At 38.1% G+C, this 236,809-nt stretch overlaps 1 protein-coding gene across 6 annotated transcripts; it reads left to right on the top strand.

Moving 5' to 3' along the window:
• The first annotated feature begins 47,202 nt into the window (after positions 1-47,202).
• Positions 47,203-218,500, top strand: DMXL2 (Dmx like 2). Of its 6 annotated transcripts, XM_068965076.1 has the most exons (44): positions 47,203-47,289; positions 80,364-80,489; positions 82,929-83,000; positions 86,258-86,336; positions 87,158-87,293; positions 87,916-87,982; positions 135,755-135,933; positions 137,636-137,819; positions 140,296-140,470; positions 144,419-144,658; positions 145,828-146,099; positions 146,935-147,631; positions 147,965-148,086; positions 153,838-153,927; positions 156,746-156,863; positions 160,474-160,593; positions 162,794-163,021; positions 165,120-166,796; positions 169,772-169,882; positions 173,145-173,314; positions 175,938-176,035; positions 176,467-176,632; positions 179,711-179,975; positions 184,578-185,656; positions 186,059-186,250; positions 189,468-189,544; positions 191,050-191,177; positions 194,072-194,320; positions 198,040-198,218; positions 202,586-202,716; positions 203,187-203,272; positions 203,684-203,885; positions 204,902-205,019; positions 208,465-208,527; positions 209,320-209,406; positions 209,490-209,611; positions 210,775-210,913; positions 211,583-211,643; positions 211,778-211,905; positions 213,489-213,566; positions 214,878-214,969; positions 215,644-215,696; positions 217,115-217,332; positions 218,001-218,500. In XM_068965076.1, exons 1-44 carry the CDS (start codon positions 47,203-47,205, stop codon positions 218,208-218,210), a joined length of 9,171 nt encoding a protein of 3,056 aa, XP_068821177.1. In that variant the 3' UTR covers positions 218,211-218,500. The 6 variants fall into 6 exon arrangements, with proteins under 6 accessions (XP_068821177.1, XP_068821179.1, XP_068821180.1 ...); XM_068965078.1 differs by lacking the exon at positions 208,465-208,527; XM_068965079.1 differs by lacking the exons at positions 203,187-203,272; positions 203,684-203,885.
• The last annotated feature ends 18,309 nt before the right edge of the window (positions 218,501-236,809 follow it).

Here is a 236,809-nt window from a genome sequence, read left to right as displayed (position 1 = left end):
CACTCTTCATTTCTCAGCCCTTCTTGCAGTATCTGGAAATCTATTTGCTTAAGTAAATGAACAAAGTGATGGAGGCTTGTCTGTTTACCTTTGCTCTTCAAATGCTGAGACCATGATGGCTGTCCTACATTGGAGGATCATGACAGTGTTGCAGTTCCAGGAGCTGCCAGTTCCTTCAAGAGCTGTTAGCCACTCTGTCAGCATGATTATCCACTCAGCATTTTTTTAACCAAAGCGTAGTTTTGCAGAAGAGGTATTCACAAAAGGACTAAGAATAGAGAGAGCTGGCAAAAGCTTTTACAGCTACAGCTATAGGCTTGGATTCATTGCTGTTAAAAAGACTGACACAGGATGCCAACACTAGAGATGGCTGTTGGTAGGGCTCAGATGAGAAATGTGGAATCTGGAAGTTCACCAGGAGATGGAAGTTGAAGTAATCAAGGATGATGAAAATGAGCAAATAAGACGACTGAAACAAGTGAGGACTTCCCTGGTGGTCCAGGGGTTGTGAATCTACCTGTCAGCAGGGACATGGGTTCCAGCCCTGGTCTGGGAAGATCCCACTTGCTGCAGGGCAGATAACCCTGTTCGTCACGACTACTGAAGAGCCTGTGCACAAGAGAAGCCACTGCCAGGAGAAGCCTCCTACATTAGCTAAGGGCAGCCCTGCCTCTCTGCAATTAGAAAAGCCCGAGGGCAGCTATGAATACCCAGCACAGCCATAAATAAATAAAGCAAGGAAAGTGAAAGCGCAGAAATGAAAAAAGTATATGAATAAAGAAAATGGGCCCATATGACAAAACGTGATAGGTTACCTACAGAGAGCAAAGTGCCAGCACTGAATCTGAGAGTGGGAAGGAGGAGAAGGTGGCTGGATGGCAAAGTTTTCTGCTGTTTGCTTACCTTGTTTGTATGATGACTAAACCAGAAGAAGTGAGTCATACAAGGACTTTCTCTGGAAAAATAATGGTAGAGCAATTTCCCAGAAGGAATAGGGTGAGCGAGTAATGCAAACAAAACAACAGATGCTCATTACATCATAGAATGTAGTATTTAAGATAGACTAAACATTACTGAGTAAAAACATCAAGTTTCCTGATAGCAGTATGATTCCTATTATAAAAGTTTTGTGCATGTGTACATGTGTGTGTTCATAGTGACTTGAAAATTTTATTTCCCATTGTGTTTATCCCATATGTCATTCCCAAAGGAAATCAGTCCTGAATATTCACTAGAAGGACTAATGCTGTAGCTGAAACTCCAATACTTTGGCCACCTGATGCGCAGAACAAATTCATTGGAAAAGACCCTGATGTTGGGAAAGATTGAAGGCTGGAAGAGAAGGGGACAAAAGAGGATGAGATGGTTGGATGGTATCACTAACTCAGTGGACACGAGTTTGAGCAAGCTATGGGAGTTGGTGATGGACAGGGAAGCTTGGTGTGCTGCAGTTCATGGGGTTGCAAAGAGTCAGGCACAACTGAGCAACTGAACTGAACTAAACTGATTATGTTTAGAGTGGTTGCCAGGTTAGGACTTTTTCTTTGTTAATTAGGCAACTGTAAATTCCTTGAATTTTCAACATGTGTATGTACTGGTTTTACAATCAGAAAAAACTCAATAAAGCAATATAATCTGTATAAATAATTTTATATACTAAAAAATATTCTATTATGTTTCAGACAATTTAAACGAAATTATTTTCTGGGATGTGAAAATAGAATGTGATAAGGTCAGCAAGAGGGGAATGAAAATTCAGTGAGAGGGCTTTTTGTCTTTTATCCTGCTACTACTCAATGCCATTCTAGATGATTTTCACAGTGCATGGTCACTGTTCATATTTTCTTTTTATTGTGACCTCTTTGAGAGGAGGTGCTGATGAGGACTCACCTTTCTATCTTAGTGCCTAGGGTACTGTAAAGGAGTCAGTTAATGTCTGTTGAATAAATTTTATCACCTTATGAATCTATCCACAACAGTTTCTCTTACATGAGACTTGATACCTTTTCCTAAGCCATATGTGTACCTCAAGTAGCCAAACTTTGCCAGATATCATCCTTCTCCATCAGCCCTGCTAATCCCCTCCCTTCCCAGGGGCAAAACTGCTACCTGGTCAGCGTCATGTCTGAGGTGGGCTAAGGCTTCCCAAGGGCTCCTCAAGTTAGTGTCCATCCTACACCCTCGTAGGTCCTGCATCTCGCTTCTGTGCCACCAGGATTTAGGGATAGGGGGTTATCTGGGCTTGCTCCCTGTTCTGTAGTGCAGGTTTGGGGTTTGTGGGAAAGGAAGATAAAGGATACAAACCAAGATTCCTTTCTATATGGTCCATTCTAGGACTTGCTGAATTACTGAGAGCATGTGCTTCCTTGTGGCTCTTCACAAGGTACTAGCTGTAACACGTGTTCAGCTGGCATGAAGTCCAGGCCATTCTTGACTTCCTCAAACACAGCAGGCCTACTTCTGCTGCAGAGCCTTTGAACTTGTTTTCTCTTCTTGCAATGTTCTTCCTCCAAGTAGTCCCAGGGCTTAATCCCTTAACACAGATCATATCTTTGCTAGAAGTCATGGTCTTCTAGACACATGGGAAGGCCTAGTGTCTCAGGTTGAGTTCCCTGAGAAATAGACTCTGAAATGGAGATTAACATGCAGGATAGTCTCTTGAATCAACACCTATGGAAGGGAAAAATGAGAAGGATTTGCCAGTGGAAGAAATTGAGCCATGATACAATATCAATGGAGGTTTTAGATCTCCAACCCTGCAGGGGATCTAAAGATGAGATGATCCTTCAGAGCTGTCTAGAGTTGGGGCAAGAGATGTAGGCCTTTATACTCCTGAATAGATCAGTCACTGAGTACAGGCCTTACCAGAAAGCAGTCAGGACCCTGGACGAGGTGGTTCTTTTCAGCAGTTGCTGCTGCTGCTGCTAATTCGCTTCAGTCGTGTCCGACTCTGTGTAACCACATAGACGGCAGCCCCCCAGGCTCCCCTGTCCCTGGGATTCTCCAGGCAAGAACACTGAAGAGGGCTGCCATTTCCTTCTCCAATGCATGAAAGTGAAAAGTGAAAGTGAAGTCGCTCAGTTGTGTCTGACTCTTAGTGACCCCATGGACTGCAGCCTACCAGACTCCTCTGTCCATGGGATTTTCTAGGCAAGAATACTGGAGTGGGTTGCCATTGCCTTCTCCATTTCAGCTGTTGAGGGAATAAGATTTTCGGTTCTGAAGTGGCATCTGAGCAAGGCATCCCAACCTTCACCACACATACCCTGACCCCCTTGTTTAAAGCTGTAGCCACTGCCCCTGCATTCTCGCTGCCCTTCCTCTGCCTATATTTCTCCATTGCACTTACCACCTAACATACCATATAATGCACTTGTTGATTTTCTTTGTTATCTTTTTCTCCTAACTAGACTGTGAGATTTTTGTCAACAGGAATTTTATTTTATTATTATTTTTACTGCTGAATTCAAACACCTAGGATAGTGTCTGACATATAGCAAGTGTGAAACCCATATCCATCCCTGGAATATACTTTAAAACCTCAGGAACGAGAATTTCCTAGCTGTCCAGTGGTTACAACTCTGCACTTTCACTGCTGAGGGACCTGGGTTCAATCTCTGCTGGGAGAACTAAGATCCTGCAAGTCACTCAGTGAAGCCAAAAAAAAAAAAAAAAAGCAAAACCAAAAACAGGAAAAAATATATAGCTAGATTAAATAGAAAAAATAAGATTGGTCATTAATTGATCATTATTGAATCTGGGTAATGAGTACACATATACAGATTCAATATACTGATCTCTAATTTTGTATATGCTTGAAATTTTTCACAATAAAAAGCTTTAAAAGAAAAGGGTTATTTTAAATTTACTGCCCATCAGTAGAGACAGCAATAAGAGAGATTGTTCTTCTTTCTCCTAAAGGTGTATCTGAAAATACAATTAAACATCTTTCTTAGTGGAGCAGAAAATCAATAGCTTTGCTCTGGTGCTCTGAAGCCCATCCTCCAGCCATCCCTGTAGGCATGCTGATGTCATGGGGACCCCGGATGACTTGGCTGCCCATGCACCTGAAGGGTTAGTGGTACAATTTCAGGTTTCTTCTCCTCAGATATCAACATTTTACAGACATTGGAGAATGAGGCCAGTATTTCCTGCTTGTCAGACATTGCATAAACACAATTAGACAGGACTCATGCATTCTGGAAACTAAGAGTGATTACTGGATTTCCCCTCCCATAAATCATGGAAGAGTGGGCACTAGGAGGTTGTGTGAGAGTGCTGCTGCTGCTGCTAAGTCACTTCAGTCGTGTCCGACTCCATGCGACCCCATAGACGGCAGCCCACCAGGCTCCCCTGTCCCTGGGATTCTCCAGGCAAGAACACTGGAGTGGGTTGCCATTTCCTTCTCCAATGCATGAAAGTGAAAAGTGAAAGTGAAGTCGCTCAGTCGTGTCCGACTCTTCGCGACCCCATGGACTGCAGCCTACCAGGCTCCTCCGTCCATGGGATTTTCCAGGCAAGAGTACTGGAGTGGGGTGCCATACCTCTCTCTAAAGTAGAGGGTGGGTTGACCTACAGAGGAAAGCAGTTCTCTCTTCTCTGCCCCTTCTACTCCAAACAAACCTACAGGGAAGCCCTGCATCCTCTGACTCCTGTAGCCTCCCTGACCTCATTCCCTCGCATTCACCCCCCAAGCCCCTGAGCTCAGTCTACACTGGCCTCTGCTGTCACAGGCACAGTCAGACATGCCCTCACACTGCTGCCTTTAGAGTGCCTTCTACTCTGCCTGGAATATTCTCTGCATGGCTAATCTCTTCACCTCCTCCAGAGCTTGGGTCAAGTCTCACCTTCTCTGTGAGATTATTTAAAATTATACCTACGCCTGCCACCCCTGTATCCCTACCCTATTACCTTGCTCTACTTTTTCATTATTTCTTGCCACTTTTCTGTTTTGACATACTATTTAATTTTTGATCTATCTATCCTGAGTACCCATAATAGTGCCTGGAACATAAATAATTATCAAAAACTTTGAATGAATGGAGCTCGGAGTCATGTGTTTCTCAGCCAGTGACCATACATTAAAGATTTTCAAGGCAGTCCTGGTTTTAGCTCTCTTCCTGATAGGGTTTCTCTGCTTGTCTTCATCTTGCTCTATATCTACAAGTCTTCAATTCATATTTCAAAACTACCGGAGTGATTTTTTAAAAGTTTAAGTCAGGGCCTTCCCTGGAGGTCAGTGGGTGAACCCACCTTCCAGTGCAGGAGATGCAGGTTTGATTTCTGGTCAGGGAACTAAAATTCCACATGCCATGGGACTACTGATTCCATGCGCTCTGGAGTCTGTGGGCCACAACTAGAGAGAAGCCCTTGCATAGCAACTAAGACCTGACACAGCCCCCCAAAACTAAAACTTGAAGTCTGATCAAAGGTATGGGTGGCGCTTGGGCAGAGCAACCTGGAGAGGTGTAGCACAGGTGGGAGACATTACCACTAAGGCCTGAGCCTGGTGTGAGCTGACAGGACTGTGGCCTTTGGTCGAGGATGCAGCCGAGAGGAGGCAATCTATTAATGACAGGGAGGGAGCCAAGGAAATAAATCTCCTGGCACCACTTTCCTTCCTTCCAGTCATCTCCTCCAAGTGTCCCCAGTGGCTGAAATCAACCAGAGACCAGAGGGCAAGGGAGTCACCGAGACAGTCCTTGGAAGTCAACCTCCTTGGGTACAGAGTGGGGCGCACAGTGAATCCAGGGCAGGGGCGGGGGAAGAAAATTGAAAATGCCCGCCTTATGTCTTCTTTCTTGCTGCTCCACTGCTACGGCCCTTCACATCGTTCCCAGAACACGGCGAGACTTCCCTGGACACAGGACTTTTGCACTAGCTCCTGCCCAGAGTGCTCCTTCACAGACCCAGCTCCTTCTCATCCTGGCAAATGTCCCTGCCTTAGACAGGTCTTCTCTGATCAGTGTCCTCACTCAGCTGTCCCTGTTACACCATTCTGTTTCTTTCTTAGCATTTATTACAACCTTTAATAAGGTTGTCTCATTGTCCATCTCCTCCTCCAGGCTATGAAGCTCACTAAGGGTGGGGATTTTGTCTGTCTTCTATTCTGACACCTGAAACAGAGTCTGGCATCTAGTAGGTGCACAATAAATACATATTTTAATGAACAAATAGATAACCAAGAAAATTCTAAAATAAAATGAAGGGAAATGTCTTACAGATACTAAATTATAAAGCTACTGTAACAAGAACATTTTGACCCTGGCACGGGAATACAATACCATAGTCCAGAAATAGAACCACCACAATAGCTTCCTGACTGTTTCCCCTGCAATATGGTCATTCATTATATGATAAAAGTATCACTTAAAAATCAGTGGGGAAAAGATAATTCATTCATAAATGATGTTGGGATAATTCACTAGCAGTATTTAAAATGATAGATGTATTCCTTATACCTTCATTGAAGTAAGTTGCCTATAGATCAAAGATTAAAATATGAAAACATGAAAAATTGTGTGACTACTTTTATGATCTTGAGAAGAGAAATGCTATTGTAAATATTACAGACAAAACATAAAGGAAAAGAATGATACATTAACTACCTAATTTATTTTTTTATAAAGTATGTTATAACAAGTTTGAAAGCTATGGAAAATACTTGCAAAAATAAATTTACATAATATATAAAAGGTTCTTAATCGTCAATAATAGAATAAAAGTGGGCAAAGAACACAAACAGGAGCTGGCTTGAAGTAATCCCCAATTACAAACTCACAACAATTTTAGTATCAAAATAAAGACACAGGAAAACTAAAAGTAACCCGCATGACAGATAAGCCATGAGTCCAAAACAGATACTTAGAAAGGAAAAGGAGGAGTTGAAATCCTTCTTTACAGAAGAACACAAGCTAACAAATTAGAAAAGAATACTAGAACTAGAAAAATCATCACTCTGCAACCTCATATTGCAAGAATTATCAATGAATTCTAAAACAATTAGGTGAGAACATTTCCAAGTTTCTATAATATTATTGCACAGATTACTTAGTAATGCAAAGAATATGTTTACCTTTAAGATGGATTTATTTGGTAGTTACCACTTTAATTTGGCGATGAAACTTAGCATCACTCATTATGGGACTTGACATTATATGCCTCTTGAAGGGATCTAAAATCAAGTACACAAGCACCACTATGAAGTGTTCATACTATTTCCAAAGATCCTGGTTTATTTTGCCTGGAGTAGAATCTGAACATTGGCACTGTAAGTGTTTAAAAATTCACTGTAGTAGGCAATCAAGTTAGACAGCAAATCACTAAATATTTGAAAGGTAAATATTGATACCTCTATGAATTATTTTAGAATTACATATGAGAGTCCTAAGAAGAACATTATTGCAATGGAAAATCATCTTCCTGATTTTTGCAGTGTTTCTCAATCTATCTTTTCTAAAGATCATCTCTCTCCTCTTGTACTATTATAAGCTTTTAAATGAATATGAACCTTTAAATTATGTCATAAAAAGAAATTACAAGAAGTTCTATAGATCAAAGATAAATGTTACTAAGGATTTTTGACATAGTATTTTAATTTAAAAATGAGTGCATCTGTCCTCTCACTGTCTAATATGAATACTATTAGAAAAGGAGATTTCACTATTTAAGTAATATTTGATGTGACAGATTACTTGCTAGTTATGGGGAAAGGAAGGATGCATTGTACTGTGCAAGAATTGGGATGTCACCACATATTGTGTGATTCTATGTGAAATGCCTAGAATAGACAACTCGAGACAAAATAGACTAGTGTTTGCCTAGGGCTTGGGGCTGGTAGTGGCTGGGAATTGGGGAGTGACTACTAATAGGTATGGGTTATCTTTTGGGGATTATGAAAATTACCTGAAAGTCATTATGATAATAGTTATACAACTCTGTGAATATACTAAAACCCACCGAATTATGCACTTTAAGTAGACAAACTGTTTGGTATATGAATTATATATCAATAAAGCTGTGATATTAACAAAGAATCATGCTGTCATTATCCAAATCTAGGAATAAATCTTAGCATCCCAAACACGTGGAATAACCACGCATATGAGTACTCTGTAATGATACGTTTGGAAGTATCTCTCACATAGTCTTGGAAAAAATGTTTATTTGAATCTAGTCAAGCTTTTAGATCTACATTCTAGGGGATCTTTGATTCCAGGCATAAATTCTATATTTCCATGAAGAAGCAATGAGACACATCCAGATGGAGAAAAATTCTACCAGAAAACCCTTCTAGCCTCCTCAGCAAGTCATTGTTATGGAAGGGAAAGTGGATGGAAATAGTTTCGGATTTTACAAGACTTACAACATGTAACAAATGCAATGGATGCTATTTTGAGCAAACCAGCTAGGAAGGAGATTTTTGATACAATTGGAAAATTCAGGAATAGAATGGGTATTTTATCATATAAAAAGAATATTACTATTTCATTAGAAATTGTGGTTATATATACTTAATTTTTACAGATGTCTACTTTAGTATTTAAGGAGTGAAATGTCATAATGTCTGTAATTTTTTTTAATCAGAAAAAAACATTGATAAAACCAATATGGCAAAATGTTAACTACTGTGAAATCTAGGCATGTATGGAGACTTCCCTGGTGGTCCAGTTTTTAGAACTCCATGCTTCCACTGCGGGGAGCCTGACCCCTGGTCGGGGAAACTAAGATCCCACAAGCTATGCTGCACAGCTAAAAAAGAAAAAAAAGTTAAGTGTGTATATGGGGGTTCATTTTACTAGTTCCTCTGTCATTCATTTGAAAATTGTCATTAAAAAACTTTTAGAGCCAGGAAATTGTGAAATCTGTAATGATAATGCAAGAGAATTATCCAAAGATTTTTTTCCCAAGAGATTTTTGAATAAGAAGTATAAATAATTTTTAGCAATCCTGAATTCTGTGTTAAAGTACAGGTGGCTGGGACTTCCCTGGTGTTCTAGCGGTTAAGACTCTGCTTCGAACTTCCCTAGTGGCACAGTGGGTAAGAATTTGCCTGCCAACGCAGGGGACAAGAGTTCAATCCCAGATCTGGGAAGATTCCACATGCCCTGGAGCAACTAAGCCCATGTGCCATCTCTCTTGAAGCTGGTGCACCTAGAGGCTGTGCTCTGCAGCAAGGGAAGCCACCCACAAGAAGAAGCTAAGGCGCCGAAAGGAAGAGTAGCCCCCACTTCCCGCAACGCCCTTCTCGCTGCAACTAGAGAAAGCTCTCCTGGCAACAAAGACTCAGTGCAACCAAAAACAAATAAAAATTTTAAAAAGGACTGTGCTTCCACTGTGGAAGGCATGGGTTGTTTAATTCCTGGTTGGGGAACTAAGATCCCGCATGCTGTGCCTCTCAGCTAAATAAAGTATAGGCGTTATATCGACTTCAGTGGTAGACATGTGTGTGACAAAATAACAACCCAAATATTATTGAAATTTGCATTGCATTTCATAGAATACTGAATTTAAAATATATGTAACTATGTAAAACTTCCAAGCACATAAATTCACATACCAGGAAATGTCCTTTATCATATTATGATCCCTATATTGGGATCACAAAATATGGCAATGTTAACCACATGTTAAAAGTTAGAAGCACTGTATTCTTAAAATTTCAGTAGGAGTCAGCAGACAACAATAAGAGAAAAGAAACTTGTTAGTTTCTTCAGGTACTGATTTAGGGTTCCATAGTCCAATTGTTCCCCCTGTGCTGTCTACCGAAAGATTTGTGTCTCATTTCTGGTCTGTCTTTTATTTTTGGCCATGTCCTGTGGCTTGGGGAAACTTAGTTCCCTGATCAGGGATTGACCCCAGGCCCCGGCAGTGAAAGCACAGAGTCCTAACCACTGGACCACTAGGAAATTCCCCATTTCTGCTGTTTCTTGTCATTCGGGTGACCTGGGGAAAGAAGAGGCACATAGATTCTCTCAGTAGGGTCAATGGCAAATCATAAACAAATAGCTATTTTGTCTTACTTCCAGTCAAGCCATTGTTAGTTACACTTGAGGACAGACTAGGTGTGAAGCTAGTGAAGCATGCTTAAACTTGTACAAACTTCTTCTAAGGGGAACACCTTTTGTTCACATGCTGTGTTTAGTCTCAGTCGTGTCCAACTCTTTGCGACCCCACGGACTGTAGCCCACCAGGCTCCTCTGTCCATGGGGTTTCCCAGGCAAGAACACTGGAGTGGGTTGCCATTGCCTTCTGCAGGGGATCTTCCTGAGCCAGGGAACGAACTGGTGTCTCTAGTGTCTCTTGCACTGCAGGTGGATTCTTTACCTGTTGAGCCATCAGGGAAGCCTGTAGTCTTATACTTTTGTAAAAATTCGAATGAGTTTTAAAACACAATTGGTTGAGACCTTTGTCTTTTTCATCAAACTTCTCCTCATGCTGGATGTTGGGTCAGTGGCCATGGGCATTTCTGAAAGTCAGAGAAATAATTAGTAGTAATTCCTTAATATCATCCAATAAAGTCCTGCACAAAATGTGTGGGTCACTATGCTGGTCCATAAATTACTACCACCTGTCTGTGAAGAAATAAGTAAAGAAACTGAGAATAAGCATAACAACTTCATAAGATAATTTTGTGTCTATTGACTCTAATAATAAAAACTATAGACATTTGTTGTACATCTTTATTTCACTTCATTTTTCTAGTAATTAAATTTTGTTTTATTTTACAAATGTAATGGTCTGCAATTTGTTGGGCAAAAAAATTTAACTTGAAGAAACACTGATTAATACCCAGTCTATATTTAAATTTTCCCAGATGTTCCCAGTATGTCTTTTATGGCTGATTTACTCAAATCATTTGATTATTATGTCTTTTAAGTTTCTTTAATCTAGAGTATCCTCTTCTTTTTTCATATCATTAACAATTTCCTCACAAAATTATAATCCCCCTCCTTTCTGATTTGTCTGATTTCTTTCTCAACACTTCTGTTTTCCAATTAGTGACTTGCTTTTTCATTTTCTTAACAGTGTCTCTTGAGAGGCAAAAGATTTTAATTTTGATTAAGTTCAGTTATGGATTTTTTATTTTATAGTTTGTGATTTTGTAGTTGTAGTTAGATAGGTGTGGGTAAAAAAAAACAATGAAATAATAAGAACAACAACACAAAAAACTCAAAACATAAATCCTTGAACCTCACATAGTTTAAAAAATTAACTCAAAATGGATCACAGACCTAAATGTAAAAGCTATAACTATAAAAATTTCTTTTGTTAGCTCCTTTAAATCTTTTTTTAAATTTTGTATTGGGATATAGCAGATTAACAATGTTGTGATGGTTTCAGGCGGACAGTAAAGGGACTCAGCCATACATATTCATGTATCCATTCTCCTCCTGACTCCCCTTTCATCCAGGCTGCCAAATAACACTGAGCAGAGTTCCCTATACTATACAGTAGGTCCTTGTTGGTTATCCATTTTAAATATAGCAGTGTGTACCTGTCTATCCCAAAGTCCCTAACTATCCCTTCTTATCTTTTCCCCTGGCAAGGATCATTCCTGAGTCTGTGAGTCTCTATTTTATAAGTAAGCTCATTTGTATCTTTTTTTTTTTTTTTTTTAGATTCCACATAGAAGAGAGATCATGCAATATTTCTTTCTCTGTCTGACTTACTTTACTCAGTATGACAATCTCTAAGTCTATCCATGTTGTGGCAAATAGCATTATTTCATTCTTTCTAATGTCTGAATATTATTTGGCCATGATCATACACACATAATCATTTGGCCATTATCATATACACATAATTGTATATGTGTCCCACATCTTCTTTATCCATTCCTCTGTTGATGGACATGTGGGTTGCTTCCATATCTTGGCTATTGTAAATAGTGCTGCAGTGATCATGGAGGCATGTGTCCTTCTGGATCATATTTTTTTTTCCAGATATATGCACGGGAGTGGGATTGCAGGGTCATATGGTAGCTCTAATTTTAGTAAAACTATAAAATTTGAGAAGACAACATAGAGGAAAATCTTGGTGGCCTTGAAGTTGGCCAAGTTTTCCCAAGGTGATTCCAATGTCCGGGCAGGATTGAGAACCATCAGTAATTCCATTCCTGAAAACAACCCAGGTCAATGTGAGTTAAGGGGAATTATCTCAGGCTACAATGTTTCTCAGATTTTAATGGACATACAAATCACTTGCTGCTGCTGCTGCTGCTGCTAAGTCGCTGCAGTCGTGTCCGACTCTGTGCGACCCCATAGACCGCAGCCCACCAGGCTCCCCCGTCCCTGGGATTCTCCAGGCAAGAACACTGGAGTGGGTTGCCATTTCCTTCTCCAATGCATGGAAGTGAAAAGTGAAAGTGAAGTCGCTCAGTCGTGTCTGACTCTTAGCGACCCCATTGACTGCAGCCTACCAGGCTCCGGCATCCATGGGATTTTCCAGGCAAGAGTACTGGAGTGGGGTGCCATTGCCTTCTCCAACAAATCACCTAGTTACTTAAAAAAAAAAAAAAGACTTAGTAGATCTCAAATTGTCTTCCCTCTGGTCTTTTAGTTATGTCAAAAAATATGTTATTTAAAGTTTAAGCCACATTTAGCTAGGTATACTGATGCATTCCCTGGAGGGGAGCAATGGCAACCTACTCTAGTATTCTTGCCTGGAGAATACCATGGACAGAGAAGCCTGGCAGGCTACAGTCCACAGGGTCTCAAAGAGTCAGAGAGACGGAAGCAACTTAACACAGCATAGTACTGATGCATTCATCTGAAAGTATTTTAACAGCCCCACTTTTATAATCTCATTTTTAGAATTTAAAAGCAGACAGAGTCGTAAATGAACCACAAGTGTGATGGAGCTTCTGAAAATAAGGAAATGCTATTTTCAGTTCAGTTCAGTTGCTCAGTCGTGTCTGACTCTTTGCGACCCCATGAATTGCAGCACACCAAGCCTCCCTGTCCATCACCAACTCCTGGAGTTCACCCAAACTCATGTCCATCGAGTCACTGATGCCATCCAGCCATCTCATCCTCTGTCGTCCCCTTCTCCTCCTGCCCCCAATCCCTCCCAGCACCAGAGTCTTTTCCAACGAGTCAACTCTTCGCATGAGGTGGAGTTTCAGCTTCAGCATCAGTCCTTCCAATGAACACCCAGGACTGATCTCCTTTAGAATGGACTGGTTGGAGCTCTTTGCAGTCCAAGGGACTCTCAAGAGTCTTCTCCAACACCACAGTTCAAAAGCAGCAAGTCTTCAGTGCTCAGCTTTCTTCACAGTCCAACTCTCACATCCATACATGACCACTGGAAAAATCATAGCCTTGATTAGATGGACCTTTGTTGGCAAAGTAATGTCTCTGCTTTTGAATATGCTATCTAGGTTGGTCATAGCTTTCCTTCCAAGGAGTAAGTGTCTTTTAATTTTATGGCTGCAATCACCATCTGCAGTGATTTTGGAGCCCCCCCAAAAAATAAAGTCTGACACTATTTCCCCATCTATTTGCCATGAAGTGATGGGACCAGATGCCATGATCTTCATTTTCTGAATGTTGAGCTTTAAGCCAGCCTTTTCACTCTCCTCTTTCACTTTCATCAACAGGCTTTTTAGTTCCTCTTCACTTTCTGTCATAAGGGTGGTGTCATCTGCATATCTGAGGTCATTGATATTTCTCCTGGCAATCTTGATTCCAGCTTGTGCTTCCTCCAGCCCGGCATTTCTCATGATGTACGCTGCATAGAAGTTCAATAAGCAGGTTGACAACATACAGCCCTGACATACTCCTTTTTCTATTTGGAACCAGTCTGTTGTTCCATGTCCAGGTCTAACTGTTGCTTCCTGACCAGCATATAGGTTTCTCAAGAGGCAGGTCAGGTGGTCTGGTATTCCCATCTCTTTCAGAATTTTTCAAATTATTCCAGTTTTTGCCTTCCTAAAGCAGACATGAAAAAACAAGAAGTTATGTAGGGATAATGAACTTAAATGGAAAATTTAAAGATTGGAGAGACTTTTTTTTTTTAAATAAAGACTTACTCTTTAACAACTAAATTCAAATATTGGAAGGATTACCATATAGACTTACTTTGTACAAGTCTAAAAGACAAAATGACCCAAGTTACTCAGAGGTATAATTTGACACCATATAACTGTAGGCATTTTAATGATTAGAGCTGTTGAATGATAAGAGTTGCTCTTGTGAGAAAGAGAGAACTCCCTGTCCTTGGAGTGTTCAAACCGAGGTTGGTTGTCTTGCTATGAGGAATATTGTAATAAAATGGAAAATCACAGGAGATGACCACTAGTGTTGCTTCAACTTTGAGATGCTCAGCTTCAGGGTAATTTTGCAGCTCCATCTCCATGCTGTGAGAGGCTAGGGCTTGCTCAGGGCTTCCTCAGGCTTCACGCGGCTGCCTTATTCCAGGTGCAGAGGTGACTGGGCAGCAACATCTCTCAGCAGCTTTTAATCATCATGGTAATGAATCAGAGCAGGTGTCCTCCAAGGTTATTTTTAGCTGTAGCTTCCATGGTAACAGTAATAGTCACTGCTAAACATCTTAGCGTGAGATGAGATTACCAGTTTTTCAAAAGGATGAAACTCAGGAATAGCCAAATGGAAGAGATGTATAGGGCAAGGAACAGGGAAAGAGCGTGAAGCTTCCATGCTCTCTGAGCACACTACTGTCTCCAAATCTCCATGCATTCACCAAACCATAAGCTCTTATTATCTCATTTTTAATATCTACTAATTGAGTAGGCATAAATTGGGTGTATCATTTTAAAAAATATTAACACTGTGATTCCATAGCACTTTGTTTAATTATTTATGGCTGCCCTGGGTCTTGATTGCTGCTGGAGAACTCTCTCTAGCGGCACCAAGTGGGCGGCTGCTCTCCAGTTGCAGTGCCTCTCTAGTTGCTGCGGAATGCAGGCTTCAGTATTTGTGGCTCATGGGGCTCTAGAGCAAGAACTCGGTAGCTGTGGTGTGCAGGCTTAGTTGCTCTGAGGCATGTGGAACTCTTTCTTGACTAGGAATGGAACCCACATCTCCTGTATTGGCAGGCAGATTCTTCCCTGGACCACCAGGGAAGGTCCAGGTATATAATTTTTTTAAGGATTTATTTTCTTGGTAGATTTCTAGGAGGGAATTTGCTGAGTCAAAGAATATGAATATTTTATATTGCCAAATTTCTTTGCATCAGACAACCTGAAAACTACACTGTCTGGACATGAAATACAAATTAATTTAGGCTAAAATTTCTGATGTAAATGAAAAGCAGATAATGGCACATTTTTCATAAATGACACGATCGTGTATGTAGAGAAACCAATGGATTCTGCTTTTGAAAAACAGGATAAGCAATGTTAGAAAGGTGGTTTCAGAAGGCAAGGTCAATAGTTTAAATGCTATTGTATTTCTACATACTTGTAACAGTGAGATAATGATTTTTAGAGTGCCAAACTTTACATATTGTTTATTCAAGTCACTTAAGTCATCCAAATATTATTCCTAACTTTTGAGACAGTCTTTTAAACATTGAGACTTCTTTTACATCCGAAGATTATTTTAGAGAAAGAAAAGCCATCGTTCTTAAAGCAGGTGGAGTTGAACTCAGCTACACATAGACTTCTGTGATATAGAGGTGACCTTTCAAGTACCAAGTCTGGTGTCTTTAATCCTTTCTCTCAGTATGAAGTGATGGGGTACCTTTACCCAAGCCAGTACTGAATGTGTGTGTGTTCCTCGCCAGATGCTGGTGCAATTTTAGTTATAACAGTTCTGCAAAAGGCTTTCTTCAGTGTAACTAGAAATGAGCAATTAAAGATCTTTTCTGGTTGTTGTAAATGAATTAGACCATTCTAAATAGTAAGTTCCATATCCGGTTGTTGGCTCAAGATACAGCTCTATTCTATCAACAGGATTTGTTTGGTTTTATTTATTTATGGTATAAATAACTGACATAAAACATTATATTAGTTTCAGGTGTACACTACAATGATTCAATATTTGTATACATGGCAAAATGATTACCATGATAAGACTGGTTAGCACTCATCACCACACAAAATTACAGAATTTTTTTCTTGTAAAGAGGACTTTTAAGATTTACTATTTTATGCAAGCAATAAATGCTGGAGAGGGTGTGGAGAAAAGGGAACCCTCTTGCACTGTTGATGGGAATGCAAACTAGTATAGCCACTATGGAGAACAGTGTGGAGATTCCTTAAAAAATTGCAAACAGAACAGCCTTATGACCCAGCAATCCCACTGCTGGGCATACATACCAAGGAAACCAGAATAGAAAGAGACACATGTACCCCAATGTTCATCGCAGCACTGTTTATAATAGCCAGGACATGGAAACAACCTAGATGTCCATCAGCAGATGAATGGATAAGAAAGCTGTGGTACATATACACAATGGAGTATTACTCAGCCATTAAAAAGAATACATTTGAATCAGTTCTAATGAGATGGATGAAACTGGAGCCAATTATACAGAGTGAAGTAAGCCAGAAAGAAAAACACCAATACAGTATACTAACACATATATATGGAATTTAGAAAGATGGTAACGATAACCCTGTATGCAAGACAGCAAAGAGACACAGATGTATAGAATGGACTTTTGGACTCTGAGGGAGAGGGAGATGGTGGGATGATTTGGGAGAATGGTGTTGAAACATGTATACTGTCATGTAAGAAATGAATTGCCAGTCTATGTTTGATGCAGGATACAGGATGCTTGGGGCTGGTGCACAGGTATGATCCAGAGGGATGGTGGGAGGTGGGAGGCGGGTTCATGTTTGGGAACTCATGTACACCCGTGGTGGATTCGTGTAGATGTATGGCAAAACCAATACTATGTTATAAAGTAAAATAAAGTAAAAATTAAAAAAAAAGATTTATTATTTTAGCAACTTTCAAACTGGCAATACAGTGTTATTAATTATGGTCACCAAACTGTACATTAGATCCCTATTTGTTATTTATTTTACAACTGGAAATTTGTTCTTTTTGAATCCCTTTACCTGTTTTACCCACCCCACTCCCTGCCCCTGGTAATTACCAATCTGTTCTCTGTATCTATGAGCTTGGTTGAGGTTGTGGTTGTTTCAAGACTCCACATATGACTGAGATCATACCATATTTGTATTTTTCTGACTTATTTCCCTTAGCATAATGCCCTCAAGGTCCATCTATGTTATCACAAGTGACAAATTTAATTCTTTTTTATGGCTGAATAATATTGAATTTGTCTGTGTATATATATACATCTTCTTTATCCATTCATTTGTTGATAGACACTTAGGTTGTTTCCATATCTTAGCTATTGTAAATAATGCTGCAATGAATATGGGGATGCATATATCTCTCCAAGTTAGTGTCTCTGTTTTCTTCAGGTAAATACTTAGAAATGAAATGCTGGACCATATGACAGTTCTATTTTTAATTTTTAAAGGAACCTCCATACTGCTTTCCATAGTGGCTGTACCAATTTGCATTTCTACCAACAGCACACAAGGGTTTCTTTGACTCCACATCCTCTCCAACACTTGCTTTTTAATAATGGCCATTCTAACAGGTGTAAGATGATGTCTCATTTCAGTTTTGATTTAAATTTCCCTGATGACTGGTAATGCTGAGAATTTTTCATGTACCTGCTGGCCATTTGTTTGCCTTTGTTGGAAAAATGTCTATTCAGATCCTCTGCCCATTTTTCAATTAGATTATTGTTATTTTTTGTCATTGAGTTGTATGAGTTCTACATATATTTTGGATATTAACATCTTATCAGACATATGATTTACAAATATTTTCTTCTATTCAGTAGGTTGCCTTTTCATTTTATTGATGGTTCCTTTTGCTGTGCAGAAGCTTTCTAGTTTGATGTAGTCCCATTTATTCATTTTTGCTTTCGTTGTGTTTACTTTTTATGTCAAATTCCAAAGATCATCACCAAGACCACTCTTCTACTAGGAGTTTTATGGTTTCAGGTCTTACCATTCAGGTCTCTAATCCTTTTTGAGTTAATTTTTGTATTTGGCATAAGACTGTGGCTCAGTTTCATTCTTTTGCATGTTGCTGTCCAGTGTTCCCAACACCATTTATGAAACAGAGTACTCTTTCCCTCTGTATATTATTGGCTGAGGTGTCAAAATTAATTGACCAAATTTATGTCAGTTGTTTTTGTTGTTATTTCAGAAAGGAATATAATATGCTAACAGGTTATATTAATAAAAATATATGTGATTTTTCTCTATTAAAAATTTTTGCAATTTTTAAAGGAGAAAAATTAACATTACAAGCTTTTAAAGAGAAGCTATTTGTTAAAGCAATCTTCAAAATAAACTTCTAGAAATACCATACCACAGTACTGACCTAGTAAGTTTTTGCTGAAACAGTCCTACTTCTTTCCACTCATGTGACACTGGACACTTTATAGAATTAGGTTTACATGGAAAGTACTCCTGAAATAACAGAAGGTATTTATTTCATCCCAGATAATCTACCCAACATTTAGGAAATACTGCCACCCAGTGGACGGTAGGAATTTAGTTCCTGTTTCCAGCAATTTCGTTCCTGTTGCAGTCACTTCAGTCGTGTCCGACTCTCTGCGTCCCCATGGACCATGGCCCGCCGGGCTCCTCTGTCCATGGGATCCTCCAGGCAAGAATACTGGAGTGGGTTGCCATTTCCTTCTCCAGTGATAAAGTATGAAGTGAGTGAAGTGAAGTCGCTCAGTCGTGTCCAACTCTTTGCGACCCCATGGACTGTAGCCTACCATGCTCCTCCTTCCATAGGATTTTCCAGGCAAGAATACTGGAGTGTGTTGCCATTGCCTTCTCCGCCGGTTGCTTTAATTCTGTATAAAAATCAAAAGACCAAAGGCTGTGTGTGTATGTCTGTGGAAACTTCAGAGGCTTGGGGTGCGCCAGGAAGGTTAACTCAAATAGCTGCTCAGGTATTTGTGAGCCAAGGAGGAAAGATGAAATCCTAACTAGAAGGGAGGCTGAAGTGGGAACCTTCAGGGCTTCAAGGGACTGAATTGTACACTGAGTATACTGAGGAATGTGCATAGTACGCTGAATAATGCATCTTGGTTCCAATTTTAGAATCTATCCTAAGGAAATAATCATGGATGTGCAAAGATTTAATGTTGGGGTTTATAATTTTTTTATAACAAGAAAGATAATGCATAGTCCTATAATTGAGGATTAATTGAATAAACAACAATACACCTCTGTAATTAAAGTGACCATTAAGATAATATTAAAAATGTGCAGAGACAAGATATTGAAAATCTATTTTTTAGTGAAAAATGCAGATCACAAAGTAGCATACATCACACACAGGTAACAGACCACAAATACATCAACATTTTAACAATGACAATAATAATTAACATATATTCAGTGATCACTACGTGACAGGTAGATTAAAATAACTACTTTGGACCCACCTACTTTTTCCTACTCTTAACTTAATCCTTCTAATGCTTCTCTCTAATTCCATTCCTAGCCTTGCTGGGGCCCTCGAACTCTTTGGCAGCTTAATCAAGTGTATGGACTCCAGAATAATGTTTTTAAATACATAAAACACATTGTATTAAATAGGAAGCAAGTTACTTTGAAATACAATTATTAAAATATCTAAAAAATTATGATATAGTAACATGTATATATATACGTATAGTATATATTTTTTATTAAATAATATATCTGTTATATATGTTTCTTTATCAACATATTAAATAAGATGTAGTAGAAGGTATGGGCTTCCCTGGTGGCTCAGTGGTAAAGAATCTGCCTGCATGGCAGGAAGTGCAGGAGACGTGGTTGCATCCCTGGGTCGGGAAGATCCCCTGGAGGAGGGCATGGCAACCCATTCCAGTACTCTTGCCTGGAGAGTCCCATGGACTGAGGAGCCTGGTGGGCTATAGTCCATTCGGTCACAAAGAGTCGGACATGACTAAGTGATTGAGCACACACACACGTTACTAGAAGGTATAGTAATAATTTTCTAAATGGAAATATTAATGTGATATTTCAAGATAATTACAATGATGATTTGATATGAAAGTATTTGTGATTTCTGTTGGTGACAGTCATTGTGTTTTGTTGGCTGTTTTCATAACTGAAGGAAATGCTAAACTGCAGCTACAAACTAGCATTAATACCGTTGGGATGTACAGCAAGAACCTGGCCCTCTAGTCTATAATCTAGCCAGCTTCAGATCATGTCAGTCCACTTTCAAACCCCCAAGTGACTTCCTATCTCATTTAAAATATTTACCTCAAGAAAATCTGGCTTCATAGTTTCCTTTCTGATAGCATTTCCTACCAGGCCCCTTCTCCTTCCCTGACTTCCAGCCTTGTGTGCAATTCTTTTAAAAAATTCTTTATTGAATTGGTTGCAATATTGCTTCTGTTTTCTATGTGTTTTTTGGGGGGGGGGCCTGAGGCATGTGGGATTGTAGCTCCCCAACCAGGGATCCAATCTGAACCCCCTGCATTGGAAGGTAAAGTCTTAACTAACCACTGGATTGCCAGGGAAGTCCCCTGGGCAGTTCTTTGATTACAGTCAACCACAGTCCTCGCCTGGTTCCAAATAGGGAAAGGAGTACGTCAAGGCTGTATATTGTCACCCTGCTTACTTAACTTATATGCAGAGTACATCCTGAGAAATGCTGGGCTAGATGAAGCACAAAGATTGCTGGGAGAAATATTAATAACCTCAGATATGCAGATGACACCACCATTATGGCAGAAAGCAAAGAATTAAAGAGCCTCTTCATGAAAGTGAAAGAGGAGAGTGAAAAAGTTGGCTTAAAACTCAGCATTCAGAAACTAAGATCATGGCTTCTGGTCTCATCACTTCATGCCAAATAAATGGGGAAACAGTGACAGACTTTATTTTGGGGGACTCCAAAATCACTGTGGATGGTGACTGCAACCATGAAATTAAAAGACGCTTGCTCCTTGGAAGAAAAGCTATGACCAACCTAGATAGCATATTAAAAAGAAGAGACATTACTTTGCCAACAAAGGTCTGTTTAGTCAAAGCTATGGTTTTTCCAATAGTCATGTATGGATATAAGAGTTGGAGAATAAAGCTGAGCGCCGAAGAATTGATGCTTTTGAACTGTGGTGTTAGAGAAGACTCTTGAGAGTCCCTTGGACTGCAAGGAGATCGAACCAAGTTCATCTTAAAGGAAATCAGTCCTGAATATTCATTGGAAGGACTGATGTTGAAGCTGAAACTCCAATACTTTGGCCACCAGATGCAAAGAACTGACTCATTTGAAAAGACCCTGATGCTGGGAAAGATTGAAGGTGGGAGAAGAAGGGGACAACAGAGGGTGAGATGGTTGGATGGCATCACTGACCCAATGGACATGAGTTTGAGTAAACTCCGGGTGTTGGCGATGGACAGGGAGGCTGGTGTGTTGGAGTCATGGGGTCGCAAAGAGTCGGACATGGCTGAGTGACTGAATGGAACAGTCCTAGACTTTGCTTCTGCCATTCTCTCTGCCAAGCATTATTCTCATACATATTGGCAGTGCTTGCTCCCTTAGATCAAGGATTGACATTTTCCATAAAAGGTCAGAGAATCACTATTTTATACTTTGTGGTCCATATCATCTCTGTTACAACTACTCAACTCTGCTGTGATAGTGCAAAAGCAATCATAGATAATACATAAATGCGTGGGTCCAATATATCTTTGTTTTTGGACACAAATTCGAATTGCTTATGAATTTCAAATATGCAATATTTTTCCAAGAAATTTTAAACCATTTACAAATATAAAAACCAGGTGGTTCTTTACCACTAGCACCACCTGGGAAGCCCCTTAGCTCTTTGAGCTGTACAAAAACAGGCAGCTAGCTCATCAAATTTGACTCACAGATTGCTGACTGCTTCCTTACTTGTATCTACCAGATCTCTGTTCATATGTGCTTCTCTGGAGAGCTCTTCTCTGGCCACTTCATTCCACACAGCCTTCCCCTTCTCTATTCCTTTGCTTTGCTTTATTTTTATTGATTGAACTCCTCCAGACCCAATATATATTTTTATTTGCTTATTTCCTATCTTCCTTCTAGTATATAAGCACCGTAAGGCAGGACCTTGGTTGGTTCTTTTTTTCAGAACCCCTGTGAGTATGACGGAACCTGAAACAAATGCTCAATACTTCCTGAATGAATATTTTAGTGCTGGTTTGATATTGTGACTTAGGGCTTCACCAATGGCTCAAGCGGTAAAGAATTTGCCTGTGCGCAGGAGATGTAGGAGATAGGGGTTTGATACCTGGGTTTGGAAGATCCCCTGAAAAAGAAAATGGCAACCTACTGCAGTATTGTCTGAAAAATTCCAAGGACAGAGGAGCCACGACAGTCAGTCCATAGTTGCAAGAATCAGACACGACTGAGCGCGCACACACACACAACACACAGTAAGAAATGAATATTTGGTCTTCATTCCTGGTTTTTGGCACAGAGCTCCTGAAACTTGGAATTTCTGAAGTAATGAGAATAACAAAAGTGTCTTTTATTATGTTAATAAAGTGACTTTAGGACTTAGGGTGTTGGTAGCTAGGAGAACCATGTGATTTTAAGGTTGGAACTTTCAACTCCACTTCCCACCCTGACCTCTGGTTAGGAGGCAAAGGGGGTGGAAAGGGGCTGGAGTGTGAATAAATGTTCATGGCTAATGACTGACTCAATTGTGTTTATGTAATGAAGCCTCCTTAAACCCCCCAAAATAGACGGTGTTGAAAGCTTCTGGTTTGGCAAACAAATGGAGGTTGAGGAGCATGATGATTCTCTGTGTCCTTTCCCCATACCTGACTGTATATATCTTTTATCTGGCTATTCTTGAGTTTTATCGCTTATGGTAAACTGGTAATCTAGTAAGGAGACTGGTTTCCTAAATCCTGTGAGCCATTCTAGCAGATTAATAGAACCCAAGGAGGGGGTCATGAAACCCTCTGATTTCTAGCCATTTTCAAAGCACAGGTGACAAATTGGTCTTAAGACTGGTCTCTGAAGAAGGGAGGGAGTGCCCTCACGTAGAACTGAGCCCTTCACCTGTGGGGTGTGATGCTATCTCCAGGTGGATAGTATCAAAATTGAGTTGAATTAAAGGACTCTCACTGATGGAGAAGTGCTGGGTGATATGGGAGACCCCCCTACACACATAGACACACACACCAGAATTGGGGGCAGAACCCCTAGCTGGTCAAATCTCTATGAGATTACTCATTAGAATTAGAATTTCTTGTGGTGGTCAGAATTAGAAATTATTCTTAGATATAGTCTGAATCAATGCAGAGTAAAATAAAATGATGTTTCTATTAACACAGTGAATTTTTATTAAGCTGTATTCAAATAGAAATTATGGCAAAATCAGATTTCTCTAAAACTGTACTTGTGATTGATGTTTTTTGGACCTCTATTGAATTCTCTATACTTACATTGTTGGTTTGGTTTTTTACATTAGTCTGTTTAAATTATTTTTTACTTTGATAGCCCCTGTATCAGCTATCCTGGACAGCTACAAGTCTGACAATGTTTACTATGTTCCTCCAGACCTATCAGAGTAATGCAGAAGGGGACTGATTCTACATGACTCTTTCAGGTGGCTGGAGCGCCATTAACCCAACCTATGGATAATTCTTGTAAGCGGTCCTTTAGGTCAGGATTACAGGAAAGTCCTCCACACATGAATTAGGAGTGGAGGGAAGGGGGACTTCAGATAATTCAACCAAAAGTCAATAGCTGAGGTATTCAAAGCATAGGAAATGTTTGTTGCTGTTTTTGTTCAGTCACTAAGTCATGTCTAACTCTTTGTGACCCCATGGGCTGCAGCACACCAGGCTTTCTTGTCCTTCACTGTTTACTGGAGCTTGCTCAGACTCATGTCCATTAAGTTGGTGATGCCATCCATCCATCTCATCCTGTCACCCCCTTCTCCTCCTGCTTCCCGGGTGACCCAAGAATCCCTTGGGTAAAGAATCTGCCTTCACTGGAGGAGACCTGGCTTCAACTCCTGGATTGGGAAGATCCTCTGGAGAAGAGACTCGCTACCCACTCTAGTATTCTCGCTTGAAGAATTCCATGGACAGAGGAGCCTGGTGGGCTATATAGTTCATGGGGTTGCAAAGTGTCAGACACAACTGAGTGACTAACACTTTCAGTTTCAGGAAATGCTTAATATCAATATTAATATGTCTAAAGAGAGGATGTGTTATCATAAGGGTGTGGAATCAGCTATGGAGAAACAAAGGTGATCCTTGAACCAATATCAGCCTCACTTCTTTAGCCTTCTGTCAAGCCTCCTGATAGAATGTCTCTGTTCAAAGTTGAATAGTTGGATTACTTAACAAACTTTCTTTGTTATATCTGATTCCGCATTCATATAGACACATTTTGAAGATTCAGCTACTCATGTGATAAACGCACAGGGAGAGAATAGCCTGCTAAGATTGACCCTACACTATGGGCTTTTTTTCTGTGTGTAATTTCAATATAGCACTGTTAAAATGACAAAAAGCGTTTGGTTTTAATCAGTTTCTCAGGGATTTTGTAAGCAGGAAGTGATCGAGTTTCTGAGTGAGCCAGGCTGAAGGTCAGAATCTCAACAATGGTGAATACACCAAGGGACTTGCCAATTTGCAGAGGCCAGTTTGGGACATTGATCAGCATGTGTATTTTGGCATGATAATCCAGTGAGGGTTTTGTCAAATTTCCCTCTGAAACAAAATAAGTTATTTATGGCATTAGTTATACTATTGAAAAATGGACATTAAAAAAATTTGACATGATTTGTTCTTAGTAAGTGCCTGCTGGCTCTTGATAAATATATTCTTTTAAGTAATTGCCACAAGATGTTTCGATATCTATTAAAGACTTCTCCAGGTTTGCTAGTTTAAAGTTTTTGGTGTCTCTACTATCCTCTTTACTTTATTTATTTATTTGGCTGTGTCAGGTCTTGGTTGTGGCACTCAGGATCTTTAGTTGTGGTGAACTCTTAGGTGCATCATGTGGAATCTAGTCCCCTGGAGAGGGTCAAACCTGGGACCCCTGCATTGGGAGCATGGAGTCTTAACCACGAGACCAGTAAGGAAGTCCCTGAAGACTAGCCTTGAAACACCATGCTCTGCCCTTGGATAAGATGGTGGTGAGGAGTGAGAGGTGGAAGCAGAAGGATATAACTGCACTGTTTCTTTGTTTAAAATGTCTGTGTGTTTATATCATGAAAAAAAGACATCAAAAAGTTCTAACTAGTTTATAGTAGCGACTAACATGTTCTAGATCCTAAACACTTATATTATTATATTTCATCCTTAAATCATATTTTTAGAGGGTGGTTTTATTTTTATTATTCAGATGAAAACACTGAAGATCAGAGAAGTAACCTGCCTAAAGCTAGCAGAGGCACCAACTGAGCTCAAGTCCCTCTGATTGTAAAGCCTGTGTTTCTGATTGACTGATTAAAAATTTTTATTTATTTTTGGCTGTGCTGGGTCTTCGTTGCTGTAAGGTCTTCCCTCTAGTTGCAGTGAGTGGGGGCTACTCTTTGTTGCAGTGCAAGGGCTTCTCATTGCTGTGGCTTCTCTTATTGCAGAGCACAGGCTCAATAGCTGTGGTGCACAGCTTTCGTTGCTCCTAGTCATGTAGGATCTTCCCAGATCAAGGGTCGAACTCGTGTCTCCTGCATTGGCAGGCAGATTCTTTACCACTGAGCCACCAGTGAAACCCTTGATTGATTTTTAATTGATGTATAGTTGAGCTACAATAAAGCCTGTGTTCTTACCTCCACAATATATCAATCAAACAAGTCCTGGCCTATTCTTAAGATCATTTATTCCTCAGTGAGTACATCTTGAATCAGAGAAAAATAGAGCTGAGTGACATTTCCATTTCTGGTATTTATAACAAATCTGAAATGTGAAACAAAATTATATTCTGTTACTCATTTGTTTAATTTGGTAACTCATCCTTAAGTTCTCTAAACCCCATTCATTAGTATCTGGATGTTAGCCTGAGCCAGAGGAACCAGCAGAAAATTCTCCATTTACAAATCTGGAGAGCAAAAAAACCAGGGAGTTTCAGTGCTACAGTGAAAATGTTTATTAAGTATTTATTTTAGTATCAGGCATAGATATAATAGAAGGGTTCCCTGGTGGCTCAGTGGTAAAGAATCTGCTTGCAATGCAGAAGACACATGCAGAAGACATGAGTTCAATTCCTGGGTCAGGAAGACCCCTGAAGGAGGGCATGGAAAACCACTCTAGTATTCTTGTTTGAAAAATCCCATGGACTGAGGAGCCTGGCAAGCTACAGTCCACAGGGTCACAAAGAGTCAGACAGAACTGAAGTGACTGAGCATGCACACATGCATAGACATAATAATATAGTTTACAGTGTCCCTGCTGCTGCTGCTGCTAAGTCGCTTCAGTCGTGTCCAACTCTGTGCGACCCCATAGACCGCAGCCCACCAGGCTCCTCTGTCCATGGGATTCTAGGCCCTGACTAAACCCAGTGAGGGCAGAGACTGTGCATAATCCAGCTGCTTCACGGAGGTCCTGGGCCAAGCAAGGAGCTCAAATAAAGTCTGTGAAATGAATGAATGAACAAAAGGCACTTACAAATCACAACAGATAAATACAAATTGACAGGAGACTTCTTTACCCACCTGTAGCAAACTAGAATCAAGGGATATCTCTTAATGTTTACGAGGTTAATATAGGCAAAATAAAGGACACAACACTAGGTAAAATGAAAATAAAACAATATAGAATTAAAACAACAACAACACAGAATTAAGAACAAAACAACTCCAACCCCAAAGCCAAAAACAGTCCCCGGCCCTCCAGCAGCACTGAAGCTAGTAGGGGGTTCAGTTCAATTCAGTCGCTCAGATGTGTCCGACTCTTTGTGACCCCATGGACTGCTGCTCCTAGAGGGCAAGATTTAGCACTGTGTGACCTCAGTGTGCTTTGGTTTCCTCATCTATAAAAAGGGATTTGTTGGGGCCCGGGACAGGCTGCTCCAAAATACTCAATGGCCTATTGATTATTTTTGAACTAAAGTTAATTCAAAGTTTGGTCCTCCTTTCTGTCTCCTGAAAGTAGGAAATAAATCTCTCATATGAAAGGTGCACTCTACTTCTGGAGTGTTGACTGAAAAAAAAAAATGTATAGCCTGCAAGTTGGGAATTATATTTTTTTGGTCACCTTAGTGAGGACTGTAGCTGGGATGGCAGCCTTTCAGACAGCTCTGAGGAATTGTTCTAAAGAGGTAAGGAAGGAACCAGGCTATATAAGGGTTCTTGCTCAAAACAAAACATGCCATCAAACATCAAAAGATTACTGCTAACTACGAAAAACCAGCATCTCAAGTTAATGATTTTAGTGCTTCTCTATGTAGAGGAAGATCTAAGAGTCTGGACTTATTGAAATCAGTCCTTAATATGCATCTTAACTGTCTAGGGCCTGTATCCAGTTTTTCTCCATCCTGAATTCCCCTCAGGGCGCACCATCAGGGCCAACTCCAGTGGCTGATGGCTTTAGGACCCACAACATCTTTTGTTTACTGAAATGGCAGGCAAGCTTGACTATGAACAAACCTTCTTACTTCTTTTAATTTCCTACCCCATGCCCAAACTTTGTTTAGATGCTTCACTGATGAAGCATTCAAAGCCTGATTTGTTTATTCTGTTAATTCCTCACAAATGTATTGTTTCTTTGCCTACAGAATATAAAATCTGCCTGCTTTGAGCACTTCTTAGGTCCTAGTTCTGGTGCTAGTGGTAAAATAACACACCTGCCAATGAAGGATATGCAAGTGTTGTGGGTTCGATCCCTGGGTTGGGAAGATATCCTGGAGGAGATCATGGCAACCCACTGCAGTATTCTTGCCTGGAGAATCCCATGGACAGAGGAGCCTGGCGGGCTCCAGTCCATAGCGTCACAGAGTCGGACATGATCTAATTGACTTAGCACTTCTGTGCACATAAATTAAATTTCTTTTTCTCCTGTTAGTCTTTCTTGGGTCAATTTTATTATTAGTCTAGCCACAAGAACTCAAGAGGCAGGATGGAAAATTTCCTCTCATTCACAGATTCATAAAAGGATCTAGGTCATTAGGTGCTTGTAAGTGTTAAAGATAATGTGCTCAGTAAATATTACCTATCAATATTGTCTCCTCTTCTCTATAGCTTCTTCAGTTTCAGCATTTAGAAATGTGTGTGTGTGTGTGTTTGTGTGGTTGGTCTGAATTCTTCTTTGGGAAATCACGAGTGGATTTTGCCTTAGGAATGAGTGGGATCACTTTTTTCTTAAGAAGAATGCCAATTGTGCCTTTTCTTTCCCAGTTCTCTCACTGTTCCATTTTGTTGATATCGATGATCAATTTTCCTCAACGATATAGCTCTTTTTTTTGCCCTTTTTGACTGTGCCACACAGCATTAGTTCCCTGGCTAGGGATCAAAGCCACACCCCCAGCATTGGAAGCCTGGAGTCTTAACCACTGGACTTCGAGAGAAGTCCCAAACATACAGCTCTTATATATTTTACATAAATTATTTGCTTACATGTGTTTAACATATGCTAAATAGGTTGCTCTGGGAAGATACTTTTTTGCCTTTGTGTCACATTTGTATCTGTTAAAACCTTTGCTTGGAGCTTGGCACAAAGGAGCTCAGTAATGAACAAGTATCTGAAGATCTAGCTCTGAGCTCTTATTCTAGCAGGCCTGTAGACAGATATACAAGTGATAAAGTGTCAAGAAACATTCAAGACTTGGAGATGGTCAAAAGAAATGATTGGATGTCCTTTCAGTAGAGTGTTGGGCATTATCTGGGGGAACCTTGCTGCTGCTGCTGCTGCTAAGTCGCTTCAGTCGTGTCCGACTCTGTGCGACCCCATAGACGTCAGCCCACCAGGCTCCCCCGTCCCTTGGGGATTATCTTATTCTATTTTACTGATTTTTCTATTGACTAGGCTATTTTAAAACTGTGAGAGTAGAAGTTAAATTTTAGGAAGCTAATAGCAATACAAATAATTCACATTCTTAGCAATGCAAATGAATTTTACCAGGCAGAACATATAAATCTCTCAGTCAAAATGAACTTGCTTTAACATCTTAGTGGTTTTCTCATTAATGAGTGAGTTGAATAAAATCTTTGGCACAATTTCATTTTGTATTTACATGGGAATAGTGATTTTAAGTCTTTGAAAAAGTATACTTTAATAGAAATAATGTGATAAATCCTGTAAAGGAGGCACAAAGACCAAGGAACACAATGTGGGATCAATTTATTTGCCATCACTGGAGAGGGAAGATTTCACCTAGGAGGGGACTTTTAAGCTGGAGTTTGAAAGAAGAGTTGAATTGAGGTGAAATTGTAGTTAGGAGAGAAGATGGAGGGAAAGAAAAACTGCAATCAAAACAAACTAGCTGTGGGATCTGTTGAGGGATTCCCCTTGGCTCCCAATGCTTAAGAGGCATTAAAAAACCCCAACACTAGAGATATAAACCTTTATTTTACAACTTTGTCATAATTCACTTTTGAATGAGACATGTACTGAGGACAGTTTAAAATACCAGGAAAGAGAGATGCTGAATGTCTTCCAGCCAGCAGCAAAGATGTGGTCACCCTTGGGGCCTCAGGCAGCATGGATCGGATGCACCAGTGTTGTCCAACCCATTTTACTTAGAGCCACTCCTTTTTTGAGGGCCGTTAGTCCTCATTCCCTGCCAAATTTTCACAAGAGGCTTCCTGTTCTTCCAAATGAGCCTTAGAACTCTTACTGGCTCTTCAACCTCTTTTCAGATGTGGGGAGACCTTGGAGTTAGCCCTCCTGATACTGTGGTATCCCATGGAAGTCATCATCAGCTCCAGGATCAAAGGCCCAGTAGGGCTTTGACCCCTTTAGGTATCGCAACACATACTCTATGTAGATTTACTGGGGATTTAGAGCTTGTTGTTCAGTCGACAAGTCATGTACAACTCTGCAACCCCATGGACTGCAGCATGCCAGCTTTCTCTGATCTTCACTATCTCCTGGAGTTTGTTCAAATTCATGTCCATTGAGTCGGTGGTACTAACTAACCATGTAATGCTCTGCCACCCCCTTCTCCTTTTGCCTTCAATTTTTCCCAACATCAGGGTCTTTTCCATTGAGTTGGCTCTTCGCATCAGGTGGCCAAAGTATTAGAGCTTCAGCTTCAGCATCAGTCCTTCCAATTAATATCCTTTAGGATTGACTGGTTTGATCTCCTTGCAGTCCAGGGGACTCTCAAGAGTCTTTTTCAACACCACAATCAGGACTTATTCAGGATTTAGAACTGAAATGCTTGTCTTCTTAACAAATTTAGACATATTTTCATTCATATTTGAAATTTTGTGTGCATGTGTACAAATTATTTTAAAAATATAACCCCTTATTCTTATTGAAAATTTAATTCTGCAGTACGAAAACTGCCACAGATTAACTACATAATGTTAATCATGAGCATGGTTTGCTAATTAAATCTATTAATAGACTTAAAAGCCATCATTTATATTTTTTCTCAATATAAAAAGAAATGCATGTGTTCATTGTGGAAAAATTGGAAAAAATGGGCAAAAAGATTAAAATTAAACTTGTTTTTCATAATTCTACCAACTAGGCTGTTAACATATCTTCCAGGATTTTTTCTTTGTTCACACAGAGAGTTTGTTTTTTTAATGTACAAAAAAATGGCTACTTCTGTCCTTCAATTTTAAAAATCAACGTGAAATTCACACAACATAAAGTTAGCCATTTAAAAGTGAACAGGTCTGGGGATCTTGTTGCAAAACATTTTCGTTACCGCAAAAGGAGACCTGGTACCCATTAAACAGTTACTCCCCATTCCATCCACTCCCACCCCCTGGCTACTGCCAATCTGTTTTCTGCATCTCTGGATTTACCCATTCTGGCTACTTCATATAAGCAGAATCATACAATATGTGACCTTCTGAGTCTGTCTTCTTTCACTGAACATACGTTTTCTGAGGTTCAGCACATTACAGCGTGTATCAGTACTTCATTCCTCATTGGCTGAATAGCATTTGAGTGGATGCATATATCACAGTTGATCCATTCCTCTGTTGGTGGATGGCTATTTCTTTTTACAATCTGCTTGTTAAAGTACATAATAAAACTTTAATACATCCTGAACATTTGTCCTTGAACAGTTTTTACAGTCTTGCTCCACAGGAGGTCACAGGAACATGCCTATCCAACTGCAACATTTAGAAATAGATTAAAGGAAGAGTTAAGTTAGAACTTCAGGTTTTGGACTAATACCTCATGCATATCAGTACACCTCCACACTGGCAAACACATACTGTGATTACCATCACCACTGGAACCAGACCCTCCTGAGTTTCCTTTTTTGTTTATGCCTTCAGATATGAATTCTTTCTTGAAGGAGGGGATATTATGAGGAAGTGCTGACTCCCGTTCACTGTCACCTCTCTTGAGGGGTGTGGTGTTAAGAGGCCCAGTCTTTTAGTCATCTTGGCCCATCCCTAAGAGTGCTGTACTTGGTGGTCTCAATACCATAGTGCCTAGCTATTTGCATGATTGTATTCTTTTCCAGCAACCAGAAGAACATACTCAGTTCATTTCATTCTCTAACTCTAGGACCAGATTCAGTTCAATTCAGTTCAGTTCAGTTGCTCAGTCGTGTCCGACTCTTTGCGACCCCATGAATCACAGCACGTCAGGCCTCCCGTCCATCACCAACTCCCAGAGTTCACTCAAACTCACGTCCATCGAGTTGGTGATGCCATCCAGCCATCTCATCCTCCGTCGTCCCCTCCTCCTCCTGCCCCCAATCCCTCCCAGCATCAGAGTCTTTTCCAATGAGTCAACTCTTCGCATGAGGTGGCCAAAGTACTGGAGTTTCAGCTTTAGCATCATTCCTTCCAAAGAAATCCCAGGGCTGATCTCCTTCAGAATGGACTGGCTGGATCTCCTTGCAGTCCAAGGGACTCTCAAGAGTCTTCTCCAACACCACAGTTCAAAAGCAGCAAGTCCAGCGCTCAGCTTTCTTCACAGTCCAACTCTCACATCCATATATGACCACTGGAAAAATCATAGCCTTGACTAGACAGACCTTTGTTGGCAAAGTAATGTCTCTGCTTTTGAATATGCTGTCTAGGTTGGTCATAACTTTTCTTCCAAGGAGTAAGCGTCTTTTAATTTCATGGCTGCAGTCACCATCTGCAGTGATTTTGGAGCCCCCAAAAAGAAAGTCTGACACTGTTTCCACTGTTTCCCCATCTATTTCCCATGAAGTGATGGGACCGGATGCCATGATCTTCGTTTTCTGAATGTTGAGCTTTAAGCCAACTTTTTCACTCTCCACTTTCACTTTCATCAAGGCTTTTGAGTTCCTTTTTATTTTCTGCCATAAGGGTGGTGTCATCTGCATATCTGAGGATACTGATATTTCTCCCGGCAATCTTGATTCCAGCTTGTGCTTCTTCCAGCCCAGAGTTTCTCATGATGTACTCTGCATTTAAGTTCAATAAGCAGGGTGAGAGTATACAGCCTTGACATACTCCTTTTCCTATTTGGAACCAGTCTGTTGTTCCATGGCCAGTTCTAACTGTTGCTTCCTGCATATAGGTTTCTCAAGAGGCAGGTTAGGTGGTCTGGTATTCCCATCTCTTTCAGATTTTTCCACAGTTTATTGTAAATCACACAGTCAAAGGCTTTGGCATAGTCAATAAAGCAGAAATAGATGTTTTTCTGGAACTCTCTTGCTTTTTCCATGATCCAGAGGATGTTGGGAATTTGATCTCTGGTTCCTCTGCCTTTTCTAAAACCAGCTTGAACATCAGGAAGTTCATGGTTCACGTATTCCTGAAGCCTGGCTTAGAGAATTTTGAGCATTACTTTACTAGCATGTGAGATGAGTACAATTGTGTGGTAGTTTGAGGATTCTTTGGCATTGCCTTTCTTTGGGATTGGAATGAAAACTGACCTTTTCCAGTCCTGTGGCCACTGCTGAGTTTTCCAAATTTGCTGGCATATTGAGTGCAGCACTTTCACAGCATCATCTTTCAGTATTTGAAACAGCTCAACTGGAATTGCATCACTTCCACTAGCTTTGTTCGTAGTGATGCTTTCTAAGGCCCACTTGACTTCACATTCCAAGATATCTGGCTCTAGGTGAGTGATCATACCATCGTGATTATCTTGGTAATGATCTTTTTTGTACAGTTCTTCTGTGTATTCTTGCCACCTCTTCTTAATATCTTCTGCTTCTGTTAGGTCCATACCACTTTAAATACCTATTACTGCATATTTAAACATTTATTTTCTCAAGCCCCATGCCAGCAAACTCAATTCATTTCTCCAGAGGCATAGCATGGTCTATGTATTCCTCAGCAGGCCACACCTAAGTTTTACTAACTAATTTCAATGGTTGTTCCTCATCTCAAAGCTGCTGGCCATTAGCCCCACAACCACTATCTACCCCTCCCCATGAAGTGAGCTCGCTCAGTCGTGTCCAACTCTTTGCGACCCCATGGACTGTAGCCCACTAGGCTCCTCCATCCATGGGATTCTACAGGCAAGAACACTGGAGAGGGTTGCCATTTCCTTCTCCAGGAAAACTTCCCAACCCAGGGATCGAACCCGGAACTCCCACATTGCCGGCAGGCGCTTTACCTGCCTGAGCCACCGGGGAAGCTACTGGGGAAGGCACCGGGGAAGCCAGGAGGGTTATTTGTTTTCTGAGGTCTTGGAAAGTTATGTGAGCTCTAAAGTATTTGTCAAATTTTTACAAACTCAATTTACATAATGTACCCCCAATCCAGCTAATAACTACTTGGCTTAATAAACATTTCTTGAGTTCCTACTGTTTTCTAGGCACTGTGCCAGGCTTTAGGAACTAAAAAAAAAAGCTAAAAATATGAGTTAGGATTTGAAACAATTCTAACAGCATTCACAAAAAATAGTGGCTTAAACAAGACATATCTTTATTTCTCTCTCATGTAAAAATCCAGATATAGAAACCTGAGGCTGGAAAGATGGCTCCACAGTTGTCTGGGACTCAGAGGAAAGTGTCCAACTTTCTACTCTGCCATCCTTGGGGTTGAGTCTCACCCACATGTGCCAAGACAGAGCTCCAGCCATCACATCTATATCCTAGAGAAACAGGAGGGAGGGAGGAAGGAGAAGGCATAAAGGCTATGATGACTACCTTGTAAGGAAAATTTCCAGGAACTTCTAGACATCTCGTCTTCAGTTTGTTGTTCAATTGTTCAGTCGTCTCTGACTCTTTGCAACCCCATGGACTATAGCACACCAGGCTTCCCTGTCCTTCACCATTTCCTGGAGTTTGCTCAAACTCATGTTCATTGAGTCAGTGACACCATCCAACCATCTCATCCTCTCTTGTCACCTTCTCCTCTTGCCTTCAATCTTTCCCAGCATCAGGGTCTTTTTCAATGAATTGGCTCTTCACACCAGTTGGCCAAAGTATTAGAGCTTCAGCATCAGCATCAGTCCTTCCAATGAATATTCAGGGTTGATTTATTTTAGGATTGACTGGTTTGATCTCCTTGCTGTTGATGGGACTCTCAATTGTATTCTCCCACACTGCAGATCGAAAGCATCAATTCTTTGGTGCTCACTCAGCCTTTTTTATGGTCCAGCTCTCACATCCATACATGACTATTGGAAAACTATAGCTTTGACTATATGAAACTTTGTAGGCAAAGTGATGTCTTTGCCTTTTAATATGCTATCTAGGTTTGTCATAGTTTTTCTTTCAAGGACCAAGTGTCTTTTAATTTCATGGCTGCAGTCACAGCCCACAGTGATTTTGGAGCTCAAGAAATGAAGTCACTATTTCCCTGTTTTCCCATCTATTTGCCAGTGGAAACAGTGTCAGACTTTATTTTTTTGGGCTCCAAAATCACTGCAGATGGTGATTGCAGCCATGAAATTAAAAGACGCTTACTCCTTGGAAGAAAAGTTATGACCAACCTAGATAGCATATTCAAAAGCAGAGACATTACTTTGCCAACAAAGGTCCGTCTAGTCAAGGCTATGGTTTTTCCTGTGGTCATGTATGGATGTGAGAATTGGACTGTGAAGAAGGCTGAGTGCCGAAGAATTGATGCTTTTGAACTGTGGTGCTGGAGAAGACTCTTGAGAGTCCCTTGGACTGCAAGGAGATCCAACCAGTCCATTCTGAAGGAGATCAGCCCTGGGATTTCTTTGGAAGGAATGATGCTAAAGCTGAAACTCCAGTACTTTGGCCACCTGATGCGAAGAGTTGACTCATTGGAAAAGACTCTGATGCTGGGAGGGATTGGGGGCAGGAGGAGGAGGGGACAACCGAGGATGAGACGGCTGGATGGCATCACGGACTCGATGGATGTGAGTCTGAGTGAACTCTGGGAGATGGTGATGGACAGGGAGGCCTGGCGTGCTGCGATTCATGGGATCGCAAAGAGTCGGACACGACTGTGTGACTGAACTGAACTGAACTCAACTGAATGGGACCTGATGACATAATCTTCATTTTTTGAATGTTGAGTTTTAAGCCAGCTTTTTCACTCTCCTCTTTCAACTTCATCAAGATGCTCTTTAATTCTTCTTCACTTTCTGCCATGAGGGTTGTGTCATCTGCATATCTGAAGTTATTTATATTTCTCCCAGCAATCTTGATTCCAGCTTGTGCTTCATCCAGTCCAGCATTTTGGATGATGTATTCTGCATATAAGTTAAATAATCAGGATGACAATATACAGCCTTGATATACTCCTTTCCCAATTTAGAACCAGTCCATTATTCCATGTCTGGTTCTAACTGTTGCTTCTTGACCTGCATACAGGTTCTGCAGGAGGCAGGTAAGGTGGTCTGGTATTCCCATTTCTTTAAGAATTTTCCACAGCTTGTTGTGAAAGGCTTTCACTTAGTCAATGAAGCAGAAGTAGATGTTTTTCTGGAATTCCTTTGCTTTTTCTATGATCCAGCAGATGTTGGCAATTTGATCTCTAGCTCCTCTGCCTTTTCTAGATCCAGCTTGAACATCTGGAAGTTCTTGGTTCATGTACTGTTGAAGCCTAGCTGGAAGGATTTTGAGCATTACTTTGCTAGCCTGTGAAATGAGTGCAATTGTGAGATAGTTTGTGTCTTCAGTTAATATCCTATTTGTCTGAACTTTGCCACATGACCAAATAGCAAGGTAGCAGGCTGGGAGATGTGGGCATCTATTTTCCAGGTACAATGTGGGATTCTAGTGAGGAGAAAACGAATAGAGGTGAAGGCACTCAGCCATTTTGTCATCAAGACACAGGCCCTGCCCTCTGGACAGATAGGAGAAGGGTCGGAGTGCATGACAGACGGATCCTATTCACTCTGGGCACAGCTCTCCAGAGATGAACTAGAGCAAACTTCAGGAGATAGAGAAGGACAGGGAACCCTGGCATGCTGCAGTCCATGGGGTCACAGAGAGTCAGACACGACTGAGTGATGAAACAACAACTGAGAAGGGAGAACAGAAACTAGTCAGGCAAAGGGTGTGGTGGAGGCGATGGTGACTGTGGTGAGGGAGTTTCTAGATGGGGCAGGTAGCCAGTTTCTAGAGGTTAGAAAAACCAAGGGAATTACTAAACTGTCAGTGTGGTTGCAACATATACTTAGAGTATCAAGAAATGAAACTAGAAAGATAAGCAGGGGTCAGTTCATGTCATGTCTGGTGTACTTTACATAGCAATTATTTAAATGGCAAAAACTAAAACCAAAAATATTAGTTTCCCTGTAAGCTCTCACTTAAATGAGTTTATGAAATGTTGATATTTAAGGAAATAAGTTTTGTTTATAGAGCATTTTATTATTCACAGTAGAATCAAACAGTTTCTGCAAAGAAATGAACCATTTACTATAATTCCTCTAAGATGATGTGTCTTCTCAGATCCTAGCAACAAAAGAATCCAAGTATATCAAAACTTAGCTTCAGTTCAGTTCAGTTCAGTCGCTCAGTTGTGTCCGACTCTTTGCTACCCCATGAATTGCAGCACGCCAGGCCTCCCCGTCCATCACCATATCCTGGAGTTCACTCAGACTCACGTCCATCGAGTCCGTGATGCCATCCAGCCATCTCATCCTCGGTCGTCCCCTTCTCCTCCTGCCCCCAATCCCTCCCAGCATCAGAGTCTTTTCCAATGAGTCAATTCTTCGCATCAGGTGGCCAAAGTACTGGAGCTTCAGCTTTAGCATCATTCCTTCCAAAGAAATCCCAGGGCTGATCTCCTTCAGAATGGACTGGTTGGATCTCCTTGCAGTCCAAGGGACTCTCAAGAGTCTTCTCCAACACCACAGTTCAAAAACATCAATTCTTCGGCGCTCAGCTTTCTTCACAGTTCAACTCTCACATCCATACATGACCACTGGAAAAACCATAGCCTTGACTAGACGGACCTTTGTTGGCAAAGTAATGTCTCTGCTTTTGAATATGCTGTCTAGGTTGGTCATAACTTTTCTTCCAAGGAGTAAGCGTCTTTTAATTTCATGGCTGCAATCACCATCTGCAGTGATTTTGGAGCCCCCCAAAAGAAAGTCTGACACTGTTTTCACTGTTTCTCCATCTATTTGCCATGAAGTGATAGGACCGGATGCCATGATCTTCATTTTCTGAATGTTGAGCTTTAAGCCAACTTTTTTACTCTCCTCTTTCACTTTCATCAAGAGGCTTTTTAGCTCCTCTTCACTTTCTGCCATAAGGATGGTGTTATCTGCATATCTGAGGTTACTGATATTTCTCCCGGCAATCTTGATTCCAGCTTGTGTTTCTTCCAGTCCAGCGTTTCTCATGATGTACTCTGCATAGAAGTTCAATAAGCAGGGTGACAGTATACAGCCTTGATGTACTCCTTTTCCTATTTGGATCCAGTCTGTTGTTCCATGTCAAGTTCTAACTGTTGCTTCCTGACCTGCATACAGATTTCTCAAGAGGCAGGTTAGGTGGTCTGGTATTCCCATCTCTTTCAGATTTTTCCACAGTTTATTGTGATCCACACAGTCAAAGGCTTTGGCATAGTCAATAAAGCAGAAATAGATGTTTTTCTGGAACTCTCTTGCTTTTTCCACGATCCAGCAGATGTTGGCAATTTGATCTCTGGTTCCTCTGCCTTTTCTAAAACCAGCTTGAACATCAGGGAGTTCACGGTGCACGTATTGTTGAAGCCTAGCTTGGAGAATTTTGAGCACTACTTTACTAGCATGTGAGATGAGTACAATTGTGTGGTAGTTTGAGGATTCTTTGGCATTGCCTTTCTTTGGGATTGGAATGAAAACTGACCTTTTCCAGTCCTGTGGCCACTGCTGAGTTTTCCAAATTTGCTGGCATATTGAGTGCAGCACTTTCACAGCATCATCTTTCAGGATTTGAAACAGCTCAACTGGAATTGCATCACCTCCACTAGCTTTGTTCGTAGTGATGCTTTCTAAGGCCCACTTGACTTCACATTCCAAGATGTCTGGCTCTAGATTAGTGATCACATCATCATGATTATCTGAGTCGTGAAGATCTTTTTTGTACAGTTCTTCTGTGTATTCTTGCCACCTCTTCTTAACATCTTCTGCTTCTGTTAGGTCCATACCATTTCTGTCCTTTATCAAGCCCCTCTTTGCATGATATGTTCCCTTGGTATCTCTAATTTTCTTGACGAGATCTCTAGTCTTTCCCATTCTGTTGTTTTCCTCTATTTCTTTGCATTGATCACTGAAGAAGCCTTTCTTATCTCTTCTTGCTATTCTTTGGAACTCTGCATTCAGATGCTTATATCTTTCCTTTTTTCCTTGGCTTTTCACCTCTCTTCTTTTCACAGCTATTTGTAGGGCCTCCCCAGACAGCCATTTTGCTTTTTTGCATTTCTTTTCCATGGGGATGGTCTTGATCCCTGTCTCCTGTACAATGTCACGAACCTCATTCCATAGTTCATCAGGCAGTCTATCTATCAGATCTAGGCCCTTAAATCTATTTCTCACTTCCACTGTATAATCATAAGGGATTTGATTTAGGTCATACCTGAATGGTCTAGCGGTTTTCCCTACTTTCTTCAATTTAAGTCTGAATTTGGTAATAAGGAGTTCATGATCTGAGCCACAGTCAGCTCCTGGTCTTGTTTTTGTTGACTGTATAGAGTTTCTCCATCTTTTGCTGCAGAGAATATAATCAGTCTGATTTCGGTGTTGACCATCTGGTGATGTCCATGTGTAGAGTCTTCTCTTGTGTTGTTGGAAGAGGGTGTTTGCTATGACCAGTGCATTTTCTTGGAAAAACTCTTCAGCTGCTTATAAGATTCATCTCTACCCTTCAAAAAAGTGTTTAAAAATTGCCGTGTGTTTAATATGGGGCTAATGGTAAAGGACCCACCTGCCAGTGCAGGAGACGCAAGGAACTCGGGTGTGATCCCCAGGTCGGAAAATCCCCTGGATGGAGGGCATGGCAATCCACTCCAGTTCTTGCCTGGAGAGTCCCATGGAGTCCCATGGAGAGCCTGGCAAGCTATAGTTCATAGCGCTGCAAAGAGCTGGACATGACTGAAGTGACTTAGCACACATGCACTCTGTTCAATACACTCATATTACAGATAAAAAGCTGAAAGCATAAGGTATGAGAAAATAACTAATATTCTATGTAGGGAACAAGGTATAAGGAAGGTTGAGAAGTGCTTGCAAATGAGACTCTCGTTTGCAAGAATGTTCAGCCCTAGCTGAGAGTCTCGTTTGCAAGCACTTCTCCACCTTCCTTATACCTTGTTCCCTACAATTCTGAGATAGAGTCACCAAGAAGACAATAATGTGATGCTGCCTGGGCTTCCCAGGAGGCATTAGTGGTAAAGAACCTGGCTGCTAACACAGAAGACGTGAGTCGTGAGTTTGATCCCTGGGTTGGAAAGAGCACCTGGACAAGGGCTTGGCAACCCATATCAGTTTTCTTACTTGGAGAATCCCATGGACAGAGAAGCCTGGCAGGCTACAGTTCATAGTATCTGTAATGGGGAGTCAGGGCTTGCATTGCTATCCACCAAAGAAAATAGCATCTTAAAGTGTGAGACAGCTGTAAGGAAACTATAAGGTCTTCACAACTAGAGTAAACATTTAAAAATATGGGTATCAGACTCCTCAAACAAATGGACTCACTTGGCAAATTCAATATTTAAAACATATGGATAGTTCACCAATAAAGAACTGATAATAGGACTTCCCTGCTGGTTCAGTGGTTGAGAATCTGCCTGCCAATGCAGGGGGCATGGGTTCGATCCCAGGAAGATTCCACATGCCACTGAGCAACTAAGCATGTGCGCTCTGTGCTCTGCAACAAGAGAAGCCACTGCAATGAGAAGCCCTTGCATTGCAACTAGAGAACACCCCTTGTGCACCAATAAAGACCCAGTTCAGCAACAACAACAACAAAGAACTGATAACAGACATTAAAGATCAGCATATAACGCTCTAGGTTTACAAGTAGAAATTCCAATTACCTCTGTAGGTAAGGGGTCTTCCCTGGTGGCTCAGAGGTTAAAGCGTCTGCCTGCAAGGTGGGAGACCTGGGTTCAATCCCTGGGTCGGGAAGATCCCGTGGAGAAGGAAATGGCAACCCACTCCAGTATTCTTGCCTGGAGAATCCTGTGGAAGAATAAGAATGACAGAAATGATGCCCCCTAATGTTTGAAGAGAAAATCCTTGAGTTCCGTGGCATGGTAGTCAGCCCCCAAGGTGGTACCCAGTGATTCTCATTTCCTGGTATTCACTGTTTTGGAGAATATTCCCCCATACCACATCATGGCTCGCCTGTGTTTCTAATAAAATATGGTGGAAGTGATGGTGTGCGACTTCTGAGGCCAGATTGTAAAAGACATTGCAGTTTCCACCTTGGTCTCTCTCGGATCACTGGCTCTTGGGGAAGCCAGCTGCTATGGAGTGGACAATGCTATGGAGAGGACCGCATAGCTAGGAACTGAAGCTCCCCCGCCCCCCAACCACGGAGCCACCAGGATCAGATTGTCAGCCATCAGAGTGTGCTGTCTTGGAAAAGGGTCCTTCAGTTTCAGTCAAGGCTTCGGATGACTGTAGACCTGGCTGACACTTCTTTTTTAGGATAGCTTTATGAGCCTACAGTTTATTTATAATAAAATTTACTCATTTTAAGTGTACAATTCAATGATGTCTAGTAAATTTACAGAGTTGCGCAACCATGACCAGAGTCTATTTTTAGGATATTTTTGTCACACGCAAAGAAACCCCATGCCCATTAGCAGTTACTTCCCATTCCACCACCAGCTCCAGGCAACCACAAATCTTCTTTCTATGTCTATAGATTTGCCTTTACAGAAAATGTAATCAAAATGAATCATGCAATGTATGGCCTTTTGTGTCTAGCTTCTTTTATTATCTGGCTGACATTTGGAGACACTCCAAGAACTAGAACCTCCCAACTAAGCCACTAATGAATTATTGAGGCACAGAAACTGTGTGTTTACTGTTGATTTTAGCCACTAAGTTTTGCGGTAATTTGTTACACAGTAATGGGTAGCTAGTGCACAAGAGTATGTGATTACTGCTGGGAAACTAAGTACCTCAGCCAGCCAATGTTCCATTAAACCCTAAAGGTACAATATTATTAAAACTTATAGACTTATAGTTATGAAATAAATAATCATGGAAATACAATGTACAGCATATTGACTATAGTTAATAAGACTATATTGCATATTTGAAGTTGTTAAGGGAAGAGGTCTTAAAAGTTCTCATCAAAAGAAAAAGAATCTTTGTAACTACGTGAAGCCATGGATATTAGCTAGACTTATTGTGGTGATCATTTACAATATGTATAAGTATCAAATCCTTATGTTGTGTACCTGAAACTAATATGTCAATTATACTTTAATAAAAAATCAAAACTTGTGGACATGAGAAGCCATAACTTACAGTTGTATTGAAATATTTTGTTAATGTTACAGAACTGATACTTTTTCTAATTTTTTTTTTTAAAAAGTAATTACCAGATTAGAATAAGAATCCCCACTTAATTTTCAGGTCCATGCAAAAGGTTGATGAACTAGGAAGAAATAACTATAGACAGTTAAAATGTAGTAAAACTGTCCTAGTGGGTGGGCTACTAAGGAAACTTGCCATATTAGTCTGGAATGAGTTTTGATTGATCAGATTGGACAACAAAAGGCTTGGCTGTGATTCTAGGAGACTTAACTAACCAGTTCCAACTTTAAGATGTTGCTTTGCTATCATGAAGTCATTTAAAGGATTCGTGAAGGAAGAGTGGAATAGGTGGATGCAGGCTTCAGATTTTCAGCTGATACCAAAAGGAAGAAGGAAGAGGTCTCCAATCTCACAACTGTGTGACTGAGCCAAAACCTCATGGGATGTTGTAAAACGAGAGCCAATAGTGAAATGGTTTAAATACTGTGACATTAAAAATGCTCTTGACAATCCAAGTAAAAGTTTTTGTTTGATAATGGTTTTGACTCTTTTCTTGGGAGGCGGGGGGCATACTGCACAACTTGTGGGATCTTAGTTCTCTGACCAGGGATTGAACCTGGGCCTTGGCAGTGAAAGCCATGAGTCCTAACCACTGGACTGCCAGGGAACTCCTTGACTCAGTTTCTAATGCAGTGAAAGTTGACGAGTAAGAGATTCATCTAAAATCCAGTAGCAGCAATGTTTTCAGGCTTTGGAAATGTTTCTTTAAGTTTTGAGGGTGAAGATTAAAAATCTTTATGGCACTTAGAAATTGTTTATTTCTTAGTACATAGCTATAATTCACTAAAACACTAGCTTCTATAACACATATTCATTTTCCCTGTTATTCAACATGTATTACTGTTTAGTAAAATATTTGCCTTGTGTATGAACATAATGTTGGGATTTCTTCAAACCTATTAATCTGCTTATATTTTGTTCCAGTTTTTACAGAAATGTTTGTCTAGACATATTACACCTTCTTCTAAAGGAATTTATTTAAATTTACTGTATTTAACTGCTTGCCTTATACCAATTCTTACTGCTACATACTATATATATAGGAATTATCCCAAATGTATTTGATACTGTGGCATGCTTTTTAGTTGCTAGTACCAAGATGCAGCACCAGTGTTTACCTTTATAGTACATCATGCATAGTACGGGGCTTTATTTTTTGTGTGTACATTTTGTTGTCTGTGTTATTTTCCCTTTTTTTTAAAAAAAAAATATGGCTTATTTCATGGGCTTCCCTAGTGGCTTAGTGGTAAAGAACCTGCCTGCAATTCAGGAAATGCAGATGTGATCCCTGGGTCAGGAAGATCCCCTAGAGAAGGAAATGACAACCCACTCCAGTATTCTTGCCTGGGAAATCCCAAGGACAGAGGAGCCTGGTCGGCCACAGTCCATGGGGCTGCAATAGTTGGACATGATTTAGAGAATAAACAACAAAAACAACACTTATTCATGGTTAGTAATATATGGTTAAACATACAGAACCTGTGATTTCCTGGAACCCAACATACTGTACATGGTACACTTTATTAACATGAGTATGTTATACTTCCACAAAACCATTGAAAATAATTTAAACACTTTTACACTCACACAAATAAATACATGAATACTGAAGTGAAGTGAAAGTCGCTCAGTTGTGTCCCACTGTTTGTGACCTCATGAACTATACAGTCCATGGAATTCTCAAGGCCAGAATACTGGTGTGAGTAGCCTTTCCCTTTTCCAGGGGATCTTAACAACCTAGGGATAGAACCCAGGTCTCCCTAATTGCAGGCAGGTTCTTTACCATCTGAGCCACAAGGAAAGCCCAAGAATACTGGAGTGGGTAGCCTAGCTCTTCAACAGTGAAACTTCCTGACCCAGGAATTGAACTTGGGTCTCCTGCATTGCAGGTGGATACTTTACCAACTGAGCTATCAGGGAAATCCCATGTATACTGACAAATACTTTTTTTTTCAATCACTATTAATACTTTATCTAGAATTATAGTAGGCATGACTGATCTTTGTATTTAAGTATTTTATTATTTTCTTTTCACTTCAAAGATCGATTGATATATTGATTTTTGGCTGTGTTGGATCTTTGTTACTGTGCAGGGGCTTTCTCTAGTTGGAGAAAGCAGGGATTACTCTCTCATTGTGGTGCACGGGCTTCTCATTGCAGTGGCTTCTCTTGTTGTGGAGCACAGTCTCTAAAGCTCTGACTCAGTAGTTGTGGCACAAGGGTTTAGTGGCTCTGAGGCATGTGGGATCTTCCTGGAGCAGGGATTGGATCTGTGTCCCTTGCATTGGCAGGTGGATTCTCAATTACTGGGCCACCGGGAAAGCCCCTGACAGGTAATTTTTTACCTCATAAATTTTTCAGGAAAAATTGGGTTATCTTACTCACTTTAAAATCTTGTATTTCAGCACAAATAGAGTACTACGACTCAGGCATCAAGAACATAGAGAAAATAAGATACTGAACCTGACTTGAAGTATCTACAACTCTAGTAGAAGAAACAGACACAAACCAAGACTGAGATTGGTATGTGATATGTGTGTTTCAAGAGGAAGAAGCCTCAAGGTGTTTGGAAGTAGACAAGAAAGGTTTTGAGTAACCGACTTTTAAGTTCTGGTTTGTCAGATCAACAAGGGGAAGGAGAAAGTAAAGAGCATGAACCCAGAAGCTTAAGAGAACCCAGTAAGCCCCAGACCCAGCAAATAGCTCTGTGGGGCTGGAGCATAGTGGGTGTGAGGGAACAGCCTGAGATAAAATAGATTAGGCAGAAGTTGTAGAAAGTGAAGCTTTTAAGCAGAGGAATTTTTCCCTTAAAAAGGTTTCTCAGGCTACAGAGCTGTGGACGGATTGGAGAGCACGGAGATGAAAGGCTGTCAAACCAGTTAGGAGGCTTTTAGAGTAATTACTTGAGAAATGATGAGGTAAAGGGCAGCAGGGATGATGAAGGGCATGAATTAGGGACCTGGAAAAGTGATCCTTGGATATGGACAAGAGAGAGAATGGGAGTGAAATTTGCTTGCAGTTTCTAGTTTGGATGACTGGGGGAACAGTTATGCCATTAATTGAAAACGAAAATAAAAAGGCCTTAGGTCACTGGGAATTATCTTTTGACTCATTTCACTAAACAGATTACCAACTCTGGCCAGGTTTTTGCCTGCAGTCTTCCCCAAACTTCTAATTATGCTCACAGTGATAACAAAGTCACCTTCCTAAAGAAGCAGAGGTTTATACATTTCTGCATTTGAAGCATTTGATGGACACCCCCATCCCCACCCCACGAGATTCCCAGGTGGTTCTGTGGTAAACAATCCGCCTGCCAGTGTAAGAGACAAGGTTCATCTCTGGGTGGGGAAGATCCTCTGGAGGAGGAAATGGCAACCCACTCCAGTATTCTTGCCGAGAAAATCCCATGGACAGAGGGGTCTGGCGGGTTACAGTCCATGGTCGCAGAGTATGACATGATTCGATTGAGCACGCACACATTCCTCGCCCCAACCCCCCACCCCCAGCCACACACATTGCAGGCAGATTGAAATCTAAAAATCTAAGCTTTTTAGTGGAACATTCAGGACTCCACATGTTCAGGCTGGCCCCAAGCTAACTTCTTGGAGGTATCCATCTCATGTTTACTACCTTTCCTTTTTCCCACCCTATATATCTTCAGACTTAAACGTTAATCTAATCTTTGTTCCTCTAACCTGCCGGCTGCTAGGTCGCTTCAGTCGTGTCTGATTCTTTCCGACCCTATGGACTGGAGCCCACCGGCTCCTCTGTCCATGGGATTCTTCTGGCTAAAATACTGGAGAGGGTTGCCATTTCCTCCTCCAGGGGATGTTTCCCACCCAGGGATCGAAACTTCATCTGTCTTCTCACATTGGCACATCCTGTCACTTTACACTTCTAAGCCTTAGCTCAGGTTATTTTCTCTATTTGAAGGCAGCGTTTATGTCAGCCTCTTCCTAACACCCATCTTTTTCCTCTTCTGTGGTGCATAGGCTTTTGTGTCTCAATCCTAACACTTTTGGCGTTCTGCTTGGTTTTATAGTTGTATCTTGCTCCCTTCTACCTCCTTGCCTCAGTGACTTAAATCACACACACAGTATAGGCTGAAAACCTTGTGATGGACAGTCTAAAAAAATCAGGGAATCCATGCCATCACGCATGAAAAAAGAGTGTAGAGGAGTCACTCATTCCAGGGGGCTCCTTTCGATGGTCTAGAACTTGTGACGAAAAGGGGGAACAAAATAATTTGCTGTTAGACGGCTTCTCTACACAGTTGCAAGATATTTTTACTGTTTACATCAAATAAAATATCTAATGCACTGTACTTTTAAAAAGCACGAAGGGATTTAGATTTACAGAAGTGGAATTTCCCGGTAACGGGTGTCCTCCTGAGGTCAACTGCCCTGACCGTCATGCAGTGTGCTTGGTGTTGGATTAAAGACTCAGAGAACGAAACACAAACCAGCGGTGCGTCTGCTAGAGGGATTGGGCCTTGGCCAGGAGCGGCCTCCACCCCGCCCCGCGGCCACCCCGGCGACCGCCCCCGGCGGCCGCAACCCGGAGGCTCCAAGGGAACTCCCGCAAGTCTGCGCGCGCAATCCCGGGACAGGGGTCCGCGAGGCGCGCGCTATTGTCCTGGAAACCTCTGCGCGCGCACGCGCACAAGCGGGGCGTGAGGAGAAGGACCCTGCTGAGGGCTTGGCAGCGGGAGGAGGGGTTTACCCTTCCCCTCGTCCCGCGCTGCCCAGAGGGTGGACGCGCGCGCCGCCCACCTCCCTCGGGAGGAGCGTCTCTTCCAGCACGCGCCCGGCTCGCGTTCTTCCTCACCCCTTACCCCTCCCCCTCCCGCACACTTGCTCTCCTCCCGCATTTGTGCGCCGGTGCAGCCGGCGGTGGGAGCATCCGGGCATTTCCGTAGCCGAGCGGCGATCCGGGCGGCGGCGGCGGCGGCCGAGGAGCTCCTATGGCCGGGACGACGTCGGGGGGAGACGAAGGGGGGACGAGGCCTTAAGCCAGAGCCGCAGCGGGGTGGGTCCTGAGAGAGGCGGAGCGGGAAGCTTTCTCGCGCCCGGAGGAGGGCCGGGAGCAGGGCTCTTTGCGCTCCTCGCGCGTCCGCCTCACCAGCCGGGTCTCCGGAGATGCATCTGCATCAGGTCCTCACCGGAGCTGTCAACCCTGGAGACAACTGCTACTCCGTGGGCAGCGTCGAGGATGTCCCTTTCACGGTGAGCCTGAGGTCCGGGAGTCTGAGGTGAAGAGGCCGCGGGCTCGACGCGGGGGCCGAAAACACCTTGTCCCGAGCCCACGCCTCCTCGGTAGGCTGCGAAGTGTTGGGGGGCCCCGCCCGCGTCCTCTTTGCACCGCAGCTTAGGGGGGCGGGCCGTGGGACTGGGAGTCCTGCGACTGCTGAAGGAAATTACCCGTCTGGGGGAAGGTTTAGGAATCCACCGTACTGTCCGTCCTCAGCAAGCGGGCCCCTGGGGTGACTGGACTAGAAGGTTCCTCGCCTAGGATGGTCCCCGCGTCTGGGTGGAGGAAGATGAAACCACTGAAAGCCCAGAGCGTCCGTTTCGCACCTGCTCTTGGAGGCGCAGAGACTCGGTCTGTCTCGGCGCGTGGAGGCGATGCTCCACCTGGCTTCCCCTGCCCGCGGGGTTAGGGCAGCGAGGAGCCGCTGGAGCCGGTGGCTTTAAGCCCGACCCTCTGCCTCCTGATATGCAGAATCTTAATTCCCACACGAAAATGAAAAATTCATTCTCTGCCCCCGAGAAATTTAGAATGGAATAATTAGAGTGACAGAGGCCTGGGGAGCTGTTCTTTATCACGAGATCACGGTTTGGTAACCTCCCTAGATAATATTTTAATCCGTTTGCGAGGTTGGCTGGTTTGTTTATAAGATAAGGCAATGTGCAAATTTTGTGACAGTGTTTTTGTTTGTGAGGTTAAAGTGTATGTAAACAGTAATGTGTTAGATAGAACCTCTTAAAAATCTGGGTGAAACAGACATGTTTCTCAAGGAGCATGGCTAAATTAGTCCCTTTGAGAATGGGATGTTGTTAGTATAGCCAATTCAAACCAAGCCCTGGAGCTTCTTTTGCTCGTAGGGAGACTCCCATGGATTAATATGAGTTTTTTGTCCTCTTCAGAAAATTCGTCCTCTTCAGAACAAAATGTAGACGATGAGACCTCGACTAAATACACATTGTTATTAATAACCATTCTGCTTGGTAAAATTGGAAATAGTATAATGATGTGCTTTTAAGAAAAGGGAAACACTTTGTCTGCTTTCCAGAAGCATGTTTTTAAAGCTGCAGAAATAAGAAAAGCTCCCACAAAACTGCAGAATCATTATGTAGCACAGTGCATTCTGGAGCAGAAATTATCTATCATTGTGATGCATTAGAGATAACCCCATAATATTGCTTTTTGGGCACTCTAATTGTAAATGTAATCAACTTGGCTTTGTATCAGTTTAGAATGAACCATTAGAAAATATAATTTGCCTGACTGTATTGTTATACCTATCCTTGTCAATGTTGTCATCTGTGTTTTGTGTACTGGTAACCTAAAAGATCCATATGGTGTTGAACTTGGGCTTTAAGTGTGTAGACAGTTTGGGGGATGTAGAAGATATTTCCTTCTCCCCTAGTTTTGTAGCTGGAGGGGAAGTTCACCAGGGTTAGAAGAGGAGGCTTTCTCCATCAAGAAACCAATTTGGAATCTTGGTTTATGGGGTATCTCTATACTATTATGGTGGTGGTAGTTTTTAGTTTCTATCTAGAATAGAGCGGTGTCTTATTGTGAGGCTGGTATATAGGGCTAAACAGGTTCAGGTGCAGTCAGGAAAAGCCAGTTAATGCTGCGCAGGTGTGGTTATGCTATAGGCTGCCCATGACCAGGTCCTTGGAAATCATTTTCAAATCTTTTTACTCCTCCCTCATTAGTCTGTTACCAAGTCTAGCTGACTCTCTGCAGTGGCTAGCAGATTTACCCCCTTTCATGTCCTTAGCTTATTGTAGAACCTTATTTGTATTACTTAATATTAAGGATTTCAGAACTGGATTTCCTGACATCACTGATCACTTCAGTTCATCCTCCACACAACTGGTGTATAATAATCTTCAGATACCATTTTACCCTATTATTCTTGGCTCAATAATACTTAGTTGTTCCTGATAGCTGTATTGTGAAATTTAAACTTGTCAGGTATTCTTCTGCTGTCTTTGACTTTATATTTGAGTGTATACACTTTATCTTGGCCCCTCTGCTACAGACATACTAATCTTCTTACTCCAGCCTACATTTTTATGTTGCAACTAGAGAATCCTTTTTGTTTTCCCGAATAATGACTCACAGTTTACCTGGTTTAGGATGGCTGCCTGTGACACTGGTCGTTTGGAATTTATACTCTTGTTGTATACCATCTCAGTTTAATATCTTGGTTTTGAATGCACTGATCCAGCTATAATTTTGCCTTGAACTAGAAATGACCTTTTGGGCTCTGTGAAGAACAGAGTTGCTTGAAAAAAATGAGAACAAACTGTTTTCAAGTACTTAGGAATCAGCTACCAGTTATTTCAATGCCAGTGCTAGTACAGGGAAAAATGAAATTAAAAAAACCCCTCCTTTATGTTAGTATGCCATTTGACTTGTACAGGAATCAGATGAAACAGCTCCAGTTCTGAGTCAGGTGACTAAAAAGGGGACCAGCCAGGGCTGTAATGGAAGTCTTGTGACTTCTCATCTGGTGGGCTTTTTTTCTGTATATGCCTCTTTCCTGTCAGAGTGCTTGCTCTGAAGGGTGTGTTTGTGTGAAAGGCCTAGACGTGGCCAGTATAGAAGGAAAGACCGTCTTGGAGCTAGCCAGGAGTAATCTGAGGACCTTTGCAAACTTGGGCAGATCAATTATATCAGAGTCTACACACAAAGTTTTTGAAAAAGAGTTGTAAAAGAATTTTGATGTGTTCATGACATTGTAATTGAAAAGCAGCCATCTATACGAATTGCACTGTGTGTGGCTGTGTTGTCAGGGCATGGTCTCTGCTCTGCTGACATGTGGTGCAGTTGGTAGTGGACCGTCCCAGTGATGGGTGTACTTTTAGTGCTGGCATCTGGGCTGTGATGCTTTTCACTTGTGTTTTGACAGTTTTTTTTTAAAAACACTCCATTGTAATTTTATAAATACACTTACATGAATGCCGCCTTTAAATCGTTCTTTTCTCTTCAATATAAGTTCTGAGTTCTGGAAATATTGTTATCTTGCAATAAGTCAAGTCCCAGGTAGTTCAGGGTTGATCTTCTACCATGTATGAGCTTTGTTGTACTTTTATTATGCCATCAAGACATTTCCAACCACCTTCTTATAGTTAGGTAGGTAGGTGGATGTTTAAGGCTTAATGCAGCAGATAGTGTAAATTTCTCCTTATTTATGTTATTACTCTCTGAAAATAGTCTTTAGTTTTTTAATTGTACTTTTCTGTAAGTCTAATCAAGGCTATGGTTTTTCTAGTAGTCATGTATGGATGTGAGAGTTGGACTATAAAGAAAGCTGAGCACAGAAGAATTGATGCTTTTGAAGTGTGGTGTTAGAGAAGACTCTTGGACTGCACAGAGATCCAACCAGTCAATCTTAAAGGAAATCAGTCCTGAATATTCACTGGAAGGACTGATGTTGAAGCTGAAACTTCAAAACTTTGGCCACCTGATGTGAAGAGCTGACTCATTTGAAAAGACCCTGATGCTGGGAAAGGTTGAAGGCGGGAGGAGAAGGGGACGACATGGTTGGATGGCATTACCGACTCAATGGACATGAGTTTGAGTAAACTCTGGGAGTTGGTGATGGACAGAGAGGCCTGGTGTGCTGCAGTCCATGGGGTCGCAAAGAGTCGAACACAACTGAATGACTGAACTGAAGCATTAGAATATTAATTAAAACAATGATGGTGTATGATGATTAATATTAAAATATTTTTTCACTTAAGGAGTATAGTCTATATTTTCAGACATATAGACGGTGTTGATGTTATTTACTCCATTCTGATATGAATTCAACACACTGAAAAATATTAACAAAAATTAGCCATTTCTAGCCTCAGGGAACTTACACTGGCAGAGATTAAAATGATGTACATAATTACAATATAAGGCAGATGAAAGCGATCACATGTAGTTGGGAAGATAAAATATTTTCTGGAAGATTGATACTTAGAAAAACAGAGAGTGGTATTAGGTGTTTCTGGATGGCAAGAACAACAAATGCAGTGCACGGGACATGGGTTCAATCCCTGGCCCAGAAAGATCCCACATGCTGCGTGTAACTAAGTCCATGTGCCACAACTACTAAGCCCATGCACCTAGAACCCACGGGCCAAGCTGCTGAGTCCATGCTCACAACAGCTAGAGAAAGCATGTGGGCAGCAACAAAGACCCAGAGCAGCGAAGTCAAGGAGTGGCACAATATAAAGGATGTACTTGTTTAGTTGCTCAGTTGTGTCTGACTCTCTTGCAACACCATGGACTGTAGCCCGCCAGGCTCCTTTGCCCCTGGGATTTCCCAGGCAAGAATTCTGAAGTGGGTTGCCATTTCCTCAAGGAGATCTTTCCCAACCCAGGGATTGAACCCGTGTCTCCTGCTTTGGCAGGCGGATTCTTTACCACTGAACCACCTGGGAAGCCCAAAGGATGCATTGTTGGGTGACTATTCTTTCACAAAAGTGGTTAAAATACAAACACAGGACTTAAACAAAACAAGACTTCTTTATTAGATGGCGAATTCAGTTAGAATTTTGAGAAATAGGATTTGCAAACATTACCTGGGGCTTTTTAAATTTCTTTGCTGCTCTGGGTCTTTGTTGCTGCCTGCCTGCATTCTCTAGTTGTGGTGAGCATGGGCTTCTTTTCTAGAGTGTGAGGGCTTCAGTAGTTTAGGCTCATGGGTTCTAGGTGCATGAGCTCAGTAGATGTGGCACTTGGCTTAGTTGCCCCACAGCATGTGTGATCTTCCTGGGTCAGGGGTTGAACCCATGTCCTATGCATTGGCAGGCAGATTCTTAACCACTGGACCACCAGGGAAGTCCTTTACCTATAGCTTTTTAGGAAAATGTATTTTCTGACATTCTTGACTTTTATCATTGTTTTTTTTCTAGTCATGAATGAAAAAACCCTTTATTTAAAAGTTAGAAGATAATATTATATGATTTTTTTGACATTTAGATATATTTTAATTCTACTGTAGCATAATAGTATTCTAGTCCTAGAATTACAACACCACCAAACTTTGAAAATAATCAGCTTGTTTATACAGTTAACAGATATTTGTTGAGCACTTGGATGTGTGTGGCTCTGTGGAGATTTAAGAAAACAGAACAGAACATAGTCCTGATTTCAGGGAGTTTATTAAAAAGTGTAAGAACCTGGTAATCTACTAGGGGAATTAAGACATATACTTCACCACAGCAGACCAGCTGTGTGGTATTGTGAGGTATTTAAATTCTTGTGGGAATTCAGAGGAAAAAGAGATCACTTTTGGCAGGGGAAACTGGGGAGTTGGACAGAAAAACTTCTGCTATACTGACTGGTTATCAACAGGTATTAAGGACTTTGCCTATGCTGAGAATAAAGGGAAAGACAAGTCAAGAATTTAGAGTGGACTTGTTTTCCAAGAGAAATTGGCCCATTTATTCTGGGAGAGTAGCTTCTTGTGTGTTTAAATTGATACATTTTAGAGTTTGTAGCCTTTAGGTGAATAGGAGGTTCTGTAAATTTTTACTTATGTCCCTGTGTAGATTGTTAATTAGCCTGCATTGTAGAGAAGACTCTTGGCAGCTACCCTGAAACTCTGGTACAGCCCCAACTAGTGCCTCCCTAGAAATGGGAGGTCAGACTACTCAGGCCAACTAGTCATTGGACCCTTGGTTAAATCGCTGAAACTTTTTTAGGTTTATCATCTGTAGAATGAAGCTCTTAAATTAGGTTCACTTTAAGTATTCAGACCTTGGATGGCATTATATGGACCTCTCTAGAGTTTGCCAAGGGGCAAAGAGAAAATGGAACCAGAAACATAAAGTAACTGTGGTGAGGTTGTGGGTCTGGAGTCTGTGTACACTGCCCGTCCACTTGTATGTATATACGAGACTGTTGGTCACACTTCACAGTCAGGGAACCTGGACCTCCATTCTGGCTCAGAGATTAAGCCATACAGAGCCTTTGTGAGGTAGTGGGTCTTCTCTGGGCTCACAGTTGAGAAGGAGGCTCTTGTTTTTGATTGTATTCTCAGTATCTGGTCCTTGGTACTGTCAGAGTGCAGTATGGAGTGGGAGATGGGGCCAGGGTGATGGTGTTTAGGGTCTCTATCCTGCTAGATAGATTTACTCCTTTACTTTCTGTTCTTAGCTTTTTGGGTATTTAAAAGATGACTTTAGAAATTATCTTAAAAGATGATATAAATGAACTTATTTACAAAACAGGAATAGATTCATATAAAAAACAAACTTGGTTATCAAAGGGGATAGTAGAGGTGAGGGAGGAAAATGAGTTTTGGTTAACAAATGCACATTACTATATATAAAATAGCTGAACTACAAGGGCCTACTGTATAACACAGGGAACTATACTCAACATCTTAGAATAACCTACAAGGGAAAAGAATCTGAAAAGGAATGCATACATGTGTATACCTGCATCATGTTGCTGTACATTTGAAAGTAACATAGCATTGTAAATATGTAAATACTTCAATAAAAATTTTTTAATATCTTTTTGAACTTGGATCTTGAGACACTTAGAACAAATCAGTTTCAATATTTAATCATCAAAAAGAGTATAGCATGTTGGGTTACAACCTCAAAGGCGCAGTGGAAAAACAAGTCATGCCTGACCAATTTAATTTCCTTCTGTGATAGAATACAAAGCAGTGTTTAAAAGGGGATACTAATAGAGAATATCGGTAATTCAGATTCAGTAAGGGTCTTCTAACTTGTGGCTTATTTTTTAAACAAATTTGGAAACCAGATATTTTAATATTGTGAGAAGTTTCAGGGTTTTCAGTCTTTTTGAGTTTGTAGAATCCTTTTTCATTGCATTTTTGCTCTGTAATGCTAATTCATGATATATTAGGACCTGTTATTGAGGAAGCAGGTGCAGGCTACACAGGTGGTGTGGCTGTAGCTCACGAAACCCTGGCACTTGGTATATAACACAGGAAACCAATCGACTGTGCTTTTATTCTCAATCTTTCCCATGTTATGATTGCTGAGGGCTCCTTTAATGCTCCCCTTTCCCTCCATCCTAAACACAAAAAAGATATGGTTGGCTTACATCTTTTTGATGGAGAAGTCACTCAGTATAAAGGGGTCACTGGATAGAACAAGGCTCCTTTAAACATTGTACATGATATTTTGGTGTGGTGATTTGAAAAGCATAATGACATCCTCTTAGATTATCATGTTCCTTTAGGGATATTCCTTTTAAAATTGGACCCTTTCAGGAATAATAATTTAATTCATACTAAGTCGTTTTCTTTTGTGGTTTTAGAAGAAACCTAGGAAGCCAGAGACTATTTGGGCATTATGCAGTGGGGCATAGAGAGACTCCCCCTGCACCAAAAAATAAAAGTTTTGGCTCAGTCTGAATTCAGAGACACAGATAGCTTATATGGTAGCTACAGTTCAATTTAAGGCTGATATTTTTCCAGGAGTAATGACTTTGGTTTTGTGATAAGCCAGCAGCCTCCTCATGTTTTCCCTGGCCTTGACTATGTCTCTACTTCAGCGGATCTAATCAGAAGGAGATAATCAAATTATTATCATGTACTCTAACCATAGCATCTTTTATATGGATAAATTGTCAGTGTTTCCAGCAAAGGCCAGTTCCTCTATTGGTACCGATGATCTTAAATTGGAAGTGATTGTACCCCACGTAAGGCATTTGGCAGTATCTGGAGATGGGTTGTTGATAAGGTTGTGGGGGAAGAACTAGCATCTAGTGGGAAGATGCCAGAGATCCTGATCAGTATCCCATGATATCCATGACAGCCCCCCACCCATGAAGAATTAGCCTGAATTGTCAATGCTGCTGCCATTATGAGAAACCCTGGTTAATATCCTAGGTCCCATCTCCTCTTATCTACTCAAGGGTATTGCTTTAGCAGTTTTTCTTTTTGATGTCCTGTAAAATTGCTTTTTATTCTTCTTTGAAATAGTTTCTTCATTTTCCTCTCCTGGTTTTCTTTTACTTCCCTTAAGTACTTCTCAGCCTGATTCCAGATTGCTGTAACTAGCTGTTTCTTTGATATCTCCCTCTTGAGTGTAATAGCTATCTGATAATATTCTCCTCCTTCAGCCTTCTCTAAATCAGTAAATGACTACCTTATCTTTTTCCCTCCCCCAGTTCCCTTGGAATCTTTTCTTTCATTTCCACCCCAGACCTAATGTTGGCAATTTCTGTTGGCTATTCTTCAGAATGCATCCAGAATCTGCCCACTTATCACCTGTGCTGCTCCCACCCTGGTCCAGGACACCATCATCTTTTTCCACAATTAGGGCAATAGGTTCTTAATGGGTCTCCCTGCCTGGTCTGCCTTTAGTCTTATCCTTCTTCAGTTTATTTTCAGCATAATAGTTGGAATGATCCTGCTGCTGCTGCTGCTAAGTCGCTTAAGTCGTGTCTGACTCTATGCGATCCCATAGACCGCAGCCCACCAGGCTCCTCCGTCCCTGGGATTCTCCAGGCAAGAACACTGGAGTGGGTTGCCATTTCCTTCTCCAATGCATGAAAGTGAAAAGTGAAAGTCAAGTCGCTCAGTCGTATCCGACTGTTAGCGACCCCATGGACTGCAGCTTACCAGGCTCCTCCACCCATGGGATTTTCCAGGCAAGAGTACTGGAGTGGGGTGCCATTGCCTTCTCCTGTATAAATCAGATCTTGTTGGTTTCTTGTTCAAAATTTTCAAATGACTTTTTTTTTTTTTTTTCAGAGAAAAGACCCAAGTGCCTTCAATGCCCTTTATTACTATTTCTTTAAGCACCTAGAACAAAAACTTGTTGGGGTGTAAAAAAGTACCCAATGAATTAATAGATGAAAAAGGACACCTTAGTATAATATGAAACATTCCTAGGTAAACACCGCCACTTTTATAAGATTATTTTATAATACTTTTGATATAGGTCAATGGCAGTTAGGCTGTATTTGTATAAATGAGTTATAGGGTGGGCGCAGGGAACGCTCAGAGAATACAGTCCAGGTATAAAGCTTTATTGGTCTGGTTTAATCTGTTTGTGTGCTCAGTTGTGTCTGACTCTGTGACACTATGTACTGCAGCCTGCCATGGTCCTCTGTTTGTGGGATTTTCTAGGCAAGAATAGTGGAGTGGGTTGCCATTCCCTACTCTAGGGGATCTTCCCAACCCAGGGATCAAACACGCATCTCTTGTATCTCCTGCATTGGCAGGCAGATTTTTTACCCCTGAGCCACCTGGGAAGCTCTTGGTTTAACCTAAGGATGCATCTTAAAGTATTAAGAGGAATTGACAGATTTTGTGCCCGTTAAGCAGTTCTAAATTTTTCACAATTGTGTTTTTAAAAGACTTTAATACCTAAAAAATTAGAAATTAACCTAATACCTGGACTGTAGGGATTCTGTATTTTAAGTTACAGGTTTTTAAAAATAGCTGAGGTGGGGTGGGGCCTGAAATTGAAAATCGAGGAGTCCAACAAAGACTTGATTGAGGTAGTTGCCCCACGTGGTGGTAAACTGAACTCAGCTAAAGCAGTATTCCTGATTAGAAACAAGATTTTCTTTAAAAAGTAATTTTAAGAATGTTGGGAATTCCCTGGCGGTCCAGTGGTTAGAACTCCATACTTTCACCTGGTTGGGGAAAGCCTTGGGGCACTGCCAAAAAAAGAAAAAAGAATGTGCTAATAAATACATTCATGGAACATTTAAACATGGCTATCATTTTATGCTGAAAATATTTTATATAATCAAAAGCCCAGGTTGGCCATTAAAACCAAAAGCAAACAAAAATCATTAAGAACTCGATTTTTTATTTTAATATTATTAATATGGTATCTAGTGTTAAAAACTCAACAGTGCAAACAATGATGAAATATAGTAAGTGGAAAGGAGAGTTTCCTTTTCCCAGTAGAATTTTGTTTAGCCTAACTTCCTGGTTATCTTTGATTGAAAAAATATTTGAGTGCTTAAGCATTGTACATACCCTCTAAGGCAAACCAGCTATTAAAAATGCACTGTTGTATACTGTTGGTGTGTATTGTTATAAGCTGTAAACTAGTAAAATTGCTAAAGTAGTTGAATAGTACCTCTTCTTTCTGGCAATATTTAATAGTGCCCGTTGTATGTGGTTGACATAGAAACAATTCTTTTGAAATGAAAGGATTAATATTCATCTTGTATGTTAAAGTGGTATATGAAATGAAACGCTTTACAATTTAGATCTAGTATAGGAATTTTCAGTCTCAGAATTAAAGAATTTAGTCAAAGCCACACAGCAAAACCGGTGGTAGGATTAAGACTGGAACCAGTAAGCAGATGGGATCTAATTAAACTTAAAAGCTGTTGCATAGCAAAGGAAATCATTAACAAAGGGAAAAGACATCCTGTGTAATGGAAAATATTTTCAAATGATGTGACTGACAAAGGGTTAATGTCCAAAATATATAGGTTAAAGAAAATCAAAAACAACCCAATAAAAAAATGAGCAGAAGACCTGAGCAGACGTTTTTTGTTTTTCCCAAAGAAGACATACCTTCCAGAGAAGGCTAACAGGCACATAATAATCGATGCTGAACATTTTTTTTTTATCAGAGAACTGCAAATTAGAACAGCAGTGAAGTATCATCTCACACCTATCAGAATGGCTGTCATCAAAAAGTCTACAAATAATGAATGTTGGAGAGGATGTAGAAAAAAAGAAACCCTTGTACATTCTTGGTGGAAATGTAATGATGGTGTGGGTACTATGGAAAACAGTCTGGAAGTTCTTCAGAAAACTAAAAGTATCGTATCGTTCCATGCCTGAGTATATATCCAGAAAAAATGAAAATACTACATTGAAAAGACAGTTTCACCCTGATGTTTGTTTATATTATAGCTGGGATATGGAAGCAACCTAAATGTCTATCAATAGACAAATGGATAAAGAAGACGTGGTGTATGTGTGTTTGTATTTATATACACATGTATACATACACAATAAAATAGTATTCAGCCATAAAAAAGAATGAAATTCCACCATTTGCAGCAGTGTGGATGAACCTATGAATATTATGCTTAGGGTTGTTGATGTTTAGTTGCTAGTTGTGTTCCATTCTTTTGTGATGCCCTGGGCTATAGCCTGCCAGTCTCCTCTGTTTACAGGATTTCCCAGGCAAGAATACTGGAATGGGTTGCCATTTCCTTCTCCAGGGGATTTTTCCTGACCCAGAGATGGAACCTATGTCTCCTGCTTGGCAGGTGGATTCTTTACCACTGAGCCACCTGGGAAGCCCCATGTTTAGTGAAGTGAGTCAGGTAAAGACAAACACTTCATGATGTTACTTACCTGTGGAATCTAAAAAATAATATAAACAAATGATACTCAAAAATGAAAACAGAAGTGGACTCAGGTATAGAAAATTAACTAGTGGTTACCAAAGGGGAGAGGTAAGGGGGGAGGGGCAAATTAGGAAAAGGGGATTGGGCTACCCAAAAAGTTTCTTTGGGTTGTCCCATAACCCAAACGAACTTTTTGGGCAACCCAATAGAATAGGTAAGCCTCAGGGATATATTGTAAAGCACAGGGAATTATAGCTATCTATCTTATAATAATTTTTAATGTATAATCTACAATAATATTTTTGTATTTGCTGAAGAGACTCTTCTCCATTATGTATTCTTGCCTCCTTTGGTGATGATTAATTGATAGTAGGTGTGTCAGTTTATTTCTGGGCTCTCTATTTTGTTTCATTGATGTATATGGCTGTTTCTGTGCCAGTACCACAGTGTTTGATTACTGTAGCTTTATAAGTCTGGGAGGATTCAAATTATGTTTCTTCTTGATTCAGTTTTGGCAGGCTATATGTTTCTAGAAACTTGTCCATTTCTTCTTGGTTGTACATTTTTTTTTTGGCATTTAGCTGTTAATATTTTCTTATGATATTTTGTATTTCTGTGATTTTGGTTGGTGTTTCTCCTCTTTCATTTTTTATTTTGTTTATTTGGCTCCTCTCTCTTTTCTTCTTGGTAAGCCTGGCCAGAGGTCTATTTTTGTTTATCTTTTCAGAAAATCAGATCTTGGTATTATTGACTTTTTAAAAATCTCTTTTATTTATTTCCTCTCTGATTTTTATTATTTCCTCCCTTCTATTGGTGTTAGGTTTTGTGTTTCATTCTTGAAAGACATTTTTGCTAGGTTGAGGATGGCAATATTTTCTTTTAAGCATTTTGAAGATGTTACTCCTTTGTCTCCTGGCCTCCACTGTTTGTGTTGAGAAGTTAGCTGCCAGCTTGTTGCTCCTTTGGAAGTTGTATTTTTGCTTTTTTTCCCTCTAACTGCTTCTAAGATTTTTCTTGTCTTTCTGGAGTTTAACTGTGTTGAAAGTGTGACTTTTTTTTTCTTTCTTTTTTTAAAAATCTTCTTTGGGACTTTTGAGATTTTTGAACCTATGAGTTGATGTGTTTCATCAAATCTGGAAATTTTTCAGCTAATAGCTCATTGCATATTGTCTCTGCCCCATTGCCCTCATGAGACTAATATATTAAACATATATTAGACCTTTAGTTCTATGTCTAAAACTATCTCTACTGTATTTTGATTGTTTTCAGAAATCAGTTTTTTCTAAATCCATTTGCTAGTCCTATCTTAAGTAATATCTAATTTGCTCTATTGTACTTACTGCACTGGTTAGTCCTAGATTTTGTTTTCTGTATGTGCATTATAGGATTGAAAAAAATGTTCCTTTTTTGCTCAATGTTTTTATCATGAAGACATCTTGAATATCGTCAATTTTTTTTCATTGATATGGTCATGTGATGTTTTCTTTAAGCTGTCAGTGTGATAAGTTACATTGTGATATTTTGCAAATTGAATTAGCCTTGTATTGCTGATATAAATCCCACTTGGTTATGGTGTGTATTATCTTTTTTATATAGGACTGGATTTGATTTGCTAATATTCTGTTGAGTGTTTTTGTGTCTGTGTTCATTCTTGACCCATTGTCTTTTCCCCTCATATTGTTTTTGTTTAGTTTTGGTATCATTGTAATGCTGGTTATGTAAAATGAGTTTGTAAGTGTTTCTTCCTTTTCTATTTTCTACCAGGGATCAGGCAGAATTGATATCGTTCTGTAAGTACTTTAACAGGTAAAGAACTATTAAGGTAATTAATTCATCTTGGGTGTATTTTTGTAGTTTCTCATTTTGGAAGAATTAGTCTTTTTCTTCTATTTCACTGTTAGATTTATGTGTGTAGAGTTGTTTAGTAGTAGTGAAAGTCACTCAGTTGTGTCCGACTCTTGTGTCCCCATGGACTGCAGCCTGCAAGGTTCCTCTGTCCATGGGATTCTCCAGACAAGAATACTGGAGTGGGTTGCCATTTCCTTCTCCAGTAGGGTTGTTTACAGTATCTTATCTTTTTAATGTTTGCAATATTAGTACTGATATTCTTTCTTTTATTCTTGATATTTGTAACTTGTGTCTTCTCCTTTTCTGTGTATACTTCTAGAGGTTTATAAGTTTAATTGAACTTTTTCAAAGAACTGTATTTAAAAAAATAGTTTATTTTAAATTGAAGGATAATTGCTTTACAATATTGTGTTGATTTCTGTCATACATCAGCATGAATCACCATCAGTTCAGTTCAGTCGCTCAATCGTGTCCAACTCTTTGCGACCCCATGAATCGCAGCATGCCAGGGCTCCCTGTCCATCACCATCTCCCGGAGTTCACTCAGACTCATGTCTATCGAGTCAGTGATGCCATCCAGCCATCTCATGCTCTGTCATCCCCTTCTCCTGCCCCCAATCCCTCCCAGCATCAGAGTCTTTTCCAATGAGTCAACTCTTCGCATGAGGTGGCCAAAGTACTGGAGTTTCAGCTTCAGCATCATTCCTTCCAAAGAAATCCCAGGGCTCATCTCCTTCAGAATGGACTGGTTGGATCTCCTTGCAGTCCAAGGGACTCTCAAGAGTCTTCTCCAACCCCACAGTTCAAATGCATCAATTCTTCGGCGCTCAGCCTGAATCAACATAGGTATACATTTGTCCCCTCCTCCTCGAATCTCCCTCCCTCTTCCTACCCCATCCCCCTGGGTTGTCAGAGAGCCTCATCTGAGTTCCCTGAATCATACAGCGAGTTCCCGTTGACCATCTGTTTTCCATACGGTAGTGTATGTGTTTCCGTGCTGTCCTCGCCATTTGTCCCCCTGGCTCTGTGTCCACAAGTCTGTTCCCTATGTCTGCATCTCCATTGCTGCCCTGCAAATAAGTTCATCAGTACTGTCTTTCTAGATTACATAGACTCAAATGCATTCATTTTTATGGCTGAGTAATATTCCATTGTATGTATATACCAGAGCTTCTTTTTCCAGTCAGTCATCTGTTGATGGACATCTGGGTTGCTTCCATGTCCTGGCTATTGTATATAGTGCTGCAGTGAACATTGGGGAATGTGTGTCTTTTTCAGTTATGGTTTTCTTAGGGTATATGCCCGGTAGTGGGATTGTTGGGTCATATGGTAGTGTTACTCCTAGTTTTTTAAGACATCTACATAATGTTCTGTTCTCTATAACGTTTGTAGTGACTGTATCAATATACATTCCCACCAACAGTGTAAGAGGTTTCCCCTTTCTCCACACCCTCTCCAGCATTTATTGTTTGTAGCTTTTTTTTCTCTTTCTTTTTTTGATAATGGCCATTCTGACTGGGTGTGAGGTGATAGCTCATTGTAGTTTTGATTTGCAGTTCTCTAATAATGAGCGAGGTTGAGCATCTTTTCATGTGTTTATTAGCCATCTGTATGTCTTCTTTGGAGAAATGTCTGTTTAGGTCTTTTGCCTACTTTTGGATTTGATTGTTTTTCTGGTATTAAGTTGTAAGAGCTGCTTGTATATTTTGGCAATTAATCCTTTGTCAGTTGTTTCATTTGCTTTTATTTTCTGCTATTCTGAGGGTTCTCTGTTCACCTTGTTTATAATTTCCTTTGCTGTGCAAAAGCTTTTAAGTTTAATTAGGTTCCACTTGTTTATTTTTGATTTTATTTCATTACACTAGGAGGTGGGTCATAGAGGATCTTGCTGTGATTTATGTCATGGAGTGTTCTGCCTATATTTTCCTCTAAGACTTTTATGTAATTTTTGTCTTACATTTAGGTCTTTAATCCATTTTGACTTTATCTTTGTGTATTGTGTTAGGAAGTGTTTTAATTTCATTCTTTTACACATAGCTGTCCAGTTTTCCCAGCATTTCTTATTGAAGAGACTGTCTTCTTCCCATTGTATATCCTTGCCTCCTTTGTCAAACATAAGGTGCCCATAGGTGTGTGGGTTTCTTGCTTGGCTTTATATCTTGTATCATTGGTCTATATTTCTGTTTTCATACTAGTACCATACTGTCTTGATGACTGTAGCTTTGTAGTATAGTCTGAAGTCAGGAAGGTTGATTCCTCCAGCTCCATTCTTCTTTCTCAAGATTGCTTTGACTATATGGGGTCTTTTGTATTTTGTATTTCCATACAAGTTGTGAAATTTTTGCTTCTAGTTCTGTGAAAAGTGACACTGGTAATTTGATAGGGATTGCATTGAATCTGTAGATTGCATTTGGTAGTATAGCCATTATCACAATATTGATTCTTCCAACCCAGGAACATGGAATATCTCTCCATCTGTTTATGTTGTCTTTGATTTCTTTAATCCATGTCTTACAGTTTTCTGTATGCAGCTCTTTTGTCTCTTTACGTAGATTTATTCCTAGGCATTTTATTCTTTTTGTGCAGTAGTAAATGGGATTGAGTCTTTAATTCTCTTTCTGATTTTTTGTTGTTAATGTGTAGGATGCAAGTGATTTCTGTGTACTGATTTTGATTTCTGTGACTACTGTATTCACTGATTAGCTCTAGTAGTATCTTTAGGGTTTTCTATGTATGATATCAGGTCATCTGCAAACAGTGTGAGTTTTACTTCTTCTTTTCCATCTGAATTCCTTTTATTTCTTTTTCTTCTCTGATTGCCATAGCTAGAACCTCCAAAACTATTGAATAATAGTGGCAGGAATGGGTACCCTTGTCTTGTTCCTGATCTCAGAAGGAATGCTTTCAGTTTTTCACCATTGAGAATAATGTTTGCTGTGGATTTATCATATATGTCCTTTATTATGTTGAGGTAAATTCCTTCTCTGCCCATTTTGTCAAGAGTTTTTATCATAATGGATGCTGAATTTTGTCAAAAGCTTTTTCTGCATCTATTGATTATCATATGGTTTTTATCTTTCAGTTTGTTAATATGGTGTATCACATTGATTTGCTTATATTGAAGAATCCTTGCATTCCAGGGATAAACCAAACTTGATCATAGTATAGAAGAAAGTCACTCAGTTGTGTCCGACTCTGCAACCCCATGGACTATACAGTCCATGGAATTCTTCAGGCCAGAATACTGGAGTGGGTAGCCTTTCCCTTCTCCAGGGGATCTTCCCAACCCAGAGATTGAATCCAGGTCTCCCACACTGCAGGCAGATTCTTTACCAGCTGAGCCACAGGGGAAGCCCAAGGATACTGGAGTGGGTAGCCTATCCTTTCTCCAGCCAGTCTTCCCAACCCAGGAATTGAACTGGGGTTTCCTGCATCGCAGGTGGATTCTTCACAAACTGAGCGATGAGGGAAGCCTGATCATAGTGTGTGGTCTTTTTAATGACTTGCTGAATTTTGTATGTTAGAATTTTATTGAGGATTTTTACATGTATGTTCATCAGTGATATTGACTTGTAATTTTCTTTTTTGTGTGTGATATCTTTGTCTGATTTTGGTATCAGGTTGATGGTGGCCTTGTACAATGAGTTAAAAGTATTTCTTCTTCTACAAGTTTTTGAAAGAGTTTCAGAAAAATAGGCATTAGCTCTTAAAATGTTTGATAGAATTCACCTGTGAGGCCATCCGGCCATGAGCTTTTGATTTTTTGGAAGATTTTTGGTCACTGTTTTGATTTCAGTGCTTGTAATTGGCTTGTTTATAATTTCTATTTCTTCTTGGTTCAGTCTTGGAAGGTTGACCTCTTCTGAAAATCTGTCCATCTCTTCCAGGTTGTCCATTTTATTGGTGTATAGTTGTTTGTAATAGTCTCTCATGATCCTTTCAAAGAACTAGATTTTTATTTTGTTCATATTGTTTTCCTGTTGTCATAGGACAACAATTTCCTGTCCATTGATTTTTCCTTTTATCTTTATTATTTCCTGACTACTGCATGCCAGGAATTTGCATTTGTTTTGCTCTTCTTTTTCTAATTGATCTTGAGAGTCCCTTGGACTGCAAGGAGATCCAACCAGTCAATCCTAAAGGAGATCAGCCCTGGGTGTTCTTTGGAAGGAATGATGCTAAAGCTGAAACTCCGGTACTTTGGTCACCTCATGCGAAGAATTGACTCATTGGAAAAGACTCTGATGCTGGGAGGGATTGGGGGCAGGAGGAGAAGGGGACGGCTGAGGATGAGATGGCTGGGTGGCATCACTGACTCGATGGAGGTGAGTCTGAGTGAACTCCGGGAGATGGTGATGGACAGGGAGGCCTGGCGTGCTGCAGTCAGTCCATGGGGTCGCAAAGAGTCGGACACGACTGAGTGACTGAACTGATGAGCATTTTTATAGTAGCCACTTTAACATCTATGTGTGATAATTTCAAAGTCTGTGTCTGTTGATTGTCTTTTCCCATATGAGATTTTCACAGCTGTTTGTATGCTCAGTAATTTTGCATTGAACCTGGGCTGTTTAAAGTATTGTGTTATGAGACACAGTATTTAGGTTTTGTGTAAATTCTGTGGAGGATGTTAATTCAGCAGGCAGTCAGCTTATTTGGGTTCATGCCAAAAGGTCTGACTGGCCTCCTATAGGTTGTAGTTTCAGTGTGAGTTCCATTTTGCAGTGCTGTTTGGAGATAACCTGTGTATATGCAGCAAGTGGCCAGTATACAATAAGACCTGGGCAGTGGTCTTGCCCATAGTTCAGATCCCCAAGGTATTTATTTTGCTGTTTTAGGTATGATCTGTGCATGTGTTGCCCAAGGATGAGCTCAGAAATTTATAAAAATAAGCATTGGATTGTTCTTCCGAGCTCTTCCCTTTTTGTGATTTCTCTGATACTTTCTGGTTTGCTAGGGCTCCCCTTGGTGGTTCTCTGACTGGAAAGTTGAGAGTTCACTTACCCTGCTCTGTGCTTCCTGTGACTGTGTTTGTGTTCAGTGCCAAGTAGCAGTAGGGCAGAGAAAGGAAAGTACCAGGGGTTTCCCCGAGTCTTGTGGGATTATAGCTCCTCCTGTTGGAGCTCTGAGATTGCTTGGGGATGACATATGAGAAAATGGAGAAAAGAACAGAATAATTGGGGAATTTTCTCTCCCTCTTTTGGAAAATTGAGAGTCTCTTTTCCTACTTCTTGTGCCCAAAGTAAGTTGCTGCTCCTGGAGCTCTTTTTTTTGTGTGTTCTGGTTTCATCCTAACTTTATTTTTTATTTATTGTTTTTTAAAATATAAATTTATTTATTTTAATTGGAGGCTAATCACTTTACAATATTGTATTGGTTTTGCCATACATCAACATGAATCTGCCATGGGTGTACACGTGTTCCCCATCCTGAACCCCCCTCCCTCCTCCCTCCCTGTACCATCCCTCTGGGTCACCCCAGTGCACCAGCCCCGAGCATCCTGCATCGAACCTGGACTGACGATTCATTTCACATATGATATTATACATGTTTCAATGCCATTCTCCCAAATCATCCCACCCTCGCCCTCTCCCGCAGAGTCCAAAAGACTATTCTATACATCTCTGTCTCTTTTGCTGTCTCGCATACAGGGTTATCATTACCATCTTTCTACATTCCATATATATGCGTTAGTATACTGTATTGGTGTTTTTCTTTCTGGCTTACTTCACTCTGTATAATAGGCTCCAGTGTCATCATCCTAACTTTAAACTCTCTGCTAGTACAGTAAATTTCAAATTTTGTTCTTTGCTACTTCACCTGTTATCATTTACTTTTCAGTTTTAAAATATTTATTCCATGCATTTTATCCATGTTTTAATAGCTGCATTCAGTGGCAGAGACATACTGTCATCCTTACTTGGACCTGAAACTATGATACTATTTTTCATATCATCAGAAAATATCAAGGATCAGCAATAAATCTAATAATACATGTAGAAGACTTCTGTGGGCAGAATTTAATAAGACTTCATTGAGAAACCTAAACAACAGGACGTAGATACCATATGTATGGACTGGGAGAATCAGTACTGTAAAGGTATCAATTATTTCCAAGCTTATTTATAACATTGATGTATTCCCAGCCAAAAATTTAAGAGGATTTGTGAGATGTGATGGAATGATTCTAAATTTGATGAAAATAGATAGGGCCGAGAATAGGAAAGTCTTTCTTAAGATGAGAGGACTTCTGCCAGCCCAAGATTTATAAAGTTGTAGTCATTAAGGTAGTGTGGTGTTGGTGGCCTAAAAATATACCACAGTAACAAAACAGAGCGCCAGAAACAGACTCACACATTCCTTGATGCTTTTTTTTTTCTTTTGGACCATGCTGTGCGACATGTGGGATCTTAGTTCCCCTGTTGGGAATCAAACCTGTGGCCCCATGCATTGGAAGCTCAGTCTTAACCACTGGACCACCAGGGAATTCCCAATTGATGCTTGGTTTATGTCAAAGATGACATGGTACGATAGTATAGAATGATTGATTGTCTTAGTAATACGGGGACATTTTCTTATTTATATAGGAAAAAAAAGAGACTTGGCCTCTATCTCACCCCATACACCTCATCTGGTAGGTTACAGATCTAGTCTGAAAGACAGAACAATAAAGCTTTTAGAAGGCTTTATTTTCTATATTTATTCATGACCTTCAGGCTTCAAAGTATTTCTTAAACAAAACACCAAATATACCACAATTGTATATAAATAAATTTATTTTTTGATATGAACCAGATTTCTCATTATTGAAGAAGGGAGTTAAAAATATGTAATGTATGAAGGCTAGAATGAAACCTGTGGTGGATATAATCCGATTAGAGGTGTCAGTGGGACCTCATATATATATGTGTATATCCATATATGTATATGTTATGTGTTTATAATGTATAAATTTGTGTATATATTTATATATATTTAAAGAGCAAGAGAGGGAGAGAGCAATGATGTATAGGTATAGAGACATATAGATATGGTGGGAATGTGTGTATGTCCTGGATGTCATTGCTTCTAAACCTTTCAGTGGAGAGTTGAAGATGTATGTTGGTGTCCACATACATACACACATGTGTTTATGAATGTAAGCATGTGCACACACACACATATCTGTTTCCTAGTCTGCCAGCTGAGAGGGGCCTGGATGCAGTTGGTACTCCAGTAGCAGGAATGACTGGCATCAAGATCTTGGTTTCTAAATGCCATTTTCCACTAAAAGGAAACAGCATTGGAGAAACATCTGATTCTAGGTTGGATGATAAGCCTAGATGGAACCTGGAATCTCTTATGCCAGAAAGTAAGGAATTGTTCAAAGAATGGCGAGAATATGTCAAAAGAACGCAGGGCTAGCTTGAAGGATTCCTACTGGGCAAGTCTGGGACAACTGGAATATGAAAATAGGTGATGGTGGTAGATTATCACCCTTTGAATGAGGTAAGAATACATGATCTTTAATATAAAAAGGGCAAAAATCATGAAAACTCAAAGGGAAGGGATAAATGAGGAATTTGGAATTAACATATACACATTACTATATATGAAACAGGTAAATAGCAATTTCCTACTGTATAGCACAGGTAACTATATTCAGTATCTTGTAATAAGCTTTAGTGGGAAGGAATATGAAGAAGAATATATGTATGTATAACTGAATCACTTTGCTGTACACCAGAAACTAACATAGTGTTGTAAATCAGCTACACTTTAACTGTGCTTCAATTAAAAAAAAAAAAAAAAGAATTCCCTGGCAATTCAATAGTTAAGACTCCATGCTGTCACTGCCAAGTGCCTAGGTTCGATGCCTAGTCAGGGAACTAAAATCCAATAAGCTGTTAAGCCAAAAAAAGAAAACTCTTCGTTATAGAAGAAAGTCAACTAATAAACAATGCAATGATGGAATTAGAAAATTACCATTAGACAGCCATCATATTTAATAGTAATAACTGACTAGGTAAGAATCATCAAAGGGATGCTTGCAGGAATATCTTCCTGCAAGATACTTATTAATTACAAAGGAAAATTAATACTTTTATAGAGGAGAAACTTTGCAGATACCGCCTTTATCAACTGATCGAAGTTAACATCACCAGAGATGGGACAGATAGGTGAATGTGCTTCTTAGTAAAATGCTGTGAGAAAGTGGCCACATTTCTCTGCTGTTTCTGCCCAAAATGCATAACTGGAATCTAATTATGAGGATCTGAAAATGTAGCCCATGGATTTGGAAAAGATAATTGCATCACGTATATTTAACAAAGGTTTAGTATCCAGAATATAAGATACCTACAAATCAATAAGAAAAGAACCGAGAACTTTTTAGGAAGTAGATAAAAGTCTTGACCAGGTATTTCACAAAAAAGAGAAAATCTAGATGAATTACAAGCATATGAAAAGGGAATTTTCCTCCATAGTAATCAGAAATGGAAGTTGAAATCATGAAATACCATTGCATACCTACCACATTTGCAAAAGATTAATTTGACGTGTCTGGTGATGGCAAGAATATCCAGAAATGGAAATTCTTATACTTTGATAGTGAGAATATTATTTCATACAGCTACTTTGGAAAATGTTTTATCATTATATACCAAAATCTAAGATACATATACTCTATAATCTATCAGTCAGTTCCTCCTCTGTATATATATTCTAGAGAAAAACATTTGATATGCAGTATATTGCTACAAGAATGTTCAGAGCAGCATTCTGGTTTATTTGTTTTTTAGAGCAGCATGGTTTTTAATATGCAAGCTGTTCAGGGACTTAGAATGGATACATTGTGGTACATAAAAGGTAATATTAATAAGTAATGAAAGTGAATGAATCACAGCTACATGTATCATGAATTTACCTCTGACTAAATATTCCTGAAGAGAGCAAGATAAAAGAATATATGCATTATGCTTTCATACACACAAAGTTCCAAGAACTGGCAAAACTAAACCAAATTATTTAGACATGCATGCACAAGTAGAAAAACTACAGAGCAAAGCAAGGGGGTGGTTTCCCAAAAAAGTCAGGGTAATGCTACTCTGCTTGCAGGAGAGAAGTGTACTTTTGAGGGGACATGTGGTCTTTTGGACTGCTGGAAATACTGTCTTTTTTAAGTGATGGTTACACACATGTTCATTTTAAGTTTATTCTTTGTGATGTCTATTTGTTTTATGTAAACCTCTACGTTTAAAAAAAATTGGCTTAGTGGAGTTTTCTAAGTAAGTGAATACAGATGTATTTTGTTTTTTTTGTCCAAGATTTTTAATGAGAATCTGAAGCCTTCTTTGTAAATTAAGAAATATAAAAACAAAAACTTATCATCCTCCTCTCCCTTTCCCTGGCAAAATGTAAACTTCATATGATAGAGAGACCCTGCCTGTTTCCTATCACGTTATGCCCTGAGTGCCTGGTCCATACTAACTGCTCAGTAGACATTTGTTGACTTGAATCCCCAACAGTCATCTTGCTGTAAATACTTGTTCAGAGTTAAATGGAACAAGTCAAGATACAAATTACCTAGGTAATGGGGAATTGTAAGGATATGGAAGAGTAGAAGACTGACTGACTGAATGAAAACTGTTGCCTGCCATGTCAGTAAACAAAGGGTGTTGCAGCTTGGAACACAGGGCAGAGATGACTGGGCTGCCTGCAGCCAATCCTCAGCCACTGCAGCCACCCCTAGAGGTGAACCGCCAGGGGACTCAGGATGGGAAAGAGAGGGAGACTGGTCCTAGGTAGCTAAGGTGCATATCAAGCCATGCTTTCAGTGAGCCAACTCTTTCATTTTCCCGTACATGGAAAAGTGCTCAATTCATTAACTTGCGATGTCTGGTTTTCTTTAGTTAACAGTGATCTTTTAATGTTCTGACTACCTGGTCTTTGTTACAAAACTCCTATATATCCTAATTTCTCCCTTACTACTTCAGAGCAGTCCCTCAGAGCTATCTGAGAGGCTGCCTCCCAGCCTTGAGGTCCTCAGAAAGTCCATCAAATAAAATATAATTCTGAACTTTTAGGTTGTGTATTTTATTTTTTTTCAGTCAACAAGAAAACTCTTCCAAGAATCTTGTAACACAGGGTGTACATGGTACAGCTGGGCCTCGGAAATCAGGAAGCTGGTTCTCTCTGGAGCCTGGTTCCTTTGTCTCTGTGGGGCTCTGTGGCTCTCATAATATCTCAGTCTCTCTCTCTGTGGATTCCATTAAACCTGGCTTACATGAGGATCCCAGGGACTGCCCTGGTGTTTGTGTACAAAGTCCTGTTGGCTTTACTGCCTGCTACATTTCTTAGTATTTCCTTGAATATCTGGAAATTGGAATCTGACCCAGGTCACCTTTTTAAGCCAGGCCACATCATGGATTGCCTGCCAGAATATAATTTTTAGTATTAAATTCTTGGTCTTCAGAATCAGTGTCAAACCCTGGTTGGTCCAAGCAGCTGTATGCAGTGAGTGCTGTCACGGCTGCCCTCTCAGAAGGACTGTGGGTGGGGCAGTTTCGCTTTGAAAGGTCTGTGAGTATGGTAGACAATACACTTGACATGATAAAGCATAATTTTTCTGTTAAGGGATGTTTCAGTTCAGTTCAGTTCAGTCGCTCAGTCGTGTCCGACTCTTTGCGACCCCATGAATCGCAGCACGCCAGGCCTCCCTGTCCATCACCATCTCCTGGAGTTCACTCAGACTCACGTCCATCGAGTCAGTGATGCCATCCAGCCATCTCATCCTCAGTCATCCCCTTCTCCTCCTGCCCCCAATCCCTCCCAGCATCAGAGTCTTTTCCAATGAGTCAACTCTTTGCATGAGGTGGCCAAAGTACTGGAGCTTCAGCTTTAGCATCATTCCTTCCAAAGAAATCCCAGGGCTGATCTCCTTCAGAATGGACTGGTTGGATCTCCTTGCAGTCCAAGGGACTCTCAAGAGTCTTCTCCAACACCACAGCTCAAAAGCATCAATTCTTCGACGCTCAGCTTTCTTCACAGTCCAACTCTGACATCCATACATGACTACTGGAAAAACCATAGCCTTGACTAGATGGACCTTAGTTGGCAAAGTAATGTCTCTGCTTTTGAATATGCTATCTAGGTTGGTCATAACTTTTCTTCCAAGGAGTAAGCATCTTTTAATTTCATGGGATGTTTAGATTTCCATTAAAAATTTTTTTGTGTGTGAAATTCCTTATTGTAATATAATTGTTTTACAGTGTTGTTAGTTTCTGATGCACAGCAACGTGAATCAGCTATATGGATGCGTATGTCCCCTCCCTCCTGAGCCTCCTTCCCACCTCCCTGTTCCACCCGACTCCTGTAGGTCATCGCAGAGCCCATTTTTTTTTTTTTTTGACTTTAAATAATACTGCAGTAAACATCTTGGTACTAGTTGTAATGTTTGTTTGCATGTCTGAATGTCCTTCAGGATAGAGTCCTAGAAATAGAATCTAAGTACTTAAATCTCTTTAGAGTCTCTTAATTCATATTACCAAATTGTTTTCCAGAAAAGTCACATGTTTTTATACTGCAATGATGTATGAGAGTGAGAGGTGTACCATATTCTTGCTCATTGGTTTTTGCTGTTTATTCTTCAAAGGTGAAAAAAGTGTGCTTGGCTATTTAGTGCTCCAAAGCCTTTCTCCAGATACATATTCTGGGTTCCAAGGGATCACATTTTTTTTGCTAGCTTTCTATCCTAGCATATCCTCATTGCTACTGCTCCAATATCATGGACAATTCCACATTTTCCCTGAAGCCCTGCTCTGCACGTCCTGTCTTTGTACCAGTTGAGGTTCCACTCAGGGCAAGGGACAGAGGAACTGAAGTAAAAGCAAGGTTTATTTCTGTATACACATTGAATCATCAAGGAGGGCAGCTGAGCTTCAGAGTGATTTAAACTAAAAAACTGGTAAGATCAAACTGCCCCTTCTTAGAGAGTTTGGATGCATGTTTTCTTATAAGTTCTTTCTTATTTCTTGTTATCTTATCCATTTGCTTCTCAAACTGGTGTTTTCAATTTCAAAGTGCACATGGGTCTTAATGACTGCCTTATCCCTGAATATGTATGACTTTTCAGATCAATTCTTCTTGTTGATTCTGGTTTCTTTGGCTTAAATTTCTTAGACTAGACTTTGGCATAGCTCATCCTTTCCATCTGTTAGCCACTGGTCATTATTCTGGACCCATCCTTGTCTCCTGTCAGCTTTGAGTAGGGGAAAGAGTCATAAGGTATAAAACATTTAGCTAGGGTTCTGTGTATGATACTGTACACTGGATTACGTGATCTTTTTATCAAGATATTTGGAAGCACATTTATGTACACTTAACAGAACCACAGTTTAAAGGTGAAGGGAGTCTCAGAAGTGATCTAGTCACAGTCTTTCATTTGACTGACTGAAGAACCATGTACAGAGAGACTGTGATTTTTCCATTGTTATAGTCAGTGTTAGCACCCCTAGATTCTCAGGAATGTACTCTTCCCATCATATTGTAGGGTTGGAAGTTTAATTACAATTTAATAGTTTAATCATATTAGCTGGGAAATATTTTTATGAATACTGTCAGGACTGTCTCCCTCAGAATATCAACATTTAGGTTAAAAGATTTTCTGTAAATCCCCAGTAGTTACAAAATAATTGAAAGTTTTCATAAACATTACATATTAATATTGCTATATAATATACTTAACTTTAAAATTCTTTCACATGGAAAGCATATTAAGAACAAATTAAGAAGCAAAATATTGGATACTTTCTCTATTTCTAATAATTTAATGTCCAAAAAGTTCATTCTATTTCTTTAGATATAGAAGTTTTAAAAAGTAGTATTTTACTTCAGTATTCTCTATGAGGCAAATAGATGGAGAAACAGTGGAAACAGTGGCAGACTTTATTTTTTCGGACTCCAAAATCACTGCAGATGGTGATTGCAGCCATGAAATTAAAAGACGCTTACTCCTTGGAAGAGAAGTATGACCAACCTAGACAGCATGTTTGGAGAAGGAAATGGCAACCCACTCCAGTGTTCTTGCCTGGAGAATCCCTGGGACAGCAGAGCCTGGTGGGCTGCCGTCTGTGGGGTCGCAGAGGGTTGGACACGACTGACGTGGCTTAGCAGCAGTAGCAGACAGCATATTGAACAGCAGAGACGTTACTTTGCCAACAAAGGTCCATCTAGTCAAAGCTATGGTTTTTCCAGTAGTCAGTCACGTATGGATGTGAGAGTTGGACTACAAAGAAACCTGAGCGCCAAAGAATTGATGCCTTTGAACTGTGGTGTTGGAGAAGACTCTTGAGGGTCAATTGGACAGCAAGGAGATCCAACCAGTCCATCCTAAAGGAGATCAGTCCTGAATATTCATTGGAAGGACTGATGTTGAAGCTGAAACTCCAATATTCTGGCCACCTGATGTAAAGAACTGACTCATTGGAAAAGACCCTGATGCTGGGAAAGATTGAAAGCAGGAGGAGAAGGGGAGGACAGAGGATGAGATGGTTGCGTGGCATCACCAACTCAATGGACATGAGTTTGGGTAAACTTCAAGAGTTGATGATGAACAGGGAGACCTGGCATGCTGCAGTCCATGGGGTTGCAAAGAGTTGGACATGACTGAGCAACTGAACTGAACTGATGAGGCAAATTACTTTTAAGCTTTAGAGTACAGATTTGAGGTTGAAAGGTAATTCTCAGTTTTTATACGTGTTGGCCAGTCCATAAGGCTTATTGTTACCAGTGTATAAATGAAAATGCAAGAAGATCCAAATTTATATGCCAGTATGTGTGTCTTGTGACTTAAAATTTTGATTAAATTGTGTGAACTTCTGTTTCCTTATAGTAAAGTGGGATTAATAACTAACTTGTAGATTTACTGCAATCGTGAAAGAAAGACTAGGAATATGGAATGCCTAATATAGAACTTGTTACCCAGCAGGCTTTCAATAAATGGCAGTTTTTTCTTATATTTATTTTTCTAGCTTTTAATTATGGGTGCCCTATATTTATATGAATCAAAATCTCAGGGGGAGGTGGTAGTCTAACAGTAATACTCTGTGGAGTTTTCTTGTTAAATTAGACTATAACACTTTATTAGTGAAACCTTTCAACATGCTTAGTGCCTCTTGATTGATCAGTGCTATTCTTTTTAAAATATAGACCCATCTGTCACCAGTTGTCAGTGATCTTAAACTTTGCCCATTTAACTACTAGGATGTTAAAACATCCAACTGCTTCATAGAAAATGCCAGTTTAATGTACTTGTACTCTGTTTTCTTTTAGTAAAGGTCATGTTTGTGTAAGATTTTAAAGAAAATTGGGACTTCCCTGGTGGTCCAGTTGTTAGTACTCAGTGCTTTCACTCCTAAGGGCCTGGATTCATTCAACCCCTGGTCAGGCAGCTAAGATCCCATTTTTACAGTTTAATTTAGCTAAGACTGAAGGGAAATCTTAGAAATTAGAACTGTGTTTGTGTTATGAATATTAGTTATTTGCATTTAAAAAAATAATATAGTCACAATGATTAGTGTCTGTAACACTGAGGTTAGAGAAGACTCTGTTATCCCTATTCAGATATACTTAATCATTGTTGAGAAGGACACTGAACCCTCTCGAGGAAGCAGCAGTATATTATGATCATGATAGTGTGTTAATTCAGAGAACTTTATGGCATTAGAAAATGAGACTTACATCTTTTTCATGTGTAACATTTTAATAAAGTAGAAGAGAGTCAGTTTGTTTTTCAGCCTCAACTAATTGACAGGACTCCTAATGAAATTTTGGGCATCACAACTAAAAACATAGAATCTTGGTAATAACAAATACACAAGTTTTTAGCTTCCATGTAATAATTTTGTGGTAATATAACACTTTGTCTAAGGAAGAGATTCTTTAAGACAAAGGAGATTTATGGACCCCGGGAATATTCACTTGACTTTAAATATTATTTGCAGGATTTCAGAGACCTCTCCAGATCAACTATGACTGACTCACACACATTAGACTCAGGTTGAAAAGTTCAGCCAGGTTGGAAAGTTAGTTTCGGTGCTCAGAGAGGAGACTACTTTTCTCTTTCCTCATGGGATGGATTTGGTCTCCAAAAGTAAGGTTAAAAGAAGTGAGGGTTGATATTTTTAGAGCATGTCATTGCCGTAAGAACTGGTGCTACACAATTATCTCTTAGTTATAGTAGTTATTTTTATCATCATAAGGACAGTTTAGTCCTTCCATAAAAGAAACTCCCACATGAATAGAAGGAAAAGATGCTTTTTAAGACTCTTCCTCTTTTCTTGGACTTCATCCTTGTGTCTGGACAAATCATATCCTTGACTTAGGGATAAAATATTTTGTAGATCATACTGTTACACATACTGGTATATGGTGCTGTGGCATAGGGATGGTTCTCCCAGGAACCCAAGGGAAGATGAAGTTAGTTAAGGGATTCCATTTGTTCGAGAAAGGGCTTAGTGCCCATTTTCCTGCTTCCCTGTAATGATCCTGTGACCTCTCTACCACATGTGGAGTAGCTAGTTTATGTTTGGCCAAGTCAGAGAGATTTATTTACCTAGTACAAAGGAGTCCACATCCTGTACTCTCTGGAGTTGTGTTAGTATTTGCTTCTAGTCCCAGTGAGTACTTGCTTTTCCTCCTGCACTCTAAATTCTTCCTCTGGTAAAACTGAATTCTGATAAAGAAAAATGGAAAAAAATTGCATTTGATCTAAAATTGAAAGAGTGGAAATCTCTTGAATAATTATAGATTTTGTATAAACCTTCTTAGTTGCTGGTCTAAGATAGGTGCTGCGGGAAATTATACTTGGGATTGCAATCCCTTGTGGCTCAGCTGGTAAAGAATCTGCCTGCAATGCAGGAGACCTGGGTTCAATCCCTGGACTGGGAAGATCCCCTGGAGAAGGGAAAGGCTACTACTCTGGTATTCTGGACTGGAGAATTCTATACAGTCCATGGGCTTGCAAAGAGTCAGACATGACTGAGTAACTTTCACTTTTCACAAAGATGTACATAGGCCTTTAAGACATCTTAATGGCAGAGAGTTGGGGTGATGCACTGGAAAGAGAAGGAGCTTTATTATGACACAAATGAATCCTCACTGTGAACTTGGGAGAGTCACTTATCCTTTCGGGGCCTTGGTTTCTCCATCTTTGAAAGGGGGCCTGTGAAGATATAATGTTCATAAAGCCCCTAGCAGACTGCCAGATCATAGAGGGTATTCAATAGATGGTAAATAATTAAGGAAGGCTTTGATAGATTCCCTTCTGGTGGGTCTTCTAAATCCATGATGCTATTAGATTGGAAGATGAGCCAAGATCTCTTTCTTTGTATAGCTACCATCATAAACTTGGCCAAATTATTAGTTTATATTAACTGTCTGAACTCCATATTCTTTAACCAAGTTTCCAGGTACATAGACATCTGGACCCAGAAATTAGGATGATTTTGAATCATTTATTTGTTATACAGGTATCTGTATCTATTGAGGGCTGCTTATGTGCTCGGTGCTGGGACTACCGTGGTAAGCAAGAACCTGATCCTTGCTCTGATGGACCTTTCAGTATAGTAGCAACCAGATAAACACACATGTATATAAAATCTTGTGAGCCTTCATGTAATTAGAATGCATGTAACTCAGTAGTGACTGATGAGTCCTCTGTCCTTCCATACTTGGGGGCTATGTGCACTTTAGACTCTTTGGAGAAAGGTAAAGAATTATAATATTCAACTTCTTCTGTACTTTTCCACCTCTGTGTGTGCAGTAGTTCATGGGTTCCATTTTAGCCATGACCATGGATATTATATAAAATAGTAGGCGTTACCCAGGTGTGGTTCCACAGGAGCCTAGTGCCACACATTATTGTTCTGTTACGTTGGTTAATTACTAATTTGATAAAGGATTTGAGTCTGTTTTAGACCAGTGTTCCCTAAACTTTTAGTGATGGTGTAGTATTCTACTCTATGGATATTCATTAATTTATTTAACCAGTTCTCTACTGATGATGATGTTGTTCACTCGCCCAGTCATGTCCCTCTCTTTGCAACCCCATGGATTGCAGCACGCTAAGCTTCCCTGTCCTTCACCACCTCCCGGAGTTTGCTCAGATTCAACTCATGTCCATTGCTTCAATGATGTTGTCCAACCATCTCATCCTCTGATGCCCTCTTCTCCATCTGCCCTCAGTCTTTCCCAGAATTAGGGACTTTTCCAATGAGTCAGCTGTTCACATCAAATGACCAAAATACTGGTTCCTACTGATAGATGGTATTCTCAGTTTTTGCTGCTTTAAATAATGAAGCAGTGAATATCCTTCTCTATATATTTTGGCAAACTTTGTAAGTATGCTTATAGTAAAATAAGGACTTGTCTAATCAAAGAGTATGTTGTATTTAATTTTGATAGATATTGCCAAATTCTTTTACCCATGAAGATTCTCATTTAGTAAGTCTTAGGTGGGACCAAGCAATTTGTATGTTTAACAAGTTCCCTAGGTGGTTTTGATGCAGCCAGGTTTGAGAACTATTGCAGTTCAGAAAGATGGCAAGATTCTCTACTGCTAAGGAGCATGGTACATGTCCTGTAGTAAAGGTCAGGCAGTTACGGCCATCTAGGGAGAAGTAAAAGTCCTCTTCAGTGACTGAGCAGCAGGAGCCCAGGTCCGGAGCAGCAGTTGCTGGGGATGGCCCATCTTCCAGAGGAGACTTATCTGAACTATTTCATGTCTCTTTGACATGTCATGTAGGGGAAAAGAACATAAGAATTATAAGGACCTGAATTTGAATATCTTCCACTTACTGTATAATTTTGGGAAAATAAATGAACTTGAATCTTTATTTATATAATGATAGTCTCTTCCTTTCAGGTTTGTTGCAAAGGTGAAAGAGGGAGTGACCTAATGTTTATTAAATGCCTTTTGTCTTCTGCGAGTAACTTTAACACATCTCTCTCTGTTGTGGCAGTTCATCCTTTAATTGTGATTGGTGATTCACTAGGTGATCTCCCTGTTAGACTCACTGGGACCACATCTTGGGTTTTTGTATTCCCAGTTGCTAGCCCAAACTTGGGACATCATGCACTGTTTTGTTTCTTTAATGAGTGATGTGTGCTAAGCACTGTAGATAGAGTTTCTACTTTAATTCTATTATCCTATGAGGTAAGTACTGTTTCTTCCATTTTACCACAAGGAAAAGCTCAGAGAACTTTGGTAACTTGCTTAAGATCACGTAGTACTGCAAAACAAACATTGAAAACCCTGCCTGTGGTGATTCCAGTCTCTGTCAAGGTTTGCTCTTACCATCAGTCTGCTTTGCTGAGGTAATGCTATAAAGCACTTTGGAAATTGTGAAATGTTTAAGGGTAAGATTATTTTTGTTATTTTAATAATGTAAGTGTAAAGACTTTTCTGCCTGTACTATTACCAATCAGTTTAGCTTTCTCGAATGTATAGTGTGGCAAATCTGCCTTGTCTGGGAGAGTATAAGTAGTTATTTCCTCCTGTGAGTGATTTTTTTCCCCCATAGTTCCTGTGCTTAAAATTCTGTTTTTGTTTTTCCATTTGGGAAACTTTTTGGTACACATAAACACAGGAGTTGAAGATAGCTTATAGTAGTTAGAGAAGTCTTAGGTGGGACCAAGCAATTTGTATGTTTAACAAGTTCCCTAGGTGGTTTTGGTAACATTGGAAGTTTTGGTAACAGGTAGAAATAGTGTCTGTCTTTCTCTCTGGTCTTTACCTTCAGTTCCCTCTTTCATTAACAGCTAGCTGTATGTGGAACTCACTGGCTTAGGTGTTAACAGCTATCAGCCGTGGCTACTGGATATCTATATTTTGCAGGATGTGACCATATTGCTTAAGGCTGTAGAAATGGTGGGGGGGCGGGAAACACCTCATAAACCTTATATTTATGGTGCTTTTAAATTTGAGAATTATCTTGCTAGGTGTTTTGAATATTTACTTGTAAGTTGAGTTTGGAACAAAAAGAAAAATGTCCCCATCCTCTGCCCTTTGTGTCATCATAAAATTCACAAAGTTGCAAAACAGGAATAGCACACACCAAGAAGTGTGGCAATAGGAAGAAATAATGTGGTTTTGCTCAGTATAGTTCTGTTGAACAAGGGAATTTTCCAGGAACTTGACTTTGTGCTTTGTTTTCCATAGCAAATATTTGTCACATTTTATATATTGGTTTGTTTTTTATTTTGTTTAAATGTGTGTGTGTGTAGCCACTTTGAATTGGTTTCCTCCCTGTCTGTGTGTGTCTCTGTCTCTGTGCCTCTCTTTATCTATGCTTGAGGGGAGGGGGCAAGCAGGCTTCATCATGGATTTATTTAGGCAGTTGAGTTTGGTTAGTGTTTGCCTGTAGTACATGTAATTCTGCCTCAGGGGTTCATGTCTATTTAACTAGCTCTTTAAGCCATGTGGAATTGTGTTGGAAAATGCATCTGATTTCTATCTTGATCTTCCTGAAGCCTGGTTTGAACCCTGGGAACACAATTGCAGCCTTCAATGCCTTATTACTCTCAGATGAAGGTTTTATTTTTTAGGGTCTCATTCATCTCTGAGATGAGCATCAGAGAGAAATTCCAAACAAAAGGATTAATGAGGTATGGAGGCTGTAATGTTTAAGACCTGGAAGAACCTTTTTTCCTGTTAGTTAGCAGTTATTGAATGATAATGTATGGTGTGTCATGCCTTTGGTGTGACTTTTAATGTTCTGATTTGGAAATTGATATTTTTAATATTACATTAACTATATTTGTAAGATATATCATAGTATCCTTTGCAATAGCAACAAAAATGAAGATAAACTAATAATAATTCACAAGTTACATATTTTACATAATATAAAACTTTTGTTTTTAGGCGTATGGATCAGGCTGTGATATTGTTATTTTGGCAAGTGACTTTGAATGTGTGCAGATCATCCCTGGTGCTAAGCATGGAAACATCCAAGTCAGCTGTGTGGAGTGTTCTAACCAACATGGAAGAGTAAGGGATTTATTTACTTTATTAAATATCATCTTTTAATATATTTAACTATCTCAGAGAATATTCTTATGCTTCTATACAAGGCTTGCCTACATTTTCTAATTACTAGTATACCTTGCTTAGGTGGCTATTAGTAGCAAAGGGTAATGATAGGTTGTATACAAATTAGGAACAACTGTTAAGCTGATAAGTGATAATTGTTCTTCCTGTATATACTGTCTTAAAAGATCTGCAGGCTTCACATTCCTGTACCTATTGATATTCTGCCAGTTGATAATTCTGGCAGCTATTATGCCAGGAGCAGGAAAGTAAACTTTTATCTTCTATACCTAGCATACCTTATCTCTCTCAAATTACAGTAATGTCAGATTTTTATCAAGAAATGTAGCAAGTTGTTAACATCTAGTATAAAATTTGTCATATAACTGACTCTTTGTAAAGTTTGTTGATTTAATGAAACTTTGTTATTTGAATATTAAAGCTCATACATTCAGATGTTGAACAGAGAATTTATTTTAAAATTATTCAAATTTCATCATTTGTTGCTCTCTCCCCAAATTTCAAACATGATATACCTCAAATTTTGATTATATGTAAAGTAAATATAGCATTTATGCTGTATATTTTAGCAGTTCTTTAAGGCCAGTGTTATGTAGCAGAGTTAAATGTTTCTATGAGAATATAAGAATGATATTTTTCCTGTAATAGTTTTAGTGTTCTAGAAATTTGTATTTACTAGTAATAACAAATTTTATGAAATATATGTTTAATCAGAATATTTATGGTGCTACATAGTAATGTAAATTTATACCAAACAATAAATTACAGTTATTATACCATTTCTACCCCTGCCCACCTGCTGGGTACCACATCATCCTACCTTCCTGTTTGTATCAAGCTTTAATATTTGTATGAATAATATGACAATCCAGTATAAAAAAAAAACTGACATAGTATAAAACACTGAATTTCCTGGTGTTTTCTGATACTTGTTTCTTGCTTTTCTGATTTTTTTTCCCTATTTGTTCTCCTTAAGTATTATTTACTTTTTAGAAAACACTCAGTGTCAGATTTCTCATTAATTTTTCATTGCTTATCTCCCTATGCCAAGTGTGGTAACTTTAAACCTGCCTAGAGCTGTTATGATAGTTGTCAGAGATGCGTTTTAAAAAGTTATTTATGTGCTGGTGATAATAAGAATAAGCAGATTCTCTGGGAGCAAAGTTTTGTTTTGTTTTGTTTTGTTTTTAATATAGAAGACCTTGGTTTTCATAAGTGTGATTTTACTTTTTCTAACCTGGTTGGAGGTAAAGAAGACCAAGTTGGGACATCCCTGATTCATTGTCTTTTATTGCCATCTTTTAAAATTTTCTTTATCCCCAGTCCTTGTGATGATTACTCTCAATTTAGGACTTTGTATCAAGCCATGATAACCATTTGTTCATTCATTCATCTACATGTTGAATGTGATCATTCATAACACTTTCACCTGAGTGTTACCTTAGCCAGGCATTTTAAGTAGCTGTCCTCCTACCATTGTGGAGGGAAAGCTTTTTCTTGAAAAGAGTGTTAGATATTGAATAACAATTAAAAATTAACTTTTTTTTTTTTGCATTAGAGTGCCCTGAAATCAGAGTGGATCTTTTTAGTTGATCTTAAAAACTAATGCCTAATTTAGCTTTATAGGTTAACTCATAGACCCAGAGGTGTGAGAAGAGAGGGTTTTTGGTCTGTTCCCTGCAATTGATTCTCTCTTGCCAACAGGAGGATAAACTGGGAACTGGCTTTCAAGGAATTACTAGAGAATAGGCACTGATAGCTCCTAGGGAAAGAGGAATTTGTGTGTCTTCTTAGGTGTGTGACCTGGAACAAAGTCCTCTTGGCCCCCAGACCCTTGGCTTAAGTTCGTTGGAGATGTCCGCATCAGTTGTTTATCCTCGAGTTGCAGAATGTCTCTCTGGTTTCTCGCCAGTCCCTTTTTTCTATTCCTTCTCCATGGTGTTCCCAATTGGTAGTTTTTGTTTCTTTGTTTGATGGTATAGTTCATGTCATTTTTTTGATATATTTTTAATACCTGTTGCTCTTTGATGTCTTTTTCTACTTCTCATGGTTTTAATAGTATTTTCACTGGACTGTAAGTAAATTTTACTTTGTTAGTAAAATTTATTTCTGTATTTAAAAATGAAATTTTTATAGGAAAAGATGATTTCTTTGAATAGGTCAGCCTTATATTTGATACGTGAAATAAAGCCTGCTGAATTTTTGAACAGAGAAGAGATTCTTAAGTCCAGGACTTTTCCAGTTATATTTATGGAAAAGAATAAACCATGAATACTGTATTCAGATTGCATGCAATCAGTTTACACATTATTGTAAAAAGGAAGTTATTTTTGTTTTCTTTTTTCCTTAAATATTAATGCTTTGTTTATTCTCTTTTAGATTGCAGCTTCATATGGTAATGCTGTTTGTATTTTTGAGCCCTTGGGCATAAATTCTCATAAGAGAAATTGTGTAAGTATTAAATGGTAGTAGAAAAATTATATAATTGAGTTTGGAATCCAGTTGACAGCAGTAAAGAGCTCCTTAGGAGCAGGTGCTGAAGGTGGGCTGGACTATCAGTGTGAAGTTAGTCTGGTGATTTATGGTAAGATCTTTTACGTTCACTGGAAATATATCCCTAGGCCTTTTAGAAACTCAGTTTTCTAGAGTATTCCTAATTGAGATTGCCTTGTTAATTGGGATCTACCCTAGTTGAACTCTTATTTATTATTTCTTATCTAGATAACTAGATTAGTCTCTTGTCTAATATCTATATCCCTTGCCTCTTCTCTTAGCAGAGTAGATCATGACACTTTTCTGCTAAAAACTCTTCTATGGCTTCATATTTCTCACATTTAAAGCCAGAAATTCTTAGAATGGACCACAGTTCTTCCTCCACCCCTCATCTTGCCCCCGCAACTGTTCCCATTTATTACCTCTCAGAGCTCATCTCCTATTTTTGTCCTCTCTGGTCACTCCAGCCATAGTGGCATTTTCACTGTATGGATAGTTGCCCTCCCATTTTAGGGCCTTTACATTGGTTGTTCTTTTGTCTGGAATGTCCCTCTTTCTCTAGATAGCTCCAGGGCCAGCTCTTACAGGCCCTTTAAGTTTTTGTTCAGTGGTACCTTTTCAGTGGGATGTGAGTTGACTGTCAGAATTGCCACTTGCTTCTCCCACCTTCATTCTAACCTGCCTGTCCTTCTGTTTTTAACTTTTTTTCCATAGCACTTAACCTTGTTTATTTATTTATAGATTACCATTTAGTAAGTAATGTAAGCTCCATGTAAGCTCCATGAGGGTAGGGAGCTTTGTTACTTTAGCTCACTGATGCCTCTCAAGTACTTAGAACAGTATCTGGAACATTACTTCTACTCTTTGGGCATTGAATTATATTTTATGTTATGTAATGCTCAGAAAATCCAATATGGGTAGAATGCTTTAAAAAATTTAAAATTACTATATGCATTGGGACTTCACCATCTGAGATATATTTTCAACTGCCAGTGTGAAATCTGAATGCCAGGATTTCACTTCTTGTCATATTTACCAGTAATTAAAAAAATATTATATTATTAAATGCAGTAAATAAGTGGTTTTGATATTTTTCATTAAATGTATGTATGTTAATATTACATTTCTTTTCGGAAGTACAAATTATATCAGTATTTTCCCTCTAATAGTGTTATGAAATACATATCAAAGTTTTGGGTACTTAAGAGTCATCTGGAGTACATATTTAAAAATTCAGATTAAGTGAATAAATGATACAAATGAACTTACTTACAAAACAGAGAGAGACTCAAACTTCAAAAACAAACTTACAGTTACCACAGGGAAAAGATAGGGGGAAAGTATAAATTAAGAGTTTAAGATGAACTTATACACACTAATCTATATAAGATAGATGATCAACAAGGACCTACTGTGTAACATAGGGAACTCTACTCAGTGTTCTGTAATAACCTATATGGAAAGAAATCTGAAAAAAATATATGTATATGTATAACTGATTCACTTTGCTGTACACCTGAAACTAACACAATGTGCTAAATAACTGTACTCCAATATAAAATAAAAATTTTAAAAAAGGAAAAAAATTCAGATTCCAGACCTCACTTCCAAAATTTTTGCTTTGTAATTGGTCCACAGGTTATACTCTGAGAAAATATTAAAGGAAAGAATACTAGGGATAGCTCCAGTTTTAGGAAGATTTAATTATTATTTTAAAATAGATCTGTTGAACAGTATTTAAAATACTATTGTGACTTGTTGGGCTAGTAGGGATAGGGTTTAAGAAATAACCTTTTCCTTAATTAAAAAATATAAAAATTTATATATATATATTTTATATATATACTGAAATTCAGGTTTTGTAGTTGTATTTTAAAATTCCACTTCTTGATAGTCATGAAATCTTGAATAAATTATTTAATTGTTAAAAATATTTTTAAGGTATTATAATTAGGGTATTATCATTTATTAAATTATACTTGCCAAGCAATTAATATATAACTTGCCTAATAAAAAGCCTTGACACGGCTTTACGTTGCACCATACTTTCATGAAAGTACATTTTATGTTTGTCTACTGCAAAGAAATAGCTAAACTTTTTTTACTGTATTTCATGTGAAAGGCCTTTGGCTTTTAGATTTTAAATCTTCTTTCTATACTTTAGAGTGAAAACAGTAAGAAAATAGGATGCAGATTACTCAAATATATATATGTCAGCTTTGTGGGTTTTATGTATTACCTAGTTTAAATTTGTTGACTTTTTGAAAGGTTGAAGGAAAAAGTGAAAGTCACGCAGTCATGTCCGACTCTTTGTGACCCCATGCACAGTCAATGGAATTCTCCAGGCCAGAATACTGGAGTGGGTAGTCTTTCCCTTCTCCAGGGAATCTTCCCAACCCAGGGATCGAACCCAGGTCTCCCACATTGCAGCTGGATTCTTTACCAACTGAGCTATCAGGGTAGACCTAGTTTTATTTTAGACTTTGATGCCAGCAGATGATGTTAATTTGCACTTCATTCTAATGTGCATTTGCTTTGTTTTTACAAATGTTTATTGAGCATCTGTGTACTAGTCATTACCACAGTCAGTACACAAAGCTTATTATGGCATAATTCCTGCCCTTGAAGAGTTACCGTGTAATAGGAGAGTCAGACATATAAGCAGATAATTCAGTCTGATCAGCGTTATCATGGTGCGTGTGTGCTAAATCGCTTCCATTGTATCTGACTCTTTGCTACCCCCTGGACTTTAGCCCTCCAGGCCCCTCTGTCCATGGGATTCTCCAGTCATGAATTCTGGAGTGGGTTGTTAACAGTGGTATAATGCAAGTAAAAATTGCTCTGAGTGCTGCCAAAATGTCAGAAGAGGCTTCACTGGAGAGGTAACGGTTTCGCTAGTTATTGATGTAACTGTAGGAGTGTGCAGGTAGAGAAGAAAAGATACCCTAGGAATAAGAATGTGCTTATAGACAAGGAAGGAAGCCTGGGAGACATGCTTTGACTGGGCATGGCAAACAGCTTTATATAGTAGAATAGTAAGTTGAACCACTGTAAATGATTTTTAAAACAGTATTTTGAAAATAATAGTGAAATATTTATATCTTTGTTTCAGATCATAAAGTCTTAAGTTGAAGAAGATGATAATATGGTAGTGTTTGTGGATATTATTTTGAAAACGTATCTTTTTCTTTTTTTTCTTTCTCTGTGTATTTCAGCAACTCAAGTGTCAGTGGCTTAAAACTGGGCAGTTTTTTTTGAGTTCCGTGACATACAACTTAGCATGGGACCCTCAAGGTATTTAGCAATTATCTTTAGAAATTATGGAAAGTTAATAGTTTGTTTTAAGTGTATGATTACAATGTGATATAGCCTCCCACAATAAGAAAATAATCAGTAATATTCTTTTTTTTTTTGCTACTGAATGAGTGTACTTTTTCCTTTTTCATACACACTGCTTTGTATAGTGCTTAATTTACTATTAGTCCTGTGCTTCCCCCCCTACTTTTGAATGTTTTGTTCCGAGAAACAATGATGATTTGTTTCATTAGTTAATGTGCTGCTCTTTACTCTTATTCTATTTATTAAGAAATCAAATCAGGAATGAAACAAGATTAAAAAACCTATCTCACTTTGTTATTTGTATTTCAAGAAATTATTGTCTTTAATATTGAAAGATTAGAAACATAATAATGATGGTTATTGTCCCTTTTTACATTCACAGTTAATGAAGGTAATTTTAATAGTCGATGTAGAAAAACAAATTTTATTAATCTTTAGTTATGTCTTATAGCCAGAGAATATCCTGTGTTGTATATATCAGAGTTTTTTGGGGTTTGTTTTGTTATTCTACTTTGCCTTTTTTTTTTTTCCTCGATTTTACCTGATAGACAATGTCTCTGTAGGCTTTTTTGTTGTTGTTGTTCTCAGATTTCTCTCAAGTTTTCTTATCTAGTGGATTCATGCAACTTTTTAAGTAGATATACTCTACAAGTGTTTTTCATAGACAGTTTTGCTTATTTTTCACAGAACAGTTTATAGACTGGAGCAGACGCCCTCATGTGCATTTATTTCTCCAGATAATCCTTGCTTATTACAGAACATTCTTTAATTTTCAGATAACAGATTGTTGACAGCAACTGATGCTCTTCAGCTGTGGGCTCCTCCAGGAGATGACATTCTGGAAGAGGAGGAAGAAATCAATAATAAAATTCTTCCTGTTTTAAATGATTGGAAGTGCATCTGGCAGTGCAAGTTAGTGTCTCACTCTGTTGTTCATTAATTTAAAAAATGCTTTCTAAACAAAGTTCTTTTCATAATGATCTTAGAAGCCTAGAAAATAGACTTTTTCTGACCAAAACCCATTATAACATCATCCTCTAATATGTGCTACAATAGATTGTTAAAAAAAAATGAAGATATTTTCATAGTTAATAACCTCAGGACTTGGGTTGAGAAGGTTGACATAAAGGAATTATTCATTAATGCATAAACTATAGATGGGAAGATGTGGTGAAAGGATGGCTGTACCATTGACAACGCAGATTATATGAAGGGATCCAACTAGCCAGGGAAGGTGATGAGCTCAGTTTTTAAAATGTTGCATTAAGATGTTGGTGGAGCATGTAGGTTGTGATATCATTTAAGCATGTTAATTGCATTCTTTGGATCCCCACAGTGACCCTTGGGTTGGTTTTAATGAGTTAATTTGTATTTTTAGGGAGGGGAAATATTTAGACTTATTTTTAGAGAGGTGAAAACACTCTTGTTTGATGTTATGAAAAATCTTATTTTGACCATTTATATATATATATATATATATATAAAAGGTGTTCTAGATTTTAAAAATGCTAACTGTTTAACTTTGTCTTTTTAGAACCTCAGTATCTGTACATTTGATGGAGTGGTCCCCTGATGGTGAATATTTTGCTACTGCTGGAAAGGTAAAGGAACAAACAATACATAAACAGGAAAAAACAAAAGAATTAGAAATATTCCTCACTCATTCTCATTTTCCGATTTTTCATCTGTAAAATTGGAAGGATCCTACATTACAAAGCTGGCCTGAGGAATAGGTGATAGCTTTGTGAAATATCTGATATGTCTCCCATAGGCAGTTAGCATTTGAGAAATAGTGGCTATAATTTTTATTATTTGACCATTGCAAAAATTTACGGTTTTTAAAAATAATTTGTATGTTTAAAAAATAGCATATATGCATAATTTAAAAAGTAAAATAATACTACTAGATTTGCAGTGAAAAGATGCACTCCCTTCTTCCCACTCTTAATTCCTGTGTCCTAGAGGCAGTGATTTGTAAAACTGCATATTTAAATACTTCTTTCCATATTCTTAAGTAATTTGCTTATGCTCCCATTGTTTAATTATTATTATTTTTCTTTTTGGTTTTATGTATCATCTCTGGCCTCACTACTATGGAGGCTGAGACTAGTTCTCTAGCTGATGTCTCCAACTCCATCTCCACTTAACCATACATATGTGTATTCACTTCCTTTCCTCCTATCTTTTTGCTCTAAGTGTCTCATAATATTTTGGAAAACCAGTATTTATTATGCACATTATTAAGAGTGTGTAAGAGGTTCTTCATGGAATAATTACTTTGGTGTTAATAATATGTTTTACTGTTTGCTTAGTTTTCTGTATACCTAATTCATCCCTCACACCTCTGACGTTCTTTGCATCTCCTCTCAGTATAATTCCCGGTAGAAGGTATCCTGGAAACATGTATTCTCTTTGCTCTGGCTTAGTTGCTCAGTCTGACTTAGTTACTCTTGGAGTCTAATATAGAGCTCTCAGTTCAGGATTTTCTTCTACTAACCTCAGGGGATTCTCTGCCCATCTCCTTTCTTAAATTCTCTATTTCTTAGCATCATTTATCTTGTTTCCTTGTTTTGATGCAGATATCCTCTAGTAGGTTCCTGAGAAAAGATGAATGGGAAAAAAACACGTTAGAGGCCTCTCAAATCTGAGCACTTCTTTCTTCTGCTGTTATGCTTTATTTGATTGGGCATAGAATTTTGTGGGAACTAATTTTCCTTGAGAATTTTAAATGTCATGGTTCTGTTGCCTTCCAGTGTTGCTGTTTGAGAGGTACAGTGCCATTAAGACCCTGCTCTCCCAGCTCCATCCAGCTTGTAGAGGTTTTAAGAATCTTCCCCTTATCCTGGTGTTCTGAAATGTCAAGATGTGGTGGAATGGGTCAATCAGCTATAAGTATTTACATACAAATATATACATATAAGGGATAAAGACTCTTTTTGTGTAGGTAATTTGATGTACCCATTCAGTCTGAAAGCTCATGTTCTTCAGTTCAGGGGAATTGCTTTATATTATTCCTTTTGTGTCATCTCCTTCCTTTTATACTCTCTTTTCTCTCATTCTGAATCTCCCCTTATTCAGATGTGGATCCTTCTATACTGATCCTCTAATTTTCTGTGGGCCCCCTCATTGTTTTTTTGTTTGTTTAAATTCTGGGGTTTTTTTTAGCTTTAATTTTGAAATAATTTTTTCCTACTGTCACATATTTTATTTTCAGGAGTTTTTTTCACCTAATTCTATGAATGCTCCTTCAAATTTATGTAGTATTTTGTAAGTATAAAATGATAATTGAACACATGCAGTGTATTTACTTTGAGTTGTGTATGGAATTAAAATTTCCATATTACAGTTCACAAGGCAAGGATAGGTTTTCCAACAACATCAGAATTCACTCAAGGCTCTTTGAGTTAATCTTCAGTTGTAGAACACTCAACTGTTTTGTGGTTGAATAATTATATGGCACAGAGCTAATCAGTTGCTCAATAGTTGATGACATTATAGACAGGAAGACTCTGTAACATAGGCAGAAAGACTGCAATTGTGTGCACTTTAGTAGTAAACTGATAAATAACTATTTCAAAGAATATTTGGAGGTATTTGCATGAGGTGAGCTGTCATGTAATAGTAACATATCTGTGATTTCTTTTAGACACAAAGTCACAAATACTGTTAATATCGTTTTGGTATGTTCTTTATATTCATAACTGAAATTTAGCAATTCCTTCGGTTCACAGTTATGAAAATACAGAAGTAATTATTTTCCCTGACTCAAGTTCCTGGTATCTCTGGGTCTTGGTTTCTCAAGAAGCAGACTCCCAAACAAGGATTCTAGTTCAAGTTGTTAATATGGGTGGTGCTCACAAAGAAATATACTGGATTTGAGGCAGGGAAGTAAAAGTGCTTTAAAAAGACTGTATTTACAGGTGATGAACAGGCTTAAATCTCTGGGTAACTCTGGTGGCCAGCGCTTCTTGCAACATTATGTTCCTCACACTCTTCACACACATCGCACATATACACATTAGTTAAGGGCTAGTGAGGGCAGAACATTGGTTCTCAGCTTTTACAATTTCTGAAAAACTCAGCCAAAGTTATGTAGATACTGTCAATTGGAAATGGCTCACTGAAATGCTAAGGCATGAGAGGATACAGTTGATGTATCAAAAATATTTTTTGTATCTTGAATTCTATCTGCAGGTGCCTTGGGTTAGAAGACCTCAGAACCTCTGGTCTAAACCTGGATATTTTATTTATTTATTTTTAATTAAAGGATAATTGCTTTACAGTATTGTGTTTGTTTCTGCCAAACATCAGCATGAATCAGCCATAGGTATACATATGTCTTCTCCCTTTTGAACCTCCCTCCCACCTCTCTCCTCATCCTACCTCACTAGGTTGTTACAGAGCCCTGGTTTGAGTTCCTTGAGTCATAAAGCAAATTCCCATTGGCTATCTATTTTAAATATGGTAATGTAAGTTTCTATGTTACTCTCCCATCCATCCCAGCCTTTCCTCCCCGCAACCCCTGCACTGAGTCTGTAAGTCTGTTCTCTGTCTGTCTCCATTGCTGCCCTGCACATAGTTTCATCAGTACCATCTTTCTAGATTCCACATATATGCATTAGTATACAATATTTGTTTTTCTCTTTCTGACTGACTTCACTCTATATAATAGATTTTAGGTTCATCCATCTCATTAAAACTGACTTAGATGCATTTCTTTTTATATCTGAGTAATAGTCCACTGTATATATGTACTATAGCTTCTTTATCCTTTCATCTGTCAATGGACATCTAGGTTGCTTCCATGTCCTAGCTGTTGTCAATAGTGCTGCAGTGAACATTGGGGTACATGTGTCTTTTTTGAATTTTGGTTTGCTCAGGGTATATGCCTAGTTCTGGGATTGCTGGGTCATATGGTGGTTTTATTTCTAGTTTTTTAAGGAATCTCCATACTATCTTCCATAGTGGCTGTATCAATATACATTCCCACTAACAGTGCAAGTGCAGGTCGACCAGTCGTGTCTGACCCTCTGCAACCCCATGAACTGTGTAGCCTGCCAGGCTCCTCTGTCCTTGAATTCTCTAGGCAAGAATACTAGAGTGGATGGCCATTCCCTTCTCGAGTATCTTCACAACCCAGGGATCGAACCCAGGTCTCCGGCATTGCAGGAGGATTCTTTACCATCTGAGCTACTAGGGAAGCCTAAAAGTACTGGAGTGGGTAGCCTATCCCTTCTCCAGATCTTCCCCACCCAGGGATCAAACTAGAGTCTCCTGCATTAAAAGAGGCAGATTCGTTACCAGCTCAGCTACCAGAGAAGCCCAGCAGTGCAAGGGGGTTCCCTTTTCTCCACATCCTCTACAGCATTTATTGTTTGCAAACTTTTTGATGATGGTCATTCTGGCTGGTGTGAGCTGATATCTCATTGTAGTTTTGATTTGCATTTCTTTAATAATGAGTGATATTGAGCATCTTTTCATGTGTTTTTTTTAGCCATCTATATGTTTTCTTTGGAGAAATGTCTGTTTAGGTCTTTTGCTCACTTTTGGATTGGGTTGTTTGCTTTTCTGGTGTTGACTTATGTGAGCTGCTTGTATATTTTGGAAATTAATCTTTTGTCAGTTGTTTCATTTGCTTTTATTTTCTCCCATTCTGAGGTTGTCTCTTCATCTTGTTTATAGTTGCCTTTGCTGTGCAAAAGCGTTTAATTAGTTCCCATTTATTTATTTTTGTTTTTACTTTCATTACAGTAGGAGGTGGGTCATAGAGGATGTTGCTGTGATCTATGTCATAGAGTGTTTGGCCTATGTTTTTCTCTAAGAGTTTTATAGTTTCTGGTCTTACATTTAGGTCTTTAATCTACTTTTAGTTTATCTTTGTGTATGGTGTTAGGAAGGGTTCTGATTTCATTTTTTTACATGTAACTGTCTAGTTTTCCCAGCACCACTTATTGAAGAGGCTGTCTTTGCCCCATTGTATATTATTGCCTCTTTGTCAAAAATAAGGTACCCATAGGTGTGTGGGTTTATTTCTGGGATTTCTATCTTGTTTCCTTGTTCTACATTTCTGTTTTTGTTCCAGTACCATAATGTCTTGATGACTGTAGCTTTGTGTTACAGTCCGAAGTCAGGAAGGTTGATTCCTCCAGCTCTATTCTTCTTTCTTAAGATTGCTTTGGCTATTCAGGGTTTTTTTTGTTTTCATAAGAATTGTGAAATTTTTGCTTCTAGTTCTGTGAAAAATGACATTGGTTATTTGATAGGGATTGCATTGAATCTGTCGATTGCATTTGGTAGTGTAATCATTTTCATAGTATTGATTCTTTCAATCTAGGTACATGGAATATCTCTCCACTTGTTTATGTTGTCTTTGATTTCTGTCATCAGTGTCTTAAATATTTTTCTGAATATAGCTCTTTTGTCTCCTTAGCTAGGTTTATTCTTAGATATTTTACTCTTTTTGCTGCATTGGTGAATGGGATTGATTCCTTAATTTCTTTGATTTTTTCACTGTTATTGTATAGGAATGCAAGTGATTTCCATGTATTGATTTTGCTTTGCTAAATTTATTGATTAGCCTTAGTAATTTTCTGATAGTATCTTTAGGGTTTTCTATGTACAGTATCATGTTGTCTGCAAAGAGGGAGAGTTTTTACTTCTTTTCCAATCTTGATTCCTTTTCTTTCTTTTTCTTCTCTGATTTCCATAGCTAGGACTTCCAAAACTATGTTGAATATTAGTGGTTAGCGTGGGCACCTTGTCTTGTTCCTGATCTTAGAGTGAATGCTTTCAGTTTTTCACCATTTAGAATAATGTTTGCTGTTGGTTTATCATTTATGGCCTTTACTGTGTTGAGAATTCCTTCTACACCCATTTTTTGAAAAGTTTTGTGTTGTTTAAAATCAAAAAAGCCTTTGAATTTTGTCAAAGGCTTTTTCTGCATCTATTGAGATTATCATATGGTTTTTATATTCTACTTTTTTAGTATGGTGTATCACATTGATAAAATCTGGATATTTTATTTTTTGTCATCCACATTTAAATCTAAAATCCACTTACAAAAATTCTATGGTTTGACGAAGAGGTCAGGTTTCACTTTTTCCATATGGATATCCAGTTGTGCAGCTAAATTTATTGAAAAGCCTCTGTGTTGCCACGTTTGTCAAAAGCAAATATCCAAACTAGTGTGGCTCTGTTTCTGAATTCTTTTCTTTGGTCCATTGGTCTTTCCTTGTAGCAATGCCACCTTTTTTTCTATAGCTTTTAAATTGTCTTGATGTGTGAAAGAACATATCTTCACATCTTGTTTTTCTTCAAGATTATCCTATCTACTTTTGGCCCTTTATATTTCCATATAAACTTTAGAATGAGTATGATAAATTTTATAAAACCAACAGAAAACCTCTTGTGATTTTAATTGATATTTCATTGATTCTATAGATTAGTTTTGGGAGAATTGACGTCTTTACAGTTGAGCCTTCTCATCTATGAACATGACATAATCTTTATTTAGATCTTTTTACTTTTCTTAGTAATGTTTTATAATTTTTTGCAGCAGTCCTAAATATCTTTTGTTGGATTCATTCCTAGGTATTTGATATTTTTGATGTTGTAAATGACATCATTTTATAATTGTATATAGAAATGCAATTAATTTTGGTCTTTATATCTAGCAGTCTTAGTAAACTCAATATTAACAAGTCCTCTGTAGATCTTTCTGTATTTTCTGTGTGCATAATTCTATTATTTGTGAATAATGACAGTTTTATTTCATCTTTCCTAACTCTTAAGTGTTTTAATGTCTTTTCCTTTTTTTACTCTAGTATCTAGAACTTCCAGGATAGTATTGAGGAAAGGTCTGGGATTGGTTATCTTTTCCTTGTTACCAATATCAAAAGGACACCTTTCACAGAGTCTCCATTAAGTATAATATTTACCATAGGTGCTTACTATACTCTTTTTTAGATGAAACAAGTTTCCTTCTGATTTGTAGATTGCTAGCATTTTTAAAATAGCAAATGTTGAATTTTAGCAAATACTTTTTGTGCATCTAATGATATTGTCATTATTTTCTTATTGTCTTTATTAGTGAGATGAAATTTGTTGGACTTATTTATATAAATCTTGTGTTTTTGAAATAATCTCAACTTGGTTGTAATGTGTTGTCCTTGATGGATTTGTTTTGCTAATGTTTTATTTAGGATTTAGGAGAGCTCTCTGTTAGAGTGAGACTTGGCAAATATTTTTTCCTTTTTTATACAGGTATACCTGGTTTTATTGTGCTTTACTTTATTGGGCTTTGCAGTTAATGTGTTTTTTAGCACTTTGAAGGTTTGTGTCAACCCTGTGTTGTCAGATGATGGTTAGTGTTTTTTTAGCAATAAAATATTTTAAAATTAAGCTATGTACATTTTAAAAGATGTAATGCCATTGCACACTGAATAAACTACTGTATAGTGCAAATGGAACTTCTGTGTGCACTGGGAAACCAAAAAATTCGTGTGGACTCCCTTTATTGTGATAGTATTTGCATTATTGTGGTGGTCTGGAACTAAAAATGTAATATCTCTGAGATGGCCTGTAGTGATTTTGATTTCAGTGTCATGCTGGCCTCATAAAATGAATTGGATATATATATTTAAAATATAGTCAATAGAATGGGTTTCTGCAAGGTTGGTGTTTTATTCTTAAATGTACTGATGAAGCCATCTGGACCAGGAGTTTCCTTTGTGGGATTCAATTTTTTAAATAGTTATAGGGCTGTTCAGATTTTATATTTCTTTTTTTATGTAAGTTTTAGTAAATTAGGTTTATATAGAATTTGCCCGTTTTAACTAAATTTTCAGATTTATTGGTGTAAAATTGTGCAAAATGTCTTTTTAATATCTGTAATATATATGTTATGATTTTTTTCATCTTACTAAGAATTTATCAATTTTATAAATCTTTTCAAAGAACTGACTTTTGGCTTTGTAGGCTTATACATTGTATGTCTGTTTACTCTTTTATTAATTTGTTTGGTTCTGTTTTTTTCTCAAACTTTTTAGATGGATGTTTAGCATTTTTTGTTTCTTTGCTTTTTCCAGCATTTGTTGTTTCTAATGTGTACATTTAACTCTATAGATGTCCCTTTAAGCTTAGCTTTATCCCATAAGGTTTTTTATTCCATAATTTTTGACATGTATTATTTTCATTATTATTCTAAATACAAATTTTTCTAATTTTCAGTGTGGTTCATTTTTTGATTCATGGGTTGTCCAGAGTGTGCATTAGAGCATGGTTCAGTTATGTTGGGTGGTGGTGGATGATGTAGAAGTGTCTTCTTGGTGGTGACAAATTTATTTTGCGTTACTAAGTAAACTTACAAGTAATTGTTTGTTAAAGTAATAACCAGCGATTGTGTTATAATAGCAACTACTAGTAGTTGACAGTTATGTACCAGAAACTGTGCCTTCAAAAGCTATGGGGCAAGTGTTTTACAGAAGGGTAAACTGCAGTTTCACAACTTGCCTGAGAATACAAAGGTAGTCAGAAGGTGGAGGTGGGATTTTAACTCAGATGTTTTGGATTTCATACCCAAATCAGGTGGCTTTATATTTCATGAAGAAATACTTACTGCAAGTGCATTTGTGCGGATGCTTTGAGGCTTGAGTTGAGTATGCATTCTTCTAGGAAAGGTGTATATAGTTTCTACCAGGTGCCTAGGAAGTGAAAGTGTTAGTCTCTCAGTCATGTCTGACTCTTTGTGACCCCATGGACTGTAGCCTGCTAGGCTCCTCTGTCCATGGGATTCTCCAGGCAAGAATGCTGGAGTGGGTTGCCATGCCCTTCTCCAGGGGATCTTCCCAACCCAGAGGTTGAAACTTGGTCTCTTACATTGACTGAAGATTCCTTACTGTCTGAGCCACTAGGTACCTGGGGGCATGCCCAATTCAAACTAAATACTCAGCTTGGCAGTCGTACCATACATTGTGTGCTTGGGTCTCATGAGACCTGTTTTGTGGGTGCAGATGCCCAGCAGAGACTTCTTCCTCCACTCAGAGTCCAGGTGCAGGAGAATCCTTCCTTACCATACTCCTTTTCAGAGAGGGTTTTTTCTTGATTTCACCCTTTCATTTATGGATAGTCCTTTTTTTTTTTTGTCCCTTTCTTTCTTTTTTTTTAATGGTGTTATGCAAGTACCTCTGGTCTGACTTCTCACCTTGCGTGTACACTATGTGCTGTCTCTATGTAGCTACTGTATTTTATTTTTAAAATTTATTTTTGATTAGATCATAATTGCTTTACAATACTGTATTGGTTTCGGCCATAACAGCATTGTGAATCAGCCATAAGTATGCATATGTCCTCACCCTCTTGAACTACCTTCCCACCCACTACCTCACCCCACCCCTCTAGGTTGTCAGAGAGCACCAGATTGGGCTCCTTGTGTTATATAGCAGCTTCCCACTAGCTAGCTATTTCACATACAGTAATGTATATGTTCTAAAAAGGGTTTGGTAGGTCTTCATAGAACCGTTCAACTTCAGCTTCTTCAGTGTTACTGGTTGGGGCATAGACTTGGATTACTGTGATATTGAATGGTTTGCCTTGGAAACGAACAGAGATCATCCTGTCATTTCTGAGATTGCATCCAAGTACTGCATTTCAGACTCTCTTGTTGACCATGATGGCTACTCCATTTCTTCTAAGGGATTCCTGCCTGCAGTAGTAGATATAATGGTCATCTGAGTTAAATTCACCCATTCCAGTCCATTTTAGTTTGCTGATTACTAGAATGTCGACATTGACTCTTGCCATCTCCTGTTTGACTACTTCCAATTTGCCTTGATTCATGGACCTGACATTCCAGGTTCCTATGCAATATTACTCTTTACAGCATCGGACCTTGCTTCTATCACCAGTCACATCAGCAACTGGGTATTGTTTTTGCTTTGGCTCCATCCCTTCATACTTTCTGGAGTTATTTCTCCACTGATCTCCAGTAGCATATCGGGCACCTACTGACCTGGGGAGTTCCTCTTTCAGTATCCTATCATTTTGCCTTTTCATACTGTTCATGGGGTTAGAACAGTACTGTTCACCTTTTAAAACTAACACCCCCAAAAAGATGTCCTTTTCATTATAGGGGACTGGAATGCAAAATTAGGAAGTCAGGAAACACCTGGAGTAACAGGCAAATTTGGCCTTGGAATATGGAATGAGGCAGCACAAAGACTAATAGAGTTTTGCCAAGAAAATGCACTGGTCATAGAAAATGCCCTCTTCCAACAACACAAGAGAAAACTCTACACATGGACATCACCAGATGGTCAACACTGAAATCAGATTGATTATATTCTTTGCAGCCAAAGATGGAGAAGCTTTATACAGTCAACAAAAACAAGACCAGGAGCTGACTGTGGCTCAGATCATGAGCTCCTTATTGCCAAATTCAGACTTAAATTGAAGAAAGTAGGGAAAACCACTAGACCTTTCAGGTATGACCTAAATCAAATCCCTTATGATTATACAGTGGAAGTGAGAAATAGATTTAAGGGCCTAGATCTGATAGATAGAGTGCCTGATGAACTATGGGCGGAGGTTTGTGACATTGTACAGGAGACAGGGATCAAGACCATCCCCATGGAAAAGAAATGCAAAAAAGCAAAATGGCTGTCTGAGGAGGCCTTACAAATAGCTATGTAGGAAGAGAAGGAAAAAGCAAAGGAGAAAAGGAAAGATATACCCATTTGAATGCAGAGTTCCAAAGAATAGCAAGAAGAGATAAGAAAGCCTTCCTCAGTGATCAGTGCAAAGAAATAGAGAAAAACAACAGAATGGGAAAGACTAGAGATCTCTTCAAGAAAATTAGACGTACCAAAGGAACATTTCATGCAAAGATGGGCTTGATAAAGGACAGAAATGGTATGGACCTAACAGAAGCAGAAGATATTAAGAAGAGGTGGCAAGAATACACAGAAGAACTGTAGAAAAAAGATCTTCACAACCCGGATAATCACAATGGTGTGATCACTCACCTAGAGCCATACATCCTGGAATGTGAAGTCAAGTGGGCATTAGGAAGCATCACTACGAACAAAGCTAGTGGAGGTGATGGCATTCCAGTTGAGCTATTTCAAATCCTGAAAGATGATGCTGTGAAAGTGCTGCATTCAATATGCCAGCAAATTTGGAAAACTCAGCAGTGGCCACAGGACTGGAAAAAGTCAGTTTTCATTCCAATCCCAAAGAAAGGCAATGCCAAAGAGTCCTCAAACTACCACACAATTGCACTCATCTCACACGCTAGTAAAGTAATGCTCAGAATTCTCCAAGCTAGGATTCAACAGTGCATGAACCGTGAACTTCCAGAAGTTCAAGCTGGATTTAGAAAAGCAGAGGAACCATAGATCAAATTTCCAACATCTGCTGGATCATGGAAAAAGCATGAGAGTTCCAGAAAAACATCTATTTCTGCTTTATTGACTATGCCAAAGCCTTTGACTGTGTGGATCACAATAAACTGTGGAAAATTCTTCAAGAGATGGGAATACCAGACCACCTGACCTGCCTCTTGAGAAGCCTATATGCCTGTCAGGAAGCAACAGTTAGAACTGGACATGGAACAACAGACTGGTTCCAAATAGGAAAAGGAGTATGTCAAGGCTGTATATTGTCATCCTGCTTATTTAACTTCTATGCAGAGTACATCATGAGAAATGCTGGGCTGGAAGAAGCACAAGCTGGAATCAAGATTGCCGGGAGAAATATCAATAACCTCAGATGTGCAGATGACACCACCCTTATGGCAGAAAGTGAAAAGAAACTCAAAAGCCTCTTGATGAAAGAGGAGAGTGAAAAAGTTGGCTTAAAGCTCAACATTCAGAAAACGAAGATCATGGCATCCACTCCCATCACTTCCTGGGAAATAGATGGAGAAACGGTGGAAACAGTGTCAGACTTAATTTTTGGGGGCTCCGAAATCACTGCAGATGGTGACTGAAGCCCTGAAATTAAAAGAAGCTTACTCCTTGGAAGAAAAGTTATGACCAGCTTAGATAGCGTATTGAAAAGCAGAGACATTACTTTGCCAACAAAGGTCCATCTAATCAAGGCTATGGTTTTTCCAGTGGTCATGTATGGATGTAAGAGTTGGACTGTAAAGAAAGCTCAGTGCCGAAGAATTGACGCTTTTTAAACTGTGGTGTTGGAGAAGAGTCTTGAGAGTCCCTTGGATGCAAAGAGGTCTAACCTGTCCATTCTAAAAGAGATCAGCCCTGGATGTTCTTTGAAAGGAGTGCTGCTAAAGCTGAAACTCCAGTACTTTGGCCACCATGTAAAGAGTTGACTCATTGGAAAAGACTTTGATGCTGGTAGGGATTGGGGGCAGGAGGAGAAGGGCAGGACAGAGGATGAGACAGCTGGATGGCATCACTTACTCGATGGACATGAGTCTGAGTGAACTCTGGGAGATGTTGATGGACAGGGAGGCCTGGCATGCTGTGATACATGGAATCGCAGAGTTGGACATGACTGAGCAACTGAACTGAACTGAATGTGTATGTTTCAACGCTACTTTCAGTTTGTCCCACCATCTCCTTCCCCTGCTGTGTCCACAAGTCTGTTCTCTATATCTGCCCTGTGTGGGTTCATCACTATCATTTTTCTATATTTCATATATATGTGTTTAAATAGAGGAGAGTGAAAAAGTTGGCTTAAAGCTCAACATTCAGAAAATGAAGATCATGGCATCCGGCCCATCACTTCATGGGAAATAGATGGGGAAACAGTGGAAACAGTGTCAGGCTTTATTTTTTGGGGCTCCAAAATCACTGCAGATGGTGACTGCAGCCATGAAATTAAAAGACGCTTACTCCTTGGAAGAAGAGTTATGACCAACCTAGATAGTATATTCAAAAGCAGAGACATTACTTTGCTGACCAAGGTCCGTCTAGTCAAGGCTATGGTTTTCCTGTGGTCATGTATGGATGTGAGAGTTGGACTGTGAAGACAGCTGAGCACCGAAGAATTGATGCTTTTGAACTGTGGTGTTGGAGAAGACTCTTGAGGGTTCCTTGGACTGCAAGGAGATCCAACCAGTCCATTCTGAAGGAGATCAGCCCTGGGATTTCTTTGGAAGGAATGATGCTAAAGCTGAAGCTCCAGTACTTTGGCCACCTCATGCGAAGAGTTGACTCATTGGAAAAGACTCTGATGCTGGGAGGGATTGGGGGCAGGAGGAGAAGGGGACGACCAAGGATGAGATGGCTGGATGGCATCACGGACTCGATGGAGGTGAGTCTGAGTGAACTCTGGGAGATGGTGATGGACAGGGAGGCCTGGTGTGCTGCGGTTCATGGGGTTGCAGAGAGTCGGACACGACTGAGCGACTGAACTGAACTTAACTGATACACGATATTTGTTTTTCTCTTTGACTTATTTCATTCTGTGCAACAGGCTCTCTATTCATCTGCCTTGCTACAACTGACTCAGATTTGTTCCCTTTTATGGCTGAATAATAGTCCTTTGTATGTATGTACCACAGCTTCTTTATCCATTCACCTGTTGATGGACATGTAGGGTGCTTCCATGTTGGCTATTGTAAATAGTACTGCAGTGAACATTGGGGTACATGTGTCTTTTGAATTATGGTTTTCTCAGGGTTTATGTCCAGTAGTGGGGTTGCTGGGTCATATGGAAGTTTTATTCCTGGTTTTTTTTAAGAAACTATTTTATTGTCCTCCATAGTGGCTACATCAATTTACATTCTCATTTTCAGTACAAAGAGGGTTCCCTTTTTTTCCACATCCTCTCCAGCATTTATTTTTTGTGGGTTTTTTGATGATGGCCATTCTGACTGGTGTGAAGTGATACATCATTGTAGTTTTAATTTGGATTTCTCTAATAATGAGTGATATTGAGCATTTTTTCATGTGTGTATTGGTTATCTGTGTGTCTTATCTGAAGAAATGTTTAGATCTGCCCTTTTTTTGATTGGGTTCTTTGTTTTTCTGTTACTGAGGTGCATGAATTGCTTGTATATTTTGGAGATTAATTCTTTGTCAGTTGCTTCGTTTGCAATTATTTTCTCCCATTCTGAGGGTTGTCTTTTCCTCTTGTTTACTGTTTCCTTTGCTGTGCAAAAGATTTTAAGTTTAATTAGACCCCATTTGTTTATTTTTATTTTTGTTTTTTCATTACTCTCAGAGGTGGATCAAAGAGAATCTTGCTGCGATTTATGTCAGAGAATGTTCTGCCTATGTTTTACTCTTAGTCATAGTTTCTGGTCTTACATTTAGGTCTTTTATCTATTTTAAGTTTATTTTTGTGTGTGATGTTAGGAAGTGTTCTAATTTCATTCTTTTGCATTTACACATAGCTGACGAGTTTTCCCATCACCACTTATAGAAGAGAATGTCTCTTCTCCATTTCTTGCCACCTTTATCAAAGATAAGGTGCCCATAGGTGTGTGGGTTTATCTCTGGGCTTTCTGTCTTGTTCCATTGAGCTACATTTCTGTTTTTATGCCAGTACCATACTGTTTTGATGACTATAGCTTTTTAGTATAGTCTAAAGTCAGGAAGGTTGATTCCTCTAGCTCTGTTTCTGTTTTTCAAGATTGCTTTGGCTATTGTGTTTCCATACAAGCTGTGAAATCTTTTGTTCTAGCTCTGTGAAAAATGCCACTGGTAATTTGATAGGGATTGTGTTAATCTGTAGATTGTTGTGAGTAGTAGAGTCATTTTCACAATACTGATTCTTCCAGGAATGTGATATATCTCTCTGTTTGTTTTGTCTTTTATATCTTTCATCAGTGTCTTAATAGTTTTCTGTATACAGGTCTTTTGTCTCTTCACAGGTCGTTTATTCCTACATATTTTATTCTTTTTGTTGCAGTGGTGAATGGGATTGTTTTCTTAAGTTCTCTTTCTGATTTTTTGTTGTTAGTGTATAGGAATGCAAGGGATTTCCATATATTGATTTTGTATCCTGTGACTTTACTAAATTCATTGACTTAGCTACTGTATTTTAAACTGAAGCTGTATTCCATTGGACATTGGTAGAGTCCCTTATGCAGTTCATGCTACCACTGTAAGCATTTGAGCAATTCAATGTAATCAGAAGAGAATTTTGATAAACTCCTACTATGTACCTACCCCTGTCTCCCTACATCTGTGCCAGTGTGTTCTGCCTTCCCTTGTGTTGTCATGGATGAACAGTCTGCTTTTATACAAGTCATTTCTTCCACTTTTGGGCTGGATTCTGTTTGTCCAGGCTTCCTCAAGGACCTCACTGTTGCAATCCTCTCCTCTTTTCTCAGTTTCCCTTCTCCATTGGGGCATCATATTAGCATGTGTTATGGACTGAATATTTGTGTCCCCCCCTCCCCATTCATATGTTGAGCCCTAACCCCACCCCTCAAAGTGATGGTATTTGGAGATGGGGCCTTTTGGAGGTAATCAGCTTAGATAAAGTCATGAGGGTGGACCTCATGATAGGAATAGTACTCTTATAAGAAGAGACACCAGAGAGCTTGTTCTCTCTCTACTACATGAAGACATACCAAGAAGGTAGCTGTCAAAAAGCTGGTAAGAAAGGTCTCACCAGAACCTGACCATGCTGACACGCTGATCTTAGACTTCCAGCCTCCAGAACTGTTAAGAAATAAATTTCCGTTGTTTCAGTCACCCAGTGTATAGTATTTTGTTATGGCAGCCTGAGCTGACTAATACAGCATTGCATACCAAACATGCTCTATATAATCTTGCCCTCATTTATATATAATCTATCTAAAACAGACAGCAGCAGTTAACACAGACCATCTCTTGACCTTCTCTCTCAGCTTCCGTCAGTTCTTTGCCTCATAACACTTTGAAGGGGTTGCTTATAGCTGCTGTCTCCAAGTTTTTCTATTTTCTTATTTTCTATTACAATTGTTATTCTCTTAACCCAGGAAAATCCTTTCCTCAGAGACCTGTGTGGCTTTTCCCCTTAATTTCTTAAATGTCACTGTCTCAGTGGGGCTCTCCCTAAGCACACCTTTTAAGATTGCATCTCACCTACCACTGTACTTTCTTTTCCCTTTGCCTGCATTAATTTTACTCACAACATTATCACTGGGAGTTTGTGTTTGTTTTCTTTTATTGCATAACAAATTACCACAAACTTAGCAACTTAAAACCACACATTTATTATTACAGTTTCCATGGGTTAAGTGGATGCAGCTAGCTGGGTGTTGTGATCAAGGACTCTAAAGGCTGCAGTAAAAGTGTTGCTGAGCTGAATTCTCACCTGGAGACTTGACTAGGGCAGAATCCTCTTCCAAACTCTCTCAGGCTGTTGCAGGATTTCTTCCTTTGTAGCTGAATGACAAGGCTGGTGGTTGATTTCCCTCATATATTTTAATGTTTCTGTTTATCTCCTTTTGCTTACCCAGTATATGACGTTTGCCTTTGCTATGTGTTACAGCTGGCTAAGCTATGAGACTATTTTAGGATATATGGTCTTTTGACAGGGTCACTTGGTGCTTTAAAAAATATTAATGAGCCATGTAAGATGATCATTATTCATTGTCTGAACATCTTCTGATTATTTGAACTATCTCCTCTAATGAATCTGAAAGATACCTTTGTGCTTCAGACAAAAAAAAGTAATAAGACTAAAAGGTATGTCCTCTTAAATGGGGCAGCTAGATTTTAAGCTCCTCAAAGATGAGTCTGTTTGTGCATTCTGTAATGCCTCATACCCTTTTTTCCCCCTGAATTTATTGTGCACAGCCTTAGTGATTGATTGATTTTTTCCCACTGTGTTAATCATATTCCCTTAAGTTTTTAATGTTCAATTCTCCTGAGAGCTAAGTGCTTTACATTTCTTAGGGAAAGATAAGAACAGTTTTGGGATTGACATATATACACTACTATATATAAACGCTTCCCTGGCGGCTCAGAGGTTAAAGCGTCTGCCTGCAATGTGGGAGACCCAGGTTTGACCCCTGAGTCCGGAAGATTCCCTGGAGAAGGAAATGGCAACCCACTCTAATATTCTTGCCTGGAGAATGCCATGGACGGAGGAGCCTGGTAGGCTACAGTCCACGGCGTAACAGAGTCAGACACGACTGAGTGACTTCACTTTCACTTTCTTTTCATATATAAAATAGATAATAAGGATCTGCTATATAGCACAAGGAACTGTGTCCAATTCTCTATAATGATCTATATAGGAATATAATTTAGAAAAGTGTGGATATATCTATGTATATCGGACTGACTTTGCCATGTAGCAGAAGCTAACACAAGGTTGTAAATCAACTATACCCTAATAAAAATAAATTAAAAAAAAAAGAATGCCTTTGGGGGTTAATAAAGTATGTCATGGATTTAAAAAACTCACTTTTTTGAGAAGATAACCACATCTGATTAATATTATCTTGATAAAAAGAACAGAAACTAACATTGTAATGTCTCTCTCTCCTCTTCAGTCTGTTCTGCTGCTGTTAATAAAGCCAAGTTTGTCTGACTTGATGAAACAGATGGTGACTGTGATCTACCACTAGAAGGCATTTTCCACCACCTCTGTTGCACATGACAGGATTTCAGTTATGGGGTTTGGGGACTAAAATTCAATTAATTTCAGGATTTCTAATATTCTAGTTCATTGAGTAATTTTGATGGTAAGATCTATATTTTAAATTTTAAATGAAACAAAGGTGAATATTTTTAATGATAAAAGGTGCAGTTCACAAAGAAGATAGACATCATAAACTGCTAGACACCTAACAACAAAGAACAGAGATAAATAAAAAACTAAGAAATGTAAGGGAGAAGAAAAAAGCATATGATCGTAGTGAGACGTATTAACATTTCTCTGAGAATATTTTATCAAGTGAAGAAAAAATAACAGCATCTTGAATGATGTCATTAATAATTTAAATATAATAGACTTACCTTTAGTTAATTTAAATTAATCTTGTATCCTACACAAATATATTTAAAATTTTGTATCTCATACATTGTTATTAGATATCCATAGGACATTTAGAAAAACTGGCAAAAGACATTACTAAATTTCAAAAAGTAGAATTCTTTTTTTTGTGTGTGATTCAGTTATTGTATACACATATATTATTTTTGAAATAATTTTCCATTATAGGTTATCACAGAATATTAACTATAGTTCCCTGTGCTGTGTAGTACACCTTTGCTGCTTCTTGCATATCTATTTTTTTAAATTAGAAATCTAGCATTCTACTCTTACTAAGTCAAACAAGTGGAATCAAAATGTCATAAACTTTTTAGGCAAAAATTCATAAGTTTTCAAAATATATTTATTATACATATTATTTATATATATGCATACAGAAACTTTTCTTCTATACTTGATAACAGCTTGAGAGGACCTCAAAAAAAAAAGGAGAAATTGGAAAATATAAACCGAATGAAATGGGAGCACTGAATATCAAATAGAAAAAGTGAAACAAATTAGATAAAAGTAAAAGATAGTCCAGTTGTTTTTAACGTGGGCTGCTCATTAGAAACATATCTGGAACTCTGGAGGAAAAAAAGCAATACCTGGGCATTTGTATTTTTCAAAAAATTCCAAGGTAATTCTGATATGCATATGGATTTTAAAGAGTGATTACAGGTTTTTCTATTAAATGGTAGTTTTGGTGAAACAGAGTTCTATTATTTTTCTGTTGACCAATCATGATACAATGGTATTAAGTGAGTAATAGTTACATAATCACAATAGTAAAAGATGTTTATGAGTTTTCATAATCAATAACCAGACAGAAAATAAAAGATGAGTACAATTACAAGCCATAATGGGAACATGATTAACCTAACATGCATCCCTGGTGGCTCAGACCTAAAGAATCTGCCTGCATTATGGGAGCCTGCGTTTGATCCCTGGGTTGGGAAGATGAGAGCATGGGAACCCACACCAGTATTCTTGCCAGGAGAATCTGCATGGACAGAGGAGCCTGGTGGGTTGCAGACCATGGGGTTGCAAAAAGTCAGACACTACTGAGCACCTAGGCAGGCACGCACATAAAGTAATTACTTAGAATGGGGATGGCATGGGTCAAGCAGAGAGATGGGGTAAATTGGAAGTGCATACATGACTGTGTTTTCATTGCTCAGACAGTCTGTATCTTTAGGTTGGCGCATTTAATGTATTCATTGATATATATGACCCTGTTATTTTCTTAATTGTTTTGGGCTTACTTTCTGTAGGTCTTTTCCTTCTCTTGTTTCCTGTCTAGACAGATTCCTTTAGCATTTGTTGTAAAGCTGATTTGATGGTGCTGAATTCTCTTAACTTTTGCTTCTCTGGAAAGCGTTTGATTTCTCCATCAAATCTGAAGGAGAGTCTTGCTAGGTAGAGTATTCTTGGTTGTAGGTTCTTCCCTTTCATCACTTTAAATATATCATGTCATTCCCTTCTGGCTTATAGAGTTTCTGTTGAGAAATCAGCTGATAGCCTGATGGGAGTTCCCTTGTATGTTTTTTGTCATTTTTCCCTTGTTGCTTTTAATATTTTATCTCTTTTAATTTTTGTCAGTTTAATTACTGTGTCTTGGTGTGTTCCTCCTTGGGTTTGTCCTGCTGGGAATCTCTGTGCTTCCTGAACTTGATTGACTATTTCCTTTCCTGTGTTTGGGAAGTTTTCAGCTATTATCTCTTCAAATATTTCCCTAAGTCCTTTCTCTCTCTCTTCTTCTGGGACTCCTCTAATGCAAATGTTAGTGCACTTAATGTTGTCCCAGAGGACTCTTAGGCTGTCTTCATTTCTTTGCATTTTAATCTTTTTCTATATTCTGTTCTATGGCAGTGATTTCCACCTTTCTGTCTTCCAGGTCATTTATCCATGCTTCTATCTCAGTTATTCTGTTATGGATTCCTTCTTGTGCATTCAGTTCATTTCAGTTGCTCAGTCATGTCCGACTCTTTGTGACCCCATGAACCACAGCACACCAGGCCTGCCTGTCCATCACCAACTCCCGGAGTCTACCCAAACCCATGCCCATTGAGTCGGTGATGCCATCCAACCATCTCATCCTCTGTCGTCCCCTTCTCCTTCTGCTGTCAATCTTTCCCAGCATCAGGGTCTTTTCAAACGAGTCAGCTCTTTGCATCTGGTGGCCAAAGTATTGGGGTTTCTGCGTCAACATCAGTCCTTCCAGTGAACACCCAGGACTGATCTCCTTTAGGATGGACTGGTTGGATCTCCATGCAGTCCAAGGGACTCTCAAGGGTCTTCTCCAACACCACAGTTCAAAAGCATCAATTCTTCAGTGCTCACCTTTCTTTATAGTCCAACTCTCACATCCATACATGACCACTGGAAAAACCATAGCCTTGACTAGACAGACCTTTGTTGACAAAGTAATGTCTCTGCTTTTTAATATGCTCTCTAGGTTGGTCATAACTCTCCTTCCAAGGAGTAAGCTTCTTTTAATTTCATGGCTGCAGTCACCATCTGCAGTGATTTTGGAGCCCAAAAAAGGAAAGTCTGACACTGTTTCCACTGTTTCCCCATCTATTTCCCAGGAAGTGATGGGACCAGATGCCATGATCTTCGTTTTCTGAATGTTGAGCTTTAAGCAAACTTTTTCACTCTCCTCTTCACTTTCATCAAGAGGCTTTTGAGTTCCTTTTTATTTTCTGCCATAAGGGTGGTATCATCTGCATATCTGAGGTTATTGATATTTCTCCCGGCAATCTTGATTCCAGCTTGTGCTTCTTCCAGCCCAGCATTTCTCATGATGTACTCTGCATATAAGTTAAATAAGCAGGGTGACAATATACAGCCTTGATACACTCCTTTTCCTATTTGGAACCAGTCTGTTGTTCCATGTCCAGTTCTAACTGTTGCTTCCTGACCTGCATACAGATTTCTCAAGAGGCAGGTCAGGTGGTGTGGTATTCCCATCTCTTTCAGAATTTTCCACAGTTTATTGTGATCATTTCTGTTTGTTTCTTCTTTAGTTCTTCTATGTCTTTGGTAAACATTTCTTGCATCTTCTCAAGCTTTGCCTCTATTCTTTTCCAGAGATCCTGGATCATCTTCACTGTCATTATTTTCTGAAATATTGCCAGTCTCCACTTCATTTAGTTGTTTTTCTTGGATTTTATTTTGTCCCTTCATCTGGGACATAACTTTCTGCTTTTTCATGGTTATTGATATTCTGTAATTGGTTTTGTTTTAGTTGCTGTGGGATTGTGGTTCTTCTCACTTCTGTCTACCCTCTGGTAGAGGAGGCTAAGAGGCTTATGTAAGCTTTCTGATGGGAGGGACTGATGGTGGGAAAAACTGGGTCTTGCTCTGGTGGGCAGGACCTTGCTCAGTAAAGCTTTAATCCAGTCATCTGCTGATGGTTGGGGATGGGCACTCTCCCTGGTAGTTTTTTGGCCTGAGGCGACCCAGCCCTTGGGGCTTGTTGTTGTTGTTGTTCAGTCCCTCAGTCATGTCCAAATCTTTGAAACCCCTTTGACTGCAGCAGGCCAGACTTCCCTGTCTTTGACCATTTCCCAGAGCTTGCTCAAACTCCTGTCCATTGAGTCAGTAATATCTTCCAACCATCTCATCCTCTGTTGTCCCCATCTCCTCCTGTCTTCAATCTTTTCCAGCATCAGAGTCTTTTCCTAGTGAGTCAGCTCTTCGCATCAGGTGGCCAAAGAATTGGAGCTTTAGTATCAGCATCAGTGCTTTCAGTAAATATTCAGTGAAATTCAGTAAATATTCAGTGAAATTCAGTGAATATTCAAGACTGATTTCCTGTAGGAGTGACTGGTTTGGTCTTGCAGTCCAAGAGACTCTAAAGAGTCTTCTCCAACACCGTCATGCTCCAACACCAAAAGCATGAGTTCTTTGGCACTCAGTTTTCCGGTCCAAGTCTCACATCCATACATCACTACTGCAAAAACCATAGTTTTGGCTGTACACTTATGTTGGCAGAGTGATGTCTCTGGTTTTTAATATGCTGTCTAGGTTGGTCATAGTTTTTCTTTCAAAGTGCAAGTGTCTTTTATTTCATGGCTGCAGTCACCATCTGCAGTGATTTTGTAGCCCAAGAAAATAAAGTCTGTCACTGTTTCTATTGTTTCCCCATCTATTTACCATGAACTGTTGGGACTGGATGCCATGATCTTCCTTTCTGAATGTTGAGTTTTAAGCCCACTTTTTCACTTTCCCCTTTCATTTTCATCAAGAGGTTCTTTAGTTCTTCTTTGTTTTCTGCCATAAGAGTTGTGTCGTCTGCATATCTGAAGTTACTGATATTTCTCCCAGCAGTGTTGGTTTCAGCTTGTGCTTCATCCAGCCTGTCATTTTGCATGATGTACTCTGCGTAGAAGTTAAATAAGCAGGGTGACAGTATACAACCTTGATGTATATTGAACCCGTCTGTTGTTCCACGTCCGGTTCTGTCTGGTTGGTTCTTGACCTGCATACAGGTTTCACAAGAGGCAGGTAAGGTGGTCTGGTATTCCCATCTCGTTAAGAATTCTCCACAGCTTGTTGTTCCACACAGTCAAAGGCTGTAGTATAGTCAGTGACACAGAAGTAGATGTTTTTCTGGAATTCTCTTGCTTTTTCTATGATCCAGCAGATGTTGGCAATTTGATCTCTGGTTCCTCTGCTTTTCTAAATCCAACTTGAACACCTGAAAGTTCTCAGTTCACATACTGTTGAAGCCTAGTTTGAAGAATTTTGAGCATTACTTCACTAGCATGTGAGATGAGTACAATTGTGTGGTAGTATGAACATTTGGTGTTGCCCTTCTTTGTGATTGGAATGAAAACTGACCTTTTCCAGTTCTGTGGCCACTGCTGAGTTTTCCAAATTTTCTGGCCTATTGAATGCAGCACTTTCACAGCATCCTCTTTTAGGATTTGAAATAACTCAGCTGGCATTTCATCACCTCCACTAGCTTTGTTCGTAGTGATGCTTCCTAAGGCCCACTTGACTTCCCATTCCATGATGTCTGGCTGTAGGTGAGTGATCACACCACCATGGTTATCTGGGTCATTAAGATTGTTTTTGTATAGTTCTTCTTTGTATTCTTACCACCTCTTAGTATCTTCTGCTTCTGTTAGGTCTGTACCATTTCTGTCCTTTATTGTACCCATTTTTGCATGAAATGTTCCCTTGGTATCTCTAATTTTCTTGAAGAAATCTCTAGTCTTTCCCATTCTCTTCTTTTCCTCTTATTTCTTTTCATTGTTCACTTAAGAAGGCTTTCTTATCTCTCCTTGCTGTGCTTTGGAACTTTGCGTTCAGATGGCTGTGTTTTCCCTTTTCTCCTTTACTTTTTGCTTCTCTTTTCTCAGCTATTTGTAAGACCTCCTCAGACAACCATTTTGCCTTTTTGTGTTTCTTTTTCTTGGGAATGGTTTTGATCACCACCGCCTGTACAGTGTTACAAATCTCTGTCCATGGTTCTTCAGGTAGTCTGCCTATCAGATCTAATTCCTTGAATCTATTTGTTACTTCCACTAAAGGGATTTGATTTAGTTCATACCTGAACGGTCTAGTGGTTTTCCCTACATTCTTCAATTTAATCTGAATTTGGCAATAAGAAGTTGATGATCTAAGCCCCAGTCAGCTCCCGGTCTTGTTTTTGCTGACTGTATAGAGCTTCTCCATCTTTGGCTGCAAAGAATATAATCATTTGATTTCAGTATTGACCATCTGGTGATGCCCATGTGTAGAGTTGTCTCTTGTGTAGTTGGAAGAGGGTGTTTGCTGTGACCAGTGCATTCTCTTGGCAAAACTCTGTTACCTTTGCCCTGCTTCATTTTGTACTCCAAGGCCAAATTGCCTGTTCCTCCAGGTATCTCTTGAATTCCTACTTTTGCATTCCAGTTCCCTGTGATAAAAAGGACATCAGTTTTTTTTTGGGGGGGTGGTGGTGTTAGTTCTAGAAGGTCTTGTAGGTCTTCATAGAACTGTTCAACTTAAGCTTCTTCAGCATTAGTGGTTGGGACAGATTCTTGGATTTCTGTGATATTGAATAGTTTGCCTTTGAAGTGAACTGAGATCATTCTGTCATTTTTGAGATTGCACCCAAGTACTGCATTTTGGACTCTTTTGTGTGAGGCTTCTCCATTTCTTCTAAGGAATTCTTGCCATAGTATTATAATGGTCATCTGAATTAACCCTTTCTGGTCCATTTTAGTTCACTGATTCCTAAAATGGTAATGTTCACTCTTGCCATCTCCTGTTTGACCACTTCCCATTTGCCTTGATTCATGGACCTAACATTCCAGGTTCCCATGCAGTATTGTTCTTTACAGCATTGGACTTTACTTTTCACCACCAGACACATACACATCTGGGCGTTGTTTCTGCTTTGGTCAGCCTCTTCATTTCTTCTGGAGCTGTTTCTCCACTCTTCTCCAATAGTATATTGGACACCTACCAACCTGGGGAGTTCATCTTTCATTGTCATATCTTTTTGCTTTTTATACTGTTCATGGGGTTCTTAAAGGAAGAATGCTGAATTGACTTGCTCTTCCCTTCTCCAGTGGACCATGTTTTGTCAGAATCTCCACTATGACCTGTTTTGGGTATCCATACATGGCATGGCTCATAGTTTAATTGAGTTAGACAAGGCTGTGATCCATGTGATCAGTCTGGTTAGTTTTCTGTGATTGTAGTTTTTATTCTGCCTGCCCTCTGATGGATGAGTATAAGAGCCTTGTGGAATCTTCCTGATGGGAGAGACTGGCTGTGGGAAAAACTGGATCTTACTCTGCTGGACAGGTCATGCTCAGTAAATCTTTAAGCCGCCTCACCTTGGCTTCTTTGTCTTTGGACATGGGTTATCTTTTTTTTTCCCTAGGTACCAGCATCCTTCTACTGATGGTTGTGATTTTGATGCCCTCGCAGGAGGAGATGAGTGCATGTTGTTCTACTTGAACATCATCTTGAACCCTAAGCTGATATCTATATATATATTTTTTTCTTCTACCTTCCTGTTTTATTCTTTTTTTTTAATTTTAATTTTTACTTTATTTTACTTTACAATACTGTATTGGTTTTGCCATACATTGGCATGAATCTGCCATGGGTGTACATGAGTTCCCAATCCTGAACCCCCCTCCCACTGTATTTTTTTAATGTGTAGTAAATTAAATTTGTGGAGGGCTTACGAGTATTTTCACTTTTTGTCTAAGTAGAGTCTTACTTATTAAAGAGCCCTTTCCCCCAGGACACACCCAAGTAAATCTTCAGCTCAGTAATTGTTTTTTTTCTTTTGTTTCCTTGATAGGTTTATTTAAATTCTGTATATGTTTCCATATAAAATTTGAAATTATTTGTTCTAGTTCTGTGAAAAATGGCATTGATATTTTGATAGGGATTGCATTGAATCTGCAGATTGCTCTGAGTCCTAACCACTGGACTGACAGGGAATTCCAAGTATGGTCATTTTAGCAATATTCTTGCAGTTTAAGAACACAGCGTATCTTTCCATCTGTTTGCGTCATTGTTTCATCACTGTCTTACAGTTTTCTGAGTATAGGTCTTTTACTTCCTTAGGTAGGTTTATTCCTTGGTATTTTATTATTTTTGATATGGTGATAAATGGGATTGTTTCTTTAATTTCTCTTTTTGATACTTCATTGTGACTTTTAGAAATGCAACAGATTTCTGTATATTAGTTTTGTATCTGGCAACTTCACTGAATTCATTGATGAGTGCTATTAGTTTGCTGATAGTGTCTTAAGGGTTTTCTGTGAATAGTGTCATGTCATATGGAAACAGTGACAATTTGTATTCCTTTTATTTATTTTTCTTCTCTGATTGCTGTGGCTGGGACTTCCACAACTATATTGAATACGTGTGATTAGGGTGGACACCCTGTTTTGTTCTGGATCTTAGAGGAAATGCTTTCAGCTTTTCACTGTTCAGTAGGAAGTTTACTTTGGGTTTGTCATATATGGCCTTTATTATTTAGAGGTAGGTTCCCTCTGTGTCCACTCTCTGTAGAGATTTTATTGTAAATGGCTTTTGAACTTTTTATTTTATTTTATTTTTTATTTTTACTTTATTTTACTTTACAATACTGTATTGGTTTTGCCATACATTGACGTGAATCTGCCATGGGTGTACATGAGTTCCCAATCCTGAACCCCCCTCCCACCTCTCACCCCATATCATCTCTCTGTATCATCCCCATGCACCAGCCCCAAGCATCCTGTATCCTGTATCGAACATAGACTGGCGATTAGTTTCTTACATAATAGTATACATGTTTCAGTGCCATTCTCCCAAATCATCCCACCCTCTCCCTCTCCCTCAGAGTCCAAAAGTCTGTTCTATACATCTGTGTCTCTTTCGCTGTCTCGCATACAGGGTTATCATTACCATCTTTCTAAATTCCATATATATGTGTTAGTATACTGTATTGGTGTTTTTCTTTCTGGCTTGAACTTTTTAAAAAGCTTTTTTTAAAATTTATTTTTTAATTGGAGGATAATTGCTTTACAATGTTGTGGTGGTTTCTTCTGTAGAATAGGACAGATCAGTCATAATTATATATATAAATCCCTTCCCTCTTAAGCACCCATTCCTTGTTCCATCCCACCCCTCTAGGTGGTCACAGAGTGCCAGGTTGGGCTCCCTGTGTTGTATAGTAGCTTTCCACTAGTCATCTGTTTTACATATGATAGTGTATATATCTCAGTGCTACTTTCTCAATTCACCCTACCCTCTCCTTTATCCATTGTGTACACAAGTCCATTCTCTTAAGTCTCCATCCCCTTTCCTTCCTTGTAAATAGGTTCATCAATACAGTTTTTCTAGATTCCATATATATGCATTGATATAGAATATTTGTCTTTCTCTTTCTGACTTACTTCACTCTGTGTAACAGTGTCTGTGTTCATCCATCTCACTACAACTGGCTCAAATTCATTCCTTTTTATGGATAAGTAATATTCTGTTGTATATTTCCTTTTATATATCTTCTTTATCCATTCATCTGTCAGTGTACATCTAGGTTGCTTCCATGTCCTTGTTATTGTAAATACTGTAAAAACTTGTTATTGTAAAAACATTAGGGTACATGTGTCTTTTTAATTGTGGTTTTCTAAGGGTATGGGCCCAGTAGTGGGATTGATGGGTCATATGGCAGTTTTATTCTTAGTTTCTTAAGGAATTTCCATACTGTTCTCTAAGAGTGGCTTTATCAATTTATATTCCTACCAATAGTGCAGTAGGGATTCCTTTTTCTCCACGTCCTCTCCAGCATTTACAGTTTTTTTTTTTTATGATTGTCATTCTGAATGGTAGGAGGTGATACCTCATTGTAGTTTTGATTTACATTTCTCTATTCATGAGCAATGTTGAGCATCTTTACAAGTATTTATTGGCCATCTGTATGTCTCCTATGGAGAAATGTCTGTTTAAAAGCTTTTTCTACATCTATTGAGATGATCATATGGCTCTTATACTTCCTTTATTAATGTGATGTATCACATTGATCTGCAGATACTGAAAAATCCTTGCATCTCTAGGATAAATCCCATTTGATTATGGTATATGAGACATTTAATGTACAGTTGAATTTGGTTTGCTAATATTTTGTTGAAGATTTTTGCATCTATACTCATCAATGATATTGGCCTGTATTTTTTTTGTGTGTGTGATGTCTTTGTCTTGTTTTGGTATCAAGGTGATACTGGCCTCATAGAATAAGTTTGGAATTATTCCTTCCTCTGCAGTTTTTTGGAATAGTTTCAGAAGGATAGGTGTTAAATCTTCTCTGAATATTTGGTAGAATTCACCAGTGAAGCCATCTGGTCCTAAACTTTTGTTTGTTGGGAGTTTTAAAATTGCTGATTCAATTTCATTATGGATAACTGGCCAGTTCATATTTTCTATTTCTTCTTGTTCAGTTTTGGGAGGTTGTACCTAAGAGCTTGTCCATTTCTTCTAGGTTATCCAGTTTATTGGTATATAGTTGCTTATAGTAGTCTCTTACGATCCTTTGTGTCTCTGTGGTGTCACTTATAACGTCTTCTCTTTCATTTCTGATTTTGGCTCTCTGTGGTGTACACACACACACAAACACGCTCTGTGGTGTACACACACATGCGCATGCACACACACACGCATGCACACACACACACGCACACACACACACGCACGCACACACACACGCACACACACACAGTGAAATACAACCCAGCCATAAGAAAGAATGAAATTTTACCATTTGTAGCAATGTGGATGGACTTGGAGGGTATTACGCTAAGTGAAATCAGATGGACAAACACTGTATATCACTTATTATGTGGAATCTAAAAAATACAACAAACTAGCGAATTAAACAAAAAAAGCAGGCTCACAAATTTAGAGAAAAAACTCTATAGAGATAAATATAAATATTGAGAACAGTGGTTAATGTAGGGAGTGGGAAATGGGGGAGGGGCAATATAAAGGTAGGGAATTTTGAAAAGGGGGTTATTATGGGATTATATGAAATCATGTGTGTGAAACTTTAAAATTATATAACACTATAGATTTTAAAGGATCTTTCAGTATAAACAAATTCTGTTCATATTTATGAAGTTTATATCTAAATACTTTGTATAACGATTGATTACTTTTTAAAATTTGAAAGTAACTTAAAATATCTTGTTTTTTCCAAAAACATTTTTCCTTAATAGAGGATTACCCATTGAGAAAAAAACTGGGCTTTCTCAGGGCTAGAGTGAGAAGAATTTTTGAAGAGGATGATTTTGGCAGGAAGGGAAGGAGCAGGCTACAAAATGTTCCCTGAAACTTTTCCTCTTCTTGAGAGTGCTTCTCTTTACCTAGATATACTGTTTTGGTTACTCAAAGATTGGCTTATTGACCTTTATTTCCCCTTTAACATGGAAATATCTTTACTTCTTTAGCATAATATGTATTTTTATTAAGAGAAACATGCAAAGAAAATAAAAATCCCCTGCCAAATAGACCTACCTCAAGTAACAACAACAAAAGGCCACTGTTCTCTAATATATATTCTTTTAGACATTTTGATGCCTTTGTAAACCACACAGAAGTGTATATGTATACATATTCTTTAAGCTGATTTATTCACTTAATGTATCAAAGACTAATGTGTCAATACACATATATCTTTAAAGGTTACATAGTTTTCCACTATATGAATGAATGTATATCACAGTTAATTTAACCAGATAAATATTAATGAACATTGAATAGTTCTCATTTTTTTCTGTTGCTATAAAGAATGAATATCCTTTTGTGTAAATCTTGTCCCTGTATTTTTTTGTAATTAGCTCTATGTGGTGTAATTATCTCATTAAGGTAATTAACCTAAAAGGTATAATTAGCATAAAATGAAATTATATTTAAAATATACAGTTCAGATTATTTTGATAAATTTAGAGACCTGTGTAAACACCACCACGATCAAGTTATTGGACAGTTCCATCATCTCAGAAGGTTTCTTTTACCTCTTCCCAATTAATCTTCACTCCTGTTCTTAATCCCAGATAATAAATAGCTGCTGTCCTTTCTATCACTTAGATTTGCCTTCATTAGAGTTGCATGTGAATGAAATTGTATAGTTGAATACTAGTATATATATCTGTTGTGTCTGAATTCTTGCACTTGGCCCCAATATTCTGTGATTAATCTATGTTGTATGCATCAGTAATTTGTCCTTTTTATTTCTGAGTTGAATTCTATTACTTCGGTATTTCATAATTTGTTTATCCATTTATCTGTTGATGGACATACAGGACATTTGGTGTTTTAGGCTAAAATGATCAAAGCTACTATGACCATTCATTTGCAAGTCTTTGTATAAACATTCTGTTTCTCATGGTTGGAAAAATACAGTAGGAGTGAAATTGGTGGATCATATGGGCTTCCCTGGTGGTGCAGAGGTTAAAGCATCTGCCTGCAATGTGGGAGACCTGGGTTCGATCCCTGGGTTGAGAAGATTCCCTGGAGAAGGAAATGGCAACCCGCTCCAGTATTCTTGCCTGGAGAATCCCATGGACGGAGGAGCCTGGTGGGCTACAGTCCACGGGTCGTAAAGAGTCAGACACGACTGAGCGACTTCACTTCACTTTATGGTGCTTTACAAAAAGGTATCAAATACTTTCCAAAGTTGTACCATTTTGTATGCTCACCAACAATTGAATAGTTTCAGTTGCTTCACTTGCTTGCCAACATTTGATACTGTCAGCCTTTTTAATATTAGCCATTGTAATAGTTTGTGTAGGTGGTATCTTACTGTTGTTTTCATATGCATTTCTCTGACTTCTAATGATGTTGAGCACATGTTTATTGGGTGTCTGTATCCTTTGGTTGGTAAAGTGTTTATTTGCCTTTGCCAGTTTAAAAACATTGGGTTGGTTTTCTGATCATTACAGAATTGTAAGAGTTCTTTGTAAATTTAGTGTAATTGAAAGATAAAGGAGAGCAGGAAGATGATGAAGAAATAGAATGGTGAGACCACTTTCTCCCTCACAAATTCATTGAAAGATCATTTGAATACTGAACAAATTCCACAAAACAACTTCTGAATGCTGGCAGAGGACACCAGCCACCCAGAAAGGCATCCCATTCTCTTCAAAAGGAGGTAGGACAAAATATAAAAGAGAAAAAGAGACAAAAGAGTTAGGGACAGAGACCCATCCTGGGGAAGGAGTCGTGAAGGAGAAGTTTCTAAACACCAGGAAACCCTCTCACCGGTGGGTCTGTGGGGAGTTTTGGAATCTCAGAGGGCAACATAACCGGAAGGGAAAAAAAAAACAAAAACACCCCCACATATTACTTACCTAACCGCATTTCCCAGCAGATAAGTAGCGTAGATGCTTGCGTCCGCCAGTGGCAAGCTGGGGCTGAACAGGGAGGCACCAGCTACATGCTTAGGGTAAGAACAAGGCCTGAATGCCCTGAGGACAATCTGAGGGAGCTAACATGAGATAGCAATCCAAACTGTGGGATAGCTAGAGAGAAAAAGAAAACGAGAGAGAGAACTTTCCCAGGAAAAGCTCTAACCTGAGGCGTAGCCTGGCCCACTCACAGAACAAAGGACTGAGCGAATAGCAGAGGAGAGCTAGCTGGCTGCAGACTGGCCCCTGCCCACACTGGAGGCAGAGAGGCAGGTGGGCGACAGCCAGAGCCAGAAGGCAAGGGGCAGTCTCATCTCTGGAGATGGTACCCTTTACCAAACTGCGAGTGGTCTCCCAGTTGCTAACCAAGTCTTCCTGGGATCCTGGATGGTTGACATCCGCAGTCAGAGATCAGCTCCCCAGAGGAGACACACAGCACACCTGAGATGGCACTCTCGTGGTGCACCCGGGAAACCAAGTGGCTGGGACCTGGGAGGTGATGACGCACCGCCCACTTAGGGAGAATGTGCTCGTCAAGCACTTGGTTGCCTGAGGTGCTCGGACCTGGGAAGGGCACAAAATGCAGGTTCAAACGAGTCTGTGCCTTTGTGGAGTACCCAAGAACCTGAACCTGAGTGGCTTAGACCTGGGAAGTGCACGCAACCCAGGGCTAACTTTAGACAGTTCCCCTGCAGAGCAACCTGGAACCTGAACAGTATAGACTGAGAAAGCACACACGTGAGCGAGGGCAAACCCAGCATGGTCCAGACACTGTGAGCACTCCCCAGATATGCCAGTGATATTTGTTTGCAGTGTTCCTCGCTCCCCATAGCACAACTGAACAAGTGAGCCTAAATAAATGACCACCTTCGCCCCCTTGTGTCAGGGTGGAAATTAGACACTGAAGAGACTTGCAAACAGCAGAAGCCAAATAAACAGAGAAGAGGGAACGGCTTTGGAAGTGACAGGCGCAACAGATTAAAATCATGTAGTTAGCACTGACTACATTGGAAGGGGCCTGTAGACCTTAAGAAGAAGTATAAGCTGGAACAAGGAACTACCTGAAACTGAACTGACCCCACACTGCCCTCAAAAGCTCCAGAGAAATTCCTGTGTATATTTTACTATTATCATTTTTTAATTAAAAAATTTTTTTTAATTTAAAGCTCTTTATTACTCCTTTAATTTTAATTTTTAAAACCTACTATCACCTTGCCAAAAAAGACCCTGTTTTAAAGAAAATTTCATATATATGTATTTCATAATTTTTGGAGTTTTTTTTTTTTAATATTGTATTTTTGAGAGTCTAATCTCTACTCTGAATTTTTAATCTTTGCTTTTTAGTATTTGTTATCAATTTTGTATCTTTAGGAATCCAATCTTCAGTTCCCATTTTTACTTAGGAGTGTGATTACTGACTTGATTGCTTTCTCCCCTTTTGACTCTCCTTTTTCTCCCCCAGGTCACCTCTGTCTCCTCCCTCCCCCTTCTCTTCTGTACTTAACTCTTTGACTCTATTTGGGTGTTCCGGGCTGTGGAGAGCACTTAGGGAACTGATTACTCGCTAGATAGGTCTCTCTACTTTTGACTCCCCCTCTGCTCTCCCCGGTCACCTCTATCACCTTCCTCCCCCTTCTCTTCTCTGTGTAACTCCATGAACCTCTCTGAGTGTTCCAGACCGTGGAGAGCAAATAGGGAATTGATTACTGGCTAGCTTGCTCTCTCCCCTTTTGATTCCTCCTCCTCCTCATCACCTCTAACTCCCTCCTCCCTCTTCTCCATGTAACTCAACCTCTCTGGGTGTCCCTCACTGTGGAGAATCTTTCCACTATTAACATAGATGTTTTATCATCAGTGCTGTATGGATGGAGAGGTCTTGAGGCTACTATAAGAATAAGACTGCAAACCAGAGGCAGGAGGCTTAAATCTAAAACTTGAGAATACCAGAAAACTCCTGACTCCAGGAAACATTAATTGACAAGAGCTCATCCAAGAGCCTCCATACCTACACTGAAACCAAGCTCCACCCAAGAACCAACAGGTTTCAGAGCAAGACATACCAAGCTAATTCTCCAACAACACAGGGACATAACCCTGAGCATTAAAATACAGGCAGCCAAAAGTCACACCAAACCCATAGACACCCCAAAACTCACTACTGGACACTTCATTGCACTCCAGCGAGAAGAGATCCAGCTCCACCCACCAGAACACCCACACAGCAAACTTTGACAAGCCACTCGTCCAGCCCCACCCACAGGGAGGAACCTCCACAATAAAGAGGAACCACAAACTTCCAGCCTACAGAAAGGCCACAGCAATCTAAACACAGCAATCTAAACAAGATGAAAAGGCAGAGAAATATTCATCAGGTAAAGGATGATAAATGTCTACCAAACCAAACAAAAGAGAAGGAGATAGGGAGTCTATCTGAAAAAGAATTCAGAATAATGATAGTAAAAATGATCAAAATCTTGAAAACAAAATGGAGTTACAGATAAATAGTCTGGAAACAAGGACTGAGAAGGTGCAAGAAAAGTTTAACAAGGATCTAGAAGAAATAAAAATGACTCAACAATAATGGATAATGCAATAACTGAGATCAAAAGCACTCTGGAGGGAACCAACAGTAGAATAACAGGCGGAAGATAGGATAAGTGAGGTGGTAGATAGAATGGTGGAAATAAATGAAGCAGACAGGAAAAAAGAAAAAAAGAATTAAATGAAAACAACCTCAGAGACCTCTGGACAATGTTAAACACCCCAACATTCAAATCATAGGAGTCCCAGAAGAAAAAGACAAAAAGAGAGGCCATGAGAAAATTCTTGAGATAATAGTTGAAAACTTCCCAAAAGTGGGGAAGGAAATAGCCATCCAAGTCCAAGAAACTCAGAGAGTCCCAAACAGGATAAACCCAAGACAAAACACCCCAAGACACATATTATTCAAATTAATTAAAGATCAAACACAATAACATATTAAAAGCAGCAAGGGAAAAACAACAAATAACACACAAGGGGATTCCCATAAGGATAATGGCTAATCTTTCAATAGAAACTCTTCAGGCCAGAAGGGAATGGCAGGAAATACTTAAAGTGATGAAAGAGGAAAACCTACAGCCCAGATTACTGTACCCAGCAAGGATCTCATTCAAATATGAAGGAGAAATCAAAAGCTTTACAAGCAAAAGCTGAGAGAATTCAGGACCACCAAACCAGCTCTTCTACAAATGCTAAAGGATCTTCTCTAGACAGGAAACACAGAAAAGGTTTATGAACTCGAACCCAAAACCACAAAGTAAATGGCAGTGGGATCATACTTATCAATAATTACCTTCAATGTAAATGGGTTGAATGCCCCAAGCAAAAGACAAAGACTGGCTGAATGCATACAAAAACAAGACCCCTATATATACTATCTACAAGAGACCCACCTCAAAACAGGGGACACATACAGACTGAAAGTAAAGGGCTGGAAAAAGATATTTCATGCAAATGGAGACCAAAAGAAAGCAGGAGTAGCAATACTCATATCAGATAAAATAGACTTTGAAATAAAGGCCATGAAAAGAGACAAAGAAGGACACTACATAACGATCAAAGGATCAATCCAAGAAGAAGAAATAACAATTATATATGCACCGCAATATGTAGGGCAAATGCTAACAGGTATGAAAGGGGAAATTAACAGTAACACCATAATAGTGGGAGACTTTAATACCCCACTCACGCTGATGGATAGTTCAACTAAACAGAAAATTAGCAAGGAGACACAAACTTTAAATGATATAAAGGACCAGTTAGACCTAATTGATATCTATAGGAAATTTCACCCTAAAACAATGAATTTGACCTTTTTCTCAAGTGCACACGGAAACTTCTCCAGGATAGATCACATCTTGGGCCATAAATCTAGCCTTGGTAAATTCAAAAATTAAAAAATTGAAATCATCTCAAATATCTTTTCTGATCACAATGTGGTAAGATTAGATGTCAACTACAGGAAAAAAACTATTAAAAACACAAACATATGGAGGCTACACAGCACACTTCTGAATAACCAACAAATCATAAGAAATTTAAAAAAAAATCAAAATATGCATAGAAACGAATGAAAATGAAAACACAACAGCCCCAAACTTATGGGATTCAGTAAAAGCAGTGCTAAGGGGAAGGTTCATAGTAACACAAGCTTACCTCAAGAAACAGGAGCAAAATCAAATAATCTAACTCTACACCTAAAGCAACTAGAAAAAGAAGAAGAATCCTAGGGTTAGTAGAAGGAAAGAAATCTTAAATGCAAAAGAAACAAAGGAGACCATAGCAAAAATCAACAAAGCTAAAAGCTGGGTTTTTGAGAATATAAATAAACCATTTGCCACACTCATCAAGAAAAAAAGGGAGAAGAATCAAATCAACAAAATTAGAAATGAAAATGGAGAAATCACAACAGACAACACAGAAATACAAAGGATCATAACAGACTACTATCAGCAAGTGTATGCCAATAAAATAAACAACTTGGAAGAAATGGACAAATCCTTAGAAAAGTATAACTTTCCAAAACTGAACCAGGAAGAAGTAGAAAATCTTACCAGATCCATCACAAACATGGAAATCAAAACTGTAATAAAAAATCTTCCAACAGACAAAAGCCCAGGACCAGATGGCTTCACAGCTGAGTTCTACCAAAAATTTAGAGAAGCGCTAACACCTATCCTACTCAGACTCTTCCAGAAAGTTGCAGAGGAAGGTAAACTTCCAAACTCATTCTATGAGGCCACCATCATCCTAATACGAAAACCAGACAAAGATGCCACAGAAAAAGAAAACTACAGGCCAGCATCACTGATGAAAATAGATGCAAAAATCCTTAACAAAATTCTAGCAAACAGAATCCTACAATGTATTAAAAAGATAATACATCATGACCAAGTGGGCTTTATCCCAGAAATTCAAGGATTCTTCACCATTTGCAAATCAATCAATGTGATATACCGCATTAACAAATTAAAAGATAAAAACCATATGATCATCTCAATAGATGCAGAGAAAGCCTTTGACAAAATTCAGCATCCATTTATGATAAAAACCCTCCAAAAGCAGGCATAGAAGGAACATACCTCAACGTAATAAAAGCCATATATAATAAACCCACAGCAAACATTATCCTCAGTGGTGAAAAATTGAAAGCATTTCCCCTAAAGTCAGGAAAAAGACAAAGATGCCTACTCTCACCACTGCTATTTAACATAGTTTTGAAAGTTTTAGCCGCAGCAATCAGAGAAGAAAAAGAAATAAAAGGAACCCAGATTGGAAAAGAAGTAAAATTCTCACTGTTTGCAGATGACATGATCCTTCATGTAGAAAACCCTAAAGACGCCGCCAGAAAATTACTAATCAATGAATATAGTAAAGTTGCAGGATATAAAATCAACACACAGAAATCCCTTGCATTCATATACACTAACAATGAGAAAGCAGAAAGAGAAATTAAGGAAACAATTCCATTTACCATTGTAATGAAAAGAATAAAATACTTAGGAATAAAACTACCTAAAGAAACAAAAGACCTATATATAGAAAACTGTAAAACACTGGTGAAAGAAATCAAAGATGACACAAATAGATGGAGAAATATACCATGTTCATGGATTGGAAGAATCAATATAATAAAAATGAGTATACTACACAGAGCGATCTATAGATTTAATGCAATCTCTATCAAGCTACCAGCAGTATTTTTCACAGAACTAGAACAAATAATTTCACAATTTATATGGAAATACAAAAACCCTCAAATAGCCAAAGCAATCTTGAGAAAGAAGAATGGAACTGGAGGAATCAACCTGTCTGACTTCAGACTACGCTACAAAGTACAGTCATCAAGACAGTATGGTACTGACACAAAGACAGAAATATAGATCAGTGGAACAAAATAGAAAGCCCAGAGATAAATCCACACATATATGGCACCTAATCTTTGACAAAGGAGGCAAGAATATACAATGGAGAAAAAGACAATCTCTTTAACAAGTGGTGCTGGGAAAACTGGTCAACCACTAGTAAAAGAATGAAACTAGAGCACTTTTTAACGCCATACAAAAAAATAAGCTCAAAATGGATTATAAAGATGTAAGACCAGAAACTATAAAACTCCCAGAGGAAAACATAGGCAAAACACTCTCTGACATAAATCACAGCAGGATCCTCTATGACCCAGCTCCCAGAGTAATGGAAATAAAAGCAAAAATAAACAAATGGGACCTAATTAAACTTAAAAGCTTTTGCACAATGAAGGAAACTATAAGCAAGGTGAAAAGACAGCCTTAAGAATGGGAGAAAATAATAGTAAATGAAGCAACTGACAATCTCAAAAATAAGCAACTCCTGCAGCTCAATTCCAGAAAAATAAGTGACCCAATTAAAAAGTGGGCCAAAGAACTAAACAGACATTTCTCCAAAGAAGACATACAAATGGCTAACAAACACATGAAAAGATGCTCAACATCACTCATTATCAGAGAAATGCAAATCAAAACCACAATGAGGTACCATCTCACACCAGTCAGAATGGCTGCTATCAAAAAGTCTACAAACAATAAATGCTGGAGAGATTGAGGAGACAAGGGAACCCTGTTACACTGTTGGTGGGAATGCAAACTAGTACAGCCACTATGGAGAACAGTGTGGAGATACCTTAAAAAAATGGAAATAGAACTGCCATACGACCCAGCAATCCCACTGCTGGGCATACACACTGAGAAAACCAGAATTGAAAGAGACACGTGTACCCCAATGTTCATTGCAGCACTGCTTACAATAGCCAGGACATGGAAACAACCTAGATGTCCATCGACAGACAAATGGATAAGAAAGCTGTGATACATATACACAATGGAATATTACTCAGCTATTAAAAAGAATGCATTAGAATCAGTTCTAATGAGGTGGATGAAACTCGAGCCTATTTTACAGAGTGAAGTAAGTCAGAAAGAAAAACACCCAATACAGTATATTAACGTATACATATGGAATTTAGAAAGATGGTAACAATGACCCTATATGTGAGGCAGCAAAAGAGACACAGAGGTTAAAGAACAGACTTTTGGACTCTGTGGGAGAAGGTAAGGGTGGGATGATTTGAGAATGGCATTGAAACATGTATATTCAGTTCAGTTCAGTTCAGTCACTCAGTTGTGTCTGACTCTTTGCGACCCCATGAATCACAGCATGCCAGGCCTCCCTGTTCATCACCATCTCCCAGAGTTCACTCAGACTCACGTCCATCGAGTCCGTGATGCCATCTAGCCATCTCATCCTCGGTAGTCCCTTTCTCCTACTGCCCCCAATCCCTCCCAGCATCAAAGGCTTTTCCGATGAGTCAGCTCTTCGCATGAGGTGGCCAAAGTACTGGAGTTTCAGCTTCAGCATCGTTCCCTCCAAAGAAATCCCAGGGTTGATCTCCTTCAGAATGGACTGGTTGGATCTCCTTGCAGTCCAAGGGACTCTCAAGAGTCTTCTCCAACACCACAGTTCAAAAGCATCAATTGTTCGGCGCTCAGCCTTCTTCACAGTCCAACTCTCACATCCATACATGACCACAGGAAAAAGCATAGTCTTGACTAGACGGACCTTTGTTGGAAAAGTAATGTCTCTGCTTTTTAGTATGCTGTCTAGGTTGGTCATAACTTTTCTTCCAAGGAATAAGTGTCTTTTAATTTCATGGCTGCAGTCACCATCTGCGGTGATTTTGGAGCCCAAAAAATAAAGTCTGACACTGTTTCCACTGTTTCCCCATCTATTTCCCATGAAGTGATGGGACCAGATGCCATGATCTTCGTTTTCTGAATGTTGAGCTTTAAGCCAACTTTTTCACTCTCCTCTTTCACTTTCATCAAGAGGCTTTTTAGCTCCTCTTCACTTTCTGCCATAAGGGTGGTGTCATCTGCATATCTGAGGTTATTGATATTTCTCCTGGCAATCTTGATTCCAGCTTGTGTTTCTTCTAGTCCAGCGTTTCTCACGATGTACTCTGCATATAAGTTAAATAAGCAGGGTGACAATATACAGCCTTGACGTATACCTTTTCCTGTTTGGAACCAGTCTGTTGTTCCATGTCCAGTTCTAACTGTTGCTTCCTGACCTGCATACAGATTTCTCAAGAGGCAGGTCAGGTGGTCTGATATTGTCATCTCTTGAAGAATTTTCCACAGTTTATTGTGATCCACACAGTCAAAGGCTTTGGCATAGTCAATAAAGCAGAAATAGATGTTTTTCTGGAACTCTCTTGCTTTTTCCATGATCCAGTGGATGTTGGCAATTTGATCTCTGGTTCCTCTGCCTTTTCTAAAACCAGCTTGAAGATCGGGGAGTTATTACCCTATATATATTACCCTATGTGAAATAGATTGCCAGTCCAGGTTTGATGCATGAGACAGGGTGCTCAGGGCTGGTGCACTGGGTTGACCCTGAGGGATGGGATGGGGAGGGAGGTGGGAGGGGGGTTCAGGATGGGGAACACATGTACACCCATGGCTGATTCATGTAAATGTATGGCAAAAGCCACTATAATATTGTCATTAGCCTCCAATTAAATAAATTTTTAAAAATTTAAAAAAAGATAAATCTATTGTAGATATTTCCTCCCAGATTATGAGTTGCTTTTTAATTTTTTTAAATGGTGTCTTCTGATGTATGTTGTTCAGTCACTCAGTTGTGTCCAAGTTTTTGTGATCCCATGGACTGCAGCTTGCCAGACTTCCCTGTCCTTCACCATTCTCCTGGAGTTTGCTCAAACTCATGTCCATTGAGTTGGCTGTGCCATCCAACAAGTTCGTCTTCTGTTGTCCCCTTCTCCTCCTGCCTTTGATCTATCTCTGCATCAGGGTCTTTTCCAGTGAGTCAGCTCTTCTCATTATGTGGCCAAAGTATTGGAGCTTCAGCTTCTGCATCAGTCCTTCCAATGAATATTCAGGGTAGATTTCCTTTGGGATTGACTGGTTTGATCTCCTTGCTGTCCAAGGGACTCTCAAGAATCTTCTCCAGCACCACAGTTCAAAGGCATCAATTCTTTGGCACTCAGCCTTTTTTTATTGTCCTGCTCTCTTATTTGTGCATGACTACAAGAAAAACCATAGCTTTGACTGTACACACCTTTGCAGGCAAAATAATGCCTTTGCTGTTTAATACACTCTCTAGGTTTGTCTTGCTTTTCTTCCAAGGAGCAAGCGTCTTTTAATTTCATGGCTGCAGTCACCATCCACAGTGGATTTGGAATCCAAGAAAATAAAGCCTGTCACTGTTTCCATTTTTTCTCCATCTATTTGCCATGAAGTGGTGGGACCATATACCATGATCTTTTGATGTGTAGAAGTTTTTAATTTTGAAGAAATCCAACATAATTTTTTAAATATTGGTTTGTGCTTTTTATGGCCTAGATTTAAAAAATTCTTTGTCATTAAAAAAATTTTTTTTGTCTATCCTGAAATCACAAAGATACTTTACTATGTTTTCTCTTAGAAGTTTTACAGTTTAAAAGAATATATATATATATATATATATATATATATTATTGAAGTATAGTTGACTTACACTGTTCCAAGTGCACAGTAAGGTGATTCAATTATAAAAATACATATATATTATTTTTCAAATTATTTTCTATCATAGGTTATTATAAGATATTGACTATAGTTCCCTATGTTATACAGTAAACCTTTGTTGCTTATTGCATATCTGTTTTTTTATTAGAAATATAGCATTGTACTCATACTAAGTCAAACAAGTGGAATGAAAATATAACTTTTTTTAGTTAGGCAAAAATTGATAAGTTTTCTAATATATATTGTACATATTTATATATATACAAAAGCTTTACTACAGTTGATACAGGCTTGAAAAAGAATAGCAAAAAAAAAAAGATGGAGAAATTGGAGAACATAAACTAAATGAAATGGGAGCAATGAATATGAAATAGAAAAAGTGAAACATACTAGATAAAAATAAATGATCATCATATAGTCCAGTTGTTTTTAAACAGGACTGTTCATTAGAAACATATCTGGAGCTCTGGAGAAAAAAAGCAATGCCTGAGTATTTGTATTTTTCAAAAAATTTCAAGATAATTCTAATATGAATCTGGATTTTAAAAAGTGATTACAGGCTTTCTTATTAGATCCTAGTTTTGGTTATATAGAGTTCTTATTTTTCTGTTGACCAAATAAGTCAGTGATATTAAGTGAGAAGTAGTTATATCATCACAATAGTGAAAGATGTTTATTAGTTTTCACAGTCAATAGCCAGGCAAAAAATAATTACAATTGCAATTCATAATGGGAACGTGATTAACTTAACAATATAAGACAATTTTGGGGAGGGTGTCAAGTAGAGTGTTGTGGTAAGTGGAAGTGCATACATGCACGTGTTTTCATCTCCCAGCCAGTCTATGTCTTTTGGTTGGTGCATTTAATCCATTTACATTTAAGGGAATTAAAAACTCAGCAGTGGCCACAGGACTGGAAAAGGTCAGTTTTCATTCCAATCCGAAAGAAAGGCAATGCCAAAGAATGCTCAAACTATTGCACAGTTGCACTCATCTCACACACTAGTAAAGTAATGCTCAAAATTCTCCAAGCCAGGCTTCAGCAATACGTGAACTGTGAACTTCCAGATGTTCAAGGTGGTTTTAGAAAAGACAGACGAACCAGAGATCAAATTGCCAACATCTGCTGGATCATCGAAAAAACAAGAGAGTTGCAGAAAAAACATCTATTTCTGCTTTATTGACTGTGCCAAAGCCTTTGACTGTGTGGATCACAATAAACTGTGGAAAATTCTGAAAGAGATGGGAGTACCAGACCACCTGACCTGCCTCTTGAGAAACCGATATGGTTTCTGTCTTCTCTCTGATGGATAAAGGCTGAGGCTTCTGTAAGCATCTTGATGGGAGGGAGTGGCATGGGAAAAACTGGATCTTGCTCTGGTGGGCAAGGCCTTGCTCAGTAAAGCTTTAATCCAATTATCTGCTGATGGGTGGAGTTGCACTGTTCCCTGGTAGTTGTTTGGCGTGAGGTAACCAAGTCTGTGGGCTCTATGGTTGGGTTAACGGTGAACTTCAAAAGGGTTTGTGCCAAGGGAAAGCTTCCAGTGCCCCTGTCCTTGTGGTGAGCCGCTGCTGACCCATGCCTCCACAGGAGGCCCTCCAACACTAGCACATAGTTTTGGTTCAGTCTCCTGTGAGGTCACTGCTTCTCTCCCCTAGGTCTTGGCGCATGCAAAATTTTGTTTTTGCCTTTCCAGGCTGGAGTCTCTTGTTTCCCCAGTCCTTTGTAAGTCCTGTAATCAAATCCTACTGGCCCTCAACACCAGATTCCCTGGGGAGTCCAGTCCCTTTGTCAAATCCCTAGTCTGGGAAGCCTGATGTTGGGTTCAGAGCCTTCACAACAGTGTGTGAACTTCTTTGATATTATTGTTATCCAGTCTGTGTGTCACACACTTGTCAGATATGGGATTTGATTTTATCGTCATTGTGCTCCTCTGACCATCTGCTGTGGCTTCTTCTTTGTCTTTGGACATTGGGTATCTTTTTTTGGTGGGTTCCAGTGTCCTGTCAATCATTGTTCAACAGCTAGTTACTCTTTTAGTGCTCTCACAAGAGGACATGAGTGTATGTCCTTCTACTCCACCATCTTGAACCAGAAGCCCTTAGAGTTTTGATTTTTACATTTTGGGATTCTTTTTTTTTTTTTTGCATTTGGTTTGAAGTCAGTTTTTTCCCAAAGGGATATCAAGATAATTCCAGTTACATTTTGAAAAGAGAATCCATTCTCCATTGAATGTCCTAGACAACTTTGTTGAGAATCAGTTTTCCATACATATGTGGATCTGTTCTTGGCTTCCTTATTTTGTTCCATATATGTTAACACACACGTTTGTGTGTGTGTGTGTGTGTGTGTGTGTGTGTGTATATATATATGCCTTTATGCTAATGATATGTGTCTTGATTACAATGACTTTATAGTTAGCTTTGAAATTGAGTAGTATGACTCCTCTAACTTTTTTTTTCCTCTTTGGGAATTATATTTATTAAATAAAATACTTCTATGAACATATATACTCCTCAGCTGTTCTTTTTTTTGAACTTTTATTTTGTATTGGAGTATAGTTGATCATACACTCCTTATTGCCAAATTCAGACTTAAAGTGAAGAAAGTGGGGAAAACCACTAGACCATTCAGGTATGACCTAAATCAAATCCCTTATGACTATACAGTGGAAGTGAGAAATAGATTTAAGGGCTTAGATCTGATAGAGTGCCTGATGAACTGTGGACAGAGGTTCATGGCATTGTACAGGAGACAGGGATCAAGACTATCTCCAAGAAAAAGAAATGCAAAAAAGCAAAATGGCTGTCTGAGGAGGCCTTACAAATAGCTGTGAAAAGAAGAGAAGTGAAAAAGCAAAGGAGAAAAGGAAAGATATACCCATTTGAATGCAGAGTTCCAAAGAATAGCAAGGAGAGATAAGAAAGGCTTCCTCAGTGATCAATGCAAGGAAATAGAGGAAAACAATAGACTGGGAAAGACCAAATATCTCTTCAAGAAAATTAGAGATACCAAGGGAACATTTCATGCACAGATGGACTCAATAAAGGATGGCAAGAACACACAGAAGAACTGTCCAAAAAAGATCTTCAAGACCCAGATAATCATGATGGTGTGTGATCACTGACACTCACCTAAAGCCAGACATCCTGGAATGTGAAGTCAAGTGGGCCTTAGGAAGCATCACTATGAACAAAGCTAGTGGAGGTGATGGAATTCCAGTAGAGCTATTTCAAATCCTGAAAGATGATGCTGTGAAAGTGTTGCACTCAATATGCCAGCAAATGTGGAAAACTCAGCAGTGGCCACAGGACTGGAAAAAGTTTTCATTCCAATCCCAAAGAAAGGCAATGCCAAAGAATGCTCAAACTACCGCACAGTTGCATTCATCTCACATGCTAGTAAAGTGATGCTTAAAATTCTCCCAAGCCAGGCTTCAGCAATACATGAACCTTGAACTTCCAGATGTTCAAGCTGGTTTTAGAAAAGGCAGAGGAACCAGAGTTAAATTGCCAACATCCTCTGGATCATGGAAAAAGCAAGAGAGTTCCACAAAAACATCTATTTCTGCTTTATTGACTGTGCCAAAGCCCTTGACTATGTGGATCACAATAAACTGTGGAAAATTCTGAAAGAGATGGGAATATCAGACCCTGGACATGAACAATAGACTGTTTCCAGATAGGAAAAGGAGTATGTCAAGGCTGTATATTGTCACCCTGCTTATTGAACTTAAATGCAGAGTACATCATGAGAAATGCTGGGCTGGAAGAAGCACAAGCTGGAATCAAGATTGCCACGAGAAATATCAATAACCTCAGATATGCAGATGACACCACCCTTATGGCAGAAAGTGAAGAGGAACTCAAAAGCCTCTTGAAGAAAGTGAAAGAGGAGAGTGAAAAAGTTGGCTTAAAGCTCAACATTCAGAAAACGAAGATCATGGCATCCAGTCCTATCACTTCATCGCCAATTGATGGGGAAACAGTGAAAACAGTGTCAGACTTTATTTTGGGGGGCTCCAAAATAACTGCAGATGGTGATTGCAGTCATGAAATTAAAAGACGCTTACTCCTTGGAAGGAAAGTTATGACCAGGTAAGACAGCATATTCAAAAGCAGAGACATTACTTTGTCAACAAAGTTCCATCTAGTCAAGGCTATGGTTTTTCCAGTAGTCATGTATGGATGTGAGAGTTGGCCTATAAAGAAAGGTGAGCACCAAAGAATTGATGCTTTTGAACTGTGGTGTTGGAGAAGACTCTTGAGAGTCCCTTGGACTTCAAGGAGGTCCAACCAGTCTATCCTAAAGGAAATCAGACCTGGGTGTTCTTTGGAAGGACTGATACTGAAGCTGAAACTCCAGTACTTTGGCCACCTCATGCGAAGAGCTGACTCATTTGAAAAGACCCTGATGCTGGGAGGGATTGGGGGCTGGAGGAGAAGGGAACGACGGAGGATGAGATGTTTGGATGGCATCACTCACTCAATGGACATGGCTTTGGGCAGACTCCAGCAGTTGGTGATGGATAGGGAGGCTGGTGTGCTACTGTTCATGGGGTCACAAAGAGTCGGACATGACTGAGCAACTGAACTGAACTGATAGTTGATTAAGAATGTTGTGATCGTTTCAGTTGAAAGTGAAGGGAACTAGCCATACATATACGTGTATCCATTCCCCACAAAACGGCCCTCCCTTCCAGACAGTCATACAACACTGAGTAGAGTTCCGGGTGCTATACAGTAGGGCCTTGTCGGTTATCTATTTTAAATATAGCAGTGTGTGCATAACCATCCCAAACTCTGTTTTGAAGTCTGTTATTCCTCTAACTTTTTTCTTTTCAAATATTTTTGGTGGTGCCAGTCCTTTGATTTCCTCACAGATTTTGTCAGTTTCTACCAAAAAAAAAAAAAAACCTGCTGTGATTTTGATAGTGTTTACATTGTATCTCTACAGATCAACTTGAGAAGAATTCTACATTAATAATAGTTGGTCTTCTTATCTACAAATGTGGTATAATTCTCTTTTTATTTAGGCTTTCTTTCTCTGAGCAGCATTTCATCATTTTCAGTGTACACAATTTATCTTTCTAATGTAAAATGTATTTACAGAGATTGAATTTCTAATTATTGGTAACATATAGAAATAGAGTTGATTTTTGAATTTTTAGCCTTAATCTCATGACCTTGGTTATCAGTTCTAGCAGCCTTTTTGGGTAGTTTCCTTAGGATTTTGTGAATAAAGACAGTTTTACTTCTTCCTTCCTAATCCGTATGCCTTTTATTTTTTTCCCTTACCCAATATATCACAAGTACTAGGACATCTAGTCCAATTTGTTGAATAGAAATGATGAGAACAGATGTTCTTTTATTGCTCCCAGTTTTACAGGAAAAGCATTGTCTTTCACCACTATATATGATACAGGTTGAAGGTTTATTGTAGTCACTCAACTTGGTCATGTGATATATTCCCTTTTATTTTATTTCTGTGTGTTGAGAATGTTATTTTTCCTCCATAAATTAGTGTTTACTTTTGTCAAGTGCTTTTTCTGCATATAGTGAGATAATTATGTAAGTTTTGTTTTTCATTCTGTTATCAATAATATGATGAAATGCAGTTACTGATTTTTCCAGTGTTAAACCCACTTCTCTTTGCTGGGATAAACTCCACTTGGTCAAAACTTGTATTTTAACATACTGCTGGATTAAGTTTAAAGGTGTTTGCATCTTTGTTTATGAAACATATTCATATATAGTTTTTTTATGTCTTTGGTTTTGGTGTCTGACTAATAATAATGCTCTTATACAACGAGATCATTTTTTCCTTAATTTTCTGAAACAGTTTGTGAAGGATTGGTGCTATTTCTTCCTTAAATGTTTGGTAAAATTCATCAGTAAAGCCATCTAGGCTAGTATTTTAGTTACAGTTTTAGGGTTTTGTTTTATCCTTTGGTGAGAATATTTCAAATTGTGAATTCAACATCTTTAATAGATGTAGAACTATTCAGGTTTTCTATTTCCTCCTTTGTCAGTTGTTTTGAAATTATCTTTTAAGGGATTTAACATACATTGTTGAATTGATTGGGATAAAATGGTTCATGATATTCCCCAGTTCCTTTGTTGTTTATGGGATCTGTAGTAATGTCCTATCTTTCATTCTTGATAACAGTAATTTGTGTTTCCTCTCTAAATATTTTTGATCACTCTAGATCATAAATTTTATTGATCTTTTCAAAATAGCTTTTGGATTAATTGATTTCTTGACTTTTTTTTGTATTTTATTTCTTTGGTTTTTATTCTTCCTCATCTCTTTAATGTGGGTTCTCTTTGCTCTTCTTTTACTTGATGCTTCAGGTTGAGGCTTAAACCATTGATTTGTGACTTTTCTTCTTTCTTGATTTATAGCATCTAAAGCTATACATTTCCTTCTAAGCACTCATGTAGCTACAACCCCCCAAGTTTGATGTTTTGTTTTTATTTTCCTTCAGTTCAACATATATAAAATTTTCTCGTAATTTAGAAGTGTTTTTGATTAGTTTATAAATACTTGAGAATGTTCTCTCTAATACTGATTTCTGGTTTAATCCTTTGTGGTTTTAGAGTTTTAGATAGTAATATATAAAAGTGTTGAGGCTGCTTCACTAGGGGGGAAGCTAGTGGGAGTAGGAGAAGGGGCTAGATTGCCTTGGTTGTGGAGGCTCTCTGACTTTCCTTTTTGACTCCTTAGGGGCTCTCAGGTACGTTAAGGGTTTTTATGGTACATAATCTGAAACTACTGACATAGATTGTACAGTAAATTTGGGAAGGTGAAAACAATGCTAGGTGAAGAAGGTACTTGGAGGAAATGCATGGTTAAGTGCTTTGCCTCAGAGTAAGTACTTAAAGAGATCTGTTGTGTATATCAGATATCTGAATAAATGACCCCTCAGTAGAAACATACATTATGTAATATATATTGAGAATGAATACTAAGATGGAAAAGAGGCAGAAGTGTTTGTCCAGTTCAGATTAAAATATTTTCACCTATACACACTTTTCAGAAACACATAATTTCATTGTTTCTTAGAGATTGAGATTTTTTTTCCCCATAAATGTTATTTTATTATTTTCCTTTATAAACTTTTCACCATTGAGGATGAAGCACTATAAAAGAGATAGTTCCTGTTAAATAAGATAAAATTGTTTAGGCCTTTTAACAAAATTCTTAGAGCTAAGAAAAATGATTGTCAGTGCCTATTGGTATACCTGTAAATATCTTAAGTGGGCATAAAGGTGGTTCCCAAAAACTGCCTAAATGCCTTCTCATCATAAGAACACATTATGGCCCATGAGCCAAGAATGGATTTTACATTTTTAAATGATTATAAAGAAGAAAAAAAAACACAACAAACACAAAACCAAGAAAAATCTGTATCAGAGGCTGTGTGGTCCACAAAACTTACTTGGCCCTTTACAGGAAAAGTTTGCTGCATCCTGACTTAGAACAAGAAGCAATTTTTTAAAAAAGGTTTGACTCATCCAGAGTGAGATCTCTTCAGAAAGGAGAAAAGAATAACAGTGCCAGATAACATGGCTTCTTTCTTATCCAAGCTATCATCTGGTTTCAGAGTCTTTTGAGTCTTTTCTTTACAGGGAGGACCCTGGTGTATTGAAGTGGGGGAGTTTGGCTTCAATCTCTATTTGAAAACCACCTTTGTGTAGAGAATATAGATAATGAGCATATGGTCCATTTATCCTTCATGAATGATATCATTTAAAGTAAAAAGCATCATTTTATTAATTTAGTTCTGTATTATATATATAAACTTTATATGTGTTTTTAATATATAGGTTAATTTTTAAAGCTTCTGTTCAAACCACTTAAATTTTGAATTGTGTGTATGCAAATTAATTTTACATTGGCCTATATATTTTTACAGGATGATTGTCTTTTGAAAGTGTGGTATCCTATGACTGGTTGGAAGTCTTCAATTATACCTCAGGATCATCATGAAGTGAAAAGGAGACAGGCGTCTACTCAGTTTTCCTTTGTGTATTTGGCACATCCACGAGCTGTAACAGGTTTTTCATGGCGTAAAACTAGCAAGTATATGCCCAGGTTAGACGAGTGTGTCATATAACTTCATTTTGTATACTTATATGTTTATAAAAATAATGAAAACAAAAGTTCTTTTGATTGATATGGTGACAGTTAAGAGCATAGGTTCTGGGTGTCAACTGCCTGAATTCAGATTCTGCTGTTGTTACCAGCTTTGTGAGCTTTTGACTAAAGTTCTTAAGCTCTTTTTGCCCTTGTAGATGAGGGTAGCAATAGTACCTGCCTCAGAGAGTTGTGAGAGACTAAAATATGTGAGTGTGTGTGAATGCTTATACAGGCCTTTGCTCATTGTGTGTGCCCAGGCAGCATTAGCTAGTATTGTCAGTATTAGCAGCAGCAATAGATTCTAAGAAGCAAATGTTTGCAGGTAACAGAAAAGCACACATTAAGGAAGAATAAAACATAGTAATAAACTGTTAGTAATCCACATGCTGGTAAAGTGTAATCACATACAGTGAATAAAGTGTCCCAACTTTTTCTTAAGGCTAGCAACAGAAACTTACCAAATTTTTCTCATTGTTATAGCATCTTTTAAAAGCATTTGAAAGATTAAGCAAGCTATAAAATAGCCTAAACAAATGATTCTTGTATTATATTTAAGTTCTAAAAATGCTTGCTTAGAAATCTGTATTCATTCTTGAGGAAGGGTTATTTCATCTGCTAAGTATATCTGAGCACCATTTGCCCTTGATGGGAAATATAGCACACTCAGTGTGGGGCTCAGTAAATGATAACATGGGGAATGTATACAGTTTTGGAATCTAAATAAAAGGCTATTCTAACTTAATCTGCTTAAGTTATTTGCACATATGGAAAACATTTGCAGAACACTTTACCTTTGACTGAGTCAGAGTCTGTGTAAGCAATTTTTAAACAGGAAAACTTTTTGTGTTTTTTTTTTTTTTTTCCATGATGAGAGGTTAAGTCACTTCAGTTGCTTGATACTGTGACATTTTTGCTTAACTTAATGGAAATTGATTTATAGTTTGAAATTATAGTCTCCTTACAGTTTTATTAATACATTTGTTTCCCTATTTGTAACTATTTAGATTATAAGAAGGATAAAGTGACTACTGTGATAAACCACATAGTTTAATTATAATTAATGATCTTTTATTATGGTCATTCTATAATTTGTAATGACAGAAATGTAGGTTTCCTTTTGCTGTTTTGTTTGTTTTGTTTAGGAGATACTGATCCTCCAGAGCCTTGTTTTCAAGCAGCACATGTATATAATCTGACATTAATTTATTTGTTTCCTTTGTCACCCCCGCTTCCTAGTTTTTATGGTGTTCAGCCATACTGTGTGTGATTTCAAGCTCTTTGATGCTTTTTCTCCACACAGTGTAACTTCTAAAACAGTTGGACGCATACTATAGTTCAGCTATTCAGTGTTTAAGTTTAATGTATTAAGGTGAGTATTGGGCACAGTTAGGTTGTTCTTATTTCATGGTAACAGATTGCATCCTGAGTCCAGCCTGCCACCTTGCAGGTCTGAGCAGGTAATTAATGGGTGTTGGTGAGAGTGTGAAATAGTCAGTAGAAATCTATTATCATTATTGGAAAAATAACTGCAGGTAGATATATTGTTAGTTTTGTACTAATGTCATCTTTAAGCATGAGGAACTAAGTATGAATAGCCTTTAATTTTTGATGGCATTGGTATTCATAGTAACTTCTGTTTATTTCTCTTTATCATTAGAGGTTCTGTCTGTAATGTGTTATTAACTTCATGCCATGATGGTGTCTGCCGGCTCTGGGCAGAAACCTTACTTCCAGAAGACTGTCTTTTGGGTGAGCAGATTTGTGAGACTACCACTTCTAGTGTTTCCAGCAACCTTACTCGTGCTGGAAAACAGAAAGACAGAATACAGCATGCTCTTGAGGTATTGTATTATATAAAACAGTAAATGAATCTTGAAGATAATGTGTCATGTAAAAGTCCTTGAAATTGGTTGTAATTAAAAATATTTTGTGGGGAATTCCCTCATGGTCCAGTGGTTAGGACTAGGTGCTTTCTCTTCCAGGGCCCAGGTTCAGTCCCTGGTCAGGGAAATAAGATCTTACAAGCTGCATGGCACAGCCAAAAGATAAAAAAATAAAATACCACAATAACCTTTAAAAAATAAACAGAAATATTTTGCTTTTGTTTCATGAGGACTGAATTTTACCAACTAAAAGTGACTTATAATTAGAAAATAAAGTTAAAAATGACTGAATAAGAATAAAAGTGTTAAGATATTAAGTGAACTTATATAATTGCATAATTTTCATGGTTTACTATTTTGAAAGTGAAATATTTCTAATTTTTAAATATACTATAAAAGTGCTTTCTAAGAAGTTAGATTTTTATAATATAGTGTGAACTATTGTGCCCATTATGATTAGGGAATAAAATGAGATAAATGTATTACTTATGCTTGTTCTAAAATTAGATTAGGAAAAATAAAAAAAATGAGTTTATAATCCAACTCTTCCAGTGTGTGTGTTTGTGCATTTTTTTTCTTTATAAGATTGAGATTGTAGTAATGTTTTATAACTTGCTTTTTATACTTAATGTGTTATAAATATCTCTCTACATTACTAATTATACTTTTACATTGCATATTTATATGAACACTTTAATGGTTGCATAGCCAAAGTGGTTTTTGCATTTTCAGCAGGCAGAAGTATTTTGGGGGTTTGATAGGCTTAAGGATATGGTCCTTTAAAATTTTATATAAAGTAGTCCTGCTCTGATACTATCTGTAATTAGGCAATATTTATACATTTTTTTCAACATTTAAATCATAAATTAAAAGAAGTCAGAACAGAGTTATAGTATGTTTTGATATTGATTGCAATTTAGTAGGGAAAAGTATTTTATTTACTAGATGTTTACAATAATTTATATATACTTCTGTAACATTTTATCGTTAAACTATATATAAGCTTTTGGAGGCTTAAGGACTTTCAGATATTTTTGCATCCCGCATGTTACCTAATATATTACTTTTCAAGTATTTGTTAAACTTAATTACTGCCACATACAGTAAAAGCAAAAATGTAATATGTAATCAGTGATTTGACAGTTTTGCACTCTTTTAATAAAATGTTGTTCAATAGTAGTGTTAAAATTGTTTTTAATAGAAAAAGCCTGATTACTTGACTTACAAGCTATTTTGCTTTCTAACACCCTTCCCTACAAAACTCCTAACTGTAAGGTATATATAATTCTATTTATAGTTAAATTATACCTTTTGTTTCTAGGAGAAAATAATTGGCCTTGCCAATCTAATTTAAAATAATGATAAATGTCAAAGGTCGAGTGAAAATAATTTGATAGGTATAATCAAAGAAATAAACAGGGAGACCAGAGACAGAGGACACACCATAGAACTGATACTGTTTTTCACACGAAAAGGGACAAGAGCTGTGGAATTGAAAGGACGGTGCAGATATTTTACCTTAACACAGAAATAACTGAAAGGATGCTACATTTTATTTAACTAAATGTGAGGAATAAATGAAAAGAATGGTATATTATTAAATATTATTAGGCATGGTTTTGGGGGTGGTTATGTGACACAATAAGGAAGTGCCATGAGGTGGAGTTATGATGTGGAGAAAAGATGGTGCCAAGAGTTGACATGGCCCCATATCAGAATAGTTCAGATGATGGGGTATGTCAGTATAGAATTTTTATCATAGATACCTATCACAATTTAAGCAAATTCCATAGGTCATCACTTTCATGAGGTCTTTTCTGGCTACCCTAAGTTAAGGTTTCCCGTTGTTATTCTGTATTTTTGTACCCTCTTTTTGTCTTTATAATAGAGGTTAGATGTGATTATTTAGCTGGCTGTGTAGTTCTTGGGTCTGCCCTGGTGGCTCAGAAGGTAAAGAATCTGCCTGCAATGCAGGAGACCTGGGTTTGATCCCTGGGTCAGGAAGATCTCCTGGAGAAGGAAATTGTAACCCACTTTGATATTCTTGCCTAGAGAACAGTGAGAATTTTGAGGAGGAATATTCTTTCTAGTAGGAAGATTTGGAATTTTTTTTAAACACTCATATGACTAGTAAATTTCATCTCAGTACTGGGATATCCCCCCAAAACTAGACTTTGGATTCCTAATCTTTATAGCAGTTTCTGTAGATAATAAATGTTTTTGAGCAACTGCTGCCCTGAACTATAAAATTTGCAAGGCCAATGGAGAATATATTCAGAGTTGTTCTATTGTAGTTAAATTTTCCTATAAGATAGGTTTTACAGAAAGGAAAATTATAAGGTCCTTAATTATCAAAAGTACTTTGATCAGCATTAGTTAGACTTCCCAGACTTAGTAATTATTCCCAGATTTAGTAATTATTTTTCTGTTTTAGACAATACACCATTTGAAAAATTTAAGAAAAGGACAAAGGAGATCTTCTGTTCTTGTAACTCACACTGAATTAAAGCCTGACCAGACGACAACACATGAAGTTCAAAGACATATTTCCCACCACGCAAATGCGCTGTGTCATTTTCACATTGCAGCAAGCATCAACCCCACCACAGGTAAAGGATAGTAAAGTTTTACTTACTATCTGCTGAAATAAGATAAATAAATAGAAAAGTAGGACTACTTTTATAACCTGTTTTTAATTTTATATTAATACTCCATGTTTCCTTTTAAAAATACTTCTTAATTAGAATAGAAATATAAGATGCCATTTCTTAAATTGAGACTGTGATTCTCAGGGAATAATTTCAGATAAGTATTTTTGAACACCTTAGTTTGTCTAGAATATAGCAAAGTTTCTAAGTAAATTAGAGCTTTAGTTGAACCTGGGGATGAACAGAACTGGCAGCATGGTTAATTAGTGTGATATTCCTTCCTTCCTTCAGTATTTTCACTATTATTCTCTCTTCTCAACTCTTCTTTATAACTATGTTTGTATAGTTTCCTTTATATTTCAGCATATCTTGTTTTATACTCTCATACACTTTCTTGTCCTGCATTCAAGATAGTTTTTCTTCTAACCTTTATATTTTATTTTTGCTTTTTTCTTCCCCTATAGTTGAGAAGTATTTTGAGGCAGGTTCATTGTTGGTAAGAGCATATTTAAAACTTCTGTTTAAGTCATTGTTTTCTTTCTGCATGAAAAACGTGATAAGGCCTAGGAGTTTCATATTATATTGCTAGAAGAACTGTATTTGTACAAAGTTATAGGAGGGATTTATCTGGGCTTCCCAGATGGTGCAGTGGGTAAAGAATCTACCCACCAATACAGGAGATGCAGGAGATGTGGGTTTGATCCCTGGGTTGGGAAGATCCCCTGGAGGAGAAAATGGCAAGCCACTCCAGTATTCTTGCTTGGAAAATTCCTTGGACAGAGGAGCCTGGCAGGCTACATCCATGGACTCACAGAGAGTCAGACATGACTGAGCATGCGCACATGTGGTTATGGGGCTTCCCTGGTGGTTCATTGTTAGAGTCCACCTGCCAATGCAGGAGATGCCGGTTCAATCCCTGGATTGGGAAGACCCCTGGAGAAGGAAATGGCAACCCATTCCAGTACTCTTGCCTGGGAAATCTATGGTCAGGGGAGCATGGCAGGCTACAGTCCATGGGGTTGCAAAAGAGTCAGACATGATTTAGCAACTAAACATAGGTATGTTTTATTGAAATGGCAGTCTGTTGCTTCAGGGTGAAGACAGAGGATTTTATTTTAAAATATTTATTTATAAAAGGTGATACTCAACAAATCAAGTTGCGAAAAAGTGACCTTTATTTTATTATTTTTTAAAAATATAAATTTATTTATTTTAATTGGAGGTTAATTACTTTACAATATTGTATCGGTTTTGCCATACATCAACATGAATCCGCCACAGGTATACACGTGTTCCCCATCCTGAACCCCGCTCCCTCCTCCCTCCCCATACCATCCCTCTGGGTCGTCTCAGTGCACCAGCCTCAAGCATCCAGTGTCATGCATTGAACCTGGACTGGCCTTCAGATGCTTACCCCCACTGTATTGAATAGTAGTGGATATAGGTGTGTGTTGTTCAGTATGGTGGCCATGAACCGCATGTAGCTGTTTGAGCAATTGCAGTGTGGATAGTCCAAACTGAGATATGCTCTAAAATAACACACTGTATTTTTAAGACTTTAGAAAACAATGAAATAATATAAGATCTCTTATTAATAATTTTATTTAATATTGATTACATGTTAAAATGATAATATTTTACATATATTGGGTCAGATAAAATATATTATTAAAATTGTTTACCTGTTTATATAATATGGCTATTAAAATAAAAATTATGTATTGGCCTTGTATTTGTGGTTTGTATTGTACTTCTATTGAGTAATAGAAGTTTGCTGTGCTACTTGATTAACTGTTTTTTTAATAGATTATCTTTTCTGACCTAACATCTTAATTGTATCTAAGATTTATAACACCACTTGTTTTCAAAATGGTGGTGGTTTTAGATTTTTATAGATTTTCAACCTTTGTAAAAGAACCTTATCTTGAGTTATTGACTATGATGAAGACTTAAGTTCAAACAAAAAACAGTCAGTGATAGTATGCAGATATTGTGTTAGAAAGTTTTGCATGTTACCTGTATATACTATTCTAATCAAATGAAATAGGATCACAGGATCATTCCTTGTGTATAGGCATTCTATTATATCATTTGAGTCTAAGTACTAGATGTGTTCTTGTGGTCATTAGGCCTTGTCTGCTAGCATTTTTATTAACTTTCACCATTTAACCAATTTTAACCATCTTCACCCTAACTTATCTACACATTATTTTAAAAATTATTTTGTACAAATATTTAACATCATGTGTTTATAGGTAGTGTTTGTTAAAAAATACATTTAGGTTGACCTAATTGTTTGTTAAATGCAAATAGTTTTATATTGCAGGACTTCTCTGCCTTTTTTTTTTTTTTTAAGGAAAACCTCTCAACCTTAGAGTAAGGCTGAAAGCATAGTATAGTGAATACCCATGTGCTCTTTACCCAAATTCAGTCATTAACCTTTCACCATGTTTGCTTTTATTCTCTGTGTGTGTGTGTGTGTGCATGTGTGCGTGCGTGCGTGCATATGTGCGTGTGTGTGTGTGCCTTTTATCTTTGGCCGAGCCATTTGAAAGCAGTCACTGACATTTTCCTTCATCCCCTAAATATTTTACAACATTACCTAAATATTTCAAAATGTATCTTCTGATAAAAAGAGTATATTATAATGGTATAGTAGTTCCTGTTAACATCTAGATTCTTTTTTTTCATGCATTTGTTATTTCTCTTTAAATCCCACTAATTTAGAATAATCATTCTTCAACAAAATGTCTCAAGACAGTTATCTCTCAGTTATTTTTTAAGATGTCTTAGAGTCAGAATATTTGTCCGTGATAAGATTTGGGTTGAGATTTGGATTTTTACCTAGTACATAGGTATGTAGGGGATGTACTGTTTTATAGGATTATTAATTTACATTTCTTATTTGATTTGTTTAATTTCTGTTAGAAAACCAGGCTTGTAACCCAGAAATTGGAAAAAAAAGAACACCTTGGAGCTTTATTTAACATTGATATTTATGAATAAAACACTTCTATAATATATTACTTATTTCATCTTTAGATTCTCACTTCTTTTGCAGAGGATAGTCTTTTTTCTTTCTATTGAGTGGATTCTTTATAATTTGATTTGGGATTAAGGAGATTGTTGTTTGTTGTTTTTGAATTGTACTGTTTTGCATGAACTGATCTATAGCATGAATTTCAGTTACCCCACGTGGAGAAGGTCTGTTATACTTAGAAGTTTGCTTGCCTTCCTGCGTTCTTTCTTAGCATTATTTGCCTCAACTTTTACGGAAAGTTTAAAACAGTCAACAAAGTTGGAAGACTAGTACAGTGAACCCTCATTTCACCCACTTTGATTCAACAGTTGCTAACATTTTCCCAATTGCTTTATTCTCTTTGTGTATACACACATACGTATGTGTGTATGTGAGAGTGTGTGAGTGAAATTTTTTCTTAATGTTTTCAAAGTAACACATCATAGCACATCACCCTTACATAATTTAGCAAGTGTCTCCTAAGAATAAGGAAATTCTCTCACATAATCACAATATCATTATTGTACCTAAGAAAATTAGAAATAATTCCATGGTCTCTAATCATCATAGTTAAATTTCAGTCATCTCAAAAATGTCTTTTAGAGTTGCTTTTCTGTTATATCTTTCTGTTCCCTTGTCCCCAAACCAGGATTCGATAAAAGTTTGTGCATTTGGTGTGTTTGGCTTTTAAATGATTAATTCCATGTAAGTCTATGCCGGTAATTCCTTTACCATTAAATTTAATTAAAATTTCAAATCCTGCTAGAGTTATATTTACTTTTTGTTTAGCACATTTTTTGTGTAATGGAATTAGTCTTTCTAAGCACATGTAGTATTTTAAAAGATGTTAAGAATTGATATAGAAAATTTTATCTTTTTTGATTCCACAGATATTCCAAATGTCTTGGTTGGCACTGTATTTAACATTGATGATGGAAATGGGGGCTTTGTAGTTCATTGGTTAAACAACAAAGAATTTCATTTTACATCATCTACTGAAATATTTATGCAGCAATTAAGAAAACTTTCTGAAAGGCAGGTAGATCATGAAAGTGACGAAGGCGATAAAGAAGATGAGGAACGTTCACAGGAGGAAAGAGAGAGGGGTTTACATATGAAACTAGATCACGGTGAGTATCCTATATTCAGGTTTTTCTTTTTTTCAGGCTGACAGCTTTTTGTGAAGCCACTTTTGGTTTGTAATCTTTCCTTCCTCCTCTCCTTCCTTTTTACTTTTCCATTCATTCCTCAGGTCTTTTCTGACCATCTAATATGGACCATCTACTATCTAACTTTGCTTTCTTATAATGTATTGCTTTGAATAATGTATTATTTTGCAAGCAATGTTTTTTGGCGGGGGTGGGGGGTGTGTGGTGGGGGACAGGTTTTGCTAATAATAGAAATGATAAAGATAATATGATAGTGTGAATGAAATTTTGATTTATCTAAAACTAAGAAATGTAGTAAGTTTCAGTTCAGACCAGAAAATGATTTTTTTCTTATTTATATACAATTTTTATTTCAAGTTTTTAAACACTGTATTCCTTTTTTTTTAAAATCTTTATTTTTACTTTATTTTACTTTACAATACTGTATTGGTTTTGCCATACATTGACATGAATCCACCATGGGTGTACATGAGTTCCCAATCCTGAACCCCCCTCCCACCTCTCACCCCATATCATCTCTCTGGATCATCCCCGTGCACCAGCCCCAAGCATCCTGTATCCTGTATTGAACATAGACTGGCGATTCATTTCTTACATAATAGTGTACATGTTGCAGTGCCATTCTCCCAAATCATCCCACCCTCTCCCTCTCCCTCAGAGTCCAAAAGTCTGTTCTATACATCTGTGTCTCTTACCATCTTTCTAAATTCCATATATATGTGTTAGTATACTGTATTGGTGTTTTTCTTTCAGACCAGAAAATAATTTCCTTCCTTGTTTTTTTTCCCCTGGCCATAAATTGGTAAAGGGACTCATGATCTCTAAAGATAGTATGTTGTTTATTGATTGTCTTGTATGTAAATAGGCTTCCTTGGTGGCTCAGAGGGTAAAGCCTCTGCCTGCAATGTGGAAGACCTGGGTTCAATCCCTGGGTTGGAAACATGCACTGGAGAAGGAGATGGCAACCCACTCCAGTACTCTTGCCTGGAAAATTCCATGAAGGGAGGAGCCCGGGTACAGTTAATGGGTTTGCAGAGTCGGACATGACTGAGCGATTGAACTGACTGAGTATGTAAATGAATTTTTATAGTATTATTAGTATGTACTGATGAATTTATTTTCTGACTTAGAATTATCCCTAGATAGAGAATCTGAAGCAGGTACAGGATCATCAGAACATGAAGATGCGGAAAGAGAGGGAAGTCCTAGAACCTATTCACGGCCTATTATATCAATGCCACTGCCTACGGTCCTGCTTGATCGGAAGATCGAAATGCTGCTAGCTGAATGGAATAAGAATCCTGACATGCTTTTTACCATACACCCAGTAGACGGTACCTTCCTAGTGTGGCATGTAAAGTATTTGGATGAATATAATCCTGGAATATTTAGACAAGTCCAGGTATATTTTACTGATGAAGCAGTTTTTACATTTCTTAAAAAAGTGAAACAGATGCCGTTCAGATTTAGCAGTTTTTCAGAAATATTTAACCATTTTATTTTTGATAAGCAACTGAGAATAACTTGCTCCCAAAGGGGATCAATTATAGCCAATTTTACAAACTTGATTAATTCAAGTACAGTAAATTTAACTATGAAATGCAATAGTGAACGTCTGAATATGTGTATATTAGGTTTTTTCCCTAGGAATTACCAGTATTTTGGATAAACTTAAGAAATTACCCTAGGGGGCTTCCCAGGTAGCCAGGGCAGGGGACATAAGAAATGTCGGTTCAATCACTGGGTATGAAGATTCCCCTGGAGGAAGGGATGGCAACCCACTTCAGTATTCTTGACTGGAGAATCCCATGGACAGAGGAGCCTGGAGGGCTGCTGTCCATAGGGTGCAGAGTCAGACACGACTGAAATGACTTAACACTCAAGAAATTATCCTAAAAATGTGACTCAGGATGAGTCCCCCCACTTCTCCAGTTTTATTCCTTAAATCTAGCTATCTTTATCTGTTACCTTTCTGAACAATATTTGTTTAGATTTGTAGTTGTAGTCATTTATATGTACAGGCAAGATACCTGCAACTATTTCTTCACTCTCCTCATAGGCTATGAATAGAGATGATATTATATAAATAGAGGGAAAGGATTAGAACATAATGAAGTTGAAAATGATATTTTTTGCTAGGAAGCTGAGGTGTGACATTTTGAAAATTGAAGTATTTTTAGAAGACTTTGAGAGGAGACAAACTACTTACACTGAGTCATAATGATTGTGTTTTTCAGGTTTCTTTTTCTTCTCGGATTCCTGTTGCATTTCCATCTGGTGATGCAAGCTCTCTTAGTAAAAATATCATGATGTATGCCTGTATAAATGCTGTGAAAGATTCTCACCACACTCCCTTACACCAAGACATGCTGGCTGAATGCAGTCCTCGCGGATCACTGACGCACTCTGGATCACACAGTACAAATATGAACATTTTAGCTCCCACAGTAATGATGGTCTCTAAACACATAGATGGCTCTCTCAATCAGTGGGCAGTCACGTTTGCTGATAAGTCTGCCTTTACCACCGTTCTAACTGTATCTCACAAATTTAGATATTGTGGTCATCGATTTCACCTCAATGATCTGGCATGTCATTCCGTTTTACCATTATTATTGACATCATCTCATCATAATGCTCTGTTGACTCCTGAATCAGATTTTCAGTGGGACTCAGACAGTAAATTAAGTAGATTGATAGATCCTGTAAGACACATAAAGGGTTCCTTGAAACAACCTCTCAGAAATGCAGCAACGCGTACATTTCATGACCCGAATGCCATCTACAGTGAACTTATTCTGTGGCGTGTGGACCCAATAGGACCCTTGTCATACACTGGAGGAGTGTCAGAGTTGGCACGAATCAACTCTTTACATACTTCAGCCTTCTCTAATGTTGCTTGGCTTCCAACTCTTATTCCCAGTTACTGTCTTGGTAAGTGTTCATTTTAATAGTAAAATTAATACATCTTTAAAACTGTTATTTATATACAAAGTAATTTATATTTATTATTATTAGGGGGCTTTTAATAAGTATTGAAATGTAGGTATCTGTCTTTAGAGTTTCTAAAAGTTTTTAATTTTTTCGCTCTCATAACCTATTTTCTATTGAATTTTTTGTTGATAATTTTATATTTATTAATTGTATCCATTTCATTGTGATTCTGGACCATGGTTATACCTAAAAAGAGAAGTATGGAATTTTTTTTCTTGTACTTTAGTTAGTTAAAAAAATATATATTATAATGCAGAGTGTTTACTTTCTCAGGCACGTATTGCAATTCTGCTAGTGCTTGCTTTGTTGCTTCTGATGGCAAAAATCTGAGACTCTACCAAGCTGTAGTAGATGCAAGGAAATTATTGGATGAACTGTCAGATCCAGAATCTTCAGTAAGTATTTCCTAATCTTTATTAATATATCTAAGCTAAGAAGCCATTCTCTTTTGTCTAGGACTTTCATTTGTTAGTAGGTGTTCAGGGAGTAAGCATTTGTTCTGGGCTCTCTGTAACTAGTTTGTTTTTCCTTAATTTGTGTTTCAAGGTAAATGAGTCAAAATTACCACCTAATGATGCCTTCACTGCTGTGGCCCAGATTCAATCCCTGGTTGAGGAACTAGAATCCCTGTAATCCAGAAAAAAATTACAGTTTATACAGCACACATCAATTTTACATTTAAAGAAATAAATATGAATTTTTTCCTAAACTATATATTTTTTCTTGACATTTTTCACTCTGTCATTTGGTTCTGTTAATTTTTCTTTGTTCAAGAAAGGTTTTAAGGGAGCTTCACCAAGCTGTATGTTTAGGTTGGGAAAATTTGACCTTTTCTTAGCTTGAGTCATTATTTTAAAAAGTCCTGTGGTTAGAATATGTTATCAGTGGGTGGCAGTATCTCATTCCACTCGTTCTGTATTTCAGCTGGAAGTCATGCATGTTAGTTAATACTCAGATTTGAATGGTGAATTTTCCATTTAGCTGTGAAAACATGGCTTTTTATAAAATAGCTGTTCTAATAAAAATGCTCCCAATATTGAAAACCAGTGACTGTTTTTGAATGCCTGTCATGTGTCCCTAGATGTATAGGGACTACAGTGTCTGCCTTTAAGGAGATTTAAATTTAGTTGAGAGAAATCATTAAAAGTTTAAATAATAGTTTAAGACAGAGAGGTATCTGAAGGTGATATATAATCAATTGGCAAACACTATTTCATAATTCAGAGGCGAGAGAGATCAGATTAGGGTAGCCATAGAAGTTTTTATTAAGGACAGTATTCGAGTTCATTTTTGATAAATGGATAAGATTTAGAAAGATAGATCCTTAGTCTTTGTTGAGTGAGAGGATGGCCTGAAAGTGGATACAGGAAAGTACATGTCTAACTAAGTCTTGTTCCAAAAACAGTGATAATTGGATTGGAGTCACAAGGTTGACATAGAGAAAGTCTAGAAAAGTAGCATCTTAAAATTATGTAGGTGGAAGATTTGAAGTTCCCCTAGTCTAACTAGCTGTCTGATGCTTTGTTTCTCTCTACCATATTCCTGCCAGCTTGTCTTCGGACGTCTGAGGAGGGAAACTACACTCTAAATGCAGCACATTCAGTCTTTGAATTACCATCACAGTTATATTGAAATTAAATTTGTAATCCTTAAAATCTACTTGTTAGCTGTAGCTTCATTTAGAATAAGTCTAATGTTTCTTCTGGGCTTCTCAGGTGGCTCAGTGGTAAAGAATCCACCTGCCAGTGCAGGAGACGTGGGGTCAATCCCTTGATCAAGAAGATCCCCTGGAGAAGGAAATGGCAACCCACTCCAATATTCCTGCCTGGGAAATCCCATGGACAGAGAAGCCTGGCGGGCTACAGTCCATGGGATCTCAAAAGAGTCGGGCACGACTGAGTGACTAAACAACAACATTTCTTACATGAGAGATCACCGACACCTATCTTGTAATCCCCAAATTTGTTCCCTCAGGCCAGACCTGCTGCTCCTCTGCCCATAGATTTATCTAACTGCTTTGTATTTGACCCTGGTTACTGTTCTGAGCAACTTTCGGTTTGTTTATACACTGGAAATTGTAGGATCTCTAGAATATAGCAGTATTATGCCCTCTCTCAGTAGATTGTGTCTTGTCAGTCATGCCGCATTCTTTGTATGTAATTAATTCATATTGAGCTTTCAAGTAAACATCAGAGTCTTTTTTTTTTTGCTAGCAAGCTATCTTATATTTGTGCATTTGAATTTGGGACTCAAATATAGACTTACTTCCCTGTTACATTTCACTCAAGGTACAGATGTTTAGTATCTTTTTGAATCCAGATTCTGTTAATTGTGTTACTTCTGTATGACTTACATCATCAGGCTGTTAGATGAATGTTGTTCTGCGTTTTCATCTAAGTCAATTAGATGAAATTCAGATGTAATTTCTGAATTTTATTACAGAAATGTTAAATGTACTGGGCTGAAAAAAGGACCTAGCAGTATACATTTGAAATCTTTCTCCATTTTTTATTGTCTAGAATATTTATTCAGCTTATCCCAAGTATTTGCATGAGTCAGCTTGTCATGCAAATAAAATACACCCTGTCTGGCAAATCTCTTGTAATCAAAAAAGGAAGTCAGATTTGTATGAGATTGTTTTAATGTATAGTAGATTGTGTGTTCCCTGATGTCTTGATGACTAAAATATACTAAATAGACATCAGGCTCTTTATTCCAGCTTACAGAAGTATGCTGTTTTCCTTTTTGAAAATTATAACATTTGTCTGCTTTTTGTCTTTTGGCTGTGTCAATCCCCATAATTTCTCAGAGTACATACTCTATGGTTCATTCTTCTCACTGGCAAAATGTATCAATAACCTGGGCATTATTTTTCCAGGAAAATAGAAATTTCATTTAGAGCAGATGAATATGTTCTTGGAATTTTAAAATTTATCTTGGTCTTCTGTTCCAGTGTAGTTACAAATGTAGTTTTTTCTTAAACCTTCCATTTTCATTTTTTTAAAGTTAAAATGTGATATTTATTCATTGTAGAAAAATTTTGACCCTTCTTACTTTCATAAGCTAAATTCTTGAACAGAAGACCCCAGAGACCGGACTTGCCTGGTGGTCCAGTGGTTAAGAATCCACCTGCCAATTCAGGGGACATGGGTTCGATCCCTGATCTAGGAAGATCCCACGTGCCCTGGGGCAACTAAGCTGGTGTGCCACAGCTACCGAAACCCCCACTCTAGAGGCCGTGCTCTGCAACAAAGAGCCCTCACAGGCAAAATTAAAAAAACAAAAAGAACACATTCCAAAGTGCGAAAAAAAATCTACTTATCTAATTTTCTCTATTTGAAATTTTCTGTTTATAAATCTGTTTCTTATCAGTTGAGAGTTGTAACTTAAAATGAGTAAGAAGGAGAAACTTGGGAAGAAGAAAGTGTGTTTTGTGGGTATAAAATTTTAACAAGACGTGTGAAATGAATCTGAAATGAATGGAAAAAAGTTGGAAATACATTATCAGATGTGATATTAATTATTATTAGAAAAAGTACATGTCAGATAAAAATTGTTGGTGGATATCTGTATCAGTTTCCTACTGCTGATGTAACAAAATTCCACAAACGTGGTGACTTAAAACAACACGTTTATTATATCTTTGAGGTTAGAGGCTCTAAAACCAAGATATTGGCCAAGCCATGGTCTCTCTGGAGACACTAGAGGAGAGTCTTTTTTTTCTTTTTTAAACCTTTTCCAGCTTCACAGGCTACCTGTATTTCTTGTCTTTCTTCCTCATCTTGCCTTTTGAAGATAGCAACATAGTACATAATATTTTCAAATCCTGTTCTCTTTCTGGTGTCTGCTTCTCTTGTCATATCTTTTTCTCCAAATCAAACCATATTTCCTCTCTTTAAGATTATATTGGACATAATACAGGATAACCTCTTCATAGCAAGATCTTTAATCACATATGTACTTTTTTTTTTTTTTGCCATGTAAAGTAACATATATTCATAAGTCCTAAGAATTAGAATGTAGATACCTTTTGGGGCCATTATTCTGACTACTACAGCACACTAATTTCATGTTCAAAATGAAGATATGAAAAATTAACTGAAATGCTTTAGATTTAGAATTGCTCACTGGAGCAAAATAATGTTATATGGATAATCTTGTTTACAAAAACCAGCCACTGACTTGGTTTTTAAATATTTTGATAATTTAAGTCTTAATAGAAATTTCATCTCAAATAGTTTTAAGTGACATGAAGTATCAGTAATTTATAATATAAAGTCAGCATTGTGTTTGGATTTTCTAGAACCAATTCACAAATTTTGCTTAGTGCAGTCTTATCCATACTTAGAGGTGGACTTGGGAACTTAAAAAAAAAATCCAGTCACAATGTTGCCCTTCAAAAAGAAGTTTTGGTAAACTGAAGTTAAATTATTTTTGGTAAAAATAAATTTAAAATGATTTTGTGAGTTTCAATATACTACCTTTCATTTTTTAATGTTTTTCAACCACTTTAATGTTCTGAAAAAAATTAACCTTAAAAAACATATGAAAACATGTCTGTGCAGTTTTGCTTTTGTCTTGGGCTTCAGTATGGCTCATCAAGACACTCTTGGATCCTGTATTAAAACATTTGCTGCTTTTTCTTCATTATTATTTGCTGTATTAATTTTTATTTTAAAATACTGCATTAAGAATTTATTGATCTTGATTTTTGAGCTTTTGATGCCCCCTTAAAATTGAAGGTGACATTGAGTGGGATCCTGTAGTGTTGAACAAGGCATTCAGTTGTTTGTTAGTTATAGTGCTGGCAGATAGATATTCCTGTAAGGGGATATCAACCATGGCCATATGTTGGATGTAGCTGAAGAGCTTGTAAAATGCCTGATGATCAGATTATACTCAGTATCTACAAGTAGGACCTAAGCACCAGAGATTATTAGTTCCGCATGCTGAGAACCATTGTTCATAGTTGAACCATAGTTCAAGGCTGAGAACCATTGATCTGCAGCAGTACTTCTTAAACTTCAGCATGCCCATGAATCATCTAGAGAGCTTATTAAAATACACATGTGTTAGCTTTGGAGTCTAAGAGACTGCATTTGTAAAAAGCTGCTGCTCCAGTGACCACACTTGTAAGGAGCAAAGATTCATGGTGTGTTAGAGAAATTCCGGTATTCTAAACTCACTAATTGTAGGTCACAGTTGAGTCCAGGTTTCAAATGGACAAACCCAGCAGACTGTTGGCAGCACTTCCAGGTGTCTGAACTAACATTTAAAATCCTGAATCTTGGGTGAATGTACCCATAACAATAAATTCATCCCTACCCAAGCACTTATTTTGTCTTTGTCTAATAACCCTAGAATCTGTTCCCATGCACGCCCTCTGGAATTCTGCTGATATAAATTGGAAAGATTCTACAACTCCAGTGTATATTGCTACTTTCCTATAGCTGACCTTGTACTTACACCCTGGGCTAAGCTGGGATCTTACTACTCTGAGTGCTCTGAAGGCGGTAAGAGTGGAGGTAGTGCTGAGGAGGATGGGCATCTCCATGAGAAGTAATTGCTTCAGGTGAAGTAACTGAAAGATTTCTGTGCAAGAGAGGGCTGCTTGGAAGGAGAAGGAAGGAAGGCTATGTTTTATTTATTTATTTTATTTTTTAGCAGAAAGATTTTGTGGTTTGGGGATCCAGAGTTAGGCTTCCTCTGTTTACACATCTCCATCCCAAGTCACAGAATCCTACTTCTTCTCATCCTTTGCCCCTATCGTTGAGGGCAAGTACAAGCCCTGGCAAGATTGTGTTTTTAAATAGCATTGTAGGTCTGCAGCCATCCACATAGGCATAGGGCCATGTCCTCAGCCAGGTCTGTGTTGGAGCATTAGGGTTGCTAAATGAAGACATGTTCAAAGAACTAGATGTCTTGAAATCGTATACTGCTTATGTAATCACTATAGGTTTTTCTGCTTAGTTAATTTTAAAAATGAGAGTGAGTATAAAAAGTTCAAATATTTCTTTGAATTTGTGAATTGCCATTGCAAATCAGTGACTATTTAGAAGAGCCTTAAATATCCAAGATGCTGTGTCATACTGACAGTAGATATATTATTGACTATGAACCTTTTCTTTCTTTCTTTTTTTTAACAGAAACTTATTGGAGAAGTGTTTAATATTGTGAGCCAACAGTCAACTGCTCGACCTGGCTGTATTATTGAACTTGATGCAATAACCAACCAAGTAAAAACGTGTTTGTGAATTGGTGGTATTAACTTGCTTTATCCCAGAGTGCTTTACGGGCATATGATACACAGTTGAACCTTGAACGTGGGAATTAGGGGCACTGACCCTTCTCACTATAGAAAATTCACTTATAACTTAACAGTCGGCTCTCCACGTCCTCAGTTCTGCATCTGTATATCCAACTAGCTGCAGATCATGTAGTACTGTAATATTTACTATTAAAAAAATTCCCACCGAAGTGGACGTATATCATTCTTACGTGTTGTTCAGAGGTCAACTGTATTTCATTCAGAGAGTAATTCTGTTGTTTGATACTAAATATAGCCAACTTCTTTTGATTTCCGTAGTGAAAATTTATAATGATTTATATACAGTACAGCTGCATAGAGGCTCAGTTTGTGTTTTTTTAATATAAATTTATTTATTTTAATTGGAGGTTAATCACTTTACAATATTGTATTGTTTTGCCATACATCAACATGAATCTGCCACAGGTATACATGTGTTCCCCATCCTGAACCCTCCTCCCTCCTCCCTCCCCGTACCATTCCTCTGGGTTGTCTCAGTGCACCAGCCCCAAGCATCCAGTATCATGCATCGAACCTGGACTGGTGATTCGTTTCATTTATGATATTATACATGTTTCAGTGCCATTCTCCCAAATCGTCCCACCCTCTCCCTCTCCCACAGAGTCCAAAAGACTATTCTATACATCTGTGTCTCTTTTGCTGTCTCGCATACAGGGTTATCGCTGCCATCTTTCTAAATTCCATATATTATTACTTACTTCAGCTCAGTAGATGCCTTTGGAGTGTTTGGCTTGTTAGGCTGGGTATTATATATTTTTTATGAGATCCATTAAAATGAAGATAGAAGTAGGATCAAAGCATGCATATACTCTCTAATCACAGTTCTTTGATGTGGGCAGTGTTCTTCCCTAGTTGACTTAGGAAAGAAGGAGAATGCTTTTGTCTATGGGGAGTTTGTAAATTCCATCATAGCCCTCAGAATATTTGTTTCTTCAGGGTCATGTTTATGGACTAAAGGGGATAGAGTAGTGTATTCATTCCAAATAGGAAAAAAGGTTACTTTGGTGAGGAAGTTGCCAACAATTTTCAAACAAGGAAATGAAGAAAGAGCTGACCATATTTAAAAACAAATACAGTTAGGTCATTATTTTTTCATAGTCCTTGCACATTATGTCAGGAAAAGTTTCCACCACTGTAGAGAAATGACCACATCAGCTCTTGGCAACAGAAATGTGGCTGCCAGACGTTACTAGTTTCAGGAAACCCTTAACCTATAATTTCCTTTTTTTACTCCACAGGGATATAGGAGAAGAGTGTATTAGCTTCATTCCCATAAATGTCTTAATTTTTAGTGAACTGGCTGTTAAATTCATTTCCCCAGGGTACCCCCTTCTCTACTCTTCACTATGGTATATTATTACAGACCTTTTTCACTTAGCATTTTGATTTTTACTTCATTCTTATTGAAGAATTTTTTCCCTTTCCATTTGTGGCTATCTTTATCACAAGGGCTGGTAAACTGCAAGCACTGACAAATGGCTTATGCTTATAAATTACAAACTTTAAAACTCATTCTACATTTGTTTCCAGTGTGCTGTATTATTTCTGTATCCATAAAGGTGTCACCCTTCCCTTTTCTCACATTTGGGCATCCCTGGTGGCTCAGTGATAAAGAATCTGCCTTCTAGTTAGTCCCTGGGTTGGGAAGATCGCCTGGAGAAGGAAATGGCAACCTACTTACTCATGGACAGAGGTGCCTGGCAGAGTACAGTCCATGGGGTTGCAGAAGGTTGGATACAACTTAGCAACTAAACAACAACAGCAACATTCTTCTTCCCTGGAGGAGATGACAGTTTATGCTTTGACTGTGAAGGTTTTTTTTTTTTTTTTTTTTTAGTGTTTCTATATAGAGAGACATAAAAATACCTTATAATTTTCATTAAAAATTTGTTGGTCAATCTGATCAGTAGTCCTTTAATTTCCTTCTACTGTGAAAGGAGGCTGATTTGCTTTATACCCTAAGATTGTAGCCCATCCATTGAGTGCCAGGATTATCACAGTTGCTTCCCCTCCTTGAAATCCATCGGATAGCCATCTAATTAATTGTCTTGACTTACTTCCACAGTACGTTTTTGTTTGGATTTAGCCTTTCTTTGAATTTCAGTTCACTTTTGTGATTCTGAGTAGCTATTTGTGATCATCTTTACTTTTCTTCTCTGTGTGGTCCCACGTGATTATGTAGAATCAGCTGATTGTGATGTTTCATCCATTCTTTTAGAAATCCTACTTACTTAAATGTAGATACATTTTTTTCACAGATGTGTCATTCCCACTGGCTGTTATGGGATTCTTCATAATTCCTACCAGACAGAGTTTTTGGAAGTACTTTGAGGAATTTTCTGGGTTTTCTTTTTCTGGTTCTCAAGTGGGATAAGAAAAAGGAACCTGTAGTAGTGTGCTTAATATGGTCTGCATGGCCTTCTCCATCCGGTCTTGAAACCTGTTTTTTTCTTTTTTTAATTTGTTTTTTGGCAGTATTTTTTTTTTCCAAGATGCAAACCTATTGATTTGTTTTTATTAGTTTCACAGTTCTGCTACTGACTATAGAGTATTTGAAAGTAAATTATCTAATGATTTTTTCTCTTGTTTTTCCCACTATACTTAGTTATTCTATAAAGAACAGAAATTGTTGGATTTATTTCTTCTATATTAGGGTTCTTGGAGAGGTAGTGAGTGGAAGATACGGAATTGCAAAGATAAAACTTTACTTCTTTTCATATTTGTAGTGTGGCTCAAATACACAGTTGCTTCATGTGTTTCAAGAAGACTTCATTAGAGGATATAAACCACATAAGGAAGATATGGAAAAAAAGGAAACAGAAATATTTTTTCAACCATCCCAAGGTACTTTTAAAAAATAGTCTTGAGTTTGATACCTTAATCTTAAAAAAACTCTAAACTTTCACTGAGTTTAGGTCTTTTATCAAAAGTCATCACTCTCATGATTTTTTACAAATACACCAGTTCTGTCATTATTGTTTTTTTCTGGGTGAAGAACATATGTGGGTAAAAATTGGATATATTTATTTTTTAATTAAACTTTTAATTTTGTATTGGGATGTAACTGATTAATAATGCTGTGATAGTTTCAGGTGGACAGCAAAGGGACTCAACCATACATATACATGTACCCATTCTCCCCCAACCTCCCTAAAAAATTATATTTTGAAAGATACTTTCACTGGTGACATAGCCTTTGCCAATAAATGTTATTTATGGAATCTAGTTTAATTGTTTAAAAACTTAACCTTGATTGTTCAACACTACAGTTAAATTATTTTGATTGGTAGTAGGTATCCCTGTGGTATCTTAAGGAAGCCAATTAACTGTAGTATAAATTTACTAAAGATTATTGATGACTGTAGAAGGAAGATATTATGTTGTATGGTATACCAGGAAGCTCAGGTACTCTGAGCATTAAAGGTACTGTCTCGTAGATTTCCTGTCTGAAAGGTTGTATTTCCTTCTTCTTGAGAGAAAGTAGTTCTAAGGCCATTCAGGGGTGGGATGGGGAGGGAGGTTTAAGAGGGAGGGGACATATGTATATCTATGGTTGATTCATGTTGATGTATGGCAGACACCATCAAATATTATAAAGAAATTAACCTCCAATTAAAAATAAAATGTACAAATGTAAACCATATGCTGTTTAGTTTAAACATTTATTATTTAGCTTAAAATATTCCTTTTAGAGGTTACAACTTTGTAATTATAAAACATTCATGTTCTATTTGAAAGTGAAATTTGAAAATAGCCATACTGAGTAGAATACTTTCTGTTTGAAGGTAGAAAGATATGTCCTACTTTAAGAATTCATTTTCTGTAATGAATAGTTTTTAATTTTCGAAGAGTTTCCAGATACTTTATCTGGTTATAGCTTGTAAGTATTAGAAGGTCATACTTTTTTTTCTGAGTATAGCTTTTATTACAGAATTATGTATAGACTTTTAAGGAAGACATTTCTACTGAATTTGTATGGTTAATTTCATTTCCTTTAGTGGAAAATCAGAATGAGTTCCTGTACTCTGTGAGGCTAGCTCAAACATCAGCATGAATCAGCCATAGGTATACATATGTCTCCTTTAGTTTTTGTACAGTTTCCTCAATGTTCTTGATTTTATAGCTGTTTTCTTAAGGGACTTGAAGTGTGTGTTTCTCCTCTTCCCTTTCCCTGCCGCATTCTGTACACTGTTAAGTGCTTTGTTTCGGCTATGCTAAGCCTTTGTTGCTGCATGGGCTTTTCTCTAGTTGTGGCAAGTGGGGGCTATTCTCTAGTGGTACCTGGGCTTCTCATTGTGGTGGCCTCTCTTGTTGCAGAGCACAGGCTTTAATAGTTGCAGCACACGGGCTCAGGAGTTACCATTCCCGGGCTCTGGAGCACCGGCTCAGCAGTTGTGGTGCATAGGCTTAGTTGCCCCAGGGCATATGGGTTCTTCCCAGATCAGGGATGAAACCTGCGTCTCTTGCATTGGCAGACAGATTCTTTACCACTGAGCCACCAGGGAAGCCCAGCATTGTTGGTTCTTAATTTGTTTGGATCCATATCCATATAGAGTCCACACATAGTGTTTCATTTCTAGGAGTCTTTTAAGCTAAAGTAATCCCCCTTTATACTCTTATCATGCCACTAATTTGTTTTAGAGAAAGTTATTTTATAGCAGTTTTTCTGACCGGTTACTTGCGGATGTCATTTAAAATTTTTCCTGTGAAGTGCAAATGAGCACTTATGTCCATCACAGAAGGACATAAGAAAGAACATAATGTTAGGATGTCTCATTTTTAGTGATGCTAGGATTCAGAAAATTCACCTGGTGCTGCCAGCGTAAAATATGCCAGCAGTCTATTATCTCATGGTTTCTTCCATTGATATTGTTGCTTTTAAGTCAATTATTTCATTAAGGATTTTCAAGTATGATTTTCTAGTTTTATCAATTCTCATTTATTTATTAGCTGGAAAGCATTTGGAAGGAAAAGCTTTTCCTTATCCACGAGAGCTTTTTGGCTGTCTTGAAATAGAGTTCTTTTTAGAAAAGGCAGAGTAAGTGCTTAGTTCTTTCTCTTTAATTGATGAATTCAAAGGAGTTTGTTCCCAGGTTCCTGTTGGTGGTTATGGATGAATGTTGTTGTCTTTCTTTTTATTTTGTGTGTCATTATGAACCCATTTTAGAAAAACTCTTTATTGAATAATATGCATACAAAGATATATCAATCATTAATTTTTATATACTTAACATATTTCAGTCAGTGCAATCATAATTTTAATGTTCACATTGTCCTGTATTAGACTGGTGAAGATACTTTCAGTTGGTCCCGAGTCCTTTTGACACAACCCATTAGTTTTGATAATTTGCTTTCTTTCAGGCACAGCAAGATATACCAGGCTTCTCTTGTAAATAGCCTTTGCAAGAATGGAGTCACCCCCCACCCCCAAATTGTTCCTTCCCATGCAGCATGGTATTCAGAGGCCACAATTTGCGTTTTAGCAGTGCTCCTTGCCAATGACTTGCCCATTATAAGTTTTCATTTTTTTCTGTTCTTTCTTTTCATTGAATGAAATATTCTTTAAATTCTGTGGTGCTTTACAGTTTTCAAAAGTCTCACACCCATAACTTCATATTATGTACAGGTTTACATTTTTCAAGAAAGTTTTTGCTGTCCTTTGTGGATCTCATTATCCTATATGAAAAATGTAATTGTCAACAGGAAAAATTGTGTTCACAAATAATCTTTTCATAAAATGTAAAATTTCTAAAAAGTCTTTTCTGTACCACCACAATCAGCCCTCTATCCATGACTGTCTTACATATCTTACATATAGAAAAAGCAGAATATATGTTTACTTCATTCTTTGCATTTAATTTCTAGTTTTCCATTTAAGAGTTAGTGCCCCAGTTACTTCCAGGGGCATCCAATGAGGCTGACTTGCTCCCTCTCTCCCTCTTGCTTTCTCTCTCTCTCTTCCTTTCATTTCTTCCTTTTGGTCCTTCTTGTCCTTCCTTTCTTCACTTATCATTAAGTGCCCTCTCATTTTTGGTATTTTTATGAATGTGTTTTAATAAATTGTGTGCTTTTTTATTCTTTGTTGCTCAGATGGTCCAATCTTTGATCAGTAGGCATCCATTCATGTTGGCTTTTGTACTTAATGACATAGCCCCGTTAGTCTTTGATAGCCACTTAACTTTTAGCACAAAAGATATAAAACTGTTTCTAAACATCTTTTCTTCCGTTTCCTTCCAGTACATACCAAGATATTTTGTTTAAACAAATGTCTTTCTCTTAACCCTATAGAAACATGTGAACATGTAAAGTCACTCAGTCGTGTCTGACTCTTTGTGACCCCATGGACTGTAGCCTACCAGGCTCCTCTGTCCATGAGATTTTCCAGGCAAGGGTACTGGAGTGGGTTGCCTATAGAAACAGGTTAACTTAAATATTTCTTTTCCTTTAACAATAGGGTATCGGCCACCACCATTTTCAGAAAAGTTCTTTCTAGTAGTAATTGAAAAGGACAGCGATAATTGCTCTATTCTCCACATGTGGCACCTTCATCTTAAATCCATACAGGCATGTTTAGGTAAGTAATTATATAACAATTTTATGTAGCGATAATATGAGATAAATTCGTTTTTACTGGACATGCTTTAGGTTGGTTAACTCTTTAAAATGGTGATCCAGTGAACTATAAATTGAATTGCTGAGTTGAAATATGTATATGCCAAACTTTTAATTATAGGGCCATAAATTGTTAATGAAACAGGTTAATCTAAAAACAAACCAAATGGGTACATTAGACATATTGAATTAATAAATTTGATTGAGTTTTAATTAGTTTGTACTAAAGGTCTGTTATGACTCTGTTCTAGATACCATGTCTCTATAAGTCAGTTTTGCCTGTAAAATTAATATTATAATTTTTTGTTGGTTAATACACACTGTCATCTGATACTGTGCACGTTTGCTATAGCATCTCTAAAAGAAGCAGATTTGCTATTTAGAAAAATGTGACTCTGAAGTTCAAAAGGGTGGAACTGGTTTTGTGGAATATTAGGAAATACAGCAGTGATTAAAAAAAAAATTTAAGCCACACTTTTGCCATTCATATTCATATTGATGTTTTTGCAAACCAGAAGATGTATAATATGAAGTACAGAAATTGATTATGAATCTTTCTTTTTAAAACAAACTTTGACTTCCTGAGAGAGAATTTAAATGAATAATTGCATGGTTAGCCTTATCAAACTGTATCTGCCTTAAATTGATTAATCCAAAATTTTTGAGAGTTTTGAAAATTGATTTTTATATAATTTTAATGATTTTATACATACTAAACATTAGAGAAAAATACTAGTGTATATGTTTTTTGTTCCCTTGGTAATCAACATCATCACGTAACTATGTAAATAGCAGTTCTAACTGGGCCCTGAACTGGCATTGAAAAGCCAAATGATTCAGTAGAACCTTTACCCATGCCTGGTTGAGCCTAATCCTCTTGTGGTAGGAGGAATCCCCAAATCTTTTCAAAGCCTTTGGAGTTAATTCTTGGCATATGTGTTGTTTCACAGAAATGTAGGAGTCGAAGGATCTAAAATCTTGTCAGGAAGAGAATTTTATTTCTTTTTTTTAAATTGAGGTTGATAGCATTATATAAGTTTCATGTGTACAACAGTTAATTTGACTTCTATATACACAACAGTTTGCTCACCACCAAAAGTCTGGTTCCCATCTGTCACCATAGAGTTGACTCCCTTTACCCGTTTCACACCCCCCCCACCCACACACACACCCTTTTCCCCTCTGGTGACTACCAGTCTTTTCTCCGTTTCGGTGTTAGTCTTTGTTTTGTTTTTCATTTATTACTTAAAAATATTCCACATATGAGTGAAACCATATGATATTTGTGTTTTTCCATCTGACTTATTTCACTTACATAATACCCTCAAGGAAGAGAATTCTTAACCTACCAGAAAATATAGTATTTTCTAGAGATAGGCACAGAGGGTGAGATGAACATGCAAATATAACAAATAAATGTTGCAGAGTATCTCATACATGTCACAGAAGCACAAATAACTAAATCTGCTTAGAGATTTTTCACTTGACCTAAATTTGAAAGCTGGAAACTTTTTAAACAAAGATCAAGATCACTGTGCTTACAAAGCCATTCAACTAGTACTGTCTGAAGTTTGTCTGAAGTTTCCTATGTTCTTGAAATCGTGTTTATTGTTTCAGCATTTGATAGTTGATAGGTTGGTATTTTAGTGTCTTCTTTGCCACTAGCTAATTATAGGAGCTTAGGAAAATCATTAAGCTTTCCGAGTTTAAATTTCTTCATCTCTTAAGTGAGTCAGTATCTTGTTATTTGTCAATTTGATTTATGACCTATCTCTTTCAGAAACACCCCGGCTACTTATTAATGCAGATTTCTGGAATCTACCCCAGAACAACTGACTCAGTGTTTCTATGTTTAGGCCTGAGAATCTTCATGTTAAAGCTTCTTCAAGTTTTTGATGTATTTTCAAGGTTGAAAACAGTGAAACTAGGGAACCTAAGTTTTTTTCCTATATCTTACATGTTGTGCTTCTTCACTGTGATGTAATTGATGATGCTAAGAAAGGGTAAAATAGTTTAAGAAAATTCTCTCAAGGAAAATTTTAAACTTGATCTTGTCTCCAGAACACTTTGAAGAAACTATATTTCTTATATTATAACAAAGTATTATTCTAGTTCATGTACACAGTGATGATAGTAATGTATTTCATAATTTGTTTTCAAAGCTAAAGCTTCAGAAGGTGTTTCATCAGACAGTCTACTTTCAGTCCCTGGACAGAAGCATGTAGACTCTTCTCCAGAAACCTCTCCTAGCGTGAGCCCCATGTCACATTCCTCATCAATTGCCAACCTTCAAACTGCTAGTAAACTGATTCTGAGTTCTAGATTGGTATATAGCCAACCTCTTGATCTCCCAGTAGGAGTTGAAGTAATAAGAGCAACACCTTCAGCAGGTAAGATGTTAAAACTGGACACTTGTAGCTCAGAGCAGTCTTCAGTGCATAAGATGGATGAACTCTTCTGAAACAGGTGTAAAGTTGACACTAAAAGTTTCATTTTCTAACAGACTCACAGACTTAGAAAATGAACTTATGATTACTAATAGGGGGAGGATGGAGGAAGGGATAGTTAGGGAGTGTGGGCTGGACATATACACACTGCTGTATTTAAATGGATAACCAACAAGGTCCTACTGTATAGCACAGGGAACTCTGCTCAATGTTATGTGGCAGCCTATATTGGAGGGGAGTTTGGAGGAGAATGGATACATGTATATATATGGCTGAACCCCTTTGCTATCCACCTGAAACTATCACAACATTGTTAACTAGCTATGAAAAGTGAAAGAAAGTGTTAGTCTCTCAGTCATGTCTGACTGTTTGTGACCCCATAGACGGTAGCCCGCCAGGCTTCTCTGTCCATGGAATTCCCCAGGCAAGAATACTGGATTGGGTAAGCATTTCCTTCTCCAGAGGTCTTCCTGACCCAGGGATCAAACCCACATCTCCTGAATTGCAGGTAGATTCTATACTGTCTGAGCCACCACTGCAGTATAAAATAAAAAATTAAAAAGAAAGATTTGTTTTCTACTAATGATGCATATTTTTAGAAACATGTATATATTAGAAATTATTTCCTGTGATAAATATAAAATAAATACAATCAGCTTGTCAGATTATGGTGTGAATGTTTTAATGCAGGGTTTCTTGCCGGCACTGTGGTTTCCAAGGAATTCTCCAGGCAAGAATACTGGAGTGGCTGGCCATTCATTCCCTTCTTCAGGAGATCTTTCTGACCCAGGGATCAAATCCACGTCTCCTGCATTGAAGGGAGATTCCTTACCATCTGAGCTACCAGGGAAGCCCTCTATAAATAGGAATATTGTGATAGCAAAATTGCAAAGAACATACATGTTCATATGTGAATTATTAAAGCTTTTTTTTTAAAAAAATTAAGGGTTTTCATCCACATTGTGCTATTATTAAGTATGTTTAAACAGGAGTTGGCAGATACTTTGGGGGGAAAATACAGGATACAAGTTTATAGTTTGGTTTGTCTAAAGTGATACTGACTTTAGCAAGGCAGATAAAATAGTTTGGAGAGTAGGACTGACATCTGAGTTTAAAATGATCTGTCATTTGTGGAATTTGTGATTGAGGAGTTCCTAGAATAGTGGTTTTGAAGACTCAAAATCAGAGGTTCAAGACTATTCTGGTTACTGGTGAATGATTTTGAGTATGAGATTCTCTTACTCATCCCTAGCTTTTGAAACTTTCAAAGTGCTTGGAAAGTTTACGATATACTCAAATAAGTTTATTAGAATTAATAATGATAAATTCTATTTTGCAGGGACTTTATAAAATACTTTCAAACATCTTACTGGACAGTAACACTCCAAGGGAAGGAGTAACATAATCCCCATTAGATAGGTAGAACAGACTCAGATGTTTAAGTGGGTTTCCCACTGTTAGGAAGGTGTTGATAGACTGGAACTTGAATCCAGGCTTTCTGATCCCAGTCTTAATCACTGTTACCCCTCATGTTATAGTTGACAATAAATAGGAAGTGTTAATCTTTTGGCCATCAGGGATAAATATGATGGTTCTAGTTCAGTGTTAGGAGAGCATGAATTAAACCTGTGAAAAAGGTGAGATCTAATGTCTGTCTGGCTGACTGAAAGCATTTTGCGATGGAGTAGATCTAGTGTCTGGATTATTTGAGGGCCAGTTAGAGGAATTTGAAGGGAAAATTCTAGTGACTGTTAATGTATTTATGATGAAAGTGATAAAAGATACAGCATGAAAGTCCAGTGAAGTATGTGTGGTAAAGATGTAATTTATAGCAGATAACAAGTTTATTGATTGATTAAACTTTGACTTGTTTAATTGATTTTGAGTTTTATTTTAATGAAATATTTGATTTAGTAAGGGACTACAGAGTTATTCTGAACAAGTTCATAGTGGATTTGAATTAATCACATTCTAGACTTTGAGTATTAGCATATTATTTTGTGATTCTCTTATTATGATGACCTACTTTTTCTTTTTTAAGGCCATTTGAGTTCCTCTTCAATTTATCCAGTGTGCCTTGCACCTTATTTAGTCGTTACAACTTGTTCTGACAATAAAGTGCGCTTCTGGAAATGTTGTATGGAAACCAATCTACAGTGTAAAAGTGATGAGAAGGAAACCTATCATTGGAGAAGATGGCCCTTGATGAACGATGAAGGAGAAGATAATAGCAGTACAGTGAGCATCGTGGGAAGACCAGTTGCTGTTAGCTGTTCATACACGGGTCGCCTTGCCGTGGCTTACAAACAACCGATCCACCACAATGGTTTTGTTTCGAAAGAATTTTCCATGCATGTTTGCATATTCGAATGTGAATCTACTGGAGGGTCAGAATGGGTTTTAGAACAAACAATTCATCTTGATGATTTGGTCAAAGTTGGGAGTGTACTTGATTCACGGGTCAGTGTTGACAGTAATCTCTTTGTGTACAGCAAATCAGATGCACTTTTGAGCAAGGATAGATACCTTATTCCGAATATCAAACATTTAGTACATTTGGACTGGGTATCAAAAGAAGATGGTTCCCACATTCTCACAGTGGGGGTCGGTGCTAATATCTTCATGTATGGGCGGCTTTCAGGAATTGTGACTGAGCAAACCAATAGTAAGGATGGAGTAGCTGTCATTACTTTACCACTAGGTGGAAGTATCAAGCAAGGAGTTAGGTCACGATGGGTTCTTCTTAGATCTATAGACTTAGTGTCCTCTGTTGATGGTACACCTTCATTGCCTGTCTCTCTCTCTTGGGTAAGAGATGGGATCTTGGTGGTAGGAATGGATTGTGAAATGCACGTATATGCGCAGTGGAAGCACGCTGTCAGATTTGGAGACGTTGACACTGATGGTTCTGATGCAGAAGAGATAGCAATACAAGATCATTCTGCCTTTAAATCTAGTATGTTGTCAAGAAAAAGTATTGTTGAAGGAACGGCTGTTGCTGACGATGTATTTTGTTCACCAACTGTAGTTCAAGATGGTGGCTTATTTGAAGCTGCACATGTCCTTTCCCCTACTCTCCCACAGTATCATCCCACCCAGCTGTTGGAATTGATGGATTTAGGGAAAGTTCGCAGGGCCAAAGCTATTCTCTCTCATTTAGTAAAATGCATTGCAGGAGAAGTTGCAGTAGTTAGAGATGCTGATGCCGGAGAAGGAACTAAGCGACACCTCTCTCGGACCATCAGTGTAAGTGGCAGTACAGCAAAGGATACAGTCACCATGGGCAAAGATGGTACTCGAGATTACACTGAGATAGATTCTATTCCTCCACTACCCTTGTATGCATTGCTTGCTGCCGATCAAGATGCAACCTACAGAGTTTCAGAAGAAAGTACCAAAGTTCCACAGAGCTATGAAGATCATGCAGAGAGTCAACCAGAGGACCAGTACTCAGAGCTGTTCCAAATCCAGGATATAACAACAGATGATATCGACTTAGAGCCAGAAAAGAGAGACAACAAATCAAAAGTAATAAATCTTTCTCAATATGGACCAGCTTACTTTGGCCAAGAACATGCTAGGGTACTTTCTAGTCATCTCATGCACTCAAGTCTACCAGGCCTTACCCGTTTGGAGCAGATGTTCCTTGTAGCTTTGGCTGACACGGTGGCTACCACCAGTACTGAGCTTGATGAAAACAGAGATAAGAGTTACTCAGGTAAATACTCTCACTAAAAATTTATAAAGTTTTTGTCAGTAGAACTGTCTGTGTTATTTATATAATGACTCACGTATTAAATTGCAGTCTTTCTTTAAACCTTACAGGGAAATGTTCTCTCTAGTTGACAGTTAATATTAGGTAAAATGATCAGTTGTGAAAGAAAAGACAGTTGGGGTCGACTCTGACTTGTGCACATAACTTTATGTATTTGTGATATCTTTGTGCATCCTCACCTGAGTTTTTATCCTGAAACTCATATCATTTTGGACATACAGTCTTTTTTTTTTTAACAGATTGATTCCAATGGTTTATTTTTATTTTGCTTTTAGTGATAAAAATGGCCCATTTGTTAATTTTACTATTGAACCACCAGGTTTGTAAGGAGCGCCCCCCACCCCAACTCCCCTGGCACAACTTGTTCATCTTCACATTTCTAGGTACAAATAATTTTTTTATAATCACCTAATTTTCTCCAAAAAGTCTTGAGAAAGAGGTTTTCATACATTTTAATGTAACGCGTATCTTGCATAATTCATTCTGTAACCAGAAAAATTTTGGCTACCTCCTGAAACTAGATTCCATTCTTTTTTATGCAGATAGTTGAAGGTAATGGTGTTGATTCTAAATGATGACATTAGCAAAGGAAACCGAAAATGATTGATCATTCGTTCATTCAGTAAATACTGTGGAGGAGTGAACAATTGCTCTGTGCCAGGAGCTTCATGTACTTTATCATATTTAATTATCACAACAATCTGCTAGTAGGTAGCCATTATTATACTTGATTTTTTTAGAATAAGACACTGAGAGATTCCGGAACATACAAGGTCTCATAGATAGTAAATGGCAGAAGTGGGATTCAGATGTGGATAAATCATTGCCTCCAAGCCTGTACTCTTAATTATTTCACAAGATTTACAAGTTTGAGAAAAAAAGTCTGTTCCTAAAGCTACCTGGAATATCTCTCTTCATATAGACTTATGCCCTTACAATGTGTCTCCAAAGTTTTTTGTAGATTCAAATAACTAGTGACTTTTAGAGGATTTTGCCTATGACTTATTTTATAACTCTAGTAATTAAAATTTTTTTGAATCATTATGAGGTTGTGTGCAGTAGAGCAGGATCCTTCCCAGAAGAGCCTTAAGCCTTTGTTGCAAACTTAATATTTATTAGTATATATTAGAGATTTTACTCTGGGGTATTAAGAAAATAGCTATGTCATAATCTGTGAAAAATAGTTAAAATTTTCAGATACGAAACTGTATCCTTAGTTAGGCAATATAAAAGTGGTTCCTCCTATCACAGACTTTCATGAGGTGGATAAGGCAGGAATGAATGTCTCCATTTCACAGGTGGGAAACTGAAGCTCAGAGATTATATAGTTACTTATCTCAGTTGATAGATTCTAAGTAAATGAATCCCTCCATTGTTCAGGTGAGACAACCTAGAGGTATTCCGGGCTCAGCTTTCTCTCACGCCCCAATCTAGTCCATTGGCATATGCTGTTAGTTCTGCTGTGTGGAGACTGCAGACGTTTCTCATCACCTCTCCTGTTACCACGCTGGTTCAAGTCACTGTCACATCCTGCCTAATTACTGACAAAGCCTCCTAAAACTGGTTCACTCCTGTTGCCTCAGTCTGTCTGTCACATGGGAACTAGTGATTGTTTTAAAACAAAATCGCCTTAAATCTCACCTCTGCTCAACAAACACTGATGGCTTCCCATGTCGCTTTAGAAAAAAAGCCAAATCCTTCAGTGGCCTTCAAGGCTCCGGGTGATCGGTATTCACATCACTCTACTGCACTGGCTTCCCTGCTGTCCCACAAACACACCAGGTGCAGTCGTCTCAACATCTTTGTACATACTGTTTCCCCTGCACAGAATACTTGTCTTCCAGATTTAGGCACCCTTCACTCCCTAACCACTTCAGATTTGTGCTGAAATGTCATCTTAGTGGAAAGTTCTCCCCTGGTCGCATAATATAAAATAGATCCCTGTTACTCCAGCACTCCCTTTTCTCCCAGTTCGGCTTTATTTCTCTCTGTAGCATTAATTTTCCACTAGACACATTACTTCTTTGTTGTTTGTGCCTGTCTCCTAAGATGTAAGCACCCTGGAAGTAGGGACCTTGCCTTATTCCTGCCAAATCTGCAGTACCTAAACTGTGCCTCCACTGTAGCAGATGCTTAATCTGTTGAACGGATACATGAATGAGTGTATGAACAAATACAGCTAATGGGAAGTAGAGCTGGAACTTTGACAGTTTAAGATGTTTTATTTTCTTCAAGAAAATATTTGATTCAATACTCTTGAGTACTTCCTAAATGGCAGTTACTGGGCTAGGTGCTGTTAGTATTTTTCTGTTTTTTTTTTTATCCAACAGTGGCTATAATTTTGAGTAAACTTACCATGCTTTCATACCTCTGCTCAACTTTTGACTAAGAGCACATTTGTGAAATCACAATTGAAGTTCAGCTTTAACTTGGTAACACTGGCCTGAGGAGTCAAATTTCAAATATGGATAGTACTGTATTTCATTTGAGCTAACCAATCTAGAAAATATTACCTATTTAATTATATAAAAAATAATTTTACTTTATTATGTAATTCCTAGTTTTTAAAATAGGAAAAATTCACATAGGAAATATTTTTATAAAATATACCTATTAGTTTTTGTTGGATTTCAAGTTTACTTTCCTTTTCATTTATTATGAGTAGCTCTAAGCACTATTATTACCTGTACTGATAGGTGCTCACATTTTTTGTAAATTTTTTCTTTTGACAGTTTTATTATATACATGTACTTATTGAGAAGCTATATGTATTGATAAAGATATCGAAGTATTCAGAAAGGAATACACTCAAAAATATGTATTTTTTGTAAATTATTATTTAATGTTTATTTTCTAACTTTACATTGGTTTATGACCTGTTGCATTCCTTTTTCCTTAAATTTATTTACTCTTTAAAGGAAGAGACACATTGGATGAGTGTGGTTTACGGTACTTATTGGCGATGCGCTTGCACACTTGCCTTTTGACATCGCTGCCTCCTTTATACCGAGTACAGCTACTTCATCAAGGTATTGTTTGAACCTTTGTGCAATTTTTATTTCATATTGAAGTGGTTGGTATATTCACTGTTGTGTATAAACATTAGATAAGTCATCACATGCATACCCATCACTAGCCTTAAGATCTTCCTGTCACAGGGTACTCACTCACCCTTTTACTGTATTTTTCAGCTGTACTCTGTGACTTTTGCTCATCTGTCTCAGTTTCTCAGACTTCAGTCATCAAAAGTCATAGTAGTTTAGGAGTAAACTGGGTAGTCTGGTTTTACAACCTAAAGTGTTCCTGAATTTCTATGATATCTGATATGCTTTCTTTAAAAATTTTGCCCTATGCATTGTTACTTGTGTTTACTTTAATATAAGCATTATGTTCTAAGTTATTTACTCACAACTAAAGCTGATGTTTTAGGAATATCTGCCATATAGTAACCCAGTAGATTTGCATACTTCCAGCACACTGCCACTCTGATTTAAGATATATAGACTTATATCAGCCCCCTAACTTAGAGATTAAAAAATCAAAACTGTAGAGTTTAAAGTGACCTGGCAAGATACAGGTTGTTTATTATTAGAGTTTGAATTAGAATTTCAGTGTAGTGGGCTGTGTCCCTTTTGAAACCAGCATCTTGGATACAGCCCCATAAAATATTGTTTAGTATTATAGGACCTAGAATATCAGGCTTTATAGTTCATTATTCTTACCCATAGTACTTACCCTTAACTGTCAATAAATGCTTTTTTTGAAAATATGATTCTAACAGCTGTCTAATAGTCTGTCATGTTTTTAAACTATAATTCATCTGTCCTTTACTTTTTTTCTAAAAATACAAATTTTGCTGTTTTTTTCTTACTTGAATTATCATGCTACTGAATGACCTTACAACTTTACATATAAATATTCATATATATCTAATTACTTCCTCATATTAGTTTTCTAGTGGTGAAACTACTGAATCAAAGGGCTTGAAAATTCTTAACACTTATAAATATTGCTACTTTCAGAAAGACTGTGCTAACTTAAATTCCCAGAACCAATGTTAATGATGCCAAAACTCAACTCATTGCAATACTTGATATTATCATTTAGAACAATCTATGCCATTTGGAATAGGTTAAAAAATGGTATCTCAAATTTTAGTTTTAATATTTAAAATTTTAGTTTCAAATGATGGTCAGATGGTACTGAATCACTTAATGACAATTATGTACATTGCCTAAGGAGATTTAAAACACCTCAAATTGCTAAAGCTTTGTCAAATTCCATTTTCCCTTTAGTACAGTTAAAACACTGGAGATGAGAAAAGTGACTGGTATTGTCGGTGATGGTCTGGGGAACAGTTTTCAGGGAAAAACTTAAGTAGCTAGTTGTGGTTCAGTCACTAAGTTGTGTTTGACTCTTGTGACCCCATGAACTGCAGCACACCAGGCTTCCCCATCCTTTACTATCTCCCAGAGTTTGCTCAAATTCAGGTCCATTGAGTTGTTGATGCCATCCAACCATCTCATCCTCTGTCCCTCCCTTCTCTTCCTGCCCTTAATCTTTCCCAGTATCAGGGTCTAAGTAGCTAGTAGACAAGCTAAAGAAGAACAAAGATACATTGCAAAGAATAGCCTGATGTTGGTAGACAAAAATAAGTGCCTGTTGGTGTGCCTGGTTTTTTTCTTCTTAATACCTTTTTTCTAATAGTTAGGTTTCCAAATACAGTTGCTGCTCTCTTAATCTTATTTTTGAACCAAATTCCTCTGACATGCCTGTGTGTATTTTGGTTTCCCTTTAGTTATACCAAAAATTTAATCAATGAAATTCATTTAAGGGTATAGGGTATATTTTATATTGTTATTTTATATTAAAATATTTGTGTCAGCAAAAGTATGCATTTTGCATTGGCTTATAATAGCAATTTCTAAATCAGTGTTAATTTTTTAATAGTTATTTTATACACTTAACTATTTCTTAAACCAGACGGATTTGATGGTGGTGGTGGTTTTGTTGCTAAGTCGTGTCCAACTCTTGTGAACCCATGGACTATAGCCTGCTAGGCTCCTCTGTCCAAGAATCCTGGAGTGGGTGGCCATTTCCATCTCCAGGGAATTTTCCTGACCCAGGAATCAAACCCAGGTCTCCTGGATTGTAGGCAGATTCTTTACCAACTGAGCTGTGAGGAAAGCCCCAGACAGATTTAAATAGAGAATTAATCTGCATTTTAGGATCTGACAAAATACAAATTGATGTTTTTAACTTTTGTTCTTTTTCCTCTACATTTATAGTGACAGTTAAGGCTTTTTGCATTGATTTTGTGATACGATTTCAAACACAGTTGTATGTAAATGGTAGCAATGAGAAATGTGTTGAGAGTCCTGTGTAGTAGTAATGTGACTATGAGACTGTCATTGGTCTCAGGCATTTCTTTGTTTCCAAAGGGATTCTCACGGATGGCTGGTTTGACTGTCTGGCTTCTTTCCTGGATCCTCAGGGCTCTTCCGATAGCATTCTCACTGTCTCACATCACTCTGTGGGTCATTTCTGTCATGTTTCTTTTTCACCTGCTCCAAGTGGAATAAAGCCAGTCATTCAGCTGTTTACAGACTCATGGAGGGTGTCACTAAATCCATTTTGTTGCCTCTAATACAGCCTAGATCCCTGTCAGTTTTTTTTTTTTTTTAATCAGGGCAAAAAAAGTATTTGCTGTATATCATTAGTAATTAGGCAGCTTTAAACTCTTTTTTTAAAGGAGACACCAAAGACAGAGGAATGTGCCTCCTAACAGTTCTTCCCTGGGGCTGTCATTAAGGTTAGAGTTTGCTCTTAGATAATACGTGTAGCTTCTTGGCCAGAGGGATGGATGGGACAGTTTTCAGTGTCCAGTAGTGATGGATATGGTCTGCAAGCAGGTGGCACTGTGAAATGGGACCTTCATGTTCATGGAGCACATAGGCTTGACCAGACCTTTTATTCTTGATTGGTTTTGGTATGTGTGAAAATGTATGAATGGCTCAATATTCAAATATCTTTCTTTCTAGTGATTAGGTTTTAATGTTTCCATTTTTCCAGTAAATACATTTCAGAAAAAGAATTTGGTTTTGTGTTCCCTGTCAGTGATCTTGTATTTAGATACTTACACTATAAAAGTCTGAATGAAGAAATCCTTTCATACTTTTTTTTCTGCTTGAAAATTCTTTCCAGGAGGAATAAATACATGAGTATGTAGAAAATTATTTTTGTTTGTTTTGATAGAGTTCTGATGCTTATTATTTTGTGTTTCTAATTTAGGTGTATCTACTTGCCATTTTGCCTGGGCTTTTCATTCTGAGGCTGAGGAGGAGCTGATTAATATGATTCCAGCAATTCAGAGAGGGGACCCTCAGTGGTCTGAGTTGAGAGCTATGGGAATAGGTTGGTGGGTCAGGAATATCAACACTCTTCGAAGATGCATTGAAAAGGTAAGTGTATGTCATTGAATTTTGGAGTTAAGTATTTTCTTACAGCATAAAAGATATTATCTTCCAGAAAACCTGTGGTGAGGGATTCATCTGTACATCTTGAGATCTTGAGAATTTCTTAAATAAAAATTTTTGGACATTTCTGAATCTTGACCTTTATAAACTCTCCATTCAGTATATCAGTTGTCTTTTACCATATATACTAAGTATATAATACTTATGCCATATATACTAAGTATATAATACTTATGGAATATAGTATATTCTGCTATCAGTTGAGATGTGTCCTGGTTTAGAAAAATACAAACTGTATGTCAGTTATATACATTAGATAGAAAAAACATTGTTTGTATAAAACAGATTCTCTGCATGGCTAGGTTAATACATAACAAACTTCCTTTGCACATTTAAAATACCATTCAAAAAGTTTTGATTTGTGGCACTTGAGGAAGATATCTATGGCAGCAAATGAAACATGCTATACATTTTAAGATGGGTTTTTGAAATCAGTTTTCTAGTAGAAAAAAAAGGTTAAAAAATTTTTAGAGAAGCTGGAAGTTATTTCAGTGTTGGCAGAAACTGACCATGACTGAGCACTTTTTGTGTACCAAGCTTGGTTCTAGTTGCTTTTCATAAAATATTTCATGTTATCTTCTCATCAGCTGCATGTTACTATCTCGATTTCCACCTGATAGAACTATGACTCAAAGAGGTTGGGTAACCAGTCCACTGAAGTTCTCAGAAGTACAATTCATGATACATTTGTGGAGTATGAATTCATTTCTTTCAAGAGGAATTTACTCCTCTAAAGTAGTAGTTCTCAAATTTTAGTGTCTGACGAATCACCTGGCAAACTTATTTGAAACACACATCCCTCACTTCCATTCTCAGAAATTTTTTTTTGTTTTTTTTTTTGTTTGGCCACACTGTATGGTTTGGGGTAGTTAATTCCCAGACCAGGGATTGAACCTGTGCCCTCAGCAGTGAAAGTGGCGAATCCTAACCACTGGACAACCAGAGAAGTCCCTGTTAAATTTTTTCCATATCCTGAAGCAAAGGGAAAATGAGGAGATCATATTTTCTCTGAAATGTTCAGATATTGCCAACAAAGTCTCTTTAGTTTTTTATCAACAATGTGTTTTGTCATTATAAATTGAGTATTTTTATAATATATATAATTAATTTCCACAAGTAATTTATCTCTTAAAATTCAATCAAAAGGATATGTAAGATTTTTTCTCTTAAAATGTATGTTATAAATCATTAGCTGAAGATGAATAAAAATTCTTGTAAAAATTATTAAATATTGAAGTACTAAAATAATTGAAGGCAGAGAAAATGCTTAAAAAGGGGGAATAGAAATAAAAGCATTGAAAGTAAAGCATTTTTGTGATGTGACTTTTAGGTATCTTCTGTCTCTCCCATGCCTTGGTAGCGTTCTGCTCTACCATCAGGCAATGTTAGCTGAAAAAACATATCGTTTCGCTTCTAAACTTAGTTTTATGCGGATGTTAGCTTGGTATGTTTGATAAGTATATGGTCTGCATGTTACTGTGTTCGAAACAGTATGATATGTACAATAATGTTACTGGGTTAATAACTTTTAAATTTACATTGAGTCCATTGGTTCTGCATAATTTAACAAGTTTGGCCATATGGCTCAAAGGGGGTTGTCTGTTTTGGTACGTGTATTCATTAAGACTTTTTTCTCATGAAATTTCTAAGAACTAAAATTTGAAGGCTGTTCAAAATAACAGAGCTTCAACCATCTATATTTTAATTACATGCCAGAAAGCATGTGTCAGTCCTTCAGAACTGTCAAATTTGATTGAAAAATACCAAGTTATGTTTGTTTTTTTAAAAAAAGAACATTTATTTTTGCCTGTTGTTTTTTAAATGTGTGTGTGAGTATAATTGATATTTGTTCATAGATGTCTATCAGTATTATGAAATCACATATATATGTGTATATATATATATATACCATAGAAGTCAACATTTTAACTTTAACAAAACATTAAGGAATTTAATATGCTTAATTTTTAAGAAAAGGTCTTACCAGGAATTCTCTGGTAGTCCAGTGGTTAGGACTCTGTGCTTCTACTTCTGGGGGCCCAGGTTCAATCCCTGGACACAAAACTAAGATCTGGCAAGCTGAGCAACACAGCCAAAAAGAATAAGTCATGTCTATCAAATATTCTGCCTTCTTTACTGTTTCCTATGTTAGTTTTATCACTATCTGGTTTCTAATGCCTTTTGCACCCCTTATTTACTGTGTGACCTCAACTAATTCAGTTAACCTCCCTGTGTCTCAGTTGCCTCATGTAAAATGGGGATAGTAGTAGTACTTCTTGGATCATGGTGATTCAGTAAGACAAATGAAAGGTGCCCAGTACATAGTAAGTAGTCAGTAAATACTAGTTGCTGTTACTGTTTTTATTGTAATTACAGGTATGCCAAGGGTTGCCTCTAGGAGCATGTGTTATAAGCTACAGGAGACTGTGGAAGAGAGTCAGTTCTTCCCATCTTCATAGTTTCTGTCAGCCATGGAAGTAGTAGGGAAACATTAATTGTTGTAATTCTTCTATCAAATAGTTAATTCAGCTTTTTATTGACCATTTAGGTTGCCAAAGCTTCTTTTCAGCGTAACAGTGATGCCTTGGATGCTGCATTATTCTACCTTTCAATGAAGAAGAAAGCAGTTGTGTGGGGTCTGTTTAGGTAAATTGCTTCAACACTTAATATGATTTAATGGAATTAAGATTGTGCTGTGAATCGAAGATGTAATACTTTTTAAAGTACTTGGATAAATCAGTTTCCTTATTTGTGCCTTGGTTCCTTTATTTGAGAAAAATAAGCACTGTATTATTTGAGCTTAACTAAAGCATGGGATATTGTTAAAAAATAAGTTAATGAAAACAACTGGGAAAGTAGAGTGCTCTTGCTTCCTACTTATATGTATGTATTTTGAGTTTTCTCCTTATTAGAAGAAATGAACCGAAGCTTGATAACAAATACATCTCACTAAAGTTGTTACTGTTCTTCTTTTAGCTGGCTGTTTGAGATTTTCATTGTCTATTTTCATATATTCTGAACAGGATTAAATATTTGAAATTTGGTTTAACCACTTATGTTTGTGCTCTGATACCCAGGTCACAGCATGATGAAAAAATGACAACATTTTTCAGCCACAACTTTAATGAAGATAGATGGCGTAAAGCTGCTTTGAAAAATGCTTTCTCTTTGCTTGGAAAACAACGCTTTGAACAATCTGCTGCTTTTTTCTTGCTAGCTGGTTCATTGAAAGATGCCATTGAGGTATGACTGAGAAAATGTGCTATGAAATACCTGTAAGAGCTTGAAAATCTGGGAAGGTCATAGAGTAGATTGTAATGTTTGGTCATGTGTTTGTAAGGATAGAGGGTAGAGAATAAACACAGAGGTTATAACTGTGTCACATTGTTACACACACAGTTAGAGGTTACTAACTGTGTCACATTGGCACTGTGACAATGGAATTATAAACAGATGCAAGTGAGAAGCATAAATGGGACATTTTGTATAGAGAATACTACATTTCAGGGTAAGTATATGCATTTCAATTATAAATATATAGAAAAAATGGTTTATGAATATCTTCTTCCTGGCCATCTTGTGATGCTAAACTATTCAAAGTATGCACAGGTCGGAGTCCCCTTACTTGGTATAGACAGGCAGATATTTTAAGTTCTTTTTCTTCTAAATGAAATTCATAGCTAAAGAACTGAGATACAGTTTGTACTGTTTTGTAGTCATCTTAGACATTGGAAGGTGAGTGGGAATAGATAAAACTTTGCATTTTTGGATATAGAATCTTGACAGCTGATTAAGAGAGTAATTACAAATATTTCTTTTTATGAGATAGTCTTCTTAGGATATCAGTTATAATGAATAATCCTAACAGGTGAAGGAAAAGTGTAATTGGAAATAATACATCATAGAAAATATCCAACAAAGTGAAAGTACTCTATGTATAGAATTAGTCCTATTTTCAAAATTATCTCAAGGTATGCAACTTTTTAAAATAACAAATATTTACAATTTTCAAATGGGAAGTTTAGCCTAGAAAATACTCAGGCAAGAAGAGAAATATTGATTGAGATGCTCATATTGCCTGAAGGATCTCAAATTCTCAGATGAGTAGTTATTTTAGAATACAAACTCAAGAGAGAGTAAGAATAGCGTATGTAGCTTTATTTCTTAAGCTACTTGCTATGTAAATAGAAGATTCTTTTAATATAGTAATAACAGAACTGGACATGGAACAACAGACTGGTTCCAAATAGGAAAAGGAATATGTCAAGGCTGTATATTGTCACCCTGCTTATTTAACTTCTATGCAGAGTACATCATGAGAAACACTGGGCTGGAAGAAGCATGAGCTGGAATCAAGATTGCCAGGAGAAACATCAATAACCTCAGATATGCAGATGACACCACCCTTATGGAAGAAAGTGAAGAGAAACTAAAAAGTCTCTTGATGAAAGTGAAAGAGGAGAGTGAAAAGGCTGGCTTAAAGCTCAACATTCAGAAAATGAAGATCATGGCATCTGGTCCCATCACTTCATGGGAAATAGATGGGGAAAGAGTGACTGACTTTATTTTTCTGGGCTCCAAAATCACTGCAGATGGTGATTGCAGCCATGAAATTAAAAGACGCTTACTCCTTGGAAGGAAAGTTATGATCAACCTAGACAGCATATTAAAAAGCAGAGATATTACTTTGCCAACAAAGGTCCGTCTAATCAAGGCTATGGCTTTTCCTGTGGTCATGTATGGATGTGAGAGCTGGACTGTGAGGAAAGCCGAGTGCCGAAGAATTGATGTTTTTGAACTGTGGTGTTGGAGAAGACTCTTGAGAGTCCCTTGGACTGCAAGGAGATCCAACCAGTCCATCCTAAAGGAGATCAGTCCTGAGTGTTCATTGGAAGGACTGATGCTGAAGCTGAAACTCCAATACTTTGGCCACCTCATGGGAAGAGTTGACTCATTGGAAAAGACCCTGATGCTGGGAGGGATTGGGGCAGAAGGAGAAGGGGATGACAGAGGATGAGATGGCTGGATGGCATCACCGACTAGATGGGCATGAGTTTGAGTGAACTCCAGAAGTTGGTGATGGACAGGGAGGCCTGGTGTGCTGCGATTCATGGGGTTGCAAAGAGTCGGACATGACTGAGCAACTAAACTGAACTGAATTGTGTTTTTATATGGGAATATATTTGGAAATTAAGAGGAACTGATTATATAAAGTCGAATATCACCGGTGTTATTTAATTTTAAAACAAACCTTGTTTAATCCAAGTTTGAGATGGTACTGATATACCTTCTTTTATGCTTATTTTATAAATGAACTTTCTAGGTTGGAAGCTCCTAAGTTCTCAGTTCAGTCGCTAAGTTGTGTCCGACTCTTTGCAATCCCATGAATCGCAGCACGCCAGGCCTCCCTGTCTATCACCAGCTCCCGGAGTTCACTCAAACTCATGTCCATTGAGTCGGTGATGCCATCCAGCCATCTCATCCTCTATCGTCCCCTTCTCCTCCTGCTCCCAATCCCTCCCATCGTCAGGGTCTTTTCCAATGAGTCAACTCTTCCCATGAGGTGGCCAAAGTATTGGAGTTTCAGCTTCAGCATCAGTCCTTCCAATGAACACCCAGGACTGATCTCTTTTAGGATGGACTGGTTGGATCTCCTTGCAGTCCAAGGGACTCTCAAGAGTCTTCTCCAACACCACAGTCCAAAAGCATCAATTCTTCGGCACTCGGCTTTCTTCACAGTCCAGCTCTCACATCCATACATGACCACTGGAAAAGCCATAGCCTTGAATAGACGGACCTTTGTTGGCAAAGTAATATCTCTGCTTTTTAATATGCTATCTAGGTTGATCATAACTTTCCTTCCAAAGAGTAAGCGTCTTTTAATTTCATGGCTGCAGTCACCATCTGCAGTGATTTTGGAGCCCCCAAAAATAAAGTCAGCCACTCCTTCCACTGTTTGCCCATCTATTTCCCATGAAGTGATGGGACCAGATGCCATGATCTTCATTTTCTGAATGTTGAGCTTTAAGCCAGCCTTTTCACTCTCTTTCACTTTCATCAAGAGACTTTTTAGTTCCTCTTCCCTTTCTGCCATAAGGGTGGTGTCATCTGCATATCTGAGGTTATTGATATTTCTCCTGGGAAACTTAAGTTCTAGTTTCTTAAATTTCTTGCTATTTCTTAGTCACTCTCTCAGCCTCTGGACCTCTTTCCTCTACTCTGATAATATAAATAGTGTATAATTTCAGGAGTTCGATGGGATATTTCATATCTCTAAATAATTATCATTAAATAAGTATTTCTTAATATTTAAATTTATAGGTATGTCTTGAAAAAATGGAAGATATCCAGCTAGCCATGGTAATTGCCCGTTTATATGAATCTGATTTTGAGACTTCTTCCACTTATCTGTCCATCCTAAATCAGAAGATTTTGGGTTGCCAAAAGGATGGCTCAGGATTCGATTGTGAAAGATTACATCCTGATCCTTTCCTCCGTAGTCTTGCTTACTGGGTAATGAAAGATTACACCCGAGCATTGGACACGTTATTAGAACAGACACCGAAGGAGGATAATGAACATCAAGGTAGGACATTTTGTGGGTTTCTCTTTTTTCTTTTTTAAAAGGCAGTTTCTGAATATATAATACATATACTTAGATAATACACACACACACACCTCATCACCGTTCACACACACACACACACACACACACACCCCACCTCATCGTTGAGAAATGAGTATCAAAACTTTTTGTGTGGCTAGAGGTTCAGTCACTTACTCCCTGTGATTGAATCCAGCATTTTGTTGTCATAATTTTCGTAGTACTAAGAAGACTTCACACACGTTTTTACTGTCATAGCTATATATCAAGGTATATAAGATTACCATACTATTCTAATTTCATATATATTAAAGTGAAGCATACAGCATGTTCCCACATTACATAGCTCTTTCTAACTTACTTCTCTCTGTATAATAGGCTCCAGTTTCATCCACCTCATTAGAACTGATTCAAATGTATTCCTTTTAATGGCTGAGTAACATTCCATGGAATTTAGAAAGATGGTAACAATGACCCTATATGCGAGACAGCAAAAGAGACACAGATATACAGAACAGTCTTTTGGACTCTGTGGGAGAAGGCAAGGGTGGTATGATTTGAGAGAATAGCATTGAAACATGTATATTATCATATGTGAAACAGATCACCAGTCCAGGTTCGATGCATGAGACAGGGTGCTCAGGGCTGCTGCACTGGGATGACCCTGAGAGATGGGATGGGGAGGGAGGTGGGAGTGGGGTTCAGGATGGGAAACACATGTACACCCATGGGTGATTCATGTCAATGTATGGCAAAACCCACTACAATGTTGTAAAGTAATTAACCTTTTTTTTGCAAAAAAAAGAAAAAACCCAATATGGTCCTTGTTGTATTTATGTACATATGTCACACACACGTACTGTGTGCACACACAGACTGTGTCTGGTTTCCCACTCCCTCTCCCTTTTTTGTTTTCTGGAACAAATCATAAACTAAATTGGCGCTGGTTACCTTTTAGGAATAGGAGTGGAGAGATACAAGCTTTTACTTTTCATTTTGTACTTTCCTTGGTTATAATTTTATGTGTTGTTTTTAAATACTTAGAGAGCTTAAATGAATAAAGAGATTCAGGCTCATTTTTTACTTTCTTCTTTACAAAAAGAAATGTAATAATTTAATACAGTAGTCCCCTCTTATCCACAGGGATTATGTTCTAGGACCCCTAGTGGATTTCTGAAATGGTGGATAGTACCACATCCTATATAAACTATGTTTTTTCGTATATATATGAGATAAAGTCTAATTTATAAATTAGGCACAGTAAGAGATTAACAGCAGTGACTAATAATAAAAGAACAATTATAACAACAATATACTGTAATGAAAGATGAGAATGTGAGTTTTCTCACTCAGAATCTTATTGTACAGTTTTAATGCCTTTTCCAATTTTAACAAAGCACTTACCATGTACTGTGCCCATAACTTCTGCAGTTTGAAGTGTGACAGAAAAACTAACATGAATTTATTTTTTGTTCTTCACAATTTTGTGGATAGAAGACTTTTTCTGACCATAGATCATAGTACCCTTGGCTTATGAATTTTTTGCTTTCCTTGCTAAATAGAGAACTTTCAAATTTTCATATAAAGGAAGCACTTGCAGCTTCTCTTTGGCATAGATGAACTGCCAGCATCACTACTCTTGCATGTGGGGCTCTTTGTTATTAAATAAAATGAGGGGGGCTTGAATGCAAGCACTTGATGCCCTGATAGTGGATCTGATAATCACAGTAGCTACTAAGTGACTAGTGGATGGAACACTCTGGACAAAGGATGATGATCCCTGTCTTGGGGAGGATGGAGCAGGATGCTGTGAGATTTCATCTTACTTTTCAGAACAACTCACAATTTGAAAACTTATGAATCGTTTGCTTCTGGAATTTTCCATTGAATATTTTTGGACCTCAGTTGACCTCGGGTAACTGAAACTGTAGGAAGCAAAACTGCAGGCAAGGGGGAGACGACTGTAAATATTAAAAAAAAATTTTAAAGCAAAGGAAATAAAACTTTTAGAAGAAAAATATCTGAGCTACCCAAGTAATTTTAATAAAAGGTACACATTTTTACAGAAGGAAGATTCTATTTATTTCTTAATATTTTCCAGGTTAACTTTTAAGAGGTTGTTATTGGGGAAATTTTAATGTATACATAAAGAGTTATACCCATCTAACACAACCAGCTGTATTAATACTGCGCTGTAATAGATTTATAATATTTTTCACACAAATCATACATAAACACAAAAAATAATAAAACATTTTTAATTATACGGTATCTTGAAAAGTGCACCAAACATGTGAACTAAACATGCAAATGCCTGTTCACATCTTTGAAAGTTTGCAGTTTGAAGGTTTGTATGTAGGGAACTTACTGTATAGATAGATTCTGAAGCAAACCAAACAGATCATTTCGTCTGTAAATATTGCAACATGCATCTCTAAAAAAATAAAGACTCTAAAATAAACATAGCACATATCAGTTATAACACATAACAGTTTTGTGAGTAATCAAATCCTCAGTGTTCAGATTTCCCTGGTTGTCTTATAAAATCTTATACAGTTGATTTGTTTGACCCAAGATCCAGATGAGGCCTGTATCCTGTGATTGGTTGAGGTGCCTCTTATGTCAGTTTTCATCCGTATTTAGTTACTGCAGCGTGCCTCACCCCCCAATTTATTTGTTGAAGAAGTCAGATTGTTTGTCCTGTAGTTTCCTGAGTTTTAGATTTTGCTGATTGTATTCTTGTTGTTTCATTTAATGTTTTTTCCCCCCTCTGTTTCTCTGTATTTCCTATAAATTGGTAAGTAAGATTTTAGAGGATTTTGGTAGTTTTTTCTGGCAGAAATATTTAATAGATAGGTAGAGCACTTCCACCAGGGAACTCATTTGAAAGTGTTGGTTGCTCAGTTGTGTCCGACTCTTTGTGACCCCATGGGCTGTAGCATGCCAGGCTCCTCTTTCGTGCTTCCATGGCGTGCTCCATGGAATGCTTCAGGCAAGAATACTGGAGTAGGTTGCCATTCCATTCTCTTCTTTCCATCCAAATGATTGAACCTGGGTCTCCTGCATTGCAGGCAGATTCTTTACCACCTGAGCCACCAGGGAAACCCTCAGGGAACTCATAGTGTCAGCTTATTTTGCTTTTTGTGGAATTAACAGCTATCAGTGACTGCCATCTACATCCCTTATTTTATTAGTTTTTGTAAAATGATAATATTCTAAATTTGTCATTTTATCCTTACTTTTTGAGCTGGAATGCTTCTGTAGAGTAAGTCTCCCTTGGCAATGACCTGATTACTCAATTCCAGCTGTATACATAGTAAAAGGAATATAAATGTTTGATTCTTCTTATTTACTAGTTTTCAAAATAATAGCTTGGTTCTCTAGCATCCTAGAAAAGTGACCAATTAACTTTCATTTTTTAAGGTTATTTTGAATTCACAGATTAAGATAGAGTTGTGTTTTAATCTTGCTGGTTATTATTGTGGATGCTCAGATTATCAGAGCCTCTTTAAGTCCTTGAATTTGACATTTTTCTTTGATAGTTTCTTTGCTTTCTGGTATGGTAAGATGTTTCAGGGTCATCTTATACATCTCCTGCCCAAGACCTGGAAATGACCAATCCTCCAAAGAATCCTGGTTCGTTTTAGTTGGGAGTGATATTTAGACACCAAAGCCTGAACACAGGGATCCCCATTGCTACAGGTGTGGCCATTGTTCCTAGGTTATTTCAATGAATGAAGCTAGGAAAAATTTTCCACCCTGGGGTACATGTGTTCACACTGACATTTCTAATTTCAGATATAGAGTTCTGATATTTCAAAAATGTATATCATGAAAAGCTTGGATGCTTATGACATTAACATAATTATTTGCTGTTTTATATTATATATATTATATATATATAATAGTTTCAGAGTAATGATGCAGATATTTTTGTAACAGCATGGTTACTGAGAACAGTTGCAGCATTTCTTTTTTTTTTTTTTTTCAGTTTTTTGTTTTGATGGTATATATGACTCAGGATGGTCAGTCATATTACTTAAATTTTTAAGTCACTTTTTAGTGTGATTATGGTACCAGCTTGATGCAAAGAATCATTTGTGTAATTTTGCTTTTATCGTAAATTTTTAAAAAGTAAATTTCCTTTTAGAATTATATAAAACGTTAAGTGGTTTTGAAATAAAATGAAGGTATTTTTAGAGGAATCTATCATCTTTCCTCATCTTTCTACCCTGTTTTACTCTCTCTTTTGAGGGGACCAGTTGAAAAAAAATTGTGTATTCTTTTTCTATTAAAAAATGTGTGTGTGTGTGTATAGATGTGTTTTTAATTTTTCTAATTTTTTAAATAAAAGATGGGTTACTATATATGCTATTCTGAATCTTCTTTCACTTAATATATTCTGGATATCACAGGGAAATTTTAATTTCATCTATATTGTGTGGATGTACCATAGTTCAACTAATCCTGGGTTAATAATTAAGTTTCCTTTATTTTGAGGAAATGCTGACACACTTTATTCTTTTGTAACATAATTACAAATTAACATCATACCTTGCAATTGTCTCTGTTTGATTTCTATAGTTATCATCAAGTCTTGTAACCCAGTGGTGTTTAGTTTCTACAACTACCTTCGAACTCATCCTTTGCTTATTCGAAGAAACCTTGTCTCCCCTGAAGGAACTTTGGCAACTGTAGGTCTCAAAACTGAGAACTTTGTTGATAAAATTAACCTCATAGAAAGAAAATTATTCTTTACTACAGCCAATGCTCATTTTAAAGTTGGATGCCCTGTTTTAGCCTTGGAGGTACTCTCCAAAATTCCAAAAGTTACCAAAGTGTCTGCCTTACCCTCAAAAAAAGATCAGCCTGACTTCATTTCTAAAAAGATGGATGATGTACCTTCAGAATCAAAAACTCTGAGTGACAGTGATAGAACTTTTGGCACTGATTGGTCAAATGTCACTTCATCACAGATTGACTGGAGTCAGCCAGTCGTAAGGATAGAAGAGGAACCTCTTACTCTTGATTGGGGTGAAGAGCATGATAGTGCCTTAGAAGAAGAGGAAGAAGATGCTATTGGTTTAGTAATGAAAAGTACAGATGTCAGGAAAAAAGACAGACAAGAAGATCAGAAAACTCCAGACCCTAATGTGTTATTGACCCCTCAGGAAGAGGATCATCTTGAAGGTGATACTGAAGTTGATGTGATTGCTGAACAACTAAAATTCAGAGCTTGTTTAAAGATCCTTATGACTGAACTAAGAACATTGGCTACCGGTTATGAAGTAGATGGAGGAAAACTCAGATTTCAGCTCTACAACTGGCTTGAAAAGGAAATTGCTGCCTTGCATGAAATATGTAATCATGAATCGGTTATTAAAGAATATGCCAGTAAAATGTATTCCAAAGGAGAGAGTGATCTTCTAGATCAGGAAGAGAAGGTGGACAAACCAGATATTGGCTCCTATGAGCGACACCAGATAGAAAGGCGGAGACTCCAGGCTAAACGAGAGCACGCGGAAAGACGGAAGTCATGGCTGCACAAGAACCAAGACCTCCTTCGAGTGTTTCTTAGTTACTGTAGCCTCCATGGAGCCCAAGGTGGTGGTCTGGCCTCAGTACGAATGGAGCTCAAATTCTTGCTACAAGAATCACAGCAGGTATCCACCTTACATTTGTTCTCAATCTTGGTTATTTTAATAATTTCAGTAACTCTTTCACTTATAGTTTTAAAGCTCTTTCTACCAGTTAATTTTAACATGATCAGCTCCTCTATTCATAGAAGCAGATATTTACACTGTGCGTACATATTTTTAGACAAAAGTTTTGATAAATAGAAGTAGGCTAAAAGCTTGAGAGCACAGCTGTGTCAAACTCATCTCTATACCTTTTGCATCATGCATAGTACCTAGTATGCCAGTTTTTGTAGAATGAGCAAGTACATTAACATATTGCTTTTACTCATGTTTACTGCCAGTGTTTTTATCATACAACTTTTAATTGTTTTTTTTCTCCTTGGCATTTTAACCACTTTGGAAAAAATAACCTACTGTCACTCACAGGAAACTACAGTGAAGCAGCTGCAGTCTCCACTACCACTGCCTACCACTCTACCTCTGCTCTCAGCAAGTATTGCTTCAACAAAAACAGTCATAGCTAATCCTGTATTGTACTTAAATAATCACATCCATGATATACTCTATACTATTGTTCAGATGAAAACACCACCTCATCCCAGTATTGAAGATGTGAAGGTAATGTAAAGTTTATGATCATTTGGTATTGTGCACACTGAGAAGGTAAATAAGTTATACTTCTCTTGTAGTTTGAACTTAGAAGAAATATTTAAAGTATTCTTATTTGCTGCCTTCTGAGTCAAGACTGTTTGTCCAATGAATGTAATTTGAAAGTAAGCATTCTTGAAATTCTGCCATTTGCCACACTGGATGGAATATTATGCTAAGTAAAATAAGTCAGATAGAAGGACAAATACTGTATGTTATCACTTATGTGTGGAATCAAAAAAAATGACTAACAAAATAGAAATGGACTCACAGACATAGAAAACAAACAGTGGTTAACAAAGTGTGCATATATGTATGGGGGCACGTTAGGGGTAGGGAGTTAAGAGATATAAACAATTAAGTGTAAAATACTTAGTATAAAATAATTAAGCAACAAAGATATAGCACAGGAAAATATAGCCATTATTTTAGAATTATCTATAAAAATATTGAACCACTATGCTGTACACCTGAATCTAATATAATAGTTTCTTCTTACTTGTGGAAGTTACTGTCTTCCTTTAAGACAGGCAGATACTTTTTTGGTAGAAATTAATTCATTTTCTATAAAGTATTCTTAACACATATTCCTTTAGATCCCCATCTCATTTAAATGAATCATTATTTAGAAATATTTATAACTGTTCCTTACATGCTGGGATATTATGAAAATGTAATTTCAGGAAGTATCTTAGGGAAAACCATGACTGATTAGAAGTGGTCCCAGCAAAAGTAGTCTCATTGCTATCTGCCTGAGGATTTTGTTTTGTTGGAAACTGCAGTAGTTCAGGGTAATGAGAATATGGACAGAATTCAGTTCAGTCGCTCAGTTGTGTCCGACTCTTTGCGACCCCATGGACGACAGCATAGAAGGCCTCCCTGTCTATCACCAACTCCCGGAGTTTAGTCGAACTCATCTCCATGGAGTCAGTGATGCCATCCAACCATCTCATCCTCTGTCGTCCTCTTCGCCTCCTGACTTCAATCTTTCCCAGCATCAGGGTCTTTTCAAATGAGTCAGCTCTTCACATCAGGTGGCAACAGTTTTGGAGTTTCAGCTTCAACGTCAGTACTTCCATTTTTTTTATTTTTTTATTTTTTTCCTTTTTTTTTTTATTAAATTTTAAAATCTTTAATTCTTACATGTGTTCCCAAACATGAAACCCCCTCCCACCTCCAACACTTAGGACTGATCTCTTATAGGATGGATTGGTTGGATCTCCTTGCAGTCCAAGGGACTCTCCAGAGTCTTCTCTAACACCACAGTTCAAAAGCATCAATTCTTTGGTGCTCAGCTTTCTTTATAGTCCAACTCTCACATCCATACATGACCACAGGAAAACCATAGCCTTGACTAGACGGACCTTTGTTGGAAAAGTAATGTCTCTGGTTTTTATATGCTGTCTAGGTTGCTCATAACTTTCCTTCCAAGGAGTTAGCGTCTTTTTATTTCATAGCTGCAGTCACCATCTGCAGTGATTTTGGAGCCCAAAACAATAATGTCAGCCAGTGTTTCCACTGTTTCCCTACCTACTTTCCATGAAGTGATGGGACCGGATGCCATGATTTTAGTTTTCTGAATGTTGAGCTTTAAGCCAACTTTTTCATTCTCCTCTTTCACTTTCATCAAGAGGCTCTTTAGTTCTTCACTTTCTGCCATAAGGGTGGTGTCATCTGCATATCTGAGGTTATTGATATTTCTCCCAGCAATCTTGATTTCAGCTTGTGCTTCATCCAGCCCAGCATTTCTCATGATGTACTGTGCATATAAGTAAATAAGCAGGGTGACAATATATAGAATTAACTACCCCAAATTAAAACTATATCTGATGCTGAAAATGTAAAAGCAGGTAGATTCTAAGAAACCTTAGGGAGTATGGCAGGATCTGGAGAGTTGATCAAACTTCCTCTGTGTTCAGTTCAGTTCAGTTCAGTTCAGTCGCTCAGTCGTGTCCAACTCTTTGCGACCCCATGAATCGCAGCACGCCAGGCCTCCCTGTCCATCACCATCTCCTGGAGTTCACTCAGACTCTGTGTTAGCCTGTGCTTTTTCCAGTTCCAGTGGCTGATGTCAAGTCAGTTCCCCAGCATTTTTTCTTTAAAATTTTTTTTGTATGAAATGCACATTCAGTCTCTGGTAGTGTGTGTTTCTGAAGAACCCAAGCTTTGCTGGTCATGTCATCCTATTGCATGCATGCGAAGTCGCTTCAGGTGTGTCCAACTCTTTGCGACTCTGTGGACCAGGCTTCTCTGTCAATGGGATTTTGCAGACAAGAACACTGGAGTGGGTTGCCATGCCCTCCTCCAGGGGATCTTCCTGACCTGGGGATCAAACCCATGTCTCTTTCATCTCCTGCATTGTCAGGCATGATCTTTACCACTAGCACTACCTGGGGAAGCCTCTGTTGAGATTACTTAAATTATTTGTTAGGTGAATATGGAAAAGTAGAAAATTCATTCAATGCTCATAATTAAGTTAGCATTTAATTTAGTCTAAGTTAACATTTCTAGTTCCTGAAAATTTGGATAAGCTTTGAAAAAGTATGAAACTGTTTCTAAGATCCCTTCAGATTTTAAGATTGTATGAGTCAAAGTGTTGATTCAGCGTGGCATTGTAGGTTTTTATATTATATTGATAATTATTTAAACTATCAAAATTTAAAATTTCCAGACTGCATTACTTTTAAGTGGATGTCTTGCTTTCTGGAAAATTAACCATTTCACACAGTGATTGATACATTTTCTAAACATTTAATTCATTCTTATTGATAAGATCAGTTCTTCAGTTTCATCAAGAGGAACTTCATAAGGCAAGTTTAAATAAAAGCTCTGAAAATTATCTGCTAATTTTGGTTCTGTTTGTTTTTTTTTTAGTATTACTATTTAAGCTATTCATTAGCAGGCTAGGACAGTCTCAGCAATGTGAGACTTTGCTCAAGGCCTGCAAAACGGCAGGCTCACATAACAAATATTTGATAAATATGTGTATAAATCAACTTTGTTGTAAGAATGCATATTAAATTAGGTGAGTGCTATTTTAGAAGCTTTAAGGCAGAGTTAGTAGTCTCATGTAGGATCTAGTCTTATTTATGATATTGCTAGTTTCTTGGGTATTTTCTGATCTGTAACCTACTACTGTTTGTAGAAATATCAGTACTAAATGTAATTGTGGCTGTTTTGGTTTTAGGTGCACACACTTCATTCATTAGCAGCATCACTTTCTGCATCAATTTACCAAGCATTATGTGACAGTCATAGCTACAGGTAAAAAAAAAAAAAAAATCACCCAAATAGTATTTATACAGCAAAAGCATTAAACTGTACCACAGTTATATTAAGGTTCTGCTTCCAAGGGACTGAAAAATCCTGGAGTATGACCACCGTGTGTACTTGATGAGAATGAGAAAATAATTGTTTAGCAATCACCTAGTAACAACAGAGACAAATAGAAAATGACAAATAGTAAAGGAAAATTATCATCACCATCTTCTTTTTGTTTTCAAAAAAAGTATCCATTATCCAAAGTAATTTATAATATGAAGTTTTCTAATTTTTTTCTCCCTTAGGAACTATTCCTTTGGCATTAGATCAGTTCCTGTTTGTTTGCTTTTCAGTTGGAAGAGGAAAAACTTTTGAAAAATGATAAAGTACATTCCTGGCATTGAATTATTAAAATCAATTTTACTTACCTATTTCGGTATCAGTCTTTAAAAGTGATATCAACTTTTATCAAGTGATGTAATGGTTTGAAATTTTGTTAAATGTCTAATTGACTTCATCAGTGTATACTTTATATTTTAATGACCAGGGCAATATAAGTAGTAAGAAATCGAATCAGTCAGAAAGATGACCTAGACTTAAATGAATTATGTTAATAAATGAAAAGTTTGTACTATAAATAGAATCACATTAAATGTATATTAAACATTTATCTAGATTTTTTTTTCTTATAAATTCAGCAGCCTCTTGTGGGAAGACTGTTATTGCATAAGGAGTTAACTCTCAAAATGGCTTAACTCTGATGTTAGCCTAGTAAGGGCATGTCTAAGTGAACTCTCAAAACTAGGAAGTGTAAATAAGAAAAAGAGTTTATTTAGTTGACAGTGATCACCTTAATGATCAAAGGCAATTTATTTGATATAAGTCACTGCTTAAAATGGTGCCAGATGAGAATCCAAATACTTTTTGTTTAAATATATCTTTTCTAGTTCTTAGGCTGTGATTGACTCTCTGAGAAGTCAGATTTATTTTCTTCTTTTGTATTTTCCCCACTCCATAAAGATGAGGAAAGTAAATATTTGGGCATATTTGACTTTAGGATTTGGTTTTTCTAAAATAGTTTCCTGCAGATTTTAGTTGACCTTTTAATTCAGAATTGAGCTTGCACAACTTGGCAGAACTAAGAATACAAGAAAATAGTTTCTGAAACTTTCTGATATTCCTGGTACCAACAGTAATCTCCTTACAGCAGACTTTTAAAATACAAATAAGTGAATATGGAAAAGATTTTTAAGTTTTAAGTGGCATTTGGGAAAGGTTTTAAAGACTAAATGTCATCTGCCCAAATAGAACATTTGGTATTTTGTTTTAAAAAACTATCAATAAATATTTATAACTAATTAAACTTTCTGAAATAAGTTATTATTGGAACATTGAATTCAGTTTTAAGAGTTTTGTTTTTGCTACAGTTATTTAAAAAGTGTGTTTAAGGTATACTTGCTTATTAGCTCTGTGGACGATAAATAACGGAATTTTGTTTGGTTTGGCAGTCAAACAGAAGGAAACCAGTTTACAGGAATGGCTTATCAAGGCCTTCTTTTAAGTGATCGTCGAAGACTAAGGACAGAAAGCATTGAAGAACATGCAACACCAAATTCTTCTCCTGCTCAATGGCCCGGTGAGAACTCGAGTGCTGTTGTTTTTTTTGTTTATATTTTCTATTTGGAAACTCCTTTTTACAAACCTACTAACTGGTTCCCTGATTGTTATTGTTTGTGGATTTGGTGAATCACTTTTTATTTGTTTGTTTCTGATGATGTTTTCTGCCATGGATTAGGAATTCTTAAGTACTGTAATGTTGTCTGAAGATTTAGAAAGTTAAGGTTTCAAAAACCAGCGGTGCTGACCAGCATAAAAAAGCAAGGTTTAACATCTTTCCCAAGGGTGAGCACAATTGTGTTTCTTATCCTTAGACATCCTGAGTTAGAGTCTTAGAGAGCCAATATCACACAGGTTTTTTCACAGATGTATTAGAATATAGTTATTCTCAAGAGTGTCGGTATATATGTAGGACAGGAGTGACCGTCCTGTGACACATAGGTCATGATGTCTGCCAGTCCTTTTCCTCTGGTTAGCTCTTTCTCACTCTCAGTGTCAGTTATTTCAAACCTCTGCTCTCAACATCCTTTCCTCATTTGCCATGTCATTTAAGTTTTACTGTAGTTTTATAAATTTCTACTCATAATCTATATGTATGATTACAAGTTAATGATCTTTGTAAAGAGGGGCAGTAGAGGAAGTGACAGACTCAGAGTGTGTATTTAAAATTCTTTTATACATAAGTCTCTCAAAACATTGTTGTTTAGACTTTTTATTGAAGTAATTTCAAACTTGTATAAGTTTCAAAAATGGCACAAAGAATTTTTGTATAATCTTCACCCAGATTTCCCAGCGTAGACATTTTACCATACTTGCCTTACCATTCATTCCTCCTCTCTCCCTCACTTATTGTGTGTCTGTGTGGATATATGTATACTTTTTTCTGAAATATTTGAGGATAAGTTGTAGACATGATGCCCCTTTACACATATCAGTTCATCTTTCCTAAAAACAGGCATCTGGCCCCATCACTTCATGGGAAATAGATGGGGAAACAGTGGAAATAGTGTCAGACTTTATTTTTTTGGGCTCCAAAATCACTGCAGATGGTGATTGCAGCCATGAAATTAAAAGACGCTTACTCCTTGGAGGGAAAGTTATGACCAACCTCGATAGCATATTAAAAAGCAGAGATATTACTTTGCCAACAAAGGTCTGTCTAATCAAGACTATGGCTTTTCCAGTGGTTATGGATGGATGTGAGAGTTGGACTGTGAAGTAAGCTGAGCCCAGAGGAATTGATGCTTTTGAACTGTGGTGTTGGAGAAGACTCTTGTGAGTCCCTTGGACTGCAAGGAGATCCAACCAGTCCATCCTAAAGGAGATCAGTCCTGAGTGTTCATTGGAAGGACTGATGCTGAAGCTGAAACTCCAATACTTTGGCCACCTCATGTGGAGAGTTGACTCATTGGAAAAGACCCTGATGCTGGGAGGGGTTGGGGGCAGGAGGAGAAGGGGATGACGGAAGATGAGATGGCTGGATGGCATCACCAACTCGATAGACATGAGTTTGAGTGAACTCTGGGAGTTGGTAATGGACAGGGAGGCCTGGCGTGTTGTGATTCATGAGGTCGCAGAGAGTCAGAAACGACTGAGCGACTGAACTGAACTGAACTGAAAAATAGGCATTCTCTTATTAAACTTAACATTGTTATGAAAATTCAGGATATGTTAGGAAATTCAGCATCTTAATATTGATACAATACTGTTGTCTAACCTGTAGGTTTTTTCTTTGGCAGTTTCACCTGTCATCTCGCTGAGGTCTTCCATGTTGTATTCTTAGTTGTATTGTCTCATGAATCTCTTCCAATATGCAGTCCTCCTTTCTTTGTCTCTCATGAATTTGACACTTTGAAAGAGTACTAGCCAATTATTTTTTAGAATGTTCTTATGTTTGGGTTTTTCTGATGTTAATATTAGATTCAGGTTATGAAGAGAGATTGTACCTTTCTCAGTGCAAAATAGCAAGAGGCGCATGATGCCACTTTGGTCCCAGCACTGGTGCCATTAACTCTGACCACTTCGTGTGGCAGTTTCTGCCAGATTTCTCCTTTGTAAAATTATTCTCCTTTGCAATTCATAAGTATCTTTTGAAGAGAGGGTTTGAGGATTGTGTAAAATGTCATACTTTTACCCGCTAATTAAAATGTTCAGTGATGACTCCTGCCTGAATCAAATATAACTGTGGAGATGACTCAGTGGTGATTTTCTAATTCCATGCTTCCTTCTACCTGTTAGTTGAAATTGTGCTGTAAGGAAGAGCTTTCTTTTCTTTTTGTTTATTCAGTCATTTATTATTTTAGTGTGGATGAATGGATTCTTGTTTTATTCTGTAGGTTATAAGCCATTTCTGTCATTTATTTTGTTCAAACTATGGACTGTGATTTAGTCACTAAGTCGAGTCCAACTCTTGTGACCCCGTGGACTATAGCCCGCCAGTCTCCTCTGTCCATGGGATTTTCCAGACAAGAATACTCAAGTGGTTTGCCATTTCCTTCTCCAGGGGATCTTCCTGACTTTGCAATTGAACCCAGAATCTCCTGCTTTGCAGGAGATGTAAGAGATCTGGGTTCAATCCCTGGGTTGGGAAGATCCCCTGGAGAAGGAAATGGGAACCCACTCCAGTATTCTTGCCTGGTAAATGCCATGGACAGAGGAACCTGGTGGGTTACAGTTCATAGGGTCGCAGAGTTGGACACGACTGAAGCAACTGAGCCTGCATGCATACGTGGACTAAAACTGTGGAGATATATATACACATGCACATATATATATATATCCATGTGTGTATATTGATACTATATATATAGTATAATATAGATACATAATTGTGGTTTAATTGCAGATTTGGATTTGTTTCCCTTCTGGAGCTTTATGCTGATATACTTCTTTTAATATTATATACCCTTACAGGTGTGAGTTCACTTATTAATCTCTTGAGTTCGGCCCAAGATGAAGACCAACCAAAATTGAATATTTTGTTGTGTGAAGCTGTTGTCGCTGTGTACTTGAGTTTATTGATACATGCTCTTGCCACAAATTCTTCCAATGAATTGTTTCGACTTGCAGCTCACCCATTAAATAACCGAATGTGGGCTGCTGTTTTTGGAGGAGGTGTGAAACTTGTTGTGAAGCCTCAAAGACAATCTGAAAATATTTCAGGTAAGATAAATTTGATAACAATAAGTATATTGTATATAAGTATAAATAGTTTCTTAAAGATTTTTTAAAATGTTTTAAGAATTTTTGTTTTGAAAATCAGTGATGTTTAATGTATAATCACTCTTAGAATAATCATCTCATATTAGAATAAAGAGTACATTTCAGTTTAACATTTTTTGATAAATTTGAAAAGAATAAAAAGAAAAGATAAAGTTAAGTGAGGAAACAGTGTTGAGGAATGAGGTCATGGAAAAGGATAATTTTTATTTTTTATAGTTTATCATGGTGATTTTGAGTTTATAAAAGCTTTCTTAATAAGTTTTGGTCATTATCATAAATAACTGGGCTAAGATTTTTGGACTTTCCGTACTGCACACAGTTGAGTTAGGTCTGAACTCATTGCCATGATATATAGGCATACATAAGAAAAACACTCAAGGTTTGTTGATTGCAGTAAGTAAAAGCATCAAGGGTGTTATCTGTAACATAGCATGAAAAGTTAAAGATTTCTTAACTATGAAATAGTAAGCTTTAGAACTTTCTTTAGCAGTGTTTGTTTAAAAGGTAGAAATATTAATTGAGAATTATTTTTTTTGCAACCCACTTTCTTTTCTCAGCTTTTATTTTAAGATATCACACTTACTTTTTAAAAGTTTCAAAAAAAGTTTTTAAGTAGAGAAGATTTAGATAAATCCTCATAGTTCTTACAGAGTATACCAGCAGTTAGCTTCAGATTAAGCTCATGGTCATACTCAGGCTGTTCCAGTCATGCACATGGTTTTTGAATTCCATTTTCTGTGCTCTTTTGTTTTCTTATGGATGAGAATATATTTTTAGTCCACTTTTTAAGATGGTAGGATGGTAAGATATAGACCGATGCCATGGGAACGTTTTCCACCTTGGTGCTGTAACACAGAAATTGCCTGTCTTAATTCATCCATAGAAATGCTCATGTTACAGATGATGAGATAGTGGCCCAGAGAGCCACTAGCTAAAGGCACAGGTTCTAACCTGTGTCCTTGGTGCCCAAGATGGAATCAAATGAATAAGTTCCCATGTAAATCAAAGTAAGGGAGGTGATCTTGCTGACTCCCATGTCTCCACTCCTGTTATATATGGATATGACTCGTCTCCATCTTCCTATCCCGTTGTAATCCACTGTAAATTTAAAAGTTTTCCTCCCAAATCACTTCTTTTCTCTTCCTGAGTTTACTGTTATTGTTTCATGGTAATTCACTCATCAAATCATCATGCTTAAACTTCTCAGGACATATTCATGTTTACATTCACTTACGCCTGCCATATGCCAGGCCTTTGGGGTATGGTGAACAAAACAGAGAACTCCATACTTTCATGAAGCTTACACCTAGGAGAGGTAAACAAACAATTAGCAAATGATAGTATTTCAGGTATGGTAAAAACTACAACAAAAATACAACAGAGTGAGTAGACAGAGAATGATGAGGGGAAAGAGGGTGGGAAGAGTTTAGTTAGGGTGGTCAGAAGACACATTTCTGAATAGATGACATTTGATTAGGGTCCTAGGGAAGTCAGGGATCAGATTGTGCAGATATCTGAGGCCAGAGCATTTCAGGCAGATGGAGAAGTGAGCGCAAAAGTCATGAGGTTGGACTAATATGACTTTTTCCAGGAACCGTCGTATAGGCCAGATGGCTATCCTGAGCCAGGGAATGTGGTCAGAGATGAGATAAGCAACTGGAGGCTTCATGGGTCATTTATTATCACTGTTATTCTAAAGGAAGATAGGAAACTACTAGAGGATTTTAAGCAGAAGAGTGATGTAATCTGATTTAGATGTTCAAAAGACCCACTCTAATTGCTGTGTGGAAAATAGTCTGTGTGAAAGAGTAAAAGTAGGGAGCCCGTGTGGGAGGCTGTGGGAATAGCCACTTAAAAGATAATTGTGAAGAACAAATTTGAATTAGTTCCAGTGAGGTGGATGAACCTAGAGCCTGTTATACACAGTGAAGTAAGTCAGAAAGAGAAAAACAAATATGGTATATTAACACATACGTATGGAATCTAGAAAAATGCTACCGATGAACCTGTTTCCAGGGAAGGAGTGGAGATGCAGATGTAGAGAATGGACTTGTGGACACAGTGGGGGAGGGGAGCGTGGAGCAAATGGAGAAAGGAACGTCACCATACGTACCCCATCAGGTGTAAGATGGGCAGCTGGTGAGAAGTTGCTGTGTAGTACAGGCAGCCCACTCTGGTGCTCTGTGACGACCTGGAGGGATGGGACAGGGGGAGGAGAGGGAGGCGAGGGAGGGGATGTACGTATAATTATGGCTGATTTGCGTTGTTGTGTGGCTGAAACCAACACAACGTTGTAAAAATTTAAAAGAAAAATAAAATCTTCTCCCAAAAGAAAGATAGTTGTGGGTTACCATCAAGAGTGAATGGATAAACAAAATGTGGTGTTTAAGTACAATGGAACATAATCCAGCATAAAAAAGAGTGAATATTAACACATGCTGTAACCAGCATGAACCTTAAAAATATGATGCTTAGTTTAAGAAGCCGGACACAAAAGGTCACACAGTGCATGCTTCCATTTATATGAAATATTCAGAATAGGTAAATCCGTAGAGACAGAAAGCATATTGGTGGTTGCCATGGGCTAGGGGGAGGGAGGAATGGGGAGTGATTGTTTGATTAGTGTGGGGTTTTCATTTGGTATGGTGAGAACACTTTGCAGATAGATAGGGATATTGGTTGCACAACAGTATGAATGTACTAAAGGCCACTGAACTGTACATTGTAAAATGGTTAATTTTATGTAAATTCCACCTCAATTAGAAAAAGATAAAAGTGGTATAGCCTAGTGATGGACAGAGTGAAAAGTGGTCATGTTCATCAAAGAGAACTTGAGATAAAATTATTATTTTCTGTAACAGGGAGCCTCAGGAGAGGACCAGGCTGACTTCCTGGATATCTCATATCCAATTAGTCCTGAATTCTTTTGATATTCCTTTTATGTATTTCTCACATCTAAACCTTCCTTTCAGTCTTTACCACCCACTGTGCTAGTTCAGGCTGTACCATCCTCATTGATCGTGCAGATTTTATCTCATCACGTGCCTCATTCAAGATGCCTTCATGAGAATGGCCCACAGGATGAGCTCCCAACTTTCTATCCACAGGCTAGTCCATGCCTAACTCCAGAGTATCCTTGTTACTCCCTTCCCTGACCACCTGTCTGGCAAAAGAAAATTATTCCTCATTTAGCCAAGCCATTGATCATTTGTTTCTGGTGTCAATTTCCTCTTTTCACATTGAGCCTGTGCTTTTCTTTTAAGACATGCTTTGTATCCTGCATATTCATTCAGTGACTCTTTCTTGAACAGCATATCCAGAAATAATCCCTCATGTGCTCTCCTTACTACTTGTTGAATATACATCATTTATTTGATACGTTGTATATAGAATTGCTTGAATCCTTATTCTGTCTATTAATGGCACACAGGCTGCTTCATTGCAAGTTAATCTTTTATAGTCTATCCTCGTCTGTCTCTGTCTTGATTGCTTAAAAACTGATGCAGTGACTAGAAAAGTTTACAAGCACAGATACAAGTAATTTAGTGGAAACTAAAAACATGGCAAGAATGTTCTTTTCAAGGCTGAAAAGAAAGGTCAACTCTTTGAATTAATAATGGAAAATAATGGGATTTTTTTTTCCCTGTCTTTAAATTCAGCACCTCCTGTTCCTTCTGAAGACATAGATAAACACCGTAGGAGGTTTAACATGCGAATGCTGGTCCCTGGAAGACCTGTAAAGGACACTACCCCACCACCTGTGCCTGCAGAAAGACCATCTTACAAAGAAAAGTTTATTCCTCCTGAACTTAGTATGTGGGATTATTTTGTTGCAAAGGTAAGGGGCCTGAGGAATGCATTCTGTATGTCTGTCTGTTTGCATCACATAGGAATGATGGGGCAGCTTCTGGGTTGAATCACCATAGTTTAGACATTTCATCTCTCAACTCCAGAAGCTGAATAATCATTCAGAAATGATCAGACACTTGATATGGTTGAGACAAATTAAAATCATATGGGACCTAAGTATAAACCAGAACTCAGTTTACTAACATAATCAGCATCATCCTTTTCTAGGGACTGGAATACTTGTATCTACCATCTAGCATCCCTTCTGATTGTCAGTAGTTATCTTGGTCAGCATGAAATTAGAGCAGGAGAAGGTGGATGGATATTTGAGAGTTTCATTAGACCATGGGTTTCATGAGGCCCCATGACATATCTGTTTCTCCAAAGCAGAGGGAACTTCTCTGGGGATCAGAATACTCATGGTGACTAGATCCTACATAGTCCCATTTTGTACAGTGCTGGGTGTGTGCTTTTCTGCACTTGGTTTTTTGAGCACTTCACATTCTATTGATAGGTTTCCTTCTTTACCTCTGTTGCATTATAATTCTTCCCACTCCCAAGATTTTTTGGGAGCAAATCCAAACCTGAAATTCCATTCATAAATATTTCATTATGTATTTTTTAAAAAGAAGTGTTTTGAACCAGTAACACATGAGCATTATCTCTCTCTCACACAGACACACACATAAACACTCACATTTACATACACATACACTCACACACGGTTCTTTACTATCAAGTATCCAGAGAATGTTCACATTTTCCCCCATTATACCTTTAATGTTTTTGAACAGTTGGTTTGTTAAATCAGGATCCAGAATGATTCATATATTACAGTTGGTTGATATGTCTTAAAGTCTCTTTTAATCTGTAGGTTCTACCCCACCCCACTTTGTTAAATTTACCCCTGCCCCTTTTTTTTTCCCCAGAATTTGTCATTTAAAAATTTTCAGTGGCTTGCTGATGGCATCCCCGTGTTTGGTCTTTTGACCATATTCCTCTGATTTTCTGTTTTTCTGTAAAGTGAGAGTTAAATTTAGAGACATTATCACATTCCACCATGATTAGGTAGGGAAAACGGAGTACAGGATTTCTTCTTAGCTGGTTTTGTGTATTTCCACCAGGATACATTCTTTTTTGGGATGTTAATTGATGATCTTTGCCTGAATCCATTATCGTAAATTTGGGGAGTTTTATTTATTTGCTGAAATACTTCCTTATTCATCCTATTTGGTTAACCTGAAGTGCATTTTGAAAGAGAAATACAGGATAAATGTTTTATTCTTTGCTTTTTGTACCAGTTTTCAAAGTGATGAGTGATTCTCTAGCATCCTTCAGAGGAAGCAAGTGACTTTTGTTATTATGGATTTAAACATGTTTTATGTATTGAATATTTTAATGCACTGCAGTTTTCCTGTGTAAACATTTTACATTTTGATCCCAAATTAGAGAAAGTACCTCCATGAATAGATACATTTTATAAAGCTGATATTTTTATAATTTTGGAAGCAAGTTAAATTTCCTCATCAAGTATCCAACTATTTCAAATGTCAAGGGCTTGAAGCAAGAATCTGCTGGAAATTTTATAATGCAAATCAAAACTCCAATGATGTATCATCTCACACCAGTCTGAATGGCTATCATCAAAAAGTCTACAATGAGCACTGGAGAGGGTGTGGAGAAAAGGGGACCCTCCTACACTCTTAGTGGGAATGTCAGTTGGTACAGCCACTATAGAGAAACAGTATCCCTTAAAAAATTAGGAATAAAACTACCATATGACCCAACAGTTCCACTGCTGGGCATATACCCTGCTGCTGCTGCTGCTACTGTTGCTGCTAAGTCACTTCAGTCTTGTCTGACTCTGTGTGACCCCATAGACAGCAGCCCACCAGGCTCCCCTGTCCCTGGGATTCTCCAGGCAAGAACACTGGAGTGGGTTGCCATTTCCTTCTCCGATGCATGAAAGTGAAAAGTGAAAGTCAAGTCACTCAGTCATGTCCGACTCTTAGCGACCCCATGGACTGCAGCCTACCAGGCTCCTCTATCCATGAGATTTTCCAGGCAAGAGTATTGGAGTGGGGTGCCATTGCCTTCTCTGCATATACCCTGAGAAAACCGTAATTGAAAAAGATACATGTACCCCAGTGTTCACTGCAGCACTACTTATGATAGCCAGGACACGGAAGCAGCCTAGGTATCCATCGACAGATGAATGGATAAAGAAGTTGTGGTACATGTATACAATGGAGTATTACTTAGTCATAAGAAGGAACACATACAAGTCAGTTCTAGTGAGGTGGATGGACCTAGAGCCTATCTTACAGTGTGAAGTAGGTCAGAAAGAGAAAAATATCTTGTATTAATGTGTGTATATGGAATCTAGAAAGATGTTACTGATGAACCTATTTGCAGGGCAGCAATGGAGACATAGAAAATGGGCTTGTGGACGCAGTGAATGAAGAAGAGGGTAGAATGAATGGAGAGAGTAGTATTGAAACATATTACCATATGTAAGATAGATAGCCAGTAGGAATTTGCTGTCTGGTGCAGGGAGCTCAAACTGGTGCTCTGTGATAACCTAGAGGGTGGGATGTGGTGGCAGGTGGGAAGGAGGTTCAAAAGGAAGGGGGCATTTTTATCTGCCCTACAGATTTTAAGTTTATTAGTTTGAGGCAAATTTTGTTTGTTAAAATCATTTATCATTTGGAAGTCTTAAAAATACTACTTTGTCAATTTTAGATTTTCTCTTTTCTGGTAAGGCTACTTCAGATATAAAAGGTATCAAACTGCCCAAAAATACTTTGGAGCTGTTGCTGCATAGACAGTGTGTCCTTTTAAAGGATCACATTTTGACTTAGCTGATCAAATGTTGAATTTTTAAAAATTATAAAAAAAATAGGTATTAAGAATCTATCTCAAAATGTGAATCATGTGAAATAACTATTCAGTTTGGTGAGTATGTTATAGTTTACATTTTTCCTATTAGCCTTTTGCTGTATTTATTTTTTCATTTTTATAAATAATGCTGAGATTAATAATCTGTTTTGAAAAGCCTATTCACATTCTGATTATGTAATTAAGAAGTACTGGGTCAAAGGCTTTTGATATATATCTCCAGATTACTGATTTATACTCTGAGAATAGTGAGCACACATATGACTTTACTGTCATTAAGTATTCCTTTTTCATTTTTGTCAATTTGGTTAAATTTTTATTTCTTGTTATAGTGATATAAAAATGTTAATGAATCTACAGCCATATTAGGTTTTCTACTTTGAGGCACTGACTTTTCATGTTCTTAACTAAATTATCTATTAGAACTGTAATATTTTTCTTACTTTGAATGAACTATTTATTAAGGATATTAGCAACTTATCTTACTTGTGATACTTTTCCCAGTTTATTTGCCTTTTAATTCTGTTTGTGTTTTTAACATACAGAAGTTTTAAGAAGTTTATTTAGTCATGTCTATCCATACTTTTATAAAATGATGTTACATTGTTTTTAAGCGAAGTTCTTTCCACTAATAAATGTTTGCTTTTGTTATCTTCTCTTCCTTTGTTCCCTCCTCCTCCTCATTCTTTTTAACTTTTAACTCTCCTGTTCATCTAGAGTGAAGTGAGAATCAGACTTTAGTGCCCTCCTTATCCTCTCTTCCCACCCTTACAAGTAGTTGACTCTCCTTCCCTCCCAACAACTTAAGATGTTACCTGTGTCATACTATTAATTTCTTATTTATATACTCTTCTTGGACTATATTTTCCCATCGATCAATTGCTAGACTGCACTTGTTTTAATTACTGATTTTAATATTCACTAAGAAACCTTATCTTTCACTTTAGACAGATTTCTCAGCTAATCTTACCTATTTTTTTCTTCCCTGTGAACTTTACAGTCATTATCAAGTTTCAAAAAAGGGGAAGAAATCCCTGTGGAAATTTTTATTGCAATTACCTAAAACACATAAATTAAAGAATCATTATTTTTAATGCTTCAGTCTCCTTATTTAGATTTTAAAGGGATTTGTAATTTCCTTCACTGTAGCTCTCACAGTTTTCATCAAGTTTTTCCTTTGGTATTATGTTTCTTAATTACTTTTTTTTCTTCGGAGTTTTTGAACTAGTTGTTGCTGATATATAAGAAAAAGACTATTAATTTAAAAAATATTTGTGTTGTATGTAGCTGTTATTGAATCTGAGAGTTTTAACTTGGTTTCTTGACTTGCCCAGGTCTAGTATAATTTTCAAAAGAAAATTTTAATTTTGATTGACACCACTTTATTAAGTGGCTCATTAAGTTAGGATAAAAATAACCCAATTATACATTCAAAAATAACTTCACATTTTATTGCAGCCATTTCTCCCTTTGTCTGATAGTGGAGTTATATATGATTCTGATGAAAGCATTCATAGTGATGAAGAAGAAGATGATGCTTTTTTTTCAGATATACAGATACAGGAGCACCAAGACCCTAACTCCTATAGGTAAATGAGGCTTTCTTCTTTTTCTTTCTGCCTTTTCTTTTGTAAAAATTCCTGATATTACTGGTTTTAAGCAACATTACTGTTATATCATGAATTTATACAAGAATTGACTTATACTTTCAGATTAGGAATTCTTTACTTTTGAGGTAAATTGCTAGATAGTAGAGTATTTCACATCTTGTTTCAAAGAATAGCTGGCAAAAACATTTTTAGTGAGAAAAAAATACGTAATTTATTGATATGCTGTTAGATTCCATGTGGCTGTGTAATAAAACCCTTTCCATTGTTGCATATCTTTTATTTTCAGATACTGCACTGCAAAAGTACTATTTTTTTTTTTAATAGTAAATGGTTAGGAAAAAACAGCTTATTTTCTGGGTGGGAGATTGGGCCAAACAATTGACACAGTACTGTGTTCTCATGATTTTAGTTTTCAGTTAAGGTGAATTTTTTTTATTCTGTTCGAACAGCTGGGCTCTTCTACATTTGACAATGGTTAAGCTTGCACTTCACAATGTCAGGAATTTCTTTCCCATTGCTGGATTGGAATTTTCTGGTAAGTTTGGAATTTGAAAATTAATGCTAATAATTACCAAGTTTCTTGTTACAAGATCCATATAAAAGAACTGAAAAAAAAAAAAAAAACTGCATTGGAGATGTTATGAGGTGTCTTGTTTATCTTAGGTTCCAGTGTGTGGTTTTTAGTTCACATGGCAAGAATTACTGACTACCTGGAAGGTTGGAAGAAAAAGCAGGAAACCAGCCTGTAGAAGCGGAACATTTTCTCAGCTCATATTAGAAGGCTGGTCTTTTGTTCAAAGCATTAATAATCCAAATGATGTTAGATTAACATTTTCAGATTTATTTCTATTTTCAGATGTTTCGGCTCTAACAATTTGGATTTTGTAAATATGTGGGGATGGTCAACATCTTTAATCAAAGTAAAACATATCCTATTACATTTTAGAGTTGCCTGTAACATCACCATTAGGTATTGCTGTGATTAAAAACTTGGAGAATTGGGAGCAGATCTTACAAGAGAAAATGGATCATTTTGAAGGTCCTCCCCCCAACTATATCAACACATATCCAACTGACCTTTCAGTTGGAGCTGGACCAGCTAGTCTTCGAAATAAAGCAATGCTAGAACCTGAAAATACTCCATTCAAGTAAGAATTCTCTTATAATGCTAATAAGGGTAGCTTGGCTTAACCTTTCTGGAAGACAGTTTGGCACAATATTATGCCAGTAGCCTTTAAACCATGCATGACCTTGAATTTGCAATCCTGTTTCTAGCAGTATATGCCAAAGAAAATATCTGAATTCTGGATAGAAAATTATTTTTCTCCTATTACGTATACTTCAATAGACAATTTTATAATCAGGAAGAAACCTTTATTTTTGTCATCATTTTAAGAAGTCTTAAATGCTTTGGGATAACAGTGTACATATGCAAATAAGATGCTACTGACCTTTTGTCTGTAATTTAATGCTAAACACAGTAAGGTTTTTTTATTGATGTTTTGATCTTCTATCTGTTCATCTGTGTGCTATGTGCTTAAGTCACTTTAGTCATGTCTGACTCTTTACTGGCCCATGGACTATATCCCACCAGGATCCTTTGTCCATGGGATTCTGCAGGCAAGAATACTGGAATGGGTTACCATCCCTTCCTTCAGGGATCGAACCTCTTATTTCTTGTCTTTTGGCAGATGGGTTCTTTATTGCTAATGCTACCTGGGAAGCCCCTTTTGATAAGCAGCATCCCGTTTTTGAGGCAGCTGGCTATGATGTAGAGTATTGCTCATAAACTTGAAAGAGCAAGGATTTTTAGTTTGTTAGGCTGTTAAAAATTAAATGTGGGACTTTATATTCATTGGTGATATGCTATAACCATCAGATCCAACCTAAAGGATAATTTAAAAAGAGAATAAAAAGAGATTCATTTGACTCTCAGCTCAGCTTGTCCATGTGGAGAATCATCAATTAGAGAATTAATTGCCAGATGAAGGAACAGTTTATAGAACTAAAAATTCAAAGTGAAACATTAAATTTTGTTGAGCTTAATGCTATATTTTCTTTGCAACAATGAAGGTTTTAAAAAATTATCTGCAAATAATGAAACATTTTCTATATACTAAAATAGTGTGATACATTGTTTTTGTTTTTTTTTATTTTTAACTAGATCCCGAGATTCTTCTGCACTTCCAGTCAAACGACTTTGGCATTTCCTTGTTAAACAAGAAGTACTTCAAGAGACATTCATGAGATATATTTTCACTAAGAAAAGAAAGCAGAGTGAGGTATTATGGGAAAAAAAATCTCTCATAATTTTCATTTAGTTTTAACATTTCTAATGATTCTAGTGCTTGATTTATTTGAAATTTACTTTTGGTTTGAACTCATTATCTTTCATACATCATAGGTAACATTGTACCAAACTTCAGATAATTTTTATTTCATAACAATGAAACAGCATAGGTCCTTGGATAAATCCTGTATAATTAAATGAAAGTTGATATGTCCTTTCTAATATTTGCCATTGGGATTTTACATGTAACAAACATTGTGAGGGATGGCTTAGGGAATTTAATATATAAATGAGTATACTCTATGTTATGATTCTCCAAATATCATTTAATTGAAAATACAGCATAACCCTTTATTTACTTAGCATTTAGAAATGAACAGGATAAACTGTAGAAGCAACAAACTCAAGATAATTTTGTGAGAGAGATTAAACTACAGAAATACCAAATGTGAGATGAAGGAGATTACTTTTAAAAAGTGAGGCAGAGATTCTACATTGCATGGTGATTTTTAAGCTAAATATAAATTAGTAATGTAATGCCATACAGGGTTCAAAAAGAACCATGAATTTGAGAGAGTGGCACTTTCAACCTTAAAATGATCTCGTTATAAAATGAGGGGTACACAGATGGTTTATATAAGCATTTCAGTCCATTTGGTTATTTAATGAGCTAATGAGCGATTTGAAGAGTGTTCTGAGTGTAAGATGTGATTAAAGATTTGGCAAAAACAGTGAGAAAAGAAAAATGAATTATATTTCACACCAAGAGGGAAACTAACCATGTGGTTTAGTTTCCCAATGTAGAAAATAGAATTGCCTCTCAAATGTTCCCCATGCCTATGGCAGCAGAACCAAACTCATTGTTTTCATTAATCATTCACTCAGTTGGATGGCCATTGTGGTCAGTTCTGGTCAACAGTCATTTATTTTTTTGTGGATTTAAAAATTATGTACTTAAGTGAGGAACTGGAGGAATGAAGTATAGGGATTCTTTTGTGTCTTATAAGCTTTTTTGATAACAAAAGACCCCAATGGTATGGAAATTATTGATGTAGGGTTTTGTTGAGGGAACCCCAGAGCTAAATTCATTTCCTTTCATTTAATCTGTTGTTTACTGCATTTTCTGTAGTGATACTGAGTCCAAATCCCATAAAATAAGATATAGAAAGTCTAAGAAATAGATTTAAGATAAAAGATATTGCTTAATTAGAGCTCTGTTATTCATAGAAAGCCAGTTTAAGCCAGTTTATTGAAGGATCAATTTTCTGAGTGTTCTTCAAATTATTGACTGATTTCTTAAAAGTATGCTTTAGTTGTTCATAAGGTTTCTGGCAGTTTTGTTTTGTTGAATCATCAGAGCCTCAGAGTGTTGTGGGAAGCCAGGGTCAAGGTTGATTGGACCCTCAGTACTTGTCTTGTGATTCAGGATCTGTTGTCTCCTTTCTGGTTTCCCTCGTTCTTAACAAAAGTCTCCCCGATTCTGCCCCTTACCTCCACTTCTCTGTATCCCTCCATCTCTCTGCTCTTGGAATCAGCAGGCCAAGCTGTATGTACTATTCTGTTTTTCTACCAGAAGAGGCTCTCCAGGTACAGGGACGTGGGACAGACATAAATGGAACATTTCTTAAAATGCTGTTTATGTAAGTGTTGGTTGGCTCCAGCATGGGAAGTACGTGGCTGGGGGTTTACATGGAAGAATTTTTATCATGTACCCTTTTGTACCTTTGAATTTAAATTGTTGAATGAAATCAGTATCTTGTTCGTGCTTCGTGTTCAGTCACTCAGTCGTGTCTGACTGTGACTCCATGGACTATAGCCCACCAGGCTCACCTGTCCCTGGAATTTCCCAGGCAAGAATACCGGAGTGGGTTGCCATTTCCTCCTTCAGGGGATCTTCCCAACCCTGGATCGAACCCCCACCTTGAGTGTCTACTGCATTGGCAAGTGGTTCTTTATCACTGTGCCACCTGCGAAGCCCAGTGTCTTGTTCAGTACTGTCCAGTAGAACTTTCTGTGATGATGGAAATCTGTATCTGTTCTTTACAGTATAGTAGTCATCAGCCACATGTGGTTATTGAGCAGCTGAAATATGGCTAGTGTGATTGAGGAACTGAATTTTTAATTTTGTTTAAACAGCCACATATGGTTAGTGGCTACTGTGTTGAAAGCACAGATCTGCTGAAAAAATGGTTTTCATTTATGAAAAAACATTATAAAAACAATGTTAAGGCTGTTAGGACAAAATGAAATTGGTAATTCAGAAATATGCAAAATTTATTAAAACTACCCATATAATAAGAGTGGTTTATCTTTTTTGATTATTAAATAGGATATTGGTGGTCTATATGTTTGGTAAATCTAGTGAATTAATTACCAAAATTGACAAAATAATCCTAAGAATGCTAAAATGTTGGCTAATTTTTTTAAATCACAATAAAAATAAAATTCTGAGAAATGCTGAAATTTTAGAATCACTAGAAGATATGTTTACTCACTGAGTATGTTAGAGACTACTCTACAGAACAAGTCTCTGTGAAATCGGTAAGTGTGGAAAGCTTAGCCCCTTGATTAAAGGTAGATAGGGTCTTCAGCAGTTGGCTTCTGCTGAGTCACCCTCTGCACACATGTCCCATTCCTTCAGCGTCAGCTGCAGCAGCCCTCGGGCAGTCACAGAAGGCGTGGGGTGTTGGGCATGTTGGCTAGAGAAGCAGGCACTTCAGGAAGTTTTGGTATTAGGAGGAATATGTTGCTGCGATGAAACCTTCAGAGGTTTCCACAGCAGAGCAGAAATACCACTTCTGATTGTAGGCATCCCTAATGGCCCCGTCATCAACCAGGAGCAAAGTTATTTGTGTGATTTCTTTACCAAGTCTTAGCTCATCAAACATGTACTTGTAAGGAGAAAAATCCAAGATTATGTGTAGTAAATGGTTGATGTGAATTTTAATCCTTGAATCTCTCTTCATGGATATATTCCTTCTGAGTAAGAATGAAATAATTATCAGTACTTTTAATCTGTGTTTTGGAAAAGTTTTCATTTTTTACTTGAAATAAACGCCTATAAGGATAGGAATCTATAAAGTAGAGAATGCATCTGCTTGTGTAAATAGGTTTTATTTTTCAAAATTTTGGGTTTTTTTGAGTTTACAGTTAGAACTTCCAAGTTATGTAACTGACATACAAATAATGAATTTAATGAATTTTTATTTTGAAATTGCTTTTAAATGTATGATACATAAATTTTGCATGTTTTGTGTTGTGTTTTATCTGATATCACATTTTACTCAGTTTAATTCTTAATGTTGTGCTTGTAAATTCATTTTTACCATCTTTAAGTGATGGAGTGTCCATTTCAATTTGAAGATTTTCTTTTTTTTTTTTTATAATTCCGTTTCATGCGTGTGTTTTGCATTTGTGACGATGTGGTGTTGTTTAAGTCTATAGAAGAACATGTGGAGCAGGTCAAACAAAACTGCGTAGCAGAAGATTGCCACATCAAGGTAGTGTTCCATGCTCTCAAATTTAGCTCATTCTTTAAAGTTCAAGGAGCTAACCCCACATCTCTGATACTAACCATGATTTGCCCAGCTGGCTAACTAGTCAGAGTGCTCATTGCTCCCACACACCTCAGTGGCACAGGGTAGGAGATGCTCCACTGTGTCAGGCTTGAGCTCTCTTGCAGTTGGTTCTTCTCCTTGTTGCTTCCTGTCCCGTCTTCACTTCTGTCCCTTTTCAAAATCTATTCTAAAGCATGATTGTTTTATGTTTCCTCCTTCTTGATTCTGCCTCTTGTTTCCTTCCTGTCACCTTTGACTCTAAGCATAACACTTTCCTCTCATTCATCTCCTTCATTCCTTTCTAACTGTTCTTCTCTCCAACTTCTTACTCCTATCTCATCACCCTTATTTAAAAATATTTCATTTCTTACATGATTCCATTGTCTTTCTGTGTCTTTTTCTCTCACATTCTTGCTGCTGTATCTTTGTGCACTTTGGGAAGAGACAAGAGACACATTTTCTGTTATAAACACTAATGAAAATTATGTTAGCTAATCTTTTGTGACAGTTACTCAGTATCCTGTAATCAAATGGAAATTTTGTAATTGGGGTGATTACAGGCATCAGAGAATCAAAGCTAATTCCACATTTAATTATCAACACACTAAAATTACTGGTACCTTCTTTCTTGCTGCTGCTACATTTTCTTCTTGTCCTTTAAAGTTTTGTGGGATATACATGTATCTTTATAAAGCTGTGCTGTGACAACTAAAACTGCTGACATGTGTCTTGTAGGTTGAAGCTGATCTGGGCTATCCAGGCGGAAAGGCAAAAATCATTCATAAAGAGTCAGATATGATCATGGCATTTTCCATTAATAAGGTAAATGCTTCAGTCATTATGAAGAATGTAGTACTTTGATTTAGTGAAATTGCTTAGTTATTGACTCCGCCTTTGCTTTATAGGCAAACTGTAATGAAATTGTTTTGGCTTCAACACATGATGTACAAGAGCTCGATATTACTTCTCTACTGGCCTGTCAATCATACATATGGATTGGAGAAGAATATGACAGAGAATCCAAAAGGTTTGCTTACCTTATGTAGTCAATTTATTTATTTATTTTTAACACCAAAAACATTTTGCATGGGGTATAGTAGTCAATTTTAAATATAGCTTTCTTCAAAGAGTCTATTAAATGGTTATGCTTGTGATTTGAATTGTCTTGAAAACTATGTGTGTCTCTCTCCCTTCATTTGAGAAGGAGACAAACATAATTGGTTTAGCTACCAATAAAAGGCTCTCCTTTACTTCAGTGTACAAAGTACTCCTACTTCTTCCATTAGACCCTGAGCTATTCCTAGGGTTTGAGTCAGAAAAATCCTCAAAGCCTAATGCTAATTACTGACATTTAAATCCAAAGAAATGTCAGAAATTTACACAGTGGTAAATAAATTTAGCTGATTTGGATAATTACTGTAAAAAGCAGAATATACAAATATATTAAGTAGACTGAGTCATATTTACTAATTTTCAGTGTTTCTTCTTATCTCCTTATAAGCATACTTTTTTTTTTTAAGATAAAAATGTAGACAGCCTTACTTTTCAGTAAAACTCTGGACACTGCACCAAGAGTGCAGGAACACTTTCCTATTTTGGGGTGTCTCCTCCACGTTTGCCCTCCCTCTTCTTTTCTCCAGACTCTTGGAAATTTTATGTACTGGGAATGGTGCCAGGATAGCCTCTTCCACTGTTCTGGTTCTCACCTGTTAGTATAGAATATAACTAAGTTGCAGTCATACTTCAGGATAGATGGAACTGTGTTATATAACAATTAAAAATTAACATTTTAATGTGATAACTAATACCTCACTCTAGGAAAACTTTTAACTCAGATTTCTTTAAAATGTATGAATTTTATAAATGGGTATCTGTACTTGAGAACATACAATCTTTTTCTATACAGGATAAAAAGCCAATCTGTATTAAATACTTCAAAACAAACATTTGCTCTAATTTGTACAACAAAATTCCCCCAAACATTTAACTTACATTTTGCCTAAATGCAAAAAGTTAACCAGTACTAAAATTGGCGATGATTAGGACTTGTACCTAAGTTTTCCTCATGGATATTTATTCATTTTATTTTTTTAAAATAGAGACTGTCCTTTGGGTAGATAAAAAGGTCTGTAATTGGAATTTGTGTTGAAAAATGGAACTTTCACAGTAACACACGAATGTTTTCCACAGTTCAGATGATATTGATTACCGTGGTTCCACTACAACTCTTTATCAACCCACTGCAACATCCTATTCAGCAAGTCAGGTGCATCCATCTTCATCTCTGCCATGGCTGGGCAGTGGACAGACTAGCACTGGAGCTAGTGTGGTATGTCATTTACTATTAGGTATGGTTTCTGGATATGGACTCGCTCAAAAATAGGTTTAAGTGACTTTGACATTGGAATGGTGGGCTGCAGATCGGAGCCCTGACCAGTAGTCAGTACACCACAGTGACGATAGCTAGCATGCTATGAGTTTGTCTCAGGTGCATGCTTTTTTTCTCATAACAACCTAGGTGATTTTCATTTTATAAATGAGCAAACTGAGAGGCACATGGTGGTAAACAGAGACGAAAAGGAATTCGTGTCTACTCTGTGTTTGAAAAGTGCACCAATAACATTATTGTTAATCATGGTAGTCAAGGGGTCCCATTCTCATGTTCTGCTCTGAAGAATCTGGAGATAGTTCTGATTGTCCTCAGGGACGGGCACTTGGAGGAGAGTTCCCTTGATCCATAGATGAAGCCTCTCGGTGTCCTCACAGTCCACACAGACCAGGGCCAAGCCATCAAGTGACTGTGCTTCCCCAGCCTGTTCAGACAAGTGTCATGTATTTAGGGGGTCAGAAAATCCACAACAGGGTTTATTTCAGTAATAATCCAGTGTGAGAGAATAAATGTTATTAGAATTTTAGAATTAGATGTGGACTGAAGCATATCCTTCCTTATTTCTTCTGTGATGCCACAATATAAATTCATTTTCATCTTCTTTTAAAGCTTATGAAAAGAAATCTCCATAATGTTAAAAGAATGACGTCACACCCAGTCCATCAGTACTGTAAGTGTTTTATTCATCAACAAAGAACTGTGAGTGGCTTCTGCCATTCTGAAGCTGGCTTTTAGAATTGGAAGCATTGGAACCCTTTCTGTAGCTTTATGTCTTAAGTTTTTGCTTTTCCTCTTGTGTCTCAGATCTTACAGGTGCTCAGGATGGCAGTGTACGAATGTTTGAGTGGACACGACCTCAGCAGCTTGTCTGTTTCCGCCAAGCCGGCAATGCAAGAGTCACCAGATTATATTTTAATTCACAGGGCAACAAGGTTAGTTCTAGGGGGTTACTACTAAATTCATTGGAAAGTAATTGTGAGTATTTATGCATAAATGGCTAGTAAAGCTACATCTAAAAACAAATTCAGTCACTATAAATTTAAGCTTAGCAGGCAGTTTAGTTTTGGGGGGCTCCAAAATCACTTCAGATGTTGGCAGCAGCCATGAAAGTAAAAGACACTTGCTCCTTGGAAGAAAAGCTGTGACCAACCTACACAGCATATTAAAAAGCAGAGACTTCACTTTGCTGACAGAGGTCTGTCTAGTCAAAGCTATGGTTTTTCCAGTAGTCATATATAGATGTGAGAGTTGGACTATAAAGAAAGCTGAGTGCCAAAGAATTGATGCTTTTAAACTGTGGTGTTGGAGAAGACTCTTTAGTGTCTCTTGGACTGCAAAGAAATCCAGCCAGTCTATGCTAAAGGAAATCAGTCCTGAATATTCATTGGAAGGACTGATGCTGAAACTCCACTCATTTGAAAAGACCCTGATGGTGGGAAGGATTGAAGGTAGGAGGAGAAGGGGATGACAGAGGATGAGATGGTTGGATGGCATCACCGACTCGATAGACATGAGCTTGAGCAAGGTCTGGAAGTTGGCGATGGACAGGGAAGCCTGACGTGCTGCAGTCCATGGAGTCACAGAGGGTGGATACAGTGAACAACTGAACTGAGGCAGTTTGGTGTTTGTTTATGTAGCCCTTTGGCTCTCAATAAGAGCATAAATCCACAGAATTTTGTGTGCATCAATTAATTATCCACTTACAGATACACTAAATATTCTGTGATTGTAAAGAATTCTGTTTTTGTTGCATGTATTGATGGTGCCCCTGTGTGAAGTTAGGCACCTGAGAGAAACCAGGTTTTTTTTTCCTCCCCTAAATTATACTACAGAAATTTGGAATAAAGCAGTGAAATAGGCATGGAAAAGCCTTGAAAAGGTGGCAGGATATCTGCAGTACTTGGGGTTTCCTGAGACCAACCTAGACAGCATATTAAAAAGCAGAGACATTACTTTGCCAACAAAGGTCCGTCTAGTCAAGGCTATGGTTTTTTCAGTGGTTATGTGTGGATGTGAGAGTTGGACTGTGAAGAAAGCTGAGCGCCGAAGAATTGATGCTTTTGAACTGTGGTGTTGGAGAAGACTCAAAATGAGTCCTGAATAGTCATTGGAAGAACTGATGCTGAAGCTGAAACTCCAATACTATGGCCACCTGATGCGAAGAACTGACTCATTGGAAAAGACCCTGAGCTGGGAAAGATTGAGGGCAGGAGGAGAAGGGGATGACAGAGGATGAGATGGCTGGATGCCATCACCGACTCGATGGACATGAGTTCGGGTAAACTCCGGGAGTTGATAATGGACAGGGAGGCCTGGCGTGCTGCGATTCATAGGGTTGCAGTCTAGAGTCAGACACGACTGGGCGACTGAACTGACTGCGAACTACAGCAGCAGGAACATACGTACAGGCAGGATGTTGGTAAAGTGGGACTGAGTGACTCTTCTCTTGATAAGTGATTTTGACTTTGACATGGCTACTCAGAAGCTGTGTTTAATATTCACACTATTCTTACAGTGTGGTGTTGCGGATGGAGAGGGTTTTCTGAGTATCTGGCAAGTAAACCAGACTGCATCAAATCCTAAACCTTACATGGTAAGTATCACTCAGTATTCCCAGGGTACGTGCAGAGGCTGCCTTGTTTGTGAAGTGTTTGTTTCAGACAGCAAATCCCACTGGTAGATCTTTTGGGAAAGGGACCACTCTGCCAGGAATCATAGCCCAGCACCCATCATTGCCCTCCTTCTAGATCAGAATAACCAAAACTGTGGTTTTCACAGCCTCAAGGATGACCATTGTATTTGAAAATTTTTAGGGACCTTCCCTGTGTGTAGTACTATTTAGGATACATTTTTATTATACTTTCATCCATTTTGAAATCTATAACTTCCTAATGATAGAATTTTATAGTGATTCATTTTAGGTACTATAATAAGAACCAGACAGTTCCATGCATGCCACAGTGCCACGGTTTACTTACTAGATTTTAAAATAACCAATCCCCATAGGTGACTTCATCCATTAATCCAAATCCCATTTCAGTCATTTGATGATGCAGCTGAGCATGTCTGGAGATGATTCTCTTAAATAAATACATATAGACTGTGTCATAAAATCTTTATAGAAGTGGAAGTGACCTTCAATCTACCCTCTGGTCTTTGTCATTTCTGTAATATACCAAAATAATTCCAAACAGAAAAATGTCTATTTTATTTTAAATACCCTGCTCCTTCTCCTGACTCCTCACCTCCAAGTTTCTGTTCTTCCACACCTGATCCAAAAAGGAGAATCATGTCTGTCTCAGTAAGTGGTTTGCTACAGCTCTGGAACATCTTCAGGCAGTCTTGGGCAACCTTAAACCTGTGCATTATTTTGCAGGACCACTTTTACTTTGTTTTTTTTTTATTATTGCTCTTTACCTGGAGTAAAGGCAGGGCCCACAGAGGTGGTATTAAGGTTATAGTTTGACTTGAGTCCTTCAGGTCTAAGACTAGATGGGCATGTAGGAGTTGTTCGTCTTTGGGTGGTGGCTGTTTGTTATGATTTAATGTTATTAAAGCTTATTAAATGTATTTGAGATAAGCGCTAAAATTGCCTGGGCCCTTAATTAAATTGCTTGCTTAAATTCATGTACTTGTTCTATCCCTTTGTTACATAATCTTAAAAAAAGTTGGTTGTTTTTACTAGCTTGTTTGATACTAGCCAAATAATGTGCAGATGACAGCAAATCCTATCATTTACTCTTTATTCTAGATTTTAAAAACTGTCTCCAGCTTTTGCATGTAGTAAATGATTAGCAGAACTCTGTGTGTGTGTGTGTGTGTGTGTGTGTGTGTGTGTGTGTGTGTGTGCTTACCACATCTTACTGGGTTCTGAGATAACAGCAGCTGCACTTCGTCCCTACAGAGCTGGCAGTGCCACAGTAAAGCCACAAGTGACTTTGCATTTGTTACCTCTTCAAGTCTAGTTGCCACATCTGGACACTCCAATGATAACAGGTAGGTTGACAAAGATGCAAACCAGAAATAAGCCTATTTTAGGCAGAAAGGCACTCTTGCTAGAAAGTATGGATTTCTATATTTAGTCAGGTTTTTCAACCTCAGAAATACAAAAACTTTGTTACAAATTCTTTTGAGCAGCTTTCCTTATCAGAAACAGGCCAAAATTACTCCCAATGTAATCTACTAATAAGTATGTGGAATTCTTTTTAACTGGTATTAAATACTGGCAGATTTTTGAGACTCTGTAGCATTCTCAACATTTTCTTTGCCTTCGATTGTTTTCATTGGCAGCATGTGCCCATGAATGATACCTCTCATTTCCCTGTGGTGTTGATGCCCAGGGATAGAGAAGTGTTTCTTCCACTCAGGAAATAATGTCTCATTTTCCCTGGAGTAATAATGGAAAAGAGAGAGGGCCAGGAGATGAGATGGGGACGAGTCAGGTGGGACCATGTGAGACACAGAACCCTGTAGTTTGAAAAGGATAGACTCTTGGAAGAGATATATTCTCAGTCTTAACCTCTACCCTCATCCTAGTTGAGAATCACTGCTTTATAAATGTAAGTGAACCAAAAAACCATAAGACTCAATAAGTGAAAATATTTGATGTAAAGACATAGTTTATCCCAGTGATGACTTAGAACAACTTGTCTATGATGTATTTTTATTAGAAATGTATGCCTCTGGGACACATTGATAACACCCGGAAACAGCCTCATTCATGGTGAGTCAACTCTTCGATTTTCATTATGCTATGAAAGAGTGCTTTCCTGGTTTTAACTAGTAAGTTCAGTGTGTATAGTTTGTTCATGGGTTAAAAATGGAGAAATATATAGAATGAATAAAATTCTAAAAGCTAACTGGAATGCTGGCTGGCTTGCTGAGGTAAATATGTATGGTCACAGACATCCAGCTAGGCTAGAATAATCTTTGTGTTGTATTCCCTTCAGAAAATATAGTATGGGGAGTGGTGCTACTAACAAGTCTTCCCAGATGGTGCCAGTGGTAAAGAGCCCACCTGCCAATGCAGCAGTCACAGGAGACAAGAGTTCAATCCCTGGGTTGGGAAGATCCCCTGAAGGAGGTCATGGCAATCCACTCCCGTTTTCTTGCCTGTGGAATCCCACGGACAGAGAATCCTGGTGGGCTTCAGTCCATATGGTCGCAGAGTCAAGGCTGTTGAAGGATTTAGTGGCAAAGTATTTATTGAGCTCAACAGAAATGAGATCATATTTTAAAGAATTAAACCTAACCATAAAATGAAAGTTAACCTTATGATGAATTAGAAGTATGAACAATGCCAATTGAACATTATTCCTTTTGTGACAGTGTTTCCAGATTGCCATCCAAAAGATCAGTTTTCCACACAATGCCACCAAAAATGCTCAAAGCTCTAGTAAGTTTTGAGTTAAACAAAGCTAGGTGGACTTAAAAAAAAAAAAGATTTCTTTTACAATGAAGATGTATTATTTGAGAGATGTAATTTTCAATTTTGATTGAAAAATTCTTTTTTTTAGTGAATAATTATTAACATCTTTTAAATTAAGGCTTTATTCATATTAGAATGCAGAGAGTCCCAGGAAGGATAGCTTCTTAATTTGTAGCTGGCCGTTTTCACACTAGTGTAGTTTTAATTACTTCGTTAAGAAGAATAGTTGATTTACAATGTTAATTTCTGCTATATAGCAAAGAGATTCAGTTGTACCTACATTCTTTTCCATTATGGTTTATCACAGGATATTAAATATGGTTCCCTGCGCTCTAGACAATTTTTGATGAGGCTTTGTATATGGACAGGGACTGTGAAAGGGTGAATACTTGTCATGGTGGGTATTAGTAAAGACATCAAGTATCGCTGAGAAGCTTGTTCTCCTCTGTATTTTGGCTTCTGCATTCTTAAGAGACAGTATAGCTTAGTTAGAGCTTAAACTTCCTGTGTATATGTGTGTTTGCATACTGAGGTTATGAATAAGAAGTTTTTTCCTGTCAGTGCTTGCAATCTTTTTACTTTGATCATGATTATAGAAATTTAGAAGGGAAACTGTGGCAGTAATTTCTGTATTACTGAAATCTGTATTTAAAAATTACCAGCAGTGCCAAAGTAGACATGGTTTGGGAAAGGCTCTTGATGTTTCTCTTCAGGTTTCACATGCCACGATCATGGTGCCACGGTGCTTCAGTATGCACCAAAACAGCAACTGCTCATATCTGGAGGCAGGAAAGGATACATCTGCATTTTTGACATCAGGCAGAGACAGCTAATGCACACATTCCAGGCGCATGACTCTGCTATTAAGGCACTGGCTCTCGACCCCTGTGAGGAGTATTTTACTACAGGTTCAGCAGAAGGTAACATCAAGGTGAGTCGGTATGAGAGATGTGCAAATGTGCTTTTATGTTTATCTTCTATCAAGGCTGATTGGGAAGGGAAACCACAGCAAAAAACTCACCACCCTCTTTGTGTGAACACTGTCTCTTCCTTCCTTCTTTCCTTCTGTGTGGTTCTTGTTAGGACCTAGAAAACCAGATGAACTCAGTATACTCTCAGGTCATTAAAAAGCTTTAAGGAACTCTATGTGTTTAATTAACGCAAGGAGTTTCTGGGGACCTCCTCCCCTCTCCCCATTTCTGTCTCCAGTCCCTGACTCTGTTTTGCACAGTTGAGGTTTCCAGATAAGTGAGGCAGTACTGTTCTTTTATACTGCCCCAGGGCCAAAGCTTAGTATGTTAGGAATGTATTTAATTGAACTAGAGATGGGGTTATATATGGTTAATATGAAATAAGAGGATGTGAAAAAAAGGAATTTGAAAGAAGGTACAGGGAACTGTAAGGATAGTAAATGAGCCCTGTTGAGTGGTGTTTCTAATTAAATAAGCTGTTGGGAAGGAGGTAGTTGAGGGGGAAGTTTGGGCTTTAAAGAGGTCATTTGGGTTGGGAGAACATAAGTGAAGGCCATGTTTTTGAAAGTTTCTCATCTCTTTCTGAAAAGACTTACACTTTTTGTTTTCACGTTTTCCTCTAAACTAGGTTTGGAGATTGACAGGCCATGGCCTAATTCATTCATTTAAAAATGAACACGCTAAACAGTCCATATTCAGGAACCTGGGGGCTGGAGTGATGCAGATCAACATCACCCAGGGCAACCGGATCTTCTCCTGTGGGGCAGACGGGACATTGAAAACCAGGGTTTTGCCCAGTGCTTTTAACATCCCTCATAGAATTCTTGACATTCTGTAGGCTTAAAGGTTGGGGCTTTATTTTTATAAACACTTCAGTTAAAAACACCCTGCAGAAATTATTAGGCATTTCTGCTTTCCAAGCAGTTGTTTACCCACTGAAAACAATACAGAGAATCTCTGTGTAGAATCTGATCGAAGGTGAGTGTTAGGCCGAGTTGTGCCTATGTGGGCTGGTAGAATGACTGTGCATGTAACCTTTTATCATGCTGACAATATTTAAATAAAGCAAAAACCTAATATTGTATGAAGGTAGCTATTCTTTACAGCATTTAGCAAACCTGACTCAGAAAACAATCAAGGTTAGAAGTTAGCCTGTAACTAAGTTATAATAATGAGAAGACTTTTACACCAAATCTAGGAAGAAAATGTTGCTGTTTCAGGTTTTTCTTCCTATTCTTACCACTGATTGTAGCATGCCTGCAGTCTCCTTTGTTGAATGAAGAACAGTCATAAGGAGTTTGAAGCTCCAGGTCACCAGAAACACTCTAAGCTTTGGAGCCATGTTCAGTGACTAGTTCTCTGCTGTGAGAGGTTGTTCCCATTCTTTCCTGCTGAATATTTTTCCTTTTAGTGTTTATACTGAGCTAGTACTGTAATTTGCAAATGAGTGCAAATTTAAATGCAATGTTTTCCTTACAGTTTGCACATTCACGTTTTTTGGACTGCTAGTTTTTCTATTTAAATATTTGCCTTCATGTTAGGAATGTAATAGTTGGACATGACATATTTGTAGTTAACCAAATCATACCAAGTTAATAATTCTTTTTTTAGTCCAGTTTAGTACTTTTTCTTTTCACTCTTCAAGGTTAAACACCCACAACATTTGAAGGGTATGTTGAAACTACACCAGTAGAGCATTTCATATCATAATTAAAATGAATGTTAGGCTTTTTGTGGCCAATTAATAGTTGATGAGATTGGTGATATTATTTATTATCACAGCCTATTGTATAAACTATGCAGAGTTAAATATTATTTGCTTGAAAAATATTAGCCAGTGTTGTCATATTTTGATGTACTTCTTGGTTATGACCAAACATATGTTCTTGAAATATTGAAACCAGTGTCTGTGTGTTTAAATGTTTACCAGCAAATTGTCTCATCATGTTAATGAGAATGTTTAATGCCTGTGCAGTAAATAGTAACATATAATGGCATCAAAGCACCTTTCTCTGAAGGCAGTGTGGTATTTAGGCTGTGAAATACATATGTAAAAGAAAAATAAATGTTATTTGTTAGAGTTTTATCTCAGTTTGGTGTGGCATTCTTTGGTAATATTTATAACAGTTGAGATCATTTTAACTTTAATAAAACTTTGCTTAACTATTGGAAAATTCTTAAGATATTGGGCAGTTCATTCATTTACAAATATTTACGAGTGCCTTCTATATGAGAAGCCATTTTAGGAAACGGGATATAGAGGTGACCAGACAGAAGGCACACAATTTTGGGATTCAGTAGGGTAAGAACTAACTTACTTTATCTTCTTGTTGATTGAAGTTAGAGTGCATTTTGGTGTCCACACTGGTGAAGGAGCTAAGCTGGGGATGGTGCTCATGTGGAGGTGAAGAAAAGGGAGGATGCCTAAATATGTAGGAACACAAACGAGACAAAAATTGTAGGTATACACATACACTTACCGGGGCTTTCCCCAGTGGCTAAGCAGGTAAAGAATCCGCCTGCAACGCAGGAGACAAGTGTGTGATCCTTGGGTCAGGAGGATCCCCTGGAGGAGGAAATGGCAACCCGCTCCAGTATTCTTGCCTGGAAAATCCTAGGGACAAAGGAGTTTGGCAGGCGGCAGTTCATGGGGTCACAAAAGAGTCGGACATGACTGAGCATGCATCCATATACACTTAGCACAGTTCTGCATACAGTAACTTCTATATGTTGCATTCTCTCCGTCACTGTATGTATGATACTAAAATAGTACCTGGTGATTTGGTCAATCTGTAAGGTAATAGAATTTTTCAAAATAGTAGAAGTTTTACAATACTGTGTTAGGTGTGCAGTTGATGTATGGCAAAATCAATACAATATTGTAAAGTAATTAGCCTCCAATTAAAATAAATAAAGTTAAATTAAAAAAATGATTCAGTTATATATATTTTTCCAGTTTTTTTCCATTATATTGAATGCAGTTCTCTGTGCTATACAGTAAATCCTTGTTTATCTATTTTATGTATAGTGGTGTGTATCTGTTAATCCCATCCTCCTGATTTATCCCCCATACCACCTTTCTTTCCCCTTTGGTAACCATAAGTTTGTTTTCTATGTCTGTAAGTCTGTTTCTGTTTTGTAAATAAGTTGTATTATTTTTTTAGATTCCACATATAAATGATATCATTTGTCTTTCTCTGAAGGTTTACTTAGTATGAAAATCTGAAGGTCTATCCATATTACTGCAAATGGCAGTATTTCATTCTTTTTAATGGCTGCATAGTATCCCATTGTATATGTATACCATGTTTTCTTTATCCATTCATCTGTTGTAAACAGTGCTACAGTGAACACTGGGTGCTTGTATTTTCAAATCAGAGTTTTCATCTTTTCTGGATATATGCCCAGGAGTGGGATTTCAGGATCATATATGCTAAATCTAGTTTTAGTTTTTCTTTTGAGGAACCTCCATAGTGTTTTCCATAATGGCTGCTGGAATTTACATTCCAGCCCAACAGTGTAGGAGGGTTCCCATTTCTCCACACCCTCTCCAGCTCTTATTGTTTGTAGATTTTTGATGATGGCCATTCTGATCTGTGTAAAGTGATACAGCTCCTGGGCATATATCCAGAGAAGACTATAACTCAAAAAGGTACATGCATCCCAGTGTGCATTGCAGCACTGTTTCACGACAGCCAGAACATGGAGGCAACCTAAATGTTCATCAAAAGATGGATAAAGAAGATGTGGTGTGTATATATATACATACATACACACACACACACACCCCAGAATATTATGCAGCCATAAAAAAAAAACCAAAATGCATTTGCAGCAACATGGATGGACCAAGAGATTGTTATAAAGAATGAAGTCAGAGAAAGAAAGATAAATAGCATATGATATTGTTTTCATGAGGAGTCTAAAAAAGGATGCAAATGAACTTATTTAACACAACAGAAGTAGAGTTACAGATGCAGTAAACAAACTTACTGTTACCAGTGGGGTAAGGGAAGGCAGGGATAAAGTGGAAGATTGGGACTGACATGTACACAATACTATATATAAAATATCGGAGAAGACAGTGGCACCCACTCCAGCACTCTTGCCTAGAAAATCCCATGGATGGAGGAGCCTGGTGGGCTGCAGTCCATAGGGTCGCTAAGAGTCGGACACGACAGGGTGACTTCACTGTCACTTTCATGCATTGGAGAAGGAAGTGGCAACCCACTCCAGTGTTCTTCCCTGGAGAATCCCAAGGACAGGGGAGCCTGGTGGGCTGCTGTCTGTGGGGTTGCATAGAGTTGGACACGACTGAAGTGACTTAGCAGCATATATAAAACATAAGGACCAACTATACAGTACAGAGAACTCTACTCAGTACTCTAATGGCCTATATGGGAAAAGAATCTAAAAAAGTAGATATATTTTACTTGTTCTGAAGTCTTATTTTGTCTGAAATTAACATAGCTCTTTTAGTTTTCTTTTGATTCATGTTAGCATAGTTTACCTTTCTCCATTTCTTTACTTTTAATCTGTGTCTTTACTGTAGGTGTTGGGTCTTGGGTTTTGTTGTTGTTTTTTTTTAAAATCCTGTCTTTTACAGGTATATTTAGATCATTTACATTTAAAGTGATTATTGATAAGAAAATGGTAAATATTAATACAGCTATTACTGTTTTCTCTTTGTTGCACTTAAAAAAAATCTTTTCTGCCTTCTCTGATGTTAGTTGAGCATTTAATGTGATTCAACTTTATCTTCTCTTATTAAATCTATTATACTTATGTAAAACGAGTTTAAGTGGCTGCTCTAAAATTTTTCTTATACATTTGCCACAAATTTAAGTTACTTTCAGGTAACATTATACCGCTTCATAGATAGTACACGTGAGCTATACTGTTCACAGTTCCTCTCTGCCACTTCTATAACGTTGCTATCATTCACTTCCATTTTCCATCATCTCAGTACATTGTCTCTGTTATTACCTTTAACAGGTACGTATGGAAGTCAATTATGAATAAAAAAATAAGGTCTTACCTACATTTATTTTTTCTATTTCTTTTCCATTCTTTATGTAGATATGAGTTTCTGATCCATACAATTTTCTATCTCTTGAAGAACTTTAACCATTTCTTGCAAGGCAGACCTGTTAGTGAGATTTCCACAATTTTTGCTGGTCTGAAAGACAAAAAAATCCAACATAATTCTTTTCCTTGTTTTTTTCTTTCCTTTTTTTTTTTTTTTCCTTCTTTTTTCTCTGTACCACGTGGCTGGTGGGATTTTAGTTCCATGACCAGGGATTGAACTCAGGCCATAGCAGTGAAAACATCAATGCTAGAACCCCCCAAACAAACCCATGAGGCATTGTTTCTATTGTTAGTGATAAATAGATTTCAGAATCCCTGTTTTATAGGTAAGACAGTTGAGACTCAAACTCTGCAATGTAAGAATTCAGATGAGTTTCACTCCTCAGTTCAAACCCACATAGCCCTGCATTGTTTTGTAAATATTGCCCTCAGTTCAGTTCAGTCGCTCAGTCGTGTCCAACTCTTCGCAACCCCATGAATCGCAGCACGCCAGGCCTCCCTGTCCATCACCAACTCCTGGAGTTCACTCAAACTCGTGTCCATCAAGTCGGCAATGCCATCCAGCCATCTCATCCTCTCTTGTCCCCTTCTCCTGCCCTCAATCCCTCCCAGCATCAGAGTCTTTTCCAATGAGTCAACTCTTCACATTAGGTGGCCAAAGTACTGGAGTTTCAGCTTTAGCATCAGTCCTTCCAATGAACACCCAGGACTGATCTCCTTTAGATTCATGGACCTAACATTCCAGGTTCCTATGCAATATTGCTCTTTACAGCATCGGACCTTGCTTCTATCACCAGTCACATCCACAGCTGGGTATTGTTTTTGCTTTGGCTCCATCCCTTCATTCTTTCTGGAGTTATTTCTCCACTGATCTCCAGTAGCATATTGGGCATCTACTGACCTGGGGAGTTTCTCTTTCAGTATCCTACCATTTTGCATTTTCATACTGTTCATGGGGTTCTCAAGGCAAGAATACTGGTTTGCCATTCCCTTCTCCAATGGACCACATTCTGTCAGACCTCTCCACCATGACCTGTCTGTCTTGGGTGGCCCCACACAGCATGGCTTAGTTTCATTGAGTTAGACAAGGCTGTGGTCTGTGTGATCAGATTGACTAGTTTTCTGTGATTATGATTTTAGTATGTCTGCCCTCTGATGCCCTCTTGCAACACCTGGGTTTCTCCACAGATAATCTGATACTTCACACAGATTCCCACGGACTCTGAGAAATATATGGTAGGCATATTACTGATACTACTTTGGACTTCCTGGTGGATACTTCAACTTAAGCTACACACACACACACACACCCACCCCCCACCACTCTTAAGGGAACTAAGAGTTTGCAGGCTGACACAAAGAGTTAGAGGAAATAAGCTTGTGAGAGACTCTTATCCAGTCCCTAAAGGAAAACTGCCTCAGGCTACCTGTATAGGACAGGATCTGTTGCATGTCTGTCAGTCACGCAGTTGTGTCCAACTCTTTGCGACCCCATGAACTGCAGCACGCTAGGCTTCCGTGTCCAGCCCCTTTGATGAGGCCAGGGATCTGATTAGTCTGGTGGTCTGGCATATAAAGCACCGGGGGAAGTCACAGAGAGAACAAGACTAAGAAGTTTGCCTCAGGCATATTCCACTCAAATTCAAACCTAGGAAGCTAGCTTTGGCTAAGGCTCTGTTTGACCCAGGAACCTGAGGTGGGCAGGAATAGTGCTGTAACCTTGTGGACACTACCTGTAAGTATAATGGCACCACATTTGCTTAGGGGCACCTGTAAGTCACAAGGCTTAGAGAGCTGTGAATGATAACCGCTGTTCTTAGGACCTGTCCTGCGGCAGGTATGGCACACCTTGGACTTTCAGGTGGCCAACTGCACAGGTAAATTTTCCAACACACACTGGAAGGAACAACAAAAAGCACATAATGCTACACTCAGGGCAAAAGACTCAAGATCTCTAATTCCTGAAGGAATACCAATCAAAGGGACAAGGAGACATCAGATCCACCAGGCAAGTTAGGTGTTGTCACAAGGCTACAGGCACTAAGTGCAGAAGAGGGCCTGGAGCAAAGGGAACCCCCGACACTGTTGATGTGAAGGTTCACTGGCAACTCCCAGAAAAATGGACAGTCTTAGAATGCCTGCCAAAAAGTTCTCAAGAGAGACTAAGCCTAGGCCCTGACATTCCCACCCCTGGGCTTAAACCCCTAGAAACCCATCATTCAGAAAGAGACATGCACATCCACAGGCACTGCAGCAATATTCACAGGAGCCAAGACAAAGAAACAGCAAAATCCTCACCGATACGTTAGAGCTTCAACAAGATGTGCTGCCTGTAAGGGATGGACTATTACTCGGCCAGAGAAAACCCCAGTGAGAGACGGGGATGTTATGCCCCTGGAAGCCAAATTGGAAAAGCAATACCCAGTTGGGATGGAAACTGAAGGATCCTATGCTCCAGAGACTCAGCCAGACAGCATAAGACCACAGGGCCCATGATGTCCCCCTCTGGACTGAAAAAAAAAAACGTAGGATCAAATTTATACCCCAAAGAGAGACCCTGAGAACGTTCTATCTCATACCAAGGGAAACAGAAAAAAAAAAAAAAGACAAATCCAGAAGTGAAGGGGGTGGGGATGAATTAGGGGGTCCAGGCTAACAGAAACAGAGAAATCTGTATCCATCATAGATGATCCACCAGAATTATCAGCTTGCTTACTTTCTTTCATTTGTTTTTCACATACACACAGAAGTTTCTATCTCTGACCCGACCACAGAAATGGCAATCTCTAAAGGTAATCCACAGAGATAGTCTCTTTCCTTCCTCATATACACTGAAAACTGGGTCAGACATAGATAATCCACAAGGACCTTGTGTTCAGCAGGGGGCATGACCTTCTGCAAGAAGCTCTGTGACAAAAAAAACCCAGAAACATAGATACACCCTATAGTTACCATCATACCTGTATCAGAGGTCTGTACACTGACAAGCACAGAACAGCCAATTGACTATACAACATAGGCACAATGTCAAAGGAAAAGAAAGAAAAGCAATTCCTACTGTATCCCCTCAAACCTACTTTATTTGATGTTTCTCCTATACCAGGAGTCTATGCAGGCTTATGTCCCAGGTTGGGACAGGGTGAGGTCGAGACAGCCTGGCAGGGTGCCCTTCCTGGCGACCCCTTTTCAACCTCTAGTACCTGCTCAGCTCTGACTGGGACCAGAGTCCGGAGTGGAATCAAGGCCTGGAGGATCTTGGAAGCAACAGTCAACTGACCTCCACCCTTTCCTGGTGCTAAGGTTCCTAGCTCAAGCTTCCTTCCTGAAAGTGCAGCTTCCTAGGCACCTTAGTGTCTAGATCTGGGTGCTCTGGACCTGTTGGGATTAGTTAAAATGCAAGAGTGTATAGCTTTAAGGAGAGGAAGTTGTGGGACACAAGCCCCTAGGTGTTTGCTCAGACACATTGCACCGGAAGGCACAGCCCAGGAACCTGGCATTCCCTAAGGCTCTGGTTGCACTAGGAACCCAAGGTGGATGTGGAAAAATGCTACCCGCTTGTGGACATGTCCTGTCAGTACAACTGGACAGCCAGGGCTTAGGGGCACCTAGAGTCCACAGGGGATGGGGGGCTGTTAACCATAATGGCTGCCCTTAGGACTTGTCCCGGGATGGGTATTGCAGAAATAAATTTTGGCCGAGATGGAACTTCAGGAAGTCAATTGCTACAGCTATATTATCTTCACACCTTTGAAGGAAAAATCAAAACCATAAAACTTAAACCTCAGTAAGAAACCAAAATGCTTCCACATTCCTAATGACTGCAGGCATGTCCATTAGAAGGACGAGAAGAAATCAAATCCTACTGGTCTAGTAAGCATCCTCACAGGGCTACAAACAGTAATTGTGGGAGACTGCCTGGAGGAAAGGAACCCCACTACCTATCCCTGGGAATATACATGGTCAATGCCCAGAAGAAAGGACAGCCTCCAAATACCTGCCCAAACACTGTCAAGAGAGGTCAGTCAAGGAGCTGACATTTCTACACCTGGCTCTAGATTCCGAGAAATCTATCATTCAAGAAAACACAGGGACCCCAACATGCACTGCACTTCTAATCACAAAAGCCTCTCTGTCCCTTCTGTAGCTATTTCTCCACTCTTCTCCAGTAGCGCATTATGTACCTGCCGCACTGGGGAGCTCATCTTTCAGTGCCACATCTTTTTGCCTTCTCATAGCGTTCATGGGGTTCTCATGGCAAGAATGCTCAAGTAGTTTGCCATTCCCTTCTCCAGTGGACCAGATTTTGTCTAAACTCTCCATCATGACCCATATGTCTTGGTTGGCCCTACACGACATGATCATAGTTTCATTGAGTTAGACAAGGTTGTGATCCATGTGATCAGTTAAGTCTATATGTGTATATGGTCCATATGTGTGTATGTTTACACATATAGATCAGTTAGGTGTTTGTGTGTAATCATATAGCTGATTCAGTTTCTCTTCAGAAGAAGCAAACTTTGTAAAGCAACTATACGCCATTAAAAACTAATAAAACACAAAAAGTAAAATAAAATCCCCCAAACTCATAGACAAGAGAACCGGTTGGTGGTTGCAAGGGGAAGGTTGTTGGTAGTAGGGGAAAAAGAAGAAAGTGGTTATAAGGAACAAACTTTCAGTTATAGATTAAGTCTTGAGTATTTAAGTTACAGCATGCTGAGTATAGATAATATAGATGAAAATACTGTATTGCTGATTTGTAAGCTGATAAGAGACTAGGTCTTGGAAGTTCTCACCACAATTTTTTTTTTTTACCTATGTCAGATGTTGGATATTAAATAAACTTACTGTGATCATTTCACATTACATATATACATAAAATATGTATAAAGTCACTGTGTTACATGGATTAAAGTTAATGTTATATTACATGTCCATAAAACTGGAGGAAAAATCCAACCAACAAATTGATTGCCTGCTCCCCCTAAACATGAAGTCTCAAATATGAAAATGGTCAATTTGTCAACTGCACATCCATATAGAAGAAATGTGAAAGGAATATAAAGGAAAATCAGTGTTTCAAACCAAAAGAAAATGGTACCACAGGGAGGTCTGGACCTTCACAAAAGACTTAAGAACACAAGTAAGTATAGTGGGAAATATATAAAGACTTTGACTTCACTATTTATCTCTGTTTAAAAGACAATCAGATTCCCTGAAGCAAAAATAATACAAACATTTCTGGTTGTATAACATATATACTGGTGAAATACATGACACCAATATCAAAGAGGCCAGGAGAGGAGAATGAAAGTATGTTGTCAAATACTGCACATAAAATAGTATATTGTTGAGGTGGACTGTGATAAAGATACACAGTTAAACTAAAGTGAAAGAACACAGAAAGAATTTATAACTGCTAAGCCAGAAAGGACATAAGGTGAAATTACATAAAAGTTTTCACTCCTCCAAAAGATAGCAGCACAAGGGAAAAAAGGGTGCAAAGGACACATGAGACAGCAGAAAGACAGTAGATGGAAACACAACATGTTGTTCATTGCATTAGATATAGATGGTGTAAACCTAAGGGGCCGAAAGGTAAATGGCTTCCTGTTGCAAGTTATGAAGTCTCTGTTGAAACTACATGACTGTTGTTATAGCACAAGTGCAGCCACAGTCTATACATAAAGGAATGGAGGTAGCTATGTTCCAATAAAATAGTGTTTTCAGAAACAGGCCATCTGCTGCGAGCCATAGCAGTAAGCACCAGCGGCTGCGAGCTGGCACACTAAGCGCAGCCGAGAGGAGCTACCCCACGTCCGAGGTCAGGGGCAGTGGCCTAGAGTGCCAGGCTGTGACGGCGCAGGAACGGCCGAGAGGAGCTACCCTGCGTCGGAGGTCAGGGGCGGCGGCTGAGAGGAGCTACCTTGCGTCTGAGGCCAGTGGCGGCCTGGAGGAGACACCCCGTGTCCGAGGTCAGGGGCGGCGGCCGGGAGGAGCTACCCTGCGTCCAAGGTCAGTGGCGGCCAGGAGAAGCCACCTCGCACCCGAGGCCAGGGCCGACGGCCGGGAGGAGCAACCCGAGGAGTGGCTGCGCAGGCACAGGAGGGCCTAGAGGAGCTATCCCACGTTGAAGGTCAGGAAGGGTGGCGGTAAGGAGATACCCCTCATCCAAGGTAAGGAGCAGCAGCTGTGCTTTGCTGGAGCAGCTGTGAAGAGAAACCCCACGCCATGGTAAGAGAAACCCAAGTAAGATGGTAGGTGTTGCAAGAGGGCATCAGAGGGCAGACACTGAAACCATATTCAAAGAAAACTAGTTAATCTAATCACACTACGATCACAGCCTTGTCTAACTCAATGAAACCAAGCCATGCCTGTGGGGCAACCCAAGATGGGCAGGTCATGGTGGAGAGATCTGACAGAATGTGGTCCACTGGAGAAGGGAATGGCAAACCACTTCAGTATTCTTGCCTTGAGAACCCCATGAACCGTATGAAAAGGCAAAATGGTAGGATACCGAAAGAGGAACTCCCCAGGTCATTAGGTGCCCAATATGCTACTGGAGATCAGTGGAGAAGTAACTCCAGAAAGAATGAAGGGATGGAGCCAAAGCAAAAACAATACCCAGCTGTGGATGTGACTGGTGATAGATGCAAGATCCGATGCAGTAAAGAGCAATATTGCATAGGAACCTGGAATGTCAGGTCCATGAATCAAGGCAAATTGGAAGTGGTCAAACAAGAGATGGCAAGGGTTAACGTCAACATTCTAGGAATCAGCGAACTAAAATGGACTGGAATGGGTGAATTTAACTCAGATGACCATTATATCTACTACTGCAGGCAGGAGTCCCTCAGAAGAAATGGAGTAGCCATCATGGTCAAAAAAAGTCTGAAATGCAGTACTTGGATGCAATCTCAAAAGCGACAGAATGATCTCTGTTCATCTCCAAGGCAAACCATTCAATATCACAGTTATCCAACTCTATGCCCCAACCAGTAACACTGAAGAAGCTGAAGTTGAACGGTTTTATGAAGACCTACAAGACCTTTTAAAACTAACACCCAAAAAAGATGTCCTTTTCATTATAGGGGACTGAAATGCAAAAGTAGGAAGTCAAGAAACACCTGGAGTAACAGGTACATTTGGCCTTGGAATGCAGAATGAAGCAGGGCAAAGACTAATAGAGTTATGCCAAGAAAATGCACTGGTCATAGCAAACACCCTCTACCAACACCACAAGAGAAGACTACACATGGACATCACCAGATGGTCAACACCGAAATAAGATTGATTATATTCTTTGCAGCCAAAGATGAAGAAGCTCTATACAGTCAACAAAAACAAGACTGGGAGCTGACTGTGGCTCAGATCATGAACTCCTTATTGCCAAATTCAGGCTCAAATTGAAGAAAGTAGACCATTCAGGTATGACCTAAATGAAATCCCTTATGATTATACAGTGGAAGTGAGAAATAGATTTTAAGGGCCTAGATCTGATAGAGTGTCTGATGAACTATGGAATGAGGTTCGTGAGATTGTACAGGAGACAAGGATCAAAACCATCCCCATGGAAAAGAAATGCAAAAAAGCAAAATGGCTGTCTGAGGAGGTCTTACAAATAGCCGTGAAAAGAAGAGAGGCGAAAAGCCAAGGAGAAAAGGAGATATAAGCATCTGAATGCAGAGTTCCAAAGAATAGCAAGAAGAGATAAGGAAGCCTTCTTCAGCGATCAATGCAAAGAAATAGAGAAAAACAACAGAATGGGAAAGATGAGAGATCTCTTCAAGAAAATTAGAGATACCAAGGGAACATTTCATGGAAAGATGGGCTCGATAAAGGACAGAAATGGTATGGACCTAACAGAAGCAGAAGATATTAAGAAGAGATGGCAAGAATACATGGAAAAACTGTACAAAAAGGATCTTCACAACCCAGATAATCATGATGATGTGATCACTCATCTAGAGCCAGATATCTTGGAAAGTGAAGTCAAGTGGGCCTTAGAAAGCATCACTATGAACAAAGCTAGTGGAGTGATGGAATTCCAGTTGAGCTATTTCAAATCCTTAAAGATGATGCTGTGAAAGTGCTGCACTCAATATGCCAGCAAATTTGGAAAACTCAGCAGTGGCCACAGGACTGGAAAAGGTCAGTTTTCATTCCAATCCCAAAGAAAGGCAATGCCAAAGAATGCTCAAACTACCGCACAGTTTCACTCATCTCACATGCTAGTAAAGTAATGCTCAAAATTCTCCAAGCCAGGCTTCAGCAATACGTGAACTGTGAACTCCCTGATGTTCAAGCTGGTTTTAGAAAAGGCAGAGGAACCAGAGATCAAATTGCCAACATCTGCTGGATCATGGAAAAAGCAAAAGAGTTCCAGAAAAACATCTATTTCTGCTTTATTGACTATGCCAAAGCCTTTGACTGTGTGGATCACAATAAAGTGTGGAAAATTCTGAAAGAGATGGGAATACCAGACCACCTAACCTGCCTCTTGAGAAATCTGTATGCAGGTCAGGAAGCAACAGTTAGAATTGGACATGGAACAATAGACTAGAGTACATCATGAGAAACACTGGACTGGAAGAAACACAAGCTGGAATCCAGATTGCCGGGAGAAATATTAATAACCTCAGATATGCAGATGACACCACCCTTATGGCAGAAAGTGAAGAGGAACTAAAAAGCCTCTTGATGTAAGAGAAAGAGGAGAGTAAAAAAGTTGGCTTAAAGCTCAACATTCAGAAAATGAAGATCATGGCATCCGGTCCCATCACTTCATGGGAAGTAGATGGGGAAACAGTAGAAACAGTGTCAGACTTTATTTTTGGGGGCTCCAAAATCACTGCAGATGGTGATTACAGCCATGAAATTAAAAGACGCTTACTCCTTGGAAGAAAAGTTATGACCAACCTAGATAGTATATTCAAAAGCAGAGACATTACTTTGCCGACTAAGGTCTGTCTAGTCAAGGCTATGGTTTTTCCAGTAGTCATGTATGGATGTGAGAATTGGACTGTGAAGAAAGCTGAGCACCGAAGAATTGATGCTTTTGAACTGTGGTGTTGGAGAAGACTCTTGAGAGTCCCTTGGACTGCAAGGAGATCCAACCAGTCCATCCTAAAGGAGATCAGCCCTGGGATTTCTTTGGAAGGAATGATGCTAAAGCTGAAGCTCCAGTACTTTGGCCACCTCATGCAAAGAGTTGACTCATTGGAAAAGACTGATGCTGGGAGGGATTGGGGGCATGAGGAGAAGGAGACAACCAAAGATGAGATGGCTAGTTGGGATCACAGACTCGATGGACGTGAGTCTGCATGAACTCCGGGAGATGGTGATGGACAGGGAGGCCTGGCGTGCTGCGATTCATGGGGTCGCAAAGAGTCGGACACGACTGAGCGACTGAACTGAACTGAACCAGGCCATAGTTTATTAGTCTCTGAAGTACCTCAATTCAGAAGTAAATATGGGGCAGAAGTAAATATGGGGAAATAACATGATCTATACATGCTGTCTACAAAAAAGATTTCAGTATGATACCCACAGATTTTAAGTAAAAGAATAGAAACAGATAGATATACCATATTAATGTTGCAGAGAAGAACCAATTCTGACTCCATGTTGGAACTGTTTTTTTGACTTGTTTTGGTTGCTGTTGTTATTATAATCATACATAAAGCCCTGCCTCAGTAAACCAACCCCTCAGCCTGAATGTTGGATTAATGTGCCTTTGTTCAGCCCACAGCAGATAACTTGACCCCCTACCTGTTAACGGAAAGAAGAGATTATTGGTGCTGTGTCTGCTCAAAACTGACGCTTTGCCACCTAGTGGACTGTAGTGCACCAGGCTTCTCTGCCTGCGGAATTTTCCAGGCAAGAATACTGGAGCGGGTACTCATCCCTTTGTCCAGGGAACCTTCCCTAACTAGGGGCTGAACCAACATCTCCTGCGTGGCAGGTGGATTCTGTGCTGCTGAAGGTCCGGGGGAATCCATTGATCAGAGAAAAACAATCAAAACCCCAATGAGGTATCCTCTCACACCAGCCTCAGAATGTCTAGCATCAAAAAGGCTACCAACAATAAATCATAGAGGGGGTATAGATAAAAGTGAATCTTCCACACTCTTGGTGGATATGTAAATTTATACAGCTACTGTGGAGAACAGTCTGGAAATTCCTTTAAAAACTAGGAATAAAACTAATATATGACCATGCAATCCATTTGTGGCCATATATCCGGGGAAACCCATCATTGTAAAGGACACATTTGCCCCAGAGTTCATAGCAGCACAGTTTACAATAGCCATGATTTGGATGCAACCAAGATGTCCACTGACATCTGCCTTGATAAACAAGTTGTGATACATATACACACAATGGAGTATTACTCAGCCATGAAAAGAAACGAAACTGAGTTAAGCGTATGAGGTGGATGAACCTCACAGAGTATGTCATGTAGAGTGAAGTAAGTCAGAAAGAGAAAAACATATTAATTCATATATATGGACTCTAGAAGAGAGATATATATACTTCTGAATCTATTTTCAGGCAGGGCAGGGCAGGAAAAGACAGGCAGTGCGGGAAGGAGAGGGTGGCATGAATTGAGAGAGTAGCATTGATAGACACACACTTACTTGTATAAAATAGATAGCTTGTAGGAAGCAGCTATGGAGCACAGGGAACTCAGCTCAGTTCTGGGTGATGACTTAGACAGGTGGGATGGTGGAGATGGTGAGAGGGAGGCTCAAATGGCAGGAATGCTGATTCACGTTGTACACCAGAAATCAGGAAGATATTGTAAATCAATTATACTCCAACTAAAACAATTAAATATTATTTGTACCACCAAGAAATTCTGGACAGAGTGTGGAGAGAAGGGAACTGTCCTAGGCTTTTGGTAGGAACATAAATTGATACAGCCACTATGGAGAACAGTATGGAGATTCCTTAAAAAGCTAGAACTACCGCAAGACCAAGCAATCCCGCACCTGGGCATATACCTGACCAAAACTATCAATGGAAAAGCTACATCCACGGTAATGTGCACTGAAGCACTGTTTACTTTAACCAGGATGTAAAAGCAACACAAATGTCCATCAGTGAGGAATAGCTAAAGAAATGGCACATACGCACTGGACTGTCACTCAGTCATAAGAAGAGAATGAGATGTGCTATGTGCAGAGATGTGAGGGACCTAGGGACACTCACACAGAGTTCAGTTAAGGCAGAAAGAGAAAAAAAATATTGTGTATTAATACATGTGTGGAACCTAGAAACATGGTATAGATGAACTTATTTGCAAAGCAGATCTAGAGAAACAGAACAAACCCTACAGACATCAAGGTTAAAAGGGACATTGGGAAGAATTAGATTTGGATTGACAATTTATACTGTTGAGTCTATGTCTAAGATAGATAACTAATGAGAACCTACTGTATAGCTCAGGGGACTCCACTCATTGCTCCATGATGACCTAAATTGGAAGGATATCCAAACAGAAAGCTGATGCACTTTCTGTACAGCAGAAAATTAAACACTAAAGCAACTATACACCATTAAAATTTTTTAAAAATAAAATAAAAACCCCAAACTCAGAGATTAACAGAACTGATTGGTGGTTGTTAGAGGAGTCTCTTGGTGATGGGAAAATTGGGGAAAGGTAGTGAAAAGGTACAAACTTCCAGTTATACAATAAGTCCTGGTGATATAATGTACAGCATGTTGAATATAGATTATAACACTGTATTACATATTTGTAAGCTGCTCTGAGCATAGGTCTTAACATTTTTACTAATTTTTTAAACTATGGCAGGTGATGTATCTTAACTAAACTTATTATGATGATCATTTTGAATTACATGTACATGCATATATACATATGTATATATGAAATCACTATGTTGTACACTAAGAAATGGAGAATTTCCTGACATACCAATAAATTAGGATCACAGTCATCAGTGATTCCAGCCCACCTAATGTGAACTTCTGAGCCCAGAGGGCACCCAGGAAGAAAAATATCTGCTATTCAGCAGCCATCAGCCACTCCCCAGGGTGAGCCTTGAGGAGCTTGGGCGGAGGAGAGAAAAAGTCAGGATAGTGGCTTCTGATAGCAGAGATGCATATGACAGGAATGATTTCAGTGAGCCCAGACTCTTGCTTCTTCCCATACATAGAAATGTGTAAAATTCCTTAACTTGAGATATCTGGTTTTCCATAATTAACAATAATATTTTGATGTTCAGACTACTTGCCCTTTGTTGCAAACTTCTATGTAATCTGACTCTTCTCCAGCCTCCTTGGAGTTTCCTCAGGGTCACTTGAGATGGTGTCTCCTGGGCTTGAAGTCCTAAAAATTCCCACCAAATAAAACTTACTCTCAACTTTTAGATTGTGACTAGGTTTTTCAAGTCAACAACACCTAAAACGAATGTGCCCATTATACCTCAATACTACTGGAGTAAAAAAATCCAACCAAGAAACAACTGATTACCAAATATGCCTAAACATTAAATGAAATCTTAAATATACAAAAAGTCAAACAATGGGTCACCTACAGATGCAAACAGAAGAAATGTGAAAGGAATGTAAAGGAAGTCAGTCCTTGAAGCCAAAAGTAAATGGTACCACATGGAGGTCTGGATCTACAGCAAAGAGTAAACCACATCAGTAATGGTAAAACTGTTGTTAATTATGTAAAGTTTTTTACTTCACTATTTGCCTACCTACAATAGATAATCAGATTGATTGAAGCAAAATAATACAAATATTTTGGTTTATAACACATGTACTTAGGAAATACATGACAAAAATATTCAAAAGCCCAGGAGAGGGGAATGAAAGTAGTCTGTCAATGTTTTACACTGTGTATAAATGGTGTATTGATTGAAGGTGGACTGTGATAAACATGCACATTATAAAGTAAAAAACCAAAAAGAAGTTATAACTACTAAGCAGAGAAAGGAAATAAGGTGAAGTTATTAAAAAAAAAAAAACTTTCACTCATTCAAAAGACAGCAGCAAAAGAGGAAAAATGGAACAAAGGATACATGAGACAAGAGCAAGACAGAGTTAAACCAAGCATATCCATCTTTACATTAGATGTAAACAGTGTAAACCAAAGTTCAGCAAACCTTTTCTTGTAGGGCCAGATGATGAATAGTTTCCCTTTGCAAGTTACAAAGTATCTGTTGCAACTCCATGACTCTGTTGTTGCACAAAAACAGCCACAGTCAATGCATAGAGAAGTGGATGTAGCTATAATAAAATATTATTTTCAAAAACAAGCCATCAACCAGGCCATAGTTTATAGTCAACAAAGTCATAGCTCCTGTTGGAACACCTCAATTCAGAGGCAGAAGTAGACTGGGGGAAAAAGCATGACCTAAATATATGCTGCCTAAAAAATGTATTTTCACAGTATGCATAGATCAAAAGTAAAAGAATTTTTTTTAAAAAGTACACCATGCTAATATTGTAGAGAAGAGCCAATTCTAACTCCATGATGGAATTGTTTCTTTGAGTGGTTTTAGTTGCTGTTGTTATAATCATACATAAAGCCCTGCCTCAGGAAACCCAGTCCCTCTGCCTGGCTGTTGGACCAAAGTGCCCTTTTTCAGTCACAGGAAGGTAATCTGACTATGCCAACCTAAGCATAGTTTCAGGAAAGAAAAGATTGTTAGTGCTGTGTCTGCTCTGTCATGTCTGACTCTTAGCCACCCAGAGGACTCTAGCGCACAGGCTCCTCTGTCTGAGGAATTTTCCAGGCAAGAATACTAGAGTGGGTGGCCATCCCCTTCTCCAGGAGATCTTCTCTACCCAGGGATCAAGCCCACAATTTCTGCATTGCAGACAGATTCTATATTGCTGAACCTCTGGGGCAGTCCAATTGTTAGAGAAACGCAAATCAAAAGGACGAGGTATCATCTCACAAAAGTCAGAATGGCTATCATCAAAAAAGCTACAAACAACAAATGATGGAGAGCATGTGGCAAAAAGTGAACCCTCATGTGCTCTTGGTGGGAATGTAAATAAATTTATATAGCTACTACGGGGAACAGTATACAGATTCCTTAAGAAACTAGGAATAAAACTACCATGTAACCATGCAATCCCATTTCTAGGGTCTTCCTGAAGGCTCATATGGCAAAGAATCCACCTGCAGTGCAGTAGACCAAGGTTCAGTCCTGGGTTGGGAAGATCCACTGGAGATAGGCATGGTATCCAGTCCCATATTCTTGCCAGGAGAATGCCGTGGATAGAGGAGCCTCATGGTCTACAGTCCACCGGGTTGTAAAAGTTGGATGTGACTGAGCAAGTAGCACTTTTCACTTTTCATATATATAC

The sequence above is a fragment of the Capricornis sumatraensis genome, chromosome 2 (genome assembly GCF_032405125.1).
Source record: "Capricornis sumatraensis isolate serow.1 chromosome 2, serow.2, whole genome shotgun sequence".
Lineage (NCBI taxonomy): Eukaryota > Metazoa > Chordata > Mammalia > Artiodactyla > Bovidae > Capricornis > Capricornis sumatraensis.
Note: the sequence above shows the minus strand (reverse complement) of the source record. Positions and strands in the feature narration are given on the sequence as shown.

Coding starts and splice junctions, on each gene's coding strand:
- DMXL2 (XM_068965076.1), top strand. CDS start 47,203: ATGCATCTGCATCAGGTCCTCACCGGAGCTGTCAACCCTGGAGACAAC. Junction 176,633..179,710: donor CATTGAAAGATGCCATTGAG/GTATGACTGAGA, acceptor TTAAATTTATAG/GTATGTCTTGAAAAAATGGA. Junction 217,333..218,000: donor CAGCAGAAGGTAACATCAAG/GTGAGTCGGTAT, acceptor CCTCTAAACTAG/GTTTGGAGATTGACAGGCCA.